This window comes from Gouania willdenowi, chromosome 5 (genome assembly GCF_900634775.1).
Source record: "Gouania willdenowi chromosome 5, fGouWil2.1, whole genome shotgun sequence".
NCBI classification, from domain to species: domain Eukaryota; kingdom Metazoa; phylum Chordata; class Actinopteri; order Blenniiformes; family Gobiesocidae; genus Gouania; species Gouania willdenowi.
The window spans coordinates 6,675,999-6,927,635 of NC_041048.1; the positions used below are offsets into that span (position 1 = coordinate 6,675,999).

Genomic DNA, 251,637 nt, shown 5'->3' on the forward strand with positions numbered 1-251,637 from the left:
TGAGGGGGCAAAAAAGGGCAACCTGTTGTGGTTATTGGTGAAGTTGAAATGTTACAAAATTTTCAATTTATTGTGGTATAGATGGATATCTTTACAGAGTTCGAGTAGATTTGGAGGTTTTGGTGTGGGGATGAATGTGAGACCTTTTTCCAAAATTTCATATTCTGTTCTGTTGAGGGTGTATTCTGATTTTTTTAACGTTTCTTACCGGGGTGAGTCTCCGCAGGATATATGTTGTGATAACTGGTGGCCCCTGGGAAACTGTCGACCTGGATTTCTGAGTGGGCTATGAATGGTTAGAGTTAGGGTAACGAAGGGTTAGGGTAACGAAGGGTTAGGTGTTAGGGCTATGAACAGTTAGGGTAATGAATGGTTAGGTGTTAGGGTTATAAAGGGATAGGGTTAGGGTAACTAAGGGTTAGGGTTAGGTTAACGAAGGGTTAGGGTCACAAAGGGTTAGGGTAATAAAGGGTTAGGGATTAGGATAATTAAGGGTTGGGGTTAGGGTAACAAAGGGTTAGGGTAATGAAAGGGTTGGGGGTTAGGGTAATTAAGGGTTAGGGGTTAGGGTAACGAAGGGTTAGGGTTAGATTAACGAAGGATTAGGGTCCCAAAGGGTTAGGGTAATAAAGGGTTAGGGGTTAGGGTAACGAAGGGTTAGGGTAATAAATGGTTAGGGGTTAGGGTAACGAAGGGTTAGGGTAATAAATGGTTAGGGATTAGGGTAATGAAGGGTTAGGGTTAGGTTATTGAAGGGTTATGGTCACAAAGGGTTAGAGGTTAGGGTATCGAAGGGTTAGGGTTAAAAGAACAGAATGTTCTTATCAAAGTTTGCAAGTCCTTTATTTCATAAACTATTCCTTTCATTTCTGTAGGTTTATGTGTTCCATGTGCTGTGAACGTAATCACTCAATATATAAGAGGCAAATCACACGGTCATTTTGTTAAAAATTGTACAATATATACTCAGTTTATTGAATTCAATATTGTTGTTTCCACTTTAATGGTTGGTACATTACGCTGATGTCAAAAATATCTCCTTTGGATGAATAGTTTGTTAGACTCCGATCACTCATTTAGGAGTCTAATGGCAGAGGGGAAGAAAGAGTTTTTGAGTCTGCTGGTCCTGCATTTCACACTTCTGTACCTCCGGCCTGAGGGTAGAAGTGTGAACAGTCCGTGTTGGGGGTGAGTGGAGTCCTTGATGATGGTGGCAGCTCTCCTGTGGACTCTGCGCTTGTAGATGCTCTGCACAGAGGGCAGCGGAGTCCTGGTGATCTTTGTAGCCGTCTTTACCACTCTCTGCAGGCGTTTGCGGTCCATGACAGTGGTGCTGCCGTACCACACGGTGATGCAGCTGGTCAGGACGGGCTCAACAATGCAGCTGTAGAAGTTGCTGAGGATCTTTGAAGACATTCCAAATTTCCTCAGCCTCCTCAGGAAGTACAGCCGCTGTTAGGGTTAACCCTAACCCTTTCTTCACCAGCTGTGTGGTGTTGAGGGTCCAGGTGAGGTCGTCTCTGATGTGGACCCCAAGATATTTGAAGCTGCTCACCCTTTCCACGTCCAGCTCCTGGATAGACAGTGGCTGATGAGGACCCCTCTCCTTCCTCATGTCCACTATCAGCTCCTTCGTCTTTTCCGTGTTGTGGGTAAGGTTGTTGTCCTCGCACCACGTCACCAGACTGGACACCTCCCTCCTGTAGGCCGCTTCGTCTCCACCAGTGATACGTCCTATCACTGCGGTGTCGTCCGCAAACTTCAGGATGGTGTTGTCCTTGTGGGAGGCGACACAGTCGTGGGTGATGAGGGTGTAGAGGATGGGGCTGAGGACACAACCCTGAGGAGTGCCAATGTTCGTTATAAGGCTGGCTGAAGTCCTGGACCCAATCCTGACAGACTGGGGCCTGCCAGTCAGAAAGTCCTGGAGCCAGTCACAGAGGGAGGGGTGGAGTCCAAGGGAAAACAATCTGTGGGTGAGTTTGTGGGGGATGACCGTGTTGAAGGCAGAGCTGTAGTCTATAAAGAGCATCCTGATGTAGGAGTCTTTATTTTCCAGGTGGGAGAGGGAGAAGTGAAGGGCAGCAGCAATGGCGTCCGAGGTGGACCTGTTGGGACGGTAGGCATACTGCAGGGGGTCCAGTGTGTCCGGTATGCTGCTCCGAATGTGGGTCAGCACCACCCTCTCAAAGCACTTCATAATGATTGGAGTGAGTGCTACTGGCCTGTAGTCATTCAGGCAGGTGGGGGGGCTCTTCTTGGGAAGCGGGACAATGGTGGTGGTCTTATAGCAAGAGGGGACGGTGCTCAGACTGAGGGAAAGGTTGAAGATGGAGGTGAGCACGTCTGTCAGCTGGTTGGTACATGCTCTGAGGGCCCGCGCAGGGATGTTGTCTGGTCCTGATGCTTTGCGGGGGTTTATCCTCCTCACGGCCTCGTACCTCGGCTGATGAGACGACCAGTGGGGGGTGGGGGGGTGGTTGGGGGTTAAGTGGATGCCTCCTCTCTGTGCTGGGGTTGGAGGTCTCAAAGCGTGCGTAAAAAGTGTTGAGGTCGTCTGGCAGGCTGTCTGAGGTGCTGGTGGTGCTGGAGCTGATCCTGTAGTCAGTGATGTGCTGCAGGCCTTGCCACAACCGCCCGGAGTCAGCAGTGGAGTAGAAGTCATCCAGCTTCTCTCTGTACTGCTTCTTGGCCGCAGTAATGGCCTTCCTCAGTCCGTACTTTGCAGTTTTGTACTCACTCTCATTGCCAGATGTGTATGCAGCAGAGCGAGCATGCAGCATGTGTCATACCTGACTGTTTATCCAGGGCTTCTGGTTGGGAAACTTCTTGACTTGTGCGGTGGGTACGATGTTGTTGACACAAGTGCTAATGTACCCAGTCACGTACTCTCAGCATAGTCCTGTACGTTGACAGAAGAGTCCTCCAGTGTGGCTGCAGCTCTAAACACATCCCAGTCTGTCCTAGCAAAACAGTCCTGCAATGTGTTTCTTAACCTGTTTGGTGATCGGGGGTGAGTGCTTCAGTCTTTGTCTGTAGGCCGGATACAGGAACAAAGAGATGTGGTCCGAGTGTCCAAGTGGGGGCGGGGTGCATCCCTGTATGTATAGCGACTGACAAAAAAAATGGTATTTACAGCTGGCTATTGTTTAGGAGTCTGTAGTGTAAGGTAATAATTTTCTATTGAAGGATTGCATTTACAATCAATTCTGCCAGAATCTCCAGTCGCTTTGGAATACCAAATGGCCAATTACAGGGAAATCACTGACTGAAATGCCAGCTTTAAAAGCCTTCAATAGTAACAGCCAAGCCCCCTTTGTGCTTGAATGTTGCATTATTTCTAAAAGATAATGCATATTCAAAAATACCACTACACCGGTAAATCTATAAGCCTTGAAAGAACACCTGCTAACCACATCCCATTAAATAAAAGAAAAGGAAAATTCCCTTTGTTCTGCAATCTTTGTTTGTGTTAAATTTATTTTTACTCCATTCACCTGTTGTACATTACAAAAGCAATAACCCGTTGAGGCAAAGTAGGTTAAAAACAATGCTATCTCTACAACATCATAACAGTTTCTTTAAATCATATCGACCCACAGGGGACTCGTCCAGATTTTTACTGGTGATTTTATACTCAAGTCTCGGCAAAAACAGACAAAGAAAAACCCTTTTAGTGTAAGTGCATAACATCAGCAGCAAGGAGAACTCTCTATATTCTGAAGCCTTGAGCTTCCAACAGAGGGCACATTGAGTTCATGTTGTCACACTGTTGGTTCATAGCCCCAGAGAGAACTCTGTGTGTGTTATGAATTTCTACCTCCATGTCTAACAGCAGTTACGACTAGTCATGTGATTAAAGATGTAGCTCTGAAGGGTTTCAGCCTCAGGCTTCATATGGAACGCCGTATGAGTATAAAATTAAAATTGGTGGTATCAAACGTTAAGCTCTACATGTACACAAAATAGGTTTACTAGTGCGCGAGTACACTTCAATAGTCAAGCAAAAGTGTCAGTAAGTTCTATAAGTAGTCTTATAAGTTCATAAAGGGGCAGAGTTCACCATTTGCTTTTGAAAATATAACCAATCAGGGTGCTGGATTTGGTTATAATCCCTCCTACTTCATTCTAATTAGTCGACTAGTGCAAAACGTGTTTGAAATCTCATATTAACATACTACTCACACTAAGTCTGGCGTCAAAATTCGCATGTAATGCATTCACATTAGATGGTGTGCAAAGATAACCTTGCCTGCAAGATAGATTCTCCTGGTGTTCACAAACACCAGAATCCATCTTGTACTGTTCCCACCTTTGCCTTTCAAAACCGAACCGAATTGATTAGAACCAATCATGAGGCAGTGTTGTGGTTTAGGGTGGGATATCCAGGTGTGACGAAGGCAGAAGTGCTGAAGCAAAACTGGCACATGTGCAGTTGCGGGGAGAGGAACTAGCTGGGCTACCGCTATTAGCATAGCTCCGAAATCAAAATAGAAAGATGTTTACGCAGGAGGATGTTAACGTGCCCTTAACTTGCATACTTGCAAAAGTCACTCAACGACACAATGACCGCAGCATTACTATCCCAAAAAACAGTTTTAACCAGCGGAGCCTTGTTGTTGTAGCAGCGTCTCTGCAGCGCATTCCGATAACGACATCATCATTTGTTATTGAGTGATCAGAGTGTCCCAGACTAGTTGAACCGTGAACCACAGATCAAGAACTGCCATCTTCAGCTTCACGACACCAGAAACAGCACAGAGAGAAGGGCGAGGACAAGGCACTGACTGCAGAAAAACATGATACAATATTATCAAGTCAGCCTGCCTTGGCCTTGGGCCTCACTCCCAGTGGCCTAGTCAATACTTATTATAAAGGTGACGAATCTCTTCACGTTTATTGGTAAACTAAGAGCGACTCCAAGGTCTGTAAATGGACCGTTCACAGACGAGCCCATGTCCGCTCTAGCGGTTATGTTATGTTATAATTAAGTTAACTGGAAGTTTCATCAGTAGTAAATGGCGGACAATATGGAATCTCCGAAATGTTGGAATTAAATGTGTTTTCCGTGAGTATTATGGATCAAATGACCACATGTTGATATTCTACTTGGTCACTTTCTCACCTAAAACGTTTTCCGAATTTTCTAAGGTGGCGAATCAACTGAGATTTTTAGCCTCAGCGTGCTTCAGGTTTTTGTCATTGTAGGTTCGAAATATACCATTGGAAACTTGGAAGTATACTTTAGTAAAAATGGTCACCATACTAATCATACTAAAAAAAACATTTTATGCTCATTGAGTGTGTAGTGTGTGATTTCAAACACAGTCTACTAGTACTGCAGCTATAGCCTGCTGTGCGGCATCAGTAAGTAAGTAAGTAATATTTATTTATATAGCACCTTTTACAGACAGAAGTCACAAAGTGCTTCACAATACATACAGAGCATACAATACAATACAAATTGCAGTTCCAGTCACAAGAATATGATGGTCATAAAACAACCCTTTATCACTGGAATTTAAAATGCTTTCTGAAACAAATAGGTTTTCAGTTGGCTCTTAAAAGTATCAACGGAATCAAGCAAACGCAAGGAAAACGGAAGATCGTTCCAGAGCGTTGGCGCGACCGCCTGGAAGGAGCGATCTCCTCTGGTCTTATAACGAGTACGGGGGACCATGAGCAGGTTCTGATCTTGAGACCTCAGCCTCCGGGAGGGTGTATAAGGACACAACAAGTCTCTAATGTAGGAGGGAGCCTGACCATGCAAGGCTCTGAAGGTCAGCACCAGAATTTTAAAATTGAAACGAAAAGTGACTGGGAGCCAATGAAGGGCTTTTAGAATGGGAGTAATATGGGCCCTTCTGTTTGTGCGAGTCAGTAACCTCGCCGCAGACGGGGAAGTCAGGGGAAGTTGACGTTGATTGCAGACATAGCTTCCTGGAGCTGATCCAAACCCGAATCAAGCAGAGCAGATACAGCTGGTCACAGGTCTGGACAGGGACTAATTAAGGAGTATTTTAGCCACAGCTATCTCCTGCACTGCTCCCTGAAGAATGCTGTGTTACTGTTCATTTTTGTCTAAATATGCACAGCAGAAAATGGCACCTTTGCCTCCTTTAATTTTATGCTATGATTCTGAGCCACAAACTGTGAAAAGACCCCCACAATCACCCCATAAACACTTGTATTACCCTGACAGGGACTATGAGAAGGATTCATTAAGGTGAGAAAGTTACTTAGTTCTGCTTTAGATTCAGGCTTTACAGGGTTAAGTTGGCCAGTAAACTTCTTGGTGAGTCCCAACCAAGTGTGTCAGTGCTGTACTCCATCCAGATGCAGAGGAAAGCCAGATGCATTTCTGGAAATTGTTCCCACCCTGGCCTCTACAGAGAGAATTTCAGCTCTTTCAATATGGCCGACTGCTGATGGCCCCCAAGGGCCAAACAAAAAATACAGACAGAGCTTTGTGCCTTTTCGCAATCTCGTTAAATGAGCTGGGACCCCGCTCTTTTATCTTTTGTGCACAAGCACTTTTTGACAGCTACAAAGTCCAAATGGTGGGAAATTGCCCTGGAGTTTTAACTGTGACCATATATTTTATCCTTCGAATACCCCATGTTGCTCCTGTGAGGTTGCTTTTGTATGTTTTATCTTGTTCTGCATATCCGTGTCTGTAAAACAAATTTTACATCCTGGTACAAATAAGGAAACTTAACAAAACCTAATTGTAAATCTCTGTAGAGTCATGTCAGCTTTTCATTTCCAGAGCCTTATGATTTTTCCTAAAAGAAACAACACTCGTACATGACTGTTTGACAGTTGTGATGACAGCCTGGATGATTTGGAATTCTGCTCTCATGAGAACAATGAGTCAATGCCAAATGGCGTCATTAAACAGCCGTGTTACACTTATGTAGCCAATAAGTCACTGTTAAAAACTAATTGCCAACATCTCCGTGCTTTTTAGATGGAGTTTTGTGTATTTTTATCTTAATACTTGAATTCCTGACAGTTGTTTGAAATCTGCCTTTAAACGCTAACATCTAATATCTTGTGACTTAGTCAATTTGTGAAGCTACAGGTTGCATTTCCATTTGCCAGAGATAGACCCGGAGATACTCTGCTTGTTGCTAATATACCTGATATTTTCTAGGTTTGCCTGGCCCCAACTATTGCTGTGCAGCTGCAATAATTCCAATTTTGCATCTCCTTGCATGTGAGTCACCTTCTATCTTTCCACTTTGTCGACAGCTGTAGCAGGTCATGTTTCAAATCTTTATTGTTTTGCCTCTGTTGCATTTGCTTGGTAAATGTCAATTTTCAACAAGATGAAATATGAATATTTGATGTCAAAGTACAGAGTTCAAAAATAGAAAGTGACATTATATTCACATATCACACTTTCCAATGTGTAAAAACCTACTAGACCGTGTGAGGAAAGTGAATTATATTCCAGTGACTACAAGGCTATTCATCTTCCACTATCTTACAGAGGTCGACTTTCCCAACTGATTCTCATATCTCATCGTATAAACACATCTGGCCTTTCACTACAGCACAGTTTCCACAGGTGTCATTGAAAACTGTTTAAATATTCCATACTTCCATATAATAAATCAAAGCAATGTGACCTTTGCATTGAGGTGATGATTTACAAAGGAACAATCGGTCGAGTAAAAAAGGATAACACAGAGACAACACTATGCCTAAAAGCTACTGATAATAATGTATGGAGCAATAGGCTTGATTTACATACTGGCAAAGAAATTAGCTTAACATTAAAAATTTATTTAATTAAAATCCAAAAAGGCTACAATGTCAAGAGTTGGACTAAAATCTTCATACTCAAAATAATTTGTTTTCAGCAGAAAAAAAGTGGTTTGGGGGTTCAGTTACTCTTTAAAGCTAATAGAAATACCCCTTAATGTGGTATGGTTTTGCATGAATTGGCAGCCTTAGGCAAGAAAACTAAAGTTATTCCTGGATGAGCCTATTTTGACAACCACTGAATGAGAACTCAGTTTTAACCTTTAACAGAAAATGTGTAAAGGAAAGTAGACTTCAATGGCCACAGATGTAGCTTGCTCCTCCATTTGTGAAATAATAAAGCACAAGAAACACCTTTACTTGGTGTCTCAAAAAAACTTGATGTTCAAACAATTCTTATTTTTATTCATCCTGCACTGCTTACATTGATTCCTTTCAGAGATAACAATCCTCACCTATCTTTCTAAACATGTCCTATTGAACAGAATTTCCACCATGACTCCTTGGTCTATTCATGCTTATAATTACAGCGTGGGTTGTGATCAAAATAGAATCAGTATTGATCGACTTTTCACATTCAACCTCTGAGTTTTTATCACTTAGCACCATAGACTGTAGGGGTCACCAACCTTTCTGAAACTGTGAGCTACTTCATAGGTTCTGTATAATCTAAAGGGCTACCAGGTTAAAAGCACTTCTTAAATACTAAATGTTCGCTTTGATTAGAGGGTAAGATAATAAGGAAGGCAAGCAGTAACTTAAAAAACATTTAACACTTTGTTTCCCCTAATTTATGCAATTGTTTCATTTTCAAACTAATCCTATAACATATAACATTTGTAAAATGTATTAATTGCCATATTTTATGAAAATCCACCAGATCAAACTACTTTGTATTTGACCACCCCTGCTCTACAAGATACATGATGTAAATACAATGGCTCTAAATCGGCAGCTGATTTTTTTTTTAATGTAATTCTTGAGTTTTGTGGAAACAATAAAACATGCTGTGCTGTCAGCAGAGGAGTCACATTGTTGTCAATTAAATGACGTCCAGGCTGAAGGTTAAGTGTACAATAGAGATGTGTTGGTAAAGATCAGGCATATCAGCATGAATGTGATAAGTCACTGTTCCTGTCACAGTATGCAAACATCAGTCCAGCCCTGTCACACAGTTTATGGATTTGCACACTGTCAGTGTCAGTCTGATATACTGTAGGGTGTCTGAGATAAAGGGTGGGAACTTGAGCGTGAGACCTTTAGTGAAAGATAAATGATGACGACGATGCTTTTTTATTTCTTTTTACCTCATTTTAACAGCCAAAATGTTCCCAGTGTTTCTGAACCCAAGTCCCCCCTTTTGTCCGACTACAAAATTTTGCATAGAAACGATTTAAAAACAACTATAGAACATAATGATGGAATGAACGAGTGATAACACACATTTTAAAAAATCTCATTTTGTAAATAATTGGAAAGAAACAGTATTTAGTGCAGTGGTTCCCAACCTTTTTTCAGATTGTGCCCCCATTATGATATCAAGAATTTCTGGCAACCCCAATGACATTTTTTTTTGTGTGTGTTAGTATTTAGATTATTTTGTGTGCATGTGTAGTTTTTTGGTATGGTTTGTTGTTTCTTATTGTTTTGTGTTTTTTTTTTTCCTTTTTTTGTTTCATTTTGTGTGTTGGTGGTAATAAGGATTTTTCTCTGTGTGTGTTTTTGGTGTCATTTTGTCATTTTTTCTTGTTTGTTCTTTTTATTATTATCATTTTTTTTTTACATATTTCTTCTCTTATTTTGTGTGTTTTTGTTGTCTTTTTGTGAGTTGCTGGTTAATATTCATTGTGATTATCATTTTGAACTAAAAATAAACCTAAAACCCCATATTTTTAATGCTTTCCTTTGTTAATTTTCCACTCTCTCCCTTCATGTACCCCCTAGTGCCCCCGGGCCTTGAGTTTGACACGTGTGATCCATATGGAATAAATGCATAATGACCAAAGAAAAACAACTGATAGTCGCAGTAAATGAAGTGCTTTAATTAGTAAGCTAACAGTTGTCCTCAAAGCTGTGATGTAAAGGAGTCATCCAATGATCAATGGCTGATATACAGATGAGCTGCATTAGCATTATAGCGCTGTCTCTGACTGAAAGATTTCTATTGGTGCTTCAAAGGAGAAACGCAGAGAAAATAAAGAAGGTACCTCTTGATGGTTGAATTACTTTTTTTTTTATTTGAGTGGGCTCCACTCACCAGGAGATCACACTCAGCACTTGGAAAGTTGTGAGATGTTTTATGCATTACGGCTAGGTGCTAAATCTCATTTCCTGCCATCCGTGTGTGCACTTCACAATGTTAATACCACCTATATGCTTTGTTTCAGATTACATACATATTTACATAAATGATATTTCTTGTCTGCAGTGACAGCAGACATGTTCCTACAAATTGAGTTCATGTTTCATGTTCACATGTGGAACTTAAAGCATATGAGATGTCAGTTTGTCATAAAAATGATCAGATTCCATTAAACCTCTGCTTGTTTTATTGCACAGGAACTCATATTGTATTGTGTATAAAATGATTTTCAGCAGGAGAGAGAAAAAGGCAATCTGAAGCAATTCACTCCGTTATCCGCTTCTCCTAAGCCAGCGGTTCCCAAACTGGGGGGTGCGTAATGTCATGGCCATGGGCTCATTGAGCATGAAAAATAGTAAAATAAAATTGCAATCAAAAAACTTAATTATTACTGTTTTAAAAATGTGATTGCACATTTTTATTTTTATGAGTTTTGAAGAAGAAGAATCACAATTTTGACCTTTTTTACCCATTGTGTTGCGATCAGGCAAATATTTTCATTTCCTGAAGAAAATACAAGTGAGGATGCAGGTGCTGGCTAGCGTCGCACTGCATTAGCTTAGCATGAGCCTGCATTAGCTAGCATAAGCATGAGCTAGCATTACCATTAACCTACTATTAGCATTAACTAGCATTAGCCTAGCAATAGCATTAACTTAACAATAGCATTAGCCTGGCAATAGCATTAACTTAACAATAGCGTTAATCTAGCAATAGCACTAGCGTAGCATTAGCATTCACCGAGCAATAGCGTTATCCAAGCATTAGCATTAGCATCAACCTAGCAATAGCATTAACCTAGCATTAGCACTAACTTAGCATTAGTCAAGCAATAGCATTAGCACTAACTTAACATTAGCCAAGCAATAGCATATACCTAGCATTAGCTAAGCATTAACCTAGCAATAGCTTAACATTAGCAAACAGGTTGAAATGGTTTAAACGTATTAGCTGAACATGTTAAAGGCTGAATGGTTTGTAATTACATTTTAAGGTAAAAACTGAAGCAGTTCCTCTAGCTTATAACAAGCTGACCACTCTAAAAATGGGATCGGAGCTGAAAAGTCAATGCAGTTTCACAAATTTTTTAATAAATCAAGTAGTTTAAAAGTTACAAATTATAAAAGTAGAAGCAAAGATCGCGGTGACTTTCTGAACGTTTTGATAGCTTATTTGTCAAAATCGTCCAAACGGTGAAGGAGGAGTTAACAAACGACGGAAGAAAACAATAGTGACTAATTATTTATTTTATTCATTTATCAGGGGACAATACAAACATCAAGTATAGAGGAGGGTGTGTAGTTTATGGCTAATCCATCCCTGGCCAGGCTTTTATTGTCATATAAAACACTTTAGAACAACAAATGCAATTTACACAACAACAAAGATTATAGACATTGTAAAAAAAAAGTAAGAGTAGAAGAAAAGGTCCCCGTTTGAGCCAACGTTTCACTTATTATATACTGAACTGCTTTAAAACTGTGGGAGAGAAATGTGCTTCTTTGACTCTACAGTTCTGCTCAGCTGCTCCCCCAGTGGTTTAGATAATATAGTCTCAAGTCTCAGGCCGTTCCAACATTTAAATCACGCTTTAGAAATGAGAAAATTATAAAGTCGGAAAAATTCATTAAATTTTATTTCTTTATAATTTGACAATAGTGATTTTTGGGGGATTTTTTAATATATTTTTTTTAATCACATAAAATGTATTTTAAAAGCCAAACCCTGTTTATTGCACCTTTGAAATTTCCATAACAAATATTATTACAGTAAATGGACAGAAATAAATGTTGGGTGAGTAGAAAAAGGGCAGTTATTACTGTTATTAGACAGGTGGCTTTCAATGAGGTTTTGTTTTTCTTTTTAAATATAATTTGGGACTGAAAACCAATGATTGAAATCCACATTATCAACATTTATGTTAGCATTTAGAATAAAGACCAATTGTGTTTATTGAGTTTTTAGACATTTTGTGTGTTTTTTAAATCATTTTGTCTATTTTCTTGTCAATATGGCAATTTCTTTTGTTGCCTTTTTGTGTTTTTTGAGTCATTATGTGTGTTTTTGTTATATTTTTTGTGCAATTGTTGTATTTATCTGTCATTTTGTGCATTTATGTAGGCATTTTGTATCTTTGAAGTCCTTTTGTCTATTTTTTTTTTTTGTCATTTTGTGTTTAAGTGGTTTCTTTTGTGTGTTATCATTTGTTATCATTTTATCTATTGTTGTTGACATTTTGTACATTTTGCTGTCGTTTAGAGTTTTTCTGGAGTTTTGTGTGTTATGTTGGCCTTCATATACAGTTCCTTCCAACTTCATAGAATACAATTTTGTTTTGGGGGCCGCACAAAATTAGACCGAGGGCCACCAGTTGCCTATGTCTGGTCTATTCCATTCAAACAATTGTCCAACAGATATGGCCACTATTGGTCCTTTAACTTCCACCAAGCCTTATTTAGCTCTTTTTACATTTAGACACTTGAACCTATGCATTAGCAATGGGCATGAGTGGTTAATCAAGGGCTTGGGTATTGCTCAGTGTAGTTTGTAATCTTTTTATTGTCTGTGTTGTGACATACTGTAACATCTGTGAGTGGGATGTGACGTTTAGTTTACAGCCAATGTCGTATCAGAGAGAGACGATGTTGAAAACCCAAAGATTGAAGAAAGCAATAAAGCAATATGGGTTAGGTTAGGTCTGCCTGGCCTTTACAGTTCATTTACCTCAAATTACATATAGTAAATGTGGCAGTTAGCAAAAATGCTAATTTGCATCTGTTACAAACATTATTCACAAGGCTTAAAGTACATACTGTAAATACCATACAATCAGTCATTTAACAATACAAAGTGCATGAATATAAGCATTACATTTAAAATGTTTAAGTTACGGTGTGTATTACCAGTGTTGAGTTATTCCTTCACATTCAGGAAGCCTCACAATAATTCATAAAACTTGATGTTTAAATTACATTTCATTTTTTTTTAGTTTAGAAAAATTCTTGTCTTTCATCACTGGTGAAATTTCAAAAGTTCCTATTTCGGTTCATAATTGACCAATCTTTATGAACTTTGGCTCAGTTACTGTATGTTGGTTCCTCTATTACTCCACCAAGTTCTTTCCAGATTGGATCTGGACTGCACATTTCATCAAGATTTTTTGAAAAAATTGGGGTGTGTCCAAAAATTTGGACCCACTGTATTGTTTTTGGCTTTAAAGTGTTAATGATCATGACACTATAATCAGGATCATTGATCCAGATAACTTCCAATATTGAGCAAAGAGGAGATATGGAGCTTGGTGGAGGGTTGTGCTCTCTGAGTGTTCTTGTTACTTTTAATTTTTATACAAAAATTAAATAAAAAAAATTGAATTACTTTTATTCTTAAATCTGTGAATTATTTTACAAGATTGTCGGTTTTTGCATGTTGCTTCGAGCAGTTCTTCCTCCCAGAGAGCGTCACTAAGGTGAGCTTGGGCTTGTTTTAACTGAACTTCTCGAGTGTGAACACAAACACACCTTTAATTACGTCTCCAATATGAGACACTTGGGCCTGTGTCACAGTCTGGGCTGGTAATCGATTAGCAGATTATCTCCACTTCCTGTTTGCTTTGTCATTTACTTGTCTGGCTGTCAAGCAAAGTGTTGCAGACTTTCTATAAACAGTGTTGAAATGTGGTAGTAATAGTCATGAGTCATGACACACACTCAACCTGCAGATTTTCTCATTGATGCGTACACATATAGTTAGTCATGCTCCAAATTATATTTTAATCAAGGATCAGAATCACTTGGACCTTGATGAATTTCCCTGCGCCTGAAAACAAAGCCTCACTATAGCAAAATGGTACAAGGTTTTAATGGTTTTGGATTTCTTCATTAGTTTTAGTTCTTATTTCATTGTTTTATTTTGAAATTCATTCACTTTGTATTAGTTACTAGATTTACTCATTTTTATTTAAGTCTAAAAGATATGTTGATGCTTACACAAAATCAGTCATGCTCAAAAATATTCATACCCCTGTTAATTATTTAGATTTATTTTTTTTAATTAAATTACTTCATTTTGTCAACTTTGTCATGTATGTATAAGACAAGCAAGTGAAAGAAAAACAACAATACACAATATAAGAAGTTGTTTCTTGGGGGTATTTTGTTTCCAAATTATTCATAGCCTTGGTTTACTGAGTCCAATCTCGTTTTCAATTGTAACTAATAAGCATAAGCTTTGATTTGGTCTCCATCAGATGCAGGTCAGGACACTTACTGCACTATCTCGGCTTCATTGTCCTGTTGGTATTTCCAGTTATGAGTTTTTCAATAGATTTCTTCATATTTTAATCAATAATCAGAATTGCTTGGACCTTGATGAAATTCTCTGTGCCATTGAAAACGATATCTTCTCATAGCACTACTGTACAGGGTTATAATAGTTATGTGATTTTTCACATTTATAAATACCTAATGTCTGTCGGACCTGTAGCTTTCAGTTTTGCTCTGTCAGGTTTGGGTCAAAGCTTGAAGGTTCATATCATAAATGGTCTGTGTTTAAAAGCAAATCGGCACCACAAAAAGCCAAAATAAAAAAATATTTGCCTCTCTTTTTCTTTATCATCATCGTCTTCCTCCACCTGCTCATTCGCTCTCTGGCTCTACTGCACAAAAACAAACACGACAAACACGACAATGCGCATGTGGGACAGATTGGAGCCGCAAACCATTCACACTGGAGTCTGATACAGGTCACATTTTAAATGGTCATGTGAAAGGACAAACAAAAAATCAGATCTGAGCAAAAAACTGGAATTGAGCATTAAGGCTTGCAGTGTGAACGTAGCCTTCAGAGTCTTCATTGCACACAGATAAAAATATCCACCACGTTTTTATGCACTTTTTTATTTATTCATGCGTGTATGTGAATGATGGATGTATGTATGGGTTTGATGTTTCCCTGTTATGGGTGAGCTGCTGTAACAGCATCATTTCCTGTAAAGGATCATTATAGTATCTATCTTGGTAAAAACCGGTCAGATAACTCAAAGATACTCTTTTCACAGCCAGGCTGATGATTTACTTCACTCCACCCTGAATGGTGTCCATTAGTCTTACCTGTCTTAATAGCTCTGACTTTTTTCACCTCTTGCTTTGTTTGTGTAGCTGTTGGTTTGACAAGGGCACATGTTGGCCTAAACTCGATACGTGACAACTACAATCATCATTGGTTCTGTCTACTGAACCTGAGTATAATATTTAGGCTTGTGTGTGTGTGTGTGCGTGCGTGCGTGCGTGCGTGTGTGTGTGTGTGTGTGTGTGTGTGTGTGTGTGTGTGTTTACAGCAGTTGTGAGCTTAGAAACAGGTGAAGGGAGCCTGAGACAATCGTTGTGATAGGTTTAGAAAAGTATAGGGTGATTGTAAAGTTTTGCATGCTAAAATAAACAGCAACTTTTTAGATTGAACTTTTAAACATTTAGATTTAACATTTAGATTTAGATCTGTCATATTTAGCATTTGGATCTAGATGTAACATTTACATTTACCATTTACCATTTACATTTAGTATTTTACATTTACATTTAACATTTAACATTTATTATTTAGCATTTAACATTTACATTTAACATTTAGATCTTTAATGATTAGCATTTAGATTTACAATTATATTTAAATTTGACATTTAGATTTAGATTTCACATTTAGGATTTAAGATTTAACATTTAGATTTAGATTTCACATTTAGGATTTAAGATTTACATTTGAAATTCAAATATTGCTGTAAATCTGGTCAAAAGTAACATAATATATTCACATATGTTTTATAAACGTGTTTTGTTGCTAAATGTTTAAAAAAAAAGTTGCTGTTTATTTTAGCATGCACAACTTTACAACCAGCGCCCCATAGAAAAAAGGCCAAACTTTGAATTTAAATGAAACAACTAGAGCTAAAGGAAGAATGTACGAGCAGCTTTTACTGTCTGGTCCTAAACCCTCGACTAAAACGTTACATTATTTCCAACAAGCTACATGTCACGTTTCAGCTCAATTGCTTTTCTTGTTGTTACGTGGTGTGTATTTGGCTTGATAATCACTATTGATTCCAGGTTTCTAGCCTGACATGAAGCATAGCAGACGTCTTCAAACCTTGTCTCTGACAGCGTCCTCTCACTGTGAGATATGAAAGATAGAATACACAGCGACGCTTCGTACCCTCTTTATATACACATTAATCACTGCAGGCACATTGCTACAACAGCTGATGCCCATTCTGTGAGAACTGTGGGGGAAAAAAAAAAAAATTATAATCATCCATTAAACAATTTGATGTAACTCAAACCATTAAAGTTGAAGTATTGGTAGATTGTTTGACCATTCAGACTGACTTGTTTTAAATTTTTAAAGGTATCCTCTAGTGTTGTGTTCAAGACCACTCTATCCGAGACCAAGACTTGCCCGAGACCAGAATGCACCGAGGCCAAGACAAGACCAAGACTTTCGGCAGCCGAGACCGAGTCAAGACCAAGACCATAAACATTTTTTTTTTTCAATTTAAAAAAATATATAAATAAATAAAATTATTACAAGGTTCGACAGTTAAATAACATCTCTCTTTAATTTCAGTTTATTTTAAATACATTTGATGGACAAAAAAGGTGCCTGCAAAAATGTAACTAAAATATTAAAACTTCTAATGCTACTGATAAATTCACAATTATTCTACATATTTGAAAACAAGATTTTTATGTCAGCTGAATGTACAGCAAGTGTTTAAAAGCATTTCTGCCAAGAAATAATGATTCTCGATTCTGATTCTTTCAGTTGTGCAGGTCAACAGGTCACAGATTTCACAAGATAATTTTTTTAGTTTGAAAAAGCCTTTACACAGGTTATTTTTATTAATTCACTTAGTTGATATAGTTTAATCTGGTTGCTGTAAAGTAACTAGGATATTCAATTAACAAAGGTTTCCAACTGTAACTGTAAAAGTAAAACTTTCTGAAATAAAACTACAAACAAGTTGTCAGCAGTGTAAAAAACAAAGAGCTACAAGTACATGTGAAACAAAATAATTATTGAGAATTATTATTATTATTATTATTATTATTATTATTATTATTATGGATACAGTGGAATCAGAATCTATAAAAAATAGTTATATTGTGAACCTGTTTATATTGTGGGGAACATATTATATACATAAATGTAACTGGAGTCTAAAGCCACAAAAAACACCACTTTAAAACAATAATATACTAATATAAGACCTCTTTACAATTATTTGAGTCATTCTGGCTTGTCCAACTTGTGGTGATGAGGCGCTGGTGACGACATAATCCAAGATGGCGGCGGCCCGGACTACAGCCGATACTATGTAATAAAAGCCTTAAAAGACATGGATATAATGAAAAGAGTGGATGTCATGCTGACACACACGGACTTATTAAACACACACGGACCTCGGTAAACGGAACACCTCGCCAAACTGACACCGTAGCCACACACATGTCACTCAGTCACATTAGGGAAGGTTGCGGTCATTATACGGGGTGTATTAAAGAATGAATAAAAGATTGTTTTATCCCGTTATTCTCTGTGTTATTATCACATTCTAAAAAGATTTAAAAATAGCAGGAATTAGTGCTGGTCTCGAACGGTCTTGACGGAAAATCCCGAGTCCGGGCAGCCCGAGTCAAAATGCTTCAGAGTCCGAGATGAGACCAAGACCTTTAAAATTTGGTCTCGAGACCAAGACCGGTCTCGACTACCACAACACTAGTATCCTCCACTGTTTTTGCAAATTTGGCATAAAATCTTTGAAATGTACTTACTGTATTAGAAGATCTATGCCTAACAAAACGCATTATTATGTACCATATTAAATTAATTGCCTTTTAGAAATGGAAATACTTTACAGTTTAATAGCCATGATTGATGATGTCACACGGCCCTATTTGCCTGTTAACATCCCATTGTTTTTCGTTGTTTTGTTTCTAAAGGAGTAAAACTTTCAGGCTGATTTTTAGATCATTTAGCAGCTTTTAGGGGCAAAATGCCAACTTGTGCTGTTTTGGTTGCTCTAAATAATTAGGAAAAGTTAAAGATGCTGAAAAGAGGATTAAAAACAAAAAAAAAAACTCTGCAGTTTCATAGTAGACGATGAAGCAGAGAAGAAGAGCTCTCCAAAGAGATCTTGGCTGTGTTCGAATTGGCATACTAGTCCATACTGTGAACTACAATCTCAATGAGTATGATTAGGAGGATTTGAATGATGGCTGTTCTTACTGAACTATACTTCCAAGTTTTGCAAGATGCATTAAGAACCTAACAAAAAATGTGAGCACACTGAGGCTAAAAATCTCTGTTGAATCTCCACCTTTGACAGTTCTGAAAGCATTTTAAGCGAGAAAGTGAACAAGTAGAATATCAAAATGTGGTTATTTGAGCTATAAAACCCGTGGAAAGATTCCAAGACCCTCCATTGTCCATCCATCCATCCATTTTCTTACGCTTTTATCCATGGTCGGGTCACGGAGGCAGCAGTCTCAGCAGAGACCTCCTCCAGCCGTTCTGGGTGGACCCAGAGGCGACACCAGGCCAGCTCAGAGACATAGTCCCTCCAGCGTGTCCTTCCACGAGGCCTCTTCCCAGTAGGACATGCCTGAAACACCTCCCAAGGGAGGCGACCAGGAGGCACCCGATACAGATGCCCAAGCAGCGACTCTACTCCGAGCTCCTCCCGAGTGACTGAGCTTCTCACCCTATCACGAAGGGTGCGCCCAGCCACCCTGCGAAGGAAACTCATTTCGGCCACCTTTATCCGCGATACAGGTGGCCGAAATGACTCTCCACCGACCCAGAGAGGGGAAGCCACCTTTTTCCCGGCTGCTTCACACTCGGCTGTAAACCGCCCCAGTGCAGAACCGGTGACAAAGGGCAGCCCTGGCGTAGACCAACATGCACTGGTCCTTGTTTTTATAATGTCCATAAGGGTCTTCTGAACTGCCTCCATTGTGCTACTGAAAAAATCTCCAGTTAACTTCAAAACAAGAGCCCTATTTACAAAAGCTTTAAAAACTGACAGACAAGATGAGGTGATTTTGTTTTGAAAAGGGGATATTTGATTTTTAGCTTGAAGCCGATCCCAGGACTATTTTACAATCCTCTCGCATGGGACGGTTGAGTTTGACTAGTCGTGCATACTTAAAAAATGTCCCAATGTAGTATACATCTGGGTAGTTCTCGCGTACTCAGTCTTTCCATACAATCTAATCTGAATGCACTACGTACTCATTTTGATGTCAGACTTATGGTGCTTATGGTACTTACAGTATAAATAGTATGTTCGTATGACATTTCAAACACTGCTTTTAAATCTCCCTTAAACAATGCGCGGCTGATGCTCTAGTGAGTAAATCAAGGACTTGTCTTCAACAGTCAGCGATTACTCGCTAATTTCAGCCACCACCAAATATCAAACATATTTTTGGTGTAATTTCTCTTTTTTTAATGCTGCCCCTGATAGACCCACCCCTGATAGCAGTTGTGGTGGTCTGCTTTGAAAAAGCGAGAGGGAAGAGTCTCTACAAACCAAGGAATAGTTCAATCATTAACAACGCAATCAGACCCAAGCTTCAAACACCAAGCACGCTGAACATCCACACATGACTAACACCCAGTTATCAAGTCTGTTATCCCATGTGAGGACACAGGGTCCTTAGACTATCCCATCATAAGCTGAACCACTGGCACAGCCCTGCTGCTAAACCACAGGGACGATCGATATGTGACGTGTCGTACATTGTCTGTTGGATAAAAATCACATCGATTAAATCTAAATTTAAACTCTAGGGCTTCAACTACTAAAAACTGTTAAAATACTTGGTGAATTTTGTAACTAAATTATTCTAAAGTCATATTTAAAACAAACTCAGCTAAATTTATTGTATTTATGTTCTGAAGGACCAAAAAAATAATTGCAGTCATTTTATGTTGCTAAATATAGCAAATAAATAGATGCGTTAAAGGAGAAAAATCCACATAAACTGGCACACTTGATATCCAGCCTGTTACCGTGGCAGCCAACATAGTATTAGTTGATGTTGTTTTTTATTTGTTGATTAAAATGTGCAAATACCACATCTGAGCTTATATTTAAAATAACTCCATATATATTTTTAAAAGAATGAACAAATAATCTCAAATAATTTTCTGTATTTCTGTTGTTTTGTGGGTTTTTGGAATCATTTTCTATATTTGTCTCTCATTTTATGTGTTTTTGTTGTCATTTAGATTAATTTGGGAGTCGTCTACTGTATTTTTTTTTAACTTTGTATGTTTTCTAGAGTCATTTTGTGTATTTTTCTTGTTTTTTTTGTTTTTTTTCTACTTGTCTGCACATGCTGTCAAAGGTCAACACCACAGGAAGTGCAATCATTATGAGACAGCAATGCATATTTTGTTATTGCAATAAAATACATTGATTTATTTTATTGCTTAATTGTGACCATCACCAGCCCTCCCTAAGGAAGGGTAAGAAATCTTTTATTATAGGGAGGATATAAAAAGGGAGAGCAGTGTTACACCTAAGTGGAGGGGGAGGGGGAAGGGGAGGGGAAAGGGAGCAGGGAGGAGAGACTCAAGGTAGGAAATAGAAAAGGTGGGGAAGAATAGACTGTTTTGCAGTGAGGGTGAGATGTGATGTGTGTGTATTTTTCTTGTAATTTTTGTACTTTGTGTTTTCTGTAATTTGATCTGTTTTTCAGTCTCAAATAACCTTGTAGTTTTTAATACCAAATAACTTAATGCACGGCACTGAATTATTATTATGAGTTCATTGAAAAACAACCCACATTCCCATTCTCTAGTACACTGCTGTGCATTGTTATAGTTTGTATTTTTGTTGTTTGGAATCATTTTGTATCTGTCTCTCTTTTTATGTGTTTTTGTTGTCGTTTAGTTTATTTCTCAGATAGTTTTGTTTAATTTGGGAGTCATTTAGTGTACTTTTCTGTAACTTTGCATTTTTCTCGGAGTCATTTTATGTATTTTTATTGTCATTTTTTGTACTTTGTAATTCTTTTTGTCCATTTTCTGTAATTTGATTGATTTTCAGTCTCAAATGATCTTGTAGTTTTTAAATTTTAAAGAATTCAATGCAATTCATTGAAAAACAGCTCACATTGCGGTTCTCCCACACTCTGCTGTGCATTGTTATGGTCTGTATTTCTGTTGTTTTGTGTATTTTTGGAATCATTTTGTATATTTGTTGTTTTTGTCATTGTTTAGTTCATTTCTCAGATATTTTTGTTTAATTTGGTAGTCGTTTAGTGTATTTTTCTTTAACTTTGTATGTTTTTTGAACTAATTTTCTGTATTTTTTCATATTTTTGTCATCCTTTTTGTATTTTATAATTATTTTGTGTGTTTTGCTTTAATTTGATAGTTTTTTCAGTGTCAAATTATTTTGTAGTTTTTAAGTACAAAGATTTCCATGCACTGCACTGAACTATCGTTATGAGTTCATTGAAAAACAACCCACATTCCGGTTTTCCCACACACTGCTGTGCATTGTTAGTGTGTTGTGGCTTGATTGAATTTTCTTTGCACTCTCATGACATCCTCGAGATGTGTCTCGTATAATTGGTTTATTAATGAGAGATATACCTCAGTGTGTGCTGAATGGCAGCTATATATACAGTATATACTGTAGATATGTAAAACATCCATTTGGTTGTGTGAAAAAAAGATAATTGGTTGGTCCAGGTGAAGAAAACAAGCACTTTACTTTTTATAAGCATCGGAAATAAAAAAAAAAAAAAACACTTAATTAGATATATTCATGCCTCTCGTTTTCTCCATTTTTCTCTCTAAATAAATGAAAAATATGTGTTTGATTGAAAAGAATGAAAACTTCATGAGCAGATTTATGCATCATTTTTTAAAATCGTCCTTATATGACTTGTATCTTACATCCTGAGCAGAAAATTAATTAAATAGATTTAGTAGTCCATACTCAATGTTTTAGTAAATTGAACTATATTTGTGTATAAGTAAGCATAACATAAAAACACAATTTAAGTACAACTTAATAGAATTAAGTAATTAGCTAAGAATGATAAAGTCCTGTTATTTCTGTTGTTTCAAAAATGTATTATTTTAAAAATAAAGTTAATTCATTAGCACTTTAATTTAACTGTTAGTAAAAAGTACAAGTAGCCAGTCAAATTTTGATTTTTAAGCTAATAAAACCTCAAAATTGAGTCAATTGATTGCCTCAATTTTTTTGCTTTCTGGGAACCTTTTACGGGTTTATAGTGAATGTACAAGATTAACACAGCCTGAAGTGTTGTTTTTTCTCATTTGTAAATAATAATGTTCCTTCACTGGCTTATTATGTAAAATATTACTCATTACTCATTGTAAAACCTCACTTACAGCTTATTTATGTATATATTTTCTTCTCTGTACTGTTATCTTGACCAATATCTATTATTTATTACTTATTTTTTCCCTTCTGTATTTGTATTTAGCTTTTGAACTGGCTTGTTCTTTGTCTTTGGCTGCAATAACATGTGAATCTCCCTACTGTGGGATAACATTAAGTATAAACTTATCTCATCTAATATATATTGTATATATTATATATTGTTATCCATTACTTTCACTTCTGGTATTTAATCAAAAGGGTTCTCATTTGTGTGTGAGGAACCACGCTCTCTAAAATCACTGTTCAGGAAATGTCGTCATCATCCCACCTAAGTCACTCTTTAACCAGGTATAGGTGTGATCAAGTAACAACACGGATCCATAAAATAAGGTGATAGGAGTTAAAAAAAGAAGGATTTATGAATTTTAATTTACAACCACTGCTACTCATTAACCCGTGAGAAACACTTTGCACCCCTGGTCACTTGACCACATGATGCCTGGCCAACTGTTTAAAAGGAAGCCTTTGGATGAAGTGAAGGCAGAAACGTTAGAGGTGAGAACCTGTTGAGATTAGAACATCTACTCTGAGACACGTGCTGCTGTGAAACATGAAGACCGCTCTTGGTACCGTCGCCCTCCTCGTCCTGGCTGTTGGTTGGATCTCTGAGGCTGTGCAAGTTGAAGTAAGACTGATTAAATACTCTTTGAATTATCATGTTATTCTATAAATAGAACCACACTGAACCGTTGACCATCTTCCCAACACCCTCTTTTCTAGGGGTGTGCATTGCCATGAATTTGATACGATACAATACAATTTGCAATATCAATAGTTACAAATGTCACCTTTAAAATACAATTTGTTTCTTTTTTTTTTTTATTTGCGAGAACAAGTAAATGGTTCCTAACTGTAATTCAAGTACCAATATAAAAAACACATGGAATGTCTATCAAACTGTCAAATTACATTTTTCAAAAAAGTTAAACTTTTGCTTGAACAACAGTTCTTAAATTCTTGGTAAAATGTATTGCAAAATATCGCAAAAAATCTAAATTTTTTTTTTCTTACACCCTCACTCTTTATTTCTTTCAGGAGAATGGGTTTTCCTTCTCGCTGGAGGCCGTCCGGACCCTGCAGCAGCTGACAGAGAGTAACTTAGCGATGGCCCAGGCTAGCCCACGGTTCAGGCCCAGCAGCTACACGCTCTGTGCCGACCCCAGGCTGCCACAGGAGTTCCTTCCTCTGTGCCAGAGGAGAGAAGCTTCTGCATCCCTCGCCAGACTAGGTAAGACCAACCACGCAAACCTGTTTGAGCTTCACATAAAAACCAGTGTGACTTATCGCTTGTGTTTCACCATTATGCTTTGTTCCAGCTTTGGTTCCTTTGGACGTCTGTGAGATCTGCTCCTTTGCTGCATGCGGCGGCTGCTAAATAAACGCAACAAGCTGCTAACATCTCGCTCAGCTTTTGACTTGTGATTACCTTTGACTTTATTATAAACTACGGCCTATAACTTATCCCCCAAAGTAAAAAAAAGAAGATGACTTCCTCCCCGACATTCGGACTATTTGGCTTTGAAGTCATGTCCGACAAACAAAACAAAAGAAAGAAAGAAAGAGAATCCCATCTTGAAAAATAAATCTGACAAAGTCAGTTTTTAAAACTGTTACTTCCTGTTGTATTAAGGGTTTTATAACATTTTCTTTTTGTAATTGTGCATGATTTGTTACATTTATATCCTGCCTGCATTAATATACGTATTTAAAAAGTTTTTTGTTTTCACTTTTCTTCTTTTTTTTATGAATATGATTTCAAATAAACAGCCTTCATTCAAAGCTCATGTGTACATTGTGCTGTTCTTTCCCACAACCACTGTTTTTAGAAAACCAGAGTCCAAGAGTCATAGAAAGCTAGACACATTATGAAAACATTAAAGGCAGTGAGTTTGACACATTGTGAGAGCACAACCTTTTTGTTTCACTTTTCACTAAGTCATAAAAGCTGTGAACTCCCACTTTTGAAGAGCATAGATGTAGGAAACCATGTCTGTGACTACAGCACACCTTTTTAACCACAGGAACAGTGAATTGAACCTCCATTTGCCCCCCTCTCTCCTCTCTCCTGCAGACTGAGAACAAGGGTGCATGCAGGAATTTACGACCTAATTGGGCTTTTCCCACGTGGTTTGTGTCAAGACCTCAGGCAGAGACACTCTGCTTTTCTCCAGAATTAACAATTAGCATGCTTTAAAAGTGGACACAGGTTTTGATACATTTTTTAAATGTATTTTACCTACGCTGTGTCATTAACTCTTTTATTCACAGGAAACCAGGAAATTCTTAGAATAAGGATACATAGAGTAGAGTTACAGTTCAAGTGTTCTTAATGAATACATACCCCTGTAATATTGCAAGCAGTATATCATGTTTAGTGTCAAACTGACTAGAAAAATATGATGATCTTGCTTTGAAGGTTATAATGTAACTGTATTTTCACATTTCTTTTCCAAAGAAGTTTTTCATCCACTCATGAACACACCCACAAACGAGCCCACAAATCACCCAAAGCAATCTGATTGGCTGCCACAAAAATGTCAAATAATGGTAATCGCTTAAACCCAGATACAGTATGTCATCACCATTATAAGCCACCAAGCGCAAAATGTTAATCTTTGAATATGATAGGCTCGGGTCGCTGAGTCACCATCGCGATGTACTTTTATATTTTCTTTGTAACATCAGTGTTTTGTTTTATTAAACGAAGTAACTTTTTCACCTTAATAAATCGTTCTCATAGTCCCTCTGAGGGTAATACAAATGTTTATGGGGTACCAGTCTTGCAGCTCTCTTCTCGTTCTCGCGGTAAGACGTACTGCTTTACGACAGCCCAATACACACTTATGCTAGACTATCACCAGCCGCGTGGCAGCTCGCGGTTGTCAACAAATTCACTTTTCTCAAACTTATATCATGGCAGAGCAGCAAAAACAAATGCAGAGAAGACATTTTACCGAGGAGGGGAGGAAAAAAAAATGGAAGTCGGATCGACAGAGGGCTCAAATAAAATCCACTTGGGGAAGGCATATCGATAGTACCCACCTTTTCAGACATTTCTTTGTGTTATCCTTCTTCTACTGACTTGGGAGAGCAAAGGTGCACATGTAGCTGTGGGGTGGGGCAGGCGGCGGGGGGTGCGGAGTGTTTACGATAGTGACATTACCAAAAGGGACCTTTATAGGGAGCGTGAAACGAAAGTTACTTAGTTCTGCTTTAACTAAACGTGCGCACTCCAGAGGAAAACCTGCATTTCCCACTGCTGCTGAGCCAAGTTTTGAACCAACACAAGAACAAAGCCTGCATGTGCTGACCAAGAGCCAGGCCCTTGAGCCAGAACCAGTTGAAACCTGCTGGCTCAGAACGAGCTGTGAAACCAGCTTCGAAACCAGCCATGAAACCCGTTGAGAAACCAGCAAAAGGTTGACCAAGTCCAGAACCGGACACTTTGGATGCACTCCATGGTCCAGAACCGCACCTTGCGGCCTCTGACTCTCTTCACCAACACGTCTGCCACAGAGACGGACCACCGACTTTTCATCAAAACTCTACGGTGCTCTACATCTCAAATTCTAATTGGTAATAAAAGTACTTACAGTCACAGTCCTCCATATTGACCTCATCATAGTTCACACACACACACACACACACACACACACACACACATACACACACACACACATACTCAGACAATGAAGCCACGCTCTAGTGGGTTTCATTTCTCTTTCTTTCTTCTACTATCTTTTATATACTCGAGCATTTATCCTTAGCTCAGTGAGCGTGGCCACTCTTTTAGTTCAGTATGTGAATAGGTTTAACTTGTTTGACAAATAAATGTTTATGATTTTACTATTTGTCTGTGGTTCATGCAATATAAGGTGGTTTTTTTTGGAAAGTAGACAGTTTGACAATAATTCACACCCTGAATGACAAGGTATTAATATAATATTACAATATTATAATTCTTATTACTCCTTGTCTCCTCCTACACAGATTTATGACTGACATGATAAAGTGTTTAAGGCTGTTGATGATCGCATGATAAAAGTGGTGGTTGGTTGTAAGAAGCCACCAAATCGTTGCTAACCACCATTCTCAGCTAATAGCAAAATTAAATTGTAACGGCCATGTTTCAACCCATAGAGGGCAGTCACTGTTGCATTTTTACAACAAATTATGGCAAATTTAAATACTGTATGTTAGAGTTGGGCTGTGTTCAGACTTTCATATTAACGTACTAGTCATACTCAGTTTGACGTCAAAATGAGTATGTAGTGCGTTCACATTAGATAGTATGAAAAGATTGAGTATGTTAGAAATACCTGGATGTATACTATATGGGGACATTTTTTAAGTATGCACGGTGGGCACACTAGTCAGCTTCAACCGCCCCATGATGCATTGCGAGTGGAATGTAAAATCATTCTGGGACCGGCTTCAAGCGTGAAATCAAACATCCTCTTTTCAAAACAAAAGCATCTCTTCTTGTCTTTCATTAGCTTTTTAACACTTTTGTGAATAGGGCTCTTATTTTGAAATTAACCAGAAGTTTAGTCAGTAGCACAATGGTGGGTCTCCGAAAATCTTTGGTTATGAATTAAATGACCACATGTAGATATTCTACTTGATCACTTTCTCATTTAAAATGTTTTCAGAACGTTCAAAGGGGGAGAATCAACAGAGATATTTAGCCTCAGTGTGATTCAGGTTTTTGTCATTGTAGGTTTGAAATGCATCTTGGGGAACAGAAGTATTTTTCAGGTGGGAACAGTCATCATCCTAATCATACTTATAGTATATACTGGTAGTAGACAGTACATACTCATTGAGTTTGTAGTGTATAGTACCATTGTGCCATTTCAAACACAACTTTGGTCTAGAATCATAAACAACACTACTTCACACCAAAATAAATGTGTTTTCTGCAGAAAAAAAGTGTTTTCATCATTTAGTTACTCTTTATGTTAGCCCTCATCGATGATTTCAATGTGCAGAATGACAATGATCGATTACCACTGCGAAGTATCTATTTAATGCTGCAAACCCAGCTCATTGAGATCGTCCACCAGGTCCGTCTGTAATCAGCTCTGCAGCAATCCACAGGTAATAGCAACTTTGATGCTATAATTAGATACAGTATGTAAACCAAAGAAGATACGACGAGATAAGAAAATTATAATTTAATAATTTAATGAACATAGATGACAGAGCATGTTGCATTTATCGCTATTCAGAATTGGAATTAGTATAAACTTTATTGTCCAGAGTGATAAATTGTTATGGACAACGTCTGTAGTACAAAATATTCAGTACACACAGGAACAAAACAAAGATGACAGTGTAAGTAGTTCACATGTTCATAATGTTGGTCAAGTCCAACTATTTTACTGCCTGTTTGATTATTGCCCCTCCCATAATAATAATAAGATAACAGGGAAACATAAACATCGCAAACATCAAAAAGCTTCATTTTACTTTTCTTTTTTTTTTCTTCTCAACAATCCTTCTACTAAACAGACTTCTGGTCTTATTGTTGTGGTTTAAGGAGTAGCAGCCCTTGAGTAAATCATCAGCAGAAATCTGATACATTGACATGTACATTAGATACATTGGATTGCCTCATAATACGACAATTATTAACAAATGTTAGACAAACATTTTGTACAATATGTTATACTTACAGCTTTGGTTATAAAAACATTTGAACTAATAAAGCTATAAAGCCTGGAGTGGTCATATAGTGATCACATTATCAACACAACAGGAAGAGTAGCAGCAGAGAACCATGAGAGGTCGACACGTGGTGTGAAAAATGGCTCGATTTGTCAAAAACTCAAAATTGCCACAGCTAGCGTAAAGTAATGGACAGCTGATGGAAACACGTAGCACATGAATACGATTCTTAATAGTATAACGATGCGCAGTAATGCAACAGTAAGAATGCCAGCTGAGTTTCAAGCAGGCCTAGATGACAGCTCAAAACAAAACTGCTTTTCCTTAAAAACAAGAATACATTCTTTTGTTTGAACTAAGCGATCAGCAACACGAGGCAAGGCCAGGAAATGTATTTGTATAGCTCATTTCATTTCATATTCAACTAGACAACTTAATGTGCTTTACATGCAACATTAACCAGAGTTTGAAAACAACAATAGAAACATTAAATCAACATTGAATTAAAATTAAAATAATTAAAGTCTTGGGTTTGTGTTGAGTTTGTTCGGGGTTGCCTGGAATTGAAATTGGTTCACCTTAAATGTCTATTAATTGATACATTTTCAAAAGATTTTAAATGATTATTAAAACACAACAAACATTCTTAAATAATTGTATTTTAGTGTACTCTTATATACTTATACTCTTTCTGTTTCTCTCATCTTTCTTTATATATACAGTAAATCGAGTTCATATAAAATGCACAATTATATATCTGAGATGGCGCAACTTGTCACTAATCCTGGCTATTCTGTGTTTGTAAAACATTATAACAAACATGATAAAAAGTTCTAGGAAGAAAAAAAAAGTCTTTTTCTGGGTCACCAGAAAGTTGTGATGTCAAAATGGGTTCACAGTAAAGGTCGATATATGGACTTTTTTCAAGATCAGCCATTTTTTATTTTTCATTTAGCACTTTGGAAGAACACAAAAAAACGTCCATTCGGTTGTATGAATACACTAAAAAAGTAATAATAATACCATGTGCATGGGAGAGGTAGAAGCCAATAGGCATACAAATAAAAAGCTGATATAATAGGATAAGGATACAATATAATAGTGCCTGATCAAATATCCTTATCCTGTTATATTTGATCAGGCACCCGTGTGGGCAGCTGCAGCCACCGATTGACTGACAGAAGGGCACCGCATTTATATCATGAGTGCTTCAAATGTCTTTCATCATCAATGAGCTTCAAAAAAAAGTATATAGGCCTCAAATATCAACTTCCAAAATCAGCTTTAGATATCAGCCATCGGCTGACTTTTTTTTTTTTTTAAATCTGTATCTGCATCGACCTTTGAAAATCCCATATCGGTCGACTTTTAGTTCACAGTCTAAAAATGGTTTGGACTCACTGGTTTAAATGCATTGGATGCTGACTTATTTTAGTGATTTAGTGGTTTGTTCCACTTCTTTGCAGCATAACAACTAAAAGCAGCATGTTGTCACCATGATTACTGTGAACTCTGAGCTCTACTATCTGGCCTGTGTCCATAGATCTGAGAGATCTGCTGGGTTCATACCTGACTAACATCTCACTGATGACTTCTGGACCCAAACCCATTCACACATTTATACACCAGCAGCAGAACTTTAAAGTCTATTCTGAGGCTGACTGGGAGCCCCTTTTTGTTCTAGTAAACATTCGAGCTGCAGTGTTCTGAACCAGCTGTAGCTGTTTTATGCTCTACTTAGACTTAAATGTTTTCTTTCCTTGAGGCAAATTTGTCATTATCGTCCATGGGCAGATGGTTTCAGGAACAACACAAACAAGTACTTGTTGATTGAAGTGTTAATTTCTCGTTCCCAGTTTAGCTCTTCATTACTCTGAGTGGCAGCTAGCAAAGATGGTATTGTAGCTACTGAAGAGGGTTGGGCTAGATCAAGTGTTTTCTTCTATTAAACCAACTGTTGTGACCCAAGAGACGTTTGTGTAATTTATGTCTTCACACAAACCAGTTTGTGGAATTTCAAATTAAATTCTCAAGTGACAATTCTTGTAGAAATAGTGTTTATATATATATATATATATATATATATATATATATATATATATATATATATATATATATATGCGGGGAGGAGGAAGTCAGTGTCCCGTCTATAGACACACCCACTCATGAATATGCATAAGTAGGCCGCAAATCAGCCTGTTTGTGTAGAGTTGCTCAGAAAGTGACTTTTCAGAGGCTAAAATTCTGGAAAACAGGCGAGTTTGAGAAAAATAAACCTCAAATACTATGTTTATAGAGTTCTTAGAACAAATGGAGATGGGTGAAAATAAAACACCAATGAATTCTAGTCAAATAAAAAAAAATTCTCAGCCTCTAAGTATACGTAGCTACATTTATGAACTCTAAATTTGAGAAATTAACCAGCATTCATTGCTGTTTTTGACGCCTTGCATTACCTTTAATCTGATCGGTCGGCTATGATGTGGTGCATTTGACTGCTGTCTGGTGGTCATTTCATTTTTTTTGTAATTTCACAATGTACATTGATCATTTTAAAACAAAAAATAATAATTTGCTCAGTAACGATTGGATGTAATTACTGATTTAGAAATGTACCCGTAAAAACAACTCAATTACAGTGACGTAAGCACACACACATCATAAAGACATACTCATACATCTTTTTAAACAATTCCACTATATGTGTCCGTGCGTATGCAGATGTTTACCTATCACACAGCTCTGATAAACAATAGGGTCAGAGACGGGGGGAGAACTATTGGGTGACGACTGTATCATTCTAAAAGACATATACCAGTAGATGTTATAAATAAATTAATCTATTACAGTGATCTGTCGAAACAGCGGATGTAGAATAATGACAGTCGGGCCTTTGGTTGTCTTTGACCAATGCTAACCCTCCTCTATTGTCCTTGCACCGCCTGCTGTGTCAGTGTCTGTTAATGAATCACTGAGACTAATCAAAACCAAGCCATTTATAAGGCTTAGAAAGACACGCTGCCGCCACAGAAGAAGGAACGCTGTTCTGAAGGGAAAGGCACCTTGCGTCACATGAAAATGAGAGTGTTGAGTGTTTTTGTTCTGGTGCTGTGCACAGGAGCTCTGGGCGTGCAGGTGAAGGTGAGTTGGCTTATATATATATATATATAAAAAGACCTTTCTTTTAGTTTTCAAGTTGTAAAGAATGTTAAGTAGGTTATTGATTTCTAGAAGAGAAGAATGATGTCATAGGATGCAAACTGAGGAGATTTTCTTTTTACTTTCTAGTTTAATTACACATTTAATAATGTAAAGTAGACACAGAACTAGAAGATTATAGTTAACCCTCCAGTTCTGTATCTGCTTTATCTGGAACAGAGTGGTGGGTATGATGGTGTTCCTTCCAGCTCACATCATATATAGATATATAGATATAGATAAGGCAGGGCACAGTCTGCACGCTAGACACGTCTGTCATATACTCAAAACATTTAGAGACTCTTGTTTAACATACAGTACATGCTCTTTGTGGGAGGAAGACAATATGATAAACTGTTAGAGCAAGAATATATGATATGATATGTCAGTAATATCAACTATAACTAAGCTCTACATGTGCTCAGTTTTTGTTTATTAGAGCTTGAGTAGTGAAGGAAAAAGTGGTCACTAGTACTACAAGTAAGAGTTATTTGGAAATAAGGGGCGGGGAAATACATAATCATACAATTTCAACAATAAATCTCAACAAATTAGAGATTTTTAAATAACATGCTTGTAAAAAATAATGGTAGTGTTTGTAATTTCAGGAAGGGAACATTTACATTTTTCAGGGAGGTGGATTTGGTTATAATTCCTCCTCAATTTAATACTTAAATAATGTCTACTCGATCTACTAGTGAAACTTTTGGCTTTACTGGGACTGCTAGTTAAAGGTGTCCCGATCCGATATTTATATCGAATAACAGCAAAGAAAAAGTATTTGATTATATCGAAAATCTCTGATTTAAGCACTCCAACTCTTAATTTCTTCACATTTATTAATTATTACAAATTCCAATTAATTGTAGAATATGTGCATATGTAACTTAAATTAGTGTTTATTATTTTGCACCTTAAAAAAACGTTGGATTTATTGAGGTCTTTATTTAGCCTCTTCTTTTTTTTCATATTTATGTTATTCAGTTGTAGAATATTCTTATATTGACAGTTAAAATGTATGTAACCCATTGGTTGATAATAAATGGGTCAGTTTTTCTCATACCTACAGTCCATTTGTTGATTATTGTTCTCTGTTTGAGTAATATTATTTGATCAAACATTTTATAAAATTACACACTACAAAATAACTGGAAAAGTCTGTACGATTCATGGTGATATTGTATCGGTATCAGCCGACAACCAATGGCTACAGTATCGGCATCGTATCAAAAGTGATAAAGTTGAATATGGAGACAGCCCTATTACTATGCACTAAAGATTATTACTTGTGAGTTTTAGAGTGTACTAGTAGTGCTAGTAAACAAAATGTAGTTCTACCAGTAAAGGTTTTTTTGTTGCACTAGTGCCAGACTTTAGTAGTAAAGCAAAATTGTCTATTAGTGGACAGTTGTATGTTACGTGTAGTAGTAGATAGGGCTGGGCAAAAAAATCAATTTAACCTATTTATCGAATTTGTTGATAAAAAAAAAACTATTTTTATTTTGCAAATTTCAGTTTAAAAAAAGACTTTTTTTTTTTTTATTTAATTTAATTTAATTTTTTATTTTTTTATTTTCCCTACTACAGTTTTTTCGGACTTTTTCGCGTATCGTCCTTGTCGGTTACCGTAGTGCGATGTTTGTTTACATTTGTTTACCCTTTGAGTAAGCTATATGTGCCACAGGCATGTTCATTTTTTTATTCACACTGATGTTGATGTTATATGTTATAAAATATGTAGTTATCTGATTTCTTAATCAGAAGTTGCTGTTGCACTTTTACTTACACCTGGGTTAAAGCTTGAAATAGTTGAATGACAGAGCCTCATTTATTTTTATTTTGGGATTGTTATATGCATTTTAACTCTTGAGGACAATTACAGCAATAAAGTTGCACTTCTGACAATATACTGTATCTGATGTCTGCAGTCATTTTTATGTGCATTGAAAAAATAATTGAAAATCGAATCAAAGCTCAAATTTGTTTTAGTAGTAAAGCTTTTTTTGCTAGTAACATATTTTAAGTGGGTTAGTACTAGTATATATCAGATGTATCCTCAAACAGCTTTCCATAAGGTAAACTACCTGGAGAAAACCAATCCAAACCTGTACCAATACATTTTTCCTTCTGTTTTCACTGGTAAATGTTCCAGCATTCATTTATTAAACTGGATGTATTTAAGTGTTCTTCAAATGTTCTCCTCAGGTTGGAGACAAGAGTTTCCCCCTGGAGGCAGTGAAGCAGCTGAAGGCGCTGATGGATGTTGATGTTAATGAGAGCGTTAAGGCTAAGGCCAACGTTGTGGCAGTTTGCAGAAACCCTCTATTACCACAGGTCTTTCAGCCAGTGTGTCAACAGAAGGAAGCTGCTTTTGTTTTGTCAAGGCTAGGTAAGAGACTATTATCATGAATGTTTCAACTGTTTCTGTTTGGATAAATCTAACATTGCAGAGGAACTTAAACGTGAAATAACTACACAACAAGTTGGAGTTTTCAGTCTTATACGGGCTATATATGTTAAGGTTTCATTTATACAGACGACTTTTTTCAGGAAATTTACCTTGAAATTTACTTTGATCTCCTGGCATGTGTATGTCGGGTGACGGGGGCGTGGCCAGGCTGACAGAACTCTCAAGTTGGCCACTCCCAGAAAGAACTCATGAGCACACGTGATGCCTCTGAGGAAGACTGACAGTTGGCAGTCGAAACATGCCAGGAGCACGAAGTCAATTTTAAAGTAAATTTCCCGAAAAAAGTTGTCTGAATAAATGCAATCTCAACATGTTTAAAAAAAGAAGAGAAAATGAACTTTGCTGGACTTATATGGGCTACATCAGGTGGTGTCAAACTCATTTTAGCTCAGGGGCCAAATACAGAGCAGTTTATTTTAAGTGGGCTGCAGATTTTAGGGTGGGGAAATTACTAATTTAATTAATATTGTGCCTTAGTTTGCACTTCCACGTATAAATAAACTATAAAATATGTACGACACTGATAATATCAAAGCAATAAGTGACAGATTTCAGTCTCAGCAGGATCTTCACTGTCAATTTATTTGATTTTGTGACCATTTTTTTTTTGGTATTTATGGACATTTTGTAAAAGAAAATTGCAGGTTTTGGGAAAAATTGAGAGTTCTTTTAAAAATGACTGCCATCATTTGATATAAGCGTAGGGAAAATGTAAACCCTGCTAATATTGTGGAGTTTCATTGAATTGTGTATTGATTTGGAGATATCTACACCTGAATTATTTAGTAATTTATTTGCTTTCTGCTGTGGGCTGAATTGGATGCTCTAAACGGCTGGATTCGGCTCCCGGGCCTTGAGTTTGACATATGTGGGTTACATATGAGTTTTATTCGATGCAGAAATTAAGGAAGTTCTTCAGTTGAGCATTTCCAGAACATTTCCAGTGTTTATGATTAATTAAAATAACTAGTACAGTGCCCGTTGGAAATGTGTATTCATATTTCTTAAGTAGAGTTGTCAATTATGGCCAAATGAGTATGTGTTTGAAGGTTGGATGTACAAAGAGGTGTACATACATTTGTGTTATAAAGGGGAATATTTGCGGGTGCAAAGTAAAATAGCGTGTGAGATTTCCCTGGTTAAATTCTACGGGACATGCACAAGATGAATTGATAAATAAAGTTTGCACCGATGCGGTGCTTTAGGTAGAATCTGAGACATAAATTTGTACAAATAAAACTGTTTAGTTAGCTTTTGATATTTCATAGTGCAGGGGTGCTTATCATCCAAGGTTAGTAATTATTATACAAACAAATCTATAAATCGTACGTGTGTGTGTGTGTGTGTGTGTGTGTGTGTGTGTGTTATTAGGGTTAGTGCTGTTTATTGTAGGTGTTAAGGTGCTGTTATAACCTTTCCTTTTTATGGTTGTGGTACCGCGTAGAAAGAACAGGCCGCACTCTCGCACATACATCGTGTGTACACGAACTGCCTCGAGAGCCAATATAATCTCTTTAGAAATGGAACATCCTCCTTGATTCAGTCAGATTAATAATTATGCCTTGTTTCTTCCTGTAGTGCATATCATCACGCCTGTGGATCCTTGTGAAATATGTGCCTACCCTTCCTGCTATGGGTGTATGTAAGCTCACCATCTGCCACCATCATGCACCATCAAGATCCTCTGGGCCATTGCCCTCAATAGTTTATCTGCATTTTTATGTGTAAAGAGTTGACGAACAAAACAAAAAGCAGACAGAGTCTCATTTTTATTTCTATAGCCACAATACTCCATTTTTTATCATAGTTGCATAACATAACATTTCTTATTCTTATGCTGCCTAGTTTTCATGTATTGTATTTGTTTTAAGAAGCTGTTGTAATCACTTTTCAATAAAACCTTCAAAAATGTTTGGAATTTTCTTTTGACCCAACACAACAGTATGTTTAAATAGTTCATCTAGTGTGGCAACATTCTGATAAACAGAGTTCTACAACACCAACAACATTAAATGTGTATTGACAAACTCTGACATCGATATTCATTGATTTTTGTGACCTGCTTCTAATCTCTTTTTGATGGCATCTTCCTGCATGGGGTTAAATGTAAATCTATGATCTATTAACCTGAAAATGATTTTATGTTAATTAATCACTCAGCCAAATAAAAGCACTTTACCGAAATAATTGTGCTATAAGTGTTTTCAATCTCTCTATCCCTGTATCTTCAAACTGTGGATACGATTACTAAATGTTGTCTATACTAGTGATGTGTGAACTATTCAAGCACTTAGCGGTGAAAAATTTGTTTTAGGCTACTGCAGGACCTTTTCTTTTTTTTTTAAATTTTATTTTGGCGTTCTTCACAAACAAATAATACAGACCAAACACTCAATTGTCCAAATCTTCAGCCGAAATGGTGTTGGTTGCAGCAGAGCTTATACGTACCTACCCCATCACAACAAAACAAAACAAGGTTCTCTACATAATATCACACAAAAAATAAATAAAATACATATCTTACTATTTTCACAATATACATTCAATAAATATTCTGCACAAGTTGTATAAATACAGTTTATACATTCACATCAATGTATATGGCATGTACATAATAATATTCAATATAATAATTTCATCAATTCAATTTAGAGTGGCAATATACAAATTAATAAAAAGCTTTGATTATGTTTAAGTATTAATATATTTATACCATGATAAACATATTATATAGTATTGTTGTCCTAGGTAAAATTGTTGACCTTCTTTCTTATACTTACTAACAATATATGATTTAAAAAGTGTTTTAAAACTGGTTTATGTTGGTGCTTTGTTGACCTCACAGAAGAATAAACCTCCATTTAGTTTAAACCAGTTGTCTTCAAACTGGGGTCCAAGGACCAACAGAGGTCCTCGAGCTGTAGCTTGGGGGTCCGTGAAATAATTCTTCTGTAACAATTGTTATTCATTTTACAAGAAACGACCAATGCACCATGTACAGTGTTATGGATACTGGATGTGACACACTGCTGTATCACTGTGAAGTTTGATTCAATTATTACTAAAACCCAAAACAACTGTATTTCTGCTTTAAAAAAAACAAATGTATTTGGGTATGAAGTGCTTTGCTGATGATTGATACTGGTCCAACTCAACATTTTAATCCAAGTATTTCAATTTGGTGTATTTTGTTTGTATTTTGACTTTTCATGAGCAGCTCGAGTAGCCAATAATGCAGTAATGGTTAAAACAGGTCATGGGCTTGCCCTGTTGGTAGAAGGATCTCTGATTGGCTGAAGTCCAGCGTCACGCTCCAGTATTTCTAAATCTCATTTCCGGGACAAGGAGAAGAAGCTAAGATTCACTGTCCACTCAAAACACTTTGGATTACAATATGCAATACAATGAATTAAGATGGTTATGCATTTTTGACCAAATAAAACAAAAAAAAGGTTACATACTGCAGCTTTAACTTTACAAACAAGCACTGTTAGCCTCTTTTATAAAAACTAACACCAGTGTACTGTCGTGTCGTGTTGCACGTAAGAATGGGAAAATGAGTGTAATTTCAAAAACCGTGCGTGGCTCGTTGGTCTAGGGGTATGATTCTCGCTTAGGGTGCGAGAGGTCCCGGGTTCAAATCCCGGACGAGCCCTTCTAATTATTTTTAAATAAACTTTCTCCTTCTTCTTTTTAAATCTGCCGTTAAACAACTATCTACTATCCACATGAGGAAATATCTAAACATTTATCAGATTGACATTTATTTTGTTTATTCTGCTAAACAAACTGTGAAAACCAACTTGCTTTTTAAATCGTTTCTACACAAACAGAATTAATTAAAATTATATATTTGAATACATCGAAGTGTAGAAATGCAAAAAGAAAAGAAAACGGCAATAAATAATTTCTAATCGCTTTCTTCTAGCGTCTTCCATCATGAGAAGAATAGTGTTTTCTACTTAATGACCACCAGATGGCAAACTCCACTCATCTATTTATTTTACCTCAGGCCAATTCTGCCCATTAGCAAAGAAACTCATCCACATAAAGTCATTTGTGATATTTTACCCACTGCCTTGTGGTTTCAGAATAGATCACTTGAGAATGGAATGGAAATAGATATTTTAGATCATTTATTCATTTATTCCAGACAATTTTTTAATCATTGCATGTTACACAATGCAAACACATAGAAAATAAGAATACATATATATGAACTGACCAAGAAATACATGAAACATCAGCAAAATGACACCGTTACACACAAAAAAATTTAAAAAAGACAACAAAATTACGAAACACACCCACAAGATTACTCCAAATATACACAAAAATAATAGAGAAACGTACAAAAACACATAAAAAAGAAAACATAACACAAAATGAAGAAATAGGATACAAAACGAACAAAAACAGACTAAATCCATTGTTGTTCCCTGTATTAATGTTCAGATTGGTCAATATTGTAAATGTTGACATGAATTTTGATAATGTGGCCCTCGGATCTGACAAACACACATTTGTGGCCCCTGCTGGGAATAAAGTTGTCTGCTAGATCAACTGCACATGCTACCAACTTTCAGTCAAACAAACCTTTAGTAAAACATGATTCAACGCTGTCCGTCCAGTTAGGAAACATTAAAAGCATTCAGGTATTGGAGACAGTTGTGTAGTGATTGTTTTTTTTCTTCTGCATCTTCACAGCTTTTATCTCACACAGTCAAACTTCAGTTTTAAACCTCAAATATTTCCTGAATTTCCTTTAAAACTGTAACATACTGTATGTGAAACTGTAATAATTGTACGGATCCGTTCATGACCCCTGTAATGTTTTATAATGATAATTCAATTTGCTTGACCCTTATTTTGAAATGCCTCCTAACAGTTCAAATGGAGAATGAAGAATGTCACACAGGCCTGGTTAGGATGCACGGTATTTCATGTTTGGCTTTTTGGGCTAAAACAGTGTGGTTTATGAAACCCCTGCATTCACACCCAAAGGCATGTGTTTTTTCTGTGTGACCAACACAAATGATAGCCCAGATTAATTCTATCAGAAGGTTAAAGAGACAGATCAAGTTCTCACCCTTGACCTCTCTGAAGCCTTTTATTGTGTGTTCTTTAAGCAGTGCCCAAGGCTACATGTGGGACTCTAAATACCCTAAAAGTGACTAAAGGTAGAATCATGCCAGGAAGTCAGGATAACAAAAAAAAAGAGGGTTGAGGTAACGTCGCCTATAGGCCCGCCCCCTTTTCCCGATAATTTCTAAATTTATCGGAACATAGTCGTGTGATTGTCGTTTCAAAGGTAATTCAATGTAGATTACAATGTAACGTCACACAATTTTATTTGTTTTACTCTGTGGAACTGAGTCATTTCACCGAATTCTGGGGAACATGGTACGTGCTTGTTCGGCGCTGAGACGTGCCGCAGATTTGGCCGTAGTTCATCAGAACTTGTTTACGTTAAATCCAACCAAAGCATACTAAATGAGCTTACTCATTTGTGTAAAGCACTTTGTGGTTTTTACCTGTGAAAAGTGCTTTATACATAAAGATTACTTACTTTTTACTTACTTACTAAATGATGTCCTACAGGACACTAATGTGCCATTGCACAATACATAAAAAACCCTGATCCATAATGGTCTGGATGTGTGTTGATCAAAAAGTGCCTTTCAATTCATTTCTCTACCAAACTAGATTTAGATACCATATTGATAACGGATTATCAGTCTAATATCAGAAAAAGAGGGGAGTATCTGATTATATTGACCTGCATCTAAAATCTCTGATATATTGTTTTATTGGATTTAATGAGGTTATTTTTTCGGATCTTCTCATTTAAATTGTTAATGATTTTATTTGATTGTAGATCATTTCTATGTTTAAGGCTAAAATGTATTAAACTCATTAGACTATTGTTCTCTGTTTGAGTAACATCCCTTGATCTAGCATTTTTCGAGCATTCCAAACAAGAAAATTCATGCTGATATCATATTGGATCGATATACAGTAGATATCGGGCAACACTCAAAGCGGCAATATTGGTATCGTATCGGAAGTGAGAAAGTTGAATCAGGACACCCGTAGTTACAACAGTAGCTTTATTAAAACAGACAGCATATAATATTACAGCAGCATTATTACGATCAGCTTGCAAGTTCCCTGTGTTGTAAAATGAGAAGCTTGCCGGTTGCAACCTTTGCTTTTTCACAACTTCCGTTGCATTACTCATACATCTGTTCATGCAACTTTAGATACATGTTGTTCAGGTGGTGCTGCAGCCTTTTTAACCACAATTCAGGAGGGACATGGTCTTCTTTCTGCGAAATACAGGAAATTACTGTTTAATGGAACATTCTAAGTAACCGAAACGTTTCATGTCCTGTTTTGGGTTAGAGAGAAAGCACGTAGTGCAGTGGTTCCAACCGTTTCCACAAATTTATGGCTATGCACAAATCATTTTTTTTTTCTTGATTTATTTTTTGATCATGAGTAGCTCAGATATTTTTATACTGTATTTAATTTTAACTAAATGTATATTTGAGAACGTGTAAGTATAGAACACAGTTATTTAAGATTGTGTGTCGTGTTTTAATTTAAAATGTAATTTCATGATAAGAATTTTGTGTATTTCTTTTCACATTTTATATATTTTTGTGTAATTTTTGTTTTCTTATTCTGTTTTTTTCCCCCTTCATTATGTATGTTTCCTTAAATCCTTTTGTTTGTTTTTGTTGTTATTTTTGTCGTCTTGTGCAAGTTTTGGGTAATTTTGTGTGTTTCTGTTCACATTTTAGATTTCTTTTGTGTTATTTTTGTGTATGCTTGTTGTCACTCTGTGTATTTTTCTGTAATTTCATGTTTTTTTTTTTTTTTTTTAAAGTCATTTTTTGTATTTTTACAATTGTGTGTGTTTCTTTTAATGATTTTGTTTGTTTACTTCAGGGGCCACACAAAATTAGACCGTGGGCCACATGTGGCCCCCCGAGCCTCCTGTTGCCCATGTCTGAGCTACAGGTGATAAAATGAGCATTTTATATATATATAATCAGTCATTACTAGACATTTCAAGCGATCCCATTCCAAATACAGGTGGCTCCACATGGGGTCATGGCCCTAAGGTTGAAAAACACTGACAAAGTATATGAAAAACATTAAGCAGTCCAATACATATACAATACCTACATATTATAAAACAAATTACACTCATTTTGTATATGTTAAGATCTGTTTTATCATTTGCATGATTGGGATTTTCTGAAATCCATCGATGAAAGCAAGAAAGTTCTGTATGTGTGTGTGTGGAGCGAATATCTCCCTGACGCGGTGTCTTTTCAACCTGAAACTTTGTCAACGACTTCCAAATACCACAAGTGTGTGCATCCGTTATTTTGGAGTAATTTGGTCATTTCAAAACGTTTATTTTGATTTGATTTCGCCCGATGATCAGCCAGAAGTGAAACCTATTCAGCTTTTGACCTCAGTGTGAGGGGGGCGCTCAAAATACACAAAACTAATTAAAAAAAAAAAAAAAAAAAAACACGCACACTAAATGACAACAGAAATGCACAAAACTACACACAAAAAAAAAAAATACACATAATGACTCCAATAAACAAACATAACAGAACAATACACCAAACAAAAAATATAAAAATTAGTAAATAAACAACTAACACATTTATCATGTGCATGTCACATAGAATGAAACCAGGGAAATCGCACACGCTATTGTACTTTGCAACCGCAAATAAACTCCTTTATAACACTACAGAGTACAGAGTATTTACACCTCTTTGTACATCCAACCTTCAAACACATACTCATTTGACCATAGTTGACAACTCTACTTAAGCCCCCACTATATCAGAATCAGAAAGGATTTTATTTGCCAGGTACAGTCTGAAAACAGTACAAGGAATTTAACTCAGTAGTTGGAGTGAAAGACACACATCAACACATATATTTAGATGAAAGTTGGGACAAAAACAACTGTGTGGGGGAAAAGGCAAGTTTGAAACTGAATTCCCTAATGGAGAAGATGGTGTTAAACTAGGAAAAAACCACCTTGACAACATGTACTTAAGCAAAAACACAGTCACGAGACCAGACAAAACAAAGGGAAGGATAAGGGTGGGAAGAGAGGGAGAAAGAATACATACATCCAACGTGCACTCAGCACTGTACTAGTTTAAGATAAAGCAGGTTTCTGCTCCATCAAAAGCTGCATATTTTCTGTAGCTTCTTCATGCAAGGTCACAACATCACACACTGACCTAAACAACTAATGAGACTTAACAACTAACAGGAATTGTGTCTAATGTTTCATAACGTGCAACACAGAAACATGTAAAACAGGGGCATCAAACTCATTTTAGTTCAGGGGCCACAGATTTTAGCAGTAAAAAGAGCCATTTCAACATTATTGTGCCCTAGTTTACTGGTATAAATTACATATAAAGTATATGAGACTGACAATATCCAAGCATTAAGTGACCTTAAACTTAAATTCACTTAAATTTCATTGATTTTATGAACAATTGTTATTTCAATTTGTAGACTATTTAGTTTTTTTTCCATCAATTTCAGATTAAAAAATAACTCCCATCATGTGACATATAAGCACGGGACATTTATAAATTTGTATCCATGTGTATTTGGAGGGGCTGAGATATCTACAATTCAATTATTTTGTAATTTACACAATGTTTTTTTCTGTCATTTTTGCTTTATCCTGTGGCCAGTCACTTTTATTGTGAAAAACCTGCATGCTCCACAAAAACACACAATCCTCTGTCAAGATTTTAATGGAGCCACATTTCCAAAACCATGCAGGCGGTCAATAAAAAAAAAATAAGGTAATACAGAATAAAGCAACTATTTAATATTTTTACAATTTAAAAAAGAAAGTGTGAGGCTCTGGGATGTAATAAAGCTTCAAATACACATTAAATCATTTTCTAATTGCCCTCTGTATGTACACTAAAATATTTATCTACAGCAGTGTTTTTGGAGGAAAGCAGAAGAACGATTGTTTTCTCGACCGTGTCAAGATGTCTCTTAATGGAATGTGCAGATATCACACTGTGAGTATAAATATTATACAAAAGAGACTGGAGATGCAAACAAATATCCCCCACACATACTGGGAGGCCTAACCCTTTGGTCTTTGTTAGGTTAAGCTGACACAGAGGGTTCACTGCAATACCAGAAGAAACATAAACATCAGAGGGGGTCTCACTGCGCTTCTTCTTCTGTACACAGTTCTCATCATCTTTTCTCTGTAAATGGTGGAACTGAAAACAGTAAAATGTTGAGGAAAATTATTTATCGTTCATCAAATATGAGAGTCATTTATCTTTTATTTATTTATTAGAAATAAATGAAGTGTATAATAGTAGATGTTGGGCTCATTTTGCACTTTTATTTAATTTTTTTTTTTTTTTTGTATGTGTTTGTGTGTATTGCCAACCTAGGTTTCTTCTCTCAATTAAAATAATAGGGTTTTTAATCATAATTTGGAGAAAACATTTGATTTTGAATAAAAGAGAAAAAAAATCTCACATACTGTGATTGATTTAAAAAAAAGAAAACCCAGTGCTTACAAAAATAAGGTGCTGTTGACATAGATGCATTGATGACAGGCCAAAAAGAGATTGTGCTTTAGACATAAAAAGTGTGTAAATCAATGTCTTTAAAAGGCAATGAGAGCAAATTTCCCATTGGTCTAATAATGCTCAATAAAATCTATGATTGCCAAAAAAAAATAGGTAAAAGGTCAAAATTGCCACTTGAAAGTTTGTTTTGATTTCCTCCAAAAACACTTGGTTTATTGACATTGTTGGAAAAAACTTTTGCGCATTGCATTGTGGGATGTGGAGTCCGGTAGAAGGATGCATAGAAGTGTTTTTATTTCATTCTTACCACTATATATTTTTATTTTTTTTAACAAATGAGCTTCAAAAAATGATCAGTCCGATCAGCTTTAAAGGTTGGTTAAACGCAGAGTGCTTGTCAGGACATTGTTTGTGTATTTATTTATTTATCTTTCAATTGAGTGGACTTTATTTTGAAAAAATCTCCCCCTTCCTGTCACCCTCCTCATTATGGCTGCGTCCCAATACCCACACTTGCGCCCTGGCGCCCCTCGGTTGCGCGCTCCCGCTGAAGTGTGCGAGTGTGTAGGGTGTCCCAATCCTACGTAGTGTCCGCCCACTATCATGCACACTTGTGCGAAGCATGCATGAAGGGAATTACCCATAAGTCCTTTTGTTGTGGGACGTTCGTTTTTTATTTTAAATCAATGGTGGACAAACTCTCACAATAAACCACGTTGGCAGCAAAAATGGCAAAAAAAAAAATGTCTTTTCAAGTGTAAGTAAGATATCAATTATTTCATTTCTGTAGTTTATATTTTGTATTAGAAGTTTTTTGGTACATGTAGTTATATTCCATATATTTCCCTAAATTCCTTGTAATAGTGAAAATATACATGAAATGGCTGATAATAATAATTGCAGAAAATACAGCATTTTGAAAAGCAATATAACCAGCACAGCTGCTATCGACGCCATTTTGCCATCACGTTACCGCAAACTGTCCCAATTCTCCCTTTTCAGCATACATCCAAAGTGCATGAACAGAATGCTCGAAGCTGATTGGGCGAAGCGCCTGTCCACCATGATTTGTTTTAGCCAATCCCACGGTAACAAATGATGATGTTGTCATCGGCATGCGCCGCAGAGACGCTGCTACAACAACAACAAGGTGAAAACTTTCTTATTGGGATAGTAATGCTGCGGTCATTATGTCGTTGAGTGACTTTTGCAGTTTTTGCAACACGAGTATGCGAGTTAAGCATCCTTCTGCGTCATCTTTCTATTTTGATTCAAAGCTATGCTAATAGCGGTAGCCCAGCTAGTTCCTCTCCCTGCAACTGTGCATGCGCCAGTTTTGCTTCAGCACTTCTGCCTTCGTCACACCCGGATATCCCGCCCTAAACTACAACACTGCCTCATGATTGGTTCAGTTTCGAAAGGCAAAGGTGGGAACAGCACAAGATGGATTCTCCAGAATCCAGAGATGTATTCTGGTGTTTATGAACACCAGGAGAATCTTACTTACGGGCCAGGTTAATAAACCGGAGTACCCGGAGGAAACCCACGCAGCACGGGGAGAACATGCAAACTCCACACAGAAAGGAGCCAAGTCTCCACCCCGGGGCTTGAACCCAGGACCTTCTTTCTGTGAGGTGGACGTGCCACCGTGTGCCCACAATGAAAATTAAAACATTGAATATCTACATCTTTGTATTATTTTTATCTTCACTTACACTCTGTAGTCAATTCCGGACTCATCAACGCTTCATCCTAATAATCCTAATATGTTCCCAGATTATCAGAAGGTCAGGGTGTGTCTAGACCAATAACAGTATGTCAGCAACAACAACGAGTTTGAGGAAAAAGATGGAAAAGTATGATTTCAACACCAATCTCACAGAATTCTTTAAAAATGAAGTCATTTTGATCCTGAGGGTTGAAAAGAAGCAGATGTTTTCATGAAGTTATACGGTTTGCCCCATTAACAAACTGCTCCCATCTATTTCAGTGGTAAATGTTTATATAGTGAGTTGCCCAAAGGTTATATTTTTCTTGGAAATATTGGATTCATTATCACCCGTTAAGGAGCTTCTGTTTTTGTCGAATTTCAAGCTCCTTTCAATGTGCAGTCATTATAAATCACCAACCAAAGTTTTCTTTAAAGGAATAATAAACCCATTCTTATGCTCATTGTCATATAAGTGTGCAACAGCCTTGAACTGGGTTTCATAATTAAAAGCATTATAGCGGAAGCTAGAAGGAAATGACAGTGTTGGGTTCAACAATCAGGTTAATTAATCGAGCTACATGTGGCCATCATTTCTAAAAGCAAGCAATCCAGATTGAGCTGTACTGGGAAATTCTGCTGGTCATTGAACACAGGATAATTGATTTTCTTGAGAAAAGTGTTGTTCATAACCAGTAAAAAAAATTGCACCGATTCACAAGGTTTTAGAATCTGCCCTAACACAGCTGGGCCTGGGAGGCTCATTAGTAAACTTCCTGCAGATTCAGCTGTGTTGGAGTGCGAGATGTTTAAAATCGAATGGATCCATGGCCCTCGAGGGTCAGGTTTGTCCTCTACATTTCTCATTTGTTTTGGGGTTTGCCAATGATGGTGTTTTGTTTTTTCACTGCATATTAAACTATATCCTGTGTGCTCCTGGAGATCCCAGTGCAGATTATTGGGTCTCTTTCTTCAATGACTGTCAGTTCAGTTGAATTCCTCTAAATGTTTCTCACTATGATTCATGTGAAATTATATTTTAGAACGAACCATCATCTAAAACAGAGATGGTCCACTTTTATCACACCGTAGGCCATAATAATGTGATTTGTAATTTCTGTGTCATTTTGTGTATTTTTGTCATTTTATTGTAACTTTCTAAGTTGTTTTTGGCCATTTTGTGTATTGTTGTAATTTTGTAGATTTTGTTTGTTATTTTGTAGAGTTTAGTTTTTAGTTTTTTTGTTATTTTTACATATTTTTGTAGTTTTCTGTTGGGTTTTTGGAGTCAGTTTTTGTGCTTTTGTTGGCATTTTGTGTCTTTTTGTTGTTAATGTGTGTACTTTTGGATTCTATTTGTGCATTTATTTTGGGTACTGCATAAAGTTAGATTGAGGGCTGCCAGTTGCTCATGTCTGGTCTAAAATATGCTCATGCCCAGGGATAATTCAGTGTCCTTTGAAAAGTGTCATCTGAGAAATGCTACAACAGAATTCCCTTACCTTAGACATAATAAGTAGATATTTAAAAATATATATTTTGTGAATTATTGATGCTTAAAGAACTTTTTGAAGCTTGTTTTCATTAGGTAATTTTGCTGGTCTGTTTGCATTGTGTATTCAAAGAGATGTGAGGTTCAATGAGAAATCATGGTTGGATGTTTTTTTTTTGAAAGAATGTGAATATTTATGAAAAGGTTTGTAGATTGGATTAGTATATAATCAATATAAGCCATGGACTTTGGTTGCTTTCACTGCACCTCTTTGTTTTTATAGTGTTTCCATCAAATACTTGTAGGGTTTTTTTGTCTGATCTTTTTTAATTAAATTTCCAGTTCATGTTTTGTAGCCATTAAGTTTAAATTTAACATCCCTAACAGTTAACAGCTACAATGATTGTTTCATCTTTTGTATTGTTTTGTATTGTATTGTTGTATTTGTTTTGTCCAGTTTGACATCTCTCTTTGTTCATCCATAGCAGATAGCTATTATTCTTGGGAAGCTCATTAAGGCTATAACTTGCCCTCCTCAGTACCACAGGGTTTATGGAGGTCAGGGAAGGGGCGAGCGAGATTGTGCTGCATTCACTGTATGCATCTACTTACGTATGCAGCAGTGGGGGAGGTGAAGAAGTAGGGAAATGAGAGGGCAGAGGAGACGTTTGGGAGCCAGGAGACTGCAAACGAGATGATCTAGTTTGAAAGGTCTCCTTTTAAAAACCGTAACAGCAGAAAAAACGTATTGAAAAGATGAAAGATACAAAATGAATGAGTAAAACTAACTGAGAATAACTGTATTAAATCTTTGGAAAAGGAGTGGATTTTGATTATTTGATTATCTCTTTGTGACTGACCATTGAACAAATTATATTATTTAACTGATGCATATCTACAAATTATGCCTGACAAAAAAACACGAAAGAAAAGCCAAAGAATGAGCTCTTATAAGGCGGAAAGTGACACACGTCGCATTAGTGTTGTAGTACCAAAATGATAATCACTATGATTTTGATCAATATTGCAATCACGATCATAATCACAATTATGTTTGGAAAAAAATCTGTTTTTACACTAGTTTTAAACAAACTATCAGTTTACAGTGCAAAATAAAGCTTTAAATGAGAATTATTTTTAACAAATAAAAAAGATTACCCCAAGAATTAAAAATGTACCAAAGGCTAACTGAATAAATACATTATTTAAGTACATTATTACACAGTGCAGAGCCCGTTTTTATATGTGAATATTGCTGACAATCAGGTTAATTTAATTGTGGCAACCAAAATAGTGATCACGATTAAAATTCAATTAATTGTGCAGCCCTACTTGAGACCAGTCGTGGTCTTGAGATTAAGACCAATCGAGACCAGCACTGATCTGCTATTCTTCAACTTCCTTAACGTGATATTAAGGAGAATCACTTGGAACTTTTCCTGATTAATTAATGTTGTAATTTGACTTCAAACATTTAGCGCTAGCTCACTGATTCTTATCAAGTACCTAATGTGTCAGACGCCTGCAAAAACATCTTATTTCTAGTTAGAAATGTGTCTGAACAGTTCCTTTGAAAGAGTTGGAGATGCTGTTATTTTATTATACCCTTATTTTGATTTCAAGTTTTACCCCTTCTTCTTTTAAAGCACATGTGCCAAACTCATGGCCCAGGGCCCAAATCCAGCCCTTTGGTGCATCCAAATTGGCCTGCAAGAGAAAGTAAAAATGACAGAGAACATGAATCACTGTGTAAACAAAACAACAATATTTGCAGAGGCTCATGGTTTTTCCGGTGGTCATTTTAATGTTAAACCATATAAAAATACTCAATTCCTACAAAATCCTCCAATTTTCCTCAAATTATGACATGTTTCCTTTTATGAAATGGAAATTGGTAACAAAATTTAGGAAACTTAAATTGAAGATCCTGTTGAGACTGATATCTATCAATTATTGCTTGGATATTTTCGGTTTCTTACATATTTTGTATTTTATGTATACGTAGAAGTGCAAACTAGGGCACAATAATGTTGAAATTACTTGTTTTCCCACATTAAATCTGTAAACTGCTCTGTATTTGGCCCCTGACCTAAAATGAGTTCGACATCCTTGTTCTAAAGTATCCGGTTAAACACATCTCCATCTGTAAAGCACAAAACCAGGAATTTCCCATGTTTTGGTTACATAACCAACAGCTTGGTTTCTAGTTCTGCTTAATAACAGAGACCCTTGGTCAATAGTGATGAGCTAGAGTTCGTCCGTCCAGACGTGCAATTTTCCCAACACAGTCATGCTCTCCAATTTCAGATGACTAAACCATGATGGTAACCTCTGTTGGAAGGAACATTATAATTTACTGTCAGGCTCATGTTTCTTTCATTCAGCTAAAAAAAATACACCCAATGTTTACTCTTGGACACAGCTGCATACACTTTTTGTTCTTTTTAAATAGAAATTACATTGGACTTAATGACATGTTTAGGGATGCTAGCGTGGTTGCATTGGGCATAGATGGAAAGAATTGTAAAAAGAGGGAAAGTGCTGTTATTACAAAGTTTATTCATGTTTTTATAAAACAACCAAAATGAAAACAGATTACTGTATGTTTTTATCTGAATGAAGCCCAAAGCTGTGAAGGACTGCAAACACCGCAGAGAGAAACCCGATTGTGACTCAGTGTAATTTCCAGTGTCAGACGGAGGACGCGCACAGTGTGCCGAGCTGGTCGTTGACAGTAAATGTAACTCAATACAATGATGTTTAAAAATAAACAAGGAGAGTTTTGAATTGAGAAATAAAGCAGGCGCAACATTTCTTAGCTTAAAGTAGCTTTACCATAGCCACAAGCCTAGGAAGTATTAAAATACACAGAGCGAGCTGAACAAATAAATGAGGCAATGAGAGATACTCAAAAGTTTATACAACAGACTGGAAAGGTGCGAAGCCTTCCTACGTAGAAATAATAGTTGTTATCTAGGGTACTTCAAGTATTTACTTGTTTGTCTTCACATGCATTTGAACCTGATTGACATTCTATAACTAGTCCACAGTGTTTAAGATGATGATTTTCAGCTAAAACGGTTTCCACAACATAAGGCAGCGTGTTTATGGGATTTCTTTCTCTTTATTTAGCAGGGTAATGTAAACATGCACAAAACTAACATTTTTTTAATTGCTTGATACACCCTAATTCCAAGGATGATCGTGAAAATTGGCACAATTAATAAAGTAAATAAATAAAATGTGCACATAGTAAATGTTGATTCAATAAATAATGAGAATGTTTATTCCTTGTAACTTTCATTTGTAGAGGAACTAAACCCCCAAAATGTTCGGAAAACAAATATATTTGTGTATGAATTGTAGCATTGTCGATTATTCAAAGTATTTCAATTTGGCATATTTTTTTTTGTAAAAATGTAAGAGTGACTGCCCTCTATGGGTTCAAACCCAGCTACAGTATCACAAAAGAGTTTTGCTATTGGCTAAGAATGGAGGCCAATGATGACGTTTTGGAGGCAGCTTTCATCACAGAACACCACTGTTAAAATGGGACTACTTTAAAGTTTTAAAAGTTTGGTATTTTTAACTTTTCCTGATTATTTGTAGCAACCAAAAGCAGCACAAGTTGTCATTTTGACTGAAAAAGCTGGCTTAATGTTCTAAAAATCAGGCTGAATGCTTCTCTCCAATAGAAAACAATGGGATGTTTACAGGCAGTGGGGCCGTGTGACATCATCAATCACGTGATTTCAAGATGGCAGAACACAGGCTCTTAAACTGTAAAGTAGTCCAATTTTATCAAAGGCTATAACATGAATATAGTGCATTTTGAAAAGTACATTTCAAAGCGTTTAGGCCAAACTTTCTGCCTTTAAGCAGAAAAAAGTTGTTTTGGGGTTACGTTACATTTCTAGCCTAAACCTCTGGGTTTAGTTACACTTTAGTTTTAAGTGCTGACTTTATTTGTGGGATTTTGCCGCGACTTTAATCAAAAAGTTAAAACTGTCGATGCAAGCCTTCTTTCAACTTTAACAGTGTTGTGCCATCAAAGTGTCCCTTTCTCTTGTAATGACCGACATGACTCACACATCAAAGACTTGTCCTTTGAAAGCTCCAGGCTTTATTCTCTTTCACCTCGTCTGCCTTTGATTTGGTCACTTTCATTTGAAGTCGAAGTCATTGCTTCTCTGTGCAATCAGTTTTGTGCTATTTTACTTTAGTTTAGATTTGTAGAAGGCATGGTCGAACCGTAAAAAGAGAGCAAAAAAAAAAAACCAAGTATGTGTTGGTGCTTAGATACCCAGACGGGTCAAACTGTGAAAGCAAAGCAGAGCTGGCAGCTACGGGGAGGCAGCATAAAAGAAGCAGTGAGGCTGAAAGAAGATGCAAAGTGGAGATCTTCCTCAAGGCAAAAAGGAAGACGATGCTCTCTCTCTCTACACGACCCTCTGTCTGTTCTCGTTTGGTGATATGTCAACTGAGTGCACTTCATAAAACTAATATATTTTTATCTGACACGCTGTACTTGATGCTAATATTTACATTGGCTAATTCTTTGGTTTGCCCTGTATTTTCTCATAGCTAGTGTCTCCTCTTCTGTCCACACATACCGCACCATGTTTTCTTGGAGAGAAGTGGTCATGTGACCAAGTCCGTCATGTCCTGTTACGTGTAATTGCAGAAAAAGTAGCTGGGATTCCATTACAGATTTTGGCTAAATAAAAGCGATATTTCCAAATGCCGACAAAGTATAATTGCGCATTGAATGTGTTACTATTGTTAATTTTTTGTTATTATTTTTATTTAAGTAGGGACAGTACATATCAATGAACATTCAAACATTTAAAAATGTCAGATTTAATTTAAAGGATGTTTTGATCTGGAGACTTACAACTCCTGTGAAATCTCTTCCGTCCACACGTACCCCATGATGTTTACTCGGCGAGAAGTGGTCATGTGACCAGGTAAAAGGTGCGGAAAAGGTGTTTCCATGGCGCTTTTGCGACACATTTCAATATCTAAACATCTGAAATGCCTCCTCATTAAAGCATAAAAACTTTTTCGCGATATTTGAGTGTTTTTTGAAAATGTGGGTGTTTCCATTACCAGTTTTTATTGCGCTATTTAGATTTTGCACATTTCCAACGGTAATGGGAATGCAGCTATTGTTTATTGTTTCCATTGTGCTTTTGCAATACATTTCAATATTTAAACATCTGGAAAACTTTTTCAATATTTAGCCTTTGTTTTTTTTTCAAAATGCAGGAGGTTTTCATTGATCGTTTTTATTGTGCTATTTAGATTTTGCGCATTTCCAAGGGTGATGGAAATGCAGCTATGCGTTATAGCTATACACTGTATTTATATATATATATATATATATATATATATACCACTACAATACATATACCACTAAAATTCATTTTGCCATGAGCCTCGTGCAGCCATGAGTGAATGGGTTTAAATGTTCCTGTCAGTAGAGAATAAAGGCTGCAGGAAACAAATGAACTTGAAGTTGAGGTCAGCCATAGTGGTCAAATTTGTGAAAGGAGAAAATGTACAATTAAGTCAAGGAGGGACGTGCTTTGAAAGTATTTGTTTTTAACTGCAGGCAAAGACACAAAGCTCTGAACTTCATAATAAAGAGCTCACATTTCCTTTCAGATGTTAAGACTAGAGATCATTGATAAAAACTCCTTCAAAAATGTTGAAAGAGATCAGATGTAGTGTCTGTGCTCAAGACCACACTATACAAGACCCAGAATACACCAAGACCAAAACAACAACAAGACCTTTTCAAGAGTCAAGACCATGATTAGATAGAAATCTTTTTTAATGACGATTTTGAACAGTTATAGAACATTCTCTCTTTGATTTTTCCTTTTTTTTAAAAAAAAAAAAAATACATGTGACAGAGGAAAACAAAGTGTTTTTGGTGCAGTGATTGTTTGACATTCGACTTGGCAAGAGGTTGTTTTGCAAATGTTTCAGCTGATTATAATTCCCCTAGTTTTTAGTTTAAAACTGCTAAATGAACCCATTTAAAATATTGACTTTTTATTTTTATGACACAGATAAAGACAGTGTGTGTGTGTGTGTGTGTAGGCCTCAAAGGTCAATAAGGTTTTTCTTCCTTAAAACTTGACAATTTACTCACGAATATTGAAATTTCCTCTTGCAAGTTTTTTCATTGAATCCATCTCAAACAATGGTTTTGTGACTTCAACTTTGCATTGTGGATTTTGAAGTCACATAGTAAAAAGCAAAGATGGTGCAGAAGCAGAAAAGTTTCTTTAACTTTATTCCAACCATGAATTTTGTGTTTTCCTTACCAAAAAAGAAAGTGGTTAGCTTTTGCAATTTTTGTTCTGATTTATTTATAGTGTTCCCTAAGATTTGACTTCATTCCAATTTCAGTTGTCTTCGGATGTTTCTGTGGAAACTAATGCTACAATATAAACATCCATCTGATCCTCTGCGTTAATATAACATTTCAATATAAGATTGTAGGAAAACGCCATGAAACTGCCTCAATAACCAGGAAGGAAAATCGTAAAGTTTCCATTAAAGCCAGAGGAAGCTACAAGAAGCCATAATGGCCATGTTTACATGGGAGCTTTAATTCCTCTTTAAAGCAGAATAAAAGCTAATTCCTCTTTAACCTGACCATGTAAACACATAATTCCTAATGCTAATTCAATTCCAAATTAAATAATTTCTCTTTCTTGTAAACAGTTAACAACACTTAAAGCCGCTTTAAGTTAATTCCGGTCGTTTTACGCATGTGCGACTTGCGGCGATGACGCGTTTGGTGACGTCATAATCCAACATGGCTGCCCGGACCAGATCAGACATAATAATAATAATAAGAGCCTTAAAAGACATGGATCTAATGAAAAGAGTGGATGGACGGAGGAATACACGTGCGGACATTAACGTGGACACATGGACTTATTAAACACACATGGAGAACAGCAAACGGAACAGGCTTCATCGGACGGGTGATACTAAAACCCGGAGACTGCTGCACAGCCTGTAATATCACCAAGTTTATCATTGTACCTGTTGTTAGAGCTAATATCTTTACCAGGGAGCAACTATTTATTCCTGGTTTTTGTTTTCTGGAGTTTTACTGGGATTTATTTACTGGTGAATAGTTCCTATCTTTTCTGCTCCGTGGACCAAAATGTGTTATTGTCGAGCTGTTGTTTTAAAACTACAATCAAAATAAAGGTGAGAACAGTTCTCGTGTGGTGTTCTGTGTTACAGCCGACAATAAAAGGTTTGTTGTGTTTCTTCCGATTGACGTGATACGTGACGTTCACCCCCTGTCCAATCAGAGCCTTCCCAACCCCCAGACCTAAAGCTGAATAAACTGGTTTTCCATGTAAACCTCAGTTTGGGAATTACTAGTTCCATGTAAACATGAAGCAGAACACTTTAATTCCGAATGATTTAATTCAGAAATAATAAGTGAGTGAAATGAAGAGTTGAGTGCATCAGGCCTGGACTTTAAACCAGCTCCAGCTAAAGCTCTCCTTTCATTCTTCAGCCAGTAGAAGCCCTCTGTTTTTCCTGTGACCACATGGTGCCAAGAAATGAATGGTTTGGGTCTGTTCACATTCCACACAGGCCTCATCAAAGTAAAGAGTACAGCAAGCGTCTGACAGCCCTTACAAGTCAAAAGATTCACGGTTGAATTTTCCCTTGTGTCGGTATTCAAACTTGTTTGTCTTTTCCTTTTTCATGAAAATAACTCAAAAAGAAAGAAAGGCCTTTAATTAATCTGACTGTATATCAACTGAATTATCTGATTATTTTGACTTGTTCTTTCTGCAAGTTTAGTCATTAATGAACTTTAAACATTTTGAATGTATGGTTGATTTAAGTACCTATAAACTTGGAGACATTGTTGGTGTCAACCAGAAACGTCAGCTCTTTGTTGCACAGACTGGAAAAAAAAAAAAAGAACAAATTAACATTTTAAAAAATTGCTGCTTAATCTCCAATCACAGCCAGATGATGAAGACAACGTGAAGCTAGATATGATCTCCAATGCAAGGCCCTAGTGCAGTCATGTTTTATTAAGCAGAAATACTATAAGCTGCACAACAGAGAGACTATCCATATGTATCTCAAAATAAAGCAAAACAGCAGGATGTGAGGGTGCATCCCATTGGGAATGAGAAGGAGACAAAGAAACACTGTTTAGTTTTGCTGGGGGTGTAATAATGTGATTTTTTTCTTGTCACATACTATGCCCATAAGTATAAATCATTCATAGTTTAAACACCAAAGCCTATCTGAGTATTTTTACTGGCCATGTGTACCTTTTTAACGACTACGGTCTTCTTTGGGTGACTTCCAGGACTCCACAGCATGAAGCTAAGATAATACACAAGGCACAAAAAACTAACTTGTAGGTGTTTTTCTTTAAATTAACCCATGGCATAACCAAATAATACATGGCTAAACAAGGAAAAATGAAATATAGCTTTAGGATAACAATATAAAGGGAACACTAAAATAATAAACACCCTTTATCAATTAAAGAAATGTTCCAGTTGAACTATTATCCCATGGGGCTCTGGATTTGGAATCTTACTGAAAATAAAAGTAGAAACTCACAATACAGGCTAATCCAACGTCAGTGGAAATTCCTCAAGACAAGTCAAAATGAGGCTCAGTAGTGGGTGTGGCCTCCTCGTGCCTGTATGACCTCCTCTCAACGCCTGGACATGCTCCTGATGAGACGGCAAAGTGTCTCCTGAGGGTATCCTCCCAGACTTGGATTAAAGCATCAGTCAGCTCCTGGACAGTCTGTGGTGTATGAAACGCGACCCAGATTGCTCCCAGATGTGTTCAGGTCTGGGAAACGGGCAGGCCAGTCTGTAGCATCAATGCCCTCATGCAGGAACTGCTGACACACTTCAGCCACATGAGGTCTGGCATTGTCACGCATCAGAAGTAACCCAGGGCTCACTACACCAGCATATGTTCTCACAATGGGTCTGAGGATCTCATCCCAGAATGGCAGTCAAGGTACTCTGGCTAGCACATGGAGGGCTGTGCGGCCTTCCAAAGAAATGCCTCTCTAAACCATTACTGACCCACCGCCAAACCGGTCATGCTTGGTGATGTTGCAGGCAGCGTAACGTTCTCCACGGCGTCTCCAAACTCTGTCACGTCGGTCAAATGTGCTCAGTGTGAACCTGCTCTCATCCGTGAAGAGCACAGGGAGCCAATGGCGAATTTGCCAATCTTGATGTTCTTTGGCAAATGTCAAATGCCCTGCATGATGTTTGGCTGTAAGCACAGGCCCCACTTGTGGACGTCGGGAAACATGCACGTTAGTGGCCTGCTGAAGGTCATTTTGGGCTCTGGCAATGCTCCTCCTGTTCCTCCTTGCACAGAGGAGGAACAGAACCTACAGAACCATTCCGTTATAGGGGTTGTCTTGTTGCCTGTTCCATTTGCTCAACAGCACGTGAAATGGATTCACAAGCAGTATTGCTTCCTAACTGGATGGGCTGATTTCACAGAAGTGTGATTGACTTGGAGTTACATTGTGTTGTTTTGGTGTTCCTGTTTCTTTTCAGCTGTTTTTTTTTTCCATTAGTTAGGTGACTTTATAAGCAGTCAAACAAATGGATTGTAGAGATTTGTACAATTATACATATATATATATATATATATATATCACTGTTCTCCTCATTCATTACCTTCACAAAGGAGGTAATATTTTCACCAGTGTTTGTTTCTCTTTCAGCAAAAGTACTAAACAGATTTAGACAAAATTCTAACCAAAGATAGACCTTATGCACTAGAAGATTCCATAACAGTTTGGAGGAGATCTATATCAATATACTTAGTCTAGATCACTTTTTTTAAAAATAGGGGGAAAAAAAATTAGTGTCTTCGTTTGTAAATGACAACATTTTACTCAGTTATGAGGAGTTAGTTCCTCAATACATCTGGATCGGATCCTGGTTGTGCATTTTATCTGTATTATTGTATGGTTATTAATGGGGATGGACATTTTGTTCAAGCCTTTAAAGTGTAGATGATTATGGTACCATGATCAGGATCACTGATCCAGATAACTGACAATATCTGGAAAAGAGGAGCTTTGGAGCTTGGTGGAGGTTTGTGCTCTCTGAGTGCTCTTGTTTTTATTAATATTCAATTTTTTTGTCCACATCATGAAAGTGCAATTACTATATTATTATTCCCGAAGACTCAATAATGCTACTAATTGTATCGCAACCTTGACTCTATAAAAGTTGTAGATCAGAGCTTCAGTATTATTCATCATCAGTATGAAGCTGAGTTGGTTGATTTCATTACGGCTCATGTTTCTCAAGCTGGTAACATTTCCTTCACTGTGACATTTGATTCTGTAAGATAGCTTCACACAAGGTCTATATTTCCACTTGCTTGTCGTTACCAGTATGCTCACTAAGTTTAATGGATACATACAGTATGGTTTGATTTATTTATTTTTCCTCACACCTTCTAGTGCACTCATATCATGTATAATATCTGTAAATGTACGTAATATATTTACTAATGCCAAATAAAATGTGACAGACAACTATATTACTCATGAAATATTTATTAACAAAATATTAAAAAAAAAAAAAAAAAAAAAATAGGCATAGAGTTTGCCTCTGTATATTATGAAATGAGTGCATACAAAGTAGTTAATTAAAAAATATTATTTTTGCGTAGTTGTATATTGCAATAAATGTATGGTTGTCACAAAATCCCACGGCACACCGTTTGGGTTTCTTCAAAAAAAAATTTATTCCTACACATTTTTTTCAACAAATTTGATTTCAACACAGTCCTTTTTGCCACGTGTACAGAATTAATGCATTTATCACTATAACTAAAACATCTTTTTTTATGTTTTAATGGGTAATCAGTGCGCGAAAAGAATAGTTTTACAAAAAGATGTGAGGTCACTTTGATTTAAAAAAAAAAAAAAAAAAGCATTTATCAGTCATGTCTTATACCATCTCTGTTTTTCTTTTTGTTATTAAGCTTTTAAACTTTTTTAATATTTCTTTTAAACACTGAAGTAACTGGATAGCTTTAAGGCTATTGATCACATGATACAACTATAAAACAGCTCATTGATAAAGCCTATTAAACAGATGTTTAAATCACTTTAGATTACAGTGCAACATGAGTGATTAGAATGTGATGTTTAATCAGTGTAGTAAAAAAAAAAAAAAAAAAAAAAACTTTTATTTAAGCATGAATCTATCAAGAAATCATCAAAAGAAAATAATGGCTCACACAGATGTCAATTGGTCCTGAACCAAAATGAGAAATAATTAGCAACAAAATAAAATTCTAATACATAAACCAGGCCAAAACAAGGTTAATTTACAGGAAGGAAGGGGCGGGGTTTGGGAAAAGTCAGCACAAAAGCCGTGTGACTGTGAGAATGGCGGCCATGACGGACAGAGCTGGTTTTAAAGCGGCGGCTCCATCACGTGACAAACAATGGTCTCTGTTCTGTCCGATGCAGGCGGCGTACGCCATGACGTGAGGGATGTAGTTCTGCTCGTGAACGCCGTGAAGCAGATGAGCCAATGGACCTTTAGCAAACACAGCCACGTCCTCCCCTCCATGGGTCTCCATGCTCAGAGGGACGGCCGCCTGGGCCTGGTAGTTATTATCCTCTGGAAGGCAAACACAAAACATTCTGATCTTTCCAGAGGGAATTCAATGAAGTACATGGCTTAGAATGTAGTTCAGTTATATAATAACCTGTTTTGATATATAAAAGAATAACTCTATTTTCATAACTTTTATATGAATGTAAATATGGATCTTTTAAGTTGCAACTGCAACACAAAACTGTTACAAATAAGATAAAATGAGGTTCAACATCCCTAAAATGAATTCATTTTGACAAAAATCTACTTGAGAGCAAACATGGGCAACTGGTGGCCCAGGAGCAACATGTGGCCCTCAGACTAAGTGTGTGCGGCCCCCAAAGGAACTGTACAAAACAACAAAAAAAGTTACACAAAATTATACAAACCAACAACAGAAAACAAACAAAATTACACAAAGCAGCAACAAAAAACACACAAAATTACACAAAGCAGCAACAAAAAAAATAAATTCCGCAAAGCAACAACAAAACAACTACAAAAATACTGAAAAATACTAAAACTGCAATTTAAAGCAAAAATTACTACAAATCTGACTAATCAGAGCATTAAAGCAGAAAAGAACAATGGGTTTTGTGTATTCTTGTTATCTTGTTTTCTTATTTTTGTGTGTTTTTAGGTCATTATTCTAAATGCTGACGTTAATGTTGATAATGTTTCCCTCAGATCAGACGGTTACATTTTTGTGGCTCCCACTGTGATAAGAACTGTCCATCTCTGCTTTATAGACTAGTGGGTCTAAAATGACAGAATGTCGTATAAGATATACAGTATGTAAAACACACGTGTTTACACATGCAATAATACAGTGACACACATAAAAAGTCACTCAAGTGTGTATTTGCACAAGAACACACAAATATACACACACATCTTCAATATTCAATAGTGCATAATGGTCTATAAAGACTATTATCGACTACAGAGATGGACATAACACGCTTACTCATCGGTTTATTGACAACACTTCATCACAGCTGACACAGAACGCGTTAGTGTCTAAAGCTAACAGGAATTGGAGATAATCTAACCTGATTCAAAGCAAAAACTCTTAGAACGTGAACATTTTGTTGTTGACTTGTGGATTCTGACAGTCCGACAGAGATGGGTATATACGTAAAGGGAGGCCTATACATACGCTATATTTTTTCAACCTTTAACAGTATGAATGTAGTGTGTGAATGAGTGTTGGTGGTGGTCGGAGGGGCAGATGGCACACTTTGGCAGCCTCGCTTCCGCCAGTCTGCCCCAGGACAGCTGTGGCTACACTAGTCCTTTACCACCATTAAGTATGGAGCGTGTCAAGGCAAATTTGCGGTTGACCTCATTTGGAGACATGTTTTATTGCTCTGGTTGAATGATGGAGTCCAGTCGAAGCGTGATGATTTTATAAAAAAAAAGGATTTATTATAAACTAAATGAAAAAGAGTACAAAAGAAGAAGTGTCCCATCCTGTTGGGAGGAAAGGCGGCCAGAAACGACACATGATGGTCAAAAAGCTCCGGCCAGAGGAAAAAAGCAAGACTGACAAAAAAGTTCTTCACACACACATTTCTACACAGTTTAACTGTTCTACCCCCACCTCGAGAGAAAAGAAGGAGAAGGCAGGGAGGAGGTCGGAGATGGCGTCACCCGGTATCTGTCCTTGATAGTGTGTGTGCGTGTATATCTGCATGTGAGTTTGAGTTTGGCCTTCACTGTGGATACAATACAATCTAACATGACTCAGCTGTTCAAAAGTGTAAAGAGTAATGCATTACAAATTGTACATATGAACGCACATTTGACTATATGATGATGAATATAATAATTGCCATAACAAGTCAAAGAATAATCCCTTCATTCTGTAAAGCGACTTTGAGTGTCCAAAAAAGCGCTATATAAAATTGATGCATTATTATTATTATTATTATTGTTACTATTATTATTATTTTTTTTTTTTTGTTCAATTGCACCTTTGTCTTTTTTCAGTAACTTTTTTTTTTCTTTATCATTTTAAAGAGGCACATTTTAGAATAGAAAAGTTAGAGGTTTTAACTCAAATGAAAAAGTGAAAGATGTCAAACCAGTTGTTTCAAAAAAGTAAAAAAGGTCATAAGTGCTGATGCAACAAAACACAAGATAGTTCGGACATCGTCGAAAGTGATGACACAATGCTGATACATGTTTTGATGCTTGACAATCGTTTGTAAACTGGATAAGTGCTCGATAAACTTAAGACCCCAAATGATTTAGCATTAGCACATAAATCAAGGTACGTGTCTATAGAGAAACTAAAGATTGTTTTGTATGCATTAACAGAGGCTTACGGTAGTCAATTGTTGATACATTCTCTCTTGCGCCAGTGACAAGTTTGTATCCAGGTCCATTTCCATATAGAATCGAGGTGAAGGGTTTCTGATCGACATCGCTCACCATCGGGGCCAGACCTGCAAGCACGAACAAATCGAGGCATAAAAATCCCAATAAATGCTAATGCTAATGCTAATTTAATGTTAGCATTAGGATTAGCATTAACATAAACCGAAGATAAAGTTATACTAATGTTAGCCTAATGCTAATTGCATAATTCTAGGCTAGTTGTAGGCTAATGCTTTTCTATAATGGTGCGTTTCAGCTATGCATCCTCCTCACTTGCATTTTCTTCAGGTAATGCAAATATTGTAGTTACCTATTGTTGCAGTGTGGAATGTCAGAAAAGGCTTGATCAAATGATATTACTCAAACAGAAAACAATAATCAGCAACAGTAGGTATGAGAAAAACTGGCCAATTTATTTTGTTAACCAATGGGTTTCATACATTTTAACCTAAAAGAGTAACTAAACCCCAAATCCACGTTTTTTCTGCTGAATACATATGTATTTGGGTTGTAAGTAGTGCTGTTGATTGATTCTAGTCCAACTTTTAACATTTTAGTGAAGTATTTTAATTTTGTGTTTTTAGATTTAAAATGTCAGAGTTACCGGCCTGTGTCATCAACTTTTACTGTTGGCCCCGCCCCTCCTATAAAAGCTGAGAAGCTCTCAGTGAGCACTGATTGACAGTTTTAATGAAGAACTGTTCTCTTCAGCTGTGAAGTTTTTGACTCTGTGCTCCTATAAAGAGCAGATGTTGCACTAAGCAGTGGTTTTATCAGGCTATGTGTATTTACAGACACATCTTGTGTCTATTCCCATCTGTCTCTGTGTGTGCACGGACAGTCTTGTCGTGTGTGTGTGTGTGTGGTTCCATCCTCTACTGGGCCATGAACAGAGGCTGGAACGCCTGCAATGGTGTGGCTGCAGCTTCACGTGGGGATTGTGTGTGTGATTGTAGTATTTGATCACAGGTTACAGGTGAGTGGGCGTGTCTTATTAACGGCCATAATCAAGGCAGTTTTTGAATTTCCCTCCCCAAGTCAGCAGAAAGCTGACCTGGGGAGTTTAAAGAGTTTAGTTACTCTTTAAACATTCAAATATTCTACAATTGAATAAAATAAAATAAACAAAGACATTAGAAGAACATAAAAAATAACCTCAATAAATCGAATAAAAACAATGTACATTATATCGGACATTTTAGATGTAGGCCAGGTAACTCTTTGCTATGTCTTGGTCTTTGCTCACCAAATATAGTGTTTCCTCTGGCAGTGTAACCACCAAAGCTGAACACATGGGAGTGGTCCGCTGTGACTATAGTCAGCGTGTCGTGGATGCTGGTCATGAGGCCAGCGCGGCCGATGGCTCGGTCCATCTCCACAGCTTCATGTAGAGCCTGCTTGGCTTTGCCCTCATGGTGTCCGTGGTCTATTCGTCCTCCTGGACATCAGGTGAACAACATTTTAAGTTTTTTGTTACACTCAAACCCAACCAGAGGTAGACGTACCTCGAGCTGTACATTATTAACACGTGATAATGTGTTGTTGTAATAGTCATCCTGCTCTGCTCTTAAACGAAAAAGAAAACAATATGTCTGTGTTTTGGATCATGTAGAACAGATTGTACTTTAAAATTGGGTTTGAATAGAACAGAAATTAATTGCACATAGAAAATATGAGAAAAAAATATCAGTCTATTGGCATTCTACATAGTACAAAAAGTACATTAAATAGAGACTTAAATTGTGCTCAGAAAGCTGGGGTATTATATGTAAATAATATGTATATGCATTAATCAAATTACAAAACAGAGCCTTCAGAATAATACATAAAGTGGAATTCCGGGCACTTTTTAAAAAGTCGAGAACAATAAAACGTATGGATATAGTCAGGTTAAAAGTGTTTGAGATTTTATTCCGAGAAAGAATTTAAAAGCCTTCCTTTGGGTATTATTTAACTTTTTAAACTAAGAGAAGGAAAATATAATTTGAGAGGGGTTTATGTTTCTGAAAAAAGGAAATTTAGATCAAATTTGTGTCTGTTTACGGTGTTAAAGTTTGGAATGAGCTCAAGGATCACTTTAAGTTAATGAGTTCACTGTCTATGTTCAAAAATTCTTTAAAAACAAAATATTTTATTCCTATTGAATCACAAGTTGATACGCTGATGAATAACGCTGTTATTGAGTTGTTTTTATTATGTTTTTTATGATACTGTTTGTGGATGGGCTACGATAATAGTTACTGCTTCAGCCCATTCTATTTTTGGTTGTTATTCTTTGTATCATATGTTTTTGAAGACAGCCATGAACAAATATCTATCTATCTTACACATTGCTTTTAGGACATGACAACATTTAGATAATTCAAATTTCCTGGTCAAGTGCTAGAAAAAAAGAGATGTAATATTAGGAGAGAAAACACACCCTCCACCAGTAAATAAAATCCACTGGGGTTCTTCCTGAGGATCTTAATGGCCACGTCCACCATCTCCGTCAGAGAGGGATCAGTGTCTGTGTTTCTTTCCAAGTCATACGTCAGGTCTGAAGGCTCAAACAGACCTAAAATAGCAGCAGTTACAGACAAAAGGTGATATAAAAGGTTTTAATTCTCTCAGTTTTTCATTTATTGTCATTTTGACACTGAGACTCACCCAGTAAATAATCCACATTGTTGGGGTTCAGGGATAAGAGCTGCTTCTTGTTCCAAACATAATAGCCTTTCTACAAAAAAACAACAAATGACACAGCTATGCAGCACATTGTGACCAAAGCTGACAGTCTGAGTTTCAAAGCAAGTGAAATAAAGCACAAAAGCATGAAACTACAGGAGAAAAGGGGGAAATCTCACTTTATCTTTCATCTTGTCCTTCCACTCTTGCACCAGGTTTCGCTCGTCTTTCCGAGTGCCGCTGTGCTTCAACACATCAGGGTACTCCACATCAGACTGATTTTTGGGGAACATGAATTTCCTTCCTCCACCCATGATCACCTGAAATGATATATGATAATAACAGCTTTGACACACATACAGACCATCCAACAGCAACGTGCATCCAGCGCGACCTTCAACAGGAACAGCACACTAATCTAAACCTGCTTCTATCAGACATCAGAAACCAGTGACCTCATTTTGTCCAGCTCCCAAAGTAAATGCACACATAGACTCCAAAAACATACAAAACAACAACACGAGAGAAGAATATACAAAACAACTACAAAAATGCACAAAACAAATACATTTATGTTAAGGTTTTGTTAATTCAGACATGGTTTTTCAGGAAATTGTATCTCCTGACATGTTTTGACTGTCAACTGCCAGTCTTCCTCTGAGGTGGACTGGCAGTTGACAGTCGAATAAACGAAACCTTAACATGTATTTCAAAAAAGAAGACAAAATGAACTTACTGTAATTAAAACAAATACATATTAAAATGATTCCAAGGGCCTGTACTACAAAGCTGGATTTCCTCTTATCGCACCACCTTCCAGGATTTATTTTGTGTGCGCTATACTACGACGCTAGTTAACTTTATCATTATTTTAAAGAATTATTCCTCAATTTTGACTTAAGTTGCACTACAAAGTTTCTCCATTATTTTGGTTGGTCTAACGCTGTAATCTTCACCCCTTTTATAGGAGTGTGCATGTAGCCAGGCTGAAATCAGCTTTCTTAAGTGAACGTGTGTACAGTATATCCTGCTTCGTAGTACAGCAGCTATGTAACGGAAAATGTTTGGTGAAACCCGCTAACAGTGACTCATAACAAGAATAAGTCATTCAATTTGTAGCATAAAGGAACATTTGTTTTGTAGTTGGATGAAAATATGTAAGACATGATTGAGGTATATGTAACGTGTAACTCTTGCATGCTCAGGGAGAACATGCAAACGATGCACTTTTTTTGATTCATTTTTTATTTATTTGACAGGGACCGTGTACAGGAGCATTGATGAGGATATGAAAAGATGCTTTGTACCAGACTTTAGCTCTTGGAGCTAATTTTCATCTGCAGGAGTAAAAACACTGAGAAACCCATCAGCAAATATGGAAAGAACTGATTGTTGCAGAGCAGTTACTCACGTCAATGTCAGGAATGTTTTCAAAGAGTTGTCTGGCAATGTCCTTGCAACCAGCTTGCAGGGCCTCTGGTGGCATCTCGTTGTCCGAATACCAGTCTCGGTCCACACTGTGGGCATACGCAGCGCTGGGAGTTGCATGGTTGACACGGGTGGTGGTCACTATTCCTACAGACTTTCCTGTTGTAAGCATACAAAGTACACTTTAAAGAGTAACTAAACCCCAAACCCCCACACTTGTTCTGCTGAATACATTTGGGTATTAAGTATAGTGCATTTGATTGATCCTCGTCCAACTTTTAACATTTTAGTAAAAATATTTTAATTTAGCGTTTTTAGCTATAAAATATTAAATATACTGGCCTCTAAGGGTTGAACACCGGCTATTACAATTGAATTTTGCTATTGGCTGAGACAGTGCGTGTCACCAACTTTCACTGTTGGCCCCGCCCCTCCTATAAATGCTTTGGGGAGGGAGGAGCGTTTAAAATAAAAAAAAAACAAGATTTTTTTATTATGACATTCTTTCTTTATTTCATGAACATAAATACTTGAAAAAAAATACATATATAAAATTGACCTGTTAAATTTTTGTAACCCGTGAGTTGTCCTGAAAACATGACTTGTCGCATAAATGAGGAAAATGACATCAATAGTAACTCACTGATCTGATTACCGGTTTGGAAATAGTAACGCGTTACATTACTCATTGCTGATAAAAGTGGTCACATTAATTTAACATGTTACTAAGTATCTAAGTTAATGACATGTATGCCTATAAGGCTGCACTAAACTCTCCTGTTGGATTAAATGTATCCTTTTAACGTGTTAAAAAAAGAAGTAATTCTACAAATACAAAATCTGCATAGGATTAAAACTTTAATAGCTAACACAAGGAAGCAATGTACAAAACAGCTTCTCTGCCTATTTTGGACCACTTGCCTAATATTGAGTAAGCGAAAACAGCAGAAAAATCCTAACATGACATCACAAGGTGTCACTTTGAAAATTCTGATAAAAATCAACACAAATCAGTAAAAAAATTAAAAAAAATAAGATCCCACCTGAATCTTTGGCCCATCTGAGGATGGATGTGACCTCGTTGCCTTTGGTGGTGTTACACTGGGAACGAACAGCCGCAGCACTGACCCCCACCGTTCCCTCGTTGGCTTTGACCCCGCACAGGTAGGCTGTTGCCGTGCCAGCACTGTCTGGTACCTGTGCGTTAGTGTTGTATGTCTGTGGACACATTACCATAAGATCAGGGTATTGCTAGAGATTTAATTTTCAAGGATAAGGATGCAGGTCATTGGTGAAGAAAAAACAGATTACCAAGTAATGCTGTGTGATATGGCGATATATATGTATAGTGCAATATAAAAATGTCTACCGTACGATATAACCCTCTATTGTTCATATCGCAAATTTAATGTGAGTGGTCTTGGTCCACTTGGTCTCACAAATGGAAGTGTTCATGTATCTATTAATATATTTTTCAAAAAAACCTCTACTGTCATATACAATCTTTGTTGCAGCTTGTGAGTAAAATTCACTACAGGTACGGTTTAAAACGATAGCAGTGGCCAATAGTGATGGTTTTTGTGCTCCCTGGTGGCATTTCCACATACAAATTTACAAATCACAACACATATATGTAGCAAAAGTCACAAATATTCTTTCATTGAGAAGATTCTTAAAGGAATTTACCATTTATTTTTAGGATATTCTTCTTTAGTTTATTTTATATATAATCGACAGCAATTTTCCATTTCATGTAATTTTAAGGAAGAAATACTACATCGGGATATACATTTACTAGCAATTCGTTGAAAGCACACAAGTTTCTTCCACTGTAATATACTGTATATATATATATATCTATATATAAACGTGGCCCATGAAGTAGTCAAGCCTGGAAAGACTTGTTTTACAGACACAGGCCTTATCCGGAAGCTAATAATGGCCACATAGGAATCAATACTCATACAGTAACAGACGTGTGAGACCTTGGCCAAAGACACAAAGGGGAACTTGTCCATCTCCAGCCGCGTCTCTTCTCCACTCTGTCCATTCAGCTGACCCTTCAGAATACGAGCAGCCGTCACCGTGGGAACACCCATTCCTACACAGCAGGAGATATTTATCATGTGTTGAATAGAGAGATGCCACATATCCACTGTGAAAGCATTCACTGTTTTATCACGTGGACTTTGATGGAGGCAAGATCAGCACTTTTGAGCTAATTATTTTTTTAGATACACATTACCTCAAAGTAAGGAGGAGAAAAGGTTAAACTGAGACCGAGTCTCATTTGGGTTACGTGACAGAAGGGAAGAATAGGATTATTCAACGTTGATCAAACATGCATCTGCAATGAAACGATATGCTTTTAAAACACGCATACCATAAGAAATTAGGATGGCGCCATGGACGGATCAGTAATGAACATTATTCTAGTGGCAGAACAGGCAAACATAATCATTTTAAATTATTCAACATGTGGCCAAAATTACCTTATCGTCTGAAAACCTTCCTTATTTCTGCCATGTAATCATTGCAAAGTCACTTAAGAGGCAAGCATGCCCAAAAACAATGAATTTGATGGTGCAAAAGGTGTCCTTTACAGCATGTTTTTCCACATAGACATAAAGTTAGAGACAATAATTACTCACATATGACAGCCAATGACCTATTCCTTATTAGCTTCTGGGCTTTTACATTTGAATCAGGTATTTTGTTTGAAAATGATGCGGAACTTTGCTTTTATGTGATCTGGAGTGAGTAAAAACTGAGACAATGTTCAATGATTGTGACGATGCACAACTGGACACATTTTCTTACTTGCTTTTAAGAAAACTTTTCACTTTGATTCTCCACCTCTTGACTAGTCTGATGCTGCTATTTTTTTCTTTACCACAGTGCCAGATTTACTTCCAAACCAAAGCTTTTGTGTATTAGCCGTGGGTTTCCACCCGTCCAAAGATATAAGACAGAATGGTTGGCCACATGTCAAACTGCACTAATAAGTTTTATACAATGTTCAATCAACAAAGGAGTTATTATTATTAAATCAGGAGAACCACATTAAGATTATTAATCAAAGATAGATAGATTAGCAGCACACAAACCAACTTGGTTTCAAAGACAATAATTAAATAAGACATGAAACAAAGTCCCAAGTACATAAAGAATGAGAAAAAGAGGTGGTTTTTATTTATTCAGACAACTGTTTCTGAGGAAATCCACTTTGATCTCCTGACAGACAACTGCCAGTCTTCGTCAGAGGCGTCTGCTGATTGCTTTGATGTTTCCTTTGAAGGTTTCCTTGACTTCTAGGTAGTAATTCCAGTTGTCCAGATAAATGAAACCTTAACGTACTCTTCAAAAAGAGGACAAAAATAATCTTGCTGGTGTGCATTGTTTTAGCGTGTTTTTATTCATGTTCCACTTCCATTTTGATCAAAATGTCAAACATGTTATGTAGACACTACTCATTTAAATCATTATTATTTGCTGATACTCATCGTCTTAATGACCCGGCTAGTCTCCTTCAGTATGTTGGTTCAACGTCATTGTCCGGCTGACAAGGATCACTTTATAATTTGAAAGGCATTTTGATTCGAGTTCGACATGCTTGTAATCAAACAAAGAACTTCATAAACAAGCATCAATGATGGAAGCTTTGCCTGTTTTTTTCAGGACCTGAGGCTCAAACATCCAGAGTTCACTGTGCAGCTGCATCTCATTACTTCACCCAAACCGAGTCACTGTTCGGGAAACAATTTTTCAGTAAGATAGTTCTCACCACTTGGCTCCGAACAGTCTTTTTTTGTTAATCAAAGATGTCGTTGGTCATTATGTTACTGTGTTAACTGAGTGTGTGTGAGCGCTGTGTTGTTTGTGTGGAGCAATGTCCTGTCGAGAGAGCGGAGGCACAGCGCAGGATAAAAGCTTTTTGTGCTACTAATAAGTGACCCAGCATAAACAGAAGCCCAATGTCCTGACAACGGCACAGTGTTGGAAAACATCTCATTCATCTACTACACACACACATTTCCTGTAGTTCCACTAAAGCTAATACTAAACATGAATGCAATGTTTCCATTCTTCTTTTACCATTACTTTTTTTTAAATATTTGATAACATTTCAATAATTTTAGCGATAGAGATACTCTTACTTACCATCTCCAAGGAAGAGGATGAGATTCTTGGCTTTGTTAGTATTGAGGGTTTGTAACGTCAAAGCATTTTTCAGGGTCTGCTGTGCCCACCTGTTCCAAAACATGGGGTCCTTCTCTTGCTCTGAGTATTAAAATAAACATTCAGGTCAGTACATTATTCATTTTTGTCAGGAAAACATTTTGTGACATAATATTTAATAACTATTTTTGGATTTTGCAATTTACTAAATATCTGACTGACTTAACAACAACAACATAAATATTAAAAAAGACTAAAAAAATGCAAAAATCGACAACAAACATTCAGAAACCTACAGGAAAAACCTACACAAAATAACTTCAAAACAACAGAGTCTCATGTGCCACTGGCTGGCATTGTGGTGTAAATCTCTGTAAAATATGTTTGAACAAGCCCTGATTCTTGAAATGTTTGTTTGTATAAAACTGAAAAATCTTTAAATAAAGTTTCAAAAAAAAAAACAACAGAGTCAAATTCCTTTTTTCCCTTGTGTATTAATACTCAGATTGGTCATTATTCCAAATGCTGCCGTGAATGGTAATAATGTGGCCCTCGGATCAGATACAATCACGTTTCATATTTGTGGCCCCCACTGTGATAAAAGTGGCCCATCTCATGTCTAGTAGATCAAACTTGGATGGTTTTCCAAACAAATACTCACAATAAGAACAACTTAACCATGTTTAATTTAATTTTAAAATTGATTTGTTCCCCTATTTATATTGTAATAAAGGGACACTGGATAACTTTAGGACTACCTTCACTTTCAACACTGTCTGATAGCTATGACATGCACATGTGCTAATAACCTTGAATATCTAGTGTTGATGATGTATTTCCAATGATGATGTTGGTGTTGTTGTTTTTTGGTTAGCCTTTGCAGAAACTCTATAATAATAACAAGGTCATACCAGGGAATCCTGAGCTTCCCACAATCAGAAAGGAGCAGAAAACAATGATCAGCGTCGTCCTCTTCATGTTGTCGTCTGTAGTTGAAGCGTCACTCTAAACAGCCATGATGTGTCACGTTATAAAGCCCAGGAAGCCAGTCCACCGCTACAGCTAAAAGAGAATAACAACACACACACACATACAGATGTTTTATTTTCAGTGCTTTTTGGATCATTTGGGGAAAACAACATTCATCTTCACCTAGGGCTGGGTGATATATCTCAATATTTTTTCTCAAAATGGGGATATACGATATAAATCTTGATCATTTTATTTCAAATAAAGTTTTACCAGAAAGAAAATTCAGGGTTAAATTTGCTGATGCAAAAATGTCACACAGGCTAAAATAACATCACAGTGCTTTAAGAATGGTTAACAAAAACATGGGCAACTAGCTGCCCCAAAGTAAATGCACAAGATGACAGCAAAAAATATAGAAAATTACTACAAAAACACAAATCAACAAATAAATACATCAAAGAACAACACAAAAACTTAATAGGACAACAAAATACACAAAAGTTGAAAAATGCACAATGGGAAAACAAAAATATGTAAAAAAAAAAACAACAACAAAGAAAACAAAACGGATAAATACGCAAAAGGACACAAAAAGAGAAAAAATACACAATGGGACAACAATAATCCAAGAATAACATACTGTACAAACCAAAAAAAATACACTAAACGACTCAAAAAGACATTAAAAATTACTGAAAAATACACAAAAGAACAACAAAAAACATAGGACAATAAAATACACAAAAGGAGTAAAAATACACAATGGGACTGGAACATTTATTAGCAAACAGCTGCACAATATGTGCCACTTTAGTCTTTTTCTCCTCTATGGGACAGCACGTGTGAGTGACTTTTTTAATGTGGATGTTTAGGGGAAGGTCTGTGTTCGGACGCATTCAGTGATCATCTCACTGTGCATTTCATGATGTTCTGAGAAATAACAAAAGCAGCGACTCCAAAAAAATGTTTTAATACAAAATAAGCTTATTGCTGAGATTTTATTGATGCCTTCGATACTTTGTCTAATTTATGACTGGAAGTGCAAACTTGGGCACATTAATGTTTTCCCGCCTAAAACCTGTGGCCCACTTGTGATCCAACTGGACCGTATTTGGCCCTTGAACTAAAAGTTTGACACCCCTGATGTAAGTGATGGAAAAATAAAGAAAAGAATGTAAGGTATGCAATCTCTTGGAATCTTTTCAATAGGAAATGTGAAATTGAAACATTTTGTGTATAATGTACATAAAGTAATATATAGGTCGTAACTTTGTATAATCAAATGTGAAAAGTTAACAAGCTTGATTTTATTATTCGTATATCGATATGATTTTACCAGAACTCAGTGATATGACTGATTACAACTGACAACTAATGAAAATCCTAAATTGAGTATCTCAGAAAATTTGAATATTACTTAAGAATGATACAAAAGATTTCTAGAAATGTTGGCCAACTGAAAAGTAAGAACATGAACAGTATGAGCATGTACAGCACTCAATACTTAGTTGGGGCTCCTTTTGCCTGAATTACTGCAGCAATGCAGCATCATGGAGTCGATCAGTCTGTGACACTGCTCAGGTGTTATGAGAGCCCAGGTTGCTCTAATAGTGGCCTTCAGCTCTTCTGCATTGTTGGGTTTGGTGTCTCGCATCTTCCTCTTCACAATACCTCATAGATTTTCTATGGGGTTATGGTCAGGCGAGTTTGCTGGCCAATCAAGAACAGGGATACCGTGGTCCTTAAACCAGGTACTGGTAGCTTTGGCACTGTGTGCAGGTGAAGTCCTGTTGGAAAATGAAATCTGCATCTCCATAAAGTTGGTCAGCAGTGCTGTAAAACTTCCTGGTAGACGGCTGCGTTGACCTTGGACCTAAGGAAACACAGTGGACCAACACCAGTACATGACACAGCACCGCAAACCATCACTGACTGTGGAAGCTTTACACTCAACCTCAAGCAACGTGGATTCTGTTCCTCTCCTCTCTTCCACCAGACTCAGGGACCTTGATTTCCAAAGGACATGCAAAATGTGCTTTCATCAGAGAACATAACTTTGGACCACTCAGCAGCAGTCCAGTCCTTTTTGTCTTTAGCCCAGGTGAGACGCTTCTGACGCTGTCTCTTGTTCAGGAGTGGTTTGACACAAGGAATGCGAAAGCTGAAACCCATGTCTTGCATACGTCTGTGCGTGGTGGTACTCCAGCTGCAGTCCACTCTTTGTGAATCTCCGCCACATTTTTGAATGGGTTTTGTTTCACAATCCTCTCCAGGGCGTGGTTATCCCTATTGCTTGTACACTTTTTTCTACCACATCTTTTCCTTCCCTTTGCCTCTTTATTAATGTGCTTGGACACAGAGCTCTGTGAACAGCCAGTCTCTTTAGCGATGACCTTTTGGGTCTTGCCCTCCTTCTGCAAGATGTCAATGGTCGTCTTTTGGACAACTGTGGGGTCAGCAGTCTTCCCCATAATTGAGTAGCCTACAGAATTCGACTGAGAGACCATCTAAAAGGCCTTTGCAGGTGTTTTGAGTTAATTAGGCGTCTTCAATACTGAACCTCTTCAAAATATTCTAATTTTCTGAGATACTCAATTTGGGGTTTTCATTAGTTGTCAGTTCTAATCAACATTAAAATAAATAAACACTTGAAATATGTCAGTCTGTGTGAAATAAATGTATACATTATACAAGTTTCACTTTTTGAATGGAATTACTGAAATAAATCAACTTTTTCATGATATTCTAATTATATGACAAGCACCTGTGTATACTTCAAACATTTAACCTCAAGGCGATTTCTCCACTCACTTATCGAGAGAAACAAATGAAGCTTTGTAAAATTCATTTCGAGGCCTTGCTGAGAATGTAAGTAGTCACCAAAAGGTCTTGTTCCAGTAAGACTTTCATCTATAATCATCCACACCCTCCTCTTTTCTTTCCTGCGCTTCTAGTCAAGGTCACTTTAATAGGATTCAGCTCCACAACACTGAGAGGTTTAAGAGCCATAGTAAAGCTGATTAACAACAAATGACTGACTGGACACATTAAGCTCAAAGTGGAAAAAAGAAAAACATTGATACCATTATCTTCTATGCATTTTTGTATTTGTAGGCATGACTGGATCACATCAAATCCATCCATCATGTACTAACAAAGTCTAGTTTTTGTCATGCTATAATGAATAATTTTAATGTTGTTTATTTTTTTCTTTATTGTTTCACAATATTCAATATAAATACGTGTGATGTGAAGTTGGTAAACACGGCGACTGTATGGTACCGTTTACATTCGGCGTCATATTCTATATGTTCATAAAAAGTATGCTATTCTCGAGCCGAGTTCCAGTAAAAAAACTGTCACACAATTAAAAGTCTGTGTGAGGTGTTGTGTGTAAAAAACGGTCACAATAATAAAGCAGCTTTCTTTTCACTGAGAGGATTGGGTATGTCCACTCATGGATGCTTAATCTGATAGGAAGTGTTCAGACATGTCTGACTAGCAGTGACGTGCCATGACCACTAGGGTTGGGTAGGCACGTTGCAAATCGAGACCACCAATGGCAATTTCAGATGTTTCTGCTGGCAAGTGTTATTTCAATTCAAATCAATTTTATTTGTGTAAAGCAATTTCCAACAAAGTCATCTCAATGCGCTTATCAAAATATAAAATTCATAATAAGAAAGAAAAAGATCCACATGAACAAGCATTTAGCCATCTAACAAAATCAACATTGTAAAACACCATTAAAGAAACATAAACAATTATTTAATATAGCCTCCATACTCTCCCAACAAGATATATCTCATGACACAGCAGCACATCCATTGTTTGTGTTGGAAACACAGAAACACGGAGAAAATGACAACAACTCGGAACAGCCTCAATGAGGAACATCCACAAAGCCAATCCTTCCTTTTGTTCCATTCACTGTGGAAAGTATGAAACATGTTCTGACCTTACCTTTACTGAAGGTCTGGTAACTCAGGTGTTGGTCTCCCATCTTTTAAAAGCTGTCGTTCCCGCCCACTCGCTAGAGAACGTAGCAGCAGCGGTCACGTGGCATCAATTCACTAATGCACTGTGAACTGACGTATAGCATTTAGCATAGCGCGGTTACGTCTTAAGGCAGCTCTCTACGCTGCCTTTGGACGTAAATGGTTGGCATCTTGGGGACCTGACTGCGCATGCGCAAACACGTAAAAACATGCAATGGGAACAGAGGCAGAGGAGCAACGTGCCTTTGGGAGGGGGCGTGGCCTCCCTCTGCCTTACAGCGGAGTGAGACTGTGCAGTTGTAGAAAATGCAGCTGTTCAACAATCATATCTGATGGAATAAAAAATTGATGTTTTTTAAAATGTCTTTTTAACAATTTCCAGAATCGTGATACTGCTAGGACTAAACTAAATCAGTAAATCTGAGCTGTCATTTAATTTCTTTCTCTCTACAAAGTAAAAATAAACAGCTTCTCTGTTGGCTGTCATCTTTCTGAATTTCACAGCCTGTTTCCTTAACCACAAGGTAAGAAATCCAACATCATTTTTATAATTATAGACCTCAATAGCAGTTAAGATCCTTACTTTCTCACCATGTCTTTTGTTTTTTTTTTAATCATCTCTCATGTCTTACTCTTCCTGTTTCTACCCTCTTTGTCCATTGTCATCCTTTCAGCTTCTGTGTAGTGCACCAGCCCTTTTACTCCTTCGTCTTTTCATGTGAGATGCAGTTCTCCACTCCAGACCACAAGGTACACCACAGAACCCCCAAGCACACAGGGTCCTACTTTACCGCCAATGCAGGAACATCTTGAAAATATACCTTTAGAAGTACTACAATTTTACACTGGAAGAGTTCTGTTGTGCATTCCTGACTAACAAAGCTGTACTTCTGTTAAATGCAATTTGGGTCCACTATCCACTAGGTCTTATTGGTGCGGAAAGGACCCAGTTTTAAAACCGAACTGGGCCACCTTGTGGCAGTATCGGATGCAGATCCGCAATCCAGAGCCATTCTGTTACTGGGCCGTTGTGCGTTTGGATGAAGGCCCAAATATTTTTGGCGGGTCTTTGTCGGATGGTACAGTAGGTGTGATCCAGATACGGTACAGTTTCTCTTTGCTGTCTGGGCTGTGCTTTCATACACTACAAACTGCTAAGCTAAGTCTGAGCCAACAAACAGAAAACTCTCATTTAAACCAGGCAGTGTTATGATACCCTTTATGTATCATAACACTTGTCAGGCCTATGGACAATTAAGCTACAATTAACTTGCCAACTCACCTATTGTAAACTGTTGTCCAATGTTCAAAAGAAACAGTCCAGGCTGAACTTCTACAATGTCCGATCATATGAATTTAGGTTGGTTTTTTTAAGGTACCGACCGAATTCCTTCGGTACTACCTGATACAGATTCACAGAAAATCAAACGGTACCATGTTTCGGGACCTAAATGCAGCCTTATGACTGTGGGAGTGGAAGAGTTGAAGAATTTCCATGCAGTACCTAAACATAGCATTTGTTTGTTTTTTTAATGCATGAAAACACCAGAAATGTGACTTTGGCAGTGTTTTCCGGGAATAGAGAGGTATGGTGAGTATTGAGTAGCTAGCATAGCATAGATTGTTCGTTGGAGATTTTATAATATAGACTGGATATGTCTTAACTGCTCCAGGAGCCCTGCCCGTGATCAAAGCATTTTTTTTATTTCCCCTCTAGAGGCAGGTCAGGAGAAGGCAGAGTTTTACTCTTCAAATATGTTACTCTTCAATATTTCAGGTTTGTTCAGGAAACATGGTGTGGGTACAACTTAAAAAAAGATCATTCTGGCACCAATAAATTAGATGATAAATGAAAGGGAAAGATGATACAGTTTGGAATTAAAGCTTCTAATCTACGGCTAATAATCGGAACACTTGGTAACCCTTTACTTGAACTCATTATCTGTCATTAGCATGAATAAGGTGTCATGAAGGCTGTCATTCAGTGTCATTCACTAAATTATGACACCTTTGGAGCTATGTTGGCATTTTTGGGTTAGGTGGAGGGATCTGGTAGGGTTAGAGGTTAGGGGAATGAAGGGTTAGGGTAACAAACAACACCTTATTCATGCTAATGACAGGTGTCATGTCATTATAATGACTGCGTAATGTCAGTCTTATGTATAAAACTTCAAGTTAAGTGTTACCAAACACTTATGCAGGACCGCTTTGCTACCAACGATAACACAAAGCCGAGAGCTGGCAGAATTCCACTTACAAAACACATCTCGGCTTGAAACCAGCTAATGTTCAAAGAACTCTGCGTAGATTTTCAGCCAAGTTAAAATTCCTTCCTTCCACAGTTCCTTCTGTAGCATTCCCAATGAGCGCAGCCAGCATCAAAACTTGCCAGGGCCGCCCAGAGGCAGAGAGTTAGCCAGTCTGCATGTAAAGAAGCAAAGTAGAAGCACGACAGCCACCAGTAGGGTGCCGGATAGCACGGTGGTCAGTATGACATGAAATCCCACTTCAGTCATGGCTTCACCACTGGTACAAAGCTGGGGTCAGATGGGCTGAAGGTTTGTCCACAACCATCCTCAGCTTTTCCTCATCCACTCACTCACACTCATACTCACTCAGGTAGCACCTCTAAAGCTGGGATTAGGCCTGTGGTGTGTTCAGGAGATGTGTGACAGATAATCATGGCTTAAATCTGAAATATTCTATGATGAGGCATGAACGTTAAGCCTGTTTCAAAAAACAAGCTGACTATTTTTAACATATTCTAAAGTGACTGATGGAATCCATTGATCAGTTACGAAATGTGGCTAAGTCACTAGGGTTACATGATTAATAGACAACCTGGACAGCTCACCATTCAAACACTGATTTACAGGTTCAGGTTATTCAAACACCCAGAGAACCAGCTGAGACTATTGATCTGTATAATTTTGTGTAGCCTGCAAAGTAAACGCACAATTACTCCAAAGGAAACCAAAATTACAAAAAGCACATACAAAAATATACTGAAAATACACTTATTTCGAAAACATAGAAGTCGACTACAATGATACACAAAACTCTCTCAAAATGGCGATGTACGATATAAATCGCAATATTTTTTAACTAAATAAAGTCTTACCAGAAATATAGTTCTGGGTTAAATTTGCTGATGCTGCGAAATCAAGTATTTTTGTACAAAATAAGCTATAAAACGAAAAATATATTGTTATATGCGATATTGAAATTTTATATATCGCCAAAATAGAAATCTCAATATATCTTGAATCTTGCTATGTTGCCCAGGCGTAAAACAACAACCAAAATACACAGAATGATAGAATACTACGCAAAACAGCAACAAACATACACAAAATTGCATTTTACCCTACACTGTACATCAATAATATAATTATTCCCAACAGATACCTCAGTGTCTACTTCCTTGCAGATGATTACATTTTATATGCCCCAGGTTCCTCCCCATCTTAAGCCCTGACTCGTCTACATACTGTTTTCAATTCTCTATAATTATCCCTCTACAAATCTTAGATTAATCTTGAATGAAGGAAAAAACAAATACATGGTCTCTCCTACCAACAACAAAAATGAGTAATACACCAAAATTCCGGCCAAAAATGACCTAAAAGAGCATTTTCGGCTGAAACATTTCCTTACAGTAAAAAGCCGACCAAAGCAGGATGTTGTCATAACGCGCGCTTGTCAGAAACGGACCAACTTGCGTAACGTGTGTTTTATGTTTCTGTGTCATGCCGACCACGTTTACACGGGAGCTTTAATTCAGAATAAAAGTTAATTCTTCTTTAAACTGGCCTTGTAAACACTTAAATCCTGATGCAAATTTAATTTTCGTTCTGCACATGCGTGACTTACCGCGATAACGCGCTGGTGACGACATAATCCAGAATTATCCGCTCGGGCTAAATATCAGCGTTAATAATGCCGTGTTAGCTGTTAGCTTTAAGCACAGCCGCCGGCTAATAACTCCCGTCCGTCCGGTCTAACCTGCGGTCAAACTAAAATGAAAGTAAATGTTTTGAAATCACCAAATAACTCCAAAATAATGCATGCACACACTCAACCTGTGTGCAAACAGTGAAAAAAGTTTCAGGTTGAACAGACATCACGTCGGGGAGAAATTTGCTACACACACAAGCACATACACAGAACTTCTTTGATTTATAGATAGATGCTGCATTAAATTAGTATTATTTCATGATAAACTAAGGCTTCGTCTTTCCACTTTTACAACTTAAACAACAGACCAAACTCAAAGCTCTGCCAGGCTTTAATTTCCCTGCATGCCATGTGTTTGACACCCCAGGGCTTTTCTTGTTTTACACAGGTTTCAAGTTGTAAACTAGTCCCAACCAGAGAATCTAATCCAGACATGGACAACTGGTGGCCTGCTAGCAAAATGAAGCAGTTGGTGTGTGTGTTCCCCCCCCCCAAAAAAAAAAACATGACAGAAAATGCACAAAAATTAAAGAAGTATACACAGAATGGACAGATGTATACACAAAATGACAGAATAATTTACAAAATTGACAGAAATATACATAAAAACGAGAGAAATACACAAAAACAAAAAAAACAAACAAACCCCCAGAAAAATACACAAAATAACTCTTCAAAGACACTAATGGAAAAAAAAACAAAAGAAGAATAAAATAAAAATTAAAAATAAAAAAACAATTGTCATTATTCTGAATGCTTACATTAATATTGATAATGTGGCACCACAGATTTTTTTATACCTTATTGTAAATAAAAGTTGCCTATTTTCTGATCAAATACAAACTCTTCGATGTGAAATTTTAAGGGTTTTTATTTATTAATTCATTTTAAACATGAATAGGGGTACATTGAACGTTTAGTTTGATTTTTAATTAAACACTTTCAGAGTTTTTAGAGAGTATTTTGTTCAATATTGTTATTTTTAGGTGAAATTCCCACTTTTATAGTAGATTATTATTATTGCTGTTGTTGTTTTATTATTATTATTACTACTACTACTATTACTATGTAATTCATAATGTACACTGCAAAACCCGACTGTCTCCATCCCTTTTAAACGGATTAAACTGTTGGTTTTTGAACAGCATTGATCAATGAACGGTTTTTCAATCACAACAAACAATCCACACAGATGCAAAGAAAAGATGTTACAAAACTGTAAAAACCTGCACATCCCAGAAATCGTGGTTAAACCAGCAAAAAGTTAACTCTAGGGGTTTTATACTCACTGCATGTAGTTTTCAGGAGCGGAGATTTACATCCACGTATGTTTGCAATCCGATCACATTCAAAGCTTTCCTGTGTGTGACCGCGCTGATGCGTTCACGGACCCTTTTAAAAAACGAGGCCACGCTTGTTCTACTCGGGCTCCTAGTGTTGAGAATAGCGGTTTAAATCCCACGGAGGGGGGAAGAAAAAAATAACACCCCTAGAATAAACGGTAGCAGACACAATTAGTGACTGACGACTCAAAAGCGCCACCTGCTGGAAAAACTGTAACGCTTCAAGAAAGGCTGACAAATTGGTTTCAAACTCAGTTACAAGTTATTTTTCATTTTATCTTATTATATTTATTTATTTATTTTTATTTTTTCATACCTGCGAAAACGTGCTTGGTGATTTTTACATATTTGTTGTAAAACAAAAAACAAACAAAAAGTTAAATTATCAGTTTTTGTATCCATCCTTCCTGTTTTAACTTCATCGTTCATATTTATACTCATGCAGTGTTCACTGTGACAAGTGCTAAATACATACATACATACATACTTTTATTTTAAATTCTAAATCAACTTCTAATTTATTTAATTTGTCATCGAGAGATGCTATAGACAGAAATTTACTTACAACAATTTTCAATTTTTTTGGATGTTTGCGAATACTTACAAATTCACAAGAAAATATACTTTTTAAATACATTTACACTTTTTTTTTTTTTTGTCAAAACTTTGTAGTCGTTGTTTGGTTTAAATAAAAAGTATGTTTTATATTTTGTTCGGTTTTTTTTTTTTTTTTTTTTGGAAAAAGTCACAATCATGTTTATGATGTAGTTTTAGTGTCAATTATTGCTAGAATTGTGCATTTTATTTCCATGCAACGTATGCAAGACCACTATATTATTGTGTTAAAAGGTGTTACAATGCGGCTATGGTTGATTCTTTAATGGAGGACACACAAAAAATCTGACAACAGAAATATTTTGAGCAAAATGTACTTAACCATTAATTAATATAGATACATATTGTTGCAGAATAATAGTGTTTACCTTGTTTGACAGGATAATGCTATACTCCTAAAAGATAAATATGCTTCTGAATGTGAAATGTTGAAGGACGTTCAGTCACTATCTTAAACAGCCATAATGTTATGGCTAATTGTTAATGTCACCATGACCTTACCGTGAATATATTAATTTCATTTATTTATTCATTTGAGCAGCATATTACAAACTTATTTTACTTAATAACAAAACTAAAACAATTGTGCTTAAAAGAAGTTCAAAGAACTTATAAAAACCTACCCCTCATCATCTGAATCATCACTACACAAACTTTCAGCATATACTCATGTAAACAACACATGCATGACTCTATGCTTGTACATTATTAACAATAATTTATGGTCGTACAATCAAAGGAAAAAGAAAAGCACAATTTAAAGTCATACAAATAACAAATCAAATATCTTACTTTCCGTTTATGGTCGTACAAAGAAGGATTTATAGTTATACAAAAATAATACACTGTAGAATAATGACAAATTATGAGTATTCTCCAGCATATCTCCTCAATATAATGTCATTATACATTCTTTTAAAGTGTCCTAGTTTTTGGCTTATTTTACTTACTTATTTTTTACTTGGGAGAGACACATACTTTTAAGGGTGGTGTGAAAGCAATGTTTTCTCATCACAAATTATCCTCTTAAATTATGATTTCCTTCTCTACTTTTAAACAATTCAAACAGGGTGAAGATTATGACTTGATTTACACATCACAACAAGGTTTCTACATGTATTTAAATCTTCAAGTTTCATTATGTGAGATGTTAAAAACAGCGCATGTATATGATCCCTAAATCCTACATTATGAACAATTCTTAAGGCTTTTTTCTGAAGTTTGTAGAGTGGATCTAAATTAGTTTTATAAGTGTTGCCCCAAACCTGAATACAGTATCTGATATAGAGGAAAATTAACAAACTATATATAATATGTAATGCTCTGTAATTTAGCAGATGTCTAGCTCTAGACATAACTGATGTACTCCTTGCCATTTTTGATTGTATATTTGCTATATGAGGTTTCCAGCTGACATTATGACTTAAAATCACACCCAGAAATATATAATTGTAAACTCTCTCAATTTCCGTATTATTAATTTTTAATTTTACTTCAGTGTCTTTAATTCGTTTACCAAAAATCATCATTTTTGTTTTCATGATATTCATTTTCAAATTGTTACTATCAAACCATTGTTTTAACTTATTTAATTCTGTTGAGATTTCAGTCATAAGAAGCTGTAAATTCTTTCCTGAGCCCAAAATAGTTAATTTGTATTTTATGCATGGAAGCCAGTGTTTTATGGGTAATTTACTAATTATTGGGGCTCTACTAATAATTGGGGCTCTCCAGGACAGGATTTCCACATTACTATAGTATGGGCGTTTCTATGGAGGTAGATTTGTCTATTATTCAATAAAGAATAATATTTTCAATCAAAAAAAAAAGTTTACTTAAATAAAAAGAAAATTTTTTCAATCAAAATAAAAAGACTGTTCAAATGCAATTATTTAGATCTCAAATATATTTATTTTTTTTATTTCTAAGTCTTTCTTTGATTTAAAATGTTTATTATTGATTAAAGTCAACTTTTTTAATTGAAAAGTTTTTCTTATTGAAAAGATTTGTTTTGATTGAAAATAGATTTTCCAATTGAATAATAAACTTCCATACATTTACAATTCATTTATTATTAATTTTTATGTATGTTTTTTTTAATTATATTGTTTATTATTTATATTACTATAACTACTAATTATAGCTGTTGTTTTCTTCTGTTGCCAGTTCTGTGTTTACTTTGTGTTAGTTAGACTTGTTGCAGTTGTTTTTGGTCAGTGTCATTTTTCTGTGTTAATCTTGTACCTTTTTTTTACATCCTGACCAAAGTTAAATTTGACCAACCCAACATTGTGTTGAATAAGCAGCAAAAAGGTAAATTAATTGCTGAAAAAGTGTGCATTTGTACTCTCTTATGTAATATTTAACACGCTGGATGCATTTAAATGCCACATGAATTGACTGTGCTTTGTGTAACGTCTGTAAATGAATTTCGATCCTCCCCTCGGGGGTATTTTTAATGATCTGTTTGCCTGCAAAGTCAATATTTACAGAGCTGCAGCAGATCCTATGAGCACCACCAAGATGATTCCCTGCACGTACGACAGCGTTGGCTTTTCTGCTCATGTCAACAAGAGAGGGAAGCTGTGTTGCAATTCAGTGTGAAAAAAAGTCCTACAGCCTCTCGATCATTTTAGCTCAAGGGCCAAATACGGAGCAGTTTGATCTCAAAGGGGGCCACAGATTTTATGCGGGAAAACCAATAATTTCAACTATATTGTGCCCTAGTTTGCACTTCTACGTATACATAAAATACAAAATATGTAAGAAACCGACAATATCCTAGCAATAAGTCAGTCCCAACAGGATATTTACTTTAAATTTCCTAGATTTTGTGAACAATTACTATTTAATTAACGAAAATATTATGTCATAATTTGTGAAAAATTGAACGATTTTTTAGGAAATCATAGTTTTTTCAACTATTTAACATTAAAAATGACTAATTATGCAATATAAGCACCAGAAAAACTGTGAGTCTCTGCAAATGTTGTTGAGTTTCATTTACACAATGATTTATGTTTTCTCTGTCATTTTTACGTTCTCCTGTGGGCCAAATTGGATGCTCCAAAGGGCCGGGTTTGGCCTCCAGGCCGTGAGTTTGACACTTGTGCCCTAGATTCTCAGAAATGAATCCACATAAGAATAACTCTAAGACGAGTCATTTTTGCCTTCAGTTTAAACCTGCTACAATCCGAAATGTAAATTTCACAGATCTTACTTAAACTTAACAGAAGGTTTACTGAAATGGATTAGGGCCAATTTTGATGGAGAAAATCATTTTGGGCAAATCAAGAATAAAGTCGTAATGTTGAGATTAAAGTCGAAATGTCAAAATTAAAGTTGAAATGTCGAGATTAAAGTTAAAATATAGTGGCTGTCTACAAAATGATTTGTATCAAAGAAGACGTTAAACTATACGTAGAAGTTGGGTTTATTAACAAAGACATTCTTTCTCTTTTAGCTTATAAACACGGCGTTGATTAGGGACAGTTTTGGTGGAGACTGTTGTCGTATATGGTTAATTGGCCCTCATCAGCTTCCGTAGATTGGAGTTCATTAACAAACCTTTGACTATTGTATTTTGAGTTTATTTTTCTAAATTTCGACTTTAACCTTGTCTTTTGATTTGCACAAAATTATTTCCTCCACCAAAATTGGCCCTAATCTGCTTCCGTAAATGCTCATGTCTACAAGTAAATAACTTTGTGTTACTACTTGTTGTACTAGTCAAGCTTTGAGTTTTTATTCGTCATGTATTTTAGGTCTACACTACCAGTACACAATTCTGTTTTATTAGTAAGGTCTACTTGTGAAAAATGCTAAATAGTACTTCTAGTACACTGAAAATCTCACTAGCAGTACTATTACTAGTACTCAACCAACCAGTAAACCAAAACTGAGTAAATGTATTCCAAATATGAGTATTAGTACTAGAGCTTAACTATTGATGATATCGCTGATATGAAATGCTTGAACGGCTTTTATGTTATGGAGACAAAAAAAAAGACAATTACAAATAAATAAATACATGTGGAATTGCAATTATAGATAGATAGATAGAAAAATTAATTTAACTACATAATACTACAATACTGAGTACACAATATACATTAATATGATAACACACACTATAACAATGTAAAACTGACCTATTGGTGTGAGATAAATAATGGATTGCACTTGTATGTGAAATATTGCACATAGATAGGATAAGTATATAAATAAACACATATAGAAAGCATGCATGCATGATTGAGGAAATAAATAAATAGAAGGTATATGGTAAGAAAGACATACAAAACAAGTATTTAATGCATTTAGTCATTTATGTGTTTATTTCTGCAATTATTTATTCATTCAAGTACTTTTTTAGCTTCTTTTTTTTTTTTAAATGTCTACATTTATTTATTTGTAGTTATTTATTTATTTTGTCCCCCATAGGGTTTTGTTACTGAAACAGTGCGACCTCTACTGGAAAAACGTGGGAATTGCAGTTATACGTATTTTTGCACTGCCGTCTCGTGTTTTCTATGATTTTTTCTTCTTTTTTTTTTAAACAAATTACAGACAGAACAGATATATACCCTGGCGGCCCGGTTTGGGCCCGCGGGGTGTATGTTTGACACCCCTATCCTCGCTTTAAAGTTACAGCGTTAATAAGTTACTGATTATTCGCTGTGTTTTGCACTGCAGTGAGCGCGTGTTACTTCCGGAGAGTCGTCGCAGCGCAGCGCGAGGAGCGTCGGGTGGGAGGAGAACCATCTTGACCCTGAAGTCATTGTTTGTATCCAGAGTTCGTCTCCTGTCCTCGGTCAGAGAACGAGCCAGAGTCCCGGACCACGTCTGGGGAAGTGGACCAACTGACAGCAAGGGTGAGTGTGTATGTCTCTATTCTATTTAGACACGGTTATTAATGATTAAATAAACACTACACAATGTGTTAAATACTATTGAACTACAGGAAGAGCTCCGCTTTTAGGTTATTATTTCGCAGAAGTGTGCGTTTTTATTTAAGACACAGGTGTTAAGGTGAATAAATCTCATCGGACTGTAGTTGTATCTAATTTAATCACTGTTTAAATGGACTTTTGTCTTTATAAACACCAGGAAGAGCTGTAGAGAAATGAGATAAATGCAGCAAAAAATATGAACAACACGTTCAGGACAGGATAAAAAAAACACATTAAAACAGATAAGGTGTCCAAACCTTGTGCTTTTCATAAGACAATCTGTTTCCATTAGTATGTATAAGTTCAAAAGCAGGAAACAGGTCATACACAGTGTATGAGCAATCACCTGATGGTGTGAAATGGACAACTTTTGTCTCAGTGGAGGCCACAATGATGTGATTGTCTGATCCAAGGACCACATATTTAAAAATCAAAGTCAACATTTAGAATGAATGACCAATCTGAGCATTAACACAAAGAGTTTGGTCTGTTTTTACGCCTTTTTGTGTGTGTTATGAGTCATTTTGTGTATTTTTGTTGTTTGCTTGTGTGTTTTGGTTGTCGTTTTCAATTTTTCTGTATGACTTTTGCATATATTTGTATTGTTTTGTGGGCGTTATTAATGCCAGTGTTTTTCTCAAATAAGCAGAAGACCCTGACTGCGGACTGCACTTTGGGGCTGCGCTCAACTTTCAATAAACCAATCGCGTTAAGACTTACTGTAACCCTAACCCATCTATTTTGTATGCCTATAGAATTATGTAACATATGAAATTATTTGTATGGCACAATTTATTTTGAGGTCGATTATTTTTAACTGTATAAGAATCACAATAGCATGCCGCATTGAGCTCCGCCCCGAACGGCGGACTGATCTGAGCGAGTATAAAAGCGCCGCCTCCTGGTTTGCGCTGCACTAACACTGTTCGCTGCCATCATGGTTTTGAATTCATTGTATTTGTTTAGGATGATGAGCTGTTTTTCCATTGTAAAGATGGTCGCTCTGCACGTACCCAGGTTGAAAACACTTGGCTTAAATTAGCGTGTTTTTTTTTACCTTTGTAGGTTTGGTTAGTTGAAGCCCGCTAACGTAGATTAATTCAGGATATAGTTATCTAGCTTCGTAGCATACCCCTAAAATTACTCCATCGAATTTATTTGCACATTTCATCGCAATTTTTCAAAAAAAATGGGCGTGCCCATCACTTTGGAAATACTGTATGGTTATTAATGGGCATGGTGTATTTTTTTTTTTTTGCCATTTGGAGTTTTTTGTTTTGTGTGTATTTGTTGTAAACTTGTATACTTTTCTGTAAATTTGTATGTTTGTTTTTATTAGTCATTCTGTGAAGTTTTGTTGTCAATTTGTTTATTTTAGTTTTGGGAACAGAGTAGTTTGACAAACAATGTAATTCATAATCTACAGCAGAATCGACACGTCTTTTTGTTTTGTTTTTTTTACTCTGTTAAAAATAATAAAATAAAATTATTGGGAACAGATGTGAACCTGTTTTGTTGGGTTGGTTTTTTTTTTTTTTTTTTAATTTGTGAGATTTGCTTTTAAGGCAGATTAAGTCAGATTCACTGCTTGATATAGCAAACATCTGGGCTGAACTGATGTTACATTCTCATTGGTTTCATTTCAGAACATGTTCCTCACTGCTGTCAGTTTTTGGATTTATTTAAACAATTAAAACAATGAAAGTGGCCTTTACATGGACACAATGCTGTTGGTGCAGATATCAACCAATGACTTTTTTGTACAGGCTCATGCACGTGTGACTTATTTGGTCTAATGTTATTACATGGATATGCTGCTGCACTTAAGCAGATTGGTTTTACTTTGTAGTGTTTTGCATGTTTCCAATCATATAACATGCTTATAACTATGAGAAAGAAAGATCATTCCTTTCTTTAGAGCAGGATAAAGCTTTATCGCATGGGAAGGCAGCTTTTTTTTAACCGGTATATTACCAGGGTGTTTCCCTAAAGGAAGCATCTCTCGGCTGTGACATAAAGAATTTTCCACTGCTGTCGTGACATTAAAGGTCACGAGCTGAAACCCAAGAAAACATTGTCTTATCTGTGGCCTTCAGGCAGAAACACTGGGAACCCAACACAAAGAAAAGCAAATTGGAGCTTTATACAGCGTACAAACCCAAGGATTAGACTATACTAGACTGTAATATGACACCAACCTCTTAGTTAAACAACTGCATTCTATTTCAAAATAAGGATTGTTGAAAATTATTGAACTTTTTTTATATAACATCTATTTAAACTTGATTGTAATGATAACCTGTTCACCGGGTTTTTTATTTCTCACTGACGCCCACAGCTTTATTTATACGTGGAATGATTTGTCAGATGTTAAAATGACATTTAAAATAAGTCAATTGTAAGGCTGTTAATACACAATTAAGTTTTGATCTTTTATTAATTCCAGCAAGTTAATTTTGTCTTCTTTTTTTAATAATATGTTAAGGTTTCATTTATTCATAAAACTTTTTTTTTCATGAAATTTACTTTGATCTCCTGACATGTTTTGACTGCCAACTGTCAGTCTTCCTCAGAGGTCCTCAGTTCTTTCTGGGCGGGGTCAACTTGAGTGTTTTGTCAACTTGACAGTTTCACTTCCTGAAAAAAAGTCAGTTGAGTGAATGAAATCTTTCTATATTCATATGTCATTGGTCATGTTGACTTGTTCCTGAATGCATTATATTAAACTCACTTTCCTGAATCCACTACAGCTGTTTTAGGGGCTACAATTTTCATTTTCAAAATTTCCCAAATTCTGTTTCAGTATGTATCCATTTTATACCCTGAAAAAATGATGTAACTTTTTTGTTTCATTTGTAACGTGTCCCATTTCTGATGTAAAATGTGTGACCGTAACCCTAACTCTAACCCCAACCGCCAACCTGAGAATCACCCTTGCTGCCTGGTGATGTTAGATGCTTCTGTAGTGACATGTCACCAGGTAAAATGATACCCGGTTAAACTAATATACCAACAGCTAAACCTGTCTTTGTTTTTTTTTTACCTAGTCTGCACATGCTGTTGATGGTCAACAATACATCTAGTGCAATGTCTTAATGACAGCTGTACATGTTTTATTATTGCAGGGAAATAAATACATAGATTTTATTGCATAATTGTAACCCCAAGGAAGGGTAAGAAAAACTTTATTCCAGGGATGATATTAAAAGAGAGGGCAGTGCCACACCTAGAGAGAGTTAGGGTGGGACAGTGAAATGAGTGGGGAAAGTAAGTAGGGTATCCCGATCCGATATTGATAACGGATATCGGTCCGATATCAGCCAGAAAAGGAATATCGGATTTTATTGGACTGCATCTAAAATCTCCAATATAAGCGCTTCGCCCTCAGTTGTTCCCACCATATACTGACAGTAAAAAAGAACTGAAGTGAACTTGAATTGTTGACTATTGTTCTCTGTTTGAGTAACATCACTTCATCAAGCCTTTTCTAACATTCCACACTTCAAAATAAGTCATAAAAGTATGTATGATTCGTGCTGATATCGTATCGGATCGGTATCGGCCAATCATCAAGACTGCAATGTCGGTATCGCAACGGAAGTGAAAAAGTTGTATCGGGACATCCCTAAAAGTAAGTCGTCGTGCTGAAAGTGTAATGTGACGTTACTGTGTTGTGCATATTTTGTTGTGGGGTTTTATCTATAAATTTCGTAATTCTATAAAAAAAAAACAGTGCATTTTCGTATTTGAATACAGTCATAATATTCTGAGATTTTAGATGCAATCCGACCAATATCCGATTGGCACAACCTTAATCTGAACCGCTTGTTCTTCACAACACATTAAAAACAGACTTCAGATGAAACTCGGCATTCATTTTCACTCGTAGGATAACACAATCACTAGTTCATCTAAAACACCTAGCATGACAGTAAAATTGGACATTTGTCCATTTACGAGTCATTGTTGGCGTGTAAATATGTGATATTACAAAACATGTAATTGAGGTATTTTCGTGTCAAACTGGGGTCAGATTTAAATAAAGAGAGAGAGAAAAAAAGACTTCAGATTGCTTATTACGTTTCAAAATTCTGTGATTTCCGTCTGTTTTCCACGATCACAGAAAATGATGGTATAGTTGTGGTATAGTCTCTCCTCTTTGTCTTCTAGTCAGGATTCACATATTAGTATCTGATTAATAGCTTCAGAATAATGAGGTTTTTGCCTGACACTTGTGGTCTGTGGGTCATCTTAGTGGAGCTCAGAAAGAAGGTGCGTAAGTCGACGTCCAATTTCGACAGAAACGCAGCCTCTAATCACAGACGTCTGTAATTTGTTCCTGAATACAAGGCTTAGATTGTCGCTCCACTTGGTGTGGACTTGTTAACTACTGATCCCATGTGGTCAGAAACCACATTTACACCCTGCATCCTGCTCAATTACTATTATGGGTGCCTGTGCTGCCTTTTCGTCGAACGCAGAATGTTTATACTGCCAACTTGCGTCAAACAAACCAATAAATCATCCACAGCTTTGAACAACCACTCGTTTACTTTTTACACCGTAAATTGTTGCTAAAGTGAATATTACGCCTAATACGTATCACAGGTTGCACAGCACTCATCCCTAAACACAAACATACTCCAGTTATTTTTGGAAGAATGCCCCCGTGCTACAAATAATCATCTGGTTTGCAGGATCAGTGACGAATTGCTGACGCATGTCTGAGGTTTACAGCCTTGCGCTCAGGCCGTGGCCTTGCGATGGTTCCAAGAATGGCAGGATACTGACCTCACCGTGTCAACCTTTCTGTGGGAAGATATCTGCAGATTACGCAGGACAATATGAGGTGTCCACTTAACCAAAGACACGCTGCATGCAATCTGCATCGTTTTGTGTTTTCAAATGGCTCCCAGTCGTCTCTCAGCGCGACTTCCTAGAAGTAGGGCATCAACAGGAAATTTTGCAGTTGGCTGCTGCCTTCACAGATGTTCTTTGAAGCTGGGATAATGTGCTAATGATGGTGGATAATTTGGCTCAATTAAACATATCGTTTAAGGTTAAGTAAATATGTCGGAAATAAACTGAATAAATAAAGTAAACCCCCAGGTTTTTGCTTGGGGAAATTAAAAAAATGCCTTGATTATGGGCGTTGCTTCTAGAGTAGTAAGACACGCCCAGTCACAGCAGCCCCGCCCCCACAGTGCTGTAGAGTTCCACATGGAGCTGTCAATCAGTGCTCACTGAGGGCTGTGAGAGGAGAAAACTGAGTCCCTCCTCCCATCTTTTATAAAAGGGGTGGAGCCAACAGTGACGGTTAGTGACTTCCTAATCCGAAAAGACGTCAAAGATCTAATCTCAGCCGATAGCAAAATTTAATTGCAGAAGCCGGCGTTCAACCCATAGAGGGCAGTCACTCGGACATTTTACAACTAAAATTGCTAAATGTAAATTAGGACGAGGATCAATAAACTACATAACCTCATACCTAATCACATATGTATTCAGATTATTGGTTTTAGGATGTATACATACACTTAATATTGATAATTGTAAAAAATATTTTATTCATATATATTTTTTAGTCCAGGCCTTGAAGCTTGCCTTAATGCTGAACTTTAACAAGAACAGTTGTTTGATTTTGGCATTTTACCTACAAATCACAAGGGTTAGTATTGGACCACCTGCAATACAATAACATTGAGTCCATGTGAACGTCTCAAATGAGATATCCGTCACTTATAAATAGGTTATGTGAGAAGAAAATGTAAATATTTATTTTAATAAGGAATTTAACTTAACTTATTAGCTTTTCCCGACTTACTGTTACTGGATTACAAAAAGACAGCTGTACAAAATCACAGGATGAAGTAAAAAGTGAACTTTCTGCTGATGCAATTAAGAAAATCATAAACATCTGTTTGAAGGACTTAAATAAAGGATTGAACTGAAACCATCAATATAGCTTCAGGTTTAAGTAGCATCTTCATAACCAAGTGGGGTAACAATAAGTGGTTAGTTTGATTGTGGTACATTTTAAACAAAGATTTTGCATTAGAATACAGTTGCTTGTATGCTAATAATTTTTGTCCAATCACAGTCGATGGTGTTTCTGTCAAACTTTAAATCATAACAAAACAGGTTAGAGGCTCAGATTTTCCTTTACAAAATTCCCCAAATTCCGTTTCAGAGTTTACTCATTTGATGAAGGTATGATAAAGATGTAACGAACAATGTATAGGCATCAATTTAGTCATTGTTAATAGTTTAGCTTTATATAAGGTACTCTATATGTTGTCAAAGCAATGTCTCCAGAAAAAGTTCAAGAGAAATTTACATGGAGTTCCGTCCAATACACCAGCTACAGTACAATAGTTGAAAGTTGCTACAAAAGGCTGTAAATTAGGCTGCAGAACCGTCAAAGTTCCCATACTGAGTACTTTTACTTACGCTGGAGTCTTTGACCATGGCCCGCTAGATATGACTAGCAGCGCATTTGCACTGTGGTCAATTTCCAGAACTGCTTTTTTATCCCACGCAGATTTATTCGAGCCAAGTGTCACCCTTGATCAGGGGAAAGTACTTGTGAACAGAATAGATATCTGATTGTATAAAGTGTTCAGCTACCGCCCTTTGTAAAGCCGAATGATGAGCAGCGATTATATTTTCGCAAATATATTTTATAAATTTTTACACTGGGCTTTCACCAACATGGGAAATAATCGGTGGACAGACAAGGTCCAGGCACTCGCGGCTATTTTTAAAGTCGCTTACTTCTTGGATCACTTGTGTGGAGGAATTCAAAGGGCAATGTAATGCAGATGTCAACAGAGAGTGAGATGGAAATGGCGATAAGACGATGTTTTATGGGATTGTTTTGATCAAAGGAGCTTGTACTCACCTTGCTAACCTTGACGTAATAACTTTAATCAGCTTGACTTCTCTGTCCTGGCACCACTTTGTGATTATTTATTGTTGCTTTATTGCTTTTAAAATGCACCCTATATTGAAATAATGACTTTTTAGTTGAAAGTACTACAATACTATTGAAGCAAATAAGATTTTGAAAAACAATGTCATCTAAAACAAATGCTTTGATTTAATGGGAAACAATTTTGGGTTGACTTCTTAGGTTATTGAGATGTGCATGATAGATTCTGTGTAACTTAATTCTATTGAATCGTTACAACTAATATAGTATTAGTAATAATCTTTAGGGTAGGGGTGTCAAACTAATTTTAATGTTCAAGGGCCACATATGACCCAGTTTGACCTCAAGTGGGCCGTACCAGAAAAATCTTTGTTTTTGTGAAGGATAAAAGCACAAATTCCAAACAAAATCCAGATATTTAAGCATTTGTTGAAAATTCCTTGACTTTGCAACGAGTTTTCTCGAAATTTGCCAGAATTCTGTGAAATAAATTGCGAGAATTTTCCAGCTTTTAAAAATAATCGAGATTTAATATCAGTGTAAAGAATGCGGTAATTTACAAAATGTCCTGTTTTTACTTTAAATTCTACTTTAAACAAAATCTTTCTGTGGGCCAGACTATATGATCTGGCTGGCCGAACTTGGCCCGCGGGCCTTGAGTTGCAATGTGTGCTTTAGGGGATGATAAGGTCAGAGTGGCCAATTATAGTATTTATCTAACCTATTTATCTGTCTGTCTGTCTGTCTGTCTGTCTGTCTGTCTGTCTATCTATCTATCTATCTATTCTATCTATCTATCTATCTATCTATCTATCTATCTATCTATCTATCTATCTATCTATCTATCTATCTATCTATCTATCTATCTATCTATCTATCTATCTATCTATCTATCTATCTTTCCTTCACACAAGTGTAAACTCTGTTTTTGTAGGCGATCTCTTGGGGTTAGAGGTCAAAGTGGAAAAAACTATCCTGACTATCAGATAACAGTTACACACAGTGGGAGGAGAATATTTTTTCTTTGCTCCTCCCCCTGCCTTGCATTGTATCCTATAGAAAAGACACTGGGTGTGAACAGTGAGGCTCCCTCCCTAAAACTCAAGTGAAACCACATTTAAGGAATGTTCTCTCTCTCACACACACACACACACACGAGGGCATACACACACCTTCCCACAATCACTTCATCGCACTCGTCTCAGTGATGTGAATCGTTTGTCAGCGCTGCTTCCTGTTTTTCTTTAGTTCCGCCTTCTCTCGTGCCCTGTTTGCTCAGACTTTGCTGTAAAGGAAGTAGAGGGAGAGAGAAAGAGACAGAGGGACTGGGGAGAGAGACGGAGAGATAGAGAGAGAGCGGAGCCCACGAGGAGATATTTGTGGTACTATCAGGAAATCTTTATTGCTGTGTTGCCTTTGTAGAGGCTCTCCTGGATGACTAAGAGAGTTATTTAAATGAACAAGATTGGTCACATTTTTATTTTATGTGTGTAAGAGTACTAGCCAGGTTCAGATTCCTGCCAATGGATTTTAAAAGGCTTTCCTGCTCAAGCCTCAGAAACGGCTGAAGAATAGAAGTCACTCACAAACATCGTGGAACACATGTTTGTGGCAGTACTTTGAGGGTCGGAAGAAACATGGAAGCGCTGAGAGAGTCTTTTCTTCATTTGACTTTTCAGATGTCGTCTTATAAGAGAGCCACACTGGATGAGGAAGACCTGATGGATTCCACCAGTGACGATATCTACCCATCATCGCCTATGCAGGTAACTCCAACAACAACCCAAACTAGAAAGTCAATGCATCTCATTCTCAACTTGTTTTTATGCAAGGTATTATACAAAGTATTGGCATCCAAATGATAGTAAGCACTTATACTCCTCTGGGATAGACATTAAAGAAATAGATAGAACCTAGAATCTTAAAGAACAAACATTCAATAGTAGCTTTAACCCATGAGGTCATTAGGTCGCAGGGTGTAACTCTTTGAAACACAGCCTTTGTGACACTCATACCAGGGTTTTTTAAAATTGCCTTGATAATAGGATTCAGAGCCGAACCTGTTGAACATGTGCTTCTTTTTCTGCATTGGTAACACTGCATGACAACCATTTATTAGATAAACACCAGTGTGTTGATATTTTTAGAACAAGTGTGTTTTCTAATGAAAGAACATGGTGATTGTAGTTACTCTTGTAATATATTTATGCATTATTTTTAAATGTTTTTCACAGATTTATGACAGTCAAAACCAAGGGTGTCAAACAAATTTTAGTTCAGGGGCCACATAAAGCCCAGTTCAGTCTCAAGTGGGCATAACCAATAAATACTGTATTATTGTGCCTTATTTTAACACTTCTACATGTACACAACTATATGTACATTTATTAAGAATCAATGCATGCAGTTTTAGATATTGTGTTAATTTACCAAATTACTAATGTTAAAATTTAAGACCTGGGGCCCATTTTTCACCTATCATAACATCTACGTTTGCTAATTTGAAAGAGATAAAGACGGGGAAAACAAGAATAAGGAAGTAAAACCTTATATAATAATGTTTTAGATATTTGTGTGTCATTGTTTTGCTTTAAAGTTTTTTTTTATGTGCAAGTACGTAATCATTTACATTGTTAAATGTCAACACAGACACATGGTAAAATTATTTTTATTTCCTTTATAAGAATGCTTCGATTAATCTAGTTTGGTAAAAAAAAATAATGTGAGACTCTCGAAATAATGTTTTTAATGTAATTGTCACTTTGAGCAAAATTCTCCCATGGGCCAATTTGGATGGTCTGATGGGCCAGATTTGGCCTGCATGCCTTGAGTTTGAAAGCTGTGATCTGGACCCTTGGTTTTCCTTAACATACTAGGGGAAGGAAGTGAAACTCTTCAACAAGTGCCTTTGATAAATCCATTGGGATCTTTGGTAAACATTAAATGCATTACAGCAAGTCTATATTTACTTTACATATAAATATTTGTAATTAATTTCACTTTTACCACATATAAACTTTGGTTTTCTTCTGGTTCTTCTGAAGTCATGTGGGTCGAACCACTAGATCAGGGGTTCTCAGCCACAGAGATGTACCTTCATAGACCTTAGATGCCTTGAGTATTATCATTACATCTTCCTAAATAGTTGTTAAAATAGTCAGTAAATTAAGATATTATGTTATGTTCCGATGTTCCTTTGCAGCACAAGAGGAACACGATTAACATGTGAGTTAGACTTCTGTGACAGACTGTATTGATGTTTCTTGATATTATTAATGTTAATGTTTTATTTGGCTCACCTGTATGCAACACAGAGGTAATACAAAGAAGGCCTGATCTTAGGCAATATCAATATCTATGTTTACAATATCTAATATTACACCTTAACCTTATTTTATCTGTTTCTCTGATCCACAGTCTTTAGCCTCTTGGGTCCAAATAAAGTCTATGTCTGTTGACACAATGAGTTGGTGACATGTCCAGGGTTTAACTTTTCTTGTGTCCTGTGTAAACTAGAATGAGCTGGACCACCACCGCCATCACATCAGCATCACGGGAAGAATGACCGTGTTACCTGAATTCAGGAAAAAAATACATTTCATTAACAATTTAGGGATTTGTCTTCAAGTCTTTATCTGACTTTTATGTAATTGTGGTTTTCAGAAGGTGCTGTGATGAAATACAGGATAAATAGGTATTTTAGGAAACACTCATCACATGATGCACACATAATAAAGTAGTGTAAGGGTTTTGTACTTGGTGTTTTTGATTCCCTTCCTGCAAATACAGAGCAACTAGACATCTTTTCAGTCAGGGCTCCTTCCTGTTTAGTAGCTTATAGTTTAAAAATCAATTGTCTCGAAGTACGTGTGAAGAACTCAAGTGGCGTTGGAAAAGGTGTGTGATATTGACTTTATTTCAAGTCAAAAGCAAAAATGTCTCGCCAGGCTTTTGATTGTTTCCAATAAAGGAGAGGAAAGGATTAAAGTTGACCCTGGTCCTGGAGTTGTTTTGGTTGAATTTGTTTCTGTAGGAAATAGAAACGAAATAAAATATAAGTGAAATGAAAGTGCACGGGCATTATTTACAGGGAATAATCATCGTCCATTTTTAGGTAAATAGTCATTTAGTTCAGTTCAAGATATCTGTAACTTTAGGTTTTACACAGTAGGAAACAGGAAAAGGCTGAAGTCCAGACACAGCTTCAATTATTTACTAGGGCAGCTTTCCCACACAGTTTTAGGGAGTATTTCAAAATTTTCAACTCGGAAATGCCGAGTTTCTAGTTGCCTGGAACACAACATTATGTGTTTCTCAGTTAGCTTGCGCCTAGATTCTCAACATTCCGTTAAACGTACAAATCACGGGGTCATGAGTCGGGAATCTTTGGCTTTCCCCACACGTATGAGGTGTTTTATTCGTAGATATTGATCAAGGAGTTGCATGGCCCACTTGATTGGATTGATCTGTGGAACTCACGTTTTCCCTTTAAAAAAAGACTAGAAGTTTTTGGTCCGTCCCACTTGAGGGCAAACTGGGTCCATGAACTCAAAGGATTTTGACACCCCTGAAATGTTAAATAACTTAATCAGTGAAATATATTCAATTTAACTACAAAAATCTCATGTAATTTTTCATATCTAACAGTTTGGAATAATTAAAAAAAAGTCATCAAATATTGAGGATGAACTGACTACTTGTGTTCTGTTGGTTGTCCTGAGTTGACTTTCTTCCTGTTCAGGTAAAATACAACATTAGCAGAAGTGCTTCAACAGGATTATAGTTGTCTTTAGTATTGTGCTTCAGTCTGGTCAAAAGGGAAACTTCCTTATAGGTGAGAAAACAATAGAAGAATGCTGTACTAAGGGCACTGAGAAGACTAGGAAAGGGGAAACTTTTGTGCAATGAAAGGAACAGTTGGCAGCACACAAATTTGCCATCACTCCCACTCTCACCGTGAGCTACTTTTAGTAGTCCAGTCTATTAGGGGCTGCATTTAACCCTCACCCCCAATTTCCACTGCATCCATAACTGATCCGAAACCACAACGCAGCTGATAGGTTTCCATTAAAGTCAATGTGCCCATTTTGGCCGCATTCGAATCTGCTCCAGCATGCTGGAGCCCTCTGCAGCAAATATGCAGCCCTTTTATTTTTGCCGGACACCGGAGCTGTACTGCAGCAATTTAACAAAAATAAACCCATGCAGAACTGGAAGTAGTGCATAGACACAGATTAAGATATCCGGATTATTTTCAAAATAAGATACACAGTGTTCAAGGTGGATCGTAATTCCATCCATTGACTGAGGTTACCCCTGACAGAGAAAACAACAACCTTCCGGCTCTCCAGCTGGCCGAAAATATTTGGTCATTTTAAACTATAAATTTTGTTCTGTGTAACATCTTATCTATCTAAAGTTAATTTTTCTCCCTATGTGTGCAGGTAACGTATCGACAAGGCCGTGGTCATTTATGTTGGCCTGACAGGACGCAGAAAGATAGGCGGCTGCTGTTGTTGGTGTGTGTCCTGTCCGTGGGCTTGTTTATTTCACTCATCATGTCGGGAGTGTTCTACAAACAAGGTAAGGTCAAAGTTTTAAACTCGGTGTCATTGAAAATGGAAACCTGGGCAAAAAGCAAGTCTGATGACTACCAATAAATCCCAACCTTTATTGATTTTTTTGTGTTGATTTTTATTTTTTGGTCCATCCTAAAAGTAAAAAGAAAGTGAAAAAACAAGTTCATGGTAAGACTCAGATAAATGGATAAATGCACTAACCAAATTGGTAAATAAAAATGACCTCAAGCAGTTTGCAGATTTTAACTGTAATAACGATGTAGAATTTTACAATGTTCACATTATTTAATTACAAAACTTTAAAAGACACACATGAATAAATGAATTTGTTCCAGTAACATGGGGAACACATTGGAAGAAAGGTTTTTTAAAAATAAACAGGAAAATAAATTTAGAATGTTCAAGCAAGTTACAAATCTGCTGATTAATATAATAGGGTTAAAAATAAATGGAAGGAAAGAAATGTGTTATTTATGTTTGCTGGAGGTTTCGTCCTGTTAAAAGGGAGGTTTTTTTCTCTTTGTGGTCACTCAGGCTTGCTTATGTGTACCAGTAAATTTTTGATTTGTTTATTGTATTGATTTAAATGTGTTTCATGGTTAAATATAAAAGTTAACTTGTAATGTGACTATTGACGGTTACCCCTGTCAACTACTCGCAGTTCCTAAACAAAGCTTTTTTCCAGGAATAGACCAGGATGTGTGAACTTTATGCTTTTAAATTTTCATAGAAAATAAGTCCTTTAGGGGAAAACAAAAAAAGATGTAACCTTTATGACCAGTCCAGATAATTAATGAAGAAATCTTCTAAGGTTTCATTGCAAGATTTCTTGTCAGGCTGAGTACTGTTTTATAAACCCGTTTTACTTTGTTTTCTTACCATCTTTTCTTTGCTTCAAATGATTTCTTGATTGCTCACACTTCCTTCTAATGAGAAAGACAGACACATAAGTGTTTGAACCTTCCCAGAAAATGACTGTTTAATGTTTGTTTTCCTGTCTTTAGAATAAACATTTGTCTGGTACATCAGTGTTCATTGTGTATATACAGTATGAAGGAAGTAATAAAATGTTCAATCTCGAGAATGACCTGGAGAAAAACAGATGCCGCTGGTGTCAATGTAATACAGGAATTGTCTCTGTCTTGTCTCATGCCTTCAGCTCAGTCAAACAAAGTGCCGTGAAACTAAATACAGTATAAATTGAGCTGCCAAAAAACAACAACAACTTCAAATCACGCCGTTGATCTTGTCTATCAAGGAAAATGAGATATGTGGACTTAGCATTCAGCCTGCATCCTGGAAACATCTCATCAGGGTTGGTTTCCTCAGATTCACCATGGGAAACCTCATACCACTTCCTCCTATTCAGAAAAATATGTTGAACATGCTTTAGAATAATAAAAACAACAAAGATCAAATGGCTTGAGAGTGCTCTTACTTCTCTTGATGTTCTCTCAGTTTCTGACCAATGCCTTATATGGACTGATGGGGAAAGTTCTCAGAGTCAGTTCATTTCCAGTGGGGAGAATACCTCATACTTAAACTTAAATACTTTAAATTCTAACCTACTCAGTCTAGAAAAAGGAAACTTCAGTTTTCTGTAGTTCCTCTCTTTATATCAAAGAGAAATGGGAAAAGGAGCTTGGAGAACACATTTCTGAAGAGGAATGGTTGATCATGTGTGAGACACAGCGCACGTCCACTTGCTCCAGGACCTGGAGTAAGTTCAACTGGAAAAATTTGACCTGATAATTCAGTACTCCTAAAATCAGGAAGAGAATGGTCTCAATCCAGCAGCCATGCTAGAGATTATGTGGACACATGGATGTGGACCACAAACATATATTTTTGAAATGCTCAAAAAAAACTTTACTGGGACAAAATATGGCAGACCCTAAATAAAATAATAGGATATCAGATACCCAAATGTTGCAAGGTACTGTACTTGAGACATTTACCAGGTGATATAATGCAAAAAGAGGATCAGAAACTCATTAATATATTAATATCAGCAAGTAAAAAGTCAATTACCCGACTGTGGTATAAACCAACACCCCCGACCGTGGAGCGGTGGGCGGGCACTGTGGAGAAAATGTATGTAATGGAGAGACTCACACACAGACTGAGACTACAAGAGCCACAATTTGATAACAAATAAACATAAAAATGGACAAATTATAGAAGACAAGAGGAGGACGCAGCCACCACCACTTTTACTATTGGGCAATAACATGTTGATTCACCACCAAGTTGATTACTTGATAATGTATATATGTGTTGGACTTTTCCACTGTAAATATACAGAAAATGTAATAAAAAAAATAAGTAAAAAAAAACCTTCAGTCTTCTGATTAGATTGTTTACAGTTCTTTATCTCAGTAATCAGGTTGGTGCTCATGGTTAAAGTGTGGCATGGACTCCTCTAAAGACAGAATTATCCACTGTCATGTTAATTATAGATAATTATTTTCTAAAGACTTTTACAAAGCGAAGCATTCCCTCCAGGATGTATGTTTTGTTTTGGCTTTTTTTCCCTTCAGTGCAATATGTTCCAGATGGTCTAAATCTCCTTTTGCATATTTGTTCTTGCATGAAAGATTTGCACATTAGCCGCTTTGGAAATATTTCCCACTGGCCGATAGAACCAAGAGTGAGGTATCGATAACTGCTTTTTTCTTTTTTGCAGCTCACCCAGGCTTGTGCCTAACAGAGCCTTGCATCACCGTGGCCAGTGCTGTTATGGGAGCCCTGGATCGAACTGTAGACCCTTGCCATGACTTCTTCAACTTTGCTTGTGGGGGCTGGGTGAAGAAAAACCCACTACCTGAGGGAAAGTCACGCTGGAGTCCATTCAGCAACCTGTGGGAAAACAACATGCATATAATGAAGCATTTATTAGGTAAGGTTAGTGTTCCTGGGCTTTCTCTTCCAAAACAGGTGCACTTTGGATTTTTCTCGCAAAATGACCACTTAGTTTTATTGTTTATTTGAGCAGAGAACACAACGATAAAAGGTTTGAGCGAGGCAGAGGAAAAAGCTCAGCGATATTATCAGGCCTGTATGAATGAAACTAAGATTGAGGAATTGGAAGCAAAGCCGCTACAACAGCTCATCAGCCAGGTATGTATTATTATTTCCCAAAGGTGTCCAACATCAAACTAAGTCCTCAATTCAGTCTTGCCAAAAAAACAAGGTAGAACAATTTCTCTCTGTTTAAATAATTTAAGTTTCACCCTGTCTGTCTTAGATAGGAGGCTGGGCACTGACTGAACCCTGGGACAAGGACAACTTTCAAGAAGTCCTGCGCACTGTTTCAGCCGGCTTACGGACCTCTCCTTTCTTCACTGTGTTTGTCAGCGCCGACTCCAAGAACTCCAACAGTAATGTTATCCAGGTGAGAAGCTCAGATCATTGTAAGTACATATTTGCACAAACTGTGCTAGAAAGATCATGTTCATAAGTTATATAAAGTGTTGGCTTTCACAAACTGCAATAGTGTTATCAGAGAAAGGGAATAATAATCCCTTTGTCTAGTGTAACAGCAGAGTCCTCTACAGCCTCACTTAAATTACAAGGGCAAATTAACCCTGTCCACATTATCCTTGCATTGAATGACAGCTGATGGAAAAACCAAGTTTTTATTATTTTTATATGGTGCTTGGGTTTTGAGTGGTTTTGAGTGTTGCCACCATGACAGGAACGAACTACCTTATGACCACAGCACCGGTCGGCCGCCTCAACAACAGGGACACAGAACATGGCCCACTCTGACTCCATGTCAGAGTGGGCCATGGGCGTATCCTCCCAATCAAGCCAATCCAGGTCTCACTGTCATTGCCAACATGAGCATTGAAGTCCCGCAGCTGCACGAGAGAATGCCCAGATAGAGCACTCTCTAGTACTCTCTCTAAGGAATCCAAGGGTGGATACTCTGAGCTGCTGTTTGGCCCATAGGTACAAACAACAATCAGGATCTGTCTCCCCACCCAAAGGCATAGGGAGGCTACCCTCTCATCTACCGGAGTAAACTCTAATGTACAGGCACTGTGTTGGAGGGGAAAGAAGTATTGCCACCCCAGCACAACGAAACTGACCATTTGCAACTTTGTAGTAGAGAGTCCAACCCCTCTCGAGAACACTGGTTCCAGAGCCTTTGCTATGTGTTGAGGTGAGGCCGACTATATCTAGTTGAAACTTCTCAACCTCGCACACAATCCCGGGCTCCTTCCCCACCACAGACGTGACGTTCCATGCCCCTAAAGCCAGCTTTTGTAGTCAAGGATTGGATCGCCAAGGCTCCCGCCTTGGACTGCTGCCCGATCCACATTGCACCAGCCGCATACAAACCCTCCTGCAAGTGGTGATCCTACGGGAAGGCAGGCTCATGTCATCATTTCGGGCTGTGGGCAGAGACCCGGCCACCAGGTGCTTGCCCTCAAGCCCCAAGCCCAGGCCTGGCTTCAGGGTGGGGCCCTGATAGTGCCAATCCGGGCGACCTGCACTTCATCATATGTGGCTCATAACATTTGTAGAACATTTCCATGAAAGAGTATCTGTAGTGGAAATATAATGCAAAATGTGTTTAATCATTAACAATTAACAAAATATGTGCACATTTATTTATTTATTATAAAAACACATTTAACGTGATATTTTTGAACGATTTTATATAATTTTCGGCCGGATGTGACTCCTGGTCATTGATTTTCATCCCATTTCATTTCTTTGATTTTTCTCTTTCTTTGGGTTTTTGTAGGTTTTGTGCTTTTTGCTACATTTTCTTTGCTATAGATTTACAGTATTTATCACTACAGAAAGAACTTACAAATAAAATTCACTACAGTTACTGTTTAAGTTTTGTGACCTAATTGTGTTTATCTTTAGACTGTGGGGCCAAGCCACAAAGATATGTTCTGAGATTCCCATGAATATAACACTTAGGCAATGCATAAATAATACATACGAATTGAATTTCAGATGTTAGAGGTGTCTATGAGCTCTTTTCCTAGTCGTAAACTGAATTAGAAGGACCTTTTCTGTTGACAGTTTAATACAATGTACTGCAAAGCACAAAATGACTAACAATTAGCACAGCCGAGAAAAGCGAGATGTTACCAGGTTCTAAAACTTAAAAAAGTGCTTCCTAAACCATTTCCGATTCACATTTATCTTGAATGTTAAAATTGTGGCGTTGCCGAAAGCAGTAGCTTTTTAAGCTCTTCTTAAAGTAACAGATGTTATCTTCACTGGTATCCGTGGAACAACTCACTCTCTAATCCTGCAGTCTTTTCGAAATGAGTTCCTTCTTTTGTTTTGGGTCACAGGAGTGGAAAAATGTTACAGATATGATCTGTCAGGGGACTCAGGGACCAGGCAAAAAAACAACACAATGTTGTTTGTCAGTGTTTTAATGAAGAGTGATGAGAAAAGTCATGAGATGTTTCTTTTTACTCTAGGTGGATCAGACCAGTCTTGGCCTGCCTTCACGTGATTACTACCTCAACAAAACTGCAAATGAAAAGGTAATGTGGGTGTGACACTGCAAGTTTATTAAGTACTATTCTGAAAATCACTTTCAAAGTTAATGAGCATTAGATCTACCTCATTTTCACAGATTTAACAACATACTGCATAACACCGGTAGTTCGTAGGTACCTCTTGTCTTCCTCCTAATAACCTCACCTCCATTACCTCGCTAACACCATCTTTGCAGTATCTGAATGCTTACCTCAACTTCCTGGTGGAACTTGGGGTTCTTCTGGGTGGCTCCGAGACGACTTCTCGGGCGATGATGGAAGAGATTGTTGACTTTGAAACTACCCTGGCAAACATCACTGTTCCTCAGGAGGAGAGAAGAGACGAGGAGCTTATTTATCACAGGATGAAGGCCAAGGACCTGACGGTAAGTGTCTGCTGCTTGTTTAATTGTATTTATTGAATCCCATCACATTTGTTTGTAAATGGATAAAAGGACTACCCCGGCTTCTCTGGCTCTGCCATACAGCCTCGACACATATTTGTCCTAATCCATGTCCGAGGCCCAAGGCACAGGGACAAAAACCAGAGGTGGGTAAAGTAGCCAACATATGTACTCAAGTAAGAGTACTGTTACTTGAAATTAATGACTCAAGTAAAAATAAAAAGGAGTTCTCCTAATAGTTACTCGAGTAAGAGTATGTAAGTATTTAGTGAAAAAGCTACTCAAGTACTGAGTAACTGGTGAGTAACTTCTGATTTCTTGATTTTTTTTAATCGGAGCATGAATGTCATATAGACAAAAAATATAAACTATGGCTGTGTTCGAAATCTTATACTTACTACTCATTACTAAGTCTGACGTCAAAATGAGTATGTAGTGCGTTCACATTAGATACTATGAAAATATAGCCGATATAGCTGTTCTTTTTCGTAGTCTGTATAAGTGAACATGGATTGAACGTGAGGCCAGAGGTGTTCTTCTGCCTCTTTCGGCTGCGAGTCACACACGTTTTATGTTTCCACTGTATTTCATGTAAATTAGTGACTTTACTTCTGTGTGTGTAGGGCCACAGAGCATTTGTGTGGCTCTGTTTGATTAGTGAAATGGCGTCCAACTGACGTGACAGTCACATGACAGCACCTGAGGCAGAATATTCTCTGACAAACCAAAACAAATAAGTCGTGCAAGCAGTTATAGATAGCATTACAAGGCAAAGGGGTTGTGTCATGGCAAGCTTAGGACAAAAACACTGGGAGCAATTCAGGTTCCAAAAATCAGTCGAGTTATTTTCTGTTTTCAGTCCAAAATAGCATTTGTTCTATTTGTATTTGTTGAACAACAGGAAAAAGAGGAGAATCTTCAAAAAAACAAATACTCCAACAAAGTGTTCAGCTCAGACCTGCTCAAACATCTCCACTCCCGGTGTGCTGCAGGAGCCATTTTGGCTTTCTTTTTCCCCTCACCTTCACTTCCTGCTCAGTCTTATAGGCCTAAGGCTCCTCCTCCTCAATCTCTGCCTCTCATTTTTTTTAACCAAAACTGAACCCTTTATAATTACAATAAAACAAGAATTTAACAAATTATATTAAACACAATTTTTCCTCTTGCAAAACCAAATTAAATACATGTTTGATTTCTATATGTAAAAGATATCATTTATTTATTTATTTTTTTTTTTTTTTGTGAGGGAGCTTTTGCTTTCTAACAGATAGATAAAAATAAAAGTAGCAAGTGGAATTTAACTCATAGTCGAGGAGTAAAACTAGCATTTCTTCTTCACAAAAATACTCAAGTGAATGTAAAAAGTATGTTGCATTAAACTACTCTGACAAGTATAATTTATCCAAAAAGTTACTTAAGTCGGGTCATTAATTACATATTTATTAAGTTAAGGTGTATAATATTAAAATTATATTCTTCTTACTGCTCCTTTCCAATCATCAAAATGTTTCATTTGGACTGTGATGTTAATCAATGTAATAATCTATGTTGGTTTGCAGAGTAAATGTAGCTCGTTACTACCCACCTCTGACAAAAACGCACACACAACCTGGGTTTGATCAGCTTTTTGGGTACAGCTAACAGACAATGATTGCATCGCTATAATTTGCTTCAAATGTTTTGTGCAAAAGTATAAAAGAATGATGGATATTTTTTCGCAGACTCTAGCACCGGCAGTGGAGTGGATGCCATTCCTCACTGAAGTGTTTTCTCCTGTAGCGCTGAATGACTCTGAACCCGTGGTTGTTTATGCCAAAGATTACCTTGAGAAAGTGTCGAACCTCATAACTACAACAAATAAAAGGTGAGAGACAAAGCAGGACTTTCCACTGAAGATGACGTTTCTGTTTCTGTCAAAAGGAGCTGTGTAAATATGTGGTCATGGTGGTTTATAATAATTAGTCAAAAATAAATGGGACAATAAAAATGAAATACTCCTGGGCTTTAAAGCATCCAGTCCTGAAGAGCCTCAGTCATGCATGTTTTCAACGACTTCCTGCTTCCAAACGTTTTATAACCAGTGGAAACTTCCTGGACAACAGATGTTGCTAAATGCTAAATGCATTTTTTTTTCTTTTTTTTAGTTTGCTTAACAATTACATGATGATGAAGGTCATCAGGAAGATGGTTTCCATTTTGGACCAAAGATTTCAGGATGTGGAGCAGCGTTTCCTTGAAGTCATGTATGGAACCAAGAAGGTAAGAGATGGTTTATTGGTCGCTTTACAGTCACAATGATTACATTTCAATACAGAGATCAATCATTCTACACTTTTGACGTCAGACACAAATTCTGGACCTTGTTTGGCTGCCTCAGCCAATCAGCTGATGTTTTTGCTCAAATGAAAGAAAACACTTCATGATAAAGTGACACCAATGCAGCAGCAGCAGTAAAGATGAAGAGAAACAGTCGCACACGGTTTTATTTCCCTCGCTCTGACATAGCCGACAGATTTGTTTATACCGACACATTTTTGACGCCAGAAAGAAAATTTACCACGTTACATAACATTAGGAGCAGGAACTTGTCTCCAGAGAACAAACAAAGGGGAACAAACTGCACAAAGACACACTGAGGACAAAGTGAGAAACAAAACTAGGAAAAGAGTTTAAAACACAAGCGTTTATTACGAAATCAACTGGGCAGTTGTTTAATTTTATATTGTGTTTGGCTTTAGGCTGGAAAACAACCAAAAAAATGTAGACTGTTTTAGTTTGATATTTTGAAAACTTGTTTTATAAAGTTCATGCACGGATGGAATATTTTTCTGTAGGATGTCATGATTGATGACATGTTTTGGTTTTCATTTTTGACTGCTATGAGTTCAGTCTCTGTTTTTCCTCTTTATTTGCAGAGTGGGAGTTTTTACACTTTAAAGAGGAAAAAAATATTCTATATTTATGTTTGTCCCCCGCCACAATGTGGGAGGGGGATATAGGTTTGAGCTCCATCCGTCCTTGCGGCCGTTCGTGTGTACGTCCGTCCGAGTTAAAGGGGACAGCTTTTCTCAGAAACAGTTTAACATAGGATAACCAAATTCGGTGTGTGGCTTCAGGGTATCAATACTTTGATGGAGTTTGAAAATGAGAAGCGCGCAATTATTTTCTCCAGAGTTATTGCCCTTGTTCCATTTTTTTACTTTGTTCGAGGTATCTTCAAAGGAGACAGCTTTTCTCAGAAACAGTTTAAGATAGGATAACCAAATTTGGTTTGTGGTTTCAGGGTATCAGTACCTTGGTGGAGTTTGAAAATAAGAAGTGCGCAATTATTTATTGCTCTTGTTCCGTTTTTCTTTTCTATGTTCAAGGTAACTTCAAAGGAGACAGCTTTTCTTAGAAACCGTTTAAGATAGATAGTAATTTTATATTCTGATGTGGTAATATTTTCTTATGTTTAGATCTAAGTTCTTAGATTTAGGACATTTAGGAAAAGGTTGTGAGTTATAATGAGAACCAATTTGGCGGGGGATGTTGATGAGTGTCTTTTTGTATTTTCTGTGTTCCTATTAAGTAGAAAAGGTTACCCAGAGTACAAATGTAAGAATGTTTGTTAAAAAGTGCCTGCAGTGGAAATGTATATAACAAAAAATGTGTTTAAACACATATTAAAAGGACTTTTTAGATATATATCCTGACCAAAATGGCGGCTCTCCATAGTTTATATCCCAAGGTATAAAATCGTTCTAAAAAGTCATTTTAATGTGTTTTTTTTATTTAAAAAAATGTGTGTATTGGTAATACATTAAACTTTTTTTTTGTTATGTACATTTCCACTACAAGTACCCTTTAAGAGTTAATTTCAAATAAAAGCATTGTTATTTTTGGTCTTTTTTCCTTTCCCAAAATATTTTCTCATATTGTCATGTTGAGCATATTATCGACTATTGCATCACATTGTGAACTCTTTTCCATCCACTATCTATACTGTTTCACCCAACTTTAACACAAGTTATGTAATAAATACTGGTTACGCACTCACAAATAGACAAAATGTATGTAGTTTCAATCACCTCCTAAGTTATGCCTCCATCCATGTCAGTGGCAAACCAAAGGCTCTCATGACTCCCGCTCTTATCTGAGGGAGATCCTCTCTCTTCTGCCTTGTTTTTCACTGCAGGTCAAGCTGGAATAACAAACCCAAACGTCCCCTGTGTGTCTCTGTGTCTCTGCTCTTTGTTAGAGTGCAGCTGTGTGTCTGTTTCCATCAGTAACTGTCTGTCAGTCTGAGTAGATCTGTCGGCTTTACCCACTCAGAAACAACCATGTTTCCTCACTGTGACCTTGTTGTTTCTAACCCACATTTAACTCCGTGTGTGTTTCCTTTCACCTGATAAGAAATGTACTGTGAATCAACTGTAAACCCCTGTAAAAAAAAACTTAGTGAATGTTACATTTATTTGATTTCAAATGAGTTTAGTTATTATGAGCTGAAAAAAGTTTGAATTTTGATGTTTGATCTGACTTAGAGGCAGTTTAGGATTTTATTTTAACATTAATTAAGAGAAAAGTGCGCTGTCCACCCATCCTGTTCACATTCATTGTTTTATTAGAAATTCTTTAAACTTTTAGCCATGATATCAACATTATTAGGGTGCTATTTTAATTAGTTTGTAAGAATGAGTTTGGTGATGAGAAAGGCTGCTGGTGTTTTATTTTTGCATGTAATATTTCTTTATTACTTTCCCCTGTGGTTTCAGCATGGCTAGTTATTAGTGAGGATGCAGGAACTTCAGCTGTTTAGCCATTTTTTAACCATTCAACCTTTAACATGGTCAGCTCTCTGTTCATTTTCAGCTTATACTTTCAACCTTTTACAACTTTTTTTAACTTCATTCAGCTTTTTTCAACTTTATTTAGATTGTTTCACATCCTTCAACCTGTTTAAACAATTTTCATCATATCTTCTGCATTTTTTCACAGCGGGTTCATTTGCTAAGTTAATGCTATGCTAATGCTATGCCAATGCTAGCTAATGCTAATTGACTCAAAACATACATTTATAATAATTTTTAAATAGCGTTTTAAATTGTACACAAACTGCCGTAAAATAGGCCGACCTGTGAAAGAATTGGGCACTGACACTAATTTGATGTTAATGGTAATAATAATGTTAATGCTAGCTAATGGCAATGCTAACTAATGACAATTTAAGGTTAATGCTAATGCTAAGCTAATGTTTATGCTAGGCTAATGCTAAGCTAATGCTAGAATGCAGTGTTTGACGACGCAGGCCAGCACCTGCATCCTCACTTGCAAATGCAAATATTCTAGTTGTTATTGTCATTCACACACACAACCATAACAGATTCCAGCAAGTCTAATTTATCCACATTTATTTAAATAAATAAAGGAAGGCAATGATTAAATGTGAAAAAGTGGGAATCAACAACACAAAGCTGTTGAACAGGACATTTATCAGCGTGGTTTATTGTTTTCTGTATTTTCAGAGTTGCACTCCTCGGTGGAAGCTGTGCGTCAGCGACACAGACAGCGCCCTGGGCTTTGCTCTTGGAGCCATGTTTGTTAAAGCCACCTTTGCGGATGACAGCAAAGTTTCTGTGAGTGCATCAAGGTTTTCCTCACACTGCAGGCTTGACCTGATCAGAATCAGAAAGTACTTTATTTGATGATGTGATGTGATGTGATGTGACAGCTTGTGTGGTTTAAGTGTTACTGCTCTTTTCAGGCTGAAGATATGGTTGAAGAGATTAAATGGGCGTTCAAGGATAGTCTGAAGTCCAACAAGTGGATGGACTCTGACACTAAAAAAGCAGCAGAAGAAAAGGTGGGCTTCTCTTTTAGTTACTGGTTGAACATCTGAACTTTGTGACTTTTTTTTTATTCCCTAAACATCACTAATTTAAAAAAAAAAACAGACCGACAATGGCCGTCAAAGAAACAACAACAACACAGACACCACAGTGACTAATAAACCTTTTTGTTTAACTTTTCATGCATTTATCTTTATGTATTAGTTTAGCATCATTGACCAGAATTTAGTGTGATCAAGGCAATGTGGGAGAATACACAGGGTTTATTACATCAAAGGGTTGTGAGGAAGATTAACCAGCTTTCAGTGTGTGTGCCTCAGTGAATCTGCTGCTGTTCAGTGCAGTGTTATGTATGTTGCTTATAGTCATAGTCAAAACATAGCTGTTCTGTAATTACATATTACAGTGTATGGAAAGATGTAATGGAAAGACTATTTAGTGTAATAAAATCCATCCACGGGTTAAAAACTTTTTTTCTATGTTAGATTAGCTTAGAAACTCAGTACTGCCACTTCGGGGCTATTGTACAAAAGTCGAATAAATACATTCAGGATAAATGAGAATGCGTGGTTAGACAAAGTCTGGTTGGATAAATTGGTTGCACATTTGCCAAGGCAGGATGAAGAGATTGGGCTTAATGAAGCCGGCTCTGGATGTTTGAGATAAGTGAGTGTTCACGGCTTTCTTAAATTTCCCATGTCATGCTATTTTTCACCCATCTCCATTTGTTCTAAGAACCCCAAAAACATAGTATTTGGGGTTTATTTTCCCAAACTCGCCTGTTTTCCAGAGTTTTAGCCTCTGAAAAGTCACTTTCTGAGCAACTCTACACAAACAGGCTGATTTGCGGCCTACTTATGCATATTCATGTGTGGGCGTGTCTATAGACGGGACACTAACTTCCTCCTCCCCGCACGGTGACGTAGGGCCAGAGGACGGCCCGCCCTCCTCCCACCCATTCTGTATCCAAGCTCATGCTGCTTTATAAACACGAGACAGAGCGTGGGGGCGTTCACCGGTACATACATAGACTGTAGAAAATGTTTACATAGCACTGCACGAAGGATGCTGAAATGCTCACCATTGTGGGCGTGTCTGTTTACATGTCAATCACGGCAGAGAGCTTCCTGGAGGCACGGCTTCTCCAGCTCAGTGCTGCGTCAAATTTGTCATCAAAGTGGGAACGCGTCATCAAATTGAAGCGAGGTGTTTGTGCTCACCCTGCAGTAAGAAAGGAGAATATCACCCTCTAACTAACGATTGAGGGAATCAATGAAAAAAACACTTTGGGCATGTGTATGAAGCCATAATAGCACTTTATGATGTTTAAAGCACAGAAAAGTCAATTTAGCTTAACATGGGCCCTTTAAGAAGACCATGAATTCATGAAACCATGAAAGTATTTTATTTTTTTAACCGATGAAAGTATGGAGCAGCTTTGTTTACACCTGCCGAACAACGTATGAATAAATTAAAGACATGATACGGAAAAAAGGAACAGGAGAGCTGCAGAAAAGGAAAGAGAGAAAGACTGGCAGACAATACGTAGCTGATCGCCTTAATGCGTCTGTAGCCCAAACATGTAGAATGAATAAAGTGAACTGCTACAGTTACAGTAAGAGGAGGTGGAGCTGATCACTTGTATAAATCACTGATTATTAGAGTGAGTCTTTTTTTAAGTTTCACATAGAATATTGTTGATCCCCCAGAGGGGAAATTCACATAAAAAAGGTCAAGTGTATTAGCCAGGACTTGAACTCGGGTCCCTAGCAAGGGAGGTGAGAACTCTACCACTGAACCACTATTAAAACTAATTAGAAGAATGCATGTTACTGATGTTATGTGACATATACAGTACGTATAAATACGTTGTAAGAAAGGATTTGTCATCTATAACTACATTTTATTTATTTTTTTTTCAAAAAGCTCCAATAAGCCGTCTAAATTAAATCTCTGACAGCAATTCCAAAAGCAGGATTTATTACTATTACAGCATAGCCGCAGGCCTGACAGAAAAATAAATGAAATGAATAGAGTTATTGTAAAGTTAAAAAGTGAAGTCAAAATAATGTGGAACCCTTCAGATCCAACAATACAGTAATCTTTTTTCTTATTTTTAGGACACACTTAAAAATAATCTCTTCTGTCAGTTACATTGCAGTCATAATGAGTAAGGTCATTTTTTAACTTTTCAGTGTTGGTGTTTTTTTAACAAGGAAAATATCAACAATAAACCATCTGTCTTTATCCTGGTTGTTAACCTGCTCTGCCGCGGGTTAGCTGTAGAGACTAAAACACCTTGGTTACAGGTTTGCTGTAGAGACTAAATCACCATGGTTACTTGTCCAGGATAAACATGGCCGGCTTTCGTTTAACCGACTTGGGGATAAGTTTATCCAGGAAAGCTGATTTTTCCAAGCTTTATCCTCTATCCTGGTTTTGTGCAATACCCCCCGGTGTGAAAATAGGTGTTTTACAATTTCTGTGTCCTTCTCTAAAAGGCAGACGCATTATACAACATGGTCGGCTATCCAGAGTTTATCATGAACTCTACAAAACTGGACAACGTGTTCAATGAAGTAGGTAAATCTGAAACTGTGTTGTCATCTCCTCTCTAACTCACACTGTGTAATGAAGCTCTAATAAAACAGGATTTCATTGGTTTCTCTCTTTTAGTTTATGGTGGTCTCAGATCTTTACTTCCAAAATGTCATGCAGTACTACAACTTCTCAGCACGAGTGACAGCAGACCAGCTGAGGAAAGCCCCCAACAGAAACCAGTGAGTTTCCTCTCAGAGGAGGTGGCACCCTCTGATGGGAATGCATTTCCTCTTTCTGACATTCCCAGGCCCCTGTCAATTACACAAAAGGGTGGGGGGGATGGATTACATTCGTTTTCCCAAGCCTTCATCTCATTTATTCAGCAGGCGCTGCATTCAGTGTTGATGCTGCATTGATGCCTCTGTTCTTTTTGTCTTGCAGGTGGAGCATGACACCTCCAACCGTAAATGCCTACTACAACCCAACAAAGAACGAGATGGTGCTGCCAGCAGGAATCCTTCAAACTCCATTCTACAGTCGCTCCTGGCCAAAGTATGCTCCCCACACTTCATCCCACCAAATAAACACAGCTGTGTGTTCACAGGAACAGACTGCAGCTCTATGATGTCAAAGTGAATGTAGTGAATGTGCGTGGAAGTTGGACGAAAAACACTGGTTGAAGATATAACTAAGGGTGTCCCAATCCGATATTGATTTCAACAAAAAGTTAGTAATGGATTGTATATGCCTACATCTAAAATCTCCAATACAAATACATAATTTGTTTTTATTTTTATTCACTTGTAGTTAAAATTATGTTTATGTTTAACTTTTTGGGGGGGGTTTGTATGATTTATTTAGAGTATTTTTCATAGTTTTAATTTTTTTTAATCTATTCTATAATTGTAGAATATTAAGGTTAAAATGTATGTAACCAATTGGTTTTTAATAAATTTGTTAGTTTTTATCATACCTGCTGTTGCTGGCTATTGTTTTCTGTTTAAGTAATATCACTTGATCAATCCTTTTAATTTAGTTTTAGATTCTATTTATTTTCATTATTTAAAAAAAGTACAACGGAATTTGGTGTGCAGTCCCCTTCATTGCAGGTGAATATGCAAAACTGTACAAGACAAAAGTGTATAATAAATAGGTGATGGGCATAAATATATATAAAATACTAGTATGTACAGTAGCAGCAAAAAGAAGCACCTGAAGGGAGAGCCTTAAGCCGCTGCAAATAGTTGTACCGTCTTGTCATGTCAATTTCATAACGTTTCACACTAATAAATAATAAAATGAAAGTATAGGTATTAGGGATGTAATGATTCACTCAACTCCCGATACGATTCGATTCACGATACTGGGTTCACAATACGATTCTCTCACGATTTATTTTACAAAATGGGACTGTAGAAAAATGACTGAAAAATATTCCTTTATTTTTTGGGGAAAAAAACTATACTGTTTTCCTTTTATTCTTCATTGTCAAAAGAATCCCTTGATAAACTATTCAAAACAATGCAATTTAACTAAAAATAAATCTTGAATGAAATAAATAAAGGAATAATACAAATGAAGAAGAAGCCTATTAATTTAAATTCTGGTTCTATAGTAAGCAATGCAAAACTGCATAATAGTTATTTTTCTTTTTGAAAGTGCAACTGAAAATGTATTTTGTGCCTTAACAATTGGACTTAAAAAAAAAAGAAGTAATTTCACTGTATTTAGGTCAGATATTTGTTTGGACCAGCAGAGGGCGCTGGTAACCCAGTGGTCGGTTGGCATGCAGATATCTTGCAGTGAAGAAGAGATGCTATGCTAGCAGACAGAGCTAATAGAAAAACATGACTTTAACAGATATTCACGTAATATTACAGATATTTTTTTTCAGTGCTAAAGGGGTAAGGAATCATTCATGAACATGTTTAAAAGTAGAAGGCGGCCAGAAAGAAAGTATTAGCAGATTCCGCCCGCCGCCAACACTTCTGCTGGTTAAAAAAGGTACTGCGATTCAATTTTCACAGAATCAATTTTTAACTTCCTTACGATTAATCGTTACATCCCTAATAGGTATGTATGATTAGTGCTGATATTGTATCGATTTATTATCGGCCAACGCGCAAGGCTGCAGTATCGGTATCGTGTCGTAATTGAAAAAGTTGTGTCAGGACATCCCTAAAAATATGATGAAATATTGCAACAGTGTTACAAGTTTTCTGTTACCTCATTGATTTAATGCTGGTACATTATCATCTTTTGCAGTGCTCTGAACTTTGGTGGGATTGGAGTTGTGATGGGCCATGAATTGACTCATGCCTTCGATGACCAAGGTTGGTAAAAAAGAAGAACATACAAATACATTTACCAAACTTGTAACACTTAAATTAACCACCAGATATTAGCTTTTATTTTGTTTACTATTTTAATATGAATTAAAAGTGTCTCATGAGACTTACATAGGGTGACCATATTTTGATTTCTAAAAAAGAGGACACCTCGGCATATTCACAGTACTCTACGTTTTCTTAAATCGACCTTGTAATGGCAAAATACAATATAATGAATAAATAAGTTATTGTCAATAAGGTTTAAAAAATAATTTCTGTCCTCATAACAGACTTAAAAAAGTCTGAAGTTAGTGTTGACTCAATTCAATCACCTTTATGCATTTTAACAATCTGTCTATGAAATATCTCATATAAACATTCTTAAAATCTCTCAATCATTGTGTTCTGCGTCCTGATTGGCTAATGCTGCGTTCATCCACCAGCGACACATCCAACTCGGTGAGTTTCACTGCCTGCTGAAGCGAGGAGCTGCTCTCCTCTCATAATAATAAAAAGCCAGTGTGATTAGCAGCTAATGCTATCCTAGCTCAGAACACTTCGACACATAGTCAGGTACTGGGATCGAACTCCCAACCTCTCAATCAGAAGACGACCCTCTACCACCTGACCCACGGTCGCATGTAAAGCACATTGAATGGCCTTGTGTATGAAATGTGCTATACAAATGAATTTGCCTTGCCTTGTGTTTAAAGGAAGGGAATATGACAAAGATGGAAACCTGCGCCCCTGGTGGAAGAACTCCTCTGTTGAGGCCTTCAAAAAGCAGACTCAGTGCATGGTGGAGCAATACGGAAATTACAGCATCAACAAGGAGCCGTTAAATGGGAAACACACCCTCGGAGAGAACATTGCAGACAACGGAGGACTCAAAGCTGCTTACAAGGTCTGACATCTGAGAGGATGTATTTTGAAGAAAGAGCTTTCAAATTTAAGAGAGAGAGATAGAATTAATTCATCGTGGAAAGCCTGGAGCTTTTCCTGTTTACTGTGTAGAAAATAGTCATTGCATCGCGCTGTGTGTTTTCAAGTCCAGGAAACCATCGTGTTGACTTGGCATCGATTGGGGTGCTAGTTTGTTCGTCTGCCAGCCGTGTCTATTAATCTGTGTTGGAAAAAGTTGCGTGGTTCACAGTTAACTCTGGAAATGTAACAGGTGGCTACGAGTGGTGTTCTCCGCCTCTGGTTTCTTCATCACATGCACACATTCTTTCCATGTAATGAAAGGTCAAAAGTTGCGAAGCTCAGAAGCAAACGTTTAGAAGTAACGCTGAAGTCAGTCAGTTTTAATTGACTGATCCTACAGTAGATAGCAGCAGACAAGTCTGTGTGGAGGTGAATAACTGAAAAAGTGTGAGTGTGTGTGTGTGTGTGTGTGTGTAACATGATATTTTCTTAATTTGTAGGCGTATGTGAACTGGATCGAAAAGAATGGAGAAGAGCCCACGCTGCCTGCTCTGGGAATGACCAACCATCAGCTGTTTTTTGTGGGGTTTGCTCAGGTTGGTGTCTGTTCTATTTGTTTTCTGTAAAAATATTTACAAAATTATGTCCATTATGGGCCTGTATTAAGAAGCTGGATTTCTTCTTATCACGCTAATTTCCGGGATTTATTCTGTGTGTCCTGTACTACGACGGTGGCTAGCTTCTTACGAGGCTAAATCACCATGGTAACTTGGGCTGAACGACTCACCTGGTCGGGAGTAGGTAAATTGAGCGGCCTATTTTTAGAAGATCCTGGTTGGTCCAGATCTGATAGCTGTGTTTAGGAAAGAAAGATAATTAATGGATAAATGAAATCCTTTCATTTACTGATGACGTCCTTTAGGAAAGGTATAGATTTACATTTATACCTAGGACATGATATTTTAATGTAAACCAACTATACGACATTCGTTAAAGATTTTAATAGTACACATGTAAATATGTGACTGTTTTTGTAAAGTTTTTAATTGTTATTTAAATTTAAAAAAAGTGAAAAAGAAAAACCACCGCAAGACGATATACAGTCGTCCCTCGTGATATCGCGGTTCACCGCTCGCGGCCTCTGTGTTTCGCGGATTTTTTTTACAGTGCAATTTTGGATGCATTTTTTTACAGCGTATGAACGTGCATTGTGTTCTGCGTCCTGATTGGCTAATGCTGCGTTCACCCACCAGCAACACATCCAACTCGGTGAGTTTCACTGCCTGCTGAAGCAAGGAGCTGCTCTCCTCTCATAATAATAAAAAACCGGTGTGATTAGCAGCTAATGCTATCCTAGCTCAGTGCTAGAGAGAGAACTTTTACCTGCTACTACCACCTCCTCCCTGACTCTCCTCCACGCCTAGTCCTTCCTAGTCCGGTCCTGGTTAGAAAGGCCGTGTCATACAGCTCCAGGTGGTCACACACAGCTTCTACTCCATGGTTGAATGGGTGAACAGACCGGTGTCCGTGTTGTCAACAAAGACTCTGAATGCGTTCGGTATCAATGTCTGATCACTAGCAGTGTGTCTCTGATTGAAAACAGGTTTATGTTTTAAAATCTGAAGGTTTGAACTTTGACAGTGTTTAAACAAGAGAGAAATGTTAATTACTGTCTGAGAAAAGTGTATAAAGTGTGTGTTGAGGAGTTTTACAGCCTTAAAACGTGTAATAATCGTAAAAAATAAATAAAGCAGACATCGCCTATTGCGGGTTATTTTTTAAACGTAATCCCCGCGATAAACGAGAGCCTACTGTATACAAAAACGGATCAAACACAATACACAACATTACTATTAAAAAAAAAAAAAAAAACAGAAAATAAAATAAAAAAACAAAATAAATCGGAATTCACTTAAAACATACATTTCCAATAATTTGGGAAATCTTGGCAGCAGGTTTAGAATGCACAAACAAATTATTTTTAATAGCAGGTTTTCAGTCTTTTAAATAGTACACGAGCCTCCATAAAATGTAGACGCATTTTGCGCATGCATTAAAAGGTTCTGAAAGGATTGGGCACTGATAGCGGAGGATTGAACTCATTCATTCTTTTATTCATACATACGCTATAGTGATGCTGTCAGCTTCAGCAGGAACATACTGCAGTGAAACAATGCGCTCTCATCCCAGTGTGTGTGTGTGTGATAAATTGAGGACGACATGAATAGAAACACGTCTTTGCCTTAATAAAGTGGAACTGATCAGAGCGCTGTCCGTTTATCATCCCATGGATTAATATTCTATAATCTCACGCTTTTACGCATTAACAGTGTCAGCAGCTTCCTGCCTGTGTTCGTTTCAACCTGCTTTTTCTGCAGCAATAGTGTTGTTTTTGGTGTGAATTATAGATTTTAATTCTTCATATTTTGAAAGAATTGTTCCTAATTTGTGACATAATTGTTCTACATAGTTTCTCCGTGTTTGTGATTGGTCTGACACTGCAATCTCCACCTCTGTCACTGTAGTGTGCACATAGCCAGGCTGAAATCACCTCGCTTAAGTGAATGTATTTATATCCTGCTTCGTAGTACAGCTGTTCTGTTTGGCTAGGTGAAGCCCGCTAACAAAGAGATATCCTGGATATACTTATCCAGCTTTGTAGTACAGGCCCTATGTGTCTTCCTTTGTTTTCTGGTACGCACACTTAACACCATGTGGTAGGTGTAGTTTTGTTTGCATAGAATCACAAATTTACTTCATTAATCCCAGTTTATTCAATAAACTAAATATATAAGTTTCCATTTTCCTGTGGTTGTTGATGATTTTGTCTATTTTTCAATTGGTTTGGGATTTTTAAAAACATCATTTCTTTATTCTTTTTTGTTAATTATTCTGTAACAACCTTTTTTTTTTTCAGAGCTCCTTCTAAACTTCATTTTTTCATGTATCTCTTCCACCTTAGAGCAGTCATTCCCAATCCTTTTTTGTGTCGTGGCCCCATTTTTATATCACAGATTTCTGGTGACCCCAGAGACGTCTTTTTCTCTAAAATTTGTTTTTTTAATCATGTTTGTGATAATAAACTTCAATAAATACAGAGTAGCCAGGATTAGTGCACATTGCAAAGTGACGAGATTTGCCAGCTCAGATATTTTTATGTTGCATTTTATGTGAACTAGATTTATATTTGAGAAAGTGGAAGTATAGAATACAGTGGTTCAGGATTGTGTGTGGTGTTTTCATTTGAAAAAGATGATGCAAAATGTAAAAAATAGATTTAAAATTAAAATTTAATTCTAATCAGTTTTTTTTTTATTATTATTATTAGTAATTTAAGGTGATGGTTGAAGTTTCAGTTTATCAGTTTGTTAATTAGTTTGTTTCAGTCTAACAAAAATATTCAAACATAAATCACAATTTAAAAATATATAACAATATGCTTATGACAACATTCAAGTTACCTTTTTCCATAACACACGCCAAAGAACTGCAAGTCTTCAACAAGTACATTTGAGTTGCCTTTTTTCAAATAATGTGAAAATATAAATATATGCACATATACACGTACTTTCTTTCATACACAGTACAATATTTAACAAAGAACAAAAACGTATTTCTACTGCTTCACATAACTCTCTAAAATATGTTGTGACATTTTCTTTTTGAAGTTCCACAGCTTGATTTCCTGTTTTGTATTTCAGGTCTGGTGCTCAGTCCGCACTCCTGAGAGCTCCCACGAGGGGGTGATGACAGACCCACACAGTCCATCCAGGTTTCGAGTCATAGGGACCGTATCTAATTCACACGAATTCTCAAAGCACTTTAACTGCAAGTCAGACACTGCGATGAACCCCAAACATAAATGCGAGCTCTGGTGATGCTGCGTTACAGAAAATGAGTGAAATGGACACTCAGCCGTGGAGAGGACACGAGAGGATGGGATACACATCTGATCTTCACAACCACTGAAACTCTTACCGTTTTGCCACTTAAAGCTTTCAAGCTGCTTCGCTATGCAAACTGTGCAGGGTCTTCGTGGAGAATCACAAACACGAACTTTTCAAATTAAAGTTCAGTCTACATGTAGTTTTTGAACACTGGAAATGCAACAGATGGTCATAAATAGAGGGAATCCTTATCCTTATATTGGTCGCTGCTTGATTGATATGTGAAGGAATACATGAGCAGAACATGTTTCTATTTCTTACTGTTATTGTGCTTTGGGTGGGTTTGATCACAGACTATTTAAAGTGTGACTTGTGTTGTTTTTTTTACAGGTTGTGTTAGTTAAGATGGTTTCAACAGGCAGGAATTTTTAAGCTATGGTTACAAATTTGTTGATCTGATTTGTGAATATTTTATTCAGAATTTAACTGTGTCTGGAAGGCAACGATACACAAAAAAATTTAAAAAAAATGTTTGTGTGTGAAAGTCACAAATTATTTTGTGTAATAAAACCAACTTTTAAATTTTGAAGTTTACAGTTTTTATTGCTGCAACAGAAACCATTTTGTTGTTTGCTTTTGATTCCTGGTGCAACTACCATGAAGGGAATGGAGGTCAACTCCACCTTAAATGACGCGTTGTGTTATTGTTAAACATCTACAGTATCTGCATGTAGATTTATTTTTTTTCTCTGAGAAGACTAAACATCCAAACTATTCCATGTCTTAAATATTTAAACAATAAAAGTCAATATCTAGTTACGTTCCTGGATTTGATACCTATTGGACTTAAGAGTGGCGATCAAAACATGTCTTGGAGTGGACATAGATGAAATTCTTGCAACAGTATCATAACTAAAAGGATAAATCTCAGTAAAGATGACTTGTGATCTTATATTCTGCTACCTTTTTTTTATTATTAATTGTGTATTAAATAAGTTACAGCATATTGCAAAGCAATGTTTAGAGTGCAAACTTTATTACTTTTGTGCTTCAAAAAAAGTAGCATTTTGTACTGTATATCACAATCGTTTCTGTAAACAACACATGCAAAACCATGTCATGTCAACAAATGGCCCACGCACTTCGGTCTCAAAAAATTGTGAAATTTTTATCAATTGTTACGTGATTATTCAATAAGCACACTGTAGATTTTTAGTTTGATCAGATGAATACTTTTTGAGATATGGACAATTTAGTGAGGAGGGGTATGTGATCCTTATTTTTCTTCCATGTTCAGCTTCACATAGGAAACTGAAATTTGGTAAAGTAACACAGCTCCACCTACTCTCGCGGAATATACAAAAACATCTGCTATACATCCTGTCTGGTGGACATGTCAGCCCCTCAAAATTGGAAAAAAGTTTGTTGGGGTTTGGGTCTGGAACATGTTTGGGCCTTCAGTAAACAACTTAGCATAAGTCTCAGCTCCCTGTAATGTGATCAGATTTGAGCTATTTACACAGACTGTTCACATCACTAATGATTAGTCACATACATGCATCAGTTATTGGGTGAAAGTCTTCTGAAATCTGGAAAATATTTCTTTTAAACTTTTCATTGGTCCATAACAAACTGCATGTAGGAATAAAAGAAGACGCAAAAATCAGATTGCTGTTTTAATTTTAGTATAAAGATACTCTTTCTTGGGATATAAAACATTTTTCTGAATGTTACTTCTTCATTTTTTATTTTGGACTTTAACTTTGGCTAATTTCACCAAAATCCTTTACATGACGCCATTGTAGCTTGCCTCTGTGTCTATAATGTATTCTTTATTAGTTTTTCACTAGTAACATAAAAATATAATAACCATTGCATCAGTTGCATATATTTTTGAAAACAAATTTCTCATGTTCTACAATTTTTCTTTTCTTTTTTTTGGTGGGCATTGACGATATCTCAAAAAGTTTTTATCTAATCAAACTAAAGCTTTACAGTGTTCCCACTGAATAATCACAGAACAGTTTTTTGACACCGAAGCGCGTGTGATGTTCTGTAAGTTTGTTGAAATTACCCAGATTTTTATTGGAGTCTTATTGTTTAACTTAATTTGGATCTAATAAACTAGAAGATAAATAAAAGGATGCAATATGATGGGGATAATGAGCTTGTTTGGAAGGGGAAAAAAAATAAATAACCGCATCTGGACATACTTGGATACCTACACTGGGTATGACCTTTTCAACTCAATATAAATTTCAAATGAATAAATAAAAACAAACCATAACAATTTGCTGTGTAGTATGCCACTCGTAGGACTAAATGTTGCACGATAAATCGTCCCACCTTTAGGAGTTACTTCACTATATTCATGTTCATTTCGGTTTGTGTTTTTCCAGAGCTTGATTTTTTCTTAAATGAAAACGTTCCAAAATCTGGACTTTGGATTTATTGAGATTTGTAAATCTGAGTAATGTGCCTGGGAAAAATTGTTTATGTGTCTTCTTTGCCCTGATTATAGGCGTACTCTGAATTAAAAAGCTAATTTATCTTCAGTTATTGTATCAGGATAAGCCAGATTGTCTTGGATTTATTTTTGACTGCAAATTTGTGCATACATTTTTTTTTTCTTCTTATATTACCATTAAAACACATTGAAAACTCTTCATTTTTAGATGCAGGAGTGCAAGGAAAACAGTAGATGGCGACGATGTTTCAGCAGTTCATTATCGGTTATCTTACTGTACAGAACATAGTCGAAAAATCTTAGATTTTGTGTATCAAAACTTTTGATTCAAATTGTATGCTTTGATTTGTTGAAAGTGGAAGATAGTGTGTCTGTACTTTATAAACCTTTTATTTATTTATTTTTTTTTTAATTTTTTTTTTATATATATAAAAAATAATAATACTGATGATTGTATGTTTGTTTCTTTATGTTTATTTTATTATGTTTTGTAATATTATGTTGATGAATGTTATTATTATTAAAGTTAGTTTTATTCAGGGTTCGTGTGTATTTTGTAGCATTCTGAGCACAAAATGCTACTCTTGCTTGTGTTTGTTTGAGGGTTGGTTGATTAGCCGAGTGATTCCGTAACTGGCCGAGAGTTACCGAACCCTCTGTCCTGCCCGGACTGCTGGAAGCGGCCGCAACGCCATGTTGGCGAAGTCTCTCATCTCAGTGAGGAAAAAATGATAGAAAACACAGTTGCAGAGAAGAGACGGTGAATCGCTGAGGGAGGTCCGACAACGCGGTGAATATTTTTTTGTTTGGAAAGGTGAACCAGGCCGGTTCCGCAGAGGTTCCGGACGGACGAGGGGAGGCTAACCTCCCACCGTCCCCATGAACAGCACCGCTGATCCGAACGGTGACTTTCCATGAAAAAGAAGCCGCTTGTGTTGCTGTTAGAGCTTCGTTATCCCACTTCTGTGAAGGGATCCGCGGCCTTGCTTCGAGAATCTGCTGCGCCTGCTCCTCAATGCATGCACGCTAGTAGGCATCGTTTTCATTAGTATTTATTCAAGTGTTTTTTAATTTTTGTCGATTTTTTTTTTCGGCCATGAGTTTGCCACCGAAAGTGGTGCACAAGCCCGCCGCTGTAGCAGCCAGCGGACCTGGAAGTGGCCCTTCACCGTCGAGCCAGCTGCGGGCTACCCTGACCTCCGTGTCTCTGCCGCCGGGAGCCCCGACAGCTCCCCAGCCCGGCGCCGTCCTGCAGCCTCAGTATCCTTTGACGTGTTAACACACTAAAAAAACACAGGTAAACTTTCCCTAATGACTGGAGGGCACACTGTCGCTTACCTAGCGGGGGGAGGATGAAGGTTTGATGTGGGGGTAATAATGGTTTGGAGGGAGCTGGGAGGGGACAATTAGCTAGCTCAGTGGTGCTAGTCTATCAGCCGGTGTTGTAAACCTGTTGGTTTCCCTGCTGAATGATGACCCGCTTCCATAGTTTCCAAAAACCACGGGGCAAACACCATTTGTGTCAAACTAGGTTTTATTTTAGGGACAAAAGTATAACACATTTATTCTTGGTAATTTTTTCCAACTTTCTTGATAGGTTTACAATTAAACAATGACATTGTAATCTCTCAATTTGTTTTTATTAATCAAATTAAAGCAACGAAAACCCTAAATATAGCATAATGGATTTGTATGCTGTAAAAAGTGGTTTGATAAAAAAAATTGAATTAAAAAAAAACTAAAAATCGGATTTTATCTGATACTATAATAATTATGACACAGTATCTGCTAATTGTGATGTAGCATCTCACAATTATGAGATACTATCTATAACAACATGTTTTAATTTATTTCACTTTTTCTAGTTTTTTTTTTTTTTACCATCAGGATTTAAAAAATAATAATTATTATCATTATCATTATCGAAGCCCCAGTAAAACAAACAAAAAACTAGGAAAAGTAAAATAATACAAATTTTGTCATAATTATGAGCTATTATGAGGTACTAAGTCATAATTATGATGTACTATAGCATTGTACTTAGCATCTCATAATTATGACTAAGTATCTCATAACGTATTTAATTTTTATGACTTAAGAATTATGATCATTAATATTTGACTTTTCCTAGTTTTTCTTTTTTGTTAAACTGGCTGGAATGGGTTTCTATATTATGTTGACATATGCGAATATATCTTGTTGTTAGTTAGTCACTAACAACACGCTCTCAAATCTTAGTTTAGTTTGGGTGGAAAAATAAGCGAAAATGTTCAGATTAAATTATAAAAACCTAATCCAGTTATTTTCGTCTGCTGTAAATTACTAACAGCGACCGCCATCATCATCATCTAGCTGGGGCACCAGTAAATCCGTAACACCTGCTGTCAAAGCTAACGGTTTGCTAACTATTAAATATCGGGAATTTGAAGCCACTCCGTCCGCGGTACTCGCATGTTTGCTGAATCGTGGTTGCATGTCGACTGTGGGAACATTATTTGAGGTATGTCAGATACCGTGGAGGTTTAACTGGCCGGTAACGGGTGAGTCTTTCCTCACCCGTTACCGGCTTTGTTCAGTGCTGCCTGTTGACGGGTTTGGTGAAGGCGCGTACTACCAACAGGCTAATGGAGCTAATACAAGGGTCAATGAACGCAGCACAGGCGTAGATCAGTAGTGTCGTCCATTTCAGGGTGATGACCTGTGGCTTTACAATATAACACACAGAGATAAGCCCGGCGAGTGGAATTAACTCTGAAAAATCCTGGTCCGGGAAAAACCCGGAATTCCTCTGGAATTCCGAGTGATTTCCGAGGGTATAAATATGCATATAAACACACATTACGGGTATATTACCCCATATAAACCAAAAATTATGGAAATGGAACGTTTTACTGCTGCTAATGTATAACATATTACTGGTATATTAACCTATATTTTGAACAGGACGCACATGTGGTTGGGTATAACGTATAAATAGTGTGTGTGTGTGTGTATATATATATGTGTATGTGTGTATATATATATGTGTATGTGTATATATATATGTGTGTATGTGTATATATATATATGTGTGTGTATGTGTATATGTATGTGTATATATATGTGTGTATGTATATATATATATATATATATGTGTGTATATATATATATGTGTGTATATATATATATATATATATATATATATATGGTGTTTCAGTGTTCTGGAACACAAACAAACTCAGTAGAAATAACAACAAAGTGTCTTGGAGAGCAAAGTGTAGTGTATAGATGTAATTATCCAAATGTAACCAAAAACAGAACATCACAAATACAAGCCCAAATAAATGAAGAAAGTGTCTATTTGTACGGTTGCCATACGGACAACTTCCGGTGCTATTGGTACTGTTACCAAAGTATAGGTACGTAACACCTAACCCAAAATTGCAACAATTTTTAGGGTCGGCCGGGTTTAGTCTTAGTCACGTGACCTAAACTGAGCGCTACATACGGATAGAATGTTGATATATTGATACGGCAACCGTAGGAATAGCCACTGCCATAATGAAATACCTGAAAGAAAGGGTAATACTTCGCCAAACATGCCAAACAAAAATCAATAAGTCAGAAATAAAGTGTAACCCTTTTGCAAAATTTAACATGAACCTGAAAAACAAAACAATATTTAAACATTGGGAGTACAAGGATGGGAATATTGTGACAGCAGAACCTGGAACAAGACTGCAAAATATTGCAACTATTTTTAATCTAAATTTAGTTCTCTTCTTAGCTCGTGTCATGTTATTACACGTGGCAATAACAATTTTGAGTATGTGGAGTTCCTGGAAGTCCTGTACAACTATAATGAATCGCCCAGAATTCCACAAGTGCTGTTCATGAAATACCAGTAATTTGTTATACATTTACAAGAGTAAAATGTCTAATTTTAACTAGTTTTGGTTTATATGGGTTAAAATGCCAATAATATGTTTATATGCATATTTATACCCTCGGATTTTCGGGTTTTACCCGGACCCGAAAATTTTTCCATTTTACTTCACATTAGGATTTTAAAAGATGCTGCTTTAGAAGTGGTACTCTTTTTTTTTTTTAACTGATTATTGGAAAGAAATGTTCAAGCTGCATCTTACAAGTTGATGTAATATTCATGTTTAATTGTTTGGAATAATTTTTGATAAATATTTCATGGCCGCCAAATGTTTTTTTTTTTTTTTTAACCATGTCATGTCTGGGGTTCCGTTTATTCCAGCATTGTTTGGTAATTGGGAAGACCGTGGCCGAAGTACACAGCTGAGTTTGTTTGTCCTTCGTGTTCATTCACATACGTTCGTATGGCAGATAGTTGCGTTGACTGAAAGTGCTGTTATTCAGTTTTATTCTTGGGTCCAAATCAGATAAATGGCTGGCCCCATTATAGGATTGCTACTGTCACAGTCCTTTGATGATGGTATCAGAGATTTGACTTTGTGTGTAGGACCTGCTGACAGTCATGAAAACTGGCGCTCTGCAGAAAATCACCATGCTAGAGAAAAACGGTTCATCAGTTCTTTACTTTCTCATGTTAATATCACCACGATGGTTTGAAGCACATCACACTTAATGCTTTTAGAAAAACACAAAATCCTAAAAACAGAAGAGTGGCTTCACCTAAAGTCCACTTATTCACTGTTAAATGGAAACCCAAGCTTTGAGCCACAACATTTCAGTTGTTTTACTGGCTAAAAAAAACTGACTTGTGTTACACAGGCTTTTAAAATCACCAGATATTAGAAATCATTCTTTGATTTGAATGAATACCACTGCAAATATGTGTTGTTGTTTTTTAATGGGAGTATGCAGTATTAACTTATGTGTAGGCTTCGATCTGGACTTTGCATTCATTCTTTTTCAGGTTGCCACTCAAGGAAACTACAGTCCAGGTTTATTTTCAGTTTTGTTGAATAGAAACTTTGTATTGTTTATACTTCTGTGTTTGTACCTGTAAGTCGGAGGATAGTTTCTACCAGTATATTTTGAAATACAAATTGACAGTAATGCACTAATCAACCCAAATGACCACTTCCATATTTTGTAGATTTTCTTAATTGTTTATTGGTTATTAACATTCCCATTAGCAATGGAACATGGCCACAGCTATTCTTTTTAGGGCCCAGAACATAAAATAGTACACATGCAGTCAAATAGTACATACAGTATATTAAATAAAGTAAAACATACATCCCTACCTCACCACTCTAACTTAAAGCACAAGAAACTGAATTGTTACACAATCATGAATGATACGAAGTACGTCTTAACCCTAGAACACTATCGCTAAAATTAGTAACACCATCACTATCGCTGGGTGGTTTTTACTTGATATATCATACCCAATGAATGAGTAATTATAATAAAAATATGATATTTATTTACAGCTATTGGACTAAATAAAGATAGCATGGAAATTTCAGGACCATTTTTGCTTACTTGATTTTTTTAGATGCAGTCAGTGCATACAGTGAAGTAATAATGGGACACTATACCGGGTAAAAGTCACTCGGAACGTGTGCCTGCAGGAAAAAGTGGGTTTTGGAGTGGGAGAACATGCACACCTTCTGAAACGTCAGAAGATGTTGAAGCTACCCCCGTAACCAAATATACTTTGACAAACACAACTTCATGAAAATAATGTAAATACGTTTGCTTGGGTGAAAATCACCTGCCGATCGTGTTCTAGGTTTAAACAGATAATTGAAAACAAAAATAACCCAAACAATAAGGCTGAACAATTATAGGAAAATATCTAATTACAATTTTTCTGGTACATATTGTAATTTTGATTTGATTCACAATTTTCTTCAAATTAAGTTTCAGTGTAGTATTCACAATGTACAGTAACATTTACAAACATCATACCATTAAAACATTAAATGCCATTACAGTACTCTAATGCAATAATATAATGTTACTTTGTAAATGATGAGGAAATTAAATAAATAATAATAAAAAAGAAAACTATAATTAAACGTAAAAAAAAATAAATAATAATTTAAAATATTGTGTAATCTACAATTCAAAGGTAGATATAGGTTGTACAGACATGGATTATTTATGTCATATAAAGATGAATGAGAGCAGCATTAATGTCACCCAATTTCCCCTCAGTGATCAATTGTTTACTGAATCTGAGCAGGTTTATTGATTAAAGGGGCGGAGCACCGGAATGAGGGGTCCCGAGAAACATTTCCCCATAACAAACGTTCTTTGCATCATGATGATGGCGGTTCATTCACATTTTTGCGTTCAACAGTGGATTCTGTGATTCCGCTAACATGGAAATTATAGTGCCCTACATATTGGTTATTGTGAACTGTCCACGAGCAGCTTCTGATTGGTGGGCTTGGCGAGGTGGTAGGGAGACCACATGTATGTGTAAAATAGTTGACAGATCCTGGGTCAGTCAGGAACGCTGCAAAAAAAACGCATCTTTGGCTATTACATGATCACGTAGTCTGAAATTGCGATTTCGATCAGAAAACGATAAATCCTTCAGCCTCACCAAACAACTGCAATTAGCTTAATAAGAGCAACGAACCCATAACAAGAAAAAAATGAAAGTAGCCATCTCGTACCAAACAAACCACAAGTTCTTGTGTAGTGATGTCGCTTCAGTTGGATTAGCATTAACATCTTCACCAATATCGTACTGACCCCTGCATGAACGCCTAGCCATCATAATGTGAACCATGTTAATCATTGTCTAACAGACTAGCTTTGATAAGAAAATGTCCACAGTCTGATTGATGTGTAAATACCACAATGTACATAGTGGTACTATTAACTTATTAATGGTTAAATTGTTTGGCTATGTTTGCGTAGTTACCAGGAATACCCGTTTATTATATTGTGCATCATTGTTTCCTGAAGTAAAAACACCTTTACCTTTGTGGTTACACAGTGTTGACCCACTATCACTCTACCCTACTTTCAGCTGACTGAAGTCACCGTGGTTATGTCACCTCCTGTTTTATTTACAGCAGTGTCAGGATAGGGGTGTGGGGTGTGGGATTAAGTTGATGTCTTGGGCCTGCCAGTGGCAGAGAAACATGTGTGACTTTTGTGATCTGACGGCATCTGTAATGGCTTAGCTTTGACGATGGGACGTCTCAACCTGTTTTCCGGCCTCCCACGGTTGTTACACGTGTGAGGGGCAGTGAGTGGCTGTTTGGAGCAGGTGGTGGTGAAAGAGCTCTCCAGAGAGCACGTTAAATCTATGGTGTTGATATGATGCCACTCATAAAGTGTTGGTGGGTTGTTCTGTGTGTTTCCTTTTTATGTCCTCTTCTGACTTTCAAGGCTTTTGAAATGACTGGAACGTTTGCTTAACCTACTTTAGATAGTGTGGGTTCACAAAGGCAGAAACCTGCTCCGTTTTCTTAGTGAATATTTTGCATCGGAAGTGGAGATGCATAAGAATGACTGGAAGTCATTTATTGTATTTTTTTTTTATTTTTTTTTTTGCACTATTTTCCCAGAGTGAAGCATATAATGTCTGTACAGTTTTGGTAGCTTTTGTCATTGTGGTTTTTCTTGAAGTTATTGTTTCGATTACTATTTTTTTCCAAGGGTGCAGTTTTTTTTTAACTCAAATACCAGCAGCACTTCTTTTTTAGGGCTGTAGTTATCTAATATTGTAGTATTCTATCAATCATTCCTTAAATTCAGTAATAGGAAAAACATATGAATTTGCTTAATTACAGCTACATTTAAGATATACAACAGAAAGTAAGACTGGTCGCTTAATAATACTAACCAATGTTTTCCATTTTTAAGAACAAATTACACTTGTTTATCAAATACAGTATGTATTCTGCAAAGTAGAAAAAAGAAAATGCATGCATATTTGTGGTCAGAATACCAAGCACGTGGTGTCAACTACTGCTGGGCAGAATGACAAGAAACTCATTTCACATTATTTTTCAAAACTATATCGTTTTCACATTATCTGACTTTTTTTTTTCTAAGCACGTCTGGGTGTTTTGTAATGATTAAGAGGATAATTACTGCAATAATTGGCTTATATTGACCTATTTTATTGTTATCACGAATGAATATTATAAAATAACTATAATGTTTAATCTAGTAATAATATTGGTTTGTATGACCTCAGAAAATGATGCTGTTAAGAGGTGGAACTCTGCCTGATAAAGTTATTTTGTTAACTACAGATTGATTATTAAATGGGAATCACTGCTTTACATCCATGTTTATGTTGTTAACCTAACTTTGTAATGGCTGTTTTTAATCTCACACACACATTGACACGTCTCCCTCTGTAGATTTTCAGTCGCTGGCTTCAAACTGTCTGACCCTGCAATGCTACAACCAGTGGCTAGCCTCCATGCTAATGCTAACAGCTGAGAGCAGGTTTTTTCACACCTCGCTGTGTAGTGACTTTTAAAAATACATTTATGTTCTATCTACATATTAGTGTTTACACGTGTAGAAACATCAGTCAGTATGGCCTGAGCTCTCAAGACACCTTACAAATGCAGATCCCCAGAGTCAGAACTAAAGTGTGTAAAAGGGCCGTTGAATTTTCTGCCCCGTCTTCCTGGAATGATGTGCAGAAGGACTTGAAATTCACACATCTTATACAAGATGATGGTAGACATTTATACAAGAAAGACAAATATGGTCAATTGGATCTTGTGACTGCGTTATCTTAACATGTATACCTCACTCTTGCTCTCCTATAGTGTGTGACCACACATTTTATTTGTGTTTCATGTAACCATTTTGTTTTTTGGTGCTGCCGTTTTGGCCAGGTCACTCTTGTAAAAGAGGTTTTTGAATCTCAATGAGTTTTTTTATCTGGTTAAATAAAGGACATTGATTGATTGAGTGAGGAACTAGAAGAGTCGTTGCAGCTTCTACTTAGTTCCAAAGTAGGGTAGCACAAGGGTTTGCATGAGTTCATGCTGCACATGCTACATCAAAACCTTTTACGACCTTTACGATGTGATCCTCGGTCGTTAACCTGTGGGTCCAACCTCTGCCTGTCATCGGACTCATTTAACTCCATCACCATCCATATTATATATATTGCTATCTTATGGTGCTAGATCTTAAATATGCAACAATAATACTTAATGTTTACGCCCCTACTGCTCTAGTGGTATCTGTCATTGTGTTCTTAGGCAAGACACATGAATGTAGTGTGTGAGTGAGTTTTGGTGGTCATCAGAGGGGCCAATGATGCATCATGGCAGCCTCGCTTCAGGTTGCCCTAGGGCAGCTGTGGCTACAATACTAGCTTACCACCGCTGTGTGTGGAGTGAAAGAATAGTGGACATCAATGTAAAGTGCTTTGAGTGTCTCTGAAAATTGACATCTACAATCCATTGTGTTATAATAATTATTATTAATATTAATAATATAGTGTGTGTTTTTCAAATAGTGATTTTTTTTTCTTCCCATGGATAAAATACTGATAATTAATGTGAGCGACAAGAAAGGAAAAAAAATCTCAGTTCAGCTAGAATGAGCCGCTTCTTAATAAGGAGCCAAAATTCCTATCGCTGATTTCCATCCCCAAAGAAACACCAGAGTCTGAATTGCCACGGAAGCATGTGCAGGAGGTCAAGATGAATGAATCTTAAAATCACACTGTGACGCACAGAAATGGTTCCTAAAAACTTCAGTCATCCAGCATTCTAACAGCAGAAAGCTTTAGAAAATAGTGTAATAGGGAGAAAGAAGTTGGCTTTGCACGTTCACATCTTTTACTGTAGGATAACAGAACAGTCAGTGCTTTGAAATAACAACTATTGCTTTCAAATTGCACATTTAGTTTTCAGTCGTTTGATTAGAAAATTTTATATTCTGAGACGTGAAAGAAAAGACATACAGTTGTGCTGCTTCTCTTAATTTCTAAAATTAAAGTAAATGTCATACGCAGCTGTCCACACATCTGTAATTTGTTCCTTTGTTCCTCCTGTGAGCTTGGTTACGGAAAACCTGAGCACTAACAACAACCCTTAGAGTAAATGTTATATGCACCTCTGCTTTGAATTTGTGGTTATGATTATTTTTTTTATATATATATAAATAAAGGATTTATGAATTATCAAAGTCCTGATCAGTGACTTTAGTTTTAAAAGTTGAATTCCAATCATTTGTATATAACATAGGGATGTGCATTGCCATGACGATATGATACACAATTTGAACGTCACAATACGATGTATCCCGATACTAAACAAAATGTTGTAATCGCAATATCAATAGTTACAAATATCACTTTTACAAGTAAATGAAACAAACTAACTATAATTCAAGTACTAATATTAAAAACAAGTGATATGTTTATCAAACTGCCTAATTACATTTGTCTAAAAAGTTTAACTTTTACTTCTGTAACAGATTCTGATTCTGTTACGGTCTTAAATTATTAAAAAAAAAAAAAGAAAAAGTAACCAGATGTACAGTATCTATAAAAGTGCCCAGTATGTTTGATGGAAATAAAGTGCAATCAACTCACTGACACTTAGTGATCAGGTGTTAACGTACTATTCATATGTTAGCGCAATTAAATGTTTGTTTTTTTTACGTTAAAAAACAAGATTAAAAATATCAGTTTTGACATTTATTGGATCGATTCGATATATCGCCTCATCGATATTTTTACACAGTTAATGTAACTCAGTTAAGTGTTGTCACTAGTGTGACTCGTCACTTTACCAATGGCCTCTCAGTTCAGGACTGAGCCCGGCATCCTGAGCTATGGGAATATGGGAGTTCCCACACAGACGATGTAGATATGTGTATTTGTAGAGACGGCAAATTCACAGGAGTTTGGCAGAAAAAAGTGCATGTGTGAATCTGTCCCTGGTTGCTGGAGAGACTCCCAGCGCATGCATTGGCTGCTGCTTTTTGCCAGACAATAGCGCTACTGCTTAGCATTCAGTTAGAGAGGCCAAGGTGGCGCTTCCCACCATCTGCCAACAAAAGGCGCAGGTCGCCCAGCCTGCCTGAGCTCTCCTTCGTTTCCCTCTTCCATCCCCCCACCGCACACTGCTCAGGGCCCAGCTGAGAAAACTCAGGTCCACGCTTCCTCCTCCTCAGCCTCCAACTGCTCTTATTAATATCTCATGTTCATAATATGTTTTTGTCATTTTTTTTTTTTAGCACAACTGTATCCATTTAAAATAATCTTCTGTCTTTTGTTGTCACTGGACGATTATCAACCCTGTCATGTTGCATAACATTGTCAGTGGAGCTTTGTAAATGCACCAAGCGTGTGCGGGAGTCCGGTATTTCAGGACAGGTGTGTACTGTGTGGTCTACGTGAGCAGATAGTGTCTGGAGTGAGTGTGTCGACTGAGGGACGTTATAAATAAACTGCTGAGTTGTTGTGAGCCAGCAGCACACAGGACTTGTTCTTTCCATAGAGGGGGGGTTTGGAAGGCGTTCATTAAGGACGACATCCTCATCCTGTATTTGCTCAGTAAAAGGTGAAGCAGCCCCCTCCTTAAATGAGAGGGAATCTGATGGTATTCTGTAACAATCTGTCCACAGTTTGCTGCTGCTTTTTTTATTACTCAATATTTACAGCAAACTGTCGTTAAGGAGTCCCCCTCCGCACGCACGCACGCACGCACGCACGCACGCACGCACGCACGCACGCACGCACGCACGCACGCACGCACGCACACACACACACACACACACACACACACACACACACACACACACACACACACACACACACACACACACACACACACACACACACACACACACACACACACACACACACACACACACACACACACACAATGTCTTAAAGTCCCATCCACATGTCAGCAAGTACTGCTGCCACCTCAGTCAATACAAATACAAACCACTGGTTCACAAATTTCTGGTCACCCCAAAGATTTTTTTTTAAGATTATTTTTTTTTAATCAATTTTGTTTTACTAGCAACAAATACAGACTAGAAATGTTTTTTCAGATATTTTCATACTTTATTTTATTAATGTTATATTTCGTCCTTTTCTTTATACTGCATTTCATTTAAACTAGATTTATATTTGACAAAGTGAAAGTATAGCATACTGTTTTAGGACGTTTAGGGTTGTGTGTTTTAATTAAAAAATGTATTTTCATCTGCGATGGACTGGCACCCTGTCCAGGGTGTACTTTTATCAATTACTACCTACTAGACATTTCATGTGGCCCCATTTAAATTCCAGGCAACCTCACATGGGGTCACAACCTCAAGGTTGAAAAACACAGACATAAAGGTTATATTTTGTCCTATAATTTGTTACTTTTGTTGCATTTGTTTTCTTCAACATTTGGTATTTCCTTTATTATGTTTTTCCTTTAGTGCTGCGTGAGTGACACTTGGAGACAGGCAATATTTCTGATTTTTTTTTTTTGTTCTTTTCCCCGTCCTTTTCTTCTTATTTTCTTGTTCATAGATGTTTTATTTTGGCAATGGCAATTACAATATAACCTATAACTATATACCTTATTTAGTATTACGATACATGCTTTAGGAGTCGCTGCTTTTGACAACAGCATGAAAAACACAGTTAGATGGATTTCTGAATGCATCATAACCCAGACCTTCCCCTAAACAAGCCACACTATAGAACTCACTCACACATGCTGTCCCTAATAGGAGAAAAAGCCAAAAGTGGCACATATTGTGCAGCTGTTTGTTAATAAATGTGCCTGTGTGGAATTTTGTATCAGCAAATTTAACCTAGAATTGTCTTTCTGGTCAGACTTCATTTGATTAAAAATATTGAGATTCATATTGTATATCAGTGTTTTGACAAAAATATGATATTTATGTTTTGGTCTACATTGCCCAGCCCGATTAACTACAATATTTTTGTCAGTATTCAATTAAAATGAGGTCTCCTGAAATCTGTAGCAGTAGGTAAAACATTTTTTTCATTGATTTAAATTTTTTCTACTTTTTGAAATTAAAACACCTCACACATTCTGAAACAACAGTATTCTATAATTTCACTTTCTCAAATATGAATCAAGTTCAATTTAAATGCAGTATAAAATATACATATATTGTCATTTTGTGCACTAATCCTGGATACCTTATATTTTGCAAACATAACCAAAACTATGGTAATTCAAGAGAAAAATGTCTCTGTGGTCGCCAGAAATATGTGTTATAACTCATTATTATTCTATCAGAATTGAAGCCCTATAAATTAGAGCGATAGTTGTTTATGCTGCTTTCATTTGATGCCGGGCATTAAATCTTTAAATTGAATTATAAGATTGAATCTTTTTCACACAGTGTTTGTATTTTCACACCAATGTAGCTTTTTTTTGTTCAGTCTACATTTGATTAAGTGAGTGCACTGTTCTTTCAATATAAATAATAACTCAGACACCTGTGCTTCCACTTTGTTGAATCATTAAGATGTGTTTGTTGGGGTTCTATCCACCAACTATGCCAGTGATTGTTTCCACTAGTGAAAGAGCAGCCTCAGCAACAGCCGGCAGTGAGAGCTGTGCTTTTTTATCTCAGAGTGATTGTGTGTGTGCACAACTGTGCATGTATGTGTGTCTTTGTGTAATTGGCTAGTGAGCCAGCAGGAAGAAGGAGGGTATGTGTCTGCACCATCTGGGTCTTCTTTGCTCTCTTCCCTTTTTCCTCCTCCAGCTCCTGCCCTTCACACACTATCAGGTAGTCTCTATCATTTCAATGAAATATGGCAGCTTCGTTGTTGGCTTTCTAGCTGAGAAATGTAACGACTGCTTTTGTTTTGGTAAAAAGAAGAAAAAAATCATCACTTCTAATGTATCACTGGCTCAGTTGTTTCTATTAGTATTACCTCTACTCTCTGCTTGGTCATTAATTGAAATATCACACCAGTAGATCTCTAATTGTGGTGAGTTTATCCACGATACATAATCAAACCTTTTTATGCTTGTGTGGTCTTGGTCTACTAACTCGTTTCCCTTTTTGTTGCTGCAGCATGCTCATTAGATTTAAGTGGCTTTACACCATAAGCTAAGAAAGAAACAGAAGCCACAGAAGATTTACTGTAACTGGTTTCTGTAGGGTTAGTGGACAAGGGGAAACAGTCAATATATAACTTTTAAAGTTAAGTCTCAGCTCAAAACCACATAGAAATTATTTCTCATTCAAATATTTTGCAAGTATTAAAATAATATGTTGCTGACATTATTTTTTTGAGTTGCCTTTTTTAATGCACGTGTGTCAAACTCGAGGCCCGGAGGCTAAATGTGGCCCTTTAGAGCAGGAATCCTCAACTGGTCTCAACCTGGGACACACATTGAGCCACGGTCAATAAATCAAACAACCAAATTTAGTTTTTCAAAAATAACATTATATATATATATATATATTTTTTTTTTTTTTGACCAGCTGTCTACAAACCACCCAGTACAGGTCTGCGACCCACCAGTTGAGAATCACTGCATTAAAGCATCCAATTCTGGCTGCAGGAAATGGTAGAAATGAGAAAGCATTATTTATTGTGTAAATTACCAAATAAAACAGTTAAGGATATCTCAAATTCACAATTTTAGTGAGCACAATATTTTTAGGGGTTTGAAGTTTTTCCAGGCTCATCACTAGAATGCTGTAGTTTTTAATTGCAAATTGTGGAAAGGACAGTATTTTTCCCATAAATCCTCCATCTTCTAAAAATAAATTGCACAAAATTACTCTAATTTAAACAAAAATTGGTCAGAAAATGAAGATTTTTTGAAGTGAAGATCCAGCAGGGACTGATATTGAAAACTAGGGCATTATTTTGCCCCTGAAGTAAAATTAGTTTGACACTCCATCATTAATGGTTTCAAACACAAACATTAAAGTAACAAAATAAAAAAAAAAGTGGAATATTTGTTTCCACAGCGGTTTTCCACAGAGTAACTTTATTCATCCTTAGTAGTAGTTGTTTTGTAAGTTGTATCAGTCTTTGATGTAATTTGATTCATAAGAGTTTGAATTGCTGTACTTTAACTCACCATCAGTGTAACTTTAATCACTTATAAGTTGCAGGTAGTGTCAGTCGCAGTGCTCCACTGATTATCTGAAATTATAAGCTTTACTAGGTCTTTCAATATCAAATTAATGAGATGAAGCCGATGAACAGTCTCCGTCTCATTCATGGTTCTGCAATATATACGCAGGAGAAATCAACCAGAGGGAAAATTATGTTAACAGCAGTATTTAAATCTTTATTTTCTGCTACAGTAACTCAGGGTTTAAATATGAACATGGTCTGTATTTGTGATTAGAATTTTTAAACCCAAAAAGACTCTTGTTACATTAGTAGATTACTTTATTTTCAGTCCTCTGTAGCCTGCCATGACAGCGTGAAAATGCTGCTCCTCTAATTTCTTTTCATTTCTGTCTGTGTGTGGTATCAGTGTGGTGCGTTTGTATTTTTTTGTTCTCAAATTCTCCAAAAATGAAAGAGTAAATGGTTCCTGTTGCGCTTTGATGCTTCTTTTTACTATTGTTACTTTTTTGTTTCTTCTGCTGCTCGTATTGCTGGTCGGCATAGGCAGAGGGCCAGGAGAAGTGACGGCCCCTGCAGGCAGGAGTGCAGTAAAGAAGAGGGCTTAGGGCACAGCGAGGCGTGAAAGGTAGAGAGCCAGACGGTTTCCCTTAAACCATGTGATCAGTAGCGTGTGAGCGGCTTCGTCATCCACAACTGCCAGAGCAGGTTATTAACCGCAGGGCTTCCCTTTCCTCTCTGGCCATCACACATTCTTTATTTAGTACAAGTTAGTTACAATCACTTCCACTGAAGCACTGCCTTCCGTTATAGATTCTCTTTCCTAAATGATCCATAACAGCCAGTAAAAGGCCTTTGTGATAATGATGATAACAGTTTATGTTGATATTGTAATCTTTAAGCTGATGTGTGTGTGATGTATGTGCTGCTAAACAGTCGTTTGTGTGTTTGTGTCTGCGTCTCTGTTTGAATTAGGCCAGAAATCCATGTCAGCTTTTCCCTTTAACTTTGACACAATAGTGAAGGTACATGGTGTACTCTCAGACATGGGGCATTTTGGGTGGGGTGCTGTGATTGGGGGAGGGAGGCATTCTTGAAATCAAACTATGCAGGCCCTGAAGGTTTTGGGAAACCCCTTTGATTTTATGGAGTATTGTACAAACGCACCAGGTCAAGTATTATCACATGGTTGGTTGAGACAATTTTGTCCCCAGTCATGTGTGTCTCACGTGATTACCTGAAAAAAAATGAAAGGAATTTTACCTGTTGAGCTGTTCATCTTTTATCCAGCATGACACTTAAATTACCCTGCGTTTTCCTGCACTACTTCTTGCCCCTTAACGCACTCTTCCCAGAATTCCACGGGTTCAGCCTTCACTGGATGAACGAATCTTCCCCACACAGCCTGGAGTCACTGCAGTCTACAGCGTAAGTCTCTGCATGCACCCCTTTTTTTTTTTTTTTGAACACTTTATTTAAAGATTTTTCAGTTTTATACAAACAAACATTTAAAGAATCAGGGCTTGTTCAAACTTATTTTACAGAGATTTACACCACAATGCCAACCAGCGGCACATGAGCCCTCAACTTGCGAAAAGATATCCATAAAAATAGATTACACACACAAAAAAAAACAAAAAGAAAAAACATACAAGTCAATACAATACGCTGCACAACCCAACTCCTCAATGATTGAATTTTGCTTTACACATCCCACTCAAGTAAAAGGCAAACCTTCAACATAAGCAATGAAGGGCGACCATGTCCTATGATATTTATTTATTGACCCACGTAAGCTGTACCTTAGATATTCCATTTGCAGACGCATCATCAAATCTCGTACCCACTGAATAAAGGAAGGAGATTGTACGTCCTTCCACTTTGTTAAAATGAGTCTGCGGGCCAAAAGTGATGAAAAGGCAATGGCACTGGTCTGGTACGTAGTCAATCCATGTCCACTTGGGACAACACCAAACAATGCGGTAATCGGATTGGGATCAATCTTTCTGCCACACACATGTGAGAAAGCATCAAATATAGAACCCCAAAACCCACCCAATGCCACACAGGACCAAAACATATGGCTCATGGTGGCGGCCGACTGTTTGCATCTTGGGCACGCATCATCAGAGGTACCGTATATTCTAGCAAGCCTGGCCTTAGTGAAATAAGAACGGTGAAGAACCTTAAACTGTATCAAACAGTGTCGTATGCAGATGGACGTTGAATGTATAAGCCCGATACTTAAATCCCAGGTATCATCAGATATTTTCATGTTTAGGTCCTGTTCCCAAGAAATCTTCATCTCAGCCGAAGAAGTAGGGTCTATGTGATGCAACGCATTGTATATTTTGGAAATATTCAGTTTGTTAAAAACTGAATGATTTTGTTGATTAAAGGTCTCTATTATTCAGGCAAATACTGTATATAAAGCTATATGTAGGAGTGCAGCACTGTGACTGTCATCAGAATCTGGTGCAGACATGAACTACGTGTCTGCTGACCCAAGTGATGGTGAAGTATATCAATACTTTGTTGGAGAGTTAAAGTGTGAGTTGAGACACTACAGCCGCAGTGCGCACGCCCGTGACACAGAAAGTGTCGGTTTCCTATTTACTCGAAGATGGAAAGAAAAGTGTTTTCCAAAACTCCCGCTCTGGAGCCCGTTTTTTAAAAGTTTCGTTTTTAAGCACCAATTTGGCATTGCCGTGTTAATGGAACGCCAAAATACAACAAAACTCTAGCATTTTCACATGAAAACGTTGTCGTGTAAACGTGGCCTAAATGTTCATGTCCATCAAGTGATAGTTCATACATTTTCGAATCTTTCTAGTTTAGTTGTTTTCTTTGAGTTCTTTGATTCTTTGCTTTCTTTGATTTTTATTTCCCTCATGAGTGTATTTTCAACAGATTCTTTATACTGTGGCAAGATATTTAAACATGAGCACTGGTTCTGTGGTTTTAATTGCTGTAAAGTTTCATCAGTCTCCTTGCTTGACTCAATAAAAAGAATTGGAGCTTAACAAAAGGCCTTGCACCATTGTTTATGGCCACTTTAGACATGCATGTATGTGCTGGTAATTACAAACAGGGGGAGGACTTGCGAGTGCAGGCATATTGTTGCAATGAGCCCACTGATGACCTGCTGTGCAAATATGTTACCTCAGAGGAACCCCTCCACATCCCTGCCATAATCCCGTCATTGTTTTTTTTTTTTTATCGACACACATGACTTCAGAGCAGGTACTGGTAGTTGAGAAGAGGTTAATGAGCGTCATGCAACAACACCCTAAAAACAAAACAAACCGAACATTTTTTCTTTCCCTCAGCGTAATTGTAGCTCCAGTTTTCAGCAAAGGTGGCTAAACAGGGTTTGTACTACGTGTTGGTTTCCTGGAAGAAGTAATAAACGTTTCTTTTGAAGAGCTTTGTAGGAGGTTGGACCAATTGTTACATACATGAGTACGTATATTGTACACATCTGTACATAATTAATCCCATTTTCACTCCATTGACTTTCCTCGTACGCAATGAAAGGAAACAGTGAATACAGTAACATGAGAGCTTTAATTCAGAAGTTAAATCCTCATTAAAAAGATTAAAAATCACCTTGTAAACACCTAATTCTGAATGAAAATGGCCATTCCATAGTTAAAATAGTACTTACTATGTGGTCTTCTATGTTGTAGCCGAAAACAAAAGGTTTATTTTGTGTTGTTTTTTCCGTTAGACGTAAATACGTCACGTTCGCCCCCTGTCCAATCAGAACCCTTCCCAACCCCGAGAACTAAAGTGGAATTGAATAAAGGCGAATAAACGTGTTTCCATGTACTGGTAAACCTCAATTCGGAATCACTATTTCCATGTAAACACGAAGCAGAACACTTTAATTCGGAATTAAAAAACATCATGTAACCATGGCCACTGTGGCTGTTAAATCAGCTTCAGTAGGTATTTGTAAGGAAGTGGTTTCATTTGTTAATGTTTCTCATGTGATTTAAGTTCTACCCTTTGGTCTGAGGCACAACAAAGAAGAATATATAATGTATAACGATGCACTTGAAAAGGCGTGACTGACTTGTTTATTCGCAATGAGGAGCTATTCACCTGTAATCCTGCTTATCCACGGCTACTCTGCACTTTAACCAATATGGATTTATGTCACATTTCTGCCCAGAGGCTCAGGCTGTAAATATACACACAGTGGAGGAAATGAACGGCGTGACAGTCGATCTATACTGTGGATGTTATGTTTACACTGTCAGCTTTCTTTCTCCTCTGCTTCTACCTCATGTAAAGTCCCTATACAGCCTTTTTCCTCTCCCATCCCCCACCACATTACGCTTTATATCCCAGAATCACTCGCCTGAAGCAGAGCAGGCTCCTCCCCTGGCAACAGCAGCTAGATTAGTTGCTTTATCCTAGGTCATCTGAGGGAAGTGGGCCACACAGGGAAGATGCCCTTTCTGCTGTGAAAATATATGTAAAATTTCCATGGTGTATGTTATTTAAGCATGTAGGCAGAATTCTAAGTTATGTTAGTGTTTTCAAGCTTTCATATTTCTTTGTCATGCTTACAGAGGAGGCGAAATGTCTCCTTTTGTCTTGTTTTAGTTCTTTGTGAAGCAAACCATGCTGTGGCATCAAGCAGCTCCTGCAGTGATGTCAGCCCCCCAAGCTGCAGCAAACTGATCCCATCCTATCGCACTATAGTCTGAGAGCTGTTTTACCTTTAGCACACATGTGTCAACCTCATGGCCCAGGGGCCATTGGAGCATCCAATCTGGCCTACTGGAGAAAGTAAAAATGACAATGAATCATTGTGTAATGAAACTCAACAATATTTACAGGGATTTACAGTTTTCCCGGTGCTTATATCTTTTGATTGCAGTCACTTTCAATGTTTAATGTTAAACAGTCTGTTGTTAATCTTGTAAAATCCTTCAATCTTCCTCAAATTATGACATATTTCCCCTAATGAAATAGAAATTGGTCCCAAAACTAGGAAATTCATAGTGAAGATCCTGTTGGGACTGATATCTGTCGCTTATTGTTTGGATATTGTCGGTTTCTTACACAAGGTTCCCGCAGATCCTTAAAAAGTCTTAAAAGGCATTCAATTCATGAATCTAGAAATGAGGACTTAAATGTCATTAAAATGTCTTCAATCAATATTTCAAAAGTGTTCAATGTTAAAACATAAGTATGATTTTATGATTGTAATTAGTCTCAAATTTCAAAATGAATGGTAACATTTGTTTTACATTTTTAAAAATAATTTACTATAACATTGTACATGGGGAAATGCAAATTAACAAAAACTCGACCCTCGGAAAAATTGACTTTAACCCTATGTAATTAATGTGGTGTTTTTTCCCTCCCAATATGTGTTTACTGTGAAGTTGGTCTCAAAATTAATTTCAAATAGCTATAAAAAGTCTTAAAAAGTCTTGAATTTCATTTGACTGAAGATGTAGGAACCCATTTTGTAATTTATGTTTATGTAGAAGTGCAAACTAGGCCACAATAATGTGGTAATTACTGGTTTTCCAGCATAAATTGTGTAGCCTGCTTGAGATCAAACTGCTCCATATTTGGCTCCTGAAATAAATGAGTTTGAATCCCCTGGTTTAGTGGGAATTCCTCACATGCCAGTATCAGTGAACCTAGGTAAGCATGAATGGGTTTTTTGGTCATATTTTTCCTGAGGTGGTGAATCTTAAGCAGATAGGACGTATAGTAACGTATTTACTCGACCTACTTTTGCCGCATGTGCTTCCAGTGCCATCGCTCTCACTGCAACTAGGCACATTAGGCTTCCCAGGAGGCCTCAGTGTTTAGCAACTGCAGCAGGCTTTAGCATTCATGCATATCTCAGGACTTTCCCTCTGCACACACACACACACACACACACAGATCGTGCTGACACCACTGCTTCATGTTGTACAGGTATCCAGGCACGCTGGTCCTCCTTACACGCCGCATGACATCACAAAGGGACACCCTAACCTGGCCGGCACTCCGCCCGGTCATGCCCACTCCCCGGCGCTCTCTCAGGTATCAGTACCCACCGCTTCCCCATATCGCTACCCTAAGGGCTGGGAGGCAGGCGGAGGGGTGAGTTTGTTTCCGCGACCGCCGTCTCCTTCTCTGCACACTTTCTGTACGTCTCTTTAACTTGTTTGTTTTCTCCGTCTAACCTCACATTTTAACTTGGTAATTAACTTAAAATGCATCATACTTAATACCTAAAAATTCACACAACATTTGAAATTCACCTGTGATTCTTGTGTGTACAAGTTGATTCAATTGCAATATATTGTCAGATATATAATTTGGCAAATTGTTTTATTAAGCAGTTGCTTCTTTAACAAAAAGTAAAAACTAAATAAAACGGACAGATGTAATACAATTCCATTCAGGAAAAAAACATTTCACAAGCACTACGGGATGTGCCATCTAAGGAACCTCACGATTTAATTACGATTCAGGGTGCTACGATTCGATTAATCAACAATTATTTTGATATTAACGACTATCACGATTTTTGATGCACCCCCCCCCCCATTTGTGCATCTCACACTAAACATCAGTTGCTGCTGAATTATTTAACTTCTGTTTAGAGTAACACCTCACAGCGCCATTTGATATTGTTTAGTGTAATTGGAATATCCAAATTAGGAGAACTCGCCTGGTTTGTATTACAATTTGAAAAATGTAAATATTTAGTCTTGGGAAATTTAAAGGGATCCTCCACTGTTTTTACAAATGTGGCATAAAACCTTTGAAATGTAGTTATTAGTAGATCTATGCCTAACTAAATGCATTATTTTGCACCATAGTTGTTTTGTCAACTTTTAAAAATGGGACTGCTTTTCCATTTTAGAGCCTGTGTTCTGCCATTTTGAAACCACATGTTTGATGACATCACACATACCCATTTGCCTGTAAACATCCCATTGTTTTCTATTGAAGTGAAATATTCAGCCTGCTTTTTAGATCATTTAGCAGCTTTTTCAGTCAAAATCACAACTTGTGATGCTTTTGGTTGCTCTAAATAATCAGGAAAAGTTAAAGGTGTCGATGTAAACCTATTTTGTTTACCGAAAGAGAATAAAAACAGTTGAAAATAAATCTATGACTGCAGGGGGCGACAGTTCCAACTCTGCGGTTTGGTAGTAGACAATGAAGCAGAGAAGGAGAGCTCTCCTAAAGGCTGGGATACACTGTGCAATTTTATTTCAATCATTGTACTCAGCTCCAGCTCAAACTGTGCGACTCATTTGCAGAGTCAGAATGTGCTCAGCTCACAATGCATGTTCTCACACCGTACAGACCGACACTCTGACACAATCTGACTGCTCACACTGTATGTTCATACACGACACGTCGGGGTCTTTTTTCCCTAAATGCAACGTACAAATTTGAAAAAGAAGAAGAATAACTCTGAAACGTCGCCATTAAAACAGAAGGAGAAGAAGAACCCGGAAGTGGAGAGATGATTGCAAAAGGATTATGGAATTTGAAAAAACGATTTTCCAGTTTTGAAAATTCATGGAATAATTTAACAGTTTTGGAGATATAGCTTATTTTATTTTAAGGTTTAAAGTATATTAAACCCCAGAGATGTTCATTATCTTAAAGTGTAATCAGACAAACACCTGTTCCAATCCAACCTTCGCTTTTACTATGGGACGTTAAGCAAGCCCCTTAATCCTAACACCTTGTGTTGTACATCGCTTTGGATAATTGAAATTGTAAACTTATAATTAAACATGGTCACACTTAGTTGTTTGTTAATGTTACATTCAATAGCTGGTGCATTGTTATTCAAACAATATTGCAAAATGGGTGTCAAAGGCATTGCACCATTGTACGATGCTATGTTAGATGAGCGATGCACACAACGTGCATTCCCTGTGCCACATTTTTGCTACTAACTGTGACACACTGTCAGACCTCTGTGACACTAGTACACTGATAAGAGGCACGCTCATTTTTGCACGCTAATGGTCTTTAATAGATCTTAGCGGTTCCCAACTAAGTCATGGAAATTTGGTAAAATATATTGTAAATGTTTTGGAAAATCATTGTGAAAAAAGTGTAGGAACCCTGGAATTTACTCTCCCTTTAAAAATTTGCAGCTGATGCTCTGGTGGCTGACCTTAGCGAGTAGATCACAGACTGTTGAAGACACACAAACCCTGAGGATAGAAGTCCTTTTGAGTGGGAGTCGAGCTCTAAAATGCTAAAGTAGTCCCATTTTTAAAAGTTAATAAAATGAATATGGTGCAAAATAATGCATTTTGTTAGGCATAGATCTTCTAATGAGGACATTTCAAAGCTTTCAGGCCACATTTGTAAAAACAGTGGAGGATCATTTTAAGGATCGATTCAATACTGTAGAACATAAAATTTCAGTTACCTTCATTTTGATAATTTGTATTCACCATATCATTGATAAATGTTACAGTGGCTACTAAAACAGGCACACTTGTAATCAATAAGCTTGACAACATATTTGATATCAAGTGTACACAACACTCGAGAGGTTTGACCTTTTATCAGGGAAAATATCTCGACTTCTAACTGCAAGAATTAGATTAATTCCATTTTCCTCGAAAACCTCCAGACGTGGAGGAAGCTGCCGTGATGCAGGCTTTCCTAACAGGGCTGTTCTCTTTACAAACACAGTTGCACCATGACTCAGCGTCTCACTGAAAGTATTCAAACTGCGCTCGCAGGAAATCTCATCCGCTTTACATTGGTAGCCTAATAACCCACTGCCTCAAACACAAAGCATCGCCGGTCCCTCACCGACCCACTAATTATAGTCTTCAGCACAAATTTAAATTGGCACACAGAAGCAGCAGCTTAAACAAGAGTAATCTACACCAGCCTATTTTCACTTGGTGCTAATGATCTTTGCACAGTTGTACATCGAACCCAATAGAAACCGTTTCTCCCTGCAGCATGCAACCTAAACAAGTCTGTGGTGTAAATAGCTGATGAATATTGTTTTTGTGTACAAAATATTTAATTAAGTGAATGCAAAATGACTTCTTTGTTTTTTTTTTTTCTTCCATCTTTGTTTTTTTTTTTCCCACAGACTCCTTACAACCCTGGGCAAAATGCTGGTTCTGCTCCTTTAGTGTATTCTCCTCAGACACAGCCAATGAATGCACAACCACAGAGTCGCCCGGTAAGCGTTTCTCCACTTCAACGTTTATTGCACACAAAACACACTGCGACGGCTCAGTGTAAGTGTGATTACCAATAGATATTTTATTTCGCAGCAGTGCTTGAGTTTAGAAGCCCGATTTTTGTGATGTTGATTCTCCATTGTTAGCAGGAAGTTTGATAGTGGCACTAAAATATAGCCAGTAGCCACTCCTGATCAGTTATCAGTGTTTTTTGCATCTGCTTTGATACATCTCTGTCGAGTAAATTTAATTCTGTGAGGCTGTTTGTTTGGCACTTTTATTAGAATTAACTGGTCACAATGCTGTATTTCTACTAAAGTCTTAGATGATATATGTATTGTGTGTGTGTTAATTTTTATTTATATATAAGTGCATTATTTTTTTAATCATAGTAACTATTTAAAAAATATGGCCGCATCTACTTTTCTTTTTAAGTATGCTTGGTAGGCACACTAGTCATACTCAACCACCCCATGATGCACTGTGAACGGATTGATATTTAACTTGAAATCAACCCTACAAACATCCTTTTTTCCAAAACAAAAGCATCTCTTCTTGTCGTCCATTAGTTTTTTTAACACTTTTGGTAGCACTATAGCAGGTCTCCAAAAATCTCTGAAATGTCGTCATTAAATGTGTTTTCGTGAGTTTTACAAATTACCTCATGTTGATGTTCTACTTGGTCACTTTCTCACTTAAAATTTTTTCCAAACTTTCAAAGGTGGAGAATCAACGGAGATATTTTAGCCCAATCCTCATCATACTTATAGTATATAATAGACAGTATATACTCATTTAATTTGTAGTTTATAGTACGTTAGTGTGCCATTTCGAACACAGCCTTGGTGTTTAATATGAAAACTTCTAAGCAGGATCAAACTATTGGAGGGATTGGGTTAGAGGGAGGTCCTGATTGAATTTACTAATTTCTGCTGATTTCAGCATTTTTTGATAGATAAGCAATCAATAACTTCACCTAATCAGCTTTTTTCAATTAATTTCAAAATGCCAGAAATGAGTAGATACTAGTCTGGGACAGTGTGTTTGACTAGCTGATCAATAGAATCACTTGGTAGTGTCCGTTTGTCCATCTGCTGCTGCTTTTATTGAATCGTGGATGTTTTTTTCCCATATGGAAAATACTGAAATTTAGATTTTTCCTCCACTCTTTTTTTTTTTTTCCACATGCAGTGATATGAGCCACCCTATTTTTTTTTAGTGTTTGTTCTCTATGATGTGAGGATGGCTGTTAATGACAAATAGAATGCTGACTTTGCATTATTTATGAATGTTGTTGAGTACTGCCCATCCCATATCGGCAGAGCTGGTCTAACCAGACCTCAGTCATTGTGTAATTGTTGTACTGGAAAGGTCAAAGCGAACCCGCAGACACACGCAGATCATCACAAATACTGAACTTTGGACTGTGTATTACTCTGTGATTTGGTTTAATGTATACGTGTCGGCCTCCATTGCTCATGTTACACTGTCTTTGTCTCTCTTCCACTTTTTCTTCCGCTTTGCCACCACTGCTTCAATACCCCTGCTGGACCTCTCCCTCCCCCCCACCAGTTTGTTACGGGTCCCCGACCAGCCCACCATCAGGTAATTAACCCCCGCAAACCACCCCTCCTGCTTCCAATCTCTTGCATCACCTGCCATCATCAAAATTATTTGTTAATCCCTGCTGACAGCGAGCATCATGTAGATCAGATTTTAAAAGCATTCAGAAACTCGTTAACTAGATGTGTTGGTCACAGATAGAGATGATCATTTTTTATTAGAGACACAGAAAAGGCCTCTTAGATCAATAAACCAATGATCATTTGCTCAAAAAAGATGTAAAAAGTTGAAATTGCCATTTGCCGAAAGTTTTTTTTTTTTTTAAAATGTCTACTGCAGACTCGCTGTTCATTGACATTGTCGGAAAAATTTAACGCATTGCATTATGGGATGTGAAGTCCTGTAGACAAATGCAAAGAAGTGTTTTTACTTTATTCTTACTGTGATTTCTTGTTTCTACTCCAGACGAAGACATTGATTCCCTTGTTATCTCTTTTGTTCTCTGTATAAACATCCACTGTTTTTTTTTGCCCCAACTTTCAGTTTGTGAAAGCACCAGAAATGTGTTGGGAAGTCACTTTGGCAGAGCAATCACAAAAAATCACAGTAAGAATGAAGTGAAAAGCACTTCTCTTCATCTGTCTATGGGACTCCACATCCCACAATGCAATGCGCAAAATCTTTCCAAAAATGTCAATGAGAGTGTTTACAGTGGAGATCAAAACCAACTTTCGAATGTCAATTTTAGCCTTTTACATTTTTTTTTTTTGAGAAAGTAATTTTTGATTGATGTATGAAGCCTGCTATGTTTTTATCTGATAATAAAATATCAGTAGGATGACATATCATAAGTATTTACATAGTAATGATTTATGTGGTTTTAAAAATGTATATTCTTCTTCTCACTCATTACTACTTAACTAAGTAACTAATCATTATTGTTGGTAATCATTAAATGTGCGATCTACTAAACTCTTTAAACAAAATAACCGTATGATTAGCTGTGTCAAAAGGAAGAACCATAGGAGCAAGATAAATATGATCAATAAAAATAAATGTAGATAAATGTATTGTAGATTGTGTAGGCTGTGCCATTTCAGGCATGAAAGCATCCCCTGCCTTTGTGTTTTTGTGTTGTTGTTTCAATCTGCAGTCCAATCCTTTTAATGGTCAGCAGTGCTGTGGACATGTTTTTCTTTTATGAACTCTTTTTTTTTTTTTTTTTTTTTTCTCTCTCCAAGCACCAAATCGTTCAATCACGTTCGCTAATGAATAGTTATTTTTCTGAGCCTCGTGGTTAGTTTTCTTCACAAGTTAAAACCTCACTGGACACAAATTATAAGTATACGTCTTAGACTAAAAGCTCCAAGCAGTCGTATCACACTTTCATTGAATGTTTATATCAAGGTCGACGCTGATGTAAATAAATAAAAAAAAACAAAAAAAAAAAACATGCCTTGTTAGACAGCTAACAATGGTTCACGAGGAGCTGGTTTTAGTGTCTGGCAGGTCTGTATTTATGGTATTTAATGATCCACTGTCCACAGTCTGGGTCCATGTGGCTTCCTGTTGTCTGTTGGTTCACACTGTCCTGATTTACACAACTGTCTGTATCTTTGACTGACTGACGTGTCATTTGCACTTCCTGCTTCTCAAAATGTTCCCTGTGTGCTACATGTTGTCTATCATTGTCTCAGTGTGTGGGTGCAAACAGATTTTTAAAAGGCTGGTGTCGCGGTGTAGTGTTGTGTGTGTGTGTGTGTGTGTGTGTGCGTCACACACACACACTGCAGCTCGGGCTGTTACAAACTGGCTCTGTGATTTCTTGTGCCACCATGGGGAAGAGGAATGGGAAAGCAGATGAAGCAAACAGTGGCCTTTTATGCTGAAGGAGAAAACCTCAATTGTAGTTGGTCAGTGTCGTTAATGCAAAGAGCCGAGATCATCACTCACATTGTTTGAAACAAGTATTGGTTTATTTTCAACAAAGTACAGTTTTAGCACTTTTTTTCTTACTTTTAGTTCATAAAGACATGTTTAACTCATTCACTGCCAGCTCTTTTCAGAGCAGTCAACCTCATATTACCCGTTTTAGATGATTTTCACAGATTTTTTAAGACCCACAGAATATTTTGTACTATAACAATCTGAAACCAATCTGAAACCAATCTGAACGATTAGACTCTACATCTGAAAAAATAATTTTGTTTCTAGCTTGTTTCGTTTTTGAATAGAGGCAAGTTTCACCCAAATCGCCAGTTTGTGACAAAAAGCTGAGAAAAACTTTTTTTCTGAAAAAACCTATTAGTGACTTTGAAGCAAATTTTTTTTTTGCTTTAGTGACACTTCAACATAAAACTACAAAAACAACACTGAGACTGGGCTTCTGATGGCAAAATTATTATTATTTTGCTATCTATGTCAGAATTGAATGGTTTGCTTACTGTATTTTGGCCGTCCTCCAAGTCTCCCCACATGCAACTTCCTCTTTCTCCAGGACATGCCGAGTGTCACCGCTTGCCCCGTTTTTTTGATCGTTTTCTCTCACCATCACAACACTCTCAATAGTCCACTTAGTTCCACACATGCTCTGGTCGAGTGTGCGATGCTGGGAGCTTCAGCATCAACTCTGTAGTGCCATTTTCAGTCTTGTGAACTCCTTTCCTCTCCCTCTGAGCTCTGCCCATCATGGGTGATCTCTCATCCAAAGGTGCGCTGCTGCCACCTACATGGCACCAGTTGGTCACTACATCATTGTACAAGTTAGATATTCGCAGGAGAGCTTCTTCACACTCTCTCCTAGCAACCCCAGCTGAAAAACACAATTGACGTCTTTGGCAGTCAACGTTACTAAACCAAGAGAAGCCTTTAGCTTCAACTTTGAAGAGAAATGTATGTTTAAAAAAAAAAAGGCTTGTGTGCATGGGGGATACATGAGACTTTCAGTCAATAGGGTAATTCTATGTCATTTCAACAAATGGCCCACGGACTTCAGTCTCAAAATATTCTGTAATTTTACCAATTGTTCCGTGGTTATTCAATAGGCATATTGTACATTTTTTAGTTAGATTGGATTAATACTTTTTGAGATATGGCCAATTTAGTGTTTATTTGTTTTATTCATTCTCAACTTCAAATATCTTAGGAACGACACCAGGAAACTGAAATTAGGTATAGTAATACAGCTCCACCTACTCTCAGAATATATAAAAGCATCTGCTATACATCCTATCTGGTAGACATGCCAGCCCCTCAAAATCAGGAAATAAGATTGTCGTGGTTTGGAGCTGGAACATGTTTAGGTCTTCAGTAAACAACTTTACATATGCCTCAGCTCACTGTAATTTGATCAGCTTTGAGCTATGTACATAGACTGTTCATATTTCTGATGATTAGTCTCATACTGTATATGCATTGGCTTATCTTGGGTGACAGTCTCTTGAAATCTAAAAACACTTGTTTTTATTATTATTTTCACTGGCCCATAACTGCATGTGGAAATGTAAGAAATGAAACCGGATATCTGTTTTACTTCATAGTATAGAGATTAGTCTTTTTTGGGATGTAAAATATTTTTTCTTTAAGCGACTTCATTTTTATTTTGGACCCCAACTTTGGGGCTATTTCACCATTCAGAATTTATTTAGTCTGAGTGTGTGGGATGTCCTGAATATTTTTTGAAATGACATGGAATGACCCATAGCACTTTCTTTTTGGAGATGTTTGTTATTGTCTTTGTTATTTTTGTTATGAAACAGACTTGAGGTCTGGAAGTTGGTCATAATTAGGTGTCTTCTGTCTGTGGGTGGTCTCACCTTTGCGGTTTTCTATTGGCTTCTCTCTCTTTTCTGCTGTCAAAACCAAAGGGAGGATTCAGGCCAATTCAGGTAATATTTTCCCTTCAAGTCTGAAGATCTGCATGGCATGATGGGGATCATTCGAAAGATGATCCCAACCCCGCTCGACTTTATATTCCCATACCTTATTCATCTTCACCACAGTGTACATTAGAGACGCAGATTTCGGAAGGTCTTTCTCCCCTTCAATTATTTACTTTACACTCCTGTGGACGATCATGTTTGGACTTTTCAGTTTATGTATTTAAAAAAAACCATTTGCTTTGTTCATAATTCATCTGAAATGAGTTTGATTTGGGAAATCCATCCATTTTAAGGTATCTGTGTTAGAAGTTAATTTTTTCATCCATGTGAAATGTAGTAAATGTAGTTGCTGCATCTTAAGGAAAAACTGTTGTCAAGGTTTGAAGTGCAGTTTTTTTTCAATCATTGTTCAGTCAATTATTCTTACAGATGGTGTGGATTTCATTTTATCCTTTGCCAGCTGTTAATCTTGTTGGTCATTTCTCCAGACACCACACTGTTTACCATAAATTCATTAAAGCTCCCTTATTGCATTTAAGGTGATTTTAAAGTGTTTTTACAGGTGTTTCTGAGTCTTTTTTGCTGCCAACTGAAACAGATTTCCCAGATGCTGTTGTGGTCCTTTTTTAAACTAAATTAACGTAGTGTCAGTATTAATTTCAAAGACACCAAACACAAAGCTACTATTTTAACATTAGACCTGGAATTGATTGTGACTTTTTAGTGATTAAATCTTTCTATACAAGAGGAAGCATTAAAAACAAGTTTTTATCTTTTATTTATCAAGAGATTCAAACTTTCTTTTCATTGTTGTTTGCCTAGAATGGCAACATCAATTAAAAGTTTCAGATAAATGATGGTCAGAAAAGACGTTATTGCCTCATAATGAACAGTTAATGTAACTGTTTTAAATGGACACAAACTCTCGAAAGACAAAAATGAAAGCAAATCAGAAATCTGTTTATTTAGTTTTAATAAGACAAATCGATCAAAAAAAAAAACCAACACTAATGAAATAAAACCTTGAGTGTTTTTTCTCTGGTTTGATCTGCTTTCAAGAAGAAACTCTTCTTTCACTTCATCACCCGCTCAGATTCATTAAAGTATCTGGAGTGAAAGTAGTGATCAGACCGTTATAAATCAGGTTTGTCTCAGTGCTGTGTTTTTGTAAATGCACAATAATTACAGTAATCACCAACATTCAAAGGATTTCAGTCAATGAATGATCCTGAGGCAAACACATTATGCTGTTAGTTTGTTAATGTGGGACTTTTTTCAGGAAACCATTTTATGTCTTTTGGTCTTAGCATGAAATACCAATAAGATCCATTCTTGTTTTATTAACATTTAATCAAAGGAAAATCATGTGTATGGGCCACCTTCAATGGTCTAGTCACAATTTGAAATTAGCAAAAGTCATAATCATACAGCCAAGAAATAAGGATTAGAAACCATGACTCATGAATGTTTTTTGTTTTTCTTTCTGTCATGAAAATTTGTTCTAAAATTCAAAAAGTTTAGTAAGAGAAAATACTTCTTAAGTTTGTCTTCATTAACCTTTTCACCAGAAAGTCCTGGACCAAAGTCTTTAGTAATTAGTGTCACTTATTACCATAATAAAACATGATAGAAGAGAGTGTCTGAAAGGAAAAAATGTGTTAATCGCAAAATCAGTAAAAACCATTTCCTGCCCGTTTGCACTGTAAAGCATGGCGGCATGCCCAAAAACAAGGATAGAAATCCATGGATTGTAAGACTTCTTTGTGGTCTTAAGTTCTTTCAGAGGACACAGATGCAGACTGCGAGGCCCACTATCCAGACCAACTCGCCCTCTCTAAGGCCGGGCTCGCAGACTCCCACAGCTGCCGTTTATCCCGCTAACCAACCCATTATGATGACCATGGCGCCCATGCCTTTCCACTCACCACAGGCCGCACAATACTACATCCCACAGGTAGGAGGAGGAGGGCATTCGCTCCATTGTGTAAATTACATTTGGTTTTGTTTTCTCATTTGCTTTGAGCCAACCCTAGACTAATTAGGGAGTGAAAAAAACTGTTCTTTACTTGATGTGTATTGCAACATTGTTGCTTTAGGACAATGTTTCTCTTTTTTTTTTTTTAACTTGTCTGCACATGCTGTCAAAGGTCAACACTACAAGAAGTGCAATCTTTTTTTAGACAGCAATGCTTTTTCTTTTTTATGTTATTGCAAATAAATAAATTGCATTATTTTATTGCATAATTGTGACCATCACCAACCCTCCCTAAGGAAGGGTAAGAAACACTTTATAAAAGAAATCATTGAATATAAAGAGAATATAAAAAGCGAGGGCAGTGTTACACCTAGGTGGTGGTGGTGGTGGTGGGGGGAGAGCAGGGAGGAGCGATTCAAGGAAGAGAAATGGAAGGGTGGGGAAGAGTTGGTTACTGTAAAGTGAGATGTGAAGTTGTAGGCGTGAGGCTTAACTGTAATGGTGATGGCTGTGGGCAGAGGGAAGGAGTGAGTGGTAATACCTGAAACAGATATTTTGGATCAACGTGTCTAAAGTTAAGCCCACTACAAGTTTTATCCCACAGTCCAAGGCATGCTTGTGCATCGTAGACCAATGTATGTGCAAGAAACTGCCACTGTAAACCCAAGGGCTGCCCCGGACTCGAGGACGCAGCCAGAATAGCAGAAAGAGCGGGGGCCAGCGAGCCCAGGACAATGTTTCTCAAACCTTCTCAGACCAAGGACCACTGAACTCGACAAATATCCAAAACCAACATATCTGTTTACTATTCCAACAGTCAATTAGGAATTAATATAATATATTATTATTTATTTAATTTGTGTATTGTAAATTTAAACGGCATTGTCTCAAAATGCAGATGTTCATAAAATGCACACCTGCAAGTTACAATAGCAGTAAAGTAAAACTATATTTACTAGAAATGTAAATTTTAAGGAAAGTTTTTGTTTTGTAGGTTCGATTTGTTACATTTAAAATTTTATTCCTCTAATAAAACGGATTTTATTTAATATAAAAATTACATATGTACTTGAATAAAATGCAGATGACGAATTTTACTATAATGATTAGTGAAAAATATATTGTTTTTATTAATATTATTTTTAGCACATTCACACCCTCATTCAGAAACTTAATATGAACTAACATCCATGTGTTTGTATTGTTGGTAAAAACTGCAGCTGAATAAACAAACAGTTGTTTGATGTGAAACTTCACTATTTAAAATGTTTGTAGATTTCTACAGTTACTATTGAAGTTCATACAATATTTTTATGAACCAGAATATAAGATTAAAAGCCTTCCTATTAGGCTTGGGCAGTAATACGGTATTACCGTTAACCGCAGTGTCATGAAATAGCAACGGTATCAGTGTCAATACCGTTTTAAAAAAAATACAAAGCACTTACATAGGAGATAAAGATTAAATATCAAATATAATTGATTTAATGCCTAAACATGATTCTATGTCCAGCAACAGCTGTTTGACTGAGTGCAGCGCTGCAAAAAAAAAAAAAAAAAAAATCAAGTGTTGCGCTTCACCTGTTGGTGCAGTGCGCTCTCCTCAGAGCAAAGAAGGAACAAAGTAAGCTTGCTTGAAGCACAAGCTTACACTATCAAATCAATCCTTTTTCTGCGCAACTCTGTGTGTTTAACGTGCTGGTTTCCCCATGTGCTGAACCAATAATAAAAAAGATAATAAAAGCAGGCTTACCACTAAAACAAACGTAAATATGTCATTTGTATGAGGAAAAAATAGGTTTTAATTGTCGGTTTCAGGTCGGGCTGTGATATAAATACCTAATGTCTGTCAGACCTGTAGGTTTAACTTTTGCTTTGTCGCGTTCTGGTCAAAGCTAGAAGGTTCATATCATAAATGGTTTGTGTTTAAAAGCAAATCGGCACCACAAGTAGTCTGTCATTGATCACAGGTGAACAATGAAATTATGATAAAGACTATTCTATTCTAAAAAGCCAAAACCATATATTTGTCTCTCTTTTTCTTTTTACTTGTCCTCCTCCACCTGCTCATTTATTCTTCTGCTCTGCTGCACAAAAACTTTGAGACAAACGCGACAATGCACACACAGGTCAGATTGGAGCCACAAACCGTTCACACTGGAGTCTGATACAGGTCACTTTTTAAATAGTAACGTGAACGGACAAACAAAAACTTGTCACTTGGCTCCAATAGACACACACACACACACATGCACGTTTGGTGTGAACGCACCCTGCCCCTTACCAGTCACGGTATTACCGTATACCGTGGTAAAATAGGGAGGCGGTTTAACAGTATTAAAATGTGAATACCGCCCAAGCCTACGTCCTATTATGTATTTTTGATTAATAGTAATTAATTAACCTTTGTGTAAAAACTGTTTATAAATGACTGCTCATTCAGAAATGACAAAACATATTATTTTGCTTGTTAGGGTGAGTTAAGGAAAGAGAACTTTAATATTTCCATAAGCTCAGCTCATCAGGTGTGTTTTTTTTCGCTCATCTGCTACACATATGACACTTTTGTTTTTTGTTTTTTCAATAATGACTATTGCTTTGAAATGTAAAACACATGAGTTTTGGCTATTTGGTAATTTAAGGGTTCCAGTTGGACAATAAATCCAAAGATTGATGGAAGAATATAAACCTGATCTCACCTTGTCCCTGTGTTCCTAGTATCGCCACAGCACACCGTACGTAGGACCTCCTCAGCAGTATTCTGTCCAGCCTCCAGGGTCTGGAACCTTCTATACTGGTCCAGGGCCAGGGGAGTACCCTTCTCCATACCGTGAGTCAATAACCCCAACCACACACAGGATGTAGCACGATTCCCTGAGCGCTAAACGTCATTGGTTTACTGACTTGTCTTTGATAATGTATTCAGATCCCCTCAGGTACCACACACCCGTCACGCCCTCGGTCCCAGCTCCTGTTCCCACAGCTGGTCCACCTTACTACCCAGGACAGACTGTATACCCCCCCTCACCCCCCATCATAGTGCCTACACCACAGCAACCTCCACCAACCAAGCGGGAGAAGAAAACAGTGAGTATCTGAGTGGTTTCCTGGGCTGACAATAGACCTGACTTTATTCAGACATTTTTGTCATTTAAATATGTATCCATGCTTTATTGTTAGTGATAAATCTGACCTCGCATTTACTCTTTATGTCCTTTTTGAAGGCTACACCGATTGTTATTGATGAGCTAAGCTGCTATTGTTTGTCAGTGGATAATTGTGAAATCAATAACAATCGGTAACTAATTAGTGCACCACATTTATCCTCTGTTATTAAAGGAGTCCAATCCAATATTGATCTCATTTATTTAGTCTGATATCAGCAAAATAAATAAATAAATAAATAAATCAGATTATTTTGGCTTGCATCTAAAATCTCCATTGTAAGCACTCGAGTACATACTGTATTTTGTTTTTATTAAGGTTATTTTACAGAGTCTTCTAATTTATTTGTTTTTTTTATTAAATTGTAGAATATTCCTATGATTAAGGTTCAAATCTATGTAACCCATTGTTTAATGATAAATGGGTCAGTTTCTCTCATACCTACAGTTGATGACCATTGATCTCTCAGTAATATCACTTAATCAAACTTTTTCTAACATTCCACACTCCTAATTAAGTTTTAAAAGTATGTATGATTCCTCAGATCAGTATTGGTATCTGTCAAAACTTAAGGCCCAAATATCGGTGTTGTATCAGAAGTGAAAAGGTTGTATAAGGATACCATAGTCTCTGCTACATCACCCTAATGCCTCTAAACTTTAAGTAGTCAACTTTCCCATGTTAACTATGTCCAGTCATCTGTTTTGTGTTTAAAAAATAAATAATAATTCCAGAGTGTAGCTCAGGACACCGTGCTGTCCCAGTGGGTGGACTGTCATTAAACATCCAAAATGTGATTAGCTGATGATTCAGTCATTCATGTCAATTACAGATTAGACGTGGGAATCAAAGCCCAGCAGTACAGCACAGTGTGTTGAAGTGACTTCTCGTATCAGAAAGTTAGGTTCATCCATACAGTGTTTAGTGATACCTTGATAATGAAGCCCTGCATGATAACTGATGCATGGGACTGATCAAGTAATTAAAATTTTATAATGGAAAAATAATATATCATTTGTGTGTAACCTATTGTATTGAGATTTTTATTTGTTGAGGCAGTAGTGATATTTTAATGTGAGACAAATGAGCGGCAAACACTGAGTCGATAGATGTATTGTTTACAAAGCATGCATACTGTATAACGTGAAAGGGTAACCCTGAAACTGATGCTTTAGTGAGATCTGCATATATATATATTTTTTTTGTGCCATTGTCCTTGCAGATCCGTATCCGTGACCCCAATCAGGGTGGAAGGGACATCACAGAGGAGATCATGGCGGGAGGTTCAGGCAGCAGGAATTCAACGCCTCCGGTCGGCCCACCCTCCTCCACGCCGACCCCGCCACAGGTACGGCCAGCTCCAAAATGCACTCGCACATACTGTAACACTTATGGTAATTATTCTATATTATGATAACTATATGTTCTTTCAGTTTTCACAATTGTAAAATTTCTGAGTTTTTGAAAAGTGCTTCTAAATAAAGTGTATTATTATTATTGTTATTCGTAACCACTACTTAAAGTGAAACTGCTAATATTACAGCAATGGAAGGAGCCTACATTGAAAGCAAACTACATATATTTAAACAGCATCCTTCAAACTCTTAAAACAAAATGTGTTATATTATGAAATAAACTAGGCGAGGACATCAAAATGTGCACAGCATTAAAATAATATTGTAAACAACTTTAAACAAACTTTTTTGATCAGCTTTGGAGAACTGGACAGCTAATTTTATACCTCTTTTTAAAATGATTTTATCTAGATATTTTGTATTTAAAGTGAATTGTTTTATCAATGATTGTATGGATTTGTTATTTATTATGCATGGTGTTGAATCTTCACCTTCAACAGAATCCATTCCCAAACACCAAACAAATGATCACAAGTGGCTACATTAGTTTTTTTGACGCATGTTAAAGGAGACATATCATGCTTTTAAATCCTTCCTTTTTACATATAAATCATACAGTTGTGGTCTATATAAAGTGGAACTGCAATGCTTGGGTCTGAATTCCTCATTATTATAGCTCCACAGGCCCCTTTTCTCCCCCTTTCTGATGTGCTTCTAAGAGCAACTCGTTTTGGTGCGGCCTCTTTAAATGCAAATGAGACACTTCATACCCCGCCCCCTCTCCAGGTTGCAGAGGTGACACTCGGTTGAACTCCACCCTGTTCGGCCATTTTTGTAGTTTGATAGAAGAGATACGGTTATGTAGCGGCGCATAAACTTTTTATTCACACGTTATTTACAAAAACAACGGAAGACTTGTCCATCCAGCCTTACATGTTCGAGCCAGAGTCGGACCCGGCGGAGCGAGATGAAAATGATGATGAACCTGCAGAACAACGTCTTCACAAGCGCCGAGTTAATGCTAGCGCCAAGCTAACGTCACGAAATGCATTTTAATACAGTCTTTTCGGAGACAAAAATGGCAAAATGAAATGACTAATGAAAACTTTAGACTTAAATTAAATCATGTAGGCCATATCATCAAGGATCTAAAACGAGCACACAGCGCTAACATATGAAGACGATGCAACTGCTAATGCTAACAAAACAATGACAGGGACATCTTATCACACCTTTTAGCGTTATTTACAGCTTACCGAAGTGCTCTGTTCATCATCTCCAAAGATAGATGGAATTGAACCCTCAATCAGACAAAGTCTTTCAGCAAATCCTTCTTTATACTGGTGGAGGTTGATGAAGCAGTCGTCCTTGAAGTGCTTCACGCACACAAAAATGACCTTACCCACATATGTGGGTACAGTTACTACATCCAACAACCAAACATTTTGACTTATCCTCTCGTAACTTCGGCATCCTTGAGCTTGGACTACAAAATAAAAGCGAGAAATAAAAATGGCGGATTGCTCGAAGTGTTGGGCCTGGAGTCGATGTCCTAATTTGGCAGTTCCGCTGCAAATACTGTGACGTTATTGTTCAAAAAACGTAATAGAGAATCGAAAAATCAAAACAGATTGCAAAATATGACCAAAACAGAATATAAAGATATCTACGGAGCACCTGTAGAGACTAATTTTAACTTTTCTTTACTTCTAAATACTCTAAATATACAACAAAATGCATTTAATGGCTTAAAAAGTGGATTTAGCATGATATGTCCCCTTTAAAGGCTAAAAGATGCCCAAATTTAAAATGTGTTATCAGTTTGAAAAAAGCACTTTTTCTTCTGCGTCTTTCTGTTATTGTTAATTGTCTATTGGCTGACCTGTTTTGGTCCTGAGCCTTTCCCCTTCTGCCCTGATACCTTGCTGGGCTAATCATTTCTGCTTTATCATTCAATCTGTCATACTTGTCATATGCTTACAAATTTTTTTTCTGATTTTTCTACTACAAGTCTTTATTGCTGCAGCGTCATTAACCTCACATTTTCTACCTCAAATCCCAGCAGCAGCTTAGCAGCAGCCAAACTCCAGAGCCACAGCTGCAGCAGCCTCAGCCTCCGCCTACACAGCAGCAGCAGCAAACGCATCCTGGAAGTTACGCTTTGGAGCAGCTGCAGCCGCAGCTACCTCCACAGCCTCAGCAGCACCTGCAGACTCGGCAAACATTAACCTCTGGGGTTGCCGACTCCAAACCGGGGCTAGGTATTCCCCCTTCTGTTTTTTTAACATCAATATCAAATATTGAATGCGGTTTTTAAACTCTTATCACTTAAATTAGTGGTTCTAAACTAGGGGTCCAGAGACTGGGGACCTCCACTGTACCTGAAGGTGGTTGAACACAGACATGAACAATGAAGAACAGTCATGTGGAGACAGGGCCATATATAAGAGGGAATAAAGGGGAGAGCTTTTTGCAATGAATCCATAAAGTCAGCAAAATGATGGTCCATTCTTCTATGAATTTGTGATAACCACATTTATTTATTTATCAGAATAATATCCACAGTTATCCAAGACGTTGATTATTATTTGTGTCATAGTATATAGTCATCTTAAAGATGTAAATCTTTGTTTTAATCTGAAATACAATGGATAGAAAGTGACCAAAATGGTAGAAAAGGTGGTGAAATGGGATTTTAAAAACCACAGAAATTGGTTAGAAATTTCAAATTAAAGTGGCCAAAAATTGACAGAAAATTGTCTTAAAAGTGGCAGAAAAAAGTAGGAATAATTAGTTAAAACTGGCAAATAATGGGCATGACAAATCGTGTATTTGGTAAAAATAACCATGTGATATGGTGAAAAGAGGCTAAAAGTGACTATAGTTGGTCATCATATGCAACATGAGGTGGGAAAAGTGGTGGAAAGTTTTTATAAGTGCTGAAAATATATTGAAAGTGCAAATAATGTGTTGAAAAGGCATTGACAGTTAATGGAGAAGTGGCAGAAAAATACATTAAAAGGAGCAAAAATATGGCTAGAAAGAGATAAAAAAAATAGGTTAAAATACAGCAAGTTTGGTGTAGTTGCAGAAAAAGGGTAAAAATAAGTAAAAATTGGTTCAAATTGTTCAGAAAATATTTTTTTGTTTCTTGAAGGCATCTCGTGACCCCAAGGTTGAGAACCCCTGACTTAAATCAAGGCTCATCTTCAATGCTTTGTTAGAACCACACAATCTGAATTTAGAATATTTTTTTTTCCCCTCCTTGTGTTTTTAGCTGAATCGCCAAAGCTGGATCCAGTGGTCCAGACGTCTTCCTCACCTGAGCTGCTGCAGCCCGAAGCGTCCTCCGAGCGACTGGAGGCCAGTGCTCCTGTACCTGAGCCTTCCCTCCATATAGAACCTGAGCTGCTCTTCTCTTCCCCACTGCCTGCTGCTGTCACGCTCTCGCTGTCAATAGCCAACACAGGTGACCCCCCCTCAGTGAGGGAGGTCACAGCAGCATCAGCAGTGTCTCCCGCCTCCTCTCCAGTCCCTTCGGCTCCACCTCAGATTCCCGCCACAGACGAGGACATCCCAGACTCCGCCCTCACGTTATCTGCCTCCCCATCATTGGCTGCTAAGGCTTTGAACGGTCTTGCAGATTCTGGAACAGAGCTGGACCCCCCAGCTCATGAGCAGTGTCCCGCTCCCCCAGCTGCTCTCCAGCCTCTGATCCCTACAGCCAGTTACAGGGAGGCGTCGTCTTCTGAAATGCTGCCCTCTGACATGAGGCCAGAGGTGCCTATTGCTGCTGCGCTCTCTCCGATGGCGCCCGTGGCTGTGGTCCCAGTCACGCTCACCTCAAGCCCCCTCCCATCTCTGCCTGTAATGCTGCCTCCTGGCCTCCCCCCTCTAGTGCAGGCCACGACAGAGGCTGAAGAGCCAAGCAAGTCTTTTGACGCTAAAGACTTCAGTTCCAGAGGAGGGGCCGAGGCACATAGTGTTAACAATGACACTAAAACTGAGTGCCAGACACAAACACTCACAAGGAAGAGTCCCACTACAGGTAGTGTTGTCTGCTTTCCTTTATTTCTATTAGTTTTAATTATTTTTAGATCCTTGACATCTATATTTGCATGTGGCACTTTGAAATATGGCTGGGCGATATATCGAGTTTTCTACTTTGGCGATATAGAAAATTACAATATTGCATATATTCATATATATTTATAGCTTATATTGTATTAAATACTTGGTTAAGGAGTAGCTGCTTTCACTACTTCTCAGAACAGCATTAAAAGCACAGTTAGATGAATTGCTGAGTGCATCCTAACCCAGACCTTTCCCTAAACAAGCACTCACACGTGCTGTCTCTTAGAGGAGAAAAAGCCAAACGTGGCACATATTGTGCAGCTGTTTGTTAATAAATGTGTCTCTGTGGTATTTTGCATCAGCAAATGTAAACCAAAATTGTCTTTGTGGTTAGACTTCATTTGAATTAAAGTTTTCAAGATTTATATTGTATATCGCCATTATGAGAAAAAAACATTGCAATATGAGTTTTGGTTCATATCGCCCAGCCCTACAATGAAACGGTCTATAAACATAGCAGGACTATTTGTAGTAGTAGCAGTCTTAAACAAGAAATTTTTATTTCGTTTTTTTAAAGTTCATTATTTTATATTAGAGCACCTATTCCAGTGGTTCTGAAACCAGGATTTGTGAACCAGACCATGAAATTTAGAATACTTAAAACCACCCGATATGTACAGTCATCTGTGTTTTAAATACCATAGAACATACGTGTCAAATTCACGGCCCTGGGGCCAAATCCGGCCATTTAAAACATCCAAATTGGCCCACAGGGAAAGTAAAAAAAAATGGCTGCGAAAACAGTGTACCAGTAAATAACCAAATAATTTAGTTGTGGATATCTCAGTTGGGTTTCAAAGGACTGTAGAATATCTCTTAAATTTCCACGGGAACTTAAGCTCAGGGATTTTGTCAATATTCAAAAAATATAAACTTTTCATTAGAATTGTTAATTGAAATTAAGTAGAAATTGGGAGTCATTTTAAATCACTGTATCATATCCAAACATAAATCTTGACATCTGTGCAAAATAATACACTTAAATGTAAAAATAGAACATTTCAATAGATTTATTTGGAAGTAGAACTTTACACTTATTCAAATGTAGTTTCATGGAATTTGTCACAATTTCAGTGAAACTCTATAATATTTGCAGAGGTTCACCATGATTTTCTCATGCTTGTAAAACACAAAGGAAGTCATTTTTTTCTCTCAAACTGATAAAAGGAACCTAATCTTTCCAAAATCCTGCTCAGGCCTCAAATTATTTGACATTTCCCCAAATTAAATCAATATTGTCACTACCTGTCACTTATTGCTTGGATATTGTTGGTACCTTATATATGATTTATTTCATTTATACATGGAAATGCAAAGTAGCACTAGTTGAAAGTGTTCTATTCCCCACTTCTACGGCCCACTTGAGATGAAACTTGTTCATATTTGGTCCCTAAAAGGAAATGAGTTCGACTCCCCTGCCATAGAGATAAATAGATTTTGCTTTAGTTTGTTTATTAAATGATTCCCATTTGGTTTCTCTACAGTCAATCAGACTTCTTCTACCGTACCAAAGACCAGGAGGAAACCAAAAGAAGGAATCTCTGTTGGAGAAACGCCCCAAAATGAGGATGAGGTAATAGTGGTTTAATTGTTCTTTAAGTCGTAGCCTATAAGCTGAAGTGTTTTTTATTTGTTTGTTTTTTTTGTTTGTTTGTTTTTTCTTTGTTTTATCATCAACATTCTCTTTGCTTCAAACTATTGCTATTTAATTTTACACAAGATTATGAAATGTTAAAATAGTTGAAGAGAGAAGGAAAAGTGCACTGTGGGCAATAGTTCAAGTGGAAAGTCTTTCAACATGTGCAGCAAAGGAAGTGTGCACAATGACTTTGGAGTGCTGTTATTGTCGGAGAATGACAGTAAAGAGCGATCCATCATCTTCATCGTTCACTCTCTGTCCTCTCTTCATAAAACCAACATTTGGCTTCTGCTTCCTGTGCTTTAGTGTTGAGCTGCACCCTTTACCTGCAACAGTCTGTGATAACCACACACTTTAGCTCTAATACTCAGTGAATACAGAAAAGATGAGTAAGCTCTGTTTTCAACTTTTTACCAACCCTTGGTTCCTTCAGAACAAAGGTAAAAACAAATGAAATAATTTAGATCCAATGTGCCTAACTGACCTGAAGCTTGAACAGAGCAAAGATCTGATGGTGGTGGGTTTCACTATAAAATAAGTAAGGAAATCAGATTTTTTATACCTAATCTTTTTTAAGTTTATTATCTCATTGACTGCCAGCCAATTTCAGAACAGCTACCCCCCTCACTGCCAGCCATTTTAGAATACAGAATATTTTGTACGATGACAATCTGAAATCTGAAACCAGAATCTGAAAGATTAGTCTCTACTTTCATCAGAAAAAATAATTTAGTTTTTAGCTTATTTTGTTCTTCCATAATCAATTGAACGTCAGTTTCTGACAAAAAGCTGAGAAAAAAGCCTATTTTTTAAGCAATTTTGTTTTTGCTTTAATGACACCTCAACATTGGTTTCCTTCTATAAAATAACAAAAACGCTGAGACCAGGCTTTTGATGGCAAAAATATTATTTTGCTATCTGGGTCAGAGTTGTATGGTTTGCTTACTGTATTTTGGCCGTCCTCCAAGTCTCTCCCCCATCAGTCTCCACATGCAACTTCGTCCTCCTCTCGGACATGCCAAGTGTTGCTGCGTTCCCCGGTTTGTTGATGGTTTTCTTTCATTATCGCAACACTTTCAATAGTCCAGTTAGTTCCACACATGCTCTGGTCGAGGGTGCGCTGCTGTGAGCTTCACCAATAACCTCTCGGAACGCCATTTTCTCTCGTAAACTCCTTTCCTCTCCAGAGTAACTAAACCCAAAAACCACTTTTTTTTCTCTTCAAAACAAATGTATTTTGGTATGAAGAAGAACTGTTGACTGATCCTGGTCCAACTTTTTAGTCCAAGTATTTCAATTTGTCATATTTTGTTGTACAATGTCAGAGTGACTGCCCTCTATGGGTTGAAGCCGAGGTATTACAATTGTTTTTTGCTATTGGCTGAGAACAAGGTCTTGTGATGTTTTGGGACCATCTTGTGTCACAAACAAGCACTGTTTGCCCCGCCCCTCAAATAACAACTAGTCCCTGTGCTCTCTGCAATATGTGGGAGTAGGTTGGTCTTAGCGAACTGTAAATAGAGAGCTATACTGAGTAATGAGTAGCTAGTTAGCATAGCATAGATTGTTCTTTGGAGGTTTTATAGCATAGACTGGGTGTGTCTTAATTGCTCCAGGAGCCCCGCCCATAATCAAAGCATTTTTTTTTATCTTCTCCATAGTGGCAGCAAAAACCAGTGGGTTTAGTTACTCTTAAAGTAAATGTTAGACTCGAGAACATATTTAAAATTTGGAGCATCGTCAATAATAATAAGCACATTCACAGGGTATCTAAAAAAAGTCAACATTTTTTCCCCCCAACTCAAAAAACTCTGTCTTGCCTCCTCACAGGATGTACCTGTGGATGTGGATCATCCTGCTGGAGACCAGGCCCTGCCGTCTTCTCCTCTGAGCTGCATCCCAGTGACCCTGCCGTCAGTTTTCACCTCGCCCTCCACACCAGCCACCGCTCCTACTCCCTCAAGCAGCCCCGAAATGGATAGAATGCCCCCAGCTGCTCCAGAGGAAAACGGCGAGGCAGAGCCGGAGCCGATGAGGAACGGTGCAGGTCACACCTCGGAGACGGAGAGCACCGACAGTGGAGCCACTCCAGGAGAAAAGGAGAACTCCACAGGCATGCCACAGGACATGGAAGGTAATGTTGACAAGGGATACTTTCATTTAAAAAGAAAACCTTTCTGAGCTTTCTGTAATTATTTATCACTTAAAGTGTCGTGTTTTTATATATTTAGTTTTTTAACATTTGTTACACTTATATAATAATTACCCAAATAGTAAAGAATTGGTCAATATGTTTCAGTGTGTCTTTATCCTCTGATAACAATCATATTCTATCTTCTCTAACTGGTGCTTCAGACCTGACTGAGTCTAGTGGGAAGCGTCAGTATGACCGGGACTTCCTCTTGGGCTTCCAGTTCATGCCAGCCTGCACTCTGAAGCCAGAAGGGCTTCCACCAATCAGTGACGTGGTGCTCGACAAGGTGGGTCCTCTTTTCTCTCTTTTTAAAAGTTTAGTTAGTGTATATATATATATATATATATATACACACACACAGTATAACTGTTAATTTTTTGATAAAGGTAATTATAAATAACGGTTTCCTGATCCAGTAGCTTAAATAAACTACAGTTATTTTTTGGAGTCTTCTAATTTTTTATTCTATTTACATTATTCAATAGTAGAATATTCTTATTTTTAATGTTAAAATTTCTGTAACCCTTTAGTTCATGATAAATGGGTCACTTTTTCTCATACCTTCTGCTGCAGACTATTGTTTTTTCTTTGGGTAATATCAATTAATCAAGCCTTTTATAACATTTCACACTACAAATTAAGTATCCACGATCCGTGCTGATATCGTATCTGATCTGTGTCGATCAACACTCATTAACTACACTAGGATGAAAAAAATAATGTTCAAACAAGTGTGCATTCTTTGCCATGCACGGTCATATAGATCTTAATGTGTAATGGATTCACACCAATTAAAGAAGACGGAAACATTCAAAGTTAGTTCAATCATCATTTATATACATTAATTAGTAAATGTATTATTATTAAAAAAAATAATTAAGTTTTATGGGAAACATTTTTTGTTGCAATATTTGTCCAAGTGGATGAAAGATCTGAGCGTTTGGGTTTCCTCAGTTTCCTGCATGTTGTATGGGTGGAGCATCAAGGTCGGCCAGAATGCTGTTTTGATTAAAATCACTTAGGTGTTGCGTCACTGCTGGCTGAGTTAGAGCTCATGCTTCTCCCCTAGTTTCTCTAAAAGAACACCTCGACCTACGAACCGTCGATTTGGTTCAATCCCAATGTCTCATTTTCTCAGCGAGAGGAAGTGAAATCTCAATGGAAAAGAGCAAATAGGAAGTCAAGGACAGCTGAAAGACACAGAGCTGGATTTGTTATTTCTTCTTTATTCCCACCACAAAAACATCTGTTTCTAACATTATGCAATCAGAAAGAGCCTTTGTGTTTCTCACCGTTTCTGTAAGAATGCTAATAGTTTAGCATTTATCTGTAGCAGTCACCTCTAAAGGGCCACTACGCACACACACACGCACGCGCACACATGCACACACATTGTGCTGACTAGTGTTGCAGAGGGGCCTTTATGCTGGGGTTAACTTGCTCCCTCTGCTGTTCAGCTCATTCTGTCTGTCTGTGTGTGGGTGTGGGTGTGTGTGGAGTTGGGTTCAATTACGTTTTCAATTACCAATATTCAATTACGATTACAGTGACCAGCCTTTTTTGCAATTACAATGAAATTTGCAAATTTTTTTAACCTCAGAAAGTCAATTACAATTACTAAAGTTAATTTACAGTTGTTCACAATTACTGAACGTGAAATAAATAACGTAATAAAAGTCAGCCTTACTCTTATGTTAGCATTCTGTTAGCATCTCATATGATAATGGGTCTTAATCAGCTGTAAAATAGACTAAAAACAAATATATATCATCTAATTTCTTTCCTATCTATTGGTTACCTTGTTCGGCTTCCTAATTAATAAAAATATAGGTTTTGGTGTGGAAATCTGAGCCTTTTTTGTGTTCGTATACCCCTCGATTTCAATTCTTTTTTTAATGGTCAAATGTGGGAAAGCTTGATATGAAACATATTTTAATAATTAAGTACATATGTGTAGAACTGTACTTAGAATTGTAACATGGTTCCCTGGTTTTGCGTTAAATCATAATTGTGTAATTGTAATTGCCCTGAAAATTGTCAGTCATTTATCTCAAGTCAATCGCAATTTAGTTATGAATACGACAGCAAGATATTTATTTATTAATTACTTCATACTTGTAATTAATTTTCAATTCCACTATGATGAAGAAATATATAAAGAATATAAATCTATATTCTTAGGATAAGAAAATGTATTTATTTATACTTTTTAAATTTTTTCTTTTTATTTATAGCCTCTATTATTGTATTGTATTTTATCTCCTTTGCACTATTTTTCAGGTGTCTTTTAGTATTCTGTGTTGCCTTTTGTTGATCTTTTTTTTTTTGCACTTTATCTGAGCTGTAATGACACCCTACCACTGCAGGATCAATAAAGTTACTTTACTATTACAATTATAATTGACCCCAATCCTGGTGTGTTGCCACTAATGTTTTGATGAGTTGTGTGTGTTGTTGTGTATTCTCACAGATGAACCAAAACAAGCAGCAGTCTCGAGTGATGGACACCAGGGTGATTTCTCGAGGACCCGATTTCACGCCTGCGTTTGCAGATTTTGGGAGGCAGATGTCCAGTGGACGAGGCGCTGCAGTGAGTCACACTTACACGCTGGAAACTGGCAACACGCGGGTTAAAAAAGAATCCACCTGTTAATTTGGTTAGAACAAAATGTGATTTAGTGGGAGACTGTATTGTTTGAGTGTGTTTGCTGACCAAAGCAACCCGCAGTTGTATTACTGACTTATTTCTGATTCACCCTCTCTCTTTGTTCATTTGTAGCTCATGAACATTGGTGCTCGGCGGCCCCCTCCCAGGAAGATCATCATGCATGTGTCGGTCAACGATGACATTCAGCTGCAGAAATCGGAGAATGCCTGGAAACCCGGCATGAAGAGGGAGGGTCAAGCAGAGGATCCAGAGATACAGAAAACAAAGGTAAAACAAATCCCCTGCACAAACAACATAAACATGTATCCATCTTTTTATCTATTGCATAGCTACAGAAGCAGATTGGGGCCGATTTTGATGGAGAAAATAATTTTGGGCAAATCAAGAATAAAGTCAAAATTCTGAGAATAAAGTTGAAGGTTTGCTATTAACTCACTGATTGCCATTGACGTACATATACGTCATTTCAAATCCAACTGCTGACTGCCATTGACGTATATGTACGTCATTTTTTTTTCAACGGGGGTTGCTAGGAGACACTGTGGCGGAGGTCTCCCATGAATATCAGCCTAGTACTATGACGTAGTAACCAACTGGTGCCATGTAAATGGTTGCAGTGCACCTTTGGATGATAGATTAACAGTGATGGGCACCATCAGCTTGGAGGGAGAAACCAGGGACGAGGGAGAAAATGGCACTACGAGAGAAGCTTTCAGCAGCTCACAGCAGCGCGCACTCGAGCAGAGCATGTGTGGACCTGTCGATTATTAAGAGTGTCACGATCGTGAGAGAAGACGATCAACAACCCGGGCCAAACGTTGGGACTCGGCATGTCGAGAAGAAGGAGGAAGTTGCGTGTATGGAGGCTGAGGGTGGGAGACTGGGAGGATGGCCAACATACTGTAAGGGCACCATACATTTCTGACCGAGATAGCAAAATCGTAATATCTTTGCCATCAAAAGCCTGGTCTCAATGTTGTTTTTGTTTTTTTATGGAAGGAAACCAATGTTCAGATGTTAGAGGTTTCACTAAAGCAAAAAAGAATTAGCCTCAAAGTCACTGACAGGTTTTTTCAGAGCTGTTCTGAAAATGGCTGGCAGCCAAAGAGTTAAAGGGCCCATGTTAAGCTAAATCAACTTTACTGTGCTTTCGACATCATAAAAGTGCTATTTGGGCTTCATACACATGCCCAAAGTGTTTTTTTCATTGATTTCTTCAATCGTTAGTTAGAGGGTGATTTGCTCCTTTCTTACTGCAGGGCGAGCCCAAACACCTCGCTCCAATTTGATGACGCGTTCCCACTTTGATGACAAATTTGACGCGGCACTGAGCTGGAGAAGCCGCACCTCCAGGAAGCTCTCTACCGCTCTCTACCGCTATTGACCCGCTATCGCCTGAAATGCCTATTAATTGGCAAAAAATAAAAATTACTGATTAAAATTATATTTAAAACTTTTTTTATATATTATTATTTGTTTTCAAAATTAACACATTCTACAAAATCAAACAAATGTATTCTATACTTAATAAAAATAGAAATAAAATGTAGTCCAAAAACATCTGAAGTGGCGCATTTTGTCACTTTTTGCACTAATCCTATTTTTGTAACGCACTATAAAAAGAAAAAAAGTCTCTTGGGACCCCAGAAATTTGTGTTATCAAAATGGGGTCGCGACCTTGAAAAGGTTAGGAACCACTGGATTAAGTTGGATTAATCTCTTTGTTTTTAAATCCAACTTTGCAGTATAGCATTCATAGATGCACGGCATTTTGTAGATGGCTATTATTTGCCGTTTGTTGTCATTTGGTGAATTGGCCCTCGTCAGCTTCGGTAGATTTAAATTCATTAGCACATTTTTTACTTTTATGATGTATTTTGAGTTTTTTTTTTTTTAAATTTGGACTTTTATCTAATTTATTTTTTTTTTACCTTAGTCTCGACATTATATTTCAACTTTATTCTTGATTTGCCCAAAATTATTTTCACCATCAAAATTGTCCCTAACCTTCTTCCGTACACAGCAGAGTCTGTATTGTGTATTACTTTCAATCGAATCTTTTCTAAAAGTAGAATGAGAATAATTTAATGTGCTGAGTCATAACACTGAGTAATCGCGGACCTCGTTAATGAATCTGTCTTTTGTGTCTGAATCCCCACAGGAGCTCTTCAAAAAGGTGCGGAGCATCCTGAACAAGCTGACGCCTCAGAAGTTCAACCAGCTGATGAAGCAGGTGACCGACCTGACCATCGACACAGAGGAGCGGCTCAAAGGGGTCATCGATCTGGTCTTTGAGAAGGCCCTCGACGAACCCAGCTTCTCCGTGGCTTATGGAAATATGTGTCGGTGCCTCGCCACGGTACGTTGGCCGTTATTATTAAAAAAGTTGATGAGATTCTGCAACATAGAGGAAGTAATAAGCCTGTAGTACAATGTTTAACATCAGGTGTTGGTTGCAGAGGTTTATGGATAATACTGCTTGTATTTTAGCCAATCTTCCCACTATATGTTACAACTATGTATTAAAGAATGTCTAATTTAATATTGCTGGTAAGACACTAAATTTGTCAGTTATATTTTTACAAATGTATTAACACAGTAGAGTAGCTTATTTACCATTTTTTTACTTCACTATTTTGCCTTTTTTTTGTACAGCTCAAAGTGCAAATGACAGACAAACCCAACAGCACGGTGAACTTTCGCAAACTGCTGCTGAACCGCTGCCAGAAAGAGTTTGAGAAAGACAAGGTGGACGATGTTGTGTTCGAGAGGAAACAGAAAGAGCTGGATTCTGCATCGGTATGTACAGTGGCACATGTAACTGTTATGGCAGAGATAGATTTTTATCACAGGTGGGGCCACAAAATACGTTAGCATTTTCTGATCTGAAGGACACATTTATCAAAGTTCATGTCAGAAATTACAATAATTACCTCCCTGAGCATTAACACATGAAAGAACAAAGGCTTTTGTGTATTTTTTAAGTAATTTTTATATATTTTACTGCTATTTTTTGTTGCATTTTTGTAGTTAACTTGTCTGTTTTTTAAGTAATTTAGTTTTTTTCCTGTTGTCATTTTGTGTATTTTTTCTTTAAATTTATCTGGTTTTTTTTGTTGAGACATTTATGTTTACTTTGAGGGCCAGGTCTATTTTTCTTTTCATTTTGTATTTTTTGTGCATTTCTGTTGACGTTATGTTTGTTTTTTTGTATTTTGTTGTCCTTATGTATTTTTCTTGTATTTCGTTTTTTTTGAAAGCCACAAAAAATTAGCCCGAGGACCGCATGTACATTGAACCACTATCATAATAATATTTATAAATTTCAAGAAATAGAAATGGCTTCCCACAAAATAACATTTTCTTCTGTATTATCCAGTCAACAGAGCGAGAGCGACTTCAGGAGGAGCTGGAGGACGCCAAGGACAAGGCCCGACGGCGGTCCATCGGGAACATCAAGTTCATCGGCGAGCTGTTCAAGCTGAAGATGCTGACAGAGGCCATCATGCACGACTGCGTGGTCAAGTTGTTGAAGAACCACGATGAAGAGTCTTTAGAGTGTCTGTGCCGGCTGCTCACAACCATCGGCAAGGACCTGGACTTTGAGAAGGCCAAGGTGAGCTCAACCAAGTGCAGGAATCGAAAAGGCATTTCAATCTTAGGCTATATGGACAAAAGTTTCATGAGGCTCACTTAATTTTCCATGACTAGTACAGCAGCAGTGCTGAATTCTTTCTGATTTTTGCTTAACATGGGGTTACATTTTGAAGGTCTCTCCACTCTGTTACCGCAAAAAGGTAACGGAAAGCATGACAGTTGGTCACAGCAATCACACACTGAGGTACAAACCAATGGTTCCTGTTCTAAGACCTCATGTCCTTCATTGCCTTTTTAAAATTGATTTCCATGGATACGGCTGAAAATCATCAATCGAACCTGCATTACAAAAAAACTAGAAAGCTAGGATTTTTGTGTTTTATTAAGCAATATACAGTTGATATTTCAGTGGGTACATTTTTTCCTGAAAACAATATGTTAAAAAGTGTCGGGCCCGGATATATTTTTTTCCCAAATGTGCTTCTAATTTCACCCATAAACTCATATTTAAAGAAGTCAGTGGCTATGGTAAATGCTACTTTTATCGATGCAAGTAAAAAACTACAGGAATTATTTCTGATGTAAACTGCTTTTCTGTTTCCCTACAGCAATGAATAAACTCTTCCAGAAAATATGTAAAAGTACAAAAAATCCCCTACAATATGTAAAAATACTTAAAAAATAACACTATTTTTAACACGTTTCAGTGGAACAGCTTTGAGCTTCGGGAGTTGCCCAAAGATACAATTTTATTACATTATTTTCATACTGTATCAATGCTTCTCAGAGTCTTCGAGATGCAACTCTTTAAGGAAACGTATTAATCCAGTTAAAAGTTTACTTTTAGTGCATTTGCTATTAGTTTCTGTTAAAACCAAATGAATTCATACATTATCATGTCCCCTTTATGAAAGTGTGGCTTTGGAGTGCTTCAATGCTATTTGAGGGCTTCACTTTCACATTTTCATTTCTGTTTTTTTCTTTAGCCTCGAATGGACCAATATTTTAACCAGATGGAAAAGATTGTCAAGGAAAGAAAGACGTCGTCCCGGATACGGTTTATGTTGCAGGATGTGATCGACTTGAGACTGGTGAGATTATTGTTCTTTTCTTACAAAATATCCTTGACAGATCCTTCCATTATGCATCTTATTTTGCTTAATGGAGATTTTTCTCTGTTGTGTTGCAGTCTCATTGCTTGAGTTTTTTTTTTTCATTTCAGGTCATAACTTGTTTAAAAAAATTATCCATATATATATATATATATATATATATTACAATATCTGTTGTTTTTAACACATTCTTGTGTAAATTAATTTTGGAATTGTTGTTTAATTCCAATGTTTCCATTTGTTAAATTAACTAATAAATAACTGCTGACCTCAGCATTTTTAGTACACTAAACTGGTCTACACTTTGATCATGAAGCAGTTTCTCTACCATCAGAAATGTCAGCATGAGCTTCTTTAATCAAGACGTCTCCATTGATTACACTGAGTGTGTATAAATGTTACTGAACCCAAGCTGTTTGAATCAATGTCGATGTTCTCCACATCAGTCACTTAAGTCATCACCTGCTGTGCTCCACTCTTATTTTTTGAAAGGAGAGGAAAAAGAAAAGTGGTGCTTTGAAAGGCTCCACTTTGCTATACATTAAACCTTCATGTACTGGCATGAATGATGGGTGTTAATTATAGTATAAAACAATGAGTCGCCGTCGTTATTTTTTTTATTAATAGTTTGCTTTGATAAAATTGCAACCACTGCGATTATAAATGATGAAACTGCCGTATTTTCATTGTTGTACCTTAGTTCAATCAACATGACTGGGATAACATGTCACTTTTCCCCCACCCCCAGCATAACTGGGTGTCCAGGAGAGCCGACCAGGGCCCAAAAACCATCGAGCAGATCCACAAAGAAGCGAAGATTGAAGAGCAGGAGGAGCAGAGAAAAGTCCAACAGCAGCTGCTCTCCAAGGACAGCAAGAGACGACCAGGTCAGCGCCTCGGTTTGAATCCTCTTTAGGGCTTAGCGACACCTCTAGGGCTTTGAGACTCACACATCACACTTCCCGCCTGCAGAGATGCTATTGTGCCCAGCAGTAGACAGGAAGCCCTCCCACTCCGTCCCATCTGTCATCTGACCTATAACATGTCATCACATATCGCACAAATATCTAATAGTTACTGAAAATAATTTTTTAAAAAAAGTCCTTTGAACACTTTCCAAAATGCATTTTTCACGTTGTTATTTTTTATGCAATTTTTCTGTAGATCCTCGAGAACAGAGGGAACAGCGAGGGCCGAGAGAGGAAACCTGGAACACTGTGCCCATGAGCAAGAACAGCAGGACTATCGACCCCACAAAAATCCCAAAGATCTCTAAGGTGAGGCACTTTGCCAAAAACAAAAAGACAGGATGAGCTTCAGCTCTACTTATAGAAGTGACATCACTGGCCAAGGAAAGGAATACAAACAAAAAGGAATAAATTGTCTTTTGGGTTACTGTATGGGTTTTGTAACATAATGCCTAATTCACACAGCAATTGACTTGAAATTAGTACCTATAATATACACTAGGGGTGTGCATTGCCATCATTCTGCCGATACACGTTTTTGAAATATCACGATACATTGTCAAATTGTTTTTTTCTTACACCCTTAACGTATACTTTGTCATCATTACCGTAATTTCCGGGCTATAAAGTGCACTGTTTTATTGGCCGCATTACAATAATTTAGCAATTTTCTAAGAAAAATTCACACAAATGTTGCAGCCTACCATAGGCCGCGCTCTATTGGCTGATGAGGGTGCCGTCAGACAACTCGGCCAATCCAAACGGGCAGGTAGGCGAGCTGTTGTACTCAAGTTAGGTTTCACAGAAATGTCCATGTTTCAACTGATGTTTTCTTTACGACATGAAGTCTCCTCCTCACTGCCCCACGTCTACATATCAGTCCATTTACAGCTTTTTATGGTCACTTTTTATTAGAACCAGACTGATACACCACTTAGTCCACTCTTCTTACCGTGAACTACCGCGGAGCGATCACATCGAGTCGGACTCTGAGTCAGAATACGGACACGATCGCTTCTGAACAAATCCAACGTGGTGTTTTGGTAACTTAATGTTGTTATGCTACTATTACAACCTGGCTGACTTTTACTGTAGACGTAGTGTAGATCAGAACAGCCTGGATACAGCCTGTATCTAGGCTGTTCTGATTCTCCGCTCCATCTCTCCGTTATCTTTATGGAAGTGTCTCCATCAGCCTCAGAGTCCAGAGCACCGATCAATCCTGAACAAACCTAACGTGGTGATTTAATTTATCCTTCTATTACAAACTGGCTAACTTTTACATCCTGCTGCTGCTGCAGTGGGCACGCTCTCTTTCTCTCTCTCTGACAACATTTCTTCGCGTCGTTGCTATGATGAGGCTGTGTGTATCATGACATAATAAGTTATCAGAATGATGCAGTGCGAGCAAGAACGCTTTAACAGTTAACAATTTCATTGTTCCACCTGATCTAATGTGACGGAGCTCAGTTTTGTGGCGGCATGAAGCTTATGAAACCAGGAAAAAATCTATAAATTAGCCGCGTCATTGTTTAAGCCGCAGGGTTCAAAGTGTGAGAAAAAAGTAGCGGCTTATAGTCCGGAAATTACGGTAGATCACGACTCATTAATGCTCTGTTGTCAGGGATTCTTCTGTAGGTTTATTCATACCAGTGTGATATATAATCAGAGCAAGATGATGCATTGAGTTTTTTTCAACCAATTATCATTTTTGACGAGGGTTTTAAAGGGGTGCAAAATTTCTGTGGGTACAGTACTTAAGATCAGGAATTTTGGGAATATTCAAAATTATGAACATTTCATTGGAATTAATTTTTGGAAATTAGCTGGAAATTTTCAGTCACTTTTGAATATCTGATGCTGGTATTTTCAGTGACGCTAAAATATATTTTCCCAACTATATTTAACATTCCTGTGATTAGCCAACTTTCAATTCTGAAAAATTCTTGTTAATTCCAGTGCAAAGTTTCCAACTTAAAAATTTCCTAGAATTTAGCAATCCTACTTCAAACATTGTGTTTTACTATTATTAATTTTGAATGGATACTAATAATGATGTTGGCAAGCCAAATAAATTCCCATGAAAAGTTTATATTTTTCAATGTTACCAAAATTCTAGACCTTAAATTCCCATGAAAATTAAATTTTCTGCTTCTTTGCAACTCAATTTCTGACATGAAAATCTATTTTATTTAACTAATGCTTAGTAACTTCCCAAAGTTGAAAAGTTCACTTTGATAAGTGAAATGTTGAAAATCTAACAGGATTATGAGTGACTGAGTCGGTTTGATTGACTTCCCACATAATAGAAGCTTTCCTGTGTGGTTTGATCCCATAAGACATGCTGTTGTAGCTCAATTTGTGGAGTAAACAATCATAGAACATACATGGCATTACTCTTTGTTGAAAATGTAGCTTTGAAATGCATTGTTTGCTTTATGGTGACAAGATGAGGATCATGGAGACCAAGTAAAATCTATTGCTATTTTAGAAACCTGTTAGTAATTATTCAAATCATTTTAAAAAAAAAAAAACACAAATTAAAATTATCTTTTAATTTCTCACAAACTTTAATACCTTATCTTGTTCTGAAGACCCGAAAAGCCTTTTGGATTAAAGGTGAAACATCTCAAAGACTTAAGATTTGTTCTTGTTGTCCTATATTAATAATAACAGGAAGTTCTGGGTTTACTGAGAGCTTTTTAAAAATGACTAATAAACTCTCCCTTCAGGCTAAATTAACACTTTTCAATTTTTTAAAAGCCACTTTCTTTTCAATGTGCATCAAAGTTCACAAATTTAGAATCACACTAAGGTGCAGACAGCTTCAAAAGCCAACAGAATCTATGGAGTGAGACTGCGATAGCTGCTTGATATTAAATTATAATATTCTAAAGGTAATGAGCAGCAATTCCAGTAATGAATTTATTAACATTCTGTGTAAAACCAAATGACTAGAGTCCAAGATTAAAGGTAATTTTTAAATAAACCACTATGATAACTTCTTCTGTGGTTAGCACCAAATCGGACAGGAAGTGAGATGAGGAGGATGAGATACTACAACAAATAGAACAGGTTTATGTTACTTCATTTATGATGTTAAAGGAGGAGCAGTAAAATGCCACCTGCAGGACATTAGAGTTACTGCAGCATTAAAAAAAAAAAAAAAAAAAAGTGTTTAGACGTCTTTTATCCTAAATCAGGTTGTTGCCCTCATTTGAACGGTGCACATTTGTTCAGGAATACAGTTTACATTATTGATAAACCTATTTATTTTACAAATGACTCGTGAACTCATTCTCTCTAAACCACAATTCGATTTTAACGAGGAATAATGTATGCAGTAGAGGTAAAAATTGCTTTTTTTTATATCGATTAGATGAACATTTTTGGACTGTAGAGAAGCATAGAAAGCCATTAGTTGCTTAGGTTTACTCACCTGATGTAGTGTTTGCTAAACTTTTTCAGTCACAAAGTGATGTAACTTTGATTAACGGTTATTGGAGCACCTATACAGCAGAGTGATAATGTCTGTAAAAAGTGCTGTTGTTCCTCTATATCAGCACTCATGGAATGTCTGTAGTCCAATCAAATTACTCAGTGACTTTGCAAACAAAGTATTTATATTTTAAAACTTGTTTATGTACTTTAAGCTCCCCATTTATATATCCGTTTAACCAGTTACCTTTGTAGGAGCTCTGTGATATAGACTATGGATCCTAAAATCCAGGCTATATATTGACCTTATAGATTTAGGGTTTCACACTCACGCTGGATATCTACATAGCTTCTAAATGTTCGAAAGGCTTTTCAATCCTGAATGAAGTATTTTAAAGGTCCCATGTCATGCTATTTTTCACCCATATCCATTTGTTCTAAGAACTCTATAAACATAGTATTTGAGGTTTATTTTCCCAAATTCGCCTGTTTTCCAGAGTTTTAGCCTCTGAAAAGTCACTTTCTGAGCAACTCTACACAAACAGGCTGATTTGCAGCCTACTTCTAACTAACAATTGAGGGAATCAATGACAAAAACACTATGTGCATGTGTATGAAGTCCAAATAGCACTTTTAGGATGTTTAAAGCACAGAAAAGTCAATTTAGTGTAACATGGGCCTTTTAAGCCTCAGAAGAACATTTCCCTCTTTCAATCCGTCATTTTCTTGTCAAATTTATCGATGAGAAGATCTTCTAAAACAAATTAATGTAATGCTCTCTTCTTCCAGCCTCAAATGGATGAAAAAATCCAGCTTGGTCCACGAGCTCAAGTCACGTGGGTAAAAGGCAGCAGTGGAGGAGCCAAAGCCAGTGACACCGGTGAGTCAAACACTAAGGTGATTGGCTGTTGATGAAGGTGAAAAGAGGTGGAGGACATCTTTTGTAAAGCATTGTTTTCACCAAAAAGTTCAGGATATTTACAGTCTTTGCAGAGGAATTGCAGGTTTTATGTTTTCACCACACCCCAAAGTCCTTCAGCATTCAGTTTTGTTTTTGTGTTCTTTAATGTTTCTCATCTGCAAATATGCTACAGAAAAAAGAGGGGCCTCGTTGTCCAACTTTTTCTTTCTTTTCGTTTTGCTCCATTTTCCAAGTCATCAAAAACCAAATGAAGTGAAATTTGTTTAAATTCGGTAAAATAGTTGAACCCCTACAAGTGTTTTCACCTAATTCTGCATAGTTTGGCGCACAGTGTCGTTCTCTAGGTCCAGGGTGTGTTCATCCCACCTACAAGATGTTTTTTTCTTCTTCTTTTTTTCTGTCAATGTTCAGTTTTAAATGAAAATACATTTTATTGAATAATTTCCTTGAAGAGAGGAAACATCTTGGGCCAAAGTCAGCGGTCTTTCATTTTCTATGCTGAAGGTCTTTTTCTCACCAAAATATTTGGCTTTGGTGCACACATCAAAGATGACAAGAAAAATAGGCTTTCCCACGACAATATAAGTGGGAATGTGAAAAGGAATTGCTAAATCACAAGATTGTACACATTACTAAATGCATAGATTTTTGTAGGCAGTATTCACAGACACTGCAGAATGAACATACATTTACAAAGTTACAGACATTGTGCAGGGCCGGACTCGAACTAGATTTCCTTTGATGATTGTTCAAAGGAAGGAAGAAGCAGCTTCTGATCACACTGAGCTAAAACTGCCTGTACAAGTCTCAGGGTAAAAGTCCTACTTGTGAAGTAAAGTAAGGGGTGTATGCTAAGCATTCCCACTATAAGTATAATTTTAAGAAAGAGGTAGATTGTAGAAACATTTTAAGCTACTAATTGTGACTGTAGCTGCAGGATTGAAGCTTAAACTGCAGTTTTTGCTCAAAGTTCATGAGCAGCAACTGTCACACTCAAATTTCCACAATTAGGGTTTTGATTATTTATTTATTTATTTTTTCCTACTGAGCAACTAAGAAAACATTAGCTAGAGTTGCTTTCATACCACTTAAAGATTTTCACATTTTGTCACAGTACACCCACAAATGTAAACGAGTTTGATTTGATAGGATGTTATGTAATAGAACCACACAATGTGAAAGGAAAATATATGCACCCCAAATATCTCCGATGTATTAATCACCTGTTTAGTTATAGATTATATTGACATATATTGTTTGTTTTTTATCTAACCCAATGATGCTTATTTTTTTTTCCTGTTCTACGACAGAACTGTCACGAACTGCTGGTCTCAACCGTTTTTCTGCACTGCAGTCAACACCTTCTCCTCAAGCCTCCACCACACCCTCACAGAACGCAGACTACGACCCCAGGAGAACTCTCGGGAGGTAATAGACAGACCTGGCTTCAGTTTGTTCTGCCTGACCATCAAACAATATGGTTCTCATTAGGATATTCTTTTTGACTAACGTGTGTTTCCTGTTTTTTCAGTCGTAGCAGCACAGGCAGGGAGCGCAATGAGAAATTGCCACTAATCGCCACCCCTCCAACATCACGACCCGGGCTGTACGTCAGAGGGGGGAGTTCTAAAGAGCTGCTTGAGAGTCCGAGCCCCGAGGAGCAGAGGAGGGACCTGGAGAGAAAAGAAACCGAGCCCAGGAGACCGAGTGTCACTGAGGACAAACCAGAGCAGGAGCTCAGCAGAGTCAAGGAACACAGTGAGTAGGCGGCGCTGAAAACCATCTGTCTGTAAACACCGCATTAGTTTCTTAGTTGACACTTGTTTATTTGTTTACAGCCAAACCTGAGCCAGCTCTCCCAACCCCAGACATACCGACCAGGTCAGAGGAGGAGATCGAAAGAAAGTCCAAGTCCATTATTGACGAGTTCCTTCACATAAGTGACTACAAGGTACCAACAGCGCCTGTTCAGTTCAACTACACCAACAGTTTAGCTGCTCGCAGGAAGTGTTGAGTCTATTATACATTGAAGCTACAGATAACATTTATTTTAGTAATAAATCTTCTAGGTTTGTTAAACTGTGATTTTTTTTTTTTATTTTTTTTTTGCAGGAGGCTGTTCAATGTGTTGATGAGCTCAACTTAGGCTCTCAGCTGCACATCTTTGTCCGCGTTGGTGTGGAGTCGACTCTGGAGCGCAGTCAAATCACACGGGAACACATGGGACAGCTCTTCTTCCAGCTGGTGCAGCGAGGAATCCTTCCTAAACCGGAGTTTTACAAAGGGTGGGTTTTTCCACACATTCATAAAGATGAACTCTACATATACTTGATTTTTCTATCAGCTCATGATTTCAGAACACATTACTTGCTTTGAAGATGCTACATTAGTTTCAAAGGTTAGTGGCCTAGCCCCTTGAATAAAGGGTTAAGGTATATGGTATAGTTATGTATTATCTGTTATACATTTGTTGTTATATTTACAAATATTAGTGTCTTGGTTTCTGATGTTTCAAACAGTGAATTTCTTTTAGTTAAAAAGAAGATTTAAATGTATAAAAAGATACCAAATATGGAGTAACTTATAGTATATATGTGTCATTTAGATTTTTTTTTTATTCTTTTAAATGTTACTTCTGTAATTTATTCGGTTCTTTGAGGTTTCAAATGTGGTGCGACTAGCCATGGCTGCTGTTTTGAAAAATTCTTTATAATTACTATAAATCTATTAAAATCTATTTTCTGCCCTATTTTAGTTATATTATAGTCCCCTATAAGATTTTTAAACTATTTATATTATTATATCCATCATAATATTCATGAAAACCTTGCCCGATGATTTTTTTTTATATCAATTTGGTAAAATCCTTATGTCATTGACCCTTAAATTAGATTTAAAAGTACACACCATTACTTAATCCTTGTCCATTCAAGGAAAAATGCCACTAATCAATCGCACTTGTCTAGTTCATGATCAGTGACGTTAATGTAGTAATAACAAGTTGCCTCAGACACATAAGACGGTTTTATGTGGTGGTTTTATAAGATAAAGACAATCTAGTCTACAGCAGCTTTAATAAAAGTCTCTAAACACCATTTTCTATTTGTTCTAAAGGTTCACAGACACGCTGGAGCAGGCAGACGACATGGCCATCGACATTCCCCACATCTGGCTTTACCTGGCCGAGCTGCTCAGCCCTGTGCTGAAGGATGGTGGCTTCTCTATGAGAGAGCTTTTTAGGTACCAGCCCAGCATCATGTATAGACTTATTCTGGGATGTTGGTCTAAATTAAATATTGTTGAAATTCCCTGTTTCTACAGTGAATTGAGGAAACCTTTGCTTCCTGTGGGAAGAGCCGGGATCTTAATTTCTCAAATACTGCACATACTATGCAAACACATGGTAAGCAACAATTTATTTCTTTCTTAAAGAGTAAGTACAACCCAATCCAACTTTTTTCTGCTGAATATATGTGTATTTGGGTATTAAGTAGTGCTGTTGATTGATCCTAGTCTTCACATTTAGTAAAAGTATTTTAATTTTACGTATTTAGCTGTAAAATGTCCGGTATACTGGCCACTAAGGGTTGAATGCCGGCTATTACAACTGATATTTGCTAAAGGTTGAACGGTAAGCTCTTGAAACCTCTGTGTCATCACTTTAACTGTTGGCCCCACCTCTCCTGCATCTGCACCTCCTCATCCTCCTCACCACCAGCTCCTGTCTGTGCTAAAGGCTCAAACATGTAACCATCGTAGTGATGACCGTTGGGAGGAGACTCTGGAGGCGAAAAGTCCTCCACCTCAAATGACCTCTCTGTGGCAAAAGTGTTCGAACTGTCGGACTCGCTCATGTTTAGCTCATTAGCTAGCAGTTTGATGGGTTTTGATTCTGTGTGTGTGGGGACGAAGGGGAGGGGGCAGTTACTAAAATTAGCTGGGCGTGTCTTACTGCTACAGCAGTAACGGCCATAAACAAGGCTTTTTTTTTTTTTATTTCCTTCCTAGTGGCAGCTCAGCAGAAGGCAGGGGTGTACTTACCCTTTAAATCAATGTGAAATGGCTTATGGTCGGTTCTTTTTGTTTACTACTACTTTCAAAGCGTCTTTTGGATTTTGTGGATTTAAAAGATGAAATGATGGCTGAAATAAAAATGTGTATTAATGGAAAAGAACAATGGTTGTGTGCATGGTGAGGCCTGTGATCACACGTTGTCTTGTGCTCACAGAGCCATAGCGCTGTGGGTTCTTTGTGGAGGGAGGCAGGCCTCGACTGGACTGACTTTCTACCAGAGGGAGAAGATCTCCAGGATTTCATCTCACAACAGGTTGCTGACTAATGCCTCGAGCTCATCACAACACACAGTCTAATTTAATCTATCTTTATTTATAAAGCACTTAAAACAAACACAGGGAACACATTGCTGTACATGGTGATTAAAAAAAAGTACTTACAAGACTCTGAAATGCATAAATAAATCAAAAAGAACTGCACAACAATAAAATACTCGATGAGCTGAATGAGAAAGTCCTCAGTCATTGGTTAGACGTGGCAGAGTTAACATGTAATGCTCCTCATGTTTGCGCATATTTTGCAGTGTATGTTTTACACTTTTAGAGGAAACCGCTGTTCCTGGTGTGTCGGTAAGGAGAAGAAACATTGTGTTTATTGAATTACAGTCAACATTGGTAACAGAGGAATGTTTGAGGATTGATGTGAACTGCAACAAAGTACTGCTGACGTTTTGACGAGTCCAGGTTGTACGAGTGTTGGAAACAGGAAGTCAGCATTTGGGCGCCGTTTACAGAGCTCGGCACGAAGAAACTGGTACTGGTACTTGCTGTGGAGTTGGGACTAGAAGGATAAGCCAGAGAGGTTGCCATGGAGATATCTGGCGAAGAAATGGACAGTAACAACAGTATGACAGCATTTTTAGCAAAACTAGACAAAAAACCATTTTGAAAAATGCTATTAGCGTTTAAGCTTCTGGATACTGCTCGTCTTGTTAGCAAACAGACTTATAAGGAGTTAAACTGTTCGTCAATGAAGTTGGCACTCAAATGGATTCTCGGGGAAATGCCATGCTCATTAAGTGGGATAAAATGTAAATGAAGTAAACATCACGCTGTTAAGAAATGACCTCATGTCTAATGCTGACATGTTAATGTTAATCATACACTCTGAGTGTGGAGAGATGGCTTGAAAGTTATGTTAATGATCTCAGTGAAAACAGAAAGGTTTAGCTGCTGAGCATTTAGTTTTAGAGATGCGAGTTTGGTATATTCTAAAAGAAAAGTGCTGGACCTGCGTGTTAAAATAGGACAGACAAAATGTAACATTGAAACAGAAGTTGTCAGAGTTGATATTCTACTCGTGCTGAGTAAGACAGCTGAAAAGAGCAGGAACTGTTTAAGCACCAAATACCTCTTTAGCTCACCAGCTCAGGACACTAATGTCGACGTAAGAGACAGGCAGCACACATTAATTTAGACGTCCTATAAAAAGTTATTGTTACGTCTGGGAAATCTATGGACGACACTGTATGAAAGTGGCCGAGCTCATAGCTATGGAGGATTGACAGCAGATGAAGCCATTGGTGATATTTTTTTATGAACAGTTGCATTCCTAAATTAATATTACTATTATTAATTAATAGTATTTACGTATTATTAAAAAAGAAGACAAAATTAATCTTGCTGGAATTATTACGCTGAAGTCAAGGAAACTTCAAAAGAAACATCAAAATAATTAGCAGACGCCTCTGGTGAAGACTGGCAGTTGTCAGTCTAAACATGTCAGGAGATCAAAGTGGATTTTCTGAGGAGCAGTTATATTATTCAAAATGAAGACAAAAAAAATCGTGTCATCTGGGGAGATTAAAAGTAGGAGCATTCAGCTGGTAGGACATTGGGAATACAGTGACAGATATTCAGCCAAGTTGGAGAGACAGCCAGTGATGCAGAGCTGTAGGTTTGGGACACACGATGGATGGATGGATGGGAGGCAAAGTTCTTAAAGAGAAGGTATTGGGCATGGCTAAGATATAAAGTTGCACTTGACAATCGTACACCTAAAGAGTAAAAGTGTAAAAAAACACACACAGCAGGGACACTGACACACATCGGCACCATCTCACCAGTTACCAAGTACAGGATGCAGATGGCCCGGGGGCCACATACGGCCCTCGGTCTAATTTTTTGCGGCCCCCAAAATAAAAGTACAGAATGACAAAAACATTGCAAGGAAATACAGTAAAAGAAAAGAAAAACACACAAAATAACTACAAAAATGAACAAAACAACAACCAAAATACACAAAATGGCTCAAAATAATATACAAAATTACAGAAATTGAAAACAAAAGTACCGGTAGACAAAAAGACAAGAAAAACAGAAACAAGAAATTACTCTTCAAACCAATAGTACCAACAAACAAGCAAAACAACAACAAAAATAGGCAAGGCAAGGCAAATGTATTTGTATAGTGCATTTCATACACAAGGCAACTCAACACAAACATTACTCCAAAAAAATGCAAAATGACAACATAAATACACAATATGACTCCAAAAAACATATATTTTACAGGAAAAATACACAAAAGCACAACAAAAATGCAGAAAAAGCACACAAAATAACTATAAAAACGTTGTGTTTCCTGTGCTAACGCTCAGATTGGTCATTATTTAAACTGCTGACATGAATGTTGATAATGTGGCCCTTTGATCAAACAGACACACTGTGTGGAAGTTGCCCATTAGGGGTTTAATTTCATATTTTGTTAGTTTTCTATCTGATTGTTGTATTTGCCACTTCTTCATATTAACATGTCTTGTATCGTCACCAACAGAAACTCCAGTTCGTTCTGCTCGATAATTCTTGCCCTGAAGCTTCCAAAAGGATTTTATCTCCTGAAGAGCTGAACCGGCAGCTAGAAAAGCTCCTCCTGGAGGACATGGCCAGTGATGAGCAGATTTTTGACTGGGTAGAGGTGAGTAAATCCATTTTTCCAGCTACTGCTTTTGTACCGTGACTCAGTTTCTTCGCTTTGCTTCTCAGGCAAATCTAGATGAATCTCAGATGAGCTCGCCTCCCTTCTTGAGGGCTCTGATGACAGCTGTGTGCAAGGCAGCAGTAAAAGGTAAAGCTGCAGACCACGCCTCCCTAACAGTCTGCAGGATGCTCTCTGCGCCGCATGTATTCACCAAACCTCCTCCTTTGCTGTGCAGATGATAACACCAACTGTAAAGTGGACACAGCCATCATCCAGAGAAGATTGCCTGTATTACTTAAGTACCTTAACTCAGACACTGAGCGACAGCTGCAAGCACTTTACGCACTTCAGGCGCTGATTGTCACCCTCGATCAGCCTCCAAGTAAGTACTGCACCACTGTTCAATGTAGAAATGTCTTTTTATTAGAACAGTTCAAATCTGTAGACATCATCCTATTAGAAATGTTTAAGAATCATATTGTATTTATGTAGGGCCTCTGATTTTCTGTTTCAAAATTTCCCCAATTCTGTTTAAGGGTTTACCCATTCCCAGAAATAAAAATAAATGAGAAAAAATACCCAATCTGACCCGTTTTTTAGTCTCTTTTCTGCTAACATGGAAAATCAGAAGCCCTTAAATATATTTTATTAGCTGTGAACTAAATTATGTCTTCAATTATCTGTCTTCAATTACAACTCAATTATGATTACGATGACCAACTTTTTTCCAATTATAATTATAATTAAAACTAAAATGATTATGTTTCCCCTGGAAGTCAACTGCAATTATTTTATCTATTACTACACTTAAAATTAATCACAATTACTGAGTCTTTAATAAATAACCCAATAAAACATATCCTTCCTTTTGTGTTAGCTTTCTGTTAGCATCTCTTATGATAACTGGTCAGTTTTGACCAGGGTCTTAAATCATCTGTAAAATACACAAAAAAAATATGATTTATTACCTCATTTGTTGCTTATTTATTTAAGAAAATACAAGTTTAAATATTTTTGTTGTGTGCGTCTGAGCCTTTTTTGTGTCAGTATATCCCTAGATTTCATTTTTTTTTTAACGATAAAATGATCTTCAAAAGAACTGACGGGTAGAAGGAAAGGTTGATATGAAACATGTTTTAATAATTAACTACTTATGTATAAACCATTTTAAATTATAAATGAGAGTTTTCATAGAAGTTTCATGCGAATTACAATTACAAAGTCAATTATCTGAAATCAGTTATGATTAAAACAGCAACATGTGTTTTACATTTACAAATATGTCATAATTGTAATTAATTTTAAATTACACAATTATAATTATAATTGACCCCATCCCTGGTCACTACTGCTGAGAATGGTGCTTTTAAATTGACTGTATTATTATGACAGCTGTACTTTGAGTTACAATATCAAAAGAGGAGAAAGTCTGAAGTTTAGATTGAAAAATTACCCTTAGTTTCTTCGTCGCGAGTTTGGTTATTATTGGTTTTAATTGGCTCCTCAGTCTAAACAGCAAACAAAATTCACATATTTTGTTTCTTTAGTTCATACCAATGAAAATGTCTCTGTCCTCCAGATCTTCTCCGGATGTTCTTCGACTGTCTCTATGACGAGGACGTGATCTCGGAGGACGCTTTTTACAAGTGGGAGACGAGCAAAGACCCCACCGAGCAGCACGGCAAAGGCGTTGCTCTCAAGTCCGTCACTGCCTTCTTTACATGGCTGCGGGAGGCGGAGGAGGAGTCGGAGGATAATTGACCAGGATGACACCCTGTGTGTGGGGAGAAGCTGTGGCCGAACTTCAGCCTTGTGACCGAATAAACTCTCAAAATGGATGCGTAAGCAGGACAGCGTGTTTTACGGCTGGAATATTTTTCTCTGCGGTACACATGACGCCATTTTGAGTTTGGATTCCAACGGTGGAAACACTAAATACTTGTATTATACATAGAAAATATTTTTGTTTTAAATTTTAACTTTTCTTTTGTTACTTTTTAAGAAAAGACTTAAAAGATACATAGGTTCTGGGCTCGTTAATTTATTATTTTTTTAAGGACTGCAAATACAAAAGGTTATTTAACATTTGCAGAGATGCTCATAATGAGAACACGATGAGAGAAATAACAATATACTTAATTATAATAACAAGATGATAAATATGAAATAAATAGCCTCCCTGGATTCCACACTGTTTGGTTTAAAACAGGGTCAAACTAAATGATTACGGGATGAAGGGGAAGCAAAGATCAAATAAAAGACAAAAAAAAAAGAAAGGTGGATGCACAGGAACTGGTTATGGGGTCTGACGCTGGATTTCCACTGGATGCGGAACGGTTCCGGAACGCCATCCGTCAATACCCACCAATACTGTGACGGCTCTGCCAGACAGCGGAGATTGCGAGGACTGACGGGATCTTGCAAAATCACGCGTAATCTCATGAAATAACGAGTTGTAGTCCCTATAAAAACCATACAAACAGTTTATTGTGTCCTTCAATTGGGAGCAGAAGGAAATCGACTCAGTCCTGCCCTGAAATCTTCTACTTTTGTGGAGATTATTGTGATTCCACGATGGGTAAGTACTATATTTATGTGAAATATGATCAACTACCGCCCTGTTAGGGGTGTACCTCCACATAGCGCCTGAAGAGAGTTGGTTTTAGGCACCGGCGGACCCCTGCGACTCTGAAAAGGGGCAAGTGAGTCAGAAAAAAGTTGGATGGAAATACGGTCCACCGGATGTTTATTTTGTCTGTGCACGACTTACTGTCCTGCACGTGCTGATCTTTGCTAATTTATCCACCGTGCTCCGGCAAAAATAAAAGACCTGTGGAAATGTTGCGAATGTCCAACTTCCAAAGTCGTGACTTAGCGCATCCGCAGGCGGTGAAAACTGATGAATTGACTAAAATGGAAACGTATCGGCACCCGCCGTCGTACCAGAGCAACGGAGCCTCAGCCGTTACGCATCCAGTGGAAAATGTGTGTGAGGCTGGAGGTCATGACGTGATCTGAAGAGTCCGGCACAGCCGCGGCTTTGCTCTGCGTTGATATGGACATGAGACCTCACAGGAGGTAAAACGTATGCATCACAGAAGCAATGCAAGCGGATCCACAGATGTTTCACACAAACGCAGACAAACAAAATACACTCGCAACAAATGAGCAAAGGAAAAAAAAAAAGCAAGCTGAAAAAAAATATAAAAAAATTGAAATGACCAGAGTTCCTGAACATGGTAATGCTTGTAATACTCAGTCCTACAGAGCAGATGAAGCTTGTAAATACATTAAAGAAAAAGGTATTTAAAAATGTGCTGATTCTAACTATTTCTTTCTTTTATCAATGAAAGTGTGTTTGTTAATGTGTGTATGTGTTTGGCTTATTGATTAAGTGGTCAAAATCTGCCACTCTGACCAGGATGGAGATGCAACTGGACTTACTGGAAACACTGAAGCATCAATAATCCCAATGAAGAATATATGTTTTACGTCCAACTTTGCCTCCGCTAAGGGGGTCATATTTTCACCTACATTTATTTATTTGTCTGTTAGCAGAATTCTCAGACCACTGAGAATTCCCAGGTGCCACAATGGGGGACCGTCACCCTAGTGGTATTTGTCGTGTCCTTGGGCAAGGCACTTCACCCACATTGCCTAGTATGAATGTAGTGTGAGTGAGTGTTGGTGGTGATCAGAGGGGCCGATGGCGTACTATGGCAGCCTCGCTTCCGTCAGTCTGCCCCAGGGCAGCTGTGGCTACAGTAGTAGCTTACCACCACTGTGGAGTGAAAGAATAATCCCTTAATTCTGTAAAGCGACTTTGAGTGCCCAAAAAAGCGCTTTATAAAATTGATGCGTTATTACTGTATGGTTATTATTGGGGTTATTTTTACAAGCTTTTAAAGTGTAAATGATCATGATTATTTGATATCTTCAGTGGTCAAAGCAGGGCCTGGAAATCATAAGCAGATAAGATACACGTCTTTTTCCCTTTAAAGAGAATGAAACAAATTAAGCATAGAATCATATCTCTTCGACGTGAATGACTAAAAACCAACTTGGGGATAATCAGAAATCCATCCCAGTGAGCCAGAAATATTTGCAAAGTCCCCAGTTAGAAATGAAAATGTAGGAAAGGTCAACATGAAGAAGGTTGAACAGTTTTCTCTTTTTATGAATCCACAATTGAACCTATTGGGAGCACTATGCTGGGTGTTAGTCCTTTTTAATTATCCCAGTGTAATAGTAATATGCGTAACCAATGCGGATGGAGATGGTTGTTGTGTTCGAATGAAGAGGAATTGTTTGACAGTTTGTGTGCATTGACTTGTCATTGAACAAAAGTTGGCAACATTTTAATGAGGATTCAATAATGGCAACCGTTACAGCAGAAACAGGAAATACTGTTTCCAATATGTGGACTACTAAGGCTATCTTAGCCTTACTCCAATTAGAGACTCCATTGGTAAATATTGGAACAAGTAAGTTTTATTGTCCTGGAAATATACAGTTTGCGCATGCCAAATAAAGTGGTGACAGGACTGATGAATAATAATACAGACATATTTTTGGTAAGAGTAAAAAGAAAACGTATGACACGTGTGATGTAAAATGGTAATCTAAGTTGAATTGCCTTTGAAACAATATATAACACGACTATGTTCTGATAAGTTTAAAAATTATCGGAAAAGGGGGTGACGCATTAACGGAGAAGTAGTCATTTGAAAAATGGGTGCCCCCTGGCGCCCCCTTGGCACATACAGAGTAATTGGCCTCATTCATATATTGGTATGTGTTATTGATTTGACTTTAATGGAAATTGCCTAAAAAAAGGGGGTGGGCCCCTAATCAAATTGTGCAAGGCATAATCATAATCTATGTTGAATTAGCTTTGAAACAATATATCACATGACTATGTTCCCATAAATTTGGAAATTATCGGAAATGGGGAGCGAGCCCCTGGGCCCCATTTCAAAAAAAGGGTTCTGAGCGTCTCATAATATTCATACTAAATGGCATTCCAATCTAACAAGAATTAACGGAGGAGTAGTTATTTGAAAAATGGGGGCCCCCGTGACACGTACGGGGTAATGGACCCCATTTATATATTGGTATGTGCCAATGATTCAGTACCACCAATTGTCGTAATATTTGACTCGCAAATAAATGTGAAATCAACTTGCTTTTTTCATAGATTATAGCTACCAAATTTTAGCCCGATCTATTCACGAATAACAGAGGAGTAGCAATTTTAACTAGTGTACACAAGAAGAAGAAGAACAAAGTGTGTGGCGTTTTGAGTCCGGTAGCACGGCCTACAAATTAGATCCAGCCAGTTAAGGTGACAAATTGTAGGTATCAGGTGGTGGTGTGTGTGCAGAAAGATGGAGGCTTCAACATACATGTGAAGTTTGTGAAATAAGCCAAAAGTTGTGTAATTTGGTGCTTACTGCCTACAAATGTAGAGACTGGACTTTCATTTGTTGTTGTTTTTTTAGTTTAGAAACCAGTTTAAAAACATCACCGCACATGGGTACGTATTAATCTAATTAAAACTGCAGTGAATAGTTTGACAAGTCTATAATTTAATGCCTTTGTTTTTTGCCTTTTTGAAAAATCAATAACAAAAGCAGCTTTAAAATGTGGGATTATTTATATAATTAGAGCATTTATGTGTGTGCACTGGTTAAAATATCAGTTGCTTTTCTGAATTATCTGACATTTTTGATTTGCAATGTTTTTTGTATCCCTGCTATTATTTCCATACAGCACAAATGTCAAAGTAAAGGACCGGGGACGAAACACGAGAAAGTCCTAATGACAGACAAAACATGGATTCTCGTGTAAATTAGAAACTAGTTTAAGGCTAGATATCTCAGCGTATATTTATATGGGGAATTGCAAATTATAGCACATTAATGATGAAATTGCATGTTTTTTTACTTGAGTTTATTTGGCCACTTAACTAAAATGAGTTTTCACCCCTGTCATACAGGGTCTTTTTGTTTTTCAGCTTTAAGTTTTCAATTTTCTTCAATTATTTTTGACTGACCTTTTCCCCTTTCCATAACATTATTTTTGTTTTGATTTTGACAGCTGTTATTGTCTTCTTCCTTACAGTATATACATATATATTTTTTAACAAAATTCATGAAATGTTATGAGGGTGGGACGATGGATCGTGCAACAAGATTTCGCAATATAAAAACATCACAAGACTGATCGTCTACGGTAGGCGTGGTATCGCGATATTGAAAGTAGGTTGCTGTTAGTGAAGAATACCTTTTCATCCCTACTACATCTATCCCAATCGAGCACGTCTTTTCAACTGCAGGAGACAAAGTTAATGTCCAAAGGTCTTAAATTGTGTCCATATCTTAAATCTGGGCTGTGTAGATTGTTCTAGTTTGATGCTTATAATACCAAAAATAAGTCTCTTTTATTTTATTTTATATTCCTAAAAAAATGTAAAAGGTCAAACCCAGAGTACGTACGTTTGTCAAGAAATGGTCAAATAAAAGCATGGTTATTTTTTGTCTTTAATTCCTTTCCAAAAATGTTGTCTCGTATTATTGTGAGTCCGGTATTTTATAGTAAAAGAAAATCTATAGACCTCTGAACCTGGTTCTGCTGGAGATTTCTTCCTGTAAAAAGGGAGTTGTTTCTTCCCATTGTCGCTAAATGCTTGTTATGAATTTTATATTTTGATAAGCGCATTGAGATGACTTTGTTGTAATTTGCGCTATACAAATAACGTTTAATTGAATTATATGCACGCACACACAGGTGGAACAATACACAAACTATTTTTTCCTCAAAACCAAAACCTTTTTTATTTCCTTTTGTAGTGGTTTTTCTTTTCCCTCATGAAGTTAAAGTTGTTCTAAACAAGACTTTGAAAAATATATAATCCATTTATTTGAACTCGGTGGGAATTCAAGCCGTGCGTCATGACGTAATACGTTTTGCCAACGGTCCAAACGGGGCGGGGCACGTAAGCACTGAAATCGAGATAAAGGACTGCAGAAATTAATCGTAAACGATTTCCAATTTTTCTTCTTGAATAAGGTAAGTTTTACCTGAACAGAGATAATTTACCCGTTTGTTTTGCCTTTGCATGGATGGAAATGTGTTGATAAACGAGCAGTCGGTGGCTTGTTTTTTGTTTTTTTGCTTTCTCCAACTAAAATGAGTCTCATCCGTCCGTGCGACGCCATTACTGTGTGTAAAAAAAAAAAAAAAAAACAAAAACCTACGGACAAAATGGCGAAATAAAAAAAGAAATGTGCATTGCTTTATTCAACCTCGCTCGAAGATATTTTAATCGTGCAGTTTTGTCAGAGCTTTACGTTTATGGGGTTGCATAGCAGAAAGTGCAGCTTTAGTGGTCGTTTTTAAGGATAAAGGCCCTCAATGAATGGAAAAGTGGGCTCGGCTGCAGCCACGTCCAAAAAAACGGGGGAAACTGGTTTCTGAACCAGTAGCAGTAGCTGTGCTAACCAGTGTTCCTCATGTGCAGGTAAACATTCCGTGTGATGCCGATCCGCCGAGCACCGCCCGCTGCGACCCAGGAAAAGGCTGAGTCCGACTCCGCAGAGAAAGGTGACCAACATTTGAACCGTGGAGCCGTGAACGCACCACACGCACGCACATTATCACGACTAAATCACTCTGGACGTGTTGCATTCACTGTGATATCGACACTTATCGTATTTCAAGCAATTTGCTGAATTAAAATAATAAAAGTCAGTAAGGTTAAACGTTTTTCCATTCTAGACATGCAGACTGTTCAAATGACTGACATTCAAATTTATTTAGATCAGTTGTTCCCAACCAGAGGTACGTGTACCACGTGTACGTTTTTCAAGCACCTGTCCTTGTAATATCGACCAACATTTACATCTTAATGTTTTTTCTCAAAATAGCAATATACTTTCTAAATATTTTTAACTAGGGATGTCTCGATACAACTTTTTCATTTCCGATATGATACCGATATTGCAGCCTTGCATATCAGCATGAATCATATATCCCTTTTTTTTTTTTTTTTTTTAAATAATTAGTTATTTTGTAGTGTGGAATGTTAGAAAAGGCTTGATCAAGTGATGTTACTCAAACGGAGAACAATAACTGACCCATTTTTTTATTAACCACTTGGTTACATACAATTTAACCTTCAACATAATATCTACAGTTTTTTGCAATTGAATAAAATAAATAAAAAATTATTTGGGGGGAAAAAATTGGAGAATCTGGAACTTTGAATCCGATATTCGTTTTCAGGACTCCCTTATTTTTAACTCAAAATTATACTGAGAAGACAATTGTAGGTTTCATTTGCTGATGTAAACTGTCACACATGCTCATTTATTAACAAACCACTTCCAAATATGTGCCACTTTGTTTTTTCTCCTATAAAGGACAGCATGTGTGAGTGAGTTCTGTAGTGTGGCTTGTTTAGGTGTAGGTCTGGGTTAGGACGCACTCACAAATCTATCTAACTGTGCTTTTCATGCTGTTCTGAGAAGTAACAAAAGCAGCGACTAAAATTCTAAAATTAGTATTTTAATACAAAATAAGCTTTAAAATATGTATTTCATAAATATGGGGGAAAAATGTTTGATTGTACTCTATGAATAATATTAAATACTTGCATGATGTGATTTGTACTATGTGGTTGTATAAATCCAAACAAGTAAAATCTCAATATAGGTGATATTGTTATTTTTTTATGTTGCCAAAATAAAAAGGTCGATATATCTTGAGTCTTGATGTATTGCCCAGCCCTAATCCATTCAGACACTAAACATGCTCAGTAGAAGGCTTTGCCACCTGTCGAGAATTAAAAGAATCAATGGAAAAAACAATATGACCTTATTTTCCCTCAATCTTTAGTAACATTAAAACAAGATCAAGCTTGTTATCAAAAATTGAAGCAAATCAATTCTGATATACAGCATTTATGAATGCCAAGGAAATCCAATAATTAATCATCATGATCGTTTAAAAGCTTGATCTTAAGAGCTTGATTAAAGCTTGTAAGAAATGTCTATCCCTGTTAATAATCACACAGTAAATCCAAGCTATGGCACCCCAAATTGTATTTTCTTTTCTTTATAAATCGCAGTGAAATGCACAATGTGGATCCGATCTGGATGAAACCCGGTGGGGTGATGAAGAAACAAACCCAAATTTCATAAAGATCAAAAAAAACAATGGACAACTCTACACTGGGATTTTATCCTGTACGGTAGAAATGTAGTAGTAATATTTATTTATATAGCATGTGCAACTTCTATCTCAGTGGGGCCAAAAATGTGATTTCCATGTCAGCATTTAGAATAATTACCTATTTGATCATTAACGCCTGAAAAAATGTGTATTTTTGTTGTTTTGCAAGTTATGAGTCAGTTGTGGTTTTTTTTTTTTTTTTTTATCATTTTGTAGTTATCTTTTTCATTTTTGTTAAAGGGGGATGGTGGCATTCGATATTGATCAAATATTGGTCTGTCAGCAAAAATTCGTATCGGATTGTACGTCTACATCTAAAATTTCCAATATATATTGTATATATAACTAACTATACTGTATATAATATATATTGGATTTATTGAGGGTATTTTTCAGGGTCTTCACGTTTATTTATAGTGTGGAATATTATATTAAAAGGTTACACACATTTTCTCTTTATATTTAGTGTTGTTGCAGTGAGCAAGTGTATTATTTTAGGGACTACAGCATTGACTATTTCAAATCTCCCCACAATGGTTGGTGGGTTCTGAACTACCCATTGATACTGACAACCTGTGATATCATCACTGATGTCAAATAACAGTGGTAACAACAATCCCATGATTTGTTAATCCAATCAACTTAATCCCTTTAAAGGATAAAATGAATGAAGGAGGCTGAGGTGATAGAGTATTCTGTCTACCTAGTATTCAAATTAGCTCTGCAAACTTCTTTAAAATTGTTGACCTTAGTGATTTATTACATAGTGGTTTGCGGTTCAACTTGGTTAATTATTTATTTATTTAATAAATAAATAAACATAAATAATGCCAAAAAGTCACATATTGCTGTAATTTTTTTTGTCCTATTTTCATTGGTCATTAATAAAAATTATATTGTCTTGAAACCAGATTCATTTTTTTTTTTTTTTTTTTTTTTTTGCTGTGGGCAAGTTTTTTTTTTTTCCTTCATAGTTTGTCTAGTTTTTAGCCAGTTGTTTTGAAAGTGGATCAAAACAATTGGTTGTATTGGTGATTAATAATTTAAATACAGAAGGTAAAATTTGAGTTTCAGTTTTTTTCCCCAATGCACATAAAAATGTCTGCAGACATCAGACATATTCTCAAAAGTGCAACTTTATTGCTGTGATTGTCCTCAAAAGTTAAAATGCATAGAAAAATCCCAAAATAAAAAGTAAATGAGGCTCTGTCATTCAACTATTTCAAGCTTTAACCCAGGTTTAAGCAAAAGTGCAACAGCAACTTCACAGTAGCTTCATTTTTCTGATTAAGAAATCAGATAACTACATATTTTATACCATAACATTACAATTAAAATAATAAAGTCTTCCCATAGCATCTCAGCATAGTGTGAAAAAAAAATGAAACATGCCTGTGGCACACACATAGTCTACTCAATGGGTAAACAAATTCAAACAAAGGGAGCGGGCTCACATCGCGCTACAGTAACCCACAAGGATGGAATGCGAAACAGTCTGAAAAAACTCTGGTGGGAAAAAAACTATATATATTTTAACTTGGAATTTGCAAAATAAAAATAGTTTTTTTTTTTTTTTTCCTACAAATTTGATAATAGGTTACATCGACTTTTTTATTTTTTATTCATTCATTTTTTTGCCCAGCCCTAACAAAAGGAGTTGTTGGCTTTCTTCAAATCAGAACTATCTTAATGGAGTTTGTAAAAAGAGAGGACATGTAGACTTATAAAGACTTCAATCATTCTGCTATGTTTTAAATGTTTATTTCTTTTTTCTACATCGACTCCACGGCTTCTCAGAGCCTGAAGCCTCGGCAGAAGATTCACCTCCTGCTGATGAGGACCAGCCTGCGTCTTCAGGGGCAATGGCTGACGACGAGGCCACCGGTGACTCCGAGCCCGTGGAGAACGGTGAGGAGAAAACTGGAGAAGATGGAGATGAAGGGGAAGAAGCAGCGGTGGTGGCAGAGAAGGACGGAGACGGGGAGGAGAAAAAAGAGTGAGTTTTCCTAAAATGATCGTGCAAGTGTGAACGCTGCGATATTTCACTTTGATGGCACTTTTATCTGCACGTGATCCTTGCCTCTGCTGGAAAACAGTGGAGTTAGTCCTCACACGGCTGCGGTGTAGCTTCACCAAAGTGCATTCATTCCCTATATCATTATTACAGATATTCCGTTGTCTGAGCTAACAGTCACAGGGGTTTGACTCCTTTACATTCATCATTACACAGATGCAATGGAATTTTTGTATTTTGACCTTTTTAGGAACTTACATTCAATAAGTTGTTACATTTAGGGGACGACTTCTTCATTAAACAGTGTAGAATTTAGAAAGAAGAAAGCATCCCTCCAACTGAAGCTCTGTCAGTTTGAAGGACATGTAGTGCCTCCGATTTTCCTTTTCAGAGTTTAACCATATTCCCATCACTTAAAACTTTTCCATTTTGTTTCAGTTTTATCATTTTTCTACGGTGGCCGGTCGGTGTCAGACGATTCGCAATTACAAAAACACAGAGGCAAACAAAAACACTAATGTTTACAGAAAAACACAAACGCAAAAGCCACAATGACTTCAGTTCAGATTATGCATTTTAAAAGCTAAGATTAGCCACATGTATAATGCTCAAGTGATTCTAAGAGCGAAACATAGATAAGTTACCTGTCTAATTACACTATACCAGTTACGTCAGACCCGTACGAAGCTGTATTTATCTTAGCTTACTTACTTTTCACAACTTTTTGCCGAGTTGTGTGCGTGGAGATGATTGTCCGTTGGAACACAGCTAACCATAACAGCTAACGGTTGAAGTCTTTCAACATCTATTGTAGCTTTTGCTTCAGTGTTGTGGCATTTGCACCATATATTTCCCCATTTAGATGACTTTACTGCTATTAAACCTCTCAAACTTGTATCAAACATGCTAAATAGGGTTAATAGTCAACAACTGTAATGATTTTTTATTGTATATGCTTGCGGTCACACTGAAATCAGGAGGAGAGCTTAAAATGTTCATTAGCCACACTGCTAGGCCTTCGGTCACAAGACATAATTTCTCAAACTTAATTACAGCCACCCTCAGGTTTTGCATGAAACCCTGCACTGTAGAGTGATAGTAGATAATTCTACCTCGGCGTGTCACCAAGTAAAATGATCACCAGTTCAGCTAATACACCATCAGCTAAACCTGTCTTTGTACAGAGCCTTTTCAGATGTGAATGCGGTCGTAATTATCTAGACCGCACATTAAAAACATCCTTCAGATGAAGCTCTGCATCCACCTTGGTCTAATTTTGTGTTCCCCAAAGTAAATGTATAAAATGTCAAATACACAAAACAAAAGCAAGAATACATTAAAAAACAATACAAAAAATTACAACATTGCAGAAAAATACAGTAAAAGACAATAGAGAAACCTAGAAAATACTCAAAAAACACACAAAACTACTCCAAAAATGAACAAAACGACAACAGTAATACACAAAATTACTATGTAAAATATACAGAAAAAACAACAGTACACAAAAAGAAAAGAAAAACATGAAAAATGACTCTGCAAACCTACAGTACTAACAAGGAAAATGATCAAAGAAACACATTTCTGTGGCCCAGCAGTGATAAAAGTTGGCTACCTCTGTTCTAGTCGTTCATTCACCCGTTTCTAGTGAAAAATTGTGTGTAAATGCGTGTTTTTTTTTTTCCACAAAACATTCATGTAAGGCATTTCCGTGTCATGTTGGGGCCTGTTTTAAAAAATTAAGGGGGGGGTGGAGAATGTTTTTCCGTATTAGTTGGATTTTTCCATTTCAGAACATTAATTATTTTTTTTTTTTTGTTTTTTTATTCATTTTCCACAACCATGGAATATCGGAGGCCCTAGACATGTAAATGTGCACTTGAAGGTAGAACCTGTAGAACAAAACATTGACATTTCTTTATGTACCCTTTTGGAGTCAAATTACTATGATGGTCACCCAGGCAGATGTTCTCAAACTCCATTTTGTCTTTCCTGTCGGTGAATAAAGTGACAAATGCGAGGACTGCGCGGCTGGACAGTGCACAACACACTGCTATGTTTCCCTAAAAAGGTGAGGATGTGATAAAGATAAGGGTGGTAATAATCACAGTGAAATATCGCTTCCAAACACCCAGCCCTCCTCACCCAAACTTGTCACGCTCCCCTCGTCCTGCCGCAGGTTGAAAGACGGCTACAAATACAAATCTAAGACCAAGAAGGTGAAGCGGACGATTCCTGTGTGGGCGACTGTCGCCTCGAACAAAAACGTTCCCGTTACAAACTACTCTGGAACCCACAACAGAATGGACAACATCCTGATTGAAGCTATCACGGTGTGTAACACAGTCCAAACTCAACCCTTCCTTTCACATTAAATCTGACCTTTACTTTTTTACCAGTCTCTGTGATCTGTCCTCTTCTGTTTGTTCCCTTTTTATTTTATTTGCAGTCCTCCAACAACAAGTCGGGAGTTTCATACCAGTTCGTCATGAAATACATCATGAAGAAATACCCAGGGATGGATGAGAAGAAGTTTCTCATCAAGAAGGCGATGAAGAAGCAAATAGAGAAAGGAACCATCAAGCAGGTGAACATTAATTCACCCTATGAATGAAATAACACACTTCACAGTTCATCGATGGGATCACCTTTGATCTGATCTCTCATAATATTAAACATTAGTAACTGTGCCTAATGCACAAACACACTGCATTTGTTTCAGTTTACCAAATAAATTATTAAAACATAGATCACAGTTTAAAATTATATAACAAGACTGAAACAAGCAGAAGCAAAAATTCTTATGTGGCCAACATAAATCATAACATTCAAGTTACCTTTCTCAAATAATACACAAAAGAAATGCAAGCATTCAACAAAGTACATTTGAGTTACTGTAATTTCCGGGCTATAAAGCACACTGTTTTATTGGCCGCATTACAATAATTTAGCTATTTTTAATGAAAAATCCGCACAAATGCCGCAGCCTACCATAGGACGCACCCTATTGGTTGATGAGGGTGCCCGTCAGACAACTCGGCCAATCTGAATGGGCAGGTAGACGGGCTGCTGTACTTGTTAGGTTTCATGGAAATGTCCGTGTTTCAACTGATAAGTTTTCTTTACTACATGAAGTCGTCTCCTCACTGCCCCACGTCTACATATCAGTTAATTTTAAGCTTTTTATGGTCACTTTTTAGTGGTACACCGCTTAGTCCACTCTTTTTACCGTGAACTACCGCGGAGCGATCACAGCGAGTCGGGCTCTGTGTCAGAATACGGACGCGATCGCGTCTGAACAAATCCAACGTGGTGATTTGGTAACTTAATGCTGTTATGCTACTATTACAAACTGGCTGACTTTTACTGTAGACGGAGCGAAGATCAGAACTGTTCTGATCTCCGCTCCGTCTGTCCGTAGTCCTTATGGAAGTGTCTCCATCAGCCTCTGAGTCCAGAGCATCAATCAATCCTGAACAAACCTAACGCGGTGATTTAACAACTTTGTGCTGTTTATCCTTCTCTGCATTGTTGCTATGATGAGGCAATGTGTATCATGACAAAATGATTGATCAGAATGATTCAGTGCCAGCAACAACGATTTAATGTTAACAATTTCATTGATCCACCTAGTCTATAATGAAGGAGCTCAATTTTGCGGTGGCATGAAGCTTATAAAACCGGGAAAAATCCACAATTTAGCCGCGTCATTGTTTAAGTCGCAGGGTTCAAAGCGTGAGAAAAAAGTCGTGGCTTATTGTTCTGAAATTACGCTACTTTTTTCAAATAATGCAAAAAAATAGGCATATTTATACACATATTTTCTTTTATATACAATGTTTAACAAAGAACATTTTAAGCTTTTACAAACATATTTCTACTGCTTCACATAACTTATTTTTATTTCATTATCAACATTATTCCACAATTTAATCCTTACAACAGACAAAACATTTTCGTTTTACTTCTAATTTTGCTTTTGGTAAAATAAAAATAAATTTACCTCTTCGGCTATATTTGCTGGTCTGTAGTGAGAAGTAATTTTTAATGCTTTCTAGAAGAGCATTTCTTTTAACTTTTTGAACATCTGTTATTTTATGATACACAATGTCTTTAAATTTCACAAGTTATGATTTAACTTATAAAATGGCATAAATGAATGCTAAGATAACCAGGAAGCATCCATAATGACATGTGGTTTTACAAAGGCTTGTTTAAGTTGAGCGAGGTACACACATGAAGACAATCAGGTTGAAAACACCAGATTATTTTACGCCTTGTAGTATTATCCAATGATCCATTTCTGAGTTTAGCATCAGCTTTAGACGGCGGCATTCATTCCAACACAAATGACAGGGCAGTGTTAAAACGGCTCATTTGATGGAAGATTAATGTCTGAATGAGGAAAAACATGGCTGTTTTGTGTTCTTTCTATTAAAGCTAAAGGGGAAAGGCCTCTCAGGAACGTTCACCATTGGAAAGCAGACGTCTGTCTCCAAGGTAAGCAGTTAATGTCCCAGTCACTGGTAATTAAAAAAAGAACATGCAAGTGGTTTCACTCCATTATATGCATTCATTGTGTTAGTTTATGGCATTTCTGTCAAACTCCGACCCTTCAGATCATCCAATTCGGCCCACGGGAAAAAGTATGTTTGTGTCATTTGACACAAACATCCTGGAGAATAGATAAACCGGCCTTGAACGGCTAGCTGTGGGGAGCCGAATGAAGATAAAGATTTGTTTTCGGCCGGCTGAGCTCAATTTTCCGTTCAACCTTGGTGTCCATCTCTCAAACAGTAATCCAATATGGTGGTCTTATCTCTAAAGCTAGGCTGTCAACATATTCAACTTCTTGTTGAAATAAGTTTTTCAAAAATTTTGCATGTGTTCCGCACCAAATTTTCCTCCACAATATTTTCAGGGCTGACAGTTTCCCCCATGCTTACATCACATGATATCATTTTTACTCTCAATTTGTTGAAAGAATGCTCATTTTTCCCCAAATCCTGCAATTTCTTCCAAATTATTCTGCAAAATGTGCCTAAATAAATCAAAATTGTTCATAAAATCAAGGAGATGGTCACTCAACACTTGGATACATATCATGTATAGTTTAGAAGGAAGTGCAAACTAGGGCATGTTAATGTTATAATAGTTTCCCCACCTAAATTCTGCAGTCCACTTAAGATCAAACTGGTCTGTATTTGAGCTGAATTTTACACCCCGGGGGTGATGGAAGTTGAGTTGATTTTATGCTCCACTTTTATTCTTTTCGTTTTCATTAAGATATATATTTCTTTTTTTTCCATGCCGTGTAGTTTTTGAATGTGAATGGTTGGTGGTTACAGAAAGGGCAGCAGAACAAGGAGTCTCTGGGAGATGCTATGCCTCTCATCATCACTCGGCTCTGTGAGCCTAAAGAGGCCTCCTTCATTCTGATCAAGAAGTACCTGGAGCAGCACTTCCCCAGTTTCAACATCGAGCACAAGTACGAAATCTGCTGTTTTTTTTTTTTTGCTCAGGTTCGTGCTGAGACTCTACATTATATAAACTGTCATCCATGTATGTGTGAATTAAGGCCACAAGTCTTTGTGCGTATTGTTTCTGTTTGTTATGATGTTGAATCAAATATGACGTTTGTGCTGGATTTTACAGATATGACAAACTGATGCTCTGTGCTATTGTTGATAACTTAAGAAACACAAATGCCTTTAATGAACTTGTCTGTTTGGTCCTCAGACCTGATGTTCTAAAAACAGCTTTGGTGAAAGCCGTTGAACGAGGACAGTTGGAGCAAATCACTGGAAAAGGTGCTCGAGGGACATTCCAGGTAAACATTTAGAAGACATTGTCTTATTTTTACAAGTCATAACAAAAGATGGAGATTTACTGTTTACTAGAGTTGTTTTGGTATTAACTTTTTGCTGATATTGTCCAACACTACATTCCTGATTTCAGATAACTGATATGTACACAGACCTATAACCTGCTTGGTCTACCTTTAATTTGATGCCCCATTGGATGTGTTTCACAAAAAAACATCTGTTTCAAATAAGAATACTTATTTAACTTCACTAATGGAAAAAGTGCCATATTTATTTTTAATGTTTCAAACAACAGTGTCACTTTCAGTCGTCGTCCAGACTAATTATCCAAGCAGCAGTTGAACAGTTACACAACCTTTTAATATTGTTTCACAAACATATCACATGTAACATGTGTTTTATAGTTGTACACGAGGTGCAGATCGATTAGGATAGCTAGCAAGTTACCATTAGCTTGCGAGCTAGTTTAACATGTACTAAGTTGAAAACAATGATCTATACTAGGGTGTAAAATGACTGAAACACATCAAACACTGTCTACCAACTGGAAACACTGACAGACATTAATGCTTTAGCTCAGAATGGGGGAAAATAAATCATTTCTAGAAGCTATGAATGGCAAGAATGTTCCGGTCCTTCGTGTTTTGACAGGAAATAACCTGTATTTAAAAGTCGGATTGGGAAACCCAAAGGATATTCTTTTCGACCACTAGTGTGCGCTGTAACACCATAAATAAAGTAGATCCAGTAAGCAGAGCAGCACATATCAATACTGATGTAATATAATATTGTGCATCTCTACTATGTATTGACTGTTTTACAGTGAAGCAGAATGAACCATGGGGATAACAAAGGTGTTTGGTGTCTGCTAGAAATGATTGCTAAGCCTTAGCTAACACTACAGTAAAGAAAAATAACTTTTCTGTTTGGATATTTTCTGATTCAATCTGTTACTGTAACTTATGGACTACAGAAGCTCTGTGATTGGTCAATTTCTGTTCCCGAGTGCCTCATGCTCGTGTGCTCCATGATTTCTGTGTTTACTACAGCTGAAGCGTTCTAGCAACAAGGTCCCAAAGGGCGCCACCCTGGACGACGCCATCATTGTGGCCATCACTGCCATGAATGAACCTAAAACCTGCAGCTTTACAACGCTCCGCAGATATTTAGTCGACGCCAATAAGGACAGGAAGGAGTATCAGCTGGGTAAGAATAGTAACAGCTTAATCAGATTTTTTAAACAAAGGATACGCAGAAGTTTGCTGTTTAGCTCTTGAATCTTTTATCACATTTATTGTAAATAATGCTGCTCAGTTTAGATGATCACATTGAAGCTCACCCATCATGTTTAGGTGCTGCTGTCTCACATCTGAAGACGTGATTTGTTATATTTTCCTGTATTTTTAAATTCCTAACTCTAGTTCCTGTTGGTTTTGTTGACAGTGTCTAGTTTAAGGAGGACTCTAACAAAGTGTAAGGTTCTGGGATGGATGGAGCAGATCACTGGTCACGGCTTCACTGGAACGTACCAACTCAGTTTCCCGTTTTACCCAAGGTACATCATCATTTTAACTACATTAAAGCAAAAACTTGTTTGAAATAAGATTTATTTCATTTATTTTTTTTTTTTTTTTTTTTTTTTTTTAAAACTTGCTAGAACAAGTAAATGGTAACTAGCTGTAATTCAATTACCACTATCAAAAACAAGTCATATGTTTATGAAACTGTCAAATTACATTTTTCATGAAAGTTTAACTTTTGCTTCTTCAACAGATTCTGATTCTGTTAAGTTCCTACATTAAAAAATAAAATAAGAATATAAAAGTAACCTCATACATCTATAAAAGTGCCCAGTGTGTTTTATAAAAACTAAAATACAATCAACTTCCAAGCTAAAACGCTTTGAGGACTGAAGTAGTTTAACAAGGTCTGATGTGTTTCACTGACATTTAGTGATCCAGTGTTTACGGGCTATGCATGTTAGTGCAATTAAATGTTTTTTTTCTTGCTAAAAACATAATTTAAAAAAATTGCTTTGGACATTTTTTGGATCGATGCGATGATAACATAGTGAAATATCCTGATTTTTTTTTTTTTTTTTTTTTTTTTTTTTTTTTTTTTTTCCTTACACCCTTAATTAACAGCATCATTAGTTGTTTTTTTTTTGTCTTGTGCATCTCAGGATTATTTCTTTTGACTTGAGTACATAGTAACACACTAATTATATTTTATTACAGGTTGTGCCTTCATATGTGTGTGTGTATATATATATATTAACTCTTTATTTCACACAACTTGAGGACAAAAAGACCCACTCCTTTGAACAAGTGACAAGTGCTCATCATTTAGAGGAGTTTCTAAATGAGAAACACCCAATAAAAAGCAATCAGTCATTTTAAGTCCATCATATTCTGGCACAAAGATGCAACATTTAAAAAAAAAAAAAAAAAAAATGATCACAAATGAGAGAAGCAAACATTTAAACAGTATTTAATGTTAAAATAAACCAAATTAACAGAGCAATGACATGATGACATTTATTGTTTGTTTGTTCTGGTTAGTCCCACCATCCTGTACCCGGACAAGTTTAAAGAGCCTTCGAGGAAAAACACATCCACTCCAGGCAAGCGGAGGAGAACAGTTGAGTCCTATGAGGATGAGGAAGAGGAAGAGGAGGAGGAGGAAGAAGAAGAAGAGGAGTCTGATGATGAAGTTCCAGTTAAAAGGTGCTTGTATACAAAAAGTAGTCACTTCTTCTGATGATAGATTTTCAAAATGTTCCTATTAAAAACTCTTTACTTGTAACGCAAACATGTCTACTAGTAGACAATTTAGCTGTAATGGTAATGTCTTTTGAACATTAGTGCAGCAAAAACCTTTACCATTTTACATTTGTGTTTGCTACCACTACGAGTAAACCCAAAACCTCACTAGTTGTACTACTAAAGCCAAAATATTCACTATTAGTATGTTACGGTTTCATTTATTCAGGCAACTTTTTTCAGGAAAGTTGCTTTGATCTCCTTGAAGACTTACTAAGAGATGAAAGTAAATTTTCTGAAAAAAGTTGTCTGAATAAATGAAACCTTAACATATTATTTTTTAAAAATTAACAATTAAAGACAAGATTAACTTGCTGGAATGATTCATTCATGTACAAGTAGACCTAATGCATTTTTTGTTTACTAGTACTGCTAGTACACTCAAAATATTTCACTAGTAGTACAAGCATAATGTTTTAAGTCTACAAGTAGTACCAGTAAAGCCAAAAGATTCACTAGTAGTACTAGTAAACCTAATGAAGTAGGAGGGATTAGAACCAAATCCAGCTCCCTGATTGGTTGTAAAATTTTCAAAAGCCATTGGCAAACCTGCGTTTGCTTTCCCCGCCCCCTTATTAGCATATAATGCTAACTAGTAACACTTTTTGCTTCAATAGTATAGTAGTTGAGCTTACCTATGCTTGATATCACATTAATGCTCAAACAGGTAGAACAAACTCTGAATCTCATTATTTACATACAAAGCAATAAACTAGAATCTGCTTTTTAAAGAACATACACATGTAATGACCAAATGTCTCTAGCTGCTGCTTATATTCACCATGGATATTTCAGGTTCCCCGCGGTCATGAAATTCCTGGTAAAGTTATGGAGTTTGTAAAATTCATGGAATAATTTAACTGTTTTGGAAAAGTTTAGTAAATATAGTCTATATTATATTAATGTTTCAAAGTATATTAAACTCCAAAGATGTTAAGCGTTATCTCAAAGTGAACGTGCTGCATACCGGCAGCATCATTGAGCGGGAATCACGGTATCTCACAAATTCACGTGAATTCACTCTCCAGGTAAGTTAGTTACCTCTGGTACATGAGTACATTTGAGTGGGCCTTTCCAGTGCGCTCTAATGGTCTTGAGTAGATCTTAGCAATTCAGATCTAAGTCGTGGAAATTTGGGTAAAATCATTGTGAAGAAAGTGTGGGGACCCTGTATATATACATAATGCTGTTTTCACCATGTGTGTAATGTAGGGCAACCCAAAGAAGGCCTCCTCCCAAGGCCCGTCGTCCTCCCCCAGCGAAGAAACCTCGTAGCGCCAGTCAGTCGAAAACTAAAGGAAGACAGCGCACGCTCGCCAAAAAGTCACCAGCTAAGAAAGCTGTGGCCAAAGGCAGGAAATCAGGAGGGAAAGCATCGCCCCCGAAGAAGGCAACGGCCACGCCCGTCAAGAGAGGTGCCGCTGCCGGAAAACCCAAAACCCCCGCCGTGAAAAAGATGAAGCCGCGAGGCTCCAGGCAACGTCATGTGTCCAAGGACAGCGAAGAGTCTTCTTCAGAGGAGGCCACGCCCACAAAGGCCACACCCAGGGGGGCGTCAAAGAGGTCCAAGGCAGAGGAGGCGTCGCCAGAAGAGCCAGCTGCGAAAAAGCCGGCGACCAAAAGCCCAGCGAGTAAATCCAAAGCGGGAGCAGCAGCAGCCAAGCGTGGGGCAAAGGGGGGGAAACAGTCGGCTCGGAAGTCCAAGAGAGGGAGATACTGAACACGCAGCAGTCTGTCTATGGCGCCATCTTTTTATGGTTTCCTCCCTCGTTACTGGGGCTGTAGATGATTTTTTGTTTTTTTGTTTTCTATTTTAGATTTAGAACGATATTCTATCGCTTGAGTTCAGTGTTCTCTGATTGTCTGATTTGTACTCTTTTATTCACAGTGTTGTAGAAAAAAGTTTGTGTTGCCATTTCAGGAAAAGCTTAGGGACGGCCAACATAATGTAACTAGAGCCAGGTAGTGACTTGTGCTTGTTTATGTTCTTAATGGGCTGAGTGGTATCCACAGCACACATGACTCAGCATTTTCGAAAAGCTGAGGACAAAAGAAAAAAAAAACTACTACTGATGATGAGAACCCAAACTGAACAACTTTTTCATCTGTCCACAGTGATATCATCAAAGACTCCCGTCTATTTTGTATGTAATTAAAACATTATTATAAACATTTACCATGGAATCATCGTCCTGTAGCTGAAGCTTTTTGGACTATTTTGTTGGGTGAAATTAATTTCTTTGTTAGTATCGCAGTCACTCTGACAGTTTAAGAAAAAAAGAACACTTCCTGCTTTGTACGCGAACAATTATACATTTTAATGATTTGAATTACTGCACAACTGTAACTTAATACTAAGCTCAAAGCCATGTGTGTTGTGAATAAGAAATGGGAGAATAGCTGATACCTACCCTGCATGCTTGTATTCCTTGTGTTGTTAAGCCTTTTTTTCCAAGTCATTAATAAAATGGCTATATTTGTAAAATTCACGTGTGATTTCTTTAGTTTGAAGGTGGAAACAACTAAGACAAATTATTAGGACCAAATATTAAAGAAAAAGAAATTCTAATCAAAATAATTTTTGGGACAACCCTAACTGTATTTACAGCTGTTAAAATAATTACCAATCTTGGCATTAAAATGGGAAAGAACATTTTGTCATATTCTGCGTAAATTTTTTTACTGTTTGGTGTGAGTTTTGTGTATTTCAGTTCTCATTTTGTGTTTTTGAGGTTTTTCTGTTAATTTCATGTAGTTAATTTGTTTATTTTTAGTTGTCTTGTATATTTTTGTCATTTTTTGTGTATTATTTTTTTTTTTTTTTTAATTTTGTATGCTTTTATTGAGTCTTTTTTTAAAAAATGTTTTGTTGTCTTGTATGTTTTTATGGTTATTTTCTGTCATTTTATTTATTTTTGGAGTCATTTTGTGCGTCTACTTTGGGGGCTGCACAACATTAGTCCGAGAGCCGCATTTGACTCATGGGCCATCAGCTGGCTATATTAATAAACACTAAAAGGTGGAACTATTAGATGAAATACTTTACAGATTTCGTCAACACATAATTTACAACGTAGTTTATGTAGCATTGGGGGCCTATACTACAAAGCTGGATATCCTCTTATCATGCTAACTTCCAGGATTTAATCAGTTGGCCTACAAAGGTGGCTAAAGTGTTATGGAACTAAATCACCATGGTAACCTGGTATAAGCTTCTACACCCTTATTCACCTTTTATAATCTCACTAATTTAAGCATTAACACTCGTAGATTCCTGTTTTCATTCCATGCTGCTTTTACAGCAGCAACAGTGTTGCCTTTGGTCTAAATCATATGATTTTAATTCATATTTTTAAAGAATTGTGACGTAAATTGCTCTCCAGAGTTAATCCGTGATTGTGATTGGTCTGACGCTGTAATCTCCTCCTCCGTCACAAGAGCGCGCACATAACCAGGCTGAAATCAACTCACTTAACTTTAAGGGCTGCTATTTGTTTTTACCGGTCTTTTGTGTAACTGTGTGGGGACACATGTTAACAGTTTTTAAAGCTATTTTAAATTAGGACATTATTTTTTATGCAACATTCGTGTAGTTTTGATAAACCCTGGGCTGATTGTGGCTGTATTTTTATTTTTATGAGAGAAAGAAAAATAAATAAATAAATAAAATGTATCTAAAAGATCTACAAATATATATTTTGGACATATATTTCTCTTCTGTATGGGATTGACTGATTGTTAGTTGCTGATATTGTTATATTATTTAAACAAGAACGGGTTAAAAGGTCAGAAAAGCTGTTTACCCTGTACGCGAGTTAACTTTTAACAAGATATGTATTCAAGTCTCAGCCTTTTAAATAAATAGTTACTGAATATTTTTTTGGGGTGAAGTTTTTGTGCTTTAAATGATATTTGCCTTATTTGAAAAGCTACACTTTCTGTCATTGTGATTCATTAAATAGTGGTTCTGTGTGGTTAGGTGGAGCCTGCTAACGGAAATACATCCAGGATTTATTTATCTAGCTTCATAGTACAAGCCCTAAAAGACCAAAAATAACCAAAGTATTACCGCTTCAATTTTGGCTTTTATTCTTTAATTTAGCCTAATGTGTGTTTCAATATCAAATAAATTTGACTCTAAGGACAGATTGCAACATTTAAAAACAGTAAAATATTTGTGGCTGAATTCACAGCAACAGGAGATGACTCGGAGGCTCCGCCCCTTTCAGTTACGCACCGACGCACAGGTAAAGGTGGGGGTTGGGGGCGTGGTCACAGCTGTGTGTCCAGTGCAGAACGCACACACAGGGAGGAGGAGGAGGTGGATCGTCTACGTCGGACTCGAAACGAGTGAGTTTTACTGATTTGTGCTTTTTTCCTTCACTAAGTTTTGTCTTTTTGAGTCGAAACGTGCACGTGTCCGTTCGCAAAGCGGCGAGCGTGCGCGCTTCAGCTCCGAGTTGTGTGTGTGTGTGTGTGTGTGCGCGTGTACTGTTTGTGTGTGCGCGTGTACTATTTGTGTGTGTGTGTGTCATCATTAACCCTAAACATTTCTTGTTTGTAGCATTTTCGGTTAAAATTCCAGGTGTTTTCCTGCACTTTTGACGCACAGTTGCGTAAAAACAAATCAAATCCGAGTTTAATTTGAGTGTAAGTGAAAATGTTTTACATAGTTATAAAACCACAAGCACTCACATACACTGGTTAACATAAATATAGTGACATTTGTGGTACAGGCTGTAGTTATGAGCTAATGATTCCAAGTCCAGTGAGTCTTTACCATCAATACATCATATTTTAATTCTAAAAAAAATTATGTAATGTTAATTTCAGACGTGAACATTTTTAATCCCAAAAGGGAAAATAAAATAAACAAAAAATGAAACAGTTAAGGAAGCATCAACAACAAATCATTCTTCTGTCTGTAACTGTGCCTGAGAAAGGAGACGGATGAAGTTTACACTTATTTAATTCCTGCCCCCTATTTAAAATGAACATATATGTCTCTAACATGATTGTTTTGAATATTATAAATAACTAGTTATGGCATTATGTTTTTATAATATAACATCATTTTTCCACTTCTTTTATTCCCTAGGGGCCACCATGGACAGTCTGTGGGATGCAACAGGAACAGAAGATAGTAAGGTGACTCGTACGGCAGAGGTAAATCCTCTTTACTTCCCTTTATTGTTTTTTCTCTATGTGTATGTGTGTGTGTGTAAACGTGTGTCACCACTGCTTCAGTACGTAGGCTCATTTCCTGTGGATGACTGCTGTCTGGAAGAACAAATGAAGCAATTGCACAACGAGCTGAAGTCCCTTAAAGTGAGTGAGTTTTTTTTTTTTTAAAGATTCCTTTCACGTGTGATGATGAAAACAATGACTAACCCTGTGTTGCTTCTCAATCAGACATGCAGGAGAAGGCGGTCTGTGTCCCTTAAATTCTCCATTAAAGGTGTGAAAATGTACAATGAAGATGAAACGGTGAGCTTGGATCATCTTTTCTCTTTTTCAGCGTTTATAACCTGCCTGACGTTTATTGTAATTCTTCAGATGACAGTCTGATGAGGCTTGTTGATTTCCTCTCCACCTACAGACTCTCCTCATGGCCCACGCCCTGCACAGGGTCTCCTTGTCCACCGCATGTCCCGCTGATGCCCAGTTTGCCTTCGTCTCCCACAACCCAGGCAGTGTGGATGCCCAGCTCTACTGCCACGTCTTTAAAGCAAGGCACGCCAGAGCTGTAAGTACGATACCTTCCTGCACTGTTATTGCAGCCTTCAGAGGTTGATACCAGGACACTTATCGTGGCTATAGTTTCTCTCCCATCATAGAAAACTCCAGTTTAAAACTGATGTAAGTAAAAGTTATAGTTTGACAGTATTTCCTAAACAATATATGTTTTTTATCAGATAAAGACAGTGTCGGCCTCATTGATCAATAAAACAAGATGATTTGATCTCCACTGTAAACTCTCTTATTGACTTTGTCGGAAAGGTTTGCAATGGATTGCATTGTGGGATGTGGAGTCCTGTAAACCAGTGGTTCTCAACCTTTGGTCAGCACCCCATTTGGGGTCTCGAGGCACTGGGAGGGGGTCGCCAAAAGCCTTCAAGAAACTAAGAATAACAATTTGTGCCCATTTTTAAAACATTTTTGCAACTACACCAAACTTGCCAGATTTTATCTTATTTTCATCACTTTTTCTTGCTCCTTTTAATGCATTTTTCTACATCGCTCACATTTCTGCCACTTCTCTTCTCAAGACATTTTCGGTACTTATAAACGCTTTCTACCACTTTTTCCATTTAATGTCGTATATGTTGACCTATTATTGTCATTTTAACCTCTTTTCACCATATTTCAGGCTTATTTTTGCCAAATTAACCACATTCATGAGTTGTCATACCCATTATTTGCCAGTTTAAACTATTTGTTCCCTAATTGTTCCAATATTTACCCTTTTTAACCACGTTTTCTGTCAGTTTTTGGCCACTCTGCAACTTTCACCAATATCAATTCACCAATTTTCCACCATTTTTGGTCACTTTTAACCCATTTTATTTCTGATTAAAACAATAGATACAGTGGGGTCTCTGGACCCTTTATTTTGGGGGTTGCGGGCTGAAAAGGATGAGAACCACTGCCCTGGACGGATGTATTGAAGTGTTTTTATTTCATTATTACTGTGATTTCTTGTTTTTGCCCCAAAAACGTTGCCAAAGTGACTTCCCAACACATTTCTGGTGTTTTCACTGAAAATTGTGCCAAAAAACAGAAAAAGAATCACAGAAAGAATGAATTAAAAACACTTCTATACATCTGTCTACAGGAGTGAACATCCCACAATGCAATGCGTGAAAACCTTTCTGAGTGTTTACAGTGGAGATCAAAATAATTTCAACCTCTTACATCTGTTGTTCTGAGGTCCACACTTAATCTTTATCTGATAAAAATGATTGTTTCCAGCAGCTTTAAACTTCCACATGTTGAGTTGTCGTGCACTTATCAATGCTATCTGTACCTCTGCTGATCCTCTCCCATCAGGCCCAGTTCCTGAACCTCCTGCTGTGCCGCTGTTTCCAGTTGTTCTACTTGGAGAAGCACCCAGAGGAGGCCCAGGAAGAACCAATGGGAGCGTTGCCTCGTCGCAACCCTTCAATTCTTAACCACGGCTTCCCACTGAGCGTCAGTGCGTTGGTGTCCTTCAGAAGAGCTCCATTTCGAGGGCTGCTGTCTGGAACAAAGGTTTAATTTCCTATTTCTCCAAATTAATTCATTAACTTAAAGAAAAGTTTAACCGGAAGAAAAAAAAATTGCTATTTTGGTCAGTTGTGGTGACTTTGGCTAACCTGGCCAGTGCCAGATTGATGTGTAGCCCCTCCCTCCAACTCGAGTTGTCCACATCAATCTGGGTCTGTGTCTGGTGAATCATTTCGGAACCAGGGAAGGACATGAGCAGAATGCTTGAAGCTGATTGGGGTAACCGCCTGTCCACTATGATTTGTTTTAGCCAACCACACAGTAACAAATGACGATGTCGTCATCGGCATACGCCGCAGAGACGCTGCTACAACAACAACAAGGCTCCGCTGGTGAAGACATTTTTTTTGGGATAGTAATGCTGCGGTCATTGTGTCGTTGACTGACTTTTGCCATTTTTTTGCAACAGGAGTATGCGAGTTTAGAGCACTTTAACCATCCTCCTGCATCGACGTCTTCTCTATTTTTATTTGGAGCTATGCTAATAGCGGTAGCCTAGCTTGTTCCTCTCCCCGCAACTGCACATGCGCCAGTTTTGCTTTGGCGCTTCTGCCTTCGTCGCACCCGGATATCCCGCCCTAAACCACAACACTGCATCATGATTGGTTCGAATCGGTTCGGTTCGTTGACGGAAGGTAAAGGCGGGAACAGCACAAGATGCATTCTAGTGTTTGTGAACACCAGGAGAATCCATCTTGCAGGCAAGGTTAGAGTTTGGCCCTTCTTTACTTAAATTTAATTTAAAAAAAAAAAACAATTATTAGGTAATTTCTTGCAGATACACTTTTCAAGTTTTTGGTTGAAATTGTCTTTATATCCTGACAGAAATTAAGATCTGATGTGCTCTGAAAAAGGAACAAAGAAAGAAATCATCTGTATCTGTAGAAGCTGTAAACCTGTAAAAACTTCGACTAATGAAAAATGACGGCTTGTTTTTTATTAACCAATCACGTCTCCCTGCTCGTTCTCGAGTTAAAACTGAGTTTTCAGTCACGTTTTTTAACATATATAATGATAAAGTTTAGTTTTACTTATTGCTGAATGAGACATGAGACAACGTACTTTCTACACAATACAAGCGATGAGCTTAGGTTCGTGCTCGTGCATGTGAGTGAGGGGCGTGGCTTTAGAGGGAGCACAGAGGGGAGGTGGCGGGTAAAAGCGGAGCACCCGGAGGATGCTACTTTCAAAATCATGCTAGTTTTTGAAAATTTCCTACCCTGCCTTTAATTTTACAGAGATTAAAAAGGAAAATAAACACTAGTTTAAAATTAATGACCACATAAAGTTCATACTGTTACGACTCATGAGAAATAAATGGTACAATAAATGCCCTTAAAATATTTTCATAATAACTGAAATTTGCACAAATAAAGGTTTTTTTTTTTTTTTAATCAGATAATTATGTCAGAATGTGTAAATGCATGAATTTTAACTCCCCCTCCTGCTGTTTACTTCTGATGTTATTTTACTGTAATGTATTTTAGTCCCTGTGGGGAAGTCGTTCCTGTGGTAACAGATATGTTGTAAAGGTTAATTTTTAACTCCATTAACATTGCTGAACTCGATAGAACACTTTGTTGTTTATGGTATTTGGGTCGTTGTCCTGGTAGACCAAAGGTAACAAAGACACAGAGTTTGTGTTTTCTGATGCTTTTTGAAAGTTTTTTTTGATGTTTCAGGTATTTTTTGCGTTCCTGTAATTTTAGGTAAGATTAAACAGCTCCACTTACATTATGTAAAACATGTCACATTTATTCATTAAAGTGAAGATACTTACTGCCTCTCCGATTTAAAGCAGTTCCTACCGACTTATCGAGAGAAACATTGTATTTTTAGTGGTAAAAACAGCAATTTGGTCATAGCTGTATATATATATTTTGGGGAAAGAAACTAACGGTTGGAAATAGGGTTGTCACAATACGGAAATTTTCAATTTCATACCGATATTCTGTACTCGTTACAATTTTGGATACCACTAGGACTGACACGTCTGCTTGCGTGAACCTTCCATAGCACCCCAGAAACTGATCCCATGTCCAATGAAAATCATCCACCTGATTTTTCCAATTGAACGTGCTTCATAACATCATGTAACATATTATTATAGGTTGGAGGGCTTTTTTTTTTATTCCAATTTAATAATATCAGTCTTCTAGATAACACTGAAATAAATTTGATAACAGTTTTTCTGCTTGTTAAGAAGATTAGCAGTTACTGGGGGTCTAGTACTGATACTTTTTTGAATAGCCATACTTGTGACATCTCTGCTTTGAAATAAGTAATTTTAGTGAATAATTATACTTTGATTGTTGAGTTAATCTTTCTTCAGTTGATTTACAAACACTCCTATATCACTCACACAGTTGCTCCCAAACACTACTGTCTCTAATTTACTCTGGTTTCCAACATGTGGGTCCATGTCTGCATTCTTGCCGTTCTGTCGTCCCTGCAGAAAAATCTCAAGTCCTTTGACGAAGCGTTTAGCAGCCATGATGAAGACCTTCCCTCCTCTTCCTCCCCCTCCCTGGTTCGCAAGAAAGCCATCCGCACCAAAGCTCTGCAGTCTGGTGCTTACCGCTCCTTCACGTTCACACCACTCAGACAGCGCAGCCTTCAGGAGCACCTGAACGCATCACAAGGTGGGCTGAGTGTTCACAGGGCGCTGTCGAGAGTCAAAGAGATGACTAGGTAACGCAAACCTCTTCAGTTTGTTTCCTTAAAGGGAGACTCACGATCTGGTGTCAGCACGTGTTTTTCTCGTCACACTTTATTGTTAAGGTGATGGAAAAGATTTGGTCTCACTGTGGTCTGGGGGCACTTGTTTTATAACCCTAGATGCACTGGTAAAAAAAAAGAGACTTATTTCTGGATACAAACAACACATTAGAATTTATATCACTTTATGCTTTTGTGTAAAATAGAACATTCCTGTGTCATTTCAACACATTTTCAGGACCTTCCACACAGTTCAGCCTCAAAATATTCTGAAATTTTTACCCTTTGTTCCTCAATATTTCAATTGACACACTGTACATTTTTTGTTGGATCAGATGAATATTTTTTGAGATATGGCCAATTTAGTGAGGAATTTGTCTATTTTTGTGCAACCTCATTTTTCTTCCATTTTCAGCTTCCGATATCTCAGAAATTACTCCACATAGGAAACTGAAATTTGTAATACAGCTCTACCTACTCTGTCAGAATATATAAAAATATCTGATATACATCCTATCTGGTGGACATACCAGCCCCTCAAAATTGGAAAAAGTTTGTCAGAGTTTTGAGCTTGAACATGTTTGGGCCTTCAGTAAACATCTTATCATATGTCTTAGCTCCCTGTAATTCTATCAGCTTTGAGCCATGTACATTGACTGTTCACATGACTAATGATTAGTAACATATATGCATTAGTTATTGGGTGAACGTCTCTGGAATTCATAAAAAACGTTTTTTTTTTTTACTGTTTTCATTGTCATTAACTACATGCTGGAATGTAAGAAAAAAATCTGATTTCTGTTTTAATTTATAGTATAAAGATTACTCTTTCTTGGGATATAAAACCGTTTTTCTTCATGCAACTTCTTTATTTTTATTTTGGACCACAACTTTGGATTATTCCCCACATTCACCGATATTGAGGCCATTGTAACTTGGCTCTGTGTCTTCTAATCATTTGTTGTTTGTTAGTTTTTCATGTAGGATGTGTAGCATTTTTTTATATATTCTGGGAGAGTAGGTTGACCTGTGTTATGATACCATATTCCAGTTTCCTATGTGATGTCGTTCCTTAGATATTGGAAGCAGAAAACGGAAGAAAAATAAGGACGAGCAAACGTCGACACATACCCCCCCCCCCCTCACTAAATTGTTCATATCTCAAAAAGTATTCATCTGATCAGACTAAAAATGTACAGTGTGCCTATTAAATAATCACGGAACAATTGGTAGAAATGACATTGAATGACCCTCCTTTATAACGTACGCAGAAAAAGACAAAAACAACACGTCGGTGAGGAGACGTCGTGTTCCCAGTTTGGCCGAAACAGAAGAATCCCTGGCCCAGGCGGTTTGGTGCTGGGCTGGTATCGCTATGTCAGTAGAACGTCCATCTGCACATATATCATGTTGCATCAGTTAAACACCACAATAATGTGTTTCTCACTTGTGTTTCAGTGACAGCAGCTGTTCGCTTCTCACTGAAGACGTTCTTGGTTCTTACCTTTTGTGTCCGGATCCTAAAAAGCCCAAATGTGGTTCTCTCATCGTCCATTTCTCCTCTGGCCCGACTACGTACCGCATTGAAAACACTTGGAAAGGAAGGTTCCAGCTGGAGGTGAAATAAGTCAATGTGCACTGATTTTTAGATTCACAAAATCACTTAAAATCTATTTAGAAATCAGTTGTGAATAGAAAAAACACGACCTGAAGTTTTAATGCCTGTGATGTCACACAAAGACATCTTGGAGTCATTTTGTGTTGTTTTAGGTGGTGATTTTAGTTATTTTGTATATATGTTTCTTTAATTTTGATGTTTTTTTATTTTGTGTGTTTTTTTTTTGTCATTTTTATGTATTTTGTTTGGTACTTTTATGTATTTCTTTGTGCATCTTTGATGTCTTGTGCATTTTTGTTTTGTTTTTTCAGTAATTTTGTGTATTTTGTTGTGATTTTTGTGCATATTTAGTCATTTTGTGAATTTTTGTTGTTTGTTTTTTCAAATCTTTTTTGTTGTGTTTTTGTGTATTTTCTGTCATTTTGTTGTGTTTTTTGTGTAATGGTGTTGTGTTTTTGCGTATTTTTCTGTCCTTTTTTGTGTTTTTGTGTATTTTCTGTCACTTTGTTGTGTTTTTTGTGTAATAATGTTGTTTTTGTGTATTTTTCTGTTATTTTGTTGTCCTTTTTGTGTATTTTTATTAGAAAACTGCACAAGGAAAACCACGATGATTTTTTTTTTTTGCATTCACTTTCGTCATTTTACTTTAGGGTCCACAAGAAATTAGACTTAAGGCCGCATGTGCCTGTGTGTGCGCTATACCATGCTTTTGATTACACAGTCAACTTTTTACAGTTTTACAAGCCCTTATTTTCCAGTATGTTGAAGGATTATTACTAATGTTTTTTTTACCATTGTTTTTGTTTTGTATGGATGATAGAAATGCAGGGCAGAGTTTAACAGTGTGGCTGAGCTGATCGATCACTACACAGAGACTCAGGAAGAGTTGCTGGGAGCGCTGAGCTGTGCTCGGGTCAACCACTGCTACGAGTGGGAGGAAAACCACAGCAGAGCCCCCCCACCACTAAAACCACACAAGAACTCCAAAAAAGTCATGACTAAGAGCGCACACAGCAACAAACGGCTTTAAAACACGGGACACTTGGTTCGATCGAGCAGTGGAACCACATCACCTGTTATAACTTGTATTATCTTCCTGTTTGGACTTTTATTTCTAAACAGTGTTAGCACTTCGACCACCAGTATCTAATTTTTTAAGGGCACCTAATATTTTTTTAAATGTTTTTTGGATAAAAAATACCAGCTTATTTTTTATATATGTATAGTATTCTGTGTTTTTAAGCTTGCTATCTTCATGCCTGTCATGGTGTTGCAGCAATGTTTGATATTTTTATTTTTATCTCAGCACTTAAACTGACCACATGCTGTTTTATGTTCAAATAAGCCTGCATAAAGGCTGATTTTATTCACTTTCACTAACTTTATTAATGATGAACAATTTTCGATTTTGTAACTATAATTTGTACAATTCGTGAGTCAATTTTAGTTTTTTGACCTGTGAGATAAGTTAACGGGTTAAAAATGACATTTCACCGGTAATTGTCATAGAAATTAAACAACGTGTTAACTTTTCGATATCTTGTCTGATTTATTTTCACCTTAGTTTTGTTTTTTGTTTTTAACTGTTATGCTGTCATAACCATCACTGAAAAACAGGTTGTTTTGTAGAAAAGTGCATTATACAGTATTTATATCTATTTTTGTGTCATTGAGTGATCCATGTGTGGGATCAGGCAAACATTTTTAGTATTTATTCAGTATGTTTGGTATTTATAAATAAAAAAACATTTAAACTGCATTTAAAGACAAAGGGACGGTTGTTTTAAAGTTACAGTCAAAACCTCTGACATACGTCAGATCTGTGTATGTTGTTGGGTTTGTGGATATTTTTATAAGTAATAGAAGACACTGAGACAATAAATCTATATGAAAAGGTTTTATCTTTTGTGTGACAGGATATAGTATATAAAGTTTGTATGCAGCACTAAAAATGTAAAATTATACATTATGTTAATAAAGTCCATTATAATGAACAGAAGGGCACTAGCAGGGCTTAATACATTTTTTTTTAAAATTATTATTTATTTATGTATTTATTCATTTGCTCTAAAGTTCTACACAATGCACTTTGTAGAGCCGCTTTATAATTTTCTAGAATATATAATTTCTACGTATATAAATTATGCTCTGCAGGTAAAACTCTTCAAATTGTAAATTTGATTAATTTATTTAATTTTAAAATATGCTCTTAAAGTATTACAAAAAGAAAAGAAATGTAACTATTTTCTCAACGTGACTGGTATTACCTCATGTAATGGTACAAATTTCTGGGAAAAAAACAACAGTTTATCTTTTCAAAGGTGTTGAAAACAGGTAATATTTTGTTTTTTTTGTTTGTTTCTTGCACATTATAGAAACATAAAAATTTCAGGTTGGGTCATCCCTCCTCTGACATCACGTCACCCTACCATGTTCAGCTCATACAGTTGTGTACAGTCGCTAGGCAACCTGTAGCCTAGCAATGGCACAGAGACGATACATGAAGTGGGCAGCTTGAACAAAGCCTGGATGTATTGATGTCTATGAATTCTCTGCTTTACAGAATCTGTTGGTGAGCCATGGGGTCTGAGTCGGTGAGGGTGGTGGTCCGGTGCAGGCCACTGAACGACAGAGAGAAGACCCTCAGCTCCAGGATGGTGGTCTCCATGGACCTGACCCACTGCCAGTGCTTCATAGTGAGGCCAGGGGCCATGGACGAGCCCCCCAAGCAGTTCACCTTTGATGGGACTTATTACGTCGACCACACCACAGAGCAGATGTACAATGAGATTGCTTATCCTTTAGTGGAGGTGAGCTTAATTTTTTATTTCATTAACGATGCCTTAATGCACGGCTTCTTTTAGTTCAATACAGACCAATGTGATCTCAAGTGGGCTGCAGATTTTAGGTGGAAAAATGAGCTCTTTCAACATTAGTGTGCCCTTGTTTGCACAAATTAAATATAAAGTTTGTGATGCACCGACAGTATCCAAGCATTAAGTGACAGATATTAGACCCTGCAGGATCTGCACTTTACATTTCCTTGACTTTCTTTATTCAACAGTTGAAAATGATCATGTGATATAAGGACGGCAAAACTGTGAGCCCTGACAAATGTCGTGGAGTTTCATTGAATTTTGTGTATTTGGTGAAGATATCGACAACTAAATTAGTTGATAAATTACACAACGATTCATGTTTTTGCTGTATTTTTTTTTTTTTACTGAATTGGATGCTCTAAAGCTGTGTTTCTCAAATGTGGGTACGCGATGGCACTACAGGGGGTACATGAGAGAGAGTGGAAAATGTACAAATAAAAGTATGAAAAATATGGGGATTTTAAAATGTGTATTTTTGGTTGAAGATTAAAGTCATGAACATGAACTGAAAATACAAGTAATCTCCCACAGACCGGAAATTATATAAACTGTAGTAATACATCTATTCAGGAGGCACTAAATACTGCTTAATTCCACTTTTTTACAAATTTATATTCTTTAAAATGTGTGTTAACACTCATCCATTCATCATTATGCTCTATAGTTATTTTTATTAGTATTTTGATTCAAATGTTCTAGCTGAACAGAGCTGGATCTTTGATCCAGAAATACAGAACTAAAGTGCTGGATTTGGCCCCGTGACCTCGAGTTTGACACGTGTCCTAATTAGAAAAGTATCAGACTGCTGTTATTTGATTACAAATGTCAGAAACCCGGTAAACTTTTCAGTGGGGATAACGTTTAATTCTTCACTAATCCAATAATTGATTCTGTCCATAGTGTAGTTTTAGCCCGAATGAAAAAAGGACAGTATATTGAAAAAATGAAATGTTTGCATATGTTCATTTGTTTCCTAACTTGTGTGAAATATGAAGTCAGTTGTAAAGAAGCGTCATATTGTGTGATTTTTCCAGGGCGTCACTGAGGGATACAACGGGACAATCTTTGCCTACGGACAAACCGGCAGTGGGAAGTCTTTCACTATGCAGGGGGTGAATGAACCTGCAGCCCAGAGAGGAGTGATCCCACGGGCCTTTGAACACATCTTTGAGAGCATCCAGGTGTGTGTGTGCGTGTGTGTGTGTGTATGTGTGTGTGTGTGGAGAGATTTTCTATGTGACACAAAAACAATCATTCTTAAGGTGTTTGTTATAAAAGGAACTAAAAGAGTCAGATCTGTGAAGCTGGAATCCTTCATAAATCTCTGACCAATCACTGACATTCGGTTCAATTGAAAGAACCAATCAGATGCCTTGTTGTCTCGTCCTGCCCACGCCCCCCTCGGTCCCTCCCTTGGCTGTGTTGGAAATGTCATACTACTCATACTAAGTCTGATTTCAAAATGAGTATGTAGTGTTCACATTAGATAGTATGAAAATATTGAGTACGTAAGAAATACCCAGATGTAAACTATATCAGGACATTTTTGAAGTATACACGGTGAGCACACTACTCATACTCAACTGTCCCATGATGCATTGTGAGCAGAATGTAAAATCATCCTGGGAATGTTGTCATGTACTGAGTTCGCATGCGCGCACATGAGCACTCCCGGAAAATATATTTTTGCTAAAAAAAATAATAATTTATTTTTGTTTATTTTTGTTTTCAAAGTGAATGGACACGTGTTTTATTTGTTTATTGGATTAGGTTTGGGTTAGAGTTATAATCTCAGTGCAGAGGTAAACTCAGAACGTGACACCGGCTTTAAGCTAACAATTAAGCATCCCCTTTTCAAAATAAAAGCATCTCTTTTTGTTTCCCATTAGTTTTTAATGCTTTTGTAAATAGGGCTCTTATTTTGAAGTTGAAAATCTTTGAAATGTTGGCATTAAACGTGTGTATGGATCAAATGACCACTATTCTACTTGGTCACTTTCTCACTTAAAACGCTTTCAGAACTTTCAAAAGTGGAAATCAACATATTAAGCCTCTGCATCTTGGGAAACTTGGAAGTATACTTCAGTGGGAACGCTCATCATCCTAATCCTCCTAACTATACTAATAGTATATAGTAAACAGTATATACTCATTGAGTTTGTAGTCTATACCAGTGGTTCTCAACTGCTCTCACCCTGCGACCCAATTTTGTCACCGTCATTAAATCGCGACCTACTTTTCTTTTTTTTTTTTAAGAATTCAACCAACCAAATTTATTCTTATTATTCCATATAATCTTTTTTTTTAAACATAAATTTATATATTAGCCTGTGTAACAAGCATTTCACAACAGGCCTGTCAAAAAAAAAGTTTCTTTCAAAATAAAAGACAACATGAGAGACATTAAGTATTTATTTATTTTTGACCAGCTGTCCGCGACCCACACAGTACAGGTCCGCGACCCACTTTTGGGTCCCGACCCACCAGTTGAGAATCACTGGTCTATACGACGTGGGCTATTTCAAATACAGCTATTGTTTTTTTTTTAATATATATATGAAATTCGCATTATAGCTAGTGGGGGCGTGGCTTTGAACAGAACCCAGACAGGAAGGGGTGGGACTTAGAGGAGGTCTTGCTAGAGTAGCTCAAATCATGCTAGCTTTCCAAAATTACGAATGAATGTGATTGGGTACTGCTGTTCCATGTAATCCTTTTTGCTTCTAAACACTTTGCAAATGCAACTGGATGTAGACTTTTGAAGATGTTTTACTTTTCATTAGAAAGCTTTCTTAAACAGACTAAGAAGAAGCTTATCACTTGTTCTGCCCCACCCTTGGGCGTTATTAATGAGAAAATGTAAGAGACAAACAGTACAACACATCACTGAGTGCTAAAAAACAAAGACCATTAGTGTCACAACCATAGAAATCTTCAGGAAGGTACACAGAAAGACCTAAACTATAGTGTATAATCACAACTACAAGCATCTGCATTTTAGTGAGTAGTTGTACTTTACGTCTGCTGCTCAACACGTTTCCAACGGGTCTGCTTTTGTCCAGGCTTGTCAAAGCTTTGACTGCACTGAGAATAATTGTGAGCCTTTCCTTTCTCTCTCTGTGTGCAAGGCAGTGTGCAGAAAACACCAAATTCCTGGTGAGGGCCTCTTACCTTGAGATTTACAATGAAGATGTCAGAGACCTTTTGGGAAGCGACACCAAGCAGAGGCTGGAGGTGAGGCTATAGAACACGTGTGACAAACTCAAGCTCCTTTAAAACATGTACAACAGCAAAAATGACAACAAAAACACACAAAATGTGAACAAAAACTCACAAAATCACTCAAAAACGCACAAAACAAGAACAAAAACACACATAATGACTCCAAAAACACACAAAATAAAAAACGTATGAGTGAAATATATATATTTAAATCATTATGTATATGTAATGACACCAAATGACTCCAAAAACACAAAACAAAGCAGCAAGAAGAACTGACGAAAGCCTTTGTTTGTTCCTGTATTAATGCTGAGATTTGTCATTAATTACAGTAAATGAAACTAATTCAGTTTCTCCAAAAACACAAATTCAACTCAATACTCACAGTTTTCTCAGGCTTAAATCACATGATAGCAGTAATTTTTTTTTTTTATCTCAATCTGTTGAAATAACTTTCTATTCTTACAAAATCCAGAAATTTTCCTCAAATTATTCCACAAAATTGCCTCAAATAAAATAAAAACCGGTCACAAAATCAAGAAAATAAAATTAAGATCCTGCAGGGGCTGATATCTGTCACTTATTGCTTGGATAGTATCGTTACCGTACATAATTTACATATCATTTATATGTTGAAGTGCAAATAATGCATATTATTTATTATTGCATGAAGTGTTCACTTTCCCACCTAAAATCTTCATAATTGATCTGTATTTGGCCCCTGAGCTAAAATGAGTTTGACACCCCTGCTTTAACAGAGATCATTTATAACACAGGATTTTCACTGTGCCTGTGTATATTTTGTTGTGTGCGTGCGTGCGTGTGCGCGTGTGCGATCAGCTGAAAGAGCACCCTGAGCGTGGTGTGTATGTGCGTGACCTGTCTATGCACACGGTGCACAGTGTGAGGGAATGTGAGCGGATCATAGAGCAGGGCTGGAAGAACCGTGCAGTGGGATACACACTGATGAACAAAGACTCCTCACGCTCACACTCCATCTTCACCATTCACCTGGAGATCTTCAGCACAGGTGGGCATTTAGTATGGATCCTCATCCCTTTATTATTCTTCATTCAAATGTGGAAAACACACAAAAATGCACCATCTTCTTTTCAAAGTGTGCAAGTACACACTTTACTTTATTAGTGAAATGTATAAAAAGTGTCACTACTATTACAAGTAAGCCTTACATGCTAATACTAGTGTGCAAAAATATTTACCAATGGAACAAAAGTTTGGTTTACTACTACTTCTAGAACACTCAAAGCTTTGTTTTTTTCACTAGTAGTGTGTTTTATGTTTACTCGTACTACTAGTAAAAAAAATTGTCCACGAGTATTTTATTTTGCTTTACTAGTAAAGGTCTACTCACGCACTATTGCTCCAAAAAACGCAAAATTTTCTCTTCTAGTAAACTCAAAATATTTCACTTGTATTCAATTCAATTCAACTTTATTACAGACTCGAAGTCCAAAGAGACAGAGGGACACAATAAAACAGTATAATAGTAGTACAAGTAGAAGGTTTTTAGTTTATTAGTAGTACTAGAAAGCCAAAAGATTCACTAGTGGTAGTAGTAGTAGACCTAATGCAAATCCAGCTCCCTGATTGGTTGGGATACTTTTTAAAGCCAATGGCAAGTCTGGATTTGCTTTCCTTGCCCCATTATTAGTATATAATGCTTAGTGACAGGTTTTGCTTCACTAGTAGTAATAGTGACACTTCTTAATTCACTTATAAAGTCTACTTGCACACTAGTAAACTATAATTGAGTACATTTAGATCTTAATAATGGTTGATATCGCTTATATCAAATGTATGCTCAAATGGCTTGCCATAAAATAATTGCTTACTTTTACTAGTCACTAGCACTACTAGTAACGTCACTTATTTTGTTTTGTATTTTACATGAAAATAGTAAAAATGTCAAACTAAGTCATCCAAATATTTGTCTGATTTTTTTTTCCCTGTCGTCCCTGATTCTCAGACGCTAACGGCCAGGATCATCTACGAGCTGGAAAACTCAACCTCGTGGATTTAGCTGGTAGTGAACGTCAGTCCAAAACTGGTGCGACTGGAGAGCGACTTCGCGAGGCCACAAAGATCAACCTGTCCCTCTCGGCACTGGGGAACGTCATCTCTGCTCTGGTGGACGGACGCTCCAGATACATCCCGTACCGTGACTCTAAGCTGACCAGACTGCTGCAGGACTCTCTGGGAGGAAACACACGCACTCTGATGATCGCGTGTCTGTCGCCTGCTGGCGACAACTATGAAGAAAGCCTGAGCACGCTGCGCTACGCAAACAGAGCCAAGAGCATCCAGAACAGGCCCCGCATCAACGAGGACCCAAAGGATGCTCTGCTGAGGGAGTACCAGGAGGAGATCAAGAGGCTGCGAGCACAGATCTCAGGTCAGCGTGGAACTGATGAGCTCTGCTGTAAGTTTGGGCTCGAATTTTAGCCTGAAAACCTTTTTTTAGTCGAGAGCACCTAAATATCATCGGCCGTGGTACGGTCGTGGTTTATTTTGGCTATTTCCAGTATTTCTGTTTAATTTTGAAACATATATGGAAAGAAAACTGAATGCTTTGTTCTATAAAACATTTTATCTGATAAACTCACTCTTCTTTTGGTTTGATTTTCCATCTCTTCCAGCTGACCAGTTGTCCAAGGCGCCACCTGACGCTCCTCCGAGGGAACAATTCACCTCCTTAGAAATACATAAGGAGAAGATTAAAGAGGCATGCATTCTGTTACTGCATCAATACACAGTGATTAGCCACAGCAATAGGTTTTATACATAGATTATATACATGTGATATCAAATAGTGAGCGGATTTTTATTCATGAGTAACAATAAGTAGAACTTGATAATCCTGTTGTTTCTGCACTCCATCAACAGGAATATGAAGAGAGGCTTTCCAAGTTACAAGCTGAATACGACGCAGAGCAGGAATCTAAGGCCAAACTGCTGCAGGACATGAGTGCTCTACAATCATCCTTTGAGTCCAAGCTGTTGTATTTGGAGCAGTCCCAGGCCAGCAGGGGGGGCTCTAGTCCTAAAAAAGGTAGAATGTGCTTTAATCAGGAAAAAATGACTGCGTTCAGTTGTTTTTGGGTTTATTTTTATATAAACAACACTACACAAGCACTTGATATAGTGGTGAATTCAGCAAACATACCAGCTCATGTTTACTTTCCTACTATTAAACTTTTATCACAGCGGGGGCCACAACAATGTGATCTGATGGGCCACATTATCATTATTCATGTCAGCATTTAGAGTAATGACCAATCTGAGCATTAAAAACAGGAAACTACAAAGGGTTTGTCTGTTTTTGGTGTGTTTTTTTGTATATTTTTGTTGTTATTTGTATATATTCTCTTATTTTGTGCATTTGTGTTTTCATTTTAGTAGTTTTGGGAGTTATTTTGGAGAATTTTTTTGTTATCATTTAGGTTGCTTTCGTCTTTTTGTGTATTTTTCAGGTATTTTGATTATATTTAGAGTTATTTTGTAGTTGTTTTAGATTTTTCTTATCTTTGTTTATTTCTGTCGTCCTCTTGTGCATTTTTCCGTTATTTTGTGTAATTAAGAATTCATTATGTTAATATTTGGAGTCATTTTGTGCATTTTTTGTTGTGAATTTAGGTTTTCTGGTCATTTTTGTGTGTTTTTGTTGTCCTCGTGCATTTGTCTGTTATTTTGTGTAATTATAGATTCATGTTGTGCATTTACTTTGAGGGCTGCACAAAAGGAGCCAAGGGCTGCATTTGGCCCTTCCCTGGGGCGCCACTTACCAATTGTCTGACCCAAAGTGTGCCTAATGGTGCTCCCCCTCTTTGTGTGTGAACCAGTAAATCCCAGCATCATGACCCAGGACGTTGTGGAAGAAGAGCAGGGGATGGTGGATGGAATCAACCCCACAGCAGAATCCTCTGCTATCGAGAAAGTATTGACCTCACATTATCATCAATTTTTTTCTAACGTTGTCCTATGATGGATAAGATGATGACGTCATTCTCTCCTGCTTGTAAAACAGGCGGCAGTCGGCCTCCAACAAGGTGAAGATGAAGACGAGCTCAAAGAGACGAATGATGACACAGCAGCAGGAGGAGGAGGAGGACAGATGGACAAGAGACATGTCCTTGAAAGGTTTGGAAGCTTCAGACAAATAACTATTTCACTTATATGGTTATTTAATGCAGGCTACTTTCTCACTCTGTCATTTACTGTGATTTACATAAAAAGATACTATGTAAACGTCTAAATCAGAGATGAGCAACTTTATCGCAGTGGGGCCACAAAAATGTGATTGTCTGACCCGAGAGGGCCACATTATCAACATTCATTATGTCAATATTTATTATAATGACCAATCTGAGCAATAATCCGACAATAATAAAGGGGGTTTTGTCTACTTTTGTGGCCGTTATGTGTATTTTATTGTCATTTTGTGTGTTTTTGGAGTCACTTTTTTTACTTTTCTTGTTGTTTTGTGTGTTTTTTTAAATGATTTTGTTTATATTTATTGTTGTCTTGTGTATTTTTATTATTTATTTTTGCTGTTTTGTATATTTTTGTTATCATCTTTGCAGTAATTTTATGTATTTTTGTGGCCCATGTATGCTTATGGTGCTATTTTGTATTTTTTTTGTTGTTTGATGTATTTTTCAGTCTTTTTGTTTGTTTTTGGAGTTAGTTTTGTGTATTTGCTTTGGGGGCCAAACAGAACTAAACCAAAGGCCGTATGTGGCCCCCAGGAAGCCAGTCATCAACAAAGTGTTTGAAATATCTGAGGCAGTCAGTGAATAATATTCCTCCTCTGTCCAGACTTCAGCAGCTGGAACATGAGGTGGTGGGTGGAGAACAGTCCAGGAACAAAGAGCTGCAGCAGAAACACAGGCTGAGGAAGAACATGGCCGACCAGAGGAAAGCTCAGCTCATACGAGCTCTGTCAGAGAACGGAGAGGAGAGCGAGAGCGTCCTGTTGAATGTCTATAACTCCATTCAGGAAGAAGTTCATGCCAAAAGCCAAATGCTGATCAAAGTCCAGGTCAAGGTGGGTGTGATCAATATGTGATCAATTCAGACATTGATGCAGGGATTACAACAAACAGAAAATTAAAAAAATAAAAGTTCATTTCCACAACTGGATTAATGAAAACATCTCTACAACATGTCAGAAGTAACTTTTTACTCTTCAAAGAAATATTCAATATTGTACATAATCATGATTTTTGATTTTGATTGATTTTTTATTATGACTTGCAAAGCTGATACTTTTATTTTTTTCCAGTGGTGGAAAAAAGTTTCCAGGAATAAATTAATCCTTTTTTTTGTGGTTTGAAAATATGGGCTGATGAAATGTAAAATCTCAGTGACTGTCATAGCTGACATATTTTGAACATTTAGCTCACTTTCCTCACATTTAGCTCATTTTTATTTAATTTCAGACAAATGAATTTAAAAGTGCATGTTATATATCATATCAATGTTAATGAAAAATACATCTAAATGTAAATGTTAAATTTAAATCTTAAATCTAACAACTGCCCACTTTGCATAATTTCTAAACATTTAGCTTTACACATTTTGACCAATTTTATATTTATATTTAGATATACATTTAACATTTACATTTAACAGTTACATTTAACATTTACATTTAACAGTTACATTTAACATTTAACATTTAGAGTTATACTTAATATTAAGATTTACATTTAAAATGTATATTCATACTTAACATTGATATTTAACATTTACATTCTATTTATTTTTCATGTCTACACATTTTTAACAATGATGTTTTACGTGAATTTCTGTCTCAAATGAAAGAAAAATTAGCCAAATGTTCAAAATATGTCTACTATAAAAAAGTGAGTTTTTACATTCGGCACCCCATATGCAAAATCTTGCAAAAAAAAAAAAAGTTGTGTTAAAAGTAAGAAAAATAAATCACAAATTCTTGACAATTTAACAATTTAGTTCTATGAATTTTCATACAGCTGAAAGCGGCTAAACTGGAGATCCGTGACCTTCAGGCTGAGTTTGAGGAGGAGCGAAATGACTACCTGGCCACCATCCGTAGGTTGGAGAAAGAAGGGCAGCTGCTGCAGGGGCTGCTGGAGCGCATGGTGCTGCTGGTACGCCGGGACTGTAACTACAGCAGCCTGGACCGCCTTAAGAAAGAGGCTCTGTGGGACGAGGAGAACACTGTGTGGAGGCTGCCTGATGTGACGGTGCAAAAAACAACACTACCCACAGGTGTGACACAAATAAGCAAACAAACCAGATTTTATTCACAATGAAGCTGATGAGATGATAAACACAAAGTGATGACGTTATTTCTCTCGTAGCCGTTGGACAAAAGCTTTCTGCCTGCAGAGGCTCTGGTCCTGAAGGCGTCGAGTCCTGCACGGTGTGAGAAAAACCTGTGTTTCATCTTGCAGTTCACACAGAAAAGACACCAAAAAAATCCAGAATAAACAAATGCAATATGTCACTGTTTTGTTCATCAGGTGGAGGAGGACAGATACAAAGAGATGTTGGACCGCAGTGAGAGTGAGAACATTGCCAGCAGCTACTTTAAGGCAAAGAGAACCAGTCAGCTGCTGGGAGGAGGTGAAGAAAACAATTACAGCTTTAACTCAGAAAACTTCATTTGATGACATCATAGTATATGGATCATAGATCAATAAATTAGACATCATTTACACAGAAAATAATTGGAAAAAGTCAAAATTGTTGCTTGAAAGTTTGTTTTTATTTCGACTTTAAACACTGAATTTGTGGACATTTTCTCACATTGCATTGTGGGATGTGGAGAGTAACAATAAAGTAAAAAAACACTTCAGTTTACGGGATGCCACAATGCAATGTGCAAAGATGTCAACAAATAGTGTTTACGGTGCAGATGAAAACAAACTTTCAAGTGTCAATTTTGACCTTTTTGTCTTTCTTTGTTTTTGGAGTAAATGGTGTTCAATTCATTGATCTGTGAGCCATACACTATGATTTTATCTAATAAAAAAAGGCAAGGCAAATGTATTTGTATAGCGCATTTCATACACAAGGCAACTCAATGTGCTTTACATGATTAAAAAGTGCAACAGAAAACATTTAACAATTTAAAAATCAATGGGAGCATTCAAATTAGCAGTAAAAACATTTAAAATCAGCAGTAAAAACGTTAAATCAACAATAATATGATTAAAAATCTACCTCTCAATCATACGCAGTAGAGAAAAAAAAGTTCCTTTAACTTTGATTTAAAAATGTTCACATGTGATGCTGACTTCAGCTCTGCTGGCAGTTTTTCTTGCTTTCTTTGCAGCATAACAACTAAACGCAGCGTCACCATGTTTACTGTGAACTCTGGGCTCCACTATTTGACCTGTGTCTATAGATCTGAGAGACCTGCTGGGTTCATACCTGACCAACATCTCACTGATGTATTCTGGACCAAACCCATTCACTCATTTATACACCAGCAGCAGAACTTTAAACAGGCAGTATTATGAAAACATCATTTTCTAATGGTTTTGCTACAGTGATATACATCCCTTTCACCTCATTCAGAGGGTCAAAGTTGAAAAAGTTGTGTTTCTTCCCTCCCTTGTTATTCCACATTGTGTAAAAAGTCAGCTCCAAACAGGCCAGTTGGATTTTACTCACGTTGTGACTTCACCTAGCGGAAACTCCTCCTCCTGACATACCAGGCTCCTCCTACCCTATATAAGAACGTGAGCTCTTCCCTCTCAAACTATCTCACAGTTAAAACAAACACTGCAGTTTAATATATAATATACATTATACTTTATTGTTATATATATAAAGCTACATACACAAAATGTGTTCTCTGCATTTAACCCCTCCCTAAGGAGCAGTGAGCAGCAACGCTGTAGCACCCAAGCAGCAGTTACAATCAGTTCCATTTTTTGTATCCGTTGTATCGCCTCGTATCACCTTTGACTTGATCTGATGTATTTGTGACACAATGCGACGCAGCGGTTGGACAAAACAAATGATTATCACCTTAAATGCACTATTCCTGTAGTTAATAGAGATAAGGAGGAGAAGAAAGTCACTTAGCAGCTTAACACTCCTGTGAGTGTTTGAAGCAGCAAAATTAATTTGCTGCTGCTGTGATAAACACAGCCTGAAGCGCTGAGACGGTCTCACAATCACAATAACTGCTTAAATATCCATGTGTTTTACTGTAATGTGCAGTTTTTTGGCTGTGTGTGGATGGCAAAAGAAAATCGCTTTGGTGATCACTGATCTCCCTCGCAAGAGCGAGGCTTGAAGTCTGCGTCTATAGACACGCCCACTCATGAATATGCATAAGCAGGCCCCAAAACAGCTAGTTTTTAGAATTGCTCAGAAAGTGACTTTTCAGAGGCTAAAACGACAGGCGAGTTTGGGAAAATAAACCTCAAATACTATGTTGCTTGGGTTCTTTGAACAAATGGAGATGGGTGAAAAATAGCATCATACTGAGAGCCAGTGGAAAGACTGGCTCTCAGGGGTAGCAGCTTTAATTTCTCCAAATAACATTTAATAATAATAATAATAATACATTTTATTTTGAAAGCGCTTCTACAGGTGCTCAAGGACACTTGACAAAAGTGAGACATCAAAGACATAAAATAAGAGACATGAATAGAAGAAACACAATATAAGACATAATAAGAGAAAATCATAAAAAACATTAAAAACAACACAGCTGTAATCAGATATTAAAAGCTAATTTAATTTTGCACTTCCTCATGCCGTGTCTACGATGATGTCATACAAAATATTAAACAAACCTGTCCTAAATCCTGAATAAACTGACGTCACTTCTTTCCTCAGGTGTTTTTTCTGCTGCAGTCATCACTTCTCCTTCAGTCCCGAACACAACATCCCAGCTGTCTGTCAGTGGCTCTCATGTGAGCTCCTCCGTCTCCTCGGACTCTGTCCTGCCTCGTCCCTTCCGTCTCCAGTCTCTGGGTGTCTCAATGTCCAGTGGTAAAACAAAGCGTAAAAAAGGTAAACCTCATATCCCGGGTGAGGGCCTTTGAACTGGAAGCTAAAATCCTGAGACGCTCCCACACCGTTGTTACAGCTGAATGTTTATAACACTGTTATCAATGGAACGCTGAGTGAGTATTTATTTATTATTCTTTGATTTTATACATTTTAGTCACTAGTGAGCTATTGGAGCTAAATGACTTCAAGTAGTTATTTTGTGACATGTTACCTATTGTCAAACTGTATGACCTGATTACTTAACTAATGATACAAAGTGTTTTTCCAACTATTTAGTTTATGAGAAAAATATCTGTGCTGCTGCTTAACTTGTTACCGTAACTTGTTTTTCTAGATACAACTAGTTCACCAGACAAAACATGGTGACTCTCACTATATTTCATGTACAATATAGACGTGTCACTAGTTGACATGTAAATTCACAATGGATTCATTGTCATGACTCTGACGATTTGATACGATTCACGATTTACATGTCACGATGCGATATTTCCCGATACTAAACAATACGATATACATCTAATAACAATAATTACAAATTTCACTTTTACAATCACAAAATGGTATGAAATAAAATTTATTTAATTTTATAAAAACTTGCAAGAACAAGTAAATGATAACTAACAGTAATTAAAGCATCAAAAAAAAAACAAGTGGTATGTTTATAAAACTGCCAAATTACATTTTTCAAAAAAAGTTTAACCTTTTCTTCGACAACAGATTCTGATTCTGTTCTTAAAAATAAGTAACCACATACATCTATCAAAGTGCCCAGTATGTTTTATGAAAATAAAGTGCAGTCAACTTCCAAGCTAAAATGAATTGAGGAATGAGGTAGTTTAACAAGGTCTGATGTGCGTCTCAACATATTACTCCTAAAAGACCCAGAATTTAGGACCCTCACCAAAAGAGAGTGGGCTTCCTTCCTGGAATTGAATGATTCCCCTAGATTCATCACCAACCCTTCTATGGGAAACAGGTAAAGCCGTCATGAGATATAATCATTTCATAATTTTTTCATTTAAATGTTCACCTATTTGCACTACTCATCAATGCACTACTGCACTATTATCTTATTATTATTATTATTGTATTCTTATTTTATTTCATTATTATTATTATTATTATTATTATTATTATTATTATTATTACTATTATTATTATCTTGTTATTTTTATTTAGTTTGCACATATTAGTCTAACTACTCTTATATTTATGTTTATACTTCTTTTTTCTTTTTATTTTTCTCTATTTTATTTATTTTTCTTTATTCTAGTTGATTGTTACTATTTAATGTTATACTACCTGAGAGAGCACAGGTTACCAAAAGAAATTCCTCGTGTGTATTCATTCACCCCTGGCCAATAAAGTTGATTCTGATTCTGATTCTGATTCTGATACTCTGCTTATGAGCAAAAAACTGAAAACAAAAAATCAAACAAGGTCTAATGTGGTTCACTGACCGGGCGTTTACGTGCTATGAATATGTTAGGGCAATTAAATTGATTTTTCATTCAAAAACATCATACAAAAATTGTTTGACATGATAATCGTGCGGTGAAATATTGCGATATATTGCCGAATCGATTGTTTTGTACACCCTTACAATAGACCGTAACTTGTTAACTGTTCCTGTTACTTGCTAACGTGTCCACACTAAGATAAACTTTCAAGTTAAAACATGTTCACTAGTGAACAAAAGTTTTCATTGGTTGATATGTTTTATTTTGGACTAGTTCACTAGTGCTGCTGTAACTAGGTTTACTAGTCAAATAGTAGATATCTTACTAGTAAGGGCAAGAACGAGTTAACTAGTGAGCATTTCCGCCTTCATTAGTGAACTAGTAACATCAATTGTTTACACTAGGTAACTAGTAATGATTGACGAAAGAAGTGTTTGTTATCAAAGACACATAATAAATACTCACTCAGCTTTCTATAATTATCACAAAATAGTAACTTTTTATGTACTTCACATGACCGTTTCTTGTAAACCGCATCATTAATTGTGTATAATAAAGTAACGAGTGAAACACCGACAGCAGATTGATATCTATGATGTGAGTCTTTCCTCGTCGTCTACTGTAGCCCAAATATCGATCAATATCTCCAGCCATATAAAAAGTTTGTTTGGTTTAATTTTCAATCAACTATAATAGAACAAGCACAGTGTAAATGTGTAATTTTTGTCTGTATTTTGTTTGTTTTTTACTCACAAACACACACACACTGTTTACATGAAGTGCATGGTATAGGTATATCAGTCAGTCACATGCCCACAATTGTTCCCAGTAAATTTCCATGGAAACTTAAGCTCTGGGATTTTGGGAATAATCAAATATATGAACTTTTGATGGGAGTCATTTATTGGAAAGGGGGAAATTAGGAGTAACTTTAAATAACTGTATCATAACCAAACATAAATGTTAGCATCCATGCAAAAATAAGTAACATAACATTTCAACTAAGTTTTTAAGGATATTTTCAAAGTTGGAAACTTTCCATTGGAATTAATGGTGAAAAACAGGAAATTTACTTTCCAATAATACATTTACATGAAAAGTTTCTATTTTAGATTTTTCTCAAAATTCCATGGCTTAAGTTCCTGTGGAATTAACCTGGAAATGTTCTGCCCCTTTGCAACCCTAGTTATAAACTGTAGATGTTTTTGTTTTTGTGGGAAGAACCTGAGAACTTGGAGAACATTCATACAAGCAAAAGGAAAACATGCAAACTCCACATTAAAAAGGTTTTCCCTGTGAAAAAAAACACTTTTTCTGATCATACAAACACTTGTTTCCAAACATTTCTGTTTGCAGATGATATTTTGTAGAATAACATTTTTGCTTTTTTTACCCTGATTTCTATATTTTTCTTTCTGTGATCAGGTGCTAGCTCTCAGTCAAAAATATGACACCATTCACTTCTCCAGAAGCTAAGCTCTTCGTATTTGTATTAGATAACACTTGAATTGTGACTGTTGTTTAATACTGTAATAATTAGACACTAATCCAGTGTCTTCTAGGCTGTTCCCAAACAGATGTCGAGCCATTCGATTTAGCCGGTGACAGAAATTAGAAAGCGTTCCATAGAAAGTTGAGTAAGGGCTCCACCCATTGGCTTAAGTTCACACGAAGGTGGAGATTGGATAATTGGCTAATGGATGATCTGCTGAGTCGGCTCTCTCATCATGTAAGCTGAGTAGTACGACAGAGAGATGCTCTGTAACAGGAGCAGGGAAAGAAGTCAATGACGTATGAAGTGAACCGCAAGTTCATTTAGAGCGAGGGTGGACACAAATAGTTCAGATAGTAGTTGGCTCAACTTCATCCATCCATCCATCCATCCATCCATCCATCCATCCATCCATCCATCCATCCATCCAGTTAGTAGGATTACGTCAAAAGGAACAAACAGATTTTGTCAAAGTTTTCACCAAAGATAGATCTTACATCATGGAAGATTCCATTAGATTTTGGAGGGGATCCAGATCAATACACTGATTCTGGATCAGTTTCAAAAATCAAAATATCCTTAACTCTTATCATTGGCGAAATTTCAGATGTTCATATCTTGGTTCAGAATTGACCAAATTTTATGAAGTTTTTTTTAACTTATGTCCGGTTGGTTTCTTAATTACCCCACAAAGTTTCTTCTGGATCTGATCTAGACTGTGCATTTTATCACGTTTTTTCAACAAAAGAAATGAGGGAAGCCCATACATTTGGACCTATAGCATGGTAATGGGGATAGAAATTCCTTCCAAGCCTTTAAAGTGTGAATGATCCAGAATAACTGCCAATATCTGGCAAAGAGGAGATTTACTGTAGAGCTAAGCAGAGGTTTGCGTTTTCAGTTCTCTTGTTAAATGTGTTATATTTGTATTATTTGACAGGTGAACAGAATGAATCATTAATGACACGTACCTACAGTATAACAAAAAACCCTATACTTTCACTCCAATTCAAATATTTCACTGAATTCAGCACAAAACACCTTTTTCAACTAGAAAACCAATGCACTCTTAAGAGCAACATGCAGACCAAGTCTATCACTCAGTGAAAGAAGCTCACTAAAGCCCTATGATGGCTGCAGTTTTGATTTCATCCAAAACGCACATAGTAAAGACGATTGTCAGTGTGTAACATTTTGAACAGCTGCTTTTAATTTGAAGTTATCAAAATGATAAAAGTTGAAACACAATCTAGAAGTCATTAAAGTTTGATTCACTCAATAACAGCGTTGTTCACTGACATTTAGTGTAAAATAAAGAAATCTATCACTGCAAAATGATACAAAGAATTTAGTGTTTTGTCTTTATCAAGAGCATGGTTTACTTCATTTCTCAGAGATGTAATCATCAATCTGCTCACAGGCACGTGTGTGAGATAAGATACAAGCTATGAATGGTCCAACATCCAAATTTTAAAGCAGCCTTGAACTGATGATAGGCACTGATGTTTTTTTATTTTTTGTTTTATTTCTTCTCCTTTCATTCTTTTTCTGTCTTTAAGTCATGAATGATCAAACTCCCATTAGATTCTTTGCTTGCCTTTACCCGATGCTTCTCTTCCAGTATATCTGCAGTCCCAGATTGTTGACTGACCTCAATTTTTTAGCAGTCCAAGTTTTCTCAGAGCTTCTTTCCGATCCGCTCCCATCCCAGGCACCACCATGGCGGTATAAACCACCTGTGAGGTGGATGGCTGTCGGACTTCGTCCCGTGTGCTACTGCTTGTTCGTACCATCTTGGCTGAAGTATGATGAGACTGCTCTGTGAAGTAACTCCTGCTTCTGTGGCCGTCCACGGTGGCCGAGCGCTCCATGCCCACTTTTCTGGACCTGTTGCATTGTGCAGAGCTTTGGACCGTGGTAGGCTGCTGGTCATTTCTAGAGTAGCAATGGAAACTGGCACTGCTCTGTAGAGCTTTGTTCTTGGGCTCTGGGGGCACTTGGGAGTGACAGAATGAAGGACTCCGTGAGGGACTGCAGTTAGTAGGGCCTCGAGAGGGGAATCTGTTGACGTCTTTTGCCATCTCATCATCTTTTAGAAGGCCCAGTTTCTGCAAAGCTTCGAGCCTCACGCATTGAGGATCCTGTGCATTCTTGATATTGTAAAAAGACTTTGAGGGTGTGGATCCTTTTGATGTTTTTACAGGTATGTTCGCAGGAAGGGCCTTTGGCTTTGGGGCCACAGCGGGGGGATTCGTCTTGGGCTTGGAAACCTCTGAGTTAAAGTTGTCAGATGGAGATGGATTTCTAGGGTTTGGGGCTCTCACGTGACGCAGATGTTGGTCCGAGTCTATTGTGTGATCGACCGTGGGGCACAAAGGCGTCTTCTTTACCGACGCACTTTTCCGCAAATGTACAAGTGCGTCGTAGGACAGTGGTCCTCTTGGTTGGAGACTGTCGGTGGTCCTCCCTGGGTGGTCCTTGAGTTTTGTTGGAGGTACTGTCACAACGTTAACTTCTAAAGGTACTGGAGGTGCTTTGGGTGTCTGAACAGGTTTATCGTCTTTAAAGGTGACTCGAAGCTTTGGGGCATTAGCATTGGAAACAGAACACTGTGAGCTGTTGGCCACCACAAAAGGAGTGGGTACCAAGTAGCTGTAGAGCAGTTTGCCCCCCATGTTCCTCCTTACGGATTCAGTAGGAGGAGCATCCGGCAAACCTGAAAGACAAAAACCCATCAAAACATCACTCAAGGTTAGTAATGCACGATGTTGTATCGGCCAATGTTAGGTTTAAAATTAAGTATTAGACATTGGCCATTCCGCTGATATAAATAGCTGAGCTGATAAAATAACAGGTTTTGCTTCCTTGACCAACCCATAGACCTCATATAGGCAGACGCCTCATCGGACGAGGAGAGGCGGGACTAAGCAGCGCCATCTTGTATGTGTGGAGCAGACTGCAGGAGTGTTTGTTAATCAACGAAGGTAAGAGACACTCAACAATCTCAAAGTACAATTATCCACTGAATTTATCGATTAAAAAGGTTTAATTATTTATTTTTTTGTCATATATTGCTATGATGCCTAATACTTGGATCTTGTAAAAATGCTGTTTTGACCAATAAAGACAAAATGTAAGTATAGGTAGGTACGTAGTAAATGTGAGTTAAATTTGGTGAGTTTAGAGACAATGTCAACAGGAAGAACAAGTTCTATTTGGAGATGATCCGGAAGGTACTGTAGATACAGTATCCAGAACAGGTTTTGGTGACTTTGCGCCTCTAAACCTGCGGAGGTTTGTGCTCTGAGTGCTCTTGTCTTATGTCTGCATTTGCCAACATGATAAAGAATAATTCAGTATGTTAATTCCTCTACAGAAACTAGATGAACCATTAGGTGTGGGGGGAAATATCATTGGTTACTGGCCAAAGAACTTGTAAAATATTGGTTAAAAAGCATCCCTACACCAGCTATTTTCCAGACTTCTGTACCTCTGCATCTTCATCTGCTTTTTTAATAAAAAATCACCTTGCTTGTTTTTGTTCAGAGAGGCTGACAGATCTGCTAGTTTGGTCGCGAGGTTGCCCGGATTGGGAAGTTCATCTGTAGACAGTCGACCATCCTCAACATCCAAAGACTCAATTGTCTCTTCTAAAAACATAAGACAGGCCTTTTCCTCGGCTGACAGATGCTCCAAGCTGTCATCGCTCTAGAACACAGAACAACAAGAAATTCCCTTTGGGGGTAAATAGTCATTTTCACTTTCTGGATATTTTTTGGTTGATATTTTTGATTCTGGTTTCTGACACTGGATCATCTTAGGACAGTGTAGCCTACATTATTTAGAATATTAATAACTGAAACTTGATTTCTTACGTTATTAGAGTTGGCACTGACAACACTGTCCCAGCTACCAGCGCTGTCCACAGCACTCCTCGTCTCCAGACCAGTGATGCTTTGGGGCATCTTCTCCAGGGTTTAAAGCCACACTACATCCAGTCTGGAAAAGATGAAGAAAAAAGTCAGGTAAACACTGCTTTTGTATTTTTGTCATAAAGACATTGATTAATTGACGTTCATAAATTTGTGCTGCAGGATAAATGTTTGACATTTAGGAAGATATATGATTTTATATCGAGTACTAAAAGGAACTTTTCTTTATTTTGCATCTTCAAGAAATCCTACTTTTCACGCGTGTAAAATTCCCATATTTAGCACAAAGGTTCAGTCCCATCCCAGATGACCTCAGCTGCAAAAACAGCCCTCTGAAGTTTAACATTTTGAAAATTCGCAACAATTTACCATTTGTGCTGCAGATTTGATGTCACAAAAGTGACAAAACGTTTGTACTTTTAAACCTATGGAAAATTATGAAGTCCATCACTGTAAAACGTATTAAACCTCCTCCTAAAATCTTTGCCCAATTGACACCAAACTTGCTACAGCTCATCTTCAGATTGTCCTACACAAACCATCCACACAGATTTTTGATTTATCTAAAATTGAGCTTATGGTGCATCAAAACGTTTCACTATAAATGGTATTGTAAACATATACTAAATCAGTTTTTAATGATCTTTTTTTTAATTTAACTTTTTTGGAGTCATTGCAAACATTTCTGAATTTTATCTTAAAAACTGATTTCATTTAAAAAAAAATTTTTTTTTTTACAGCATCTTAAATTTTGCTCTCATGTAAACAGTTGTAATAAATTAAAAAAAATGGCATTTTCAAACATTGTTTTTTCCACTTATGGAGCCAAAAAATTATTGTTTCAAACAAAATACCAACATCTGTGTCTAAATGCAATTAGCATATTTTTGTTTCCAGCCGATTTATATCAGCTAAAATTGCCTGGCCCCGACCTTTGATGTGCAGCAGCTATAGTATACTGTTTTGTTTGTATTTTCTTTACTGTGGTTTTTGAAAGTTTTTGACCTTAAAGTAGCAAGTTTAATTTTTTTTATTTTATATCAGACAAACAACAAAATGAAAAATAAATGTAGGAGTTTCACTATGATGACTCATTAGGGAGTGGATGAGTCTTTAAATGGTTTAAACTTGTATTTCTTAAAATATGGCACGGACTCTGTGTGTTTTAAAACACATTGTTATTTCTACAACACACACAGTGTGTGTGTGTGTGTGTGTGTGTGTGTGTGTGTGTGTGTGTGTGTGTGTGTGTGAGAGCAGCTCTCATCCTTAGTAACGTAGCTCTCTGATGAATGGACTGCTTTGCTGATAGCCTAGTTTACCGTTCCTCTGACAGACATAAGTCATCCCACTGCATGTGACTTGGATTACAGAACACATGGTGCTCCTAATCTTCTTCTACTGGATCAGTTTCACAGGGAGTGGAGGGCAGCACTAATGATCTCCTGCACGTTACATGATATCCAGTTTGACCATCTTCGTCTACCAGTACCCTGCGGTAACGTTTCATATTGATGAATATATCTTAGGAGAAAAGGGAAAAATAATCTGTAAAAGCAAAAGATACAACTGGTAGAACATAAATTGCTTTTCACTTGCTGGTAAAAATGAGCTTTAACTGTTGTATAAAGAATTCTTTGTCTTCATGTTCAACATTTGAGCTGAAGGGGCAGCGAGTGGCCAAATGAGACTCAAAGCCTCTCTGTTCAGTTTCCCTGCTTTACTGAAACAGTATAAAGTGTAAATGTGGAATCACACGTGTCAGTCCTCATAAATCTGAACATTATGAACTCTGTGATGGAGTTTGTTGTGGTTTTAATGAGTTTGATTAATAAGGAACCGCCGTTGTCTTGCAGGCTTAAGTTTAAACACATCTTTTTCAATTTTGTTTGTAATTGTTTAAAGAGTATTTTATTTGATTTATTTATTTTTGAACATGTAAAAACAAAAACAATACATAAAGAATGTCACAAAACAAGTTAATTTAAGTAAGAAGATTTAAATAAAACATTTACACGCTCAAAAAAGGAGAAAGAAGAAGTCCGACTTATTTAATCCTAGCCCTCTTATACCCAATATAACCACTGTATCTATGAGCTACTTATATATAATACATACACATATGCACCCATACATATATATATATATATATACAACTACACATACATCTAAATACATAAACAATGTGCATACAGTTGAATACTACCCATACACAATTTATACTTATAATATAAACTACCTATATACCTCCTCAGTTTTGTAGTTGTTTAAAATCTGTTTTTTGTATATATTTTAAAGTTGCGTATGTTTTTACAGTCCTTTATTTCATCTGTTAAACTATTCCATAATTAAAACTTACAGTAAGCAATTATACACACTTTTAAAAACCTGCAATTTGCCTTCAATACAATATTCATATCATAATGCTAAAAGGAAAACACAATATTATATTAGAGGTAAACACTGATGTGACAAACTTGTTTGAACATTAGTTTGTTCTTAGTTCTGCTGTGCTTTGATATTGGCTGTAAAAGCAGCTTTTATTGTCCTTAATCATTGCTTTGGAGAAGATTATGTAATAATAACATCCTTACTTAACCCTTCAACACTGTCTTCAGACTTTACTGGGACAAAGTTGAATTAAAACGAGCAGCAGGATTAGTTTTTGACTAAAACATTATTCCACAGTGTAAAAATATACAATAGCCAACAATAAAATAAATCCTCAGATAATAGTTTTAACCCATACACTTTATTAGTTGATAAGTAATAAATGACAGGGACAATAATGTAGAGTCTACCTTCACATGGAGGGACGTCTAGTCATCTTCACTCAGTCCACGAGCAACTGAAGACGCTGCTCCACGACACCTGCCTCCAGGATTTTGTGCAATAAGCTTCCAGCCAATCAGAGCGCAGCGTCCCCCCCCCCCTTCCTCAGTGCTGTGATCCCTGTCCTTATTGTGCCAGCAGCACCTGTAATCTGATTCAGACTCTGGCTTGTTTCTGAGTAGTAGAACATTGTTATTAATCCCAAAGCTTTAATAAGTGATGTTAAATTATGTTTCTTGGTTATACATTAAAAGAAAAAAAAGGTACATTATTTTTTAATTTGTGCTCAGAGCATTCAAAAATAAATAAAAATAAACAAAAGGTTCAATATAAGATGAAAAATGTACAAAAACTGGTAGATTGTAAAAGACATAACAATGTAGAAAAAGATTTAGCAATTTTTAAAAAAAAAAATGGTAAATGGACTTGATTTTATGTAGCGCTTTATCACCACACTGAAGCAGTCTCAAAGCGCTTTACATATCAGCTCATTCACCCAATCACTCTCACATTCACACACCAGTGAGACAGGACTGCCATGCAAGGCGCTAGTCGACCACTGGGAGCAACTTAGGGTTCAGTGTCTTGCCCAAGGACACTTCGACACATAGTCAGATAGAAAAGGTAAATGCCAGAGTGTTCACCTTGTCAACCATAAGTGAACCTACCCGGGAAAGTGTTGATCATAAATATATCGGAGATATTTTGTCCTCAAAATTAAATTTACTAGAACAGTTTGAACTAGTAGATATCTACAGAAGACATGGGCAACTATCCCCCATAGTAAACACATAATAGTTGTGGAAAAATACACAAAACAACAGGAAAAATACACAAAATGATTCCAAAAACACACTAGATGACTATAAATATACACAAAAATAACTGAAGAATACACAAAATGACACCATAGATACACTAGTGACTCCAAAAACACAAAACTGCAACAAAAACAGACAAAATGCTTTGTTTTTTCTCGTATTAATGCTTAGATTGGTCATTACTTTGAAGTAGCTCACGGTTTCAGAAATGTTGGTGACCTCTGATTTAAAGATACTGAATAAAGCAAAGCGTTTAAAACGTCCCTTTATTGACAGAGAATAATAATCATGAAGGATAACTGGCATTAATTTAAAAAGGTAGGAAATACTTAAATTTCAACATGCAACACTTTTTTTTTATTCACGCAAATTATTTCATTTTCAAACAACCAGTTCTGAAACATTTCATAGGAAATAATCATGTTCCTATTTTACTAGCCACTAATTACTTTTATTTAATCAAAACATGTTTTTATAGTTTAACAAATATGTAAGATTTCATTAAAAAATCCATTTACCATTGTTGTTTTTTTCTTTAAAAAAAAAAAAAAAAAAAATCTTATCACAATTACCAAACAACACCAAATCTGCAGCACCTTTTACGTACTGTACACCTATCTGAGACACTTGAACTCATTTGTCACAACGTTTCAGTAGAAAACATTTAAGGATTTATAATTCAATACCGTAATATGGAAAAAATTTTTGGGAAGCCTGCAAGCCCCTCCAACACAAAACACAGGTGGAGACAGGCAGCGTGTTTCTGAGGCTGCAGGAAGAAAACGAGTGAAAATTATCAAATTTTCGAATTTTCCTGATGACTGGCTCTGTTTTTTTTTTGTTTTTTTTTAAATTGAAGCCTGACAAATAAATCAGCTTTTTGAGACAGATCCCAATGCTTTAGTAACACTAAAAGCTGTAATTCAGAGTTTACTTTAATGGTAAATTCAGTCATTATCTACTCAACACTTTAGTAGGTTGTAGATTAAAAATTTCCACTAAAAACAGCTGTGGTTACAGAGGAAAACAGCTTTTAGAATGAGCAGTAAAACATTAACAGTTAAAGAAACTGTCCATTAACTATAACTGCTCATGTTGGATAAAAGTGTCTGTTAAATGGAATCGTGATCTTGTGCTTATAAAATAACCCAGCCAAAAAACTACATGCCTCCAAACTGCTCATCTGCTGACCTCTGTAGACTGTAGCGTTTTTTTTGTATGTACAGTATAATAAACTCTAACGTTAAAAGTTGTAGCTACAGTGAGAGGACGGTCAGTTGGTTGAACAACGATGCGCCAAAGTTACTTAAAATAAAACACATTTAATTCAACCATTATAGCACTGGGTCTGTGCTAATGCCCACCTGCTGTTTGTTTCTAATGCTAATGCTAACACATTTATCAGGAGTAGCTCAGTGGGATTATAGCAATATAGCTTACTTTTTGCTGACCTGCCACTAGGAAAAATAAAGAAAAGCCTTAATTTTGGGCGGGGCTCCTTGAGCAGTTAAGACACACCCAGTTTATATTATAAAATCTCCAATTAACGATCTATGCTATGCTAACTAGCTACTCATTACTCAATATAGCTCTCTATTCACTCGTCTCTCAATCCAACCTACTCACCACTGATTGTAGAGTCCACAGGTGGTAGTTTTTTTTTTTTTTATAAAATGGGCGGAGCTAACCGTGCTTGTTTGTGACGAAAGATGGTTCAATGACGTCACAGGACCTTGTTCTCAGCCAATAGCAAAATCCAATTGTAATAGCAGGCTTTCAACCCATAGAGGGCAGTCACTGACATTTCACAAAAAACAAAACAAAACAAAAAAAAAAACACGCCAAATTGAAATGCTTAAACTTAAATGTTGAGATTTGGACCAGGATCAATCATCAACAATACGCAAATATACATGTAATGAGTAGATAAGGGGGTTTTGGGGTTTAGTTACTTTTTAAATTAATTTGAATTGATTTTCCTTTAAATGGCCTGATAACGATTTATAAAATCCAAAAATAAATTATTTAATAAGTCTTTTCTATCGTGTTTAATGTACTGCTGTGGGCGCTATTCTGAATGCAAACATTAATATTTTTAATATTGCACCAACTTAGAGTTACTTTCCACTGTTTACAGCATTAGTTCTCTGAGAATCTCTTCCATATGCTGTAAAAATAGTTATTAGAAAAAAATAAAAAATCACATCCGTATTTAATTAATACTGATACTGTGAATGAAATATATTTAACCAAATTGAAAGTCCAATGGAATTTAATTGAATCTCATATTAAATTGAATCAGAAAAATGTAAACTTAATCAATTTGGGAACTTTTAAACCATACCCAGCTCTAATTGCTATACTGTTGTTACATTTAATCTTTTTTTTTTTTTTTTTTAAATTCACCAGTTCTGATCTTATATTTGTATCAAATTTGGCTCCAACTGAATGATGACAATGATACAAAACAATTATAATAAATAATTTACTCTTGTTAAAAATTAAACCTAACTCTGTTGAATTAGGAGAGAACAATCTGAACAAAAACCAACTGTGTTAGAACAGAACGACTCTTACACAAAAGTGAAACTTTTTCTCTTTATTTGTGACAACACTGAAAGAAATCAAGTAAATCCAGTTGATTCTGTAGTCAGTGCTTTGTGTGCAACATTCATTGTTAGTCATGAGAACATGAATCCTGCCAGTTTTCACCATAAGAATGTTAAAAACAAAGATAAACTATTTGCTTTAAAATAATTTCAAACCACCTGTTGACCTTTTGAGAAAAGAGAAACACCACTGAAATGACCAAATCCTATTAATATACTTCTGAAACATAAAACCCCCCCCCCAAAAAAAAAATAAAAAATATTAATATATCCTGTTAATACAGTTGTTTTTTAACTAATGCGTGAAATAAAAAAGTGCATGCTTGACAATTCTTTTAAGTCACAAGCATCAAAAGAAGTGAAGCGATGACACCTGAAATATGACAACATGCTCCCCTGGTGCAACGGAATCTCACTTCATGCACAACCCTCAAATATTTCAAAGTAAAACTACAAACTATAGAGCTATTAAATAGAAGAAATGAAGTGTTAATCCTGACTAGTGAGCACAATGTGCCTAAAAACACATCAAAAGTTGATCTCAAACAGTGTCACCCAGCATTGTGATATATATACGTTGGCAATGCACACACACACAGTGAATTTTAGCTTCTTACAGCAGGATGTTAACGGAGATATTCTACAGCTAAAGTGAGCTGTAGAATTTTTTTTAGCACCATTAATGTTTTTTTTTTAAAAACTAATATTTAGCATTGAAACACTTTCAGACATTGTTCACATTAAGTCACGACACAGATTCTAAACTATAAATTTGTCATAACTTAAAATGCAAAATTTCTTACTCAAAAATGTGAAGGACAGTAAACAACAAAAACCAAAAAAAAACTTGTTTTGTGAATAAATCCAGCCTAACGTTGACAATAATGAACTTAAAAAAGTGCTGAAATCATAATCTGTTAAACATAAAAACATTATGTATAACCGACATTAGTGAATAACAGTCAAACCTGATGTGCTGCTTTAAGACAAGTGTGACTGGGATCAAGTCAAGATGAAATCATGTTGGTTTCATGACATTGGTCACCATGTAAAGCATATGTGACGTTTAAAGGGATCCTCCACTGTTTTTACAAATGTGGCCCAAAATCTTTTAAACGTCCTCATTAGAAGATCTATGCCTAACAAAATGCGTTATAATGCACCATATTCATTTTTTTTTTTTTTTTTTAAAAAGGGACTACTTTACCGTTTTAGAACCTGTATTCTGCCATCTTGAAATCACATGATTAACGATGTCACATGGCCCCATTTAAAAAGGGACTACTTTACCGTTTTAGAACCTGTATTCTGCCATCTTGAAATCACATGATTAACGATGTCACATGGCCCCATTTTCCTGTAAACATCCCATTGTTTTCTATTGCAGTGAAGCATTCAGCCTATTTTTTTAGATCATCTCACAGCTTTTTAGATCAAAATGACAATTTGTGATGCTTTTAATTGCTGTAAATAATCAAGAAAAATTTGAGGTCTATCCTCAGGGTTTGTGTCTTCAACAGTCTTGTGATTTACTTGCCAACTTCCACCACCAGAGCGTGTCAGCGCACTGTTTCAGGGGGGAGTAAAGGTCCCTTAAGAGAGCTCTTCTTCTCTGCTTCTAAGTCTACTACGAAACCATAGTTGGAACTGTTGCCTCCTGCGGTCATAAATTATTTTAACTGTTTTTATCCTCTTTCAGGAAACAAAATAGGTTTACATCGACATCTTTAACTTCTCCTGATTATTTAGAGCAACCAAAAGCAGCACAAGTTGTGATTTTGACTGAAAAAGCTGCTAAATGATCTAAAAAGCAGAGTTGAATGTTCGCTCCATTAAAAAACAATGGGATGTTTACGGGCAGTGGGGGCGTGTGTGACATCATCAATCATGTGATATCAAAATAGCAGAATGTTAATTAAATGAATGTGATGTAAAATAATGTGTTTTTTAAGGCATAGATCTTCTAATGAGAACGTTTCAAAGGTTTTAGGCCACATTTGTAAAAACAGTGGAATATCCCTTTCATAACAGCAAGTTTAGAGACTCCACACAGTCTCTGAACATGTCAGTGGACGATGTGAGGTAGAGGATCACAGAAGCTGACGGACCAACAGAGCAACAGGCTGTGGTGGGTTTGCATTTGTAGAAGTGAGGACGACAACGCCATTTTTTTCACACTTCACCAAAGTTGGTGTGGCCCGTCTCCTTGGCGTGCTCCCGTGCTTCTTTCTGTCCCACTAAACCCATCTGACACACCATGCAACGCAACGCGAAGCGGTTCACATCTGTGAACTGCCGCTTGCGCCGAGCTTCATCAGCAAGCTCCAGGGCCTGGGCCAGGATCACGTCGTCCGTGGTGGAGAAGATAGTCTGAGGAGGGGCGTCAGAGCCCGGGACCTCTTTCTGCAGCGGGTCATAGTGGATCCCGTCGTAGATTAGCAAGACCCGTTTGGGGTAACCCGCGTCCTCTCCGAACCGATCCACGCGGACAGTCTGAGTGTCCACCACGCAGATCTCACACTGGTAGAACTTAGAGAGGATGGACACCTCGATGGCTCCACCCCACGTGTCGTCGCGTCTGATCCACGTACAGTACTCCTCATTGGTTTTCCCCAGCACTGCTTCACAGTAGGCCGTGGGGTTACTGGACACGATCTGCGCTATGAGGCCACGCATCTCAGGGGCGCACGCCGGGTCGTACACGCCCCCTTCCACTACGTAGTAAACACTGGTGAAGAGGCAGGAGTTATCGGCCGGCACTACACGGCGTGCCAGCACGGGTGAGGCTTCCAGACGAGGAGCTTTAGTTACAGCAGAAACGTTGTTGGGCTTTGGCTTGTTTTTCTCTTCCTCAACAATAAGAGTGTCTCCTATGGACAGACAGTACATAACACACACAACACAGTTAATGTGGGTCACATGTCGTGTGGGGAGTAGAGTGGAATTGACATTCTGAGACAGAAAAACCAATCTGACCTTTTTCTTTTTTTCCCCTCACATCATAATGTATTACCAATAAATTAAATATGTGCACCTTTAAAAAAAAAAACTTTTTAGAACGATTTCATACCTTCACTTCCCACAATGTAATCAGACTTCTTATGCCTCCACCTCCCACAATGCACCATTGCCAATCAACAAAAGTGCATCATATTCTGACCAAAATGGCAGCTCCCCATAGTAATTTTTTTTTCTAAAAAGTCCTTTTAATGTGTTTTATTATAAAAAGGTGCACATATTTTGTTTAATGGTAATACACTTAATACATTTTTGTTACATACATTTCCACTACAGGTACCCTTTAAAATCAGGCCCAAGTGTCATGTTTAGGGACAATATTGCACATCTACACACTATTTTTCACAGAGAAACAGGCGAAAGTGTGACAAATATGTTCAATTCTACAGAGGATAATCCCATCCCAAATCTCTCACTATGTGTAGCAGATCAAGTCGTGATCATGTTATCCTGTGATTGGAAATCAATGCAGAACTTCATCTGAAGTGTGTTTCTACCGTGTTGTGATGAACAAGCGGTTCAGATGACTATGTTAAGGTTTCATTTATTTAGACAACTGTTCCTCAGGAAACCCACTTTGATCTCCTGACATGTTTCGACTGACAACTGCCAGTCTTCGTCAGAGACGTCTGCTGATCGCTTTGATGTTTCCTTTGAAGATAGACTGACAGTTGTCAGTAGAAACATGTCAGGAGTTCAAAAGTGAATTTCCTCAGGAACGATTGTCTGAGTAAATGAAACTTTTACATAATATTCAAAAAGTTAATACAGTTCAGATTACTATGACTGGAAGGAAGACTTACACAAACACAGGGAGAACATTCAAACTCCAGACAGGAAGGAAGGAAAGAAAACTTATACAATTGAAAATGAATAACAGTAGTTGACTTTATTAACCTCATTTAGCATGTTCGGTACCATTTCAGGAAGTTTAATAGCCAATAAATTCATCCAAACAGGTAAAGATGATGAAACTGAAAATTGTAATTGATATTTCCAGTGGATATTTATAGGTAATATTAAATTCTCCACACACCTGATTTGATGGGGTAATCCTTAAGGTGAGCGTCTCCGTTTTGAAGATCAAGGCTGGATGGTGGGTATCCAACCATTATTTTCTGCACATCACAGGGAATCCCAGTCAGTTCCTCCACCTTGGTCTTTAGCTCCTGCACCAGGGACTGGTGAGTCAGGCCCTGCATTACGTGGCTGCCATTTTTGGTCTTACAGCGAAGCCGCAACATTATGTCTAAACAACACAATACATACAAACAAAAAATAAGACTGCAGAGCTCAGGAGGATATTTTTTTTTTTCAGGAGGATATTTTTTGCACATTAACTAAATATGTATTATTTGTAGTTTATTCAATTGCTCAGACACTAACTACTGATGACTGATAGTTTCATCTGTTCATATCAAAAGAAGGAAATTATTAGCGTTGATCTTTTAATATACATGAATTTTGAGCTCACCTTATTCAACATATTGACCATATTTCAAGAGAATACAGAGAATACAAGCTGGAGTCATGTTTTACAGAGGAAGAAGAACACTTCCTTAAACGGTAAATTAATTTTATTTTGGCAGTCTTCAGAAAAGCATAAAACAGAACAAACACTCAATTATCTAACTAATCATCTGAAAGGGTGTGGGTTGAAGCAAAAGCTTATACACACATACAAAAACTAAATAAGGCTCTCTTGATAATATCACAATAAAAAATAATTAGGAAACGAATATTACTATTTTTACAATAGACAATCAATATATGTTCTACACAAAGTTGTATATATATATATACAGTTTATACTTGCACATGCAACATATATACAGTACATACATACACATGCATGTATATAATAATGTATTACTATTTAATATTATTTACTACACAAATTTCATCAATTACATTATACATAGAAAATATAATGTGGAAATATTTAATGTTATAATATGCTGTATCCCAATATATACATTTTATTATTAAGTATTAATATATTTTATACCATTATATACATATTATATATTATAGTTGTCTCGGGATGAAATTTTTTGCTTTTCTTTCTTATACCTACTATATTAACTATACATGATTTAAAAATATTTTTAAACTGGTTTATTTTATTTCATCCTTTAGGCTGTTCCATAGTTTGACGTTAACGTCCACGTATCATAAATAACATCATTTATACATTAGTGACACCTCAGCTGCTATTAATAGCTGCCTTAGGGTCATTAGCTTGTATGCTAAAGTAGCCATCGGGATGTATTTGTGATTATTATTATTATTAATAAATCAACACAGTGGCACTCCAACAATCAAAGAAGTGCTGATTAAGCAATAAAACACGTGACTGCCATTGCATCGCTTTGTTTTGGTTCCTTTGTTCGGTTGTTGCTGACATGCTAACAAGCTGCATGTAGAGCAGAAACATATGTGTGAAAACAAACTAAATTATCACACTTATTATCACGACTTCAACAGACAAAGTCCACCTGTGTCAGAAGATGAAAATGACAAATAAAGTGAATCAAAGCTCAGCTAACCACGTCAAAGAACTATCACTGGATGTGGGTAAATTGCTAACCTAAACGCTTGTTTGGCTTTAATAGGACTTTTTCTTTCATAACTTACGTCTTAGTTGGTTTGTACTAGTGTTTAACCCGTAAACTGGCTTCTGTATGAACCACATAAAATGCTAAACAACTCTAAACATAGCAGAGAAGTGTTGCTCATCTTACCAGCCGTACACCAAAGCCCTGTCTGCCGTAAACAATAAACATCCAGCGGGTGACGTTTACGTACTTACGTCAGAATGACGCAATGACGCTGCCTTTCGAACGTGCTACGGCATTTACCGTAAATGTTCTAATAGAGAATACATTTCTAGTGGGTTGGCCCCAAGCCATAGAAACACCGTTCCAGGAAGTGTATGGGAAAGACGAATATATATTTGTTCTAAGTGTCTGGAGGTACGGTGGCGCCGCACTCACCGCTAACTGTTTTCATTTATTATATTTTATATTTATTTTTATTATTATAAAAATTCAAAAACACATTTTTATACAGTGATTTTTTAAAATTTGTATCAATTACTAGACATTTCAGGTGACCCCAAGGTTGAAAAACAGTTACCTAATGAATGTCCAATTCTGTATTTGTTTTGTACAATTATTTTATAGATACTGTTGGCACATAAATTGGATAAATTGATTTAGCAAAAACAGTACTATGTTAAAATACAGAAAAGCATTTATAACAAATATTTTCAGCCATTGTATGTGACATATTCAATGGTGTTTGACATATTGTCATCAATGTTTCCTTCAAGCCAAGGTGAATAAACAAATCGTCCTTGTGTCTTTCAAAAATAACTTTATTGTCATCCTTATAGTCAGATCAATTATTAACATACAATCAAAATTACACAACCCTCAACCCAAACTTCATCACTTGTTTTATCAAATAAAACGAGATGTTTTTTTCTTCCCTTTTTGGTCTTGTAGGAAAAATATACACATAAAGCAAAACATGTACGGTATGTTGGAGTATGGAGTTAAATGCCAGTCTTTCAAAATCCACCATTTACAGCTATAATCAATTTACACGTTCTGATTACCCTTAGATACAGTGCATGTTTTTGGACTGTTGGACG

General features: G+C 37.0%; 10 protein-coding genes, 1 long non-coding RNA gene and 1 other non-coding gene across 29 annotated transcripts; 9 read left to right on the forward strand and 3 right to left on the reverse strand.

Moving 5' to 3' along the window:
- The first annotated feature begins 23,084 nt into the window (after positions 1–23,084).
- Positions 23,085–24,223, forward strand: LOC114463707 (guanylin-like). Its single transcript, XM_028447426.1, has 3 exons — positions 23,085–23,241; positions 23,652–23,844; positions 23,933–24,223. The coding sequence occupies exons 1-3, from the start codon at positions 23,167–23,169 to the stop codon at positions 23,989–23,991; spliced, it is 327 nt and encodes a 108-aa protein (XP_028303227.1). The 5' UTR covers positions 23,085–23,166; the 3' UTR covers positions 23,992–24,223.
- A 7,071-nt stretch (positions 24,224–31,294) lies between these two features.
- On the forward strand, positions 31,295–35,865 carry LOC114463639 (guanylin-like). The gene is made up of 3 exons (XM_028447313.1): positions 31,295–31,427; positions 33,690–33,873; positions 35,533–35,865. The coding sequence occupies exons 1-3, from the start codon at positions 31,359–31,361 to the stop codon at positions 35,598–35,600; spliced, it is 321 nt and encodes a 106-aa protein (XP_028303114.1). The 5' UTR covers positions 31,295–31,358; the 3' UTR covers positions 35,601–35,865.
- Positions 35,866–37,537: 1,672 nt separating this feature from the next.
- On the forward strand, positions 37,538–37,609 carry trnap-agg (transfer RNA proline (anticodon AGG)). Its single transcript has one exon. It is a non-coding gene; the product is annotated as a tRNA-Pro (tRNA).
- A 20,446-nt stretch (positions 37,610–58,055) lies between these two features.
- alpl (alkaline phosphatase, biomineralization associated) lies at positions 58,056–79,486 on the reverse strand. Of its 3 annotated transcripts, none has more exons than XM_028447436.1 (12): positions 79,325–79,486; positions 70,020–70,170; positions 69,091–69,210; positions 66,915–67,030; positions 65,973–66,147; positions 64,913–65,088; positions 63,681–63,821; positions 63,484–63,553; positions 63,257–63,391; positions 62,081–62,272; positions 60,783–60,902; positions 58,056–58,476 (listed from the first exon to the last, which is right to left on the reverse strand). In XM_028447436.1, the coding sequence occupies exons 2-12, from the start codon at positions 70,084–70,086 to the stop codon at positions 58,211–58,213; spliced, it is 1,578 nt and encodes a 525-aa protein (XP_028303237.1). In that variant the 5' UTR covers positions 70,087–70,170; positions 79,325–79,486; the 3' UTR covers positions 58,056–58,210. The 3 variants fall into 3 exon arrangements, with proteins under 3 accessions (XP_028303237.1, XP_028303239.1, XP_028303240.1); XM_028447438.1 differs by lacking the exon at positions 79,325–79,486 and adding an exon at positions 76,694–76,849; XM_028447439.1 differs by lacking the exon at positions 79,325–79,486 and adding an exon at positions 76,336–76,477.
- A 5,091-nt stretch (positions 79,487–84,577) lies between these two features.
- On the forward strand, positions 84,578–119,474 carry ece1 (endothelin converting enzyme 1). 2 transcript variants are annotated; one of them, XM_028446423.1, is made up of 19 exons: positions 84,578–84,867; positions 93,556–93,642; positions 97,321–97,459; positions 100,142–100,354; positions 100,451–100,575; positions 100,703–100,849; positions 102,912–102,977; positions 103,169–103,357; positions 105,097–105,239; positions 105,520–105,634; positions 108,883–108,993; positions 109,122–109,220; positions 111,708–111,785; positions 111,883–111,986; positions 112,189–112,299; positions 114,013–114,080; positions 114,791–114,981; positions 115,502–115,597; positions 118,703–118,879. In XM_028446423.1, the coding sequence occupies exons 2-19, from the start codon at positions 93,556–93,558 to the stop codon at positions 118,877–118,879; spliced, it is 2,259 nt and encodes a 752-aa protein (XP_028302224.1). In that variant the 5' UTR covers positions 84,578–84,867. The 2 variants fall into 2 exon arrangements, with proteins under 2 accessions (XP_028302224.1, XP_028302223.1); XM_028446422.1 differs by lacking the exon at positions 84,578–84,867 and having other exon boundaries at positions 93,514–93,642; positions 118,703–119,474.
- Positions 119,475–121,966: 2,492 nt separating this feature from the next.
- On the forward strand, positions 121,967–188,414 carry eif4g3a (eukaryotic translation initiation factor 4 gamma, 3a). 11 transcript variants are annotated; one of them, XM_028445884.1, is made up of 35 exons: positions 121,967–122,615; positions 137,724–137,796; positions 142,318–142,485; positions 145,478–145,570; positions 147,144–147,176; positions 151,001–151,021; positions 152,790–152,969; positions 155,709–155,820; positions 155,917–156,077; positions 157,369–157,503; positions 159,573–159,771; positions 160,788–161,558; positions 163,129–163,217; positions 165,114–165,417; positions 165,639–165,763; positions 167,948–168,067; positions 168,257–168,412; positions 170,307–170,504; positions 170,801–170,944; positions 171,525–171,761; positions 172,729–172,833; positions 173,603–173,741; positions 174,019–174,131; positions 178,050–178,140; positions 179,493–179,610; positions 179,714–179,940; positions 180,021–180,133; positions 180,295–180,467; positions 181,297–181,422; positions 181,504–181,585; positions 182,411–182,509; positions 185,032–185,172; positions 185,241–185,322; positions 185,411–185,557; positions 186,755–188,414. In XM_028445884.1, exons 1-35 carry the CDS (start codon positions 122,452–122,454, stop codon positions 186,934–186,936), a joined length of 5,421 nt encoding a protein of 1,806 aa, XP_028301685.1. In that variant the 5' UTR covers positions 121,967–122,451; the 3' UTR covers positions 186,937–188,414. The 11 variants fall into 11 exon arrangements, with proteins under 11 accessions (XP_028301685.1, XP_028301692.1, XP_028301689.1 ...); XM_028445891.1 differs by having other exon boundaries at positions 142,318–142,425; XM_028445886.1 differs by having other exon boundaries at positions 122,452–122,615; positions 157,378–157,503.
- A 3,718-nt stretch (positions 188,415–192,132) lies between these two features.
- hp1bp3 (heterochromatin protein 1, binding protein 3) lies at positions 192,133–207,205 on the forward strand. 2 transcript variants are annotated; one of them, XM_028447824.1, is made up of 13 exons: positions 192,133–192,246; positions 192,698–192,780; positions 196,207–196,405; positions 198,432–198,494; positions 198,603–198,756; positions 198,873–199,010; positions 200,864–200,923; positions 201,772–201,911; positions 202,163–202,253; positions 203,298–203,454; positions 203,692–203,803; positions 204,810–204,974; positions 206,283–207,205. In XM_028447824.1, the coding sequence occupies exons 2-13, from the start codon at positions 192,714–192,716 to the stop codon at positions 206,788–206,790; spliced, it is 1,854 nt and encodes a 617-aa protein (XP_028303625.1). In that variant the 5' UTR covers positions 192,133–192,246; positions 192,698–192,713; the 3' UTR covers positions 206,791–207,205. The 2 variants fall into 2 exon arrangements, with proteins under 2 accessions (XP_028303625.1, XP_028303626.1); XM_028447825.1 differs by lacking the exon at positions 198,432–198,494.
- Positions 207,206–209,341: 2,136 nt separating this feature from the next.
- Positions 209,342–218,205, forward strand: sh2d5 (SH2 domain containing 5). Of its 2 annotated transcripts, XM_028448196.1 has the most exons (10): positions 209,342–209,420; positions 210,169–210,236; positions 210,318–210,398; positions 210,483–210,557; positions 210,670–210,816; positions 212,121–212,321; positions 214,792–214,978; positions 216,326–216,431; positions 216,513–216,672; positions 217,493–218,205. In XM_028448196.1, exons 2-10 carry the CDS (start codon positions 210,177–210,179, stop codon positions 217,700–217,702), a joined length of 1,227 nt encoding a protein of 408 aa, XP_028303997.1. In that variant the 5' UTR covers positions 209,342–209,420; positions 210,169–210,176; the 3' UTR covers positions 217,703–218,205. The 2 variants fall into 2 exon arrangements, with proteins under 2 accessions (XP_028303997.1, XP_028303998.1); XM_028448197.1 differs by lacking the exon at positions 217,493–218,205 and having other exon boundaries at positions 214,792–215,027; positions 216,326–216,655.
- Positions 218,206–219,006: 801 nt separating this feature from the next.
- kif17 (kinesin family member 17) lies at positions 219,007–232,379 on the forward strand. Of its 2 annotated transcripts, none has more exons than XM_028446951.1 (14): positions 219,007–219,482; positions 220,586–220,732; positions 222,684–222,785; positions 223,614–223,803; positions 224,761–225,186; positions 225,431–225,516; positions 225,678–225,843; positions 226,634–226,728; positions 226,819–226,931; positions 227,610–227,838; positions 228,788–229,046; positions 229,139–229,200; positions 229,301–229,403; positions 231,636–232,379. In XM_028446951.1, exons 1-14 carry the CDS (start codon positions 219,252–219,254, stop codon positions 231,842–231,844), a joined length of 2,418 nt encoding a protein of 805 aa, XP_028302752.1. In that variant the 5' UTR covers positions 219,007–219,251; the 3' UTR covers positions 231,845–232,379. The 2 variants fall into 2 exon arrangements, with proteins under 2 accessions (XP_028302752.1, XP_028302751.1); XM_028446950.1 differs by having other exon boundaries at positions 219,008–219,482; positions 224,761–225,213.
- Positions 232,380–236,168: 3,789 nt separating this feature from the next.
- On the reverse strand, positions 236,169–241,601 carry LOC114463613 (specifically androgen-regulated gene protein). Its single transcript, XM_028447277.1, has 4 exons — positions 241,501–241,601; positions 238,643–238,766; positions 238,295–238,475; positions 236,169–237,483 (listed from the first exon to the last, which is right to left on the reverse strand). The coding sequence occupies exons 2-4, from the start codon at positions 238,730–238,732 to the stop codon at positions 236,420–236,422; spliced, it is 1,335 nt and encodes a 444-aa protein (XP_028303078.1). The 5' UTR covers positions 238,733–238,766; positions 241,501–241,601; the 3' UTR covers positions 236,169–236,419.
- LOC114463614 (uncharacterized) lies at positions 237,646–238,786 on the forward strand. Its single transcript, XR_003674109.1, has 3 exons — positions 237,646–237,751; positions 238,314–238,510; positions 238,651–238,786. It is a non-coding gene; the product is annotated as an uncharacterized LOC114463614 (long non-coding RNA).
- Positions 241,602–246,294: 4,693 nt separating the features above from the next.
- Positions 246,295–250,782, reverse strand: yod1 (YOD1 deubiquitinase). Of its 2 annotated transcripts, none has more exons than XM_028447142.1 (3): positions 250,724–250,782; positions 249,016–249,228; positions 246,295–247,831 (listed from the first exon to the last, which is right to left on the reverse strand). In XM_028447142.1, the coding sequence occupies exons 2-3, from the start codon at positions 249,221–249,223 to the stop codon at positions 247,134–247,136; spliced, it is 906 nt and encodes a 301-aa protein (XP_028302943.1). In that variant the 5' UTR covers positions 249,224–249,228; positions 250,724–250,782; the 3' UTR covers positions 246,295–247,133. The 2 variants fall into 2 exon arrangements, with proteins under 2 accessions (XP_028302943.1, XP_028302942.1); XM_028447141.1 differs by having other exon boundaries at positions 250,617–250,739.
- Between the last annotated feature and the right edge of the window lie 855 nt (positions 250,783–251,637).

Coding starts and splice junctions, on each gene's coding strand:
- LOC114463707 (XM_028447426.1), top strand. CDS start 23,167: ATGAAGACCGCTCTTGGTACCGTCGCCCTCCTCGTCCTGGCTGTTGGT. Junction 23,242..23,651: donor CTGAGGCTGTGCAAGTTGAA/GTAAGACTGATT, acceptor TATTTCTTTCAG/GAGAATGGGTTTTCCTTCTC. Junction 23,845..23,932: donor TGCATCCCTCGCCAGACTAG/GTAAGACCAACC, acceptor GCTTTGTTCCAG/CTTTGGTTCCTTTGGACGTC.
- LOC114463639 (XM_028447313.1), top strand. CDS start 31,359: ATGAAAATGAGAGTGTTGAGTGTTTTTGTTCTGGTGCTGTGCACAGGA. Junction 31,428..33,689: donor CTCTGGGCGTGCAGGTGAAG/GTGAGTTGGCTT, acceptor TGTTCTCCTCAG/GTTGGAGACAAGAGTTTCCC. Junction 33,874..35,532: donor TTTTGTTTTGTCAAGGCTAG/GTAAGAGACTAT, acceptor TTCTTCCTGTAG/TGCATATCATCACGCCTGTG.
- alpl (XM_028447436.1), bottom strand. CDS start 70,086: ATGAAGAGGACGACGCTGATCATTGTTTTCTGCTCCTTTCTGATTGTG. Junction 69,211..70,019: donor GGGAAGCTCAGGATTCCCTG/GTATGACCTTGT, acceptor TTTAATACTCAG/AGCAAGAGAAGGACCCCATG. Junction 60,903..62,080: donor CAGAGGAAACACTATATTTG/GTGAGCAAAGAC, acceptor TCGTGCTTGCAG/GTCTGGCCCCGATGGTGAGC.
- ece1 (XM_028446422.1), top strand. CDS start 93,514: ATGGAAGCGCTGAGAGAGTCTTTTCTTCATTTGACTTTTCAGATGTCG. Junction 105,240..105,519: donor ATAACTACAACAAATAAAAG/GTGAGAGACAAA, acceptor TCTTTTTTTTAG/TTTGCTTAACAATTACATGA. Junction 105,635..108,882: donor TCATGTATGGAACCAAGAAG/GTAAGAGATGGT, acceptor CTGTATTTTCAG/AGTTGCACTCCTCGGTGGAA.
- eif4g3a (XM_028445884.1), top strand. CDS start 122,452: ATGAGTTTGCCACCGAAAGTGGTGCACAAGCCCGCCGCTGTAGCAGCC. Junction 157,504..159,572: donor CCACGCCGACCCCGCCACAG/GTACGGCCAGCT, acceptor CTCAAATCCCAG/CAGCAGCTTAGCAGCAGCCA. Junction 170,505..170,800: donor TGTGTCGGTGCCTCGCCACG/GTACGTTGGCCG, acceptor TTTTTTGTACAG/CTCAAAGTGCAAATGACAGA.
- hp1bp3 (XM_028447824.1), top strand. CDS start 192,714: ATGCCGATCCGCCGAGCACCGCCCGCTGCGACCCAGGAAAAGGCTGAG. Junction 192,781..196,206: donor GTCCGACTCCGCAGAGAAAG/GTGACCAACATT, acceptor ACGGCTTCTCAG/AGCCTGAAGCCTCGGCAGAA. Junction 202,254..203,297: donor GTGCTCGAGGGACATTCCAG/GTAAACATTTAG, acceptor TGTTTACTACAG/CTGAAGCGTTCTAGCAACAA.
- sh2d5 (XM_028448196.1), top strand. CDS start 210,177: ATGGACAGTCTGTGGGATGCAACAGGAACAGAAGATAGTAAGGTGACT. Junction 210,399..210,482: donor ACGAGCTGAAGTCCCTTAAA/GTGAGTGAGTTT, acceptor CTTCTCAATCAG/ACATGCAGGAGAAGGCGGTC. Junction 212,322..214,791: donor GGCTGCTGTCTGGAACAAAG/GTTTAATTTCCT, acceptor TCGTCCCTGCAG/AAAAATCTCAAGTCCTTTGA.
- kif17 (XM_028446950.1), top strand. CDS start 219,252: ATGGGGTCTGAGTCGGTGAGGGTGGTGGTCCGGTGCAGGCCACTGAAC. Junction 227,839..228,787: donor TGATCAAAGTCCAGGTCAAG/GTGGGTGTGATC, acceptor ATTTTCATACAG/CTGAAAGCGGCTAAACTGGA. Junction 229,404..231,635: donor CAGTCAGCTGCTGGGAGGAG/GTGAAGAAAACA, acceptor TTCTTTCCTCAG/GTGTTTTTTCTGCTGCAGTC.
- LOC114463613 (XM_028447277.1), bottom strand. CDS start 238,732: ATGCCCCAAAGCATCACTGGTCTGGAGACGAGGAGTGCTGTGGACAGC. Junction 238,476..238,642: donor TCAGTGCCAACTCTAATAAC/GTAAGAAATCAA, acceptor TCTGTGTTCTAG/AGCGATGACAGCTTGGAGCA. Junction 237,484..238,294: donor TCTGAACAAAAACAAGCAAG/GTGATTTTTTAT, acceptor TTTGTCTTTCAG/GTTTGCCGGATGCTCCTCCT.
- yod1 (XM_028447141.1), bottom strand. CDS start 250,674: ATGTGGTTCATACAGAAGCCAGTTTACGGGTTAAACACTAGTACAAAC. Junction 249,229..250,616: donor TAGTACAAACCAACTAAGAC/GTAAGTTATGAA, acceptor TGTGTTGTTTAG/ACATAATGTTGCGGCTTCGC. Junction 247,832..249,015: donor GGATTACCCCATCAAATCAG/GTGTGTGGAGAA, acceptor GTCTGTCCATAG/GAGACACTCTTATTGTTGAG.